Genomic DNA, 288,358 nt, shown 5'->3' with positions numbered 1-288,358 from the left:
TAGAAGTTGTAGCCAGAAAGTGCACAGGACACAGTTGAAGCAGGGGAGGGACCCCAACCCTCACACCCCAACACACACCTCCATGCCTAAGAAGCAGGTGTGGATTGTGCTAACGGGGAAGGGAAGAAACCATGGAGGTATTAAAGGACTGTTTATGAATCTGCTGTGACATCACCACATTCACTTCCTTCAACTTGAAAACAACTGACCAAAGAGGTATTTACAAGAGACTAAAACCAGAAAACAAGCCAATTAGAGTGAGCCCCACAGAAATGAGCCAAGCCCAGGCATCAGCTAATCCCCAGCCTCATAGCTCGGGACATAATAAGGAGCACTGTTTTAAGCCATTGAGCTTTGGGGTTGTTTATCATTTTTAATTTTTTGTGGGGGGGTTGTTTATTGTTGCAGCAATAGCTAATGGACATAAAATTTGTAAATTTATGGAGCCAACTTAATCTTATTGAAGTCAGCGATCCTAGAGGCAGGATAGCCTGATCTCAGGGACATTTGCTACCGTTGATTTTCTAGAAATCTGAGGTGTGTGGGATTGAGCACGCTGTGTTCCATGGTTGGAACAGGCTGGTGCTGGTGTTATTGCATCCGAAGACATACAAGGGAGACACAACTAGTAAACTGAGATGAACAGATTGATATGAAAAATTCAACTCGGTTGCCTAAAAAAAAATGTATTGACGACAGGCCAATATCAGATTGTTAAAAATAGCGTCAATGGTTAATCAATCTCAAATAAATTTATTTTTATTTCTAACATTTATTTTATGCCAAAATTACAAACTTTGCTTGTAAAATTTATGATTCAAGAGGAGAACAAATTAAGCAATTCTTAATTTAAGGATCAAATCTTTCAGTGTGACAACTGCTCTAAGCAAGTATTTTATTTGCATTAAATGGCCAAGAAATGGGACACAAACACATGTTCTAAACTTTCCTTCCTCTAACTCATGTTAATTAAGTTTCAACTGTCTTGACATTTACATCTGGGGACTCATGTTTATGGCTCAAGCTGAGTTTTCATAAATTATAATATATCCCTTGGCCATGCGATTTTTTTAATCTTTCATGACTGACAATTTTACTAATATAAAGTCCAAGTATTTTATAAGGCTTTATTAAGTCAATCCAAATTGCATATACTTATACCTGCATTTTATAGTAAATATCTTATAGGAGAAAAGATAGCCCTGTGCATCTAGCCATGGTAAAATAGCCATTCATTTGACCTCTATTTCCATGCTGTCAGTTTCAGTAAAGGCAAAATATGGACAATCTTCTTTGACACTAACTAAAGTAAGACTCAAAAATATTTCTACCACATCACTATGGAATATCAATTCACATGTACATTATAAAACTTGAGTAGCTCTTAATTTCCTATGAAAAATACCACAGCTATACTTTCAGGAATTTCCATGTTGGGAGTGTCCAGGCCTGAAAGATGTATAAGTCCAGCTCATGGAACTGGTCATAGTCACAGGGCAGGAGGCATTTTTCAGAGCACTCTTTCCACAAACAATAGTTCTCCATGGTAGTACTTTAAAACAATATGGTTCCAAAGCCCTCGTTTTCCCCGAGTGAATAAATTAGTTCTCAGGAGAGTCCTGTATTCCAGTCAACTGAGAGATATGCGACCTTCCTAATTTCTTTTTCCAATCCAGGAGTCATTTGTTCTGAGGGTCCAGGGAGTTGGAGTCATGCGGTGACTTGCTTCCAGGACACTGGTGCCCCTCAGACTTTGTTGCTTTACAGTCTGTGATTAGGCAGAAGGTCAGGGGGAGGTGTCAGGAGGTTTTTAAAACTCCCTGCCTGAAAAGAAGGGTCCATTAAATACATTTCCAAAAGAAAACCCAATAACATCTTTCAATAATATTTCTGTTCACTAAGTTATAGAAGTAGAAGCAGAAAAGATATTGTAATAAAATTCTTATATTTCCTCTCTCTGATACCACTATGTTTTATAAAAATTTGTCATGTCCTGTACTGAAAATATTTGATTTTTATGTATTCAGTTCCTTAAAAATCTGTCTCTACTTAACTGAGATTCTGTGCCTGCCTCCTTCCTATCTCAGCATTTATATCCGCTGCTCTTTTATATGGCGCTGTATGCCCACGTGGTAGACAGCCATCTTTTAAATGTTTTCTGATGTATACTCTGCCTTATATTTAAACAACTGCGACAGCAAACCCCATTTAAGTGATGAAAATCTGACAAAGGTAAGGCAGATGTATAAACCTGGTCTATGACAGCTGCAGAAGTAGCCAATCAATTTATCTTTCAGTTTTCTAGGATTCAGTACAGAGGAATGAGTCCCAGCCACAAGGCTGACCTGTAATGTGACCAGATCCCCAGATGTGGTACCAGGCTCTTGGTCTGTTCTCAGATAAGTGTACTCCACAAGGACCTCATATAGTAGACCCTGAGTATGACACTAAGCAACATATTAAACAGCATGGTGTATTCATGGGGTTGCTCCTTTAAAAATCCCTCAAAGGTAGATGATAGTAATAATGCAAAAGTGTGTTTCAGAAAAAGCTGGTCTCTGCTGGGGCTAAAGCATGGTTCACACATTATTTATTTCATCCTGATGAAAGTGACATTTAAGCTCACACTTTATCTGGCTTAATAGGAAAATAAATTAGTGGACTGAGGGAAATCGAGGAATTAAAATTCCTATAGACCATCCTTAACAATCATTTTTTCAATCAACTTTAATTTTGTTCAAAAACAACAACAAAAGTGAATTCACAGTCAAGTACCCTGAAATGAACTTGACGTGCTGGTGCTCTGTTCTGCAGTGGGTGATAGGACCCATATGACCCATCAGGTGGCCAAACTCAGGGAAAGACTAGGTGTTCTGAGAACTTGCAGGCAGAGCCAAGATTTTCTGCAAAACAGGAACTGCAGAGCTGCTTCAGAGCAGGATTACATGGGTGACTGAGATAAGCAAGTTATGTGCCATACAGGGTAGTTGCTAGTATCAGTCCAATAAGATGTGTATGAGTGCAAGCAAACAGATGTGCTATTAGATTTGAGAATTTTCCATAAAACTTCATGGAACCAATGAAACTTCCTGGTTTATTCAGAATTAAAAGCATGGAATCACTGCCTACATCAGACTTTATAAATTTCAGAGATCATAAAACACATGCAAACACACAGAGAAATAGAGAGAGCACACACACCCTGGAGAAACATAGCATTGCCAAGTTTTCTGGCCAAATAAGGCCATAGAAGGCCTTTAAACACAAACATATGCCTCTTTATTTTTTAGATTTAATTTAATTTTTTATTGAAGTATAATTGATGTACAATATTATATTTGTTTCAGTATACAGTATAGTGATTCGATCTTTTTATACATTACCATGTGATCACCACGATAAGCCTAGTTACCATCTGTTACCATAGAAGGTTATTACAATATTATTGACTATATTCCCTATGCTGGACATTACATCTTTGTGACTTATGTATTTTATAACTGAAAGCTTAAAACTCTTAATCCTTTTCACCCATTTTGTCCATCCCCCTCACCTCCATTGCTCTGACAACCACTAGTTTGTTTACTGTATCTATTACTAGTCAGTTTCTACTTTGTTGTGTTTCTTTGTTTTGTTTTTTAGATTCCACATGTAAGTGGGATCATATGGTATTTTTCTTTGACTTATTTCACTTAGCATAGTACCCTCAAGATTCATCCATGTTGACATGGAGATATATATATATATATATATATATATATATATATATGCATATATCTCACATTTTCTTTATCCAGTCATCTACTGATGGACACAGGTTGCTTCCATATCTTGGCTATTGTAAGTAATGCTGCAGTGAACATTGGGAAGCATATATCTTTTTAAAATAGTGTTTTTGTATTCTTCAGATAAATATCCAGAAGTGGAATTGCTGGATCAAATGATAATTCTTTCTAATTTTTTGAGGAACCTCCATATTGTTTTCCATACTGGCTGTACCAATTTATATTCCCACCAACAGTACACAGGGTTTCCTTTTCTCCACATCCTTGACAGCACTTGTTACTTCTTGTTTTTTTGATAACAGTCATTCTAACAAGTGTGAAGTCATATTTCATTGTGGTTTTAATTTGCATTTCTCTGATTAGTGATGTTGAGCATCTTTTCCTGGGCTTACTGCCCACCTGTATGTCTTCTTTGGAAAAATGTCTCTTCAGGTTCTCTGACCATCTTTTAATCTGATTATTAGGTTCTTTTTGTTATTTGAGTTGTATGACTTTATTACATATTTTGGATATTAACCTCTTATTGGATATATGATTTGCAAATACCTTCTGTCATTCAGTAGGTTGTCTTTCTGTTTTGTTGATGGTTTTTTTTGCTATGCAAAAGCTTTTTAGTTTGATATAGTCCCCTTTATTTATTTTTGCTTTTGTTGCCCTTATCTGAGGAAATAAATCCAAAAAACTATTGCTAAGACCAATACCATAGAGCATACTGCTTAAGTTTTCTTCTAGGATTTTTACAGTTTCAGGTCTTACATGTAAGTTTTTAATCCTTCTAGAGTTTATTTTTGCATATGGTAGAAGAAATGGTCAAGTTTTATTCTTTTGCATGTGGCTGTCCAGTTTTCACTACAGCATTTATTGAAGACACTGTCTTTTCCTCTTTGCATATTCCTGACTACTTTTTCATAGATTAATTGACCATGTAAGTGTGGTGTTATTTCTGGGCTCTCTACTCTGTTCCATTGATCTGTGTGCCTGTTTTTGCGTCAGTATGATACTTTTTTGATTACTATAGCTTTGTAGTATAGTTTGAAATCAGAGAGCTTGAGGCTTCCTGCTTTGTTCTTCTTTCTCAAGATTGCTTTGCCTATTCAGGGTCTTTTGTGGTTCCATACAAATTTTAGGACAGTTCTATTTCTGTGAAAAATAGCATTGGAATTTTGATTAGCATTGCTTTGACTCAGTATATTGCTTTGGTTGGTATGGACATTTTAATAATATCAATTCTTCCAATCAGTGAGGATGGTATATCTTTCCACTGTCTTCTTAATTCATTTCATCAATGTCATAGTTTTCAGAGTATACATATTTTCACCTCCTTGGTTAAACTTATTTATAGATATTTATTTTTAGTGATGTAATTATAAATGAGATTACTTTCATTTTTCTTTCTGATTGTTATTAGAGTATAGAAATGCAACAGATTTCTATATATTTATTATGTACCTTGCAAATTTACAGAATTCATATATTAGTTCTAATAATTTTTTGGTGAAATCTTTGGGGTTTTCTATATATAGTCCATGTCATCTGCAAATAGTGATAGTTTTACTTCTTACTTTTCAATTTGAATGTCTTTTATTTCTTTTTCTTGTTTGAGTGCTGTGGCTAGGACTTCCAATACTACGTTGAATAAAAGTGGTGAGAGTGGGCATCCTTGTCTTGTTCCTGATCTTAGAGGAAATATTTTCTGCCTTCCACCATTGAATATGATGGTGACTGTAGACTTGTCATATATGGCCTTTATTATGTTGATATATGTTCCCTCTATATCCACTTTATTGAGAGATTTTTTTTTAATCACAAATGGATGTTGACTTTGTTAAATGCTTTGTGTGCATCTATTGAGATGATCGTGTGATTTTTATCCTTTGCTTTGTTAATGTGGTTATCACACTGATTGCTTTATGAATGTTAAACCATCCTTGCATTCCTGAAATATATCCCACTTGAATATGATGTATAATTCTTTTATGTATTGTTGAGTTCAGTATACTAATATTTTGTTGAGGATTTTTACATCTTCTGAGACTCCTATAATGAAAATGTTAATACAGTTGATTCTGTGCCAGAGGTCCCTTAAACCACCCTCCTATTCAAAATTCTGTATTCTTTTTTCTTCTCTGATTGAGTGGTTTCCACTATTCTGTCTTCCAGATCACTTATGTATTCTTCTGTGTCATCTAATCTGTGGTTGCTTCCCTCTAGTGAATTTTTTATTTTTTTGCAGTACATGGGCCTCTCACTGCTGTGGCCTCTCCTGCTGTGGAGCACAGGCTCCGGACGCGCAGGCTCAGCGGTCATGGCTCACGGGCCCAGCTGCTCCGCGACATGTGGGATCCTCCCAGACCGGGGCCCAAACCCATGTCCCCCACATCGGCAGGCAGACTGTCAACAACTGCACCACCAGGGAAGCCCCCTCTAGTGAATTTTTAATTTCAGTTATTCTATTTTTCAGTTCTGATTGGTTTTCTTATATTTTATAACTCTTTGTTGAAGTTATAAATGTGTTTCTCCATTCTTCTCCCTAGTTCAGTGAGCATCTTTATGACCATTTCTTTGAACACTTTATCAGGTAAATTATTTATCTCCATTTCATTAGTTGTTTTTTTTTTTCTAGAGTTTTATCTTGTTCTTTCATTTGTAACATATTCCTCTGTCTCCTCATTTTGTTTGACTTTCTGTGTTTGTTTCTATGAATCAGGCAAAACTACTACTTCTTGTGCTGAAGGTATGGCATTATGTGGGAGTTTTGTAGCTGTGCAGACTGTGTGTACCAAGTGGCTTTGGTGGACTGGCTGGGGCTGAAGTGGACACAGGCTGGGGGCATGCTGGAGTGAGCTTGACAAGATGGCTAAAGCACCAGGTGCTTTTCAGACTGCTGCCTCTGTGCTGGGACTCAGAGTGAGTGAGTTTGTGCTCAAGATCCTTAAGAGAAAATTCTAGGTGCTCGATAGCCCTCCAGGTCTCCCATATTTAAGCTTTGCTGGTTTTCAAAGCCAGATATTATGGGGGCTCATATTCCCAGTGCGTGTTCCCAGGGCTGAGGTGCCCAATGTGGGACTCAGACCTCTCACTCCTAGGGAGGACCCCCATGTTTGTGATATCCTCTCCTGCATGTGGGTTGCTGCACCAGGTTTGTGGGTCCTGATTAGATTGTGTCTCTGCCCTTCCTACCAATCTCAATGTGTTTTGTTTTTCTGTATGTCCTTAATTGTAGAACAGTCATTCTGCTAGTTCAGGTCATTCTCAAAGAGAGTTGTTCTATATGTAGCTGTAATTTTGGGTGTCCTTTGGATAAGGTTGGGTCAGGAGCTTCCTACTCTGCCATCATGATCCCACCTTCAAGCCTATGTCTTTTGTATCTGTTATTACTACTACTTCAAAATGAAAAATACATCAGTGTATATAAAATAAAAAATAGACCTAATAGTAAAAAAAGGAGTCTTTAAAATTTTTTAAAAATTACTTTATAACACTGTCTTTATTTTTCTCATTTTTCTAAAGATAATTAAAGTTTATCCATATTTTGATCCTCTTTTTGTCACTTTCATTGGGGTGTGATAAGCCTTAGCAAAGGTCAGTTAAATGCCTGTGGTTAACATGACACTTTATACAAAGATTTCACAAAAACTTATGCTTAATTTAAGACTTCAGATTTATGATTACATAATGATAGAGTTTAGTGTTTTATTTCAATTAAAACCATTTTGTAGGAGGGTATTTTATTTCTGATAAAATAAAAGCCTGAAAATGTTCTATTGCCTACCATGTTTGGGTAAAATTAACCATTCTTAAAGTCCAGAAGCTCACTGAAATCCAGAGAGTCAATGAATTGTTTTAATTTTCATAGAATCTCAAATTGGAAAGTTGAATTTGGGTGAGAGGTCTACAATTTGAAAAACTTGAAAACAAAATTGGATTTTTTGCCGGTGTTTGGAGGTGAACAACATTAATTTGCTGCTCCTCACAGTTGTAGGAACAACAAGTGCCTGTTTTGTGGGACTCCCTCCAAGCCACTTTCCCCACTGCCTGCTTTCCCATCCTACTGCTTTCCTTTACATACTTCAACAACAGCCTTTAGGTTCATTTGTGGCTCAAGTAAAATGAGACCTTGAGGTATTTGTGGCTCATATATAAGATCTTGGCTCCCCCAAAACTGCTATTTCACCAATAGATAATCAGCTCCATCAGGAAATGGATTGTGTCTGTGAAAGTCATCATTTCATGCCAAGAGCTAAAACAAAGTGGTCAAACTGTTCTTCAAAACTCTACCGAGTGCTCTAATAAAATTTAGCTATTCTGTTATAGACACAAACATAAACTACTAAATATAATTATTTCTCTCAAAAGAATTATGATAACTTGTAAGTTCATACTTGCTAGTCAAGAGAAATTACAGTCTATTCAAAGTTTTGCTGCCATGAAGCCCTCTTGATTTTGAGTGCAAATGACTCTGAGTTTCAGATTCTTTTAAACATGAATTAACTGGCCAAACACAGGAAGAAACAGGCAGTCTGATATAAATAAACCTAGATCATGTATATAAAGGATATCTAATGACTATGACCGCTATTGGTATGATAAGTCTAGCAACATGACAATTAAGCTGACTCTATGGGAGAAAACAGAATCTCCATTGTTTGAAATAATTTTGCAGCTCTGAGGCAAACTGTTTTAATATGTGACCTTCAAAACTCAATTTACATAATTTGCATGATTTTTTAATAAAAATAATTTCCAATAAATGTTAGATTTAAATATTATATTAATTTAGATCAATATTAAATTTAAATTTCCAATAAGTATTAGATCCACATGTACAAAAACAAATGATAGATAAAGAAAACAGAATACATTATTTTGTCCTTCAATCATCCCAGATCAATGAGCATTCTGACTACCACCTAGGAGACCATGTTACATCCTTAATCACCCCCGTGTGGCTTTTCTCCTAGGGTACCCTGATCCTTCACATAGATAGGCTTGAGCTGTGCACAATGACAACTAGATCATGGCATTAGGGTTTAGTGTTCAACCCACTGTCCTGTTTGTAGGGTGTTGAAAGACAATGTTGGTTTTACCATCATTGTACTTATAATGACTTTGTTTCTGGACCTAACTCCTAACTCCAGAGATGAAAGGTCTTGGGGGATTGTGGTGGAGGTCAGGCTGGTAGTGCCCACAGCTAAGAACCCATCACTGGTCTCTCATCATCTCTGAGGCCAATATGCTCTTTGGCTTAAAAGATGAAACTCATCATATCAATACTTCTTTTCATAATTTTGCCATCCCAGAAAGTATATCCTCTTCTTTAGCTCTTAATATTATTTTCACTAATCGTGAGTGCTTTCTTACATTAGATGTAAGCATTTATAGAAACAATATTTTCATATACTAGTGGTTCAAATGTACTAAGAGACAATTTTTACATGCCAATACATGATAGTTTTAGTTCTTCAATTGAAGAGTATTTTATATTTACCAAGGAAAAATATCTTTCACAATATTAAAGGTGTTCAAGTTAAAAAGCTAGAGGTTTTATAACTCAGAGCCTAAAAGTTTCATCTCCTACCTCAAACTGCCTGAATACAAAACCCGTTTCACTTAAGTGCTTACTAGACAGGTAACATTGGCAAGTCACTTAACCTCTGCCCCTTGGTGATTGTCATAAATACCTGCCTTACAGAGGTGTTGTGAAGATCAAATTAGATGAAGAAATTCACCTCAAGTGCTCAAGACAAAGCTGGGCCCAAAGGATGAGTTAATCAGTACCAGCAGTTTATGATTGTAAATTCGCATGATACCACATAAAACGTCAGCAAAAGTCTGATTATGAAAAGGGGCAAGAGGTTTGGATATTTTAAAGACTCATGAACTCATTCATGCTTTTTTTAAACAATTAATTATTAGATGCCTGCTCTGTACTAAGTATTGCCTTTAGTGTTAGAACCACATAAAAAGATAAAATCTTAAAAGAGAATAACAAAAACACATATTTATGTTAAAGAACAGTTAATATCTCCATGGACAGTGGAAATACCTTCAGAACAATGAATGAAACTACAGCCTGAGTCTCTCTGGACTCCAGTTCTTAAAATGAGTGACAGCAGATGATCGGGAGATGAGTTCCTGAAGGTTACTGGGGAAGAGTGAGCCCCACAGAAGAGGTTTGACGGGAGTCACCTGGGGGCACAGAGCTGTGGGTAAGACCCTTCTGCAGACAAATCCCTGGAGCTGAGTAGAAGCTGATACAGCATCCAGAGGCTGCTCCATGCTGCTATTCCAGGTGACCACCAACCTATCATCTAATAAGCATCCAGGTGTAAGTAACACTCAGAGTGCCCAGGAGACTGCCCACTGCCCCCTCACACATTTACTTACATACAGCCCAGGAAGGACCAGTGATGGTTACCTGTGCCCTTGGAGAGCAGACACTATGTTGGCCCACTTTGTAGGGTGATGGGGCACCAAAGGAAAGCCCCCTGCCTCCTTAAAAGGGAAATTGAGAGAGTTAAGATGGCGGAGGAGTAGGAAGATGTGGAGATCATCTCTCTCCATGGATGCATCAGGAGTACATCTATAGATGCAACAGTTCTCACAGAACACTGGCTGAACACCAGCAGAAGAAACTGGACACCAGAAAAGACCATAGATATCCCTGCATAAGTGGGTAGGACAAAAAAAGAAGGGAGAAGGAGGAGGAGAGGCAGCAGGACAGGACCCACAGCCCAGAGCAGGGGAGCTGAAGCAGAGGAGAGATTCCCAAATTTGGGGAAACCCCCTCTCTGACAGGGAAATCGATTGGGACAGAAAGGAAGCATTTGAGGCTGTCAAAAGAGGGTGAGGTGGCTGATCTGTGGCAGACGAGATAGAGTGAGAAATACACAGAAGGTCTGTACCACAGCCCTATGTGCCCTGGACTGGGACGTGTGTTCACAGGTGTGCAAGGGGGCTGGGAGCTGAAGCGTGGGGATTGGAGAACAGGCCTGGAGCGAGAACTACTGTTGGCTGTAGGGAGACGGGAAGGAGGAAATTCACAGCAGAGAATGCCTACAGAGGAAGACCGACTGCCGTGGAAGCAGGGCGCTACTGCTGAGTCACACAGAGGGAGAGGAGCCACTATTGTAGCCTCTTTCTCCCCACACACTGGCCCCTGCTGACAAACAATGAAAGAAGACCTCTCAGGGTGAGTCTTCACGTACCTCATGCCAAGAGCCAGAAAAGGCCCTCACGAGGGCCATATTTTTTGCACCTATGGCTGCAGGCTTCCCTGTGCATTTGGCGCCCCCAGGGCTCCTGCAACCCAAGCAGTCATACCACCTCTGTGCCCTGGCCTCACTGGGGCAGACCCAAGAACTCTAAGGCAGCCTCAGGACCAGACTCCTGTGGGTGGACCACACGCAGAGGTGGGGATAAAACCAAAGCTGAACCCCAGGGACAGGGCGACTAAGGAAGAGGACTGAAAATCTTTCCATCAGCTCTACAAGCTGCAGATTAACCCCGCAATCAGGTAGGTAGACCCTGCGTCCATGGAATATCTTGAGTAGACAATGAGTGTTCCCACAAATGAAAACAGTCTAGCTCTGGCAGCTGTGGACTTTCGGGGCAGCACATGCAGGAATTGGGCCACATCAGAGTCTGAGTGGTCCCCACAGGGCCCACAGCAGGTCCAGAGACCAGCCTAGAGGCAGAGGAGCGCCTACTGGGGAGGCAGAGGTGGGCTGTGGCTCACAGCATGTTGCAAGGACACTTACAGGGGAAACCCCAGGGAAACATAATTATTACTATTAATTTTATCATGTTTTGATTCATTCTGTTGTTTGTTCTGGCTTTTTTGGAGTTTTTTTTTCGTTTGTTTGATTTTTTGTTTGATTGGTTGGTTGGTTGTTCTTGTTGTTGTTTTCGTATTTTTTTTCTTTTTTATTTAGTCTTTTGGGATCTTCATGTTTTATAACATTTTTAAAATGTATTTATATTTTTATTTTGCTTTTCTCTTGTTCTGTCTTTTTTCTCTTTTCCCTTTTTCTTTCTTTTATTTTTTAAATCATTTCTGTTGGTCTGTTTTGTTTCTTTGCTTCATTCTTCAACTGGTACTCTGCTTTGGTTTTGTTTTTGTGTTATTATTAGTCTTTTTTTTTTTTTTTGCGGTACGCGGGCCTCTCCCTGTTGTGGCCTCCCGCTATTGTGGCCTCTTGCGTTGCGGAGCACAGGCTCAGCGGCCATGGCCCACGGGCCCACGGGCCCAGCCACTCCGCGGCATGTGGGATCTTCCCAGACTGGGGCACGAACCCGTGTCCCCTGCATCGGCAGGCGGACTCTCAATCACTGCACCACCAGGGAAGCCCTTATTAGTCTTCTTTTTAATTGTTTGATTTGTTCTTGAGTTCTTTTGTTTGTCTGATTGTTCTCTTCCTTTTTGTTTTATTTGGTTCTGTTTTTGTTTCTTTTGTGTGTGTGCATGTTTCCCTGTTTTTGTTTTTGTTTGTTTGATTTTACTTTTTACAATTTGTCAGGGGTTTTGTTAGTCTTCTTTTTTTTTTAATCCTTTTTTTTAAAATCCCCTTTATTGCCGGGATGAGCAACTTTCAGGGTCTGGGTTCCATGACTGGAAGAGAGGCCTGAGGCTCTGGAATGGGAGCACCAAGTCCAGGATGCTGGACCACTAGAGAAGTCCCAGCCCCAGGAAAGATTAATCACTGAGAGCTCTCACAGAGGTCTCTATCAGAATCCAAGACCCAGCTCTACCTAAATGTCTGCAACTCCCAGAGCTGGACACCTCACACCAAAAAATAAACAAGGCAGGAACACAAACCCATCAATCAGCACACAGACTACCTAAAGTCATACTAAGCTCACAGATACACCAAAACACACCACCTGACATGGCCCTCCTCATCAGAGGGAAAAGATTCAGCTCCACCGACCAGAGCACAGGCACCAGTCCTTCCCATCAGGAAGCCTACCCAAACACTAGACCAACACCACCACCAGGAGCAGAGAACAGAAGCAAAAGGAATGACGACACTACATCCTAGGGAAAGGAGAACACAAATACTGTAAAGAAGACAAAATAAGAAGACTGAGAAATATCTTATAGACAAAGGAGCAAGATAAAAATCCACAACACCAAAAAAATGAAGAGGAAATAGGCAAACTACCTGAAGAAGAATTCAGAGTAATGATAGTAAAGATGATCCAAAATCTCAGAAATAGAATAGAGAAAATACAGGAAACATTTAACAAGGACCTAGAAGAACTAAAGAGCAAAACAAATATATATAATGAACAAATACATATAATGAATATATAATGAACAACACAATAACAGAAATTAAAAATACTCTAGAAGGAATCAATAGCAGAATAACTGAGGCGGAAAAATGGGTAAGTGAGCTGGAAGATAGAATGGTAGAAATAACTGAAACAGAGCAGAATAACGAAAAAAGAATGAAAAGAATGGAGGACAGCCTCAGAGACTTCTGGGACAACATTAAGCACACTGTAGGACAGTCTCAGAGATCTGTGGCAACATTAAGCATACAGTCCTGAATACAGCTAGAGGAAACAAAATCACCTTACCTATAGAGGAACAAAGAAATATATCCAACTTCTCAGAAAACATGCAAAAAGAAGAGAATGGATTGTAAGATTTAAATTATTAAGAGAATAAAACCACCAACCTAGAACTCTTTCTTTAACTTGTGAAATTATCCTTTAAAAGTGAAGGAAATAAAAAGACTTTTTCCAGACAGACAAAAGTTGAGGGAATCTGTTATGAGTAGACCTGCTTTGATAAAAAATTAAAAGTTCTTTAGAAAGAAGGGAAAGGACATGCATCAGAAATATGGATTTATATTAAAAAGGAAGACCATTGAAAAGTGAAGGTAAAAAAAATGTTTTTCTTATTCCTAATTCATCAGATAACAATTATTCAAAATAATAATGTCAACAGTGTATTCAAATATATATGTTTATGGGAATATATTTATATATACACACATTTGTATAAGTGTAATAAATGAAAGCAAGGATACAAGGGATGGGAGGCAGGAATTAGGATTACTTTGTTGTTATCAGGTACTCACACTATGCATGAAGTAGTATAAGTGTTATATGAAAGTGGATTTGGATTAGCTATAAATGCATATTGTAAATTCCTGTGCATTCACTTAAAAAAGTAAAAAAAGAAGCTGATATGCTAAGAAAGGAGAGAAAATGGAATATAACATGTGCAATTAAAACCTTAAAAGGCAGAATAAGAGTGGAAGACAAAAATAAGAACAAAGAACAAGGGCAACAAATAAAAAAACAGTAATGAATATGGTAAATTACACATCCAACTATGTCAATAATTGCTTTGAATGTCAACAGTCTGCATCTATTAAAAGATAGAAATTGTCAGAGTGGCTCTAAAAACAGGAACCAACTATATTTTTGCCAATAACAAACTCACTTTAGGTATTCTATATGTAAACTCACTTTATATATACAACAAATGTAAATACATAGAAAAAAATGTACCATGTTACATATTGATAAATGGGTCAATTCTCCAAGAAGACATAACAATCCTTATCTTGTATGTGCTTAAAAACAGAGCATCAAATTATGTGAGGCAAAAACTAATAGAAGTGCAAAGAGATGGATCCACTATCATACTTGGAGACTTCAACCTCTCTTCCTCAGAAATGGACATATCCAGCCACCAAAAAAATCTGACCAATGTCTCTCATAAACATAGATCCTACACACACACACACAAAAAATCCTCCACAAAATATTAGCAAATTAAATTCAACAGTGTATAAAAAGAATGATACAACACAACTAGGTAGGATTTATCTCAGGTATGCAAGGATGGCTCAACATTTGGTAATCAATTAATATAATCCATCACATCAACATGCTAAAAAGAAAAATCACATGATGATATCAGTAGATGCAGAAAAAACATTTGACAAAGTCCAACACTTATAATAAAAACTCTCAGTAAACTAGGAACAGAGATGACCTTCCTCAACTTGCAAAAGTATATCTGCAAAAAACCTCCAGCTAACTTTACACTTAATGATTAAAAACTCAAAGCTTTCTCACTAGGATCAAGTACAGGGCAAGGATTTCCCCTCCACCACTCCTTTTCAACACTGTATGGAAAATTCTGGCTAATGTAAAAGACAAGATAAAAAATATAAAGATTTGGAAGGAAGAAATAAACTCTTTGTTCACAGATGAAAAATCCAACAAGAATTGGTCAAAAACTCCTGAAACTAAAAAGTGACTACAGCAAGTTTGTAGGATACAGAGTTAATATACAAAAATCAGTTGCTTTCCTATGTACCATTAATGAACAAATAGAATTTGATATTAAAAATACAATGTCAGTATGTTAGCACCCCAAAATATTAAATACTTAGGTATAGATCTAACAAAATATGTATAAGATCTGTATAAGGAGAACTACAAAATTCTAATGAATGAAATCAAAGGAGAACCAAATAAATTACAGATATTCTATGTCCATGGATAGGAAAACTCAATATTTTCAAGATTTCAGTTCTTCCCAAGTTAATCTATAAATTCAATGCAATTAAAATCTCAGCAACTTATTTCATAGATATCAACAAACTGATTCTAACATTTATATGGAGAGGCAAGATTCAGAATGGACAACACAATATTGAAGAAGAAGGACAAAGTTGGAGGACTAATGCTACCTAACTTCAAGACCTACTATAAAGCTACTGAAATCAAGAGAGTGTCATACTGGCAAAAGAATAGACAAGTGGGTCAGTGGAAAAGAATAGAGAACCTAGAAGCAGACCCTTATACATATAGTCAACTGACCTTCGACAAAGGAGCAAAGGCAATACAATGGAGTGAAGATATTGTCTTCAACAAATGGTGCTGGAAAAACTGGATATCCACTCTAGACACAGACCTCACAAAAATTAACTCAAAATGAATCACAGACATAAATATAAAATGCAAAGCTATAAAAGTCCTACAAGATAACATAGGAGAACATCCAGATGACCTTTGGTATGGTGATGCAATTTTAGACACAACACCAAAGACATGATCCATGGAAGAAATTATTCATAAGCTGGACTCCATTAAAATTAAAAACTTTTGCTCTGCAAAATATGTCAAGAGAATGATAAGACACAAATGGGAGAAAATATTTTCAAAAGACACATTTGATAAAGAAATATCCAAAATATACAAAGAACTCTTAAAACTCAAGAATAAGAAAACAAACAACCCAGTATGAAAACAGGAAAGAGACCTTAAACAGACATCTCATCAAAGAAGATATACAGGTGGCAAATAAGTAAATGAAGAGATGCTCCACATCATATGTCATCAGGGAAATGCAAATTAAAACAACATGAAATATCATTACACACTTATTAGAATGGCTAAAATTTGGAACACTGACGACACCTACTGCTGGAGAGGATGTTATACCAACAGGAACTCTCATTCATGGCTGGTGAGAATGCAAAATGGTGTAGCCACTTTGGAAGGCAGTTCAGTGATTTTTTATAAGACTAAACATATTCTTTCCGCATGATTCAGCAATCATGTTTCTTGCTATTTACCCAAAGGAATTGAAAGCTTATGTGCACACAAAAACCTGCACACAGTTATTTACAGCAGCTTTATTCATAACTTCCCAAGCTGAAAGCAACCAAAATATCTTTCAGTAGGTGGATGGATAAATAAACTGTGGCATTTCCAGACAATGGACTATTACACAGCTCTAAAAAGAAATGAGCTATCAAGCCATGAAATGACATGGAAGACTCTTAAATGTATATTACCTAGTGAAAGAAGCCAATCTGCAAAGGTTACGTACTATATGATTCCAACTATATGACATCCTGGAAAAGGCAAAAATATGGAGATAGTAAGACAATCAGTGGTTGACAGGAGTTTTATCTAGATGAATAGGTGGAGCGCAGATGATTTTTAGGGCAGTGAAAGCACTCTGTATGATACCATAGGATGATGTTGTCATTACATATTTGTCCAAACCCGTGGAACATATAACACTGAGTGAGCTGTCATATAAATTATGGACTTTGAGTGATTATGATGTGTCAATGTAGGTTTATTGATTATTGCAAATGTTCCACTCTGGTGGGGGATGTTGATAATGAGGGAGGTTATACATGTATGGGGAAGTTGATTTATGGGAAAGCTCTGTACCTTCCCCTCAATTTTGCTGTGAACCTAAAACTGCTTTAAAAAATAAGGTTTTAACTCAAGGAATTTTCTCTGAATGTGGATCAGACTAAATTATCCAAGCAGTCAGAGAACAGCATGTCTGGAAAAGAAAGCTCACTGGTAAAGGCTTGGCCTAAAGGATCTTGTGGAAATTCAGGAAATAAGAGAACAAATCCTGATTGAGAAGAATGATTATATTTGCTGAAGCATGATTACTTAGTTGTCTCTGAAATCCTGCCATTTTTTTTCTTCTCAATGTAAGAGGCATGTGCATTTTATAAACAAGTGGTTGTAACTTCATTTGTCCTAAATTACTACCTGTTTGTACTCAATAAAGAGTGAGCTAGTAGGTACTATACAGTCATAATTTCAAGACATGATTTTAATTAATAACTGAAGCTACTAATAATTAATAATAATTGAAGATGACAAAGTGTTTCATAACCAGGTAGTTGAGCTTCTGAGCCTTAGTGAATGAATTTCTAAAAGTGCTCTGTGTAGAATTTTGGAACTACATTGCTCCTTCATAGTAATCTCTAAATAATTTTCTGGCTTATGAACACATTGCCATTACTTCCTCTTTTTTACAGCTGGCTGGCTGCACACTTCTTTAAAATATCCTTCACTCTCTGATTCTTGAATTACCCTCACATCATTTCTGCAAAGTAGGTGCTGTCTTCTTACTTCTTTCCAAAAAAAAGGAAAAGAAGCTGAACTGATTGGTGATGGATGAAGTGTAAAGGGATCAAAGTATTAGCTGGCTTTGGATTGTTCAGGAAGGACTGATAAGCTTCCTTCAGTCTGAGGGACCAGAAATGTGGGATACTGTCACACATTATAACGACATAGGAAACTCTAACGGGGCCAGTCTCCTGGGGAGAACTTGACTCCATTGCTGTGCACTGGACATGCAGCATTTTCTCTGCCAGCTCAAGCATGAGACAGGACTTGTGTATGAATGTGGACTTGCCTGCACATCTAAACTGCTTTGATAGTTCCGTTTAAAAACTAAGTTGTTTAAAAACTGAATTATTGACTGAATTCAGTCAATAAAGATTGGTCTAGTGACAAGAGCCCAGATAATAAACATGAACGATTTTTTTTAAAGATTGCGTGGATTATATCTATATATTTCAAACAATGCCCATTTGATACAATAGGGAGTAAAGAATATTTGAAATCTCTTTCATGTTAATGTGAAGCTTTTTTTTGACAGTCTGGCTTATCATTTTTTAAATCACAAATGGTTTGGATAGTGTTTAGAAGAAAACATCCTCACTCTTTTTATTTTAGTTACAGTTCTGTTAAAAAAGGCTCAGCTTACCTGGAACCTTTCAAATGGGCTTTGAAGTTGCTTCAAACTAACAGGCACAGAGCACATGGCATGACAGCAGCAGTGAGCAGGTGTGACTGGAGTATCCCATTTTTGGCCTCAGCTGAGCCAAGGCTGACAGTTACTCCATCAAAAACTGCAACATCAGAATGAGAGTTTACAGACTCACCCTTTTCCAAGAGCACAGGCAAAAAACACAAACAGAAAGACCTGACAGAACTAACAGACTTACAGAAAATATATCTATTAGTAATTCATTGTGTGTGTTAACACAAGCCACGGCAATAATCATTACAAGATTTATTACACTGAAGATTTCTTGTCTCCTAAATTCATATATTGCAGGACATTTGTGTTAGTTATCTGTTGCTGAGAAACAAATTGCCACAAACTTACAGGCTTTAAAAAACACACTTTTATTATCTCACAGTTTCTATGGGTCAGGAGTCTGAGCACAGCTTAGCTGGCCCTCTGCAAGTCTTCAATTAAGATGTTGGCCAGGGGGCTTCCCTGGTGGCGCAGTGGTTGAGAGTCCGCCTGCCGATGCAGGGGACACGGGTTCGTGTCCCGGTCCGGGAAAGATCCCACATGCCGTGGAGCGGCTGGACCCGTGAGCTATGGCCGCTGAGCCTGCGCGTCCGGAGCCTGTGTTCCGGACAGTGAGAGGCCCCACGTACCACCAAAAATGAATTCTGGACTGGGGAAGGGTCTGCTTCCAAGCTCACTCAATTTGTTTGCAGAATCCATTCCTTGTAGTTATAGGAATAAGGGCCCTATTTTCTGGCTGGCTGTCAGGTATAAGCCCTTGCAGGCTGTTGGCTGGAGGTTGCCTCAGTTCCTAGAGGCCACCCTCAGTTCCTTGCCATGTGGACTCTTCAACAAAGCTTCCTCCTTCATCAGAAGCAGCAGGGAAGAGAGTGTGAGTTTATTAGTGAAATGGTTTGCATCTTACACAATGTAATCATATCAGTAATCACAGATTCCCATTACCGCTACCATATTCTATCAGAAGCAACTCACAGGTCCCAACCTCACTTAAGTGGGGAGGGGATCACACAATGAAATAAACAGCAAGAAGCAGAGATCATAGAAGCCACCTTTAGAGTAGGTCTAACACAACCAAAAATGATTTTTTAAGGGTAAGCATAGTAATTGTTGACACATCAATCATCTAGAGTTGTTCTAATCAGCATCTAGAGCTGTGTTATCCAATATAGTAGCCAATAGCTACATGTTAATATTTACATTTAAGTTTAATTTAAAACTCAGTTATCTGATCACACTAGTCACAGTTCAAGAGCTCAATAGCCACATGGGGCTAGTGGTTACTGTGTTCAACAACACAGATAAAAAACATTTCCATCATTGCAGAAAGTTCTATTGAGAAGCAGTGATCTAGAATGACTTTCAAGCGAGTCACTTTGTTCAAGGCTGTTGATAGATGACATTGGTTTTTACAAATTATAAAAATTATTATTTTATTTTATGGAATATAATACAGTTGTTCCCTGGGATATGATTCAGAATAAAATTTTCTGTCCAATTGCGATATATAATAACGACTAAAATTTAAAAAGTATTTTTGATCAAACCCCCAGCTGTATATTGTTAACGTGTAGGTAAAACAAATGTACATTTCATGCTGTTACAATTCCAAATAGATGAAGTTTAATTCTCTTGATTTTCTATCAATAGTGCAAACATATATAAACATATATTCAAAAATATCCTCTCTCTCTCTCCCTTCCTCCCTTCCTCCTTCCATTTCTTTCTTTCTCTTTGCCTTCCCTCCATGCCTACAAAATATGTATGCAAACCTACCATACACCATGTTCTATTGTAAGTGTTCAGGACATACCAGCACACAATAAGTACACTCTAGTAATAAATAAAATACTCTGTTGAAAATCAACTTTTTTGATACAAGAATATGGTAAGAGTTAACAAAGAATAACAAAATAAAATTCTTTTATGCGGTGGCCTTTTCAGCTCGCCAGACATTCATGTCCAGCCATGGGATGATGTCCTCCAGGGTATTTTTAAAGGGCTGCTCGGCCCTGCCCAAATGAGGCAGTTAAACCTCATTTTCAATGTCAATCTTATTATAAATGAACAGAACCAAGACAAAATGAAAACAAGCCAAGAAATAAACAAAAAAACTTAACAGCTGAAGAGAGTCAAGTTTTTCAAAGCTTGAACATCTAATGAATTCAATGAATGTCAAACTTTACAAGTTTATTCATAATGTCACTAACTTCAAATTCATACTACTCCTGGAAATCTTACAAAGCATATTGGCAGTTTAATTGTATATATTTATATAATTATCAGGACTATTCCAAAGGACATTGTCAGTTTGTTTTTAAATGTTTTTTGACATCTTGAGATATTTTTATTATGAACTAAGATATAATTTTAAGATATGGAGAAAAGTCATTTCAGAATACAGATGCAGGTACATATAATTAATAGATCAGATCAGAAATGCCCTGACCATGAAGAATTTTGTGACTCCTTATTGCTTTTATTCATTAACTGATGAGATGATAAGTTAAGTTACTAAAGTCAAAATAATTTTGCTTGTAAAAACACTGACCACGTAAATTATAAGACCAAATAAAAAAAGAGCTAAAAGCTAAATGAAATGTTCATGCTGAGTATAACAAAATAATAAATATGCTAGGGAAGAGTAAATTAATGTATATGAACTCACTGATTTTTATAGCTTTAATTATCACATTATTCTGGGCGAGAAAGCTCCTTGAGGACAATCATTTTATCTGTACCTCCCTTAGCCCACATAATCCTCATTTCCATAGAAACTTCCATACTCAATGCCCAGGTATTATTTTCTTAATCCATTATTTTCCAATTAGAAATGCAGTCTATTGGATATTTATGGCCTCCAATTATATATGTGTACACTCCAATTAGATATCTGTTTCTACCTTTTAAATATACATAGTCTTCCAGCAGACAATCATGCCCTCCAGTTAGAAATGCATTCTTTTCAATTAGCTATATGTGTCCTCTAATTATACATGTTATCACTTCTATTAGGTTTGTGTGTCCTCCAATATGATCTATCTACGCTTCAAATAGATGTCTTTCCTCCTATTAGACATGCATTCCTTATGAAGTCAAATTTAAAACAAAAAGAAATAGGGGTGGGGCACATACAGAAGCTTAAACAACCCTAGTAAAGGGCCAAAGATATCAAAAGCCTTAATATTGCTACTTAGGTTTTTTTCTTTAAGCCCTGTCCACTAAGAAGATGAGAGAAAAAATAATGACAGGGCTCAGATTCTTTCAAGGATAAATGATTGTTGGTACTAGAGTTACATGTTATGGAAAAAGCAAATAGTTTGTTGCTGTCTAAACAAACTCAGTGCCGGAAGGCAAAAAATGATGGGAGCAGGGAGAAAAAACAAATAGTATTAAGTAACACTTGTAGTATTTAGTAGAAATGTCTGTACATTTGTGGTTGGTAGACAATTTTTATCCTTATTATCTTCAGGGTCTCATTATGACTTGTATGGGCCCTAGGAACTTTTGCTTTCCTGGGCCCCTTTCTCCACAAAAAAATACAAAAAGTTATATTTTGTGGCTGTGTTGATATAAAGGCTAAAATAATCCAGCCTGTATTATTTTTATTTTTCTTGAATATCTGTTTATTGTCAATTCTCATAAAAGTTATCTATATAAGTTTCCTAGGTCTTCTGCCACAAATTACCACAAAACAGGTGGTTTAAAACAACAGAAATTTATTCTCATATTTTTAGAGACCAGAAGTCCAAAATCAAGGTGCCGGCAAGACCATGCTTTCTCCAAATGCTCTAGGAAAAGATCCATTTTTGCCTCTTCCAGCTTCTGTTATTCTCTGATTTATGGCAGCATACTATAATCTCTGCCTCGATCTTCATGTGGCCTACTTTCTTGTCTCTATGTGCCATTTTTTTGTCTCTTATAAGGACACTCCCACTGGATTTAGATCCCAACTTAACCCAGTATGACCCCATCTTGATCCTTACCTAAATTACATTAGCAAAGACCCTATTTCCAAATAAGGTCACATTCTGAGGTTCTGGGTGAACATCAATAATGGGGAGGCCTTATTCAACTCACTACATTACACAAACATATTTTTACCCTTATGATTTTAAATGGTGGTGTTGTCAACAAATTTTATTTTTTGTGACAGTATGCATGGTTTAAAGTCAAACGGAAGCAAAATTTTACATTTTTAATCATAAAGTAACTTGCATTTTTAATATATTACTTGCATCTAATGTAAATGAATGCAGTTCATCTTCTTCATGGTCACATTTTTATCTTTGTACCTGGTGATCTTTGGCTCCACCCATCTGTCCCTCTTTTCAAACATCTTCATCTGACCCAGTTCTGAGACCCCCTCCATCTTGTTCACTTGTCCCCAATGTTCTAGAGCCTTCACATATGCAGATCCCCAAGTGGGATGAGTTCTGGTGCTGAGTAGACAGGATTCCATCGTCTATATCTGAGCACTCTACTTATGCCACATGCAGGAATAGGAGTAGGATGTGTGTGCATTGTAGAGGTTTAGTCACATCATTGACTCCCATGAGTTTACTGTGGAGGAATTTTTGAGGTCAATTATACATATTCAGATTGTGTCATGTACTTAACACTTGCTGTTTCAGACCCAAGTGTAGAATGAAGATGTGTGTTAACACAGTTCCTACCATCAAGCAGACACTTTCCTAACTGCCCGATGTGAGTGTGATTGTGTATATTTATGTATTAGACACATCAAGGGTCATTCCAAATATAGATGTGAGGATTACTTGGAGCCTCTCTCTCGTACTTTCTTTCACTCTCTCAACTCTTCAGTACACTGGGGTTCAACCCTCTCACACCAATGGCCAGTGACCAATGCCACAGTCCACTGGAGCCTGAGGCCCTACGTGGAGGGCTCCACCTAGATCTGCCTACAGTAACAGGAGCCATTCCTTCGCCTCGTCTCAAAATTTCTGTGTCCCATTTTCTTGGATCATCATAAGTTAATTAACATGCTAATGGCACAAAATAAACTGAATTAATGTCAGTGGGAACTAATAGCTTAAATTTCTACTTCTCTCGGAGAGTATCTGCACTATAACAGCTGTCAGTCACTCCACTTCCAAATGTGTTGTGTAGGGATTTTAGGCAGTATTGCAACTCTAGTACATGGAATAATACCAACTGCAAGCATACAGCAGAACCACCACACAGACTCACAAGATAAAAAGGTTATTGCTCAATGAATGCCAATGTAAAGGATCAGAATAATAATGCAGTCTTTTAAAAACCCGCAATGAATACTTATCTCTCAAATATTCACTTGCCTTGACATACCTCATAAATGACTGTAAAGCAACATGTAAGAGGGAAATTGCTTAAAAGATAATTTAAGAAAAAGTATTAGCAAAGAAGCTCTGTTAACCAGGAAAATGCTAATATGTTATGTCACTTTATTGACAATTGGATTTGAAGAATCAGATATTTTCAATAAGCTTCTTATTCTATCACATATAAAACACCTAGAAAAAATGTATCAGAGAAACCTAACAATTATCCATGATTTGTCTTTTTAGGTTTAGAAGCTATCCTGATACAATGTGTACCTTATGTTTGGCTAAAATCAGAATATATAGGACTATTCACTCCCCAGAATGAACACTCATTGACTTAAATCTGCTGTAAATAATCACTAGAGTTGACTACAGGTTGAATGTTAAGTGATTCAATGGCAACACGTTTGATCTGATTCAAATTAACCATTTAGTTATATGGTGGTAGATCTATTGTTAATAAATACATTCCTGTTGGTGGATACAGCTAACAAATATAATTCAATTGAGGCATTGTAGAGAAATAAAATAATTTACATTGATAAACTTATACTAGAATAATCAAAGTTAAAATGGATGATGGCTTGATTTTACTATATGCTATATAATATATATTTTATACACTATATAATAAATATACAAACAGTATATATGTATACATAGTGTATATATATATATATATATATATGTGTATATATACTGCTAACATCACTTTATTCAAAATGATGGCCCCAAATTTGGGAACACTTAGTGTTCTATAATCATTTGTTCAATTTTGAATTTATGAATAAATTTCCATTAGATTTACATGTACCTTTCTCCCTTTATTTAATACCAATACTGGAAAACATGGTACAAAAAAATTAAGACGTTTCCTAGAGACTGTCATACAGAATGAAGTAAGTCAGAAAGAGAAAAACAAATATCTTATATTAACGCATATATGTTGAATCTGAAAAAAAATGGTATAGACAATCTTACTTACAGAGGAGGAATAGAGACAGAGACTTAGAGAACAAACATGGATACCAAGGGGGAAAGAGGGGGATGGGATGAATTGGGAAATTGGGATTGACATACATACACTAGTGATACTATGTATAAAATAGATAACTGGGCTTCCCTGGAGGCGCAGTGGTTGAGAGTCCGCCTGCTGATGCAGGGGACACGGGTTTGTGCCCTGGTCCGGGAAGATCCCACATGCTGCAGAGCGGCTAGGCCTGTGAGCCATGACCGCTGAGCCTGTGCATCTGGAGCCTGTGCTCTGCAACGGGAGAGGCCACAACAGTGAGAGGCCCGTGTACCACAAAAAAAAAAAAAAAAAAAAAAAAGATAACTAATGAGAGCCTAATGTATAGCACAGGGAACTCTACTCAGTGCTCTGTGGTGACCTAAATGAGAAGGAAATCTAAAAAAGAGAGGATATATGTATAGCTGATTCACTTTGCTGTACACTACAAACTAACACAATATTGTAAAGCAATTATACTCCAATAAAAGAAAATTAATGACTCCCCCTTGCAAAAGCACCGGAATCACAACTAACCGCTGAACACTCATCTACAGGAAAACACTGGAACTCACCAAAAAAGATACCCCACATCCAAAGACAAAGGAGAAGCCACAATGAGATGGTAAGAGGGGCGCAATCACAATAAAATCAAATCCCATAACTGCTGGGTGAGTGACTCACAAACTGGAGAACACTTATACCACAGAGGTCCACCCACTGGAGTGAAGGTTCTAAGCCCCACATCAGGCTTCCCAACCTGGGGGTCTGGCAACAGGAGGAGGAATTCCTAGAGAATCAGACTTTGAAGGCTAGCAGGATTTCACAGCAAGACTTCAACAGGACTGGGGGAAATTGAGACTCCACTTTTGGAGGGCACACACAAAGTAGTGTGTGCACTAGGACCCAGGGGAAGGAGAAGTGACCCTATAGGAGACTGAACCAGATCTACCTGCTAGTGTTAGATGGTCTCCTGCGGAGACGGGGGTGGCTATGTTTCACCATGATGAAAAGGACACTGGCAACAGAAGTTCTGGGAAGTACTCCTTGGCATGAGCCCTCCCAGAGTCCACACTTAGCCCTACAAAAGAGGCTCCAGTGTTGGGTCACCTCAGGCCAAACAACCAACAGGGAGGGAACTCAGCCCTACCCATCAGCAAACAAGTGGATTAAAGTTTTACTGAGTTCTGCCCACCAGAGCAACACCCAGCTCTACCCACCACTAGTCCCTCCTATCAGGAAACTTGCACAAGCCTCTTAGATAACCTCATCCACCAGAGGGCAGACAGAAGAAGCAAGAAGAACTACAATCCTGCGGCCTATGGAACACAAACCACATTCACAGAAAGATAGACAAGATGAAAAGGCAGAGGGCTATGCACCAGATGAAGGAACAAGATAAAACCCCAGAAAAACAACTAAAAACTTCCAGAAAAAGATTTCAGAATAATGATAGTGAAGATGATCCAGGACTTTGAAAAAAAATGGAGGCAAAGATCTAGGAGATGCAAGAAATGTTCAACAATGATCTAGAAGAATTAAAGAAAAAAGACATAAAAGAATTAAAGAACAGAGATGAACAATACAATAACTGAAATGAAAAATATACTAGAAGGAATCAATAGCAGAATAACTGAGGCAGAAGAACAGATAAGTGACCTGGAAGGCAGAATGGTGGAATTCACTGGCAAGGAACAGAATAAAGAAAAAAGAATGAAAAGAAATGAAGACAGCGTAAGAGACCTCTGGGACAACATTAAACACAACATTCACATTATAGGGGTCTCAGAAGGAGAAGAGAGAGAGAAAGGACCCGAGAAAATAATTGAAGAGATTATAGTTGAAAACTTCCCTAACATGGGAAAGGAAATAGCCACCCAAGTCTAGGAAGCTCAGAGAGTCCCAGGCAGGATAAACCCAAGGAGAAACATGTCAAGACACATAGTTATCAAACTGACAAAAATTAAAGACAAAGAAAAATTATTGAAAGCAACGAGGAAAAATGACATATAACATACAAGGCAACTCCCATAAGGTTAACAGCTGATTTCTCAGCAGAAACTTTACAAGCCAGAAGGGAGTGCATGATATACTTAAAGTGATGAAAGGGAAGAACCTACAATCAAGATTACTCTACCCAGCAAGGATATCATTCAGATTCGATGGAGAAATCAAAAGCATTACAGACAGGCAAAAGCTAAGAGAATTCAGCACCACCAAACCACCTCTACAACAAATGCTAAAGGAACTTCTCTAAGTGGGAAACACAAGAGAAGAAAATGACCTACAAAAACAAACCCAAAACAATTAAGAAAATGGTAATAAGAACATACATATCTATAATTACCTTAAATGTGAATGGAATAAATGCTCCAACCAAAAGACTCAGGCTCACTGAATGGATACAAAAACAAGACCCATATATATGCTGTCTACAAGAGACCCACTTTGGACCTAGAGGCACATACAGCCTGAAAGTGAGAGGATGGAAAAAGATATTCCATGCAAATGGAAATCAAAAGAAAGCTGGAGTAGAAATACTCATATCAGGCAAAATAAACTTTAAAATAAAGAATGTTACAAGAGACAAGGGAGGACACTACATAATGATCAAGGGATTAATCCAAGAAAAAGATATAACAATTATATATATATATGCACACAACATAGGAGCACCTCAATACGTAAGGCAACTGCTAACAGCTATAAAAGAAGAAATCGACAATAACACCATAATAGTGGGGGACTTTAACACCTCACTTATACCAATGGCCAGATTGTCCAAACAGAAAATAAATAAGGAAACACAAGCTTTAAATGACACAATAGGCCAGATAGATTTAATTGATATTTATACGACATTCCATCGAAAAACAGCAGATTACACTTTCTTCTCAAGGGCGTATGGAATATTCTCGAGGATAGATCACATGTTGGGTCACAAATCAAGCCTCAGTAAATTTAAGAAAATTGAAATCAAATCAAGTATCTTTTCTGACCACAATGTTATGAGATTAGAAATCAATTACAGGCAAAAAAATGTAAAAAACACAAACACATGTAGACTAAACAATATGTTACTAAATAACCAAGAGATCACTGAAGAAATCAAAAAGGAAATCAAAATATACCTAGAGACAAATGACAACAACAGCATGATGATCCAAAACCTATGGGATGCAGCAAAAGCAGTTCTAAGAGGGAAGTTTATAGCTATACAAGCCTACCTCAAGAAACAAGAAAAATCTCAAATAAACAATCTAATCTTACACCTAAGGAACTAGTGAAAGAAGAACAAACAAAACCCAAAGTTAGCAGAAGGAAAGAAATCATAAACACCAGAGCAGAAATAAATGAAATAGAAACAAAGAAAGCAAAGATCAATAAAACTAAAAACTTGTTCTTTGAGAAGATAAACAAAATTGATAAACCATTTGCCAGACTCATCAAGAAAAAGAGGGAGAGGACTCAAATCAAAATTAGAAGTGAAAAAGGAGAAGTTATAACAGACACCACAGAAATACAAAGCATACTAAGAGTCTACTACAAGCAACTTTATGCCAATAAAATGGACAACCTGGAAGAAATGGACAAATTTTTAGAAAGGTGTAACCTTCCAAGACTGAACCAAAAAGAAATAGAAAATATAAACAGACCAATCACAAGCAATGAAATTGAAACTGTGATTAAAAATCTTCCAACAAACAGGAGTCCAGAACCAGATGGCTTCACAGGCGAATTCTATCAAACATTTAGAGAAGAGCTAACACCTATCCTTCTCAAACTCTTCCAAAATATAGCAGAGGGAGGAGCACTCGCGAACTCATTCTACGAGGCCACAATCACCTTGATACCAAAACCAGACAAGAATGTCACAAAGAAAGAAAACTACAGGCCAATATCACTGATGAACATAGACGCAAAAATCCTCAGCAGAATACTAGCAAACAGAATCCAACAGCACATTAAAAGGATCATACACCATGATCAAGTGGGGTTTACTCCAGGGATGCAAGAATTCTTCAATATACGCAAATCAATCAATGTGATACACCATATTAACAAATTGAAGAAGAAAAAGCATATGATCATCTCAATAGATGCAGAAAAAGCTTTTGACAAAATTCAACACCATTTATGACAAAAGCTCTCCAGAAAGTGGGCATAGAGCGAACCTACCTCAACATAATAAAGGCCATATACAACAAACCCACAGAAAACATGTTTCTCAATGGTGAGAAACTGAAATCATTCCTATCAGATCAGGAAAAATACAAGGACGTCCACTCTCGCCACTATTATTCAACATAGTTTTGGAATTCCTAGCCACAACAATCAGAGAAGAAAATGAAATAAAAGAAATACAAATTGGAAAAGAAGAAGTAAAACTGTCATTGTTTGCAGATGACATGATACTATACATACAGAATCCTAAAGATGCCACCGGAAGACTACTAGAACTAATCAATGAATTTGGTAAAGTTGCAGGATACAAAATTAATGCACAGGAATCTCTTGCATTCCTATACACTAATGATGAAAAATCTGAAAGAGAAATTAAGGAAACACTCCCATTTACCATTGCAAGAAAAAGAATAAAATACCTAGGAATAAATCTACCTAGGGAGACAAAAGACCTGTATGCAGAAAACTATAAGACACTGATGAAAGAAATTAAAGATGATATGAACAGATGGAGAGATATACCATGTTCTTGGATTGGAAGGATCAATACTGTGAAAATGACTATAATATACAAAGCAATCTACAGATTCAATGCAATCTCTATCAAATTACCAATGGCATTTTTTACAGGACTAGAACCAAAAAATCTTAAAATTTGTATGGAGACACAAAAGACCCTGAATAGCCAAAGCAGTCTTTTTTTTTTTTTTTTAAATGTATTTATTTATTTATGGCCGTGTTGGTCTTCGTTTCTGTGCAAGGGCTTTCTCTAGTTGTGGCAAGCGGGGGTCACTCTTCATTGTGGTGCGCAGGCCTCTCACTATCGCAGCCTCTGTTGTTGCGGAGCACAGGCTCCAGACGCGCAGGCTCAGTAATTGTGGCTCACGGGCCCACTTGCTCTGTGGCATGTGGGATCTTCCCAGACCAGGGCTCGAACATGTGTCCCCTGCATTGGCAGGCAGATTCTTAACCACTGCGCCATCAGGGAAGCCCACCAAAGCAGTCTTGAGGGAAAAAAATGGAGCTGGAGGAATCGGACTCCCTGACTTCAGACTATACTACAAAGCTACATTAATCAAGGCAATATGGTACTGACACAAAAACAGTAAGATAGATCAATGGAACAGGATAGAAAGCCCAGAGGTAAACCCATGCACCTATGGTCAACTAATCTATGACAGAGGAGGCAAGGATATACAATGGATAAAAGGCTGTCTCTTCAATAAGTGGTGCTGGGAAAACTGGACAGCTATATGTAAAAGAATGAAATTAGAACACTCCCTAACACCATACACAAAAATAAACTCAAAATGGATTAGAGACCTAAATGTAAGACTGGACACTATAAAACTCTTAGAGGAAAACATAAGAAGAACACTCCTTGACATAAATCACAGCAAGATCTTTTTTGATCCACCTCCTAGAGTAATGGAAATAAAAATAAACAAATGGGACTAATGAAACTTAAAAGCTTTTGCACAGCAAAGGAAACCATAAACAAGACCAAAAGACAACCCTCAGAATGGGAGAAAATATTTGCAAATGAAGCAACTGACAAAGGATTAATCTCCAAAATTTATAAGCAGCTCATGCAGCTTAGTAACAAAAAAACAAACAACCCAATCCAAAAATGGACAGAAGACCTAAATACACATTTCTCCAAAGAAGACATAGAGATGGCCAAGAAGCACATGAAAAGGTGCTCAACATCATGAATCATTAGAGAAATGTAAATCAAAACTACAATGAGGTATCACCTCACACCAGTTAGAATGGGCATCATCAGAAAATCTACAGACAGGAAATGCTGGAGAGGGTGTGGAGCAAAGGGAACCCTCTTGCACTGTTGGTGGGAATGTAAATTGATACAGCCACTATGAAGAACAGTATGGAGGTTCCTCAAAAAACTGAAAACAGAATTACCATATCACCTAGCAATCTCACTACTGGACATATACCTAGGGAAAACCATAATTCAGAAAGACACATGCACCCCAATGTTCATTGCAGCACTATTTACAATAGCCAGGTCATGGAAGCAACCTAAATGCCCATCAACAGATGAGTGGATAAAGAAGATGTGGTACATATACACAATGGAATATTACTCAGCCATAAAAAGGAACGAAACTGGGTCATTTGTAGAGACATGGATTGATCTAGAGACTATCATACAGAGTGAAGTAAGTCAGAAAGAGAAAAACAAATATCATATATTAACACATATATGTGGAACCTAGAAAAATGGTATAGATGAACCGGTTTGCCGGGCAGAAATTAAGACACAGATGTAGAGAACAAACGTATGGACACCAAGGGGGGAAAGTGGCCGGGGCATGGGGTGGTGGTGTGATAAACTGGGAGATTGGAATTGATATATTTACATTAATATGTATAAAATGGATAATTAATAAGAACCTGCTGTATAAAAAAAATTGAAAAATTCAGAAAAAAAAGAAAATTAGGAACTTTCCATATTTTATAGATACAGATACAAAAATTTTAAATAAGGTATTGACAAATCTGATTCAGGAGTATATTAAAAGAATAATAATTGTCATTAAATAGTTTTTAGCCCAAGAATGTCAGGATTTTTCTAAATTAGAAAACCTAATAATATTAACAGATTAAAGCAAAAAATATGATATATGAAGTTATATAGGAAAAACATTTATATAATTTATATTAATTCCTAATAGAAAACAATGAGCAACAGCAGTAATGACAATGAAACTGCTTAGCAAGTACTAAGTAGAATGTATATTGATAAAAGGTATATGTTATATGGCACTATAAGTCTTAAACTTGGACAGAGATAAAATTTCCCAGGATCATTCTCCCTCAGAACTGTACAAGAATTTATAGCATAGACAAAAAAAATGGAAGATGATAAAAGTTTCAAAAGAAATTGTCAACATTTTTTAACTCCATTATTTGCCTACACATAAAATCCAAAGAATCAAGACATTAGAATATAATAATTCTCCAAGTTTGTTAGTTGTAAGTTCCATGCACAGATATCAATAGTGTTACTGTAACTAGTCATAGCATTTGAAAACTGTAAAAGAATCTTTTCAAAACAGTTATCACGTATTTGTGGCCAGGATTTAATATAGAAAAATCATAAAGAAAAAAAAACTGAATAAGCAGAGCGAAATAACATGGTATGCAATGGAAAATTCAAGGTTATAAAGACATAAAAATAACTCCATACTAATTGATAAATCTAATATAATTCCAATCAAAATTTCAAGATAATATTTATTTAACAAGGTTGTTAGCAAAACTCAGAAAATTCTGAGATAGAAGAACAAGAAGTTCATATATACATGTATATACACACACACACACGTCTCACGAACATATTTATTACAATTAAAAAGAATTAAAAGAATTTGATCTTAGCACAGAGAGTAAAAATATATGCCAATGGAACAAACTACAGAGTCCAGAAGCAGCTACATTTCTATATGATAATGAATATATGATACAGGTTGCATAGAAAATCAGAGAAAAAAGATGGATGGACTTTATAGTACATGATGCCTGAGCAGCTGGTTTTCTGGTATCAAAAAAGTAAAATTGTACCTTAACTTCAAACCATTTTATACAATAAATGCCAGGTGGCCAACATAAATGTTAACTACAAATCTTTAAAGTGATAAAAAAAGAGAATACTCTCTTGGCTTTGGGGTAGAAAAAGATTTTTTTTCTTTAAGCAATAAAAATAAAATCACATATCATAATGGAAAAGAAATTTGACTACATCAACATAAAAACTTCTGTACAATGTAAGAAACAGGGATTAAGATAAAAAATCAATTGGTTATAAAATTACATAGACCTATGTTCACAGATACACCAATGAGTGCAGGTAAAACTGGTGAAATCTAAAGATGCTCTTTGGATTGCAACAATGTCAATTTCCTGGTTGTGGTATTGTACTAGAATTATGAAGATGTCACCATTCGGGGAAGCTGGGTGAAGGGTACACGGTTACCTCCCCTGTCCTTTTGCTTTTCAACACCTGTGACTCTACAATTATTGCAAAATAAATAACATTTTTAAGAATTGATGAAAAATGATATTTGCAGCATAGGTAAAGGAAAAAATATTGACATCCAAAATAAAGACTTCCTAAACTTCAGTGAGGATTTTTTTTCTTTGAAATAAAGAAAGAGAAAGAGAGGGAGAGAGAAGGGACTGAAAGGGGAGAGGCAGAGCATAAAAGGAAGGAAAGGAAAGGAAAAGAAAAGATAAAGGGCAAAAGTACCAGCAGTTTAAGAAATAGAAAACTTAAATTAAAAATATATTTAAAGATTCTTAGACCCATTAGTAATTAGAGAAATGCACGTTATAGCAATAATGAGATTGTAATTTTCGTTATCTGCTCTTGCAAAAACGAAAGAATTGGAGAGAATCAAGCATGGATGAAGTGGAGATAAAGGAGCTCTCCCACGATGTTGGTGAGAGAATAAACGGAAACAGCTACTGTGCAGATGATTTGCCTATGGAGTTTACAGGTGACTATGCCCTGAAATCCTCTGCTCCAGCAACCAGACATCTTCCATGATCCAGGCAAATGGGCAGTGGGGTGTCCTTGGAGGCCACACCACTCATCTTGCTGCCTGCGTGCTCTCAGTCCTCACAAGGTGATGCTATTCTAGGTGTCCTGGTGTGTTCTTGACACTGTACACTGACCCCGTGGCAATCCTACTTCTGACTGGGGCAAAATGATATAATATGTATTTGTTTGAAGACAGTTTGCAAAGAGCAGGAAGAATATAAAAGAAATATATTTGTGCCTGTGTGTAGATACCCTGAAGCCATCACTGGCTTCAGGTTTACAAAGCCTCATTCAGAATTTAGCTAGCGTGTTGTCTTTCCTCCAGACAGTTACCTAGCTGGAACTGAGTGTAAATCATTTTGCTATATTTTCCATGGCACCAACCTAGAAAACAAAATCATGCTCACCCCAACTCTGTTACACTTTTGCCAACACTACCTCCTGTGGAATTTTCAGAACATATTACAAATTAGTAATGAAATAACTTGGCATTTGAATCTATTTGGCCTCAGTTTTGGAGATATCATGGGATTGATAGGCACTGTGGCAAACAGGATGGTCTATTTTCCATACAGAGTGGAACCACTGCTCAGCAGCAGTGCATTGTTTGTCATGAGCAATGTTCATTTATTCTTCAAATAAATATGATGACCATATTTAATAATAAATATAAAATAATAAAAATAAGCCATATTTATTCACCGAATAAATATAGTATTCACTCAGCGAATACCATAAGTCAGTCACTTTCTAGATGTTTGGTAAACACTGATCAAAATAAAACTCTTGCTGCCTTGGAGTGAAAGTTCCACTGAAGGAAGATGGGTGGTGAGCAAACACCCAAAGAAATGTCAGATGTCTAGTGCTATAGGTGCACAGGGGAGGGCCAGGGGGCATGACAGTGGTGGGGTGAGCTTGCTGTTGTTTCATAAGACAGTTGGGAAAATCCTTAATAGTAGGATAACCTTTGAGCAAAGAGGTGAACCGAGTGGGAGACACTCTTCTTAGTATTTATAGATCAACACATACTCAGGAAAGGCAGGCAGTCCCAGTTTTTAGGCTAAATCTGCAAATATTTAATTGGGCAAAAAATTTAAACCTTGTCCCTGATCAGAATTTAGCATTCATACCACCATTTTCTAATCCCCACCATAGTGGAAAAAAAAAAAAAAACACCCTGGGACCAGAGGCTGTGAGCCCCGTCCATCAACAACTCAGGGCTCTAAGTTTCCAGGGCTCTTTGATTCTGGGTCTTTAACAAAGTCACCACCCCCTCTGGATCCTGGTCTCTTCATCTCACAAATAAGAGGATTAAATCCTACAGGCATACAATGCTATGATTGTATAACTATTAAGTATGATGAAAAAGGAATAGAAAAGATGATTTTAAAAGGCATAACAGAATGGTTAACATCAAAAAGACCACAAATAACAAGTGTTGGCGAGGATGTGAAGAAAAAAGAATCTTGTGCACTCTTGGTGGGAATGTAGATTGGTGCAGCCACTATGCAAAATAGTATAGAAGTTCCTCAAAAAATTAAAAATAGAACCACCATATGAGTCAGCAATTTCACTTCTGGCTATTTATCTGATGAAAACAAAAACACTGACTCAAAAAAAAATCTGCATCCCCATGTTAATTGCAGCATTATTCACAATAGGCAAGATATGGAAACAACCTAATTGTCTCTTGATGGATTAATGGATAAAGAAATGTGGTATATATACACAATGAGAAATTATTTGGCCATAAAAAAGAATGAAATCTTGCCATTTGCAACAGCATGGATGGACCTTAAATTACGCTAAGTTAAATAAGTCAGACAGAGAAAGACCATTAATACCAGATAAAATACCGTATTATCTCACTTACATGTGGAATCTAAAAACAAACGAAACAAAACAACAACAACAAAAACTAACTCACAGATATAGACAGATTGGTGGTAGCCAGAAGCAGGGGATGGGGTGGTGAGAAAAATGGGGGTGGGAGGACAAAAGGTACAAATTTCCAGTTATAAAATAAATATGCCATGGGTATTAATGTACAGCATGATAACTATAGTTTAAAATATTGTAAAAAGAAGGCATAATCTTCTTAGCAGAAGTATTTACTTCATAACTGAACAAAAAAGGGATAAATCTCAAAGCAGTGTCCACATTTCTTCTAGCTCATAGCGTGATACACAAACTCCTTCTCCCACCAAGTGCTGTAAACCCTTTAAAGTGAAAAACAAAGAGAGGAGCTGGCATTAAAAGAACAGACCCGTTAGAAAAAGGAAGGTGCAGGTGAGAACAGAAAGACAGAAACATGGAAATTCCCCATGTTCTTATTCTTCTAAAGATCATGGCCAGTTCTCCCCAAAAGCATCTGTCCTTGGTGCTGCCCAACAGGTGAGTCCATCCCAAAGGCCAGTCCTCACCCATCCTGACAGGATTAGACAGAAGAGCAGGAACCAGCCAATTTCTCTGGATGAGCCTATTGTTGACCATTTTACTATCTGCTCCCACAAGTTTATTCTGAGCCAAAAGATCAAAGACAGCAAATAATCATGTTACCAGGCACAATTTTTTATAATAACAAATAAAATACTTCCCCAGTGAAAAGTTTGATCACACCAAGTAAGATTCAGTGCCTATTTAAAATGACTGACCTTGGACTCTGTGTTTAACCTCGCTCTGCCTCAGGGTCCTCATTTATAAAATAGCAAATAATGATAATAATAGCTTACCTCATAGAATTGTTACATGAGGTAAGCAAATTGAAATACCTTATATATTTAGAACAATACCTGGGATATTTTAAGCAACATATCAGGATTCGTTTTTATATTTGCAATTATATCTGCCCCCGAATTAGAAGGCCCTCGTGTTGGCCTTCTCATTTCTCTTACATGCTTACAGAAATCTAGAGAGTTTATTTGTTCATTGATTCATGCATTTGCATTTATACAGGCTGATGTAAGACACAGTTCCAGGGAAGTGAAACCCTCATTCTGATGAAAGAGAAGAAGAACTTATAAGGTTGGTTTTATAAAGCACAGGACTGAAGGGTTAGGGAAAGCTGCTCTGAGATTTGACTACTAAGCCCATATCTGAGGGATAAGGAGACTTTAATCAACACAGAGGAGTGGATGGATGGCAATCGGTAGAGAATTTTAAACAGAAAAGTCAGCAGAGCATAGTCCTTGTAGAGGAAGGGGCAGGGAGTGACTGAAGACTGGAAGGCAGCCCATAAGACTGATACCAACTGAGGGATCTGGAGAGGCACAAAATTGGGCCCCACAGCACAATGAAACTGGTGGCCCATTGGCCACAAACAGCTCGTGGAGGTGCCTCTGAGTTAGGGCATGTATACATATTCCTAACAGGTAAGAGTTTAGCTAAGCTGGGTGTTGGCTGTAAGATTTGATGAAAGAGAAAATCTGAGAAAGCAAGGGCTTTGCTAAATAGAAAAAAGAAATTGTGTATCTATTCCAAATCCTGCCCATCAGGCACCAGGCAGCAAGCCAGCATTCTCATATCTGTTTGTACAATGCACATGTTATCATTACACTGGTAAATTAAGTGATATGTTTGCCTTATTTCAAATCACTAAGTTTTATATTAGAGTGATATATTCATACCACTTTGCTCATCAAACCAGAAAATTCATCACGCAAAGTACATTTTTTCACAGCACATCTAAATCCTTTTCTCTAGGCAACAAGCCTGGTCCATGTTAATGCAATTCCTTTAGACATCAGTGCCAAGCTAGAAAATCAGAGCATGCCTTCCGGGGACACCGAGCACATGATGGTAATGGCTTTCTAAGATTACTTGTTTTTCACAAAATTGAAAAACTTGATACAAAACTGTGTGTTATAGGACACTAGAAATCTTTATATAGGGCTTCCCTGGTGGCGCAGTGGTTGAGAGTCGGCCTGCCGATGCAGGGGATACGGGTTCGTGCCCTGGTCTGGGAAGATCCCACATGCCGCGGAGCGGCTGGGCCCGTGAGCCATGGCCGCTGAGCCTGCGCGTCCGGAGCCTGTGCTCTGCAACGGGAGAGGCCACAACAGTGAGAGGCCCGCATACTGCAAAAAAAAAAAGAAAAAAAAAAAAAATCTTTATATAAAATTGAGCACAATAGTAACCTATTTATCCAGTATGAAAGCCCAGGTTCTTTTCTTAAACAACTCTTGAATAAAAAGAAAATGAGGGCTTAAATTTAATATCAGATCCTAATATTAAATGTATTATAAGTGTTGACACAGAGAATTGACTCTATTCTACAACTGTCTCCAGGTACAGGAATATAAATTCAAGGCAATATGCATTGGTAAGTTGGCATTTGGTGTTTCTGAATTTTCCATACTTTCATTTTTCTTGAACTAATTTTCCAATATATCATATTATTCTTTTAATTAAAATATATAACCTAGATTAGAAATAATCGCTTATGAGTTATGATTTTATCTTCAGAATAAGTCAACCCAGAACCCAATAGAAAAAATGCTTTTATCCAAAACAGTTCTCTATTTTTGCTTATTCACTAAAAAAAATTAATTAGGTATTAATTCTCATGGAGCTATCATTAGAGAGTGAGAAACATATCTAAAACATTAGTACAAAAAAAAATCCTAAACATTAGTAAGCAGTCATCTTCCCCAGTATATTTCTTTTGTCAGTGTGAATGAGATAGAGTCCTAGGCAGGAAAGCAAGGAGAATGTTTTGTGTAAATTTAAATGCTGATATATTTTTAAAAGGTACAAATGTCTTCAGAAACACATGAAAAATTGAAGGTCAGGGTGACAAAAGACATGTAAATTTCATTATATGCCTTATATTTATATCAAGGGGTTGATAGAAATATATTTAGAGTTTGGGTTTTTGATGATTTGGATTTTGAGAGATTAGGAAGGATCACAAAGGAATAAAGAAATGTTCTTTTTTTTCTGTGATCCTCATGAAGTTTCTTAATATGGAATCATTGAAATGTCTGTTTCATTAGATAGACAGTTTCTATTAGATAGATAATAGAGAAAGAGAAGGAGAGAGAGAATGATGTTAGATAGGTAGATAAATAGATACATACATACATAGATACATAGACGATGGACACATAGAGATTCCCTTTGGATATACATAGTCATCTCCTTTGGAGGTACAAAAGGAAAATCCCTGGGCCAATGCCACCTTGAACCAAGATCAACATCCTGTTGGCCTTTCTCATTCTCCTACCAATAGAGTGACCAACACAACGCAATGCAAAAGGGGCAAGTGGGTCATCTCTGTGTCCCTGAGAAGCTGTTCACAGCAAAGCCTCTAATTACCATGACTCACAGATGGAAGAAGCTTACATTGACCCTCCAAGTTTTCTTACTGGTGTGTTGCTATATTTTTGTCTTCTTTCGGGTGACCTAATTCCCCTTTTTCTCAGCCAGTGGTTCCCCGCCCCCACACACTTAAAGGGAATGCAGCAGGGACAGGTGTCCTCCATATCCCTGGATCCTCCCTGGACCCCACAGTCCAGAGGTCCAGTGGGTGGGGAGGTGGCCCCAGTCCTAGTCCACAAGCATCTTCTCCAGTGATGCAGGCAGTCATGGACCACAGCATCGCCTTTCTCCCGGCTCACCATGACCCGGCCTTCAGGAAGCCAGTGTCCCCTTGCAACCAATGCCATCAACTGCTCAGGTCATGACATTGTCGACCTTTCTGGTAGAGGAGGCAATCTCCCCCGGGCCTGGGAACCGATCATCTGAGCTTCTGTACTGGTCAGGGGCCAACAGGTGCCTCTGTGCCACCTTAACAAAGCATTTTCTTTCTCCTAACCCATCCCTACTCTTGTGCTTATTTAGATGTGAATTTACTTTTGAAGAGTATATTGTTTTGTGCATGTTTTTGGAAAAGCACTGTGCTATACATAAACCTCATTTAAAAAATATTTTTAGGTTGTGATTTTGGATTAATTCGCATCTTATTTCGTACTCCTGGTTATTCCTTCAGTGGTGCTCATTGGTGCCAAGCCAGAGTGCGTGGTGCCCACCTGGGCTTCCCTTCTGGCCAGTTCAATGGCTGTGACTATTCACTTAACTTCTCTGTACCTCTTGTGTCTTTCCCTATACGGGAAGATTTGTAATATATTGTCTTCAATGAGCTAATACATATATGAATGTATTATATATATCATAATACATATAGGTATTATAATATTATATATGTGAAGATACACATATATATATACTAATAATATACATATTATAAATACATGTATTAGAACAGTGCCCAGTATATATTAAGCACTGTGTACTTACTAGCTATTATCATTTCTTCTTTATTCTCTACAGACCCTATTTTGCTTATTTATTCTACTATTGCAAAATCCTAAATTGGCCCAAGTCTTCCCTACAAAAGAAAATAGTGTGTTGAAAAACTTTGCCAGGTCTTCTGTGGGCCCTGGGCCATAACAGCTGCACCTCTAGGCTTAGTTGTGAGATTTTTGGGTAGTGGGGTTAATAAATACTCATATATCCTGACCAGGTGTAACAACTTCCTGTCCAGGGAGGCTGGACCAGTTAGCAATTTCACGAGTCATGTGTGACTGTCCTTATTGCCCCACATCCTTACTGATATTTAACATGATTTGACATTACACTTTTATTTCCATTAGGATGGGGATAATTATTTGTAAGTTAGATCATTTTTATATGCTTATTTTTCTCTTGAGTGTCCCCATCTATAATATGCCTATTTGTATATCTTCCTAATTTTTCTATTGGATTTTATGGCTGATTTGTAGGAATTCTTTGTATTAACCACTTACTAGTTTTAGTTATTGAGCAAGTCCTCCCGACCTGACACCTTTGAGTTTATGATGCCTTTCACTAAATAGGAGCTACAGTTCTAATATTGTCAAATCTAATTATATTTTTTATTCTGGTTTGTGCTTTGGGGTCTTGATTAGTGAATCTTTCCCCACACAATATCACAAAGTTATTTTACCACATTTTTCTTTACTTTTTGTGCAGTTTTATGCTTACATTAAAGGTTGTAATTAATTTAAAATTTATATTTGCACATGGCTTGAGATTGAAATCTATTGAAAGCTTCTACCAACTAGTAACATTGTTTCTCTCTAAAATATTTTCTTTTAAAATTTTTTCTAGGGAATTCCCTGGTGGTCCAGTGTTTAAGACTCCATGCTCTCACTGCCAAGGGCCTGGGTTCAATCCCTGGTCAGGGAACTAAAATCCCACAAGCTGCACAGTACGGCCAAAAAATAAAGAAAAAAACCTTTTTTCTAAAGAGTTAATTTTGCACATATGGAAATTTAATCCTATTATTATTTCTTTACTTTACTAAAAACTGAAAACTCTTCAACTGCTAACAGTATTAGTTATGATAAAATCCATACCACCTACCTTGAACTTCAAGGTCCGCATGATATAACTTGTGAGTCACTCTCTGGTCTTGTCTTCTACCATGTTTCTTATTGACATGATATTCAAGTCTGATATCTGGTAAATATTTAATACACACCTCATTTAAAGATAAATAAAGGTGATGCTAAGCTTTTCCTGCAGATTCAATCATTTTTGATCTCATGGACGTGTCAGTTGAAAATAAAAAGTGTGTCCTGATGTCCATGTACTAGTGTTGGACTTATTTTGGTTTAGCTCAAAATGTACATCTGGTCTGACACTTTAGTCTTGGTGCCTCCAGTGCACAATCATGTTAAGGAACAGAGATCCCAGGAAAGTGTACCTCTTGCATAATAAAGATCGTGATCATCTAGGTCAGACACCATCTCTCCAGGACAGGCATACTTTCACACTTTTAATCTAACCTTGCCCTGTCTGTTCCAAGTGACCTAGTGGCTTAAGCCTTTGTATACATCAACTAACATTGCTTGATGGCATCTCCAGGACAGGCATACTTTCACACTTTTAATCTAAACTTGCCCTGTCTGTTCCAAGTGACCTAGTGGCTTAAGCCTTTGTATACATCAACTAACATTGCTTGATGGCATCTGCCTCTGCAATCACCCCACCACCTCTCCTTGCTCCCTTCCCCAAGGTTTTCATGATGATAATGTGACTTTGGGTACCACTGCCTACGCGGAGAGAAAATACTGATAAGAGAATATTAATATACTGTCTACCTGATGGTTTGCTTTTTTGATGTAAATTATGAAATTGGTATTATGGTCGCTACCCTGCTCTCTTTAGTTCCATTCACATTCAACTGTGAAAATTAATAAATTCTGGGTATAATGAAAAAAATAAATGTCCTCACCAATAAACCAGTGTGCCTGGTGAGGAGTGCCCTTCATACCACCCACAGGATCCTTCCTCAAAGAAGCACATTTCTCTCTCCTTGATATTTCTGCTTTATCTTTTCTCTTGGTCACTTTCTGGAATGATCCTTCCTTGCAGTCCTGATACCCTCCTCTGCCTGAACTTATGTTTCCTGGGCTTAAACCCAATGGTTTTCCTTCAAGATCAGAAACATCTGAATGAACATTCAAAGCACGTATTCTTTTTGTTATAGTTTAAATTTTATGTGATGCATTGTCTTGGTTACTTCAAGATGTAATTGTTTGAGTAGTTCAAAAGGGATTTCTGTTGGTGACACACATTAACATGTCATAGGAGTGACTAAAATGTCTACATGATGAATAGGAGGAAATTCAAATAGATGAAAATGGATAACATAATGTTTACATCTCAAGAGAAAGTTATAAGTATGCATATCAAAAAATGATCTCTTTGAAAATATTCAAGGCTCACCAGATACATAAAACTTTCCAAGTTTTGTAGGTGATAGAGTTGAACATTCCTAGATTTGCAAGTTTAGAAACCAAGGTTTGTGATGCCAATTTTTAACAATTATCATCTTTTCACTGTATGAGTGTGTGAATTTCACCCAAATAGGTCTAGAGTCTCTGTTTTCTTGGGATGGGAAGAACATCAAGAATGTGACAAGAGAAAGAGAAGAGAAACATTGGGAAACATCCAGGTCTTACTCTATGGAAAACAGAGGAAGAGTCCAGAGAGAATTCCCTGGTTCCTCCTTCCCAGGCAACAGGAAGCTCAGCTCAGCAATAGAGTCTTATAGGCCCTTCATCAAATGAGCACTGTCCCAACTTCACTAAGTTCTTTTCACTTTAGTTTTAGTTAGCCAGTTTTCATTTTTCCTTCCTAACAGTATTTTACAGAACACTTGATTTGTCACTGCCTCCTTGATCCTGATTCTGGAGACTTTGGAATAGAAAGAGAGCTAGAGAACGCAAATATATTCATAAGATTACTGAATAAGATGAAAGGTTAAGACTACCTTTTTATTAATATATTCTTATTCATCAGAATGCATTCATATAATATTCTTTCTATTGAAGAACATACTCAAGGATACATATACATATATGTAAAAGAATATGTTCTTTAAGAATATATTCCTAGTGTATACATTATTTGTGATAGACTTATAATAAGCATTCATCAGTGACAAGAATATATTCATAGGAAAACTCTATTAAGAAGAAATGATCTATTTCACCAGCACATTCATATGGACAGACTTTTCTTATGTCCCACCAGCTTGTCTCTCTCTTTTTTAGCTTCCAGCTACAACCACAGCAAGCTGGTGCCAATAAATTAGACATTCTTTAACATGTTCATATGAAGAAAATATGAAAATGAGTGAAAAGAAACACATTCTGCAAATGAATCATTCAACAGATTGAACATTCAGTGGACTGGCTTTGTCTTTTAGCCCAGTTATGAGCATGTGAGACCTGCTACTGCAGGACCTGCCATGGCAGGGAGAGGTAACCCCAGAGCAGAAACTGGGGACAGTTGGCCAGATGGGGAAATGGCAAAGTCTCAGTGGTCTGAACTCAGCAAGAGGGAAAGGCAAGCTAAGTCAGTAGGGAACTATGGTTGGCACCATCCAGACATATTCCCAAACCCAAGAACAAGCAACAAAATATGGTGAAGCCCTGGATGCTGGAAGCTACCAGGGCACCCAGTGACTAGGATATGTCCCAGGGGACATCCCAGGACATAGTGACACTGGAGGCCCCTCCTCATGTCCACAACCCCGGTAACATATGGAAGATTCATATTCCTGCTTTAAATACACACATGAGTGTGGGGGGAAGGGAAACTGCCTTGAGTCTGAACATTACCTCACTGCCTAGAGCACTTTGTAATCAGAGCAGACCAGAGATGGATTGGATTGGCCATTTAGTTACTAACTTTGATTAGACTGTCCAAAATTACTAACTTTGGGTTTTCTGCTTACCTAATGCATGGAAGCTAAGATGACAAATCAATATTAGACAAATAAAGCAATATGAGCTTTTTTAGTGACCCCATTACACAAGCTCATCTGTATAATTTTCTGATGCCACTAAGATGCCACATATTCCTCTAAACATTAGAAAAGAGTCTTAAAGTAGAGCCTGAATTACTGTTTTCCATGGAGGATCATTGTTAAACTTTATAATAGCCCTGTTTCCTTCCAAGTCCAGGCTATGAACGTTTAAATCAATTTAAGATGATTTAGTTATATTAAATGGTTTCCATTCATATTATCTGCTGAGCTGGAAGTAAATAAGTCTTTTCTATCCCACAGGTAGTCGTAAAAAAGCAGAAGCATTTGTTAAAAATTATTAACCTTGATATTTTCTTTTTTGTTTGTTTACTTTGCCAGGATGCTTCCTGGAATTTGAAAAGAAAGCTTTCAAGAAGTGTTATTTATCTTTATGGTAATATAATTAAACTGTGAAGATGTTTTGAAAAAACATATAAAAACATACAAAAATAATTAAGTACATATCATGTACTCCCATGCTGCACTTTCCTACAACTATCAACATGTCAGCTCTTTGAGGAAATGTGCCCATTATCACGCAATTGTTAAGCAATTTGTGGTTCAACCTAAGATCAATGCTTTATTGAAAAATAAAATTGTACATCAACATTATCATTTTCACTACAAATTGGTTCCATGCTTGTAAAGTATGGTTGATATGACAGCAATAAAAGTGATCAGTAATATATGGTGACAAGACTGATTCTGTGTGTATCTGTCCCTTGTCAAATCAACCAATAGTAACTCTTCACTACTTTTTTGCACCACCTATTCTTTTCTGTTCAAGGGTATAACCAACCACATCCTACTTAAATCTGAATTCCTAAATATATTCACTTTAACTTACACTGAGTTAGGTTTGTTTGAAATTTATTCTTATGTATGTTCATGTTCTATAATTGCCATGTTATTTTTTAAAAATATAAATTATCAGACTTGTTATGCAGCATGAAATAGTCTACATAGAAAAATATCTTAACCCCAGGAATATTTACTTTTACGTCATCCATCGAAATGGTTACTAATAAGTTTCTGATCAAAAATCTAAAACTATCATCTTCCTCATTATTCCATAATTTAGAATATGCACCAATATTTATACTAGCTGCATAAAGCAATGTATAGTCACACGCACTTAACATCTGTTTAAAACAAGTGATTTCAATTGAAAATAAAAATTCATCTAGGTATATGGGTGGCACTAATAAAAGAACAAAATTTATTTTCCTTGCCTTGAATTTCTAAAAAAATATATTAAAAGCTTAAAGCATATCCTGAAGTTTAACTGGAATTTCTTCAGATGAAATAACTGTGCTACAAACAGAAAGTGTATAATGCTGTTCAGATCTCAAAAGGCATCTGTGTGTAGATTTTCTCTTGGCCATTTCAGTATTTATACACCACATATGCTGCGTTGATGTGAAATGAATGCTCCTTATCTTCTTGCCTGAAACACTTAAACACGTCTGTTGGGTTCTTCACAAGTATATTTTTACTCATTGATTGATGAATATAGCCATTTTCACTTACCTGTAACTGTCAAGACTCACAACCAGTGTTTATATCAAGAGAATGCACCAACTTAGAATGTAATTCCATCTAAAAAGAAGTACTTTATCTCCGCATTTATGAAATTCCCTTTGTTACAGGATTATTTTTTTTTAAAGGTAAAATTATTTTTCTCATAGGAATACAAAGTGAACACGTGGTAGAGATTTTATTTAGCTCATTAATTAATAAGGGAGCCAGCAAGATGTAATAAGCAATTTGAAAAAGAATCCAAAGAGCGGACAATGTAAAGAATATTAAGAATGCTAAAAGGAATTTGCTTAATAGATGTAAAACTGGCTGAGGAAAATCAATTGCATTTCCACTGGACAATTCATTCGTGTGTCTATGAACAAGAATCATTTGCATTGCTATAAGTTATCTACAACCCACAGAATATGCATAATAGCTCAAAAGAATGAAAGAAGGCAGAAACTCCAATGGAGGTGCCGTCAGGGCAGCCAATTCAAAGCCATTTACAATTTTCCTGACACCTTGCTCTTGTAACTATTAATCATCATGTAAGTGTAAATAAATTACATTGTTTGGCTGCTTAAAGAGGTGATTCAATTCCTAAGAAAAATATCACTCAAATAATTGTGTCTTTTAAACAACCCTGTCAGAAATTCAAATATAAATTTATTTTAAAGAAATGTACATTCACTCATACAGCTCAATAGCAAAAATTCTCAAATAGTCTTATTAAAATATGGGCAGACGACCTGAATAGAAAATTTTCCAGGGCTTTCCTGGTGGCGCAGTGGTTGACAGTCCGCCTGCCGATGCAGGGGACATGGGTTCATGCCCCGATCCGGGAGGGTCCCACATGCTGCGGAGTGGCTGGGCCCGTGAGCCATGGCCGCTGAGCCTGTGCGTCCGGAGCCTGTGCTCCGCGAAGGGAGAGGCCACAGCAGTGAGAGGCCTGCATACCGCAAATAAAAAAGAAAGAAAAATTTCCAAAGGAGACATATAAGTGGTCAATGGGTACATGAAAAGAGCTCAACATCATGGGTCATCAGGGAAACGCAAATCAAAACCACAGTGAGATGTAACCTCACACCTGTTAGAATGGCTGTTATCAAAAAGAGGAGATAATAGTATTGGTGAGGATGTGGAGAAAAGAGAACGCTTGTGCACTGTTGGTGGGAATGTCAATAGGTACCAGCAACTATGGAAAATAGTTTGGAGGTTTCTCAAAGATTAAAAATAGAACTACCATTTGATCTAGCAATTCTACTTCTGGGTACTTGTTCAAAAAGAAAAAAAATAAAACACTAACTCAAAAAGATATTGGCACCGCTGTGTTAATTGCAGTTTTATTCACAATAGCCAAGATATGGAAGTAACCTAAGTGTTCATCAATGGATGAATGGACAAAGGAAATATCTCATAAATCTATTAAATGGAACATTATTCAGCCATAAAAAATGAAATCTTGCTATGTGTGACAGCATGCATAGACCTTGAATGCATTATGCTAAGTGAAGTAAGTCCGCATTATGCTAAATGAAGTAAGAAAAAGTCAAATACTGTATGCTCTCACTTATATTTGGAATCTAAAAAAAAAAAAGAAAGAGAGAGAAAGAGCTCAAAGGTACAGAGGACAGATTGGCACTTGCCACAGGTTTTCTGATTTCAGCAGCTTTTTGTCCATCAATGCCACAAAAGAACTTTCCTCCGTGTAGCATCACACAATGGAGGGAAAGTGCACAGGCTGGAAATATATTGGGGTTACATTAGAGTAACAAACAGGGGTAGAAGAAAAAACTCTCAGGTACTTATTTTCTAAAGTCCATTTGTTATCAAGATCATAGACGTTGGAGATCATCTAAAGCTTCATGTCATCATCAATGATTTGGCAGACTAACTTCCAACAGACCTGGTCCGGATATCTTGGGAAATCTGTCTCATCAGATGGCATCTGCTTCAATTCTGAGAAATCTTTACTTTCAGGTCACCAGGTGATGTACAGTCAGAGATTGGTGCTTTCTTTAGTTGTGTCATGTGAATCCAAGAGTCTGCTCCCTGGAGTATGGCAGCAAAAGTATTGGTTAGCAGTACCTGATAGGGGCCTTTCCAGGAAGAGGTTGAAGAGAGTCCTTCTGGAGGTCTCTTTTTCAACGGACAAAATCACCAGGTACAAGGTATGATGCTTAAGTACTTCATCTTCCGAAAGCACACTGTGAAAAGATTGTTCTACCAAAGCATGGTTATTTTTAGTAGAAGCAATTAGGCCTTTACAATACTGGAATATCTCTTCTTTTATCAACTATGGGTCAAAAGAAGCAGGAGCCAAGTGCCTCACGTGCCCTGTGACTATGTCAAAGGGTAAGAGTTGATGAGTTCCAAAATGGCGGATCAGGTAGATCTGAGATTTAGAAGGCCCAACAGCATTGCTTTGGCCAAGGTATTTAGAGGGCCTTCACAAATTTTGCCAGTTGAGTCTTAATAATGCCACTAGTGTGTTCAACTAAACCAGAGGATTGAGGATGGTAAGCATGGTGAAAGTGTTGTAAAACCAGCCACACAGCACAGACTTGTTGCAGCAACTGGCCAGTGAAATGAGTTCCCTGATTACTATGATGTTTGAGAGGAGTTGCCCAGACAGGGATAATCTTTTCCAAAAGGACTTTGGCCACAGAAGATGCAGTGGCCTGCCTGCAATGGAAGGTTTCAACTTAGTGTGAAAACTTACAGACATGGATATGTATATCCATGAGAGAGAAGAAATTGTATGAAATCCATTTGCCAGATTCCTAGTGGCCTAATGGTCTATTAGGCAGTTTAACATATCTGGGAGCAGTATGAACAGGTTTCCCTGGGTTGCATTTCAGACCAATGGGACAACTGAGATAGGCACTTGTTAATGTTTCCCCACCAATATTGATTCATGAATGCTATCGTTTTGTCAGTAGACCAATGGTTTAATGTATGTACAGTGGTGAGGAATGGTAATATTAAATTCTCTGGTAGGACTAGCTTGTTATTTGGTCAGAACCAGAGCTTTCTTTTTTTATCAAACAATTGTTGAATTTCCAATATTGCTTTTCCTTTTCTGAGGCCAACTAGGCTTCTATAGCCAGTTTTTTTAAGTTTTCATTTGGGGAAATATCCCTTTGGACCATGACAGAGCTTTGGCTGCTGTCAGTTCCTTTAAGGGCAGAAATCCTTGCAGAAATGTCAGCAAGGTGATTTTCCTTAGCTTCCAGAGAGCCAAGTTTAGAATGCTCCAGAATCTTAATAGTAGCTAAAATGGCAGGTAGAAATATTACATCCAATAATTCCTGAACATAAGGGCCATTTTAAATTTAATTTCCGCTGTAAATAAGGAAGCCACGTTGCTTCCACAACATTCCAAAATCATGAGCTACTCCAAAAGCATATATACCAAACTATCAGTATAAATATTGGCAGTTTTGCCCTTGGCTAAAGTGCAGGCCCATAGAAGTGTATAATTCAGCCTGTTGGACTGAAGGAGTAGCAGGTAAATATGCTGTCTCAACAACCTTAAAAGAAGTTGCAGTAGCATACCCACCTCATTTGCCATTGTCACATCTTAAATAAGAACCACCAGTGAACTACGAGGAGTCAGCATTACTGAAAAGAATTTACTGCAGATCATGAGTCAGGTGGTGATCCATCAAGATTATGCAGTGGTGCAGGATGGAGGGGAGAAGATTAGTAGTGTTATGGTTATTACAACATAAAAGAGTTAATGAGGAACAGTTAACAAAAGGAAATCATAGGAGGTGAAGTACCTGATGGAGAAATGTTGAGTGTGATAAGAATTCAGGAAGGCTTCTGCCTGAGGTACAAACGTGGTTGAAAGGGATCCCACAATGATTTTCTCAGTGGCCTTGACCAAAAGGGCAGTGACAGTAATGACTCTATGGCAAGGGGTATCCCCATGTACAAGTCCAGTTGCTGGCTATAATATCCTAGGGGTTGATGGTGGTCCCCATGTTTTTGGGTGAGTATCCCAAGGACATTTCCTTCTTTTTCATACACGCAAAGGAAAAGGAAATGTGATAATTGGAATGCCCAAGGGCACATGGGTTCATCAAACTCTCCTTTGAGGCCTTAAAGTCAATGTCATCTGATTTTTCCAGATAAAATTGGGCCAGGGTTGTTATTCTTTAGTAAAATATACAGAGATTTGGCCATAAGAGAGAATTTGGAATCCAATTTCAGCAATCATCACCTAGCCTGAGAAAACCGCATGTTTGGGTTTTAGGAAACTTAGGACACAGTGAAGCCTATCTGGATCTAGGTGTAGCCCTCGTTCTGATATCAGATGCCCTAAATATCAAAACTGGATTTGGGCAAACTGTAATTTTTCCTTGGTGACCTTATGTCCCTTTAAGGCTAAACATTTTTAGCAAGTGGATACTGTCTTCCTGTGAGGAGACTTGAGAAGGAGAGCAAAGAAGCAGATCATCCTATGTTGCAACGAAGTAGAGTCTCTAGGGAACTTTGTATCATCCAGATCAGCCTTCAGGGCTTGTGATAAATAAGGACTCTCAGTAAAACCCTGAGGCGTAATGTCCAGGTAAATTGTTTTTCTTCCTGAGTGAAGGCCGAAAGCTATTGGCTAGCTTCATCAACTGGAATACTAAAAAATAAAATGCCTAAATCAGTTACTGTAAAGAACTGGCTTCCAAGAGGGAATAGATGTTAGTAGCATATGAAAGTTAGGAGCAGCAGGGTGTCATGGGACAACAATGTTGTTTATTGTTCAGAGGTCCTGGACAAACCTCTACCCTTGGCACTTAGGTTTTCTCACCAGTAAAATGGAAGGGTCACAGGGACTAGTACAAAGTAAAATGGGACCTTAAGCCTTGTAATCTTCTATTATTAGCTTTCTCCCTTGAAGGACTTATTTACTTACAGGGTATTGATTAACTCTAGGAAGAAATTTTTGAGGGGTCTATTTAAATTTGGATGGGAGGTGCACTGTGGATTTTGCCAACCTCAGTTGGAGATTTTCGTTCTAAGGAAAATGGTAGCTGATTCAATAGGGACAAATGATCATTGTTTCCAGAATCAGCTCTAGTACCATCAGAGACAGAAAACATAAAAGATGTCAAAGGGTCATTCAAGTCACCTGGTTGGTTACTTAGATGACTACTATCAATTTCTAGAATTATTTACCCCCTTTGGGAGAAAGAAATTTTGGCATGATACTTCTCTAAGAAGTGTCAGCCTAATATATAAGTACGGGCAGAGGAACAAAGGAGAAAAGGGTGTGTATCTCTCAAAGGGCCTAAACAAAAGGCAATAGGTTCAGAGACAGGAACCTCTTGAGGTTCATTAGAGATCCCCAACATTTGAATTGTTTTAGTACTCTGAGTCAGGGGCTGTTTTATAGTAGTAGGGTTGAGCGCCAAGACTGTGGCTCCAATGTCAATTAGAACTGGAAGAGATTCATCCGAATCTGGAGAAATATTTATCCAAACTGATTAAGAGGAAGGATTGGAAGAGACTGTAGCTCCTTGGAGCCCCTCCATTGAGAATTGGGAGTACGCTGGAAAGGCTTGTTAGAGGGCCAAAGGCACATAAAGCACTTAAATTTGTGACAATCTCTTTACCAACGTCCTTTGCAACAATAACAGAAACTGGGAGGGTTTTGATCTGTTTAGGAGCCTTCATTTGCTAGAATTGAAGATTAAGAATCTTAGCAGTGTTTTTTGTTGTTGTTTGTTTGTTTTTAGGTGACTCATCTAGACTGTGAGAACTGATTTGCCAGATTAACTAAATCTGGAGTGGATATGGTTCCCCATTCCATCATGGTCCTTTTTACTGGAAGGGGGAGGTCCAAGTTCAGCCCATTAGTAAACATAGAGGTACAAGCTACCTGGCTGGAATCAACGTCTGAAGGAAGACCAGAATTTTCTTTAAAAACAATCTGAAGTCAATTATAATGGTCATGAACAGGTTCATCAGATTTTTGTGTGTGAGCCTGAATTTTGTTCTAGTTATCAGGCTTTGGAAAAACCCTGGGAATTTCCTGATGAAATTGCCTGGCACTGCCCAAGCCTGATCATGTAACCAGGCTGGTCTCCCAATTGTAAATAATTCTAGAGACCTTTCAGAATTTTCCCAGTGATCAGTTTCACTGAATGCTGCGCCTGACCTTCACTGACAAGCATATGAACCAGCTGATATAAGTCAGAGAAACCAGGTTAATAATTGTGAATGACTATATTAAGTTCCTCAGCAAGTCTGTGAGGATCTTCGGTTACTTTCGGAAAATCTTTGACTATGGCTCACAGTTCAGCTTTACTCCAGGAAATATAAGAAATGAAGGGTTTAGCCTCTGGGTCCTCAGAAGGCTTTATGTTAAAGGGAGAGGTTCGGGCTTCCCTAGTGGTGCAGTGGTTGAGAGTCCGCCTGCCGAGGCAGGGCACACGGGTTCGTGCCCCGGTCCGGGAAGATCCCACATGCCGCGGAGCGGCTGGGCCTGTGAGCCATGGACGCTAGGCCTGCGCGTCCGGAGCCTGTGCTCCGCAACAGGAGAGGCCACAACGATGAGAGGCCCGCGTACCGCAAAAAAAAAAAAAAAAAAGGGAGCTGTTCTGATAAGTTCAGAGGAAAAGGGAGTGGGGAGAGTTTCAGAGAAAAAGGGAAGTTTGATAAAAGAATTAGTATGAGCAAACTGAGTGTATAGATGAGGTGGCAGCAGCATAGAAGGAAAGGAGGAAGATGGTGCTGGAGGTGAGCCTGAGACAAAGAAACCAAGGAAGGGGAGCTTGACACTTCAGAAGCCATTTTATCTTTCTTTAATTGTTTGTTTGCCTCAGGTAATCTTAAAATCTTATTTTGTAGAGAGGCAATTTTAGGCTCAATAACATTTGGAAACCTTTTTAGAAGGCATTGAAATGGGCATTCCATTCAGTTTTGAAAATTTGAGAGCTATGGTTATTCAATTTACTTATGTTTTTAAAGTAAGTTTAGGGATTTCAAAAGTTTCTCATAATGGCCATTGATATTCTAAATTGCCTTTGGTCAGGTCAATCCATTTAGTAAGAAATGAACATGAAGAAGGACAATGGTTTTCAAACAGAAAAACTTGTCATGGTCCCTGAAGGGGGGCGGGCACCCTCAAAATATTTATATAACTAGAATCCAACTTCTCAGAGGTCTTTCTTTACAGTAAGAGAATAATTTTTAAATAGCCTAAACATCTCAAATAGGCCAAATAGACTTGAGGCCTAAAACCAGTCAGTTTTCAGGGAACAGTCTGATCCCAGAGGAGCCAGGCTGAAACTGCTCAGCACAGTTCTAATAAAACAGCCCCTATTCCAAAGGGAATTTGGCCTAAGGCTGAAAGGGCACAGTTCAGTGAAAGAGCCCCTGTTCCCGAAGGAATGGGTTGAAGACAAGCCAGCTCCCAGAGGAACAGCCCCTGTTCCAAAAGGAATGCGCCAAAGGCTAGCAACGTCCAATTGGAACAATCTGATTTCAAAATCAGGTCAAAGTGCCAAATGAGTACTCACATATAGAACCAGGCCTTAACCAGAGAGGAAAAAACCTTAACATACATCCCGAATAAAACCTGAAAAGCTTCAAGATGCAATGAGGGCCAAAGCTTGGATCCGGGAGGAAGATTTACCTCCAAACCCCAGGGTTGGCAAGAAAAGCAGTGACCAACAAAGGGCTGAATGTGGGTACTGCACCTGTTTGCTCACCAGCCTTGGAGCATTTGGGGGTCTCCTCTGGATTCCTGTATGGGCCACGAAAATGTTGACCTATAGATGTCCAGTTATTTTTCCAGAAAAAAATTAGGTTTACTCGGGATCAACAAAGAATTGCAATTTAGGATTAGTAACCATAGCGAGACATGTGAAAGTCCCCCAGCAAAAATGAAGAGGAGAACTCTTTTATAGAGGGGAAAAGGAAGTTGGGAGGGCCATAGTAAACAGAGGGCATTGGAGGAATTGAGAGTTGAAACTACGGTTGCTTTTCATTGGCTGAGTTATGACAGTCTCTCATTGGCTGAGCTCTTGCAGGGCAAAAAGAGGAAGTATTCCTTCTTCCTCTTGGGCTCTGTTATCCTTGTAGGGTGTGAGAGCTCCCCTTTCTCGTCTCCAACTCTATTTTAATTGAGGTTTCTGTTTATTAACTTTTTACAACATTTTACCTGGAAGTTTTGATTTTTCCCACTCTCAAGAGTCTCTATTCTTCTGTCTGACTTTGAGTCTCTGCCAAACACAAGTGTTGGTGGCTGACCTCCTTGCTCTAGCAAGCACTGAATAAATAGCCTTTGGTTGTTCTCATTGGGATGATGAATCTTAGAGGAGTTTAGGACCTGTGTGTGTGTCCGTTTCTCTTTACCAGATGGCTTGCTCCTTTGCTGTCTGGGGACATGTCTAATTTACCTTGGCATTAATGCTCAGCACATGCCAAGGCAGTGATAAATTTTGCTGAGTGATGGAATACACACATGACTAAGAATCCAGAACTTTGCATTCTTAAGTCTTTTGATTCCTAAGAGTAAAGAAACAATTGTCATTGGCCTGTTGTACCTAACTGAGGTAAAGCAGGTAAAAGGAAGAAGGAAGTAGAGAAGTAAAACATTTGTTCTGGGGATGGATATGAAGCCAAATCCAGCCTCTGTACCCCGACACTGAATTAATTCTCGGGGACAGAGTTTTGGGTGAAGTAAAAAAGAATAGCTTTATTGCTTTGCCAGGCAAAGGGGGCTGCAGCAGATTACTGCCCTCAAAACTGTGTGTCCCAACCTGCAGTGGGTAGTGAGGAGTTTTATAGTAATGGCTCAAAGAGGGCGTGATCAGCTTGTGGACATACTTCTGACTGGTTGGTGGGGAGGTAAATGGGAATGAGCATCATCAACCTTCTGGTTCCAACCCCTCTGGGGTCTACATGCTTGTGAGCAGCAAACTGTTAATCTATCCCACCTGGTGCCGGTTTTCAGTATCTGCAAAACAGCCCAAAGATATTGTTATGTATATCCCTAGGGTGAACCAGGACCCTGCCCTAAGGCTGCACTATTGTTTCTCTTGACTGTTCCTCGCTGGTCTTCCCCTCCCTTCCCTACTTAGTAATTGTTTGAATCTGCTCCTTGGAACTAAGGGAAGGTCATGGAGGCTGAATGAAGCCTATTTCCTGTAATCAAGAAATGGGGGACATAGAAAGGCTTTTCTGCCCAGGAGCCCTACAGGGTCCTGCTCAGTATCAGAATGGCTAGGAGGGGGCAATTAATGTGACTGTGACTTTTGCTAGTTGGACTATGGATGTAGCAGGTCCAGGTTTTATAAAGCCATTTGGGGTTCTCTGTGAAGCAGGCAATAGAGATTTGTATACACGCCTTGGAACAGGCTGGCACACGTGGGAGCCTCAAGCTTAAGCTTCTTTAGGCTCCAGGTGAATCTGTCTCTGGATCTGTTGATGGCAAAGATGAGTTGTAAAACTGTAGCATGTCCCTCACAGCCGACAGCTTCAGTGTTAGGAACTGTTAACTTTTCACTTGAGTTAAACTTAGTTTTTTTTTTTTTTTTTTTGCGGTACGCGGGCCTCTCACTGTTGTGGCCTCTCCCGTTGTGGAGCACAGGCTCCGGACGCGCAGGCTCAGTGGCCATGGCTCACGGGCCTAGCCGCTCCGCGGCACGTGGGATCTTCCCGGACCAAGGCACGAACCCGTGTCCCCTACATCGGCAGGCGGACTCTCAACCACTGCGCCACCAGGGAAGCTCTTAAACTTAGTTTAACTCAACTGAGGCATATTAAAAATTTTAAGACTTTATTTCAGCAAAAATCAATTTGAATACAGCAGCATTCGGTCTAGCAGATAGAAAGGAGCTCCTAGGAGCTGTACAAAATGAAAGACTTTTCTAGACGGAAGGAAGTGGAAACAAGGAAGTTATAATAGGCAAAAAAAAAAAAAAAAAAATCAGGTTTGTTATAGTAAGGTGTAAGGGGATGGCAAAGGGTTATCAGGCAGATTACCCCTAGTGCTGACTAGGCAGTTCCTGACTGACTGGTTTAAGATTCCATTTCTGGGAGAGTTGAAACTGTAATTAAGTCTTGGTTTGGTGAGATGGGGCTTAGCACAAACAACTCCATTTTGAGTCTGTTGTGTTTTTATCAGAACACTGAGCAGCAATCCAGGATCCTGCTTGAAAAAAATCTCTTAGGGGACAAGAGGAGCAGCCATACCATGAGCAGATGGCATTAAACAATTTGTTGAGCTCACTGGACTCCATTTCCAATGCTATATTTAAAGTCCCAGAGCTCTTTTTATTTTTCATTTTTATTTTTTTATAATCTGGACTGCTCATTATACTTTACAAAATGTCTTGCCAGGCAACATTCAAAACTGTCCTTGTGTTATCTCAAATACAGAATATTATCCTGTGGCCTGGAGAGGAATATTAGAATAGAAAAAGGCACTGGGAAATTAAATTAAGCTGCTGTAAATCCCAATTCCTAACTTGTAATTTTTCTAGCCACTCTTTTCATTGCTTCTTCACTGTTTATAATGACAATTCCAGAGCTCAGCTGCAATGTTGTCACTGCTTTGGGAGAGTTTTGATTTTTTTCTTTGCATCAACTGGGTTGTTTAATTACATAAAGCTCACAAACACAATTCTTATGATAAAGACACATGCACATGAAGCAAGGACATACAAGAAAGATTTTTAAATACCTTGTTTTGCTTAGGGTTTTACCTCTATCCATAATTGCTCAAGGAATAGTTATGAAAAATACAGTCTAGGGAGCTTGTAAAAATTAAGTTTACCTGTTTCTGCACTAAACTTCTTAGCTGCAAAGTCTGAGATAAGGTTTCCTTTATTTCATATTTTTTGCATTAGGCTTTTCACACGAAATTTTTTCACAATGACATGTAAAAAAATAAATAAATAAATTAGAACTGCTATGCTTATAATGAAGAGAAATTCCCCAAGCTCATAAAGTTCTACTCTCAGTTCTTCTAGCCAGATGTACCCATTATGGTAAAAATGTGTGCTTCATTGGAAAATTAGGTGCTGTTTAGAGCACATTCTTCCAGGTTATGTGACTAATTCTGTGCTTGCTCTGATCCTTTTATAGCCTCTCAACTATTTAACATTTGGGAAAGGTTTTAATAGCAATGTTAAATAATTTTCATCTATAGACATGCAAATAAACTTTTTAAGGTGGCTATTCAATTGACCGACCCGCTGTGGTGAAGGGGAACAAAATATACCACCCAAAACACGCCTCTTTGGCATAAGGTTTATCTTGAACTGATGTGTTTTTTTTAAACAGCAGACACAGGAAAAGCTCTGAAAACTGGTAAAAGTTACGCTTTTGTAAGAATCATTTACAAGGGAAATCTCCATTTGTAAGGGAAGAGGAGGATAACTAATCTCTAGAAACTCTTATCAGTGGAGAAGTCTAGGACTTAAATCTGCATAACAACCATGCCCTCATTTACTGTGCCTTGCCTGATAACCTCCCAAAACTGGCCTCCCCCGCCCTCCAACGTCTTTCTTTTTTCTTTAGCTGAAGATGGTATTTTAGGAGGTAACTTGGGCCATTTGGGGGACTTACTGTTTTTCTGAGTATGAAAGGAGGTATACATGTCATTAAACTTCTGTTTGTTTTTCTCCTGTTAATCTGTCTTTTTTTTTTTTTTTTTTTTTTGTCTGTGGGGAGTTTAGTTAAGAACTAGAAGGGTAGAGGGAAAATTATTTTTCTCCCCTAAAGTGGAAAAAGCCAGTTTTGCCTCCAGTAAAAAATTTATTTCAATATTCCTGATGTATGAATATGTCTATTTTGGGATTCCCCTTTGAACCAGTTGTAACATTTTCCTACTTTACTCATTAATACTAAGTTAAATAAAATATTTAACACATATTTATGCTATATCTTCACTAGATATATGATTTTATCTTTTCACCTTGTTTTGAAAATCGTCTTTAAATCCATTTTATAACATATATAGCTTAGGTCTTCTACTGATTACAAATGCAGCTTAAAATAATTTGGTTCTTTTACTATTTCTTAATTTTTTTTTTCTTTAGATAATTTTGAAACTCCTCTCCTAAAATTTGAGACTTATTTTCTCTTTAGTTATTACTCAGAGTTAGCCAAACTCAAGGGTAAGGGCACAATCTTCCCGTCTGCCAAGTCTGTCTGTTGCCCTTCCAGGGCCCAAGAGTGGACTTGTCTAACACTCGAAAATGAATTGTCTGAGGAGACACACATGCTGACAAAGCAAGAGACTTTATTGGGAAGGGGGACCCGGGTGGAGAGCAGTAGGGTAAGGGAACCCAGGAGAACTGCTCTGCCACATGGCTTGCAGTCTCGGATTTTATGGTAATGGGGTTAGATTCTGGGTTGTCTCTGGCCAATTCTGATTCAGGGTCTTTCCTGGTGGTGCATGCATCGCTCAGCCAAGATGGATTCCAGTGAGGAGGATTCTGGCAGGTTGGTAAGACATATGGACTAGAGTCTCTGCTCTCCTTTTGACCTTTCCCGAATTCTTCTGGCTGGTGGTAGCTTGTTAGTTCCACATTCCTTACCAGGACCTCCTGTTGTAAGATAACTCATGCAAGTGGTTACTATCTTGCCTGGCCAGGGTGGGCGGTTTTGGTCAGTGGTTCCCCTAACATATCCAAGGCTTTAGACACCCTCACTTCAGAGCAAGCCCAGGACCACCCTCACTTTGTTACCAAATGCAAGCCCAGGACCACCCTCACTTTGTTACCAAATGCAAGTTACCAAATGCCTGATGCACAGTGAGGCCGAACAAATGGAAATGTCAGAGTTTGGAGCAGAGAAAGGTTATTGCAGGACCAAGCAAGGAGAACAGGTGGCTTATGCTCAAAAACACTAAACTCTTCAATGGTTTTCAGGGAGAAATTTTTATAGGTGAAATTTGGGGTGAGAACTGCAAGTCAACTGTGTGACTTTCTTCTGATTGGTTGGTGGTGAGTTAAGAGGCTGGTGCTCTAGGATCTTTTGCTAAGCCTGAAATTGCCATTCTCCACCTGCTCAGTTTCCACTTCAGACCAGCTTGTTACAAATTTTGGGGTCCCCATGATCACCTTCTGGTTTGATAACTCACTAGCACGATTCACAAAACTTAGAAAAACTCTATACTTAAGAATAAAGTTTTAATCGTAGCAAAAAATACAAATTAAAATCAGCCAAGGGAAGAGCTATGCATAAGGCAGCGATCTGAGAGGTGTCCAAATGCAGAGCTTTCCAGAATGCCATGACTCCATGACTCCCATGAAGTCATGGATGACGACACTCCCTCACAGCCACAATGGTGACAATATACACAGACTATCACCAACGAGGGAAGTTCTCCCAATCTTTGAGTCCAGAGTTTCTATTGAGGCTTCATTACTTAGGCATAATTGATTTATTCATTGCCCATCTTGTTGAACTAAATCTTCATCCCCTCTCTCCTCCCTGGAGGTCATGCTTTATCACAGTGCCCAAGGGACCCACCCTAAATCACCTTGTTAGGAAAAATCATCCAGTGTAGCTCCAGGAGGCCACCATGAATAACAAAAATGCTCCCATCACTCAGTGAATCACTCAGAGTAGAAGTTAGTTGGGAACAAAGGCCATACCTCTCTTTGAGAAAAACCATATTCCTTATTACATATTTATACTGTTTATTTTTATAACTTTAAGTAATAAACATATCTGTTTTTCTCATCTCTAGACCTCTGAAATCCCAGAAGGTGAGATGAGAAAGAACACAAGTGCCCTTATAATCCCTTCCTCCTCTTTCGCTCCCCCCCCACATTTCAACTTCTTTCAGCTATATCTTAGACTTTACTTAGTCAAAGTCTTTAAAATCTATTTTATTATATAAGCATTGGGTAATTATTTTTTTCTGATCCAAACCAAGTTATTAGTATTACAACTGCATGTAAACATTCTCTGCTATAGAGCCTCATCAAATACTCCTATGTTAATCTAAGGTCATGACTCCTGGCTACTCAGAGAAAAATGGTTCTAGCACCAAGGTAAATTAGATTTTCTCATTTTCTACTACTTACTCAAAATTACACTTCATTTTAATTTGCATCACATTTGCAACACTATTTTCTTTTTCAGATTTTTTTTCTCTAGAGTTTCTAATTATTATTCTTTTTCTCTTTTTGGCAAAGATTACTATGACTTCAACACATCATCAAAATTATTCTGCCTCTCAATCCCATTTTTTTATTATATATCATCCACTTAATTTTTAAAGATGCTTTTTCCAGGGAGGGCCCATCTAATCTTCACGTATCTTTGTTGTTTTGAAATTTTATGAGGATGTTGAGATTTCAAAACAATAATAAGATGTGGGAATTTTTTCATTCATTCGTCTGAGAGGAGATAGGGAAGGGTAAGGTGTTATTTGTAGTCAGTCATTTCTCAGTATGCAAAAAGAGTGGGAATTCCTCAACTATAACTGGTATCTAGAGTACCAGCCTTAGATAGGTTCAACACTGTCACCTCTGTTGACTGAAATAAAAACACACAACATGAGAGCTGTGAGTTTCAGTTTTACTTGGGAACTTACTGAAGACTGCAGCCTGGGGGACAGCCTCTCATATAGCTCTGAGGAACTGCTCCAAAGAGGTAGAGGGAGAAATCAGCATATATGTGATTTGGGAGAAGGAATATGTGCAATCAAGCACACATCTCTGTAGAAGGATGCTGCTAGTCACAAGGCACAGGTATCTTAGTTAATGATTTTAGTGTTTTCCTAAGTATGGGAAGGTGCAAGAAATTGGGTTCATAAAATTTTCCCCTGAAAATATCTAACTATCTGAAGACTTGTTCTGCCAGTTTTCCCAGAACAGTGTGCCTCATTCCTGATCTTCACCCTGAACTCCTTTTAGGGTGTGTTGAAGGTCAGCGACTGCAGTAATGACTCAATCTTTGTTGAGCTGGATGGTGAGTATCAATCCTTAGTTGGTACCTCTTAAATCGATATCAAATTTTCCAGATTCGGCCTTTTATTGTTTTTGTTGACAGTGAGAGAACCTGGGCAATTGACTCAACTTTATCCTCCAGCTCAACTAGTAAATTCATGTTTAAAAATATTTTCCAAGTGCAATTTTTTTTTTTTTTTTTTTTTGCAGTACACGGGCCTCTCACTGTTGTCCCTCTCCTGCTGCAGAGCACAGGCTCCGGACGCACAGGCTCAGCGGCCATGGCTCACAGGCCCAGCCACTCTGCGGCATGTGGGATCCTCCTGGACCGGAGCACGAACCCATGTCCTCTGCATCAGCAGGTGGACTCTCAACCACTGCGCAACCAGGGAAGCCCCTCCAAGTGCAATTTTAATTTCTAACTATTTTCATTTTCTTAATATCTTGTTTGGGAAAGTATTTTATATATGCAATATTTCTTTGAATCGCTTTGAAAATACTAATTCAAATTTTAAATAACACAGTTCTTCCTGTTTCCTGAATTATTGATCTTTCCTTAGGGAATTAGTTTTTTATTTTCCCTACCTTTGTATTTCTCTTTCATCTTTTCTGCATATATCTAGTAATCTCTGGTTGTACAATTATTTATTTATTTATTTATTTTAAAAATATTTTGTTGCAGTGTTTTTCTTTTTTATAAATTTATTTATTTTATTTATTTTATTTTTGGCTGCATTGGGTCTTCATTGCTGCATGCGGGCTCTCTCAAGTTGCAGTAAGTGGGGACTACTCTTCGTTGTGGTGTGCAGGCCATTGCCGTGGTGTGTGGTATGTGGTGTGCAGGCCATTGCCGTGGCTTCTCTTGTTGCAGAGCACAGGCTCTAGGTGCACAGTCTTCAGTAGTTGTTGCTCTAGAGCTCTCAGGCTCTAGAGCACAGGCTCAGTTGTTGTGGCACATGGGCTTAGTTGCTCTGCGACATGTGGGATTTTCCAAGGCCAGGGCTCAAACCTATGTCCCCTGCATTGGCAGGTGGATTCTTAATCACTGCACCACCAGGGAAACCCTATTTATTTTTAATCAAGGATTAGAAAGCAAATTGAGAAGAGAAGAATTGAAATTACATTTGCCCAGCACATCATAAGATTGATATGCAGAAGAAGGCTGATGCAGATAATGGGGAGACATGGTCCCCAAGTCCCCCACGAGAGTTGTCACTGAGTAATTATAAGTGGGGTGGCACAGGTTTCCTTTGCTGTGCTGAAGGGAGAATTTCCCCCAAGAATCCTTTCTCTAAGTTATAAGTCTTCCTGGAAACCCTGTTGATAGAGGCTGGACATAGCAATAATAAGGCTTGCCTTAACTTCTCTAACTGAGGTACCAATTCTTTGGAAATACTACACCTGAAAATCAAGACTATTTACCCAGCCCATCTTACTGTCTACATTAATGTGCCTTCACTATTCCACTGTCTTCATCAACGTAGTTCCAAGAAACCCTTGACCAGGATGATAAAAGTTGCAATGAATTTTATGAATTCTAAGAACTTCCTGAATGACTCACTGATCCACTACAGCCATCCTGCAAATTCTGGATGGATATACCCCACTAGGTCACATCCATTACCATGTTGCTCTTTAGGCTGCAGAAACTCAACTGCTGAGCCCCAATTACACAATCACCACTATAAAAGGTAAACTCCTCTTTGAATACATTTTCACAGAAATATGTTCATGGCAGAATGAGAAGACATACATAGGTGTTCATTCTACCATTTTCTACCAGATTATTCAGTGATGGGCCCAGAGTTTGTGAATTTTAAATTTTACTTGGATTTTAAAGAGATAAACTTATGTTTAAAGATACCAACTAGTATTTTTCTAAACATAAATTTCCAAGTTTACAATTTCCAAAGCCTAGATATTAAAAAGTAAGCTCACAACTTTTATGCAGTTCCATTTCATTGATTCATCCTGGAGGCTCTTGGACTTATAGGTCCCTTCTCTACTTTTTTGCACCTTGCCCTCTGCTTGAGAATAACCAGTGTGGATGACAGCAATGAGTTTCTGTGCCCTCTGGCCAGTGGGGAGCTCTGTCAGGAGAATAAAGAGAGGAGGAGAGAGGTCTAGGTATCATTTTCCTAGTTCTCTCTCTGTGTTGTTGTCTCAGGCTGTGTCCCAAGATAGAAGGTCACTGTTGTTCTCAGGTCGCCTGTTCTATGCACTCTTCCTCTTTCCAGATTCTGATAATCTCTCCCCATGGGCCTTCTGACTAGGGGTCATGGCAGCTTTACTGCTTCCAGCCTTGGGTCCCTGTACTGTCCTCTGTGGCTTCCCTGAAGCCTGCCTATACTTTGTAATTAGATTTTTTGTAAATAAACACTCCTTGAAGAATCTTCCCTGGTGTGTGTCATCTGTTTCCTGTTTCCCACCTGACTAATACAGGAGCTTAGTTTGAAATAAAAAATATTGTTTACCTGCACTACAAGAAAGTCATGCCATTGGGACTAGCTGGGTAATGTTTATAATTTATTTATTAAATAATTATGATGTTTTTACTCTACATAGCATTAAATAATATCTATATTTTTATGTTTATTCAACTTTGGTGTATGTATCAATGCTAGACTAATGCACTTATTATTACATGATAAAATGATGATTCTCTAAGTATCTTAATTTTTTCTTTTTTTTTTTGCGGTACGCGGGCCTCTCACTGCTGTGGCCTCTCCTGTTGCGGAGCATAGGCTTCGGACGCGCAGGCTCAGCAGCCATGACTCATGGGCCCAGCCGCTCCGCGGCACATGGAATCTTCACGGACCGGGGCTCGAACCCGTATCCCCTGCATTGGCAGGCGGACTCGCAACCATTGCGCCACCAGGGAAGCCCAGTATCTTATTATTGATACAAGGTCTAATCACTTGTACTATGCCTGCTGAATCACAGAATGAATTGTTGTCTTTTTGTGATTTTATTCACCTCACTGTCATAAAATTTCCATATTTAGGATCTGGGATTCTGAACTGCCTAACAAAGTTAAGATCAAAGCTAATTCTTAAGGTGTTCCTTACCATCATATGATGCTCTACAGGGATCAGATCTCTGCTGACCACACCAAATTGAACAACAAACCTCAGTTCACATCCCAGGACACTCTGTCCAGCCCTTACTTTATCCTGCTTAATTTTTCCTCAAAGCATTTATAGCTATCTGACATGTTATACATTTGTTTATTTAAATTTATATTATTCCCCTTACTGCAATATAAGCCTCATAAGATGAGAGGTTTTGTTTTGTTCCTAGCTCTATCCACAATGCTCACTACAGTTCTTATTGGTTACTGCTTCGAAAGTACCTGTTCAATAAATAAATAATCGATGTGGCTTTGGAGCTTAGGAATGAGATCTGGAGAGATACATAGATAAATAGATAGATAGATAGATAGATAGATAGATAGATAGATAGACAGACAGATAGATAATTTTATTGTTATCAGCAAAGAAATGGTGATTGAAAGTTCAGCCATAAATCTGACTCAAAGTATCTGTGAAGGCTGAAGATAGAAAAGATAGAAAGATAAAAGATAGAAAACAGGGGAGAAAGAAGGCTGTAGGGATCCTGAAAAAGGGAGACCAGAAAAGAAGAGGAAATCTGGAGAGAGTGCTGTCAAAGAAAATGATGTCATGAAATGAAAATTTTGAGAAGGATGAAATTGACATCTAATTATTAAATGCAGCAGAAACACCACGTAAAGTCAAAGAAACATCCATTGGATGTGGCACTGCCACAGTGAATGTTGACTTAGCACAGTTCCAGGATTCCTATGCACTATCTCAAATTCCCCTCCCTTACCACTGCATAGGGTAAGAGCTGTTGTGTGAATGGGGAAGGGCTGATCTAGATCTACCTCCTGTTCCATGTGTGGGCAAACAAGAAGGTCTTCCAAGTCTGTGCACAGGTGAACAGGCAATAAGCTGGGTCACTCTGAATTCTTCCCATGCCATGGCTGGTGGTTTTGAGTACCAGTGGGGCCTGGAGGCAGGAGAATGAGTGAGTCAGAGGAAAAGCACATGTGAAGAGCAGACCCACAGCCACTGCCAAAGAGATAGCAAGAAATAAATGTTTATTTTTGTAAGCCCTGAGGTTTGTGAGTGGTTTATCGTGACAGCAAAGCTGATTAGTGCACCTTAATATGCCATATTCTCTTACTTTAATAACTATTCAAAAGCAGAAAAGAAAGCACTTAGCCAAGTAAAAGCCAGGTTAATAGGGTTCATTGCTAAGGTCCTAATGATCAGCAGGAACCCTGATATGATCCCTTATCAATTATTATTGAATATTCTATGATCTATATATTATAGTCCATAATAGGATTTATGGAAGATCCAGCACTCTGCAGAGATATGATTTTAAATTATTGAAAATATAGACTTCCACTCAATTACAATAAGACTGAATGGTTAACAGTAAAATCAGCAAAGGGCAGGCTTGCTCTTCACCCCTCATTCTTCCTTCAAACTCACTCTGCAAGTTCCTATCAAAATGAACTTAGCCAACTATCTCATGCCAGCTCCAAGTAGCTGAATTTTACTGGATAAAATTAGAAAAGCTGAGTGACATCACTGTAATTAATTCACAACCATCTTAAATGAGCACTCAGAAGTGCCCAGAAATCCTACTACGTTGCTGTAGTAAGCTCTATCTCCTATTAATACAGAATAAACTTTGATATATTGTCTAATTTTTTCAACTATCCCAACCTAAAGTCACTTTTACCTACATGAGCTGTCCTTGTTTCACACTTCACTGAGAAAAAACTTTGTCATATTTTCAGTAGCACAATAACACATCTATGTGTGCCCTTACCTTTCTTTCTCTTTTTCCAACTTTTATAAAAAGAAACATTTCATCTCAGATCAAAGGACAGTCCTAACATGTCCCACCTTGGAGTGCAGGACCCTCATCTCTCCTGCCTTTTCAGGGAATATGTCCCATTGAATGCTTCAGTGACAGAGGGGTGAACATCTCCTATGTGCCATGCACATTCTAGGACCACAAAGCAACAGTGAGCCAGACACTTGAGGCCAAAGAAGAATGATGTGAGTCTTGGACTGGAGTAACTCAGTAGATGGCAGTGGTGTTGACTGGTGTAGAAAATATTAAGGACGTCAAGACAGGGGAAAGAGGAAGCCAAGAGTTCCATTTGGATGCTTTTATATTTTAAGTTATCTTTTTGACATACAAATGAACATACTTGTCTGGAGAAGTTCAAACTGAATTTATTGAGAGGCAGTGGAATTACCCACAGAGAGAGTATAGCTACATGAGAAAATTCACAAGTGGCACTGAGGGCTTCTGACACTCAGCAGTTACATGAAGGGGACTCAGCAAAGAAAACTTAGAAGGAGCAGCAAGACTCTAATATGAAAACCAGAATCTGGTGAGCAAGTTATTCTGGACTTGCTGAATCCAGATGATATGAGTATTATCACTTAGAGTTTAGCATCTGTGTCGGCCTAACCCAGATTTCAGATGACTGGTAATAATATTATTCAAGTGTTTCAAGATTTTTCCTAAAATCTCATCAATCCAGATTGCATCCAACAGGCATACTATAAATAATTTATAAGAATTGCTAATATTTGAGAGCTTAGTTAGAAATTACAGTCTTTTGCAACCCATATTCCAGGAGTAGAGAAAGTATTTAAGATGTTGGAATACAAATCATTCATTAAAAAGTAAAGTAAGCCAAACTGTAATTAACACAACCAATTGAATGCATTCCATAACTCATGACACAGTCTAATAGCTAACCAGGGCAGTTATGCTGTTTAGAAATGTATATGTTATCTTTACTTCTAAATCTGAGCTTATTGTTTAGATACTGTTTTCCCTGACCCAAATAATGCAAATTTTATAGTGTCCTGTAAGTAGAGAATAGCACTAAATAGACATATAAATAATCTGCTTATTAATTAATAAATCCCAAAAAATTTTGAAGCCTGACTAATAAGGACGTACTTTAAATTTTATTATATCTACATAGAGAATGAGTATATCAACAATGAAAAATGTATTTTATTTATTGCATCAAAGAAGATATCGCAGAAGGAGAGGAAAGGTCAAAATGAAATAGTAGGAAGACTGTGAGCTTATCTCCTCCCATAGACACATCAAAATTACTACTATTTACAGAGAAACTATCAATGAGAACAACCTGAAGACTAGCAGAAAGAAATGATATAAAGAAGAAACTACAATGAAATGGGTAAACACTCAAGCTAAACAGAAAAAAGAATTTTTAAAAACATTATGACAGGCTAAGAGACCTCTGAGACAACACTGAGTATACTAATAGTCACATTATAGGGGTCCCAGAAGGAGAAAAGAGAGAGAAAGGGGCAGAGAATATTTTTGAAGACGTATTAGCTGAAAACATCACTAACTAAATCAACATCTTGGTCCAGTAAGCACAGAGAATCTGAAACATGATCAACCTAAAGAGGACCACACCAAGACACATTTTAATTAAAATGTCAAAAATTAAAGACAAAGAGAGACTATTAAAAGCAGTAATGGAATACAACATTGTAAATCAACTATACTTCAATAAAAATATTTTTAAAATTTAAAAAAAAAAAAGTAGTATGGGAAAAACACCTAGCTACACACAAGGGAACTCCCATAAGACTATCAGCTGACTTTTTAGCAAAAACTCTGCAGGCCAGAGGGGAGCAGCACAATATATTTAAAGTGATGAAAGGAAAAAACCTACAACTAAGAGTACTCTATCTGGCAAGGCTATCATTCAGATTTGAGGGAGAGATCAAGAGTTTTACCAGCAAGCAAAAACTAAAAAGCACCATGAAACCAGGTTTACAAGAAATGTTAAAGGGACTTCTCTAAATGGAAAAGGCCACAACTAGAAATATGAAAGTTACAAAGGAAAAATCTAATTGATAAAGGCAATTATACAGTAAAGGTAGTAGATTAGCCACTTATAAAGCTAAAAAGACAAAAGTAGTAAAATCATCTATATTCACAATAAATATTTCAGGGATGCACAAAACAAAAAGATGCAAAATATGATGTCAAATACATTAAATGTTGGGAGGGAGGGGTAGTAAAAATGCAGGGCTGTTAAAATGAATTCCAACTTAAGAGATCAGTAGCTTAAAACAATCACATGTGTACATATGTAGATTGCTATATATAAACCTCTTGGTAATGACACACTAAAAATCTATAATAGATACATACACAAAAATGAGAAAGGAATCAAACATAATACTAAGGATAGTCATCAAATCACAAGGGAGGAGAGCAAAAGAAGAAGAAAAAACAAAAAAGACTACAAAACAATCCCAAAATAGTTATTAAAATGGCAGGAAGTACATACCTATCAATAATTACTTTAAATGTAGATAGACTACATTCTCCAGTCAAAAGACATTGTGGCTGAATGGCTACAAAAACAAGACCCATATATATGCTGCCTACAAGAGACTAAATTCAGCCCTAAAGACACACACACAGACTGAAAGTGAAAGGATGGAAAAAGGTATTCTACAGAAAAAGAAAAAGAAAGCCAGGGTAGCAATACTTATATCAGACAAAATAGACTTTAAAACAAAGATTATAACAAGACACAAAGAAGGACATTACATAAAGATAAAATGATCAATTTTTATTGGAGTATAATTGCTTTGAAGCAAAAAAGAAGCAACAAAGAAGATACAGCAATTGAAAAAATATATATACCCAACATAAGAGCACCTAAATACATAAAGCAAATAAATAACATACAAAAAGGTAGAAACTGACAGTAACACAATAATAATAAGGACTTTAACCCTCCACTTACATCAATGGATAGATTGGCCAGACAGAAAATCAATAAGGAAGCATTGGCCTCAAATGATGCATTAGACTAAAAGGACTTAATATATAGAAGTAGACCTTCCACAGAAAAGCAGCAGAATATACACATTCTTTTCAAGTACACATGGAACATTCTCCAGGATAGGTCACATGCTAGGTCACAAAACAAGTCTCAGTAAATTTAAGAAGACTGAAATCGTATCAAACATGTTTTCGGGCCACAATGCTATGAGTCTAGAAATCAATTACGAGAAAAAAAAAAGCTGTTAAAAAAAACACAAACACATGGAGGCTAAACAATATGCTGCTAAACAACCCCTGGGTCACTGAAGAAATAAAAGAAAAAAGCAACAAATACCTGGAGAAAGATGAAAACAAAAACAGGACAATCCACAACCTATGGGACACAGCAAAAGGAGTTGTAAGAAGAAAGTTTATAGTGATACCAGCTCACCTCAGGAAGTGAGAAAAATCTCAAATAAACAGCCTAACCTTACTCATGAAGGAACTAGAAAGGGAAGAAACAAAACCCAAAATTAGTAGAAGGAAAGAAATAATAAATATCAGAGCATAATAGACTAAAAAAATAGAAGATAATGCAACTAAGATCTGAAAAGATAAACAATATTGATAAACCTTTATCCTGACTCATCAAAAAAAAAAAAAAAAGGATAAACCCTAATAAGTAAAATCAGTGGGAGAAGCAGCTCTAAAGCTGGTAAAGCTTTTTGTTGTCTTATTTCAAGCCAATCCATGCCCCAAGTTCCTTGATGCAACAGGGCCACTGGCTTTGGTCTGCCCATTATCAGCTCTGCCTGCGTGTCTCTGGGTTTGAGTGTTGCTGGCTTACACAGTTTTCAGGTGTTCTCACCTGCCCTTCCGATCAGATGGGTCCAGGAGACACTCTCCACAGCAAGTGGGGCTGTATCTCGGTTCCCTTCCCTGGGCAGGATGGAAAAAGGCTACTCCAGGCCTCTCCCATTTTGGGGAGCCAAGAGCTACCCTCAGCCTTGACTATGAATTAATCTCCCTTCTGGTTATAGCCACGGAACCCTCCATGCCTAGTACTGGCTTTATTCTGGGATTGATCAACACTGCCTACCCACTTCTTGGTTTTTGCATTGCTGGTTACACAGCTTCCAGAGGCTTTCACCAGCCCTCTGGCCAGATGGGGTCAGGAGACACTCTCCCTAGTGGATGGGGCTATGACTCAGCTCCTTGCTGGGTTATGGGCAAACCAGCCTCCAGGGCTGGCAAAATTCTTCCTTTGAGGACCTACCTGAAGCAGGCAGTTCTGCACCCCAATGGGTTCTCTGGTCAGAGTCTGCCACCAAGTTGGCTCTGCAGATTAGCAAAGCCACTTGTTGGGATTATTACTTAGGCACTGCAGGTATGGACTCAGTCTGCCAAGATCCATGTGCTGGTTGTTGTAAGCCCCTACCCCCTTTCTCTGATCATAGTCAGACTCCCAGTGGTTGAGCTCTGCAAATCCCCTACAATCCCCATGGGGGTGAGACCACAGTGGGGACTCCCACAAAGCAACCCACAATGCTGGGTGTGCTGGTTGACGCCCCTGGACTCTTTTCCCACTAGAGGAACAATAGGCTCAGGGTAGACCTCTCTGTGTGATGCTGCCCTGTCCTGTGAGAGGGTCAATGCAGTCAGTGTTCCTCTTAACTTTCTAACACAGTCGGTCTTGGTCTCTGTGGTACAGGGGGTGCTTCAGCCTCATTCCCATGTTCTAGGATCCTCTCAGTCATATCTTGTTCAAGAATAGTTGTTAGTTGCTCTTCTTGCAAGGGGAAGTGAAGTCAGGAACAATCTATATGTCCATCTTGGTGACATCACTCCTGGCAGTTATTAAAGGTAATTTCCAGAAAGGAGAAAATCATGACTCTCATAAACATAAAATAAACATGCATTAAAGATTTTGTTTAAATACCATATGTTAACGTACATATGTGGAATCTAAAAAAACGGTACTGATGGACCTAGTGGCAGGGCAGGAATAAAGATGCAGATATAGAGAATGGATTTGAAGACACAGCAGGGGAAGGGGAAGCTGGAACGAAGTGAGAGAGTAGCATTGACATATATACACTACCAAATGTAAAATGGATGGCTAGTGGGAAGCTGCTGCATAGCACCGGGAGATCATCTCGGTGCTTTGTGATGACCTAGAGGGATGGGATAGGGAGGATGGGAGGGAGGCTAGAAGGAGGGGATATGGGGATATATGTATACATATTGTTGATTCACTTTGTTGTACAGCAGAAACTAACACAACATTGTAAAGCAATTATACTCCAATAAAAATATTTTTTAAAAAGGTTTTGTTTAACTTATTAATTAAATGAAAGAACCAAGCAGAATGCACAAATGGAGGCAAAACAGTTTTTTCATAAGAGGGCTGTCCCTCCAGACATTTCATTTGCATGTCTATAGGCAAGAATTATTCTGCATTGGTGACAGTCACCTACAGCTTGCAGACTTGTACAATAGCTCCTATAGAGTCAGCATCAGGTTACCCAGAAAGTTGTCCTATGCAGACAATGCACACTTTTCCACCGAGGCACACACTTTCCCACCGAGGCACACACTTTCCCTACACAGCCCACATCTCAGAAATGCTCATGAGTGAACCTAATTAGGATGCCATGTGGGACCTGCTGTCCTCTGTACTGCGTCTCCTCCTGTATCCCTTGGCTGAGGTATCAGCAGGTAGCCAGTGCAGCAGTGAACAGGTGTGATATTGAGTGGGTCTTGTCTACCTGCCCTCCAGGCTTTAAAGATGACAGGCTGGTGCCTGCAGGGTATGAAGTCTTCCACAGAGACCCTCCAAAATCTGTGAGAAGCTCCTGGGGTCCCTTCAGATGACAGATGTTTGAACACTTCCAGATGACACATCAGAAGTGCTTCTGCTTATAGTTTTGGTCACTGTTATGGAAGGAAATTCTAATTCCTTTAGATATCAGTCTCTCGAAGGAAGGTGCCATGCAGTTTCTCCCAGCATAACATCCTCATGGTAAATAAAGAAAACTACAGATTGGACCTCAGTGTGCAGAGAGTATTAGCAGCAATGTACCAGTACGTATGCCTAGCACAGCTATAAAATGCAGATGATGATGTATGAAATATTCACATGCATGCAGACCACATGATGGCCTTACAATGAGTTCTTTCACTCCCCAGGGTTTTATCACAGATGTCTAGGTCATGTGTTCAGAAGACATATTATAGGATTTTTTTAAAAAAATCAGAATAATTAACACATATGTTCTGGGGGTGAAGGGGGGGCACTAGTGTTAAAATTATGCTTTACTTAGTCTCTTCAGTACTGAGTTGCTAATCATTCTGCATATGTTAAAACCAAGAAGTAGAGGAGATGCATGAGAGCATGCCTTTGTCTGGATACCTACAGTTTTTTTGGAAGAAAATAAAATTATATGTTCGACTGATGACTAGGAAAGTATCAGAAAGCCTTCCAACAGAAAAGTTTTATTCTAAATAAGCAGTGCTTTATGACCAGGAAATTGATCACACAAAACCTATGTTTAAATGATTTTAACCTCATTATGTAAGTAAGCCCAAGTCAATAATAATATTGAGGTCTAGAAATGTAAAGTGACCATTCATTTCCTTTGTGACCATTCAGGGTTACAGCACATGGACACAATTCAGTTTGCAAGAGAAAATGGTTATTATGAACCATATTTTACAGACCACATTTAAAATGTAAATTCCCTACCAGTAATTGTGAGACACTGAGTTGGGGGGAAGGGAGACAAAGCAGCTTTCACCTGTTTATGAGAAAAGAAGAATGAATTGTCAATTTGGAAAACGAAGAGCAGGAAATATTTTTATACTGTGGATGGTCCGCTTTGCATTACCAAGCACCTGCCCTGCTCTGCCTCTCCTTCTCTGGCTTGGACAACCAATTATCTATCAGAAAAGATGCAGGTAAACCTCAGCTCCAGAAGGCGGACCTCTTCCTCTCTTTCACGGGGGCATGAACTTTCGAAATCATCAACAGCATAAAGATTCTGAAGCATCTTTGCAGAACAGATGACAGTAAGAAAAAATGCCAGGTATTTTGAAAAAGTGGATGAACAAAGATGGAAATAATCATTGGAGGGTCTCAGACTTCTTGATCTGCTTTCTGGTTCTCTTCCCGCATTTCTGTCCATACCGCTATGCTACATTTACCATCATTTCAAGTGGTTTCCATGTCTCTTTAGTGACATTATTGTCACGTGGGTTCTCAGTAGCTTGGTGAGCAAAAGAATCCCTCCAAATCATGCTCTGGAATCCCCACATTGGACACCCCAGGAATCTTCCAACTTCCTGGAATCTTTACAGGCAATGACCTGGACTAATATGTTTATGAATGCACGCAATTATTATTATTTTTTAAAACCATACTTCCTGTGATGCCTTGAATTCAAGCTATGCCTCACTGTATTTTGTCTGCATACTTCTCTCAGCCAGAAAGTGTCGATTCATTCTACTTCCTACAATGAATTATAATTGCCTCTTTCTGTTTCTATGTATAGTTCTTTACGAATTGAACTTCCACTAAATATAAATTATTAAGATATATGCTCGAGGGTATAAAATAATGAGTTGTATTGCAGGTCCTACTCACCCACCTCTAAAAATATTCTTGAAGAATACATGCATCGTTGATACAGTAAACCAGGAGTAACTCTAATATATAATTTGTGCTAGATCAGATGTCAGCTGATATTAAATAACAGGTGATGTTAAATGCCAAAAGTATAACAAAATTAAACCTAACAGAGGAAATGTATTTTTCCTATGAATTAGGAAAATGTCACTTTTTTCAGTGTTAGTAACAGAGCACTTTTGTCATGATCACAAACTGTCAGAAACCAGGAGAAACAGAGCAGCTTGTGGGAACACTGCTGGAGGACCACTGACCTAAACCAAGCACAAAACACACTGGAATGTATGTTTCCTAAATGGCAGAGTGAGGACTTTGGCAAACTGCTCTCCCATGAAAAAACAGAAAATGTCAGTGAGACATTTAAATTTAACTATTTTTGAGCTCTGAAAATTAACCAAGCCACAGAACAAACTGAAAACCACCTGTCCAAAAGAAACTACTAAACCTTGGTATGATAATGGTATTTGGAGTGTTTTAATTCCCATCCTCCCCAACCCACCCCCAACTCAGTGGCATGATAGTCATTGACAGTCTCACAGCCAATGGAGAGGATTGAACTATTTCGGAACTTCATTTAAAACATCCCCAATGGCACAGTCAAAATTTTCTCTAAATGTCCAACTTTATGGAAAATCTCTAGCTCCAGGCTTTTGTGACTATTTGATTAAACTCAGAGCTCAGATCAAAAGGGAGAGGGAAGCAAGGAAGGATATGCTCTATCCCCAGTGTATTTCTGAAACCATAACAATCTTTTGGGGACATTGTAGCTGTTTAAGTCTATTATTTCAGTTGAGGCAAACAAGAGCTTAGCTGGCATTTTTAAAGGAATTTCTGGAAAAGAAGATAACAAGAACTGTTAAAATCTTCATATATTCCTGAGTATCTAAAAAGCTGGGTACAGGTGCAATAATTTGTGCATGACCAATAAAGACTTGGGAAAGGAGAAGAAACCAGTCACTCAACCTTGAGGCCCTGCACAAGCAGGAAGTGAAAGCTAAGGCTGCTTTATAAACTGCTTGAAGTTTGAAGGCAAGCCTTCTCACATAGATTCCCTTGTCAAAGAGTGGAAGACATACAAATGAGGAGTTTGAGGAAATCTTGTAGATCTTTGGCTGACCAATAAATTATACTAACCAGCAGTGGCCCCTAGGAATATTGGCCTAAAAATAAAAACAAAAAGTTTAAAAAAAGTGAGAAGGGAACTCAGTGGCCACACACTTCAGGGAATATAGAATCTGTATTAGTCCAGAATAGTACCTAGATAAATAAGCATCAGTGAGAGAAACAACAACAATAAAAACAGAACCTTGCAATAGTAAGAAATTCAGGGAAGAGTAAAGAATTTGATACCATACTTGTTACAATATAGTATCTGTAAGGTTCAGTTTTCAACAAAAGATTATGAGACATGCAAAGAAACTGGAAAACAATCAACCACAGAAAATCTCCTGATATGACCTAGTTGTTGGAATTAGTAGACAAAAAATTCTATCAGCTATTATAAATACATGCAAAGAATGTAAACCAAGCAAACCACATCTAAAGAATTGAAGGAAAGTATGATAATAGTGTCTCACCAAATTGAGAAATCAATAAGGACATAGAAATTATAAATAAGAACTAATAGAAGTTCTCACTGCAATTAAAAACTCACTAGAAAAATTTAATAATGGATTTGAACTGGAAGAAGAAAGAATAATTAAATTTGAAGATAAGTTAAGTGAGATTATCCAATCTAAGGAGCTGAAAGAAGAAAAAATGAATAAAAATAAACAGAGCCTCAGAGAGATGTGGGGTACTGTTAAGTATACCAACATATGCATAATAAGAATTCCAGCAAGAGAAAAGAAAGAAAAAGGTACAGAAAAAAATGTATTGAAGAAATATTGGCTAAAAAGTCATCAAATTTTATTAAAACAATCAAAATCTACACATCCAAGAAGCTTAACAAACTCCAAGTAGAATAACCTCAAAAAGATTTACACATCTACATAGAATAGTCAAATTTATTTGCTCATAATTGCTTATTGAAGCTTTTTTATGATAGCTGACTTAATGTCTTTGTCAGATAATTCTAACATGTCTGCCACCTTGGTCTTGGGATCTATTGATTGTTTTTTCTCATTCTGTTTGGGATCTTCCTTCATTCTTGATATGATGGATGATTTTCTACTGAAACTGAATATTTGGGGTATAAATATAATACCTCATAAATATAGTGAGAATGTGCATCTTCTTTAAACCTCTTATTTTAGCTAGCTTATTTTCACACTGGTCATATAGAGTAAGTGGGGAATACCAGCTTAGTTCTGGCAGGTGGGGTAGAAGTGCTTCCACTCAGCCTCCATTGATTTCCCATGAAGGGTTCTTTTTACTCCTAGGCAGGGGTGGGGTTCTGACTCCACACTAGGGTCTCTATGATACCTCCCTGGCTGAGACAGGTAGAAGTATCTTGTGACTTCTCTCTTTATGGCCTCCAACAGCACTGCTGGGAGTGGGGAGTGGTCTTGTTTCCACAGGCAGGTAGGGAAAGTCCTGACTATCCACCAGACCTCTTTTTCCATCACCCCTGTGGGGGCACCATACTACTACTGGGTAGGGGTGAAAATCCAGCCTCCCATGTGCTTTCCATGATACCAACAGGTGGGGATGAATGCCGGGACTGCTTAATGAACCTTCTCTGACACTGCACTGGTGGGGAGCATGGATTGGGGTAATTCATTATAGCTTTGTGAGGGTAGATGTCTAGGATCCCCATGTGATATTTGGTAGCATGTTTGAGGATGGGACTACAGATTTTTCTGTGATGTTGTCTGGAGTAGAGCAGTTCTTGTCTGAAAGTTTTCTGTCTTGTAGGCTGCCCTTCCTGTGTCCTTTGGGTAGAGGGAGTAGGCTTTCATTAGGATGTGTGTGTTTTAATTGTTGTAAAAAAAAGCACAACATAAAATTTCCTATCATAACCATTTTTAAGTGTAGCATTCAAATTGAGTAGTATTAAGTATACTCACCTTGCTGTGAAACGGATCTCCAGAACTTTTATATCTTATAAAACTGAAACTCTATACCCATCAAAAAACTCCCTTTTTCCCCCTTTCCCCAGCCCATGGTAATCACCATCATAATTTGTTTCTATGAATTTAAAAAATTTTGACACTTCATATACACAGAAGCATAGAGCAGTCATCTTTTTGTGATTGGTTTATATCACTTAGCATAATGTCTTCAAGATTCATCCATGTTGTAACACATGACAAAATTTTTCAATGATACTGAGCTTTTGAAAAGATCAACAAGGTTTTTGTTTGTTTGTTTGTTTGTTTGTTTTTGCGGTACGCGGGCCTCTCACTGTTGTGGCCTCTCCCGTTGCGGAGCACAGGCTCCGGACGCGCAGGCTCAGCTGCCATGGCTCACAGGCTTAGCCGCTCCATGGCATGTGGGATCTTCCCGGACTGGGGCACGAACCCGTGTCCCCTGCATCGGCAGGCAGACTCTCAACCACTGTGCCACCAGGGAAGCCCGAAAAGATCAACACGTTTTTAGCTACATTATGTAAGAAAAAAATAGAGAAGACTCAAATAAATACAATCAGAAGTGAAAAAGGGAACATTACACAAATGCCACAGAAATAAAAAGAAATGTAAGAGAATACTATGAAAAGTTGTATGCTAACAAATTGGATAACCAAGAAGAAATGGAAAAATTCCTAGAAACTCACAATTTATCAAGACTGAATCATGAAGAACTAGAAATTCTACACAGATCAATAACTAGTAAGGAGATTAAATCAGTAATCAAAGACCTCTTAACAAAGAAAAGCTAAGGACCAGATGGCTTCACTGGAGAATTCCACCAAACAATTAAAGAATTACCACTAATCCTCTTGGAACTCTTTCAAAAAAATTGAACAGGAGGAACACTTCCAAGCTCAATCCATGAGGCCAGTATTACCATGATATCAAGGCCAGATAAAGAAACTACAAGAAAAGAACATTAGAGACAAATAGCCCTGATGAATTTTGATGCAAAAACCCTCAACAAAATACTAGCAACCTGAATTCAACAGTATGTTCAAAGGATATACACCTTGACCAAGGAAGGTTTATTCCTGTAATACGAGGATGATTCAACATATGAAAATCAATCAGTATAATATACCACATTGTCAGAATGAAGGACCAAAACCATATGATCATCTCAGTTGTTGCAGAAAAAGCACTGACAAGATTCAACATTCCTTCCTTGGGTATAGCCTTCAACAAGCCATCATCTAAACCTGTCTTTTATATTATCTTTGTCTGGTTTTGCTATCACAAATGTGCTTTTTTATCCTGAAATATTTTGTGTTACGTTGGAGGAATTGTTCCTTGAATAAGTGAAGAACTTGAGTCCACCAGGACTTAGACTTTTTGTGAAAAGATTTTTGACTGCTGATGTCTAGGACCCTCTTCCTGCCTGGGACACTTTATCTAAGAGGAAAGGGCCACACAGCTCCAAACACTCTGTAACACCCCACTGCTCAGGTGGGAAGGAAGAATCAGATACAAAGGATAGCTTTTGTATAAATGCCTCATGTGACTCTGCTCCCTGAACCCTTTAATCCCTTTAAAAAAGGGTTGCTGGATAGTTGGAGTTGCCAGTGGCCAGCTGTCTGCCCCTAAATACAAAGGGCTCAATCCAGAATACTAAGGTAATTTTCTCCCAGCCATGCTCCTTTGGCTCTTTACTAGTCTTCTAAAGCAGAGTCTCTCTTTTTTAACCGTGCCCTTACCCTCTTCTCTAACAATGTAAGAACCTAGAACAAATTAAGTTGAACGGTATGTAATTACCATGTTATTAAGTTTATCTGAATATTAATAGATTCACCATCTTATTGATGTATTCATTCTTTTTAAAAGTTCTACAAGAACATTATTATTATTGTTATTATTATTTTGTATATTCAGTTCTTATTCTGATTTATTCACATATTTAACTCCGTGCACCTCATTTCTTCTTTCATCTCAGACCCTATAGTTCCTAGGAATGCTTTCTTTGTGCTTGTTTTACATCTTTTGGTGACATCCAGTATGGTAACCATTAGCCACATGTGGTTAGTTAAATTTAAAGTAATTAACATTAAACAAAATTAAAATTTAGTTCCTAAGTCAAAGTGTTATCGAATGAATCGGGTCCTGCTGCTCACCGCTTACAAAAACTCATAAACAGTAGAAAGGAAAGTTGTCTTTAATCAGAATGCCGGCAATCTGGGGAGATGGTGGACTCTGTCTCCAAAAAACTACCTCCAGGGGCTTCCCTGGTGGCGCAGTGGTTGAGAGTCCGCCTGCCGATGCAGGGGACACGGGTTTGTGCCCCAGTCCGGAAAGATCCCACATGCCGCGGAGCGGCTGGGCCCGTGAGCCATGGCCGCTGAGCCTGCGCGTCCGGAGCCTGTGCTCGGAAACGGGAGAGACCACAACAGTGAGAGGCCCACGTACTGCAAAAACAAACAAACAAACAAACAAAAAAAACACCTCCGAAGAATCTGCTCAGCCATGAAAGTTTTAAAGGAGAGAAGTGAAGTAATCTCAGTTAATTACTGAGATAGAGGGTCAGAGCCCTCGCCATTCCCCACTGCATGCAGGCTCGTGGACTTCTTGTTATCTTCCTCTAGATGTTACCTTGTTCACACAGTTTGGTCACACAGTTTGTTTCTGAGATTACCGAAGGGGAAGCTAGGGAAGAGATGTGGTCATCCGTTAATTACATATTCTTCATTCCTACTTCTTTTGATCTACAGAAAGAATCAACAAGATAGGCAAGGTATTGTGTGATTAAAAGGTTTGAAAGGAGTGCTCCTGCGGGAGAAAAGTAGAGCATGGGGGTGACTGGTTAAAAGTTAGTTACAATATAGCTTTGCTAAAGTGGCAAGGAAAGGGGCTTCCTGCAGAGGGCGGTTTCCTGTGAAGAGCTGCTTACAAGAGTAGCCGTATTTCACATGCTCAGTGTGGCTGGTAACTACTTTTCTATCCTCATAGAAATTTCTACTGAGCAGTACAATTAATTAAAATTTCATTCATGAGGCTCTTAATGGGACAGACTTGCTCATTTTTTGTTTATCCAAAATATCTTGACTTTGCCCTCCTTTTTCAAAATCTTCTGAATATACAGTTCTAGGTTGAATGCCTGCATTTGCATACAAGAGAAAGGTTGGTATTTTAGTAATCATGCAGCTTAAAAATCTGATCCTGGTATGCAGGCCCCAAATGTGGGGGGCAATCAGGGCCTGGCCCTCAGGTGTCCTTGCTCCTGTAACTGTGAGTTTCTCCTGATGTGGAGGACCACATTACTCTCTCTCTCTCTTTTTTTTTAAATTGGGGTAGAGTTGCGATACAATGTTGTGTTAGTTTCTGTTGTACAATGAAGTGAATCAGCTGTATGTATGCATATATCCCCTCCCTCTTGGCCCTCCTTCCCACCCTCCCCCCTACCTCATCCATCTAGGTCACCACAGAGCGCTGAGCTGAGCTCCCTGTTCTATACAGCAGTTTCCCACTAGCTATCCGTTTTATACATGGCAGCGCACATACGCCAATCCCAATCTCCCAATTCATCCCACCCCCTCACCGTGTCCACAGGTTCATTCCCTACATCTGTGTCTTTATTCCTGTCCTGCAAATAGGTTCATCTGTACCATTTTTCTAGATTGCACATACATGCATTAATATATATTTATTTTTCTCTTTCTGACTTACTTCACTCTGTATTACATACTCTAGGACCATCCACGTCTCTACGAATGACCCAATTTTGTTCCTTTTTATTGCTGAGCAATAGTCCATTGTATTACTTCTATTACTTCTCTATGCTCATAGGTATAATGGTCCAAATGTTTCCAGCATGGAGATAAAATTGCAATTAACTTGTTTCTTTCTTTTTTTAATGAATGTGTATTTTAAAAAATTAATTAATTAATTTTTGGCTGCATTGGGTCTTCATTGTTGTGTGTGGGCTTTCTCTAGTTTCGGCGAGCAGGGGCTACTCTTTGTTGCAGTGCATGGGCTTCTCATTGTGGTGGCTTCCCTTTGTTGCAGAGCATGGGCTCTAGGTGCGCGGGCTTTAGTAGCTGTGGCATGTGGGCTCAGTTGTTGTGGCTCGTGGGCTCTAGAGCGCAGTCTCAGTAGTTGTGCCGCACAGACTTAGTGGCTCCATGGCATGTGGGATCTTCCCGGACCAGGGATTGAAGCCATGTCCCCTGCACTGGTGGATTCTTAACCACTGCGCCACCAGGGAAGTCCCACTAGTTACTTTCACTGGATGCAGTTTCCCCATGGGGCTTAAAATATTTGAATCCACAGCTCATATTGAAAAAATAGCCAAATAATCATTTTAAATTCCATTTCAGCTTACTTGATATATATGACATCTCCAAAGTATCAATTGACTCAACCAAAGCAGTAAATTATAGTAGCATATACTATGGGCGAGGGGCTGTGCTAAGCCCTTCATATGGGTTGGTTAAATTAACTTTTTGTTAGAAAAATCTATGTGCATCATGAACCTTAAACTGGGAATATCACTTTGAATTGATTACCTTAAAATATTATTTCCACCCTTGTCTCTAAAGTGGCTTAGCAATCCTACCTTTCAGCAGTATGCATGAGAAACATGCTCATATTGTTTTTATTTCAGTTTCTAATACTTTACTAAATGAAAAGATAACTCCTTGAGGGTAGTTAATTTCATGTCTCAGGACAGAGTAAAGCAAGATGTTATGGATCATCATGTTGTGAACAGAAAGCAAGGATCCTTTAAAAAAAAAAAAGAGTCCGGAAGAATTCTGGAAGAATGATGGAGTCAGGTGACTCCTTTTGACTCAATTTGATGAGACAAGAGAGAATACCAATTATCATACTAATTATAGATCTTCGAACAAGTTGAGACTGTAAAGATCCTTTTAATGAAAGCTTGATATGATGGAGATAAAATATAGTTGTTATTAAAAATTATTGTAGAAATAATTCTAATTAGATTACCAATCAGTGAATTTTCTGCTTAATTTAGTTTATCTCTGTATTTAAGGAATTGTTATAGGCTTATGTATAGAAGTAGGAGAGGCTGAATAAATGAAATTATGATGAGTTTTTTTACAAAAGTAATTTATTACCCCCAAACAGAGGTTCTGAAAATCACATAAAATAACCAAATAGCTATCAGGTCAAACAGCATGGCAAAATAATGAATTCACAGTCTATTCATAAGACACTGGAAGACACAGCCAGTACATGTCCTGGCCGAAAATCCTTGGCTGGCAGCTGAAACCTTGCACCCTGGCTGGTCTGAGAGATGTATTTTTATTCTAGGTGAAGCAAATTGGTAAATCTCCTAGAAGGTATGAGCATAAGTATTGCTATAACCTCAGCAAAGTAGAAACATTGAAAACAACACAAATGAATATAAACCACATTGTCAATGGCTTTGTAATAGGTTGGGCATAAGTGTTACAAAAATTTTTGTCATCACATTCATAATTTGAGTGTTCTTTTTTCTGATTTTAAAGTTAATTTAAAAATTTAGGAGAAACTGACATATTAAACATTCTAAGTAATAAAATGTTTAAGGTAATTTGATGATGGTTTTAGTCAGCCTGATTTTATTTATACAGCTAATTTTTTAAAGTAATTCTATTTATAAATTAAAGTAATTTTATTTATAAAGCTAATATTTATAAGCTAATTTGTATATTGTGGAAGTATATAAAATGTTCAGAAAAATTCTATTTGATAGATTCATATGTGCTTAAAATTTTGAGCAGTAAAGAAAACGGGTATTTCCCTATACACATTAAACATTCTAGGAAACATTCAAAGAATAAATCTGGCACCAGTAGGTAGAAAGTCTTGCGTGTGTGTGTGTGTGTGTGTGTGTGCGCGTCAGTGTGAAGAAACTGGGAGCAAGTCAACTGTTAGAAGTGTCAGGACCTGCATTGCACTGTGTCTATCAGGAATTAATTATCTGTGTGACACTCAGCTAAGCAATGAAAGCCCTTGTGCTGCAGGTGTCTGATCTGTAAAGAGGGGATAATTATAAACATTTTACCTCATTGGTTGCTTTTAAGAATTAAAGTCAAAGATTAGTTATGCAAAGTGCTACATTCAGTTATAGATGTTCTATGTTAAGAAATTTCTTAAATGTTAGGTAGTTTATAAAATTTCATTTTTCAAATCTAAAGGGCAAGTTTAGACCTGAGAGCATTTGTAGTTACAGAGTCAGTGATAAACTCTGAATCCAGCATCTCATCCTTTTGTAATAGAGAAGAACAAGTCAGACTCCATATTATATGTTCCTTTTACTTTAACCTATGTGCTCTGTTGCCTGTGCTTGGTCATGTTGGCTCTGCACATTTTGTAAAAGAATGTTGCCTATAGCCTGAAATATACAGGATAGCCTGTATTCTCAAGGCTTTGACCTTTAAAAGTATAACACTTCTCCATTTATATAGAGATAAAAAGTTGCAGAAGAGAGGATAACATTTGTCTTGTTAGCTGTTTATAGGAACATCATGACCAGACCCGCATGGACAGCGGCAGGAACAAAGGATTCCAAAACCAAGAAGTTTGCAACAACTAACCATGCCCCTCCCTCACCTTGTCTTCAGAAATGCTTTGCTGAAACCCTTCAGGGAGTTGTGGGTTTTTGGGCACCAGCCACCCATCTCCTTGCATGACCCTGCAATAAACAGTTATCTACTCCAAAACTTCAGTTTGTTTGGCGTCACTGTGCATCGGGCACACAAACTTGCATTTGGTAACACTTTTAACACAAACAATAATACAGTAAAGTGAATATACGTCATTTTTCAGTCATAATCAAAGGATGGCAAATGTACTGCATTACTAGTAATTCTGAAACAGAGGTTTCATAGGAAGTAGCAGCTTATTTTCCCAGCAATGTGATCTACGTATGATAAATTCAGTCACACATCTTAGGCACACACACCTATCTTCCTAAAACACCACCCATACTTGTACTAAACTTACAGCACATATTAGTGGCTGATGTTCTGATGAAACTTTCAGCAGTAGCTAGCAGGAGCTGCACCTGTGAGAACTTGTACAGCAAAACGCGGCTCAGGGAACCGAACTTAACTACTAATAAATGGTTGTTACCCTGGACGAAGCAACTTAGACTTGCTTAGAAGGTCTGTGAAGGGAGAGGAAAGGATTGGATGGCAGGATATTTAATGCTCCTGCCAATAGACAATATGGTTCTGAGAATATGAATTGTTTTTTGTTTTAGGTAAAAATATGATTTTTTTTCTGAACTTAAATTTGCTAAACCATTGTTTATGAATACTTTCATCCTTTCAAAAAGTGATAATAGTCATATGTAGGTTTAGGTAGTCCATAGATCTATCATTAAAAATATTTTTATTCAGCTGAAGTAGTAAGTTATTTTCAATGTGCACAAAATCTATTAATATCCCCCAACCTATAAATGTGCCCATGGGCACCTGTGAGGCTGTGGGTATACATAAACACCAAATCCATTTCCTCCACCACTTTGTGTGCAGACCATTTTATGTCTATCACTTTCTTTTTCATTCTTTCTTCTATGTTGCCACTCACCATAGACACACTTTAAAAGGGAAAGTGACAGCCGGGATCTATTGAAGGTACGGAGGGACTCAAATATTTTTGTACATGGATTGCAAAACAGTAGATTAAGTAACACAATACACATGCTTTTATTTAACATATGTCCATTTCATCTCCTTTGTTTAAAGAATGGCTTGGTAATCCAACTGCATAGTCAGACTTAATACTAGATGGAAAGTGCTTCAATCATATTTGTCTTCTTTCGAGGCAAGGACCATGAGAATCATATTTTATTTTAAAAAATCCATTGAAAGCTATTATCTATCAAATGTTCTACATGAAAGAAATTGAAAAAAATTCCAGAAGTAGTGTTTATTTAGACAAACAGAATATAAATTCCCCAATATGTTTTTCTACATTACTAAATAATATTGGGGAGGTAGTGGGGGGAAGGGTTCACTTCATAAGGAAGTAAACAGAAATTCCTAAATTCTAGTCCCAATAATCAGTGTTAATTATATGCTATTTTCCTTTTTTTATTTGAAAATAAAACAAGGAATTATTATGTTTGAACTTTTATTTCATAGAAGGATGCTATTTGCAACTGGAATCTGTATATATATAATTAGTGCTCTAGAAACCCAACTGTCTGGGGAAAATCATGTTTAACTAGTTATGAGTATTAGTAAACATTCAACAAATAACTTAGTGATTGTTAAATTATTGTTCTATGGCAAAGGTTTAAATATCTATATTGATAGGTATTTTAACTTGTAGTAGTAGTCGGTAAATATCCATTACTTTGTGTTTCACTTTTTGTATGATAATTTAAATACCACCATAAATAATATTAACAGATCACGGCATTCCCTATATATACAGTAGAGATAAAGTAATATACACACCACTACAGAATGTATACATTTGCACATTTTTTAATATTTTAAGGGAGAAACAATATAATTTCATAGTTCAAATTTCATTCAATTTTTCTTAAAATATTTTCCTAATTTAATTCAAAAATGTTATTTTATTAACAAATAAGCAGGAAAAATTTACAAATCAGTCAGGGACAGTGGATGATGCATCACTGAAGTTTGGTAAAAATATTTTAAAGTTTTCCCTTTAGAAAAGAGAGCATGGTGCAGTGGATTTCACTATCTATAAATCTGTAAAATTTCAGGTACCAAAGTGATGCATTCTTTTGGAACATAAGGTGATCACTTGTTAAAGTTGCAGTGATTTAATGATGTTTACACTCAGCTATGCATTTAATGGAGCCTGTAATTTTTGTGTTGAATCCTTCCCCAAACTGCACATTCCTTTGGGAAAACAACTACATATATGTAGTTTTTCATTTACCAAGGTACGTCCTTTACATATTGCTATAGTGACATCCTAAACTTTTTTCATCCTTTATTTAAAGAAACTTGAATATAGATACGATATTATGGTAGATGGACTTTAAAGGGGTCCCCATGATCTCAGCCTGCTGGTTCAGGTCCTTATATAATCCCTCCCCTTGAGTATGGGTGAGACCTGTGACTTGCTTTTAACCAACAGAATATGGCACATGGTATGTGATGTCATTCCCATGATCACATTACATTATACAAGACTTCCTCTTGCTAGCAGACTTGCTCTAGAGTCCCTCTCTCTCCTCTGCTAGCTTTGAAGAAGGAAGCTTCCATCAATCCTCCAGCAGTAAGGAATGGAATGCTATCAGTAATCATGGGAGTGAGGAGGCAAATCCCTCCGTAGCTGAGTTTCCAAGTGAAAACACAGCCCTGGCAGACACTAGATTGCAGCCTTGCAGAAGTCTCAGTGAACCCATGCCCAGATCCTGACCCACAGAAACTGTGAGATAATAAATGTGTGTAGTGTTAAGTCAGTAAATTTGTGGTAGTTTGTTACACTATGTAGAAAATTAATACAAAACCATAAGAAAAATTTTTTGAGAAAAGACAATATAAAGGATCTCTTTTCCCATTCTTTAAAAAGAACACAGAAAAGTAGGCATACACTCAAATGTAATAGCAAGGCAAAATGCATATAAATCCAGATAGTCTTATTGTGGTCAGAGTAAGTACCTGGCAGGCACATGGCAGGTGGGATATAGAGAAGGCAGTGCATTTTTATTATAACTGGCTTTTCAGCACAAATGGTGACTCCATGCAATTATCTAATGACCACTGCCAGAAAAGTAGTTATTGGATCAATCCCCAGAGTTAATATGAATTTTTTGCTCTCGTAGTATTCAAATATACCCTACTTAAAATGAACTAGTTGATTTTGGGTGCTCTATTGGAAACGTATCTCAAGATTCTAGAATCTTGACTAGAATGACAAATTTAGTTCAAATCATATAACCTGTATCTTCCCTTAACATAAGCATCCTTCCTCTGATATTCCAAGTAGTAACAAGGTGAGAGGATAACTCAGGGAATGTTTTGCCTAGATCGGCTCAAAATTTAGAAAGGAAAATGATAATATTTGGTTCAAATATGACTTCTTCCCTAATAAATGACCAGACCATCACAGGAAATCAAAGGGTTGCTGACATAACCTTCAGAAACAAAAATCACAGGACTACAAAGAAAAGTGAAGCGACTTAATCACCTCATATATAAAGGAAATAAATTTAGGATTATATTTCATTCAGATGTGGATGGAGGATACATTTCCAATGTTAAACATGGAGTTTATATATGGGCACAAGTTTAGTTAGAAAATATACATTTTTTTGTGAGCTCATTAGGTGATCGTTATTACAATTTACAAAGAGTATAATGACAAATTACAAAGAAAGATAAGCAAATTATCACAGATTGAAATCCTTTACACATTTTTCTACCTATGAATTCTCTGTTCTGTATCTGAACTTACTAGCAGAATTTCATAGCTGACATTCAACACTCATTTCGTCACTAAAATGTATCAAAACTGATTTAAAAGAGACAAATAGTAAAAACAATCAGCCAAAAAAATGTTTTTCAGGTTTCTAATGCAGTTTTGGCCACTGGGCTCTGGTTCACAGGAATATGGGAATGCAGCTGAAGGCCATCCGAGAAGCACTTCCCGGTTTATAAATGTCAGCAGGTGATTGATAAAGGAAGCATAATGGAGGTTTCCACGAGACACAAAACATTAGAGTCCAACTTTGACTTTCATAAACTTCCGTGTTGAATTTTTAAGAGTAGGGCCACAGCTCAAATTCTTATTCTCACTTAAAACCCAAAATAATTATGCAAAATACATTTCAATTTTAGAGATCAAGTCAGAACAGTCAGAAACTGCCGGACAGTAATTAATGAGCACACCTAAGTCACTGTTACATAAGTAGATCAAGAAGTAGCACTGAGCAGAGCCTCCAGGGACCATGCGTGAGCAAGTTGATGGCGCTGCACACCCACCGTCTGTCCCAGGAGGCCAAGAGGGGGGGCTTCATCCACTGTGAGCCTCTGGCTTAGCAAGACAGTCACATCATCATAGTAATAAGTAAACGACCACTGCTGATCAGAAGAAATACTCTTTCTGGCTTTCACTGACTGTACTTTGCATGTTGAGCTCACTTTTCAGAGCAGTCTCAGCATTGTCTCCAGTTTTTGGAATATTCGACTCATTTTTTTCATATAGCCATCTCTGTTGATAAATGCGTACAGCAATGGCAGTGATGCAGAGCAAGATAAATATCACAACTGCTATCACACCTACAGAGAAAGGAAAACACAAAGTCAAAGTATAAACTGTAAATGTCAGCCTAACTAGAATCTACCCTAGCATCATTTATCATCAGAAAATTTGAAACCAAGTGGTGTTATAACATTAAGTGTACTTCTAAGTCCATGCAAACTTTAGACACAGAGGTTTTATGCCTTAATTTCCTAAAGACATATCATGATTGGATTTCAGTGAATGTTTTCACTCTAAATGCAGAAACACAACGAGGTCTCTTAGGTTATGCCTACACTTCATGCTAATTGAGCAAGCAGGTTTTCATTATTTTAAAAGTGTAGAGTGTGTAGCCCCACCACAGAGTGATTAAATGCTTATGTGTATTTTAATGAAAATTCAATTAAATTTTAATGCTGATATACTGTTGAACTACAGTAATGTGGTGTGTATCCCATCTATCTCTATGAGACCAACAGAGTCTTAAGTGATTGCTGCCTCTGGGGGGTCCACACCCTTGTGTGATCCCCCGTGACCTGCTTCTAACCGAAACAATATGACAAAGGTGATGGGCTGTACCTGATTATTTGTAAATGATTACATGATTATGTTATATAAGCTTGTAGCATCTGTCTTGCTAGAGTCTCTTTCTTCCTGCTGGCTATGAGGTGGCAAGAGCCATGCTGGGAAACCCCACATGACAAGGAACTGCAGATGGCTTCCAAGTGCTAAGGAAAGACTCTGTCCAGGAGCCAGCAAAAATTCAGAAGCTCTCAGTCTTACCTGTGCAAGACACTGAATGTAGCCAACAACCATGCAACTGAGGAAGTGGCTCCTTCCCCAGTGGAACCTTCAGATGAGACCCCAGCCCAAGACCCCTGATGAGGCACCTTGATTTCAGCATTGTGAGACCCTAAGCAGAGGACCTAGCTGAGATGTGCCCAAACTCCTGACTCAGAGAAACTGAAGGATAATACATGTGGATTGTGTTAAGCTGCTACATAGGTGGTAATCTGTCATGCAGCAACAGATAACTAATATACCATTTTATAAAAAATTGTAGACATATTAATAACATTCAGTTATCTGTAATTAAAAGGAAAACATTTCTCTTGTTGGAAATGTATTGAAGACATTAGGTTTGCCAGCAGTTCTCAACCTTGGCTGCATAGCAGACAATAACTCAGAATCTTTTGGTGGGAGGCCTAGGTATCAGCATTATTTTAAAAGCTCTTCAGATTATTTTAATGCACCATCAGGGTTGAGACTGTCAAGCTAAGCCATAGGAATGTTTACTCAAGTTATATCACATTAGTGAAGAAGGAATCCATTCTGAAACAAATAGATAAAAAGAAGCATTCACTAGTTAATATAGTTTTAAGATGACTGACACAGGCATTAAGCATGAATTAATATCTCCATTTAACAAATGTAAGCAAACATATGTTACTGCTTAGTTGTATAAATCAAAATTTGTATTGCAAAATGAGGGTTCTTCATTATACGCTGGGACAGACATAAGCAAGTGTAATGGAGCCCAACAAACTCAAAGCTTGGTTGGGTATAACTGGTCACAGAGATTCCTGGGCACATGCTATCAGGAACCCAGACCCCTTCTTACCTGAGACGAGGTAGCATATTTATTATTTTGTGAATATTCTTAAGTATTCATAAGTAGAATATTCATTACTTTCAATATATTTTGCATCTCACTTGGGAACAAACAACACAGTTACTTTAGTTATTTTTATGTCTAGCTACAGGACCTTGCTTTAAGAGCTATATCATATCCAGTTTTAGTGTCAGGGACCAGTAACTCTCAATAACATTGATCAAGCCTCTTGATTATATGATGACTCTCACTATTACACTGACCCACCTACACATCCAGGGTTTTCTGTATGTGATTGATCATGTCTAACTCTAGCTTGTTTTTGTTTCATGAGGTTTGGTGGGATCCTAGAAAAACTTCTATCTCTACCCCCTATCTGATGAGATTAAGAAAATTTGAATAATGCATCTGATGCCTTCCATAATCTTCCTATCAGCAACTCCAGTGTAAGGGTGTTTTTGACAAACGCTCATGTCTGCCTGTGTCTCTGTCTATCTACACATCTGTCTCTTTCTCTATGCATCCACCTGCCCATCTACAATATGGATCCCTTGGCAAGAAACCCTCTGTGATCTCTGGCTTACCAAGTTTGAATATTGCTTAGGTTGATTCTCCTCTCCTATAACACTCCCTTTGTTTACAAGAGGAGAAAATAATGATGCAAAATGCAGAACATGGAGAAATCCACCTATTGGGATAATCCTTTAAACAGATCAAATATTTCACATGTGGGTGCAGTCTGTGATCAATTAGAAAAAAGTCTGATAATTCTTTTTGGAAGTTCCAAATACACTGGAAGTCTGTATACTCAGTGACTGACAAAGCACCCAGCAACCGGCCACCACACAGATGGAAGGCAGGTTCAAGTGAATTGTAGGGCCTAGTAAACTGAACCATTCTGTCCCTACGACCTTCTGTGCTCTCATTCTCCATCCCATGTATCAGGAACCAAGTAGGATTTCTCAGGGGAATGATATTCAGCAAGAGCAATAAAACTCTAAGGACCACATATTTGTTCTATCATCAATTTGACTATTATCTCTGGTCTTGCTAATAAAAGGGAACAAACTATGATAATTTGTGAAATTTTGAACTTGGATTCCTACTTTGTAAATGTTAATCACATTTAAGTTGATTTATTTTCACTTAGCTTTGGCATTATAGTGAAGTCTTCTCATTAAAAATAAATTAGAATGATTTAGGATTAAGGTTTAATTTAAATTTTAAAACAAAAGTTATTCCTTTTAGATATGCATTCTAAATAACATTTATGGTTTTTATTTGTTCTTGGAGTCATAAAATGGAGGTCATATTCCTCACTCATTACAAAAATAAAAGGAGTTGAGACAGAAATGGAAATGTTAAAATTCTTACATAGATAGGGTCAGCACTTTAAAATGTCTGAATACTTTCCTAATCGTCTGGAGAAAACTGGTGTCTGGATGGATACAGACGAAATGAACAGATCCAATCTGAGCAGGTGTGTAGCCGGCCTGAACAGTGGGCGCCCAGTCCTATCACCCAGCTCTAGCAGTAATTACCTCACTTTGAGGTAGCAAGGAATGGAGAGCAGTTTACTTCTACTCACCAAGCAGAGTTTGCAAATTACTCACATTCCAATAATCTAATTAAACAAATTAAAACGTTTCTTGAATGATAAGGAGGGAGAATTGAATATTAATTTTTTGAGTCAGACCTGGATAAATTTTGCTTCAAAGGATATATTAGAAGATATTTAAGATGCCATTACTTTTACTTCTTCAAATATATATATATATGCATATAGATGAATGGATTTATTTGATGGATATCAATTTCTATCTATCTATCTATCTATCTATCTATCTATCTATCTATTTCTCCATCCTAAGATAAGCTTGATGTCAGACACAGTTTTATATCTTTATGTTCAGGAAAATGACAATTTGCATAGTTTAGGTGCTTCTCCCAGTATGTTTTATTTTTAATCTTATTTTTAAATGTTTTGTGCTAAGGGACTGAGAGGTCCATGGCTATTTTAAATCAAAGAAGTAAAAGTAAATGCATCTTAAATATGTATATATCCTGAGAGATACTAATGGCTATATTCAAATGAAAATCCTCTTATTATTCTGTAGTTTGGCAACCATCCTTTAAAAAAGTGTTTCAGTGGAGCCATCGATTCCTTCTCCTAAGTATCTCCAAAGGGGCTGAATTCGGTACAATCACGTCAAGAACATGAGCAATTGTATGTGGCCTGCCACTGCCAGTGATCTCACAATCAGCACGGATTCTCACGGATATGTTTTGGACTTTGCTAACAGTGACAACAACGCCAAGGACGAGGTCATTCGCGGCCTCGTTACCTCCGATGACCGCGGAGTCACTTCTGTTCGCATTAACTAAGGGCTCTCCCTCATCTGTTGATCCAGAACGACCTACAGTAGAAAAAGAATGACAGAGGAGAGTGGAAAGGAGAACTTTTGAGAAATCCACAACATTTGAAAGAAGAGCAGACAACGCAGAGACAGAAATGAACTTGAAACGAAGAACCGAGAATGGAAAGACCAGGGAATGGGGAAGGTGTACGAAAAGAGGACTTTTGGAAACCTCTGGGATGAAGACTGGGTGGAAGACCGCGGGCGCAGAGTGACCGCGGTCAAAGGGCCACGCACCTGCGCCGCCTGAGAGCGGTCGGGTCGCCTCCGGCGCTGGAGCTCCGGGCCCCGCCCCCTCCGCGCAGCGGGACGCGGCGGCCACGTGTCCGCGGACAGTGACCCGGGCGGGCCCGCCCGGGCGCAGCGCCGCCTTCAGCGGGGCGGCGGGACCGAAGCGCACTGCCGAGAGGCAGCCGGTGAAGCCTAGCGCGCCAGCCCGCTGCGTGTCGCGGTCCGCGGCGGGAGGTCCTGCGGGCAAAGAAGTGGGACACACCGTTAGGGCTCAGGAGCGACTGGCGGGGACGCAGGAATAGCCTGAGTCTGCGCAGCAGTGATGAACTGAACTTCCCTCCGAGCCCTTCGTGTTTAGGAAAGAGCCAGAGTCGGTACCTGCCGCCTTGGTTGATGCCCTGCTTGCTCACTCCCCGTGTGAGTCAAGTGAAGCTTCTTTGGATGCAGTCACGGGGCACTGACGAATGAAATCCTCCGCCAATGCATTTTTCAAAATATTTTTAACAGCATTTGTGGCCAGTAATTTAGGTCTCCTGGGTTGGGGGACAGCAGCGTTCTGGGAATCCCTTCTTGCAGTTTCCTCACAATTAACACCTTATTCTGGCTGACTGTTCTGAGCCCCACATAGAGGGCCTCTCCGTAACTGCAAGTGCTGCCCTGGGAACTCCGCACCACACTTCCTTTCCCCTCTTCACAAAGGTGGTCTCTGTCCCGGGTCCAAAAATCAAGGCTTTTGCCCCCATCAACCCCCTCCTGATCCCCGCCCTCATCCCCAACTGACAGAAGTTGGTTATTAAGACCGAAGAAGAGCAGCGACGGACACAGGAGAGAACATCAATTCGTTCACTTCAGTTATGATTACATCTCGCAGTGCGCTTGCTCAGTGGGCACGAAATCTGACCAAAGGCCCTTAGCTGTAGACTTCAAGTTTAAATGTATCAGTCTGGGAAGCGTCCATGTCCCCCCACAGAGGAAACCACATAAGTATGAGGCAACTTTGGCATCTGCTGTCAAACTCCCTCTCACTTCACCTTGTGTAGAAAGGCGCGTTGCCTCTTCTTTTTCAAACAATCATCAACAGCTACCAAGAATTTACCAAATGATTCCCATAGGCTGGGCATTGTGCTAAGCGATTTATAGACTCGTGAATAGTGGCATTTGAACTCTGAAGCCAGGGGTGTGTAACCACACTTCCAGCTAGCCTCGCCTGGTGCATCAGTTACAGAAGGTCACTCTCCTTGGATCATCCCTCTCTCATGCAACATATGGAAAGCCCGTCGTGGGCAGTGTGTTTTATTCTTGCCTCCCCCTGCACTTAGCTTAATGTCTGTTACATAGGATGCATGCAATATATATTTTATAATCGAAGAATAAATTTAGTCCCATTACCACCCTTCTGTGGACAGTTTGGGTATTGAAATTTTTAAAAATGTGTCCCTCTCAAGGTGTGACCTGAGAAATTCAGAGGACTGACCTTGTGATAAAAGATTACTTGCATTGGCTCCGGATAAAAATGTACGTCCATAGTTGGCTGCCATCTTATGCCACTGAGTTTTACTGAATGTCGTGGTAACTAAACACATCCTCATTGTCGCTAAAGTTAAACAACATACCCTGAAGCTTCTATTTCAAGGATAGCAGAATATGCCACCCCCAAATATGCCATTTTGGCATAAGGATTATTTTCTTGAAAAACAGCAGGTACAAGGACACTGACATCCGCTTTCTGTTCCTGAAAGCAGGAGATAAAACTCTTATGGGAAAGCTGCCCTTTTTGTACCAGGAGGAAAAATACATTTTTATGACCAGAGATGAGGAGACCAGCCCAGAGAAATCTGTACATACAAACCTTGTTAAAATAACCCCTGTCTTCCTTTCATCTCCTCGTACATTTTAGTTGCTTTTTCACAATCACCACTCTGTTCAACCTCATATGTAAACACTTGGACCTATCTGCTTTTTGGGTCTTCATTTTCCTGTAGGGACTCCCATGTACATTTAAAAATCTGTATGCTTTTCCCCTGTTAATCTGTCTTATGTCAATTTAATTCTCAGGTCCAGCCATAGACCCTAAGAGAGGAGAGGTCAAGTGTTGCCTCCCATACAAACTCATGGGGTGGCTTTCCTGAATCTTATTACAGGTCTCACCATTTTTCCTATTAAACTTCATCTCACTATTTCAGTCTATAATTCCTGGAAACCAAATATTCTGTATCCTTATTTCTTCTGGCTTGGAAAAGAGCTGTACCTTCAAGAAAAATGGCCTAACTTTGAGATTTTCAGCAAATGTATTGGGAGTTACTTGGGCTTACAAAATTCTGTTCATGATTTTAAAGCTGCAAAAGTAAATGTTTGCTATGGAAAAGACCTCTAAAAACAACTAAAATTGGGGGCATGCATTTGCATTGCTATAATCATAATAGACATCTGTCTGACACATATAGCTACCTTGGCCAAGTTGATTATACGAGACATCAAAGATCTTTATGCATGTGGAATTTCAGGTAGCTCCTTAAGTACACTGAAGTAAAATGAGCTAGGCACAACCCAACTAAAGGATTATCAATTAAAAGCGTAGTTTAAAGATGACTTTACTTTTTAAATTTTGCATTCAGATATTATCTATTTCTTAAAGAAAGGCACCCTTGCTTATGTATACTTGAGAGAATGTCAAGAAGAAATAAAATGGGAGACACTGCAATAGTAACACAGGACTTTTGCAAGGCTAACATCTGAAAAAAAAAAATTATAGGTAAAATAAAAGTTTTAGTTGTTGGACAAATACTAGGTTTCCTGTTCCTGGTCAAAGTCTGACCTGAGCACTACTAGGCAAGGGTAACAGAAGGAATCTCAGGCAGACATTTATCATAATGAATTAGGCCAATTTTGTGGAATTTATTTTTTAAAGATAACCTAACTTCATGTCTTTAGATAGTGTTGTTACTAAGGAAAGAAACATCAGTAGCATATCATATTGCATTATATTTTCCTGTATTTCAAGACTGTACTTAATATTTATACATATATGTGGATTTGTGAGTGTGAATGGGTGGATTTATATGTACCTGGAGAGCCTATCATTAATCATGTAGCTGTAACTGTGTTATGCATGTACATGTGGGTATAAATATACATTGAAAGGTTTGGTGCTCAGTTTCCTGTCAATTTTCCATCCTGAGGTCATGGTTTTGATTCATTTTTTGATTGGAGTAATTCTCTAGTATTTTCTTAAGATGGGAAACTTGATTAGTATTTAATCTCAATCTTTCCTTGTCATCCAAAATATCTTTTTTTAACTGGTCAGATAAATTATATATTAGACGTATGAGTTGCAACCATTCTTCTTAGCAGTATATCATTCTCTCATTTTTATTCTATTGCTGCAAATGAGAAGTTGGATGCTGATGTCAATATCATTATTTTCCATTGTAGTAACTTCTGTCTAGAAAGTCTGGAAGATTTTTCTCTATGGTTTTGTAATTCACGGATTTTCCCAGAATTTCCCCAGATGTGTGTCTTTTCTCATCAGAATCAGTGAGTCCTTTCAATCTGCAACTCAGGTTTTCCTTTAGCTCAGAGAAATTTTTTTAATACATAAGTATTATCTTTGCTTCTAATTCTCTTTCTGGATCTCTATTTATTCATATTAGGTTTTCTAGATCTAACTTCCAAATGTTTTATTTTTCCCTCCTAATTTCTACATCTTAATCTTTTTGCTCTGTGGCTTGAGACATTTCATCTACATGATACTCCATGCCACTATTTAAGGATAACCAGTGATGATTCTCTCCTTTAGATCACCCAGTGAAATTTTGAAAAATCATATTTATTTTAATTACTAGAGTTGGTGCTTGTGTCTGTGTGTGTGACTTTATTAAAATCTCTTTGAGTGCCAAGTTTCATCCTAGTTGTCTTCCATCTTCTTCAATAGCTCTATTTTTTTTTTTTTTTTTTTTTTTTTTTTTGCGGTACGCGGGCCTCTCACTGTTGTGGCCTCTCCCATTGCGGAGCACAGGCTCCAGACGCGCGGGCTCAGCGGCCATGGCTCACGGGCCCAGCCGCTCCGCGGCATGTGGGATCTTCCCAGACCAGGGCACGAACCCATGTCGCCTGCATCGGCAGGCGGACTCTCAACCACTGCGCCACCAGGGAAGCCCCAATAGCTCTATTTTGATGCAGGAAATTTTATTTGTTGTTTTTTCTTCTTTCTCTACCCCTACTCTTGCTTTTAGATTCCCTTAGTGGTGGCATCATTATTTACTTATTTATTTATTGGGACTGCTTATTGGGACTCCATGGTTAAGGATGTTATACGATACACAGGTCCTGACACTGTGGACAGTGCAGCTTCTCTGCCCTATAGTCAGCAGCAGACCTGCATTCAGACTATCTGACTTCTTATAATGCATAGGAAGAGGTCTCTCACCCTCACCCTCACCACGGTAGGAAGGATGTGGCCCGATAATCCATCCCTTTCTCAGCTCCAGGAGGAGCAGAGAGGATGGGGACCGTAATGTGGAGCAATGTTGACCTTCCCTTTGGAAGTCTTGAGTTCCCTGCAAGACAAACTTTCCCCAGGATCCACGGTCTTCACATACCACCCTAAGACTCTGCTGTGTACTCCTCCTCCAGTCCAGAGGGCAAACTCCTACCCCAGCTCTCTCATTCACACTTTCCTGCCTCCTCTTGCCTGCTGGGCTGGCCCTATAGTTCCTAGGTTCAGGGGCACAAGCAAGTTGAACCGGGAGTAGAGGCAAGTCTTATGGTCCAAGTGGCGTTTCCCAGAAACAGGTCCACACAAAGTCAGCATCCGAATTAAAACAACTGTACTTTTTTGTTATTGAGCTGCATGAGCTGCTTGTAAATTTTGGAAACTAATCCTTTGTCAGTTGCTTCATTTGCAAATATTTTCTCCCATTCTGAGGGTTGTCTCTTGGTCTTGTTTATGGTTTCCTTTGCTGTGCAAAAGCTTTGAAGTTTCATTAGGTCCCATTTGTTTATTTTTGTTTTTATTTCCATATCTCAAGGAGGTGGGTCAAAAAGGATCTTGCTGTGATTTATGTCATAGAGTGTTCTGCCCATGTTTTCCTCTAAGAGTTTGATAGTTTCTGGCCTTACATTTAGGTCTTTAATCCATTTTGAGCTTATTTTTGTGTATGGTGTTAGGGAGTGATCTAATCTCATACTTTTACATGTACCTGTCCAGGTTTCCCAGCACCACTTATTAAAGAGGCTGTCCTTTCTCCACTGTACATTCCTGCATCCATTATCAAAGATAAGGTGACCATATGTGCATAAAGACACAGACCTACTGGAGAACAGACTTGAGGATATGGGGAGGGGGAAGGGTGAGCTGTGACAAAGCGAGAGAGAGGCATGGACATATATACACTACCAAACGTAAGGTAGATAGCTAGTGGGAAGCAGCCGCATAGCACAGGGATGTCAGCTCGGTGCTTTGTGACCGCCTGGAGGGGTGGGATAGGGAGGGTGGGAGGGAGGGAGACGCAAGAGGGGAGAGATATGGGAACATATGTATATGTATAACTGATTCGCTTTGTTATAAAGCAGAAACTAACACACCACTATAAAGCAATTATACCCCAATAAAGATGTTAAAAAAAAATAGAACTGTGCTTAGAAAGACAATGAGTGCAAATCTATCTTCCCTGTTAGCTGACTCCTGAAATTCCATCATTAAGTTCCTTCCTTTTGGCTCAAAAATTTTCTTCCCTTTAAAGTGTAAAGAGAAAAAAAAAGATGGGGGAACCTTAGGAGAATACTTAGTGCATTATTAGAAATTTACACATCAGGATGAAAATGTCTGATAAACCTCTAGTTTGAGAACAAGGCATCAACAGAAAGTAAGGGGAAATCAGGTGCAGTTTCATGCTAGGAAAGAAGGGGAGGGGAAAGTGGTTTGAGCGTGGATGTGAAGAAAAGTCATGTTTAGGAAAAAATGAGCTTAGGGCTGAGGATAAAGTTCACTTCTACTGTAATTTTGAGTAGAACCCCTTAAATCACTTTGGATAAAAACAGATTTAATACATTTTTTCTCTTAAAAAATGTCTATGGTACGAAATCTTGAGAGCACGATCACATTTCCAACAATCTAGGACATAAATATTCTCAACTGTCTCAGGTATTGGGTAGTGTTGCCTTTAAAATATATTGCCAAGGCCATGCATTCCAACACACGAGATGATTTCTTGTTTTGTGAGGAACAAGCATGTTAACAAAAGGTTCACAAGGAAAAGGAAGGAACAAAGAATTAAAATGTGTGTGGAGAGCTTTCTGCTACCCACAATGAGCAGTGTTTCTGAAAGGCACTGGCAGTAAACAGTGGAATAGCAAAAGGAGTATTTCCAAGATTCCCTGAGGCTCTCATCTACAAACAAGAATCAGAGAAACAGAGTGAATAGTCCATGGAATTGCAGGAAGCAATGAAGAGCATCAGAAAGGGTAAATATGTAGATAATTGAAGTGAATATCGACTGTTTAAAACAACAGCAATAATAATGTCTTGTGGAAAAAAATAATACGTAAAAGTAAAATACATGACAACAATGGCAAAAGGGGTGGAAGAGGAAGTAAAATGGAAAACAAATAAGGTTTTTACGTAGTTTGGGAAGTGTACACAGTAGTATATAATAAATCAAGGATGAATAATTAATCTTAAGAGTAACATAAAAAAATACAAAGAGGTACAACTATAAAGCTAATACAGGAGATTAACAGTCCCAAACTGGAAGCAATCCAGCTGCCCATCAACATAAGAATAAACAAACTGTGGTATAGCCATGCAATAAAAGACTACCCAGCAAAGAGAGCAAGTGAACTACTATCACATGCAACAACATGGATGAATGTTAAAAACATTTTAGTGAATGAAATTGGCTAGACTGAATATAAGTATCAACCTGCTATTTATTTTGGAGTTGATGAAACCAGAGTGAACTTCCTTTATGCTAGCTAAATAAATGACATAATTAGAAAATCATGCTAGACAGACTTTTTCAGTCTTGTCTTTCGAACAGCTCAGGGTTGGAGGGACCTGATTTTCAGAGTCAGAAAGAAGTGAATTATTCCCTCTCCCCGGCACCCCACCCCACCACACCAAACTATCCCTGGCACTTGCAACCAATACCTGGGAAGAAATCAGGGGTGATTTGGGACCCTAAGCACTTTAACAAGCACTCCTAGCAGGCATTTACTGGAAGAATATTCTTTAGTAAATTATATCAACTCTTCCTATAATGACATTTCAATAGTCTCTGCCACCCTTTCACATGACAAGGAAATAATGTCAGAATCTACATGTGTGCTGCTTTTAGCTCATCAGCTCTTTTTAAAATTGTGACTAGGCTTGTCCAGCCTTCTCTTGATGTGCCCTCACTCCATCTCAGAGGTCCTTAATCCTGGGCCTTTCCAGTTCTCCCCCTCTATTTCCCATCAAACCCTGTTCTTGAATAAACTCATTCACACAAGAGAATAAATGTCCAATTATGACTCAGTGTTCTAACTCTCCCAGGTACATGTGCAGAAAAGGCATTAGCAAAAGAAATAAATCTCTAATGGATTTTCTTCCTTATTTTTGAGATTCATTTCAGATGCCATAAAATTCACCCTTTTAAAGTGTACAATTCAGTGGGATTTTTACAGGGTTGTAATACCTTTCCCAGTAATTGCAGGATCTATCATCCCAAAAGAAACCCTGTACACATTAGTGGTCACTTCCCACTCTAACCTCCCTCCCAGCCCCTGGAAAACCTAAACTACTTTCTGTTTCTATGAATTTGCCTATTCTGGACATTTCATATAAAAGAAATCATACATTGTGTGGTCTTTTGTGTTTATCTTCTTTCATTTAGCATAATGTTTTCAAGGTTCATCCACGTGGTCCCGTGTATGAGTACTTCATTACTTTTTATGGCTAATATTCCATTGTACATCACTTTTGTTTACCTAATCCTTAGTTGATAGACACTGGGGTTGTACCCAATTTTTGGTTATTATTAATAATACTGCTCTGAAAATTTGTGTACACCTTTTGTGTATGGATATATATTTTCAATTCTCTTGGGTATATACCTAGGAGTGGAATTTCTGGGTCACCCGGTAACTATGTTTAACATTTTAAGGAACTGCCAAACTGTTTTTTCACAGCAGCTGCACAATTTTACATTCTCACCAGCAATGGACAAGAGTTCCAGTTTCTCCATGTCCTCTATGACACTTGTTACTGTCTGTCTTTTTGATCATAGCCATCCTATTGGTTGTGATATGGTATCTTGTGGTTTTGATTTGCATTTCCCTGGTGACAAATGATTGTGAACATCTTTTCATGTTCGTATTTGTATATCTTCTTTGAAGAAATGTCTAGTCAGATCCTTTGGCCATTTTTAAATTGGGTTATATCTTTTTACTGTTTAGTTATAAGAATTCTTTATGTATTCTGTTTAACAGATACAGGACTGGCAAATATTTTTTCTCAATTTTGTGGGTTGTCTTTTCACTTTCTTGAGAGTGTCCTTTGAATTACAAAAGTTTTTAATTTTGATGAGATCCAATTTATTTTTCTTTGCTGCTTGTGCTTTTGAGAATCCATGATCTAACCCAAGGCTTTTAAGAAAACGTCTCTAAAAAAACCGTTGCCTAATCCAAGGTATATGGTGTTAGGCAGGGGTCCAACCTGATTTTTTAAACTTGTGGATATCCAATTGGGCCAGCACCATTTGTTGAAGAGATTATGTTTTCTCCATTGAATGGTCCTGGCGCCAATGTTAAAAGTCAACTGACCATGAATATATAGTTTTACTTCTTGACTCTCAATCTAGCCCACTGACCAATATGTCTATCTTTTGCCAATACCACACAGTCTTTACTACTGTAACTTTGTACTAATTTTTGAAATCATGAAGGGTGAGACCTCAAACTTTATTCTTCTTTTCAAGATTGTCTTGCATTTCCATATGAATTTGGGGTTCAACTTGTCAATTTTTGCAAAAAAAAGGCCATTTGGATGTTGATAGAAATTGTGTTGAATCTGTAGACAAACTTGGGGATCACTGCCATCTTAGCAATGTTGAGTCTTTCAATCCATGAACACAGATACCTTTCCATTTATGTAAGTCTTACATAATTCCTTCCAACAATGTTTTGTTGTTTTCGGTGTACATGTCTTGCACTTCTTTTGTTACAGTTATTCCAAAACATTTAATTATTTTTGATACTATTGTAAATAGAATATTTATTCTATTATTTCATTCTTCATTTTATTCTTGTATTGTTCATTGCTAGTATATAGAAGTATAGTAAATTTTTGTGTTGGTCTTGTATCTTTTCCAAAACTGTTTATTAACTCTAATAGCTTTTTTCATGGATTCCCTACTAGATCATGTCCTTGACCAACAGAGATAATTGTACTTCTTCCTGTTTTATCTGGATACTTTTTACTCTTTTCCTTGCCTAACAGCCCTCCTTCAAATCTTCACTACAGTCTTGAACAATAGTGGTAAGAGTGGACATCCTCATCTCATTACTGATCTTAGGGGAAGACTTCCATTATTTCACCATTAAGTGTGATAATAGCTGTAGGGTTTTTGCAGATGCCCTTTCCATGTGAGGAAGTTCCTTTCATTCCTAGTTTGTTCAGTGTTTTCATTATGAAAGCATGCTGAATTTTTTCAAATGTTTTTTCTGTGTCTATTGAGGTGATCATGTGTTTTTTGTCCTTTAGTCTATTAATATGGTACATTACATTGATTTTTATCTGTTGAGCCAACCTTAAATTCTTGGGATAAATCTTACTTGGTCACGGCATATAATAATTTTTATATGTTACTGCATTAGATTTGCTAATATTTTGTTGAGGATTTTTTCATTTACATTCATATTCCTGAAATTTTATAAACTCTTTGTGTCTTTCTATGTGAATTTCTTCTAAATGAGATAAACTCTTACGCAGAGCATAGGAAAGACTAATATATGTCATATAAGTCAATGGAGTTTTTAATATCTAAACTCTAGTCTCTCTATTCAAATCTCAGTAGGTAATTTCCATGAATGATTTATGGAGCTCCTTTTCAACATACAATTCTTCAGTGGATTTTCTTTACCCCACAGATAACTGGCCTACTAAGGTTTACTCACATGACTATATTGATGTGAATTGTACTCTCCCCCAGGAAGAGATAGGAAGACATATCTTTAGTCTGCACACTTCAAAAGCAGATTTTTGTTTTGCTTTGATATTTTGGGTTTGTTATTTTTGTTGTTTTTTTTTTAAATGCACAAAAAATGAAATGAATAGAATACCAAATATACAAAAGTCTTTAGAGAAACAAAATTTAGCAAAAATGCTAGGGCCCCTTACTTGGTATTTTAAAGCTCTCATACTTTGGGAGTATAAATCCTATCAGAGTTAAAACTACACAGAACACTAGAAATCTAAAGATTTACATTAAAGTAGGATTATACTAAAACTATTTTATAGTAATTGGGAAAACTTAACCTGATTGGTCATCACTAATAAGATCATTGAAGAATGGAAAGAACAAGAGCATGTTAATTAGAAGATGATGTGGAACCATTCTTCCATAGCACACTAAGGTAAATAATAATAATGACTAGTTATAATAATGACTAAATAATGACTAAATAATAATAATGACTAATGATTAGTTAATCATTAGAACACTGTTTTATTGTTTGTATCTCGTATTATACCACAAGTGCTTTGAGGGCAGGTACGGTAGTATATTTTGCTATGAGGCATTCGAAATGTCCAATGAAATATAAGTGCATATTAGGGACCACCAAACATTTCTGAATGAATGGATAAGTCAGTGAGTCAAAATAGCTAACAAGAAATAAGTACTGGATAACTTGTCATAGTTTGGGACTATTTTATTTGGGAAATTAGTAGCTCCTTATTAGCCAATCTGTTGGTCTACTTTACTATAAGTTAGTGAAAGGCAGTTCTGCTTATACTCGCCAAATCTGAACACAAAACTGTAGTCCTCTTGTACTCAGTAACTGATTTGAGAGTGGCAGCAGAACAGAAGCCATCCTAAAATAAAGTTATCTAAAACATGAAACATTTAATTAGCCTTTGATCAAGATATATACCTCTAGGTACAGATGAAATGGATATTTACAATTTTATTAGATTCAATTGCTTCAGGCTATAAACTTCATTGCTGAGTTTCAACTTTAATTTCTGTGGCCTGAGAGAGATGTTTTTGAATATATCACCCTTGAATAAAAACATTAACACCTTCAGTTCCATGCTACTGTCCTCTATATATTAACTTATAGGAAAATAAAAATTTATATAACAAAATTCATTATTCTACTTTTTTATTAAAACAATCCCCTCATATAATGCAGTTCAATGATTAAGTCGATTTTTGTAATCTATTGCCTATATCTTTATAGATCATACATTTGAAGCCGAATTGTCCTTAAAAATATTCCTCTGTCAATTTCACACTTACTGATAGCAACTTTCTATTCATACTTTGGGTCACAGACATTTCTGAATATGCCTCATCTCTCCTATCAGATGCTGAAGTCACTGAGGGCATGAAGTTGTGTGTGGTCTGTGTTTGTTTTGTTTATTGACCATATCTGTCCTCCAGGCTGGGAAAGAGTAAGCACGGACTTCTATCTGGTAGTGGAGGAGGGATCAGATCTGGGGGCAGACAGAACCATCATTCTACACACAGCTTGCACCCACTCGACAAAAATTCAGCTCTGCGGCTTGCACACCCCTTGGGTGATCAATTACTCACTGCTCAGACCAAGGATCCGTCGGGCCAGAGAGTAGAGCTCAATATCAGATAAAAAAGGGAGCAAATTCTTCTCCATTTGGATATTAAAAACAATTATAACTGTTGGGCTGACAGCCAAAGATAGGGTTCTATCTCACTGTTCTCTAAAGCTCAACGTGGTCTTTGAACTTTTAGTAATTTCATAATCTCTATTTAAACATATACTGTTATTCTCATGGACAAAAGTTGAAGGAGCAGTATTCCTTTGAATTGTTTTTTCAATTTGTTTTTGTTTTTTGGGGGTTTGCTTGTTTTTCCAATTCTTTTAAAATTATGCCACTATTTTAAATAGAATAAAAAAATCTACTAATATCATGAAAACAGGGATGTCAGAAATGCCTGAGAAACATCAAAACCACACATTGGAGACTGGAATACTCACCTCTACAATGGGTTGTGATAGGTATAAACATCTCCCAGCACTCAGTGGGAAACAAATGTTCTCATTTTTATTTCTGTGGTAACTGCACCATTACTATCTCACATGTGGGGAGTGCGACTAGAACAATGAACCACAGGAAAGGACCTTCAGCACAAGCTACCACTCTGTCAATATATCATCAAGGCCAGATTCTTCATCTACCTTTAAGGCATGATTACAATGCAGGACCACCACCGCTTCAGCCTGAAGTTTTTATTCACTATACCATGCTAAAACTATATTCTTACCAGTGAAGGAGCACTGGATTAATCTGCCTTTTTAACAGTTGGGCTGTTTTAACAGTTAGGCTGCAGCGTCTAAATGTTACACTTTTTGCGGTACGCGGGCCTCCCACTGTTGTGGCCTCTTCCGTTGTGGAGCACAGGCTCCGGGCGCAGGCCCAGCGGCCATGGCTCACGGGCCCAGCCGCTCCGCGGCATGTGGGATCTTCCCGGACAGGGGCACAAACCCGTGTCCCCTGCATCAGCAGGCGGACTCTCAACTACTGTGCCACCAGGGAAACCCTACACTTTTGTTATTACCATTTACAAGAGCACCCTTGGAGAGCACTAGCATTCATAACATTTCCTCTGTCTGAAAAATAAGAAGTCATCATTTCATTGCCTATCATCTGTTTGAAAGACGTGATCGCTTTAATAGTTACTATGATTCTCGACATATTTTGAACATCCATTCATGTGCCTTTTCTAACATTCTCAAGTTGGTGATGTAACATATATCTGTGGGGTAGAAGAAATGACCAAAAGAATCAATGTATAAATGGCTGAACACCTAATAAGTTTCCATCGATTACTTAGGACGAAATATAGCCATATGAGTATCAAGTACCAGAGGAGGAATAATAAACATGCCACAAGAGGATTTCCCCTAGATATCATTTAAATAACAATAAAACATACAGTTTATATATAATCAAAAATAAAAGAAATAACTTTCAATATCTGTTTTTATTGCAATGTAATTCTTGGTGACAAGGGGAGAAAAAAGGCATCAAGAGTTTGATGTCTAAAGAGTAAAGTATGCTTTTACTTCGGCATTTTTATGGAGCATAACTGGCAGCCATAAAGGATGTCTGTAGGATATTTAGGCTGTGAGTTTCCAAGAGTAGCTGGGAGCAATGAACACATTTCACCTCAGCTCCCAGGCAAGGCAGGGCCCAGACCACAGCCCAAAGCTTGTTTGCTAAGAGAAAATAAGCAGCCTTTTCTCTTCCTTCTTAAACATAAATTTAGATTTATCATTAAAATGATTTCTGCATTTGACCCCTGATTACTACAGAATTTGTGAACTTATATCTGCTTTGATTTTGTCTTTCCTGAATCGTTAGAAAAATGCAAAGTTTCATTATGCTTGATTGCCAAGTGAGAGGGTAAGTGTGGAGGCATTTTTCAAGGAATGCCCTTGTTCAACTCGCAAGCAGCACTTACTTGTGATTATATGCACACTCAGACAAGAGTACAAGCTTCTACCTTGACTGTCACTCACTGGGAAATCATGCATATATCAAGGAGCTTCTTTCAGCATGATGAATGCTTCCCGTGTTTGCAAACTAACACTTCCAATCCCAGTCACTGGGCGGTGGGGGGAGGGGGCTCTCTTTCTTCCACTTACCTAAAATTGTTCCCAACGTGAGGGATTTGACAGCATTGAATTCTGTCCCTGAAGACAGGATGACTTGTCTCCTTGCATTCTGGTTAACCTATTAAATGTTCCACATGATATAAACATCAAAATGTCAAGCAATTTTGATGATAAGAGGATGGGAATCAAAGGAAGACCAAGAAAAATGATAAAAAAAAATAAGCCATATGTTCCTGCTATCACAAAGGTTAAAGGAGAAAAGTTTATTATAAACAATTCTTGTAACACCTCAAATTCAACTCCACCTCATTGCCTATCCCGTTCCCCTACATTTGTCTTTATGATTTAAGTATCTATAATTGGTACAATCCACAAAGAAATGCAAGAGCTACTTTGAACCTCAAAGTTTTTACTTATTTAGAGGAAATTTGTAACATGAGCAGAAAAATGTATTATTCATACAGATTCAATATAAAAGATTATTCTTCAAAATCCAGTGACAATGTGTGACTTAAAGACTCCAATGTTTTTCAAAATGTATTCCCACTTTAAGCAAGATCTTGCTTTTTCCCTTGTGTTTAAATTTCTGTAGTATTTGTTCTTTTGTAACCCAGTGGGAATAGGTTCCCACTGAAATATCTCCAGTAGTCACTATGATAAACTATGCAATATTTCCCAACCAAATAAAGTAAAACCAATGAGGACAGCTTTGTATTTTAAGTGGTCAAATATTAATAATAATTTTGACAGTCTCTTGCTAAACAAACAGACATTGCAAAACAAAACAAAACACATTGACCTAGCAAGACTTATGGAAGAAGAGTGCCAGATGTGCATTTCTTTTACTAGGATTTATTATCAAATTTTTGCTTTAGGTCATATATTCTGAGCATCACAATTTTGATTACTGTTGCTGTTGTTGAATTTACAACCTTACCTCGACAAAGACCACTGCTGCTTCTCTGTTAATCTTCACCTGGTGAAGCTGTCCATCAGCCAGGTTTTTAAAACCAAAGTTAAAAACATCAGGTTCTCGGTGTCTGTTTAGCTTATACCTGATTTGCAAACTTCCTAAAGAAGAGAAAAATGACATGTTTAACTGAAATATAATTTTATAAAAACCGCCAATGCAGGTTCTAAGGCACATTTAAAAAATATATATAACTTGAATCTATAGAGCATTTACTTGAGTGCACAATAGTCACCTTTCCTGGACTAGTAATCATTTATGTGATGTTCTGAGGCCAAATTCAGAATTCAATTACACAGTCTTAGAAGTCAAGACAAATGGTCTTTTTCCAAGTTCTTCCATTTTCCTTAACCAGAGGAAAAAGTCTAAGTTAAGCATATGAAAATGCCAAGCCAGGCTTGAAGTTAATTATTCATGTGGTGTTCATATTATTAAATGGTAAAACCTAAGCAACGTTATATTAACATTCAGTTTCTATAAGCATAACTTCTTTTAATGTGACTTATGTTAATGCATTTTAATGTGTCACTGACATTCACACACACACACACATATATATATTTTTTTTTCTTTTTTTTTTTTGCACAACCAGAAATGTTTTCTAAGGTTTCTGCCATAATCAAGAAGCAGCAAAAAGAGAGAAGTGAGTGATTTGCTACAATATCCAAATCTTCCAATCCACACACTGCTCTCCTTCATAGATGCACCCTCTACCTGGTAACTCTGGTACCACCTGTAATATATCTTATCAGTCAGTGATCATAGAAATCTTTTCCAGAAGTTAAGTTTCTCCCCTTTATTCTCCATGAGAAAAGGTTAAAGCTTGATTTTGCTCTCTAACTTGGAACGTCTTGGTTCTGTTCTCTTACTGGTGACCATGGGTTAGGTAACTGTCTTCCCACTTTTCTTTGTATGCAGATAGGGCATAACTGACTTCCCAAACACTGATGGGTAAAGAGCAATCATATTTATCTGATGCTCATGGAAATTGGCTTTCTATATGGTTTAATGCACTTTACTTCCCTTCCAAGAAGGAGGAAATATTTTCCATGCATAAAATATCTTCTTTCAAAATGAACTGTGACACTAATTTATTCACATGCAGAAGGAAAGACTCCCTACCAATAACAAGAAGCACAGTTGAACATCAGATACATGAAATGATCAGATATTTATAGAAGAAAGCCATCTTAATTTAATCACTGAAATGGTAAGGCTAGTGAGAAACATTTGGGGTTATAATGAAAACAAACCAACCCTAATAACATGGGTGTCACAGGGATGCACTTGTGTTTTCTTGTTTGTAGTTTAGCATTGAAAGGGCCCCCTCCTTATGGTCCTGATTTCTCCTAAGTCAGTCTTCTTGTTCGTATGGTGAAGATACTCACCATTCGGGGCGAGGATAACTGAAAGGTATTCCTCATAGAAGGAGCTCACATAGAGTAGTAAGCTGGGCATCCCTGTGGTCCGGAAGCTCAGTGTGGCCATTTCTCCTGTCAGTGTCAGATCCTCATGAAATAAAGCCACAAAGGAGCTGGAGTTCTTACTGAAGGTGTCATTGTAATGTTGAAAGTCGTAAATCACTGAGGAGCCAGCTCCAAAATAGGCAGAAATTTCTGGAATGACATGCCTTTTTGGTTATATTAGCAATATGTAAGTGCACGTGTCTTGTTTTATGGATATTTCTGTATATTTAAAGAATATCTCTAATCCTTAAATATCTCAAAAGAGAAAATAATGATGGTATGCTTTGCTGCTTTTTAATTTAAAAATTTAAGATGAAAAACAATAAAGTATAAATAAAAAGATAATCTCTCCATATTCCCATAACCCAAAATTGAGTAACAATATTTTATTATTACCTCCAAAAGGCTTCATTTTAGGATTACAGAAAATTAAATGTCCAGTGTAAACATACAGTTAAAAGGTTATTGCTCTCCTCAAAGTGTTGCACTGATGACCCTCTGAGAAATCCAGAGCGGGTGACATCAGATCTAACAGAAGCAGTCAACGGCCTTCAAAAGAATAGAATCATACCTCCTGCCAAGTGAAATGGAGGCATTTGGGACAGAAACAATTCTACTTCAGCTAATTACAGAGAACTGCCTGATCTTTTCTTTACAGTGTCAAATGCCAGAAACGTCTTCATAAAGTTCAAATGTTCCATCCTTTCCCTGTAAGCTGCTCCTCGGTCACACTCACCATTCTCGCAGAATGGCCCATCATACGCAGAGAAGGTGCAGTCACATTCGATCCCTCTGCGTTTTTCTCTACACCTCCCTCCATTGCGACACAGGTGTCCATAGCTGCTACAGTGTCCTGGACACCCTGGCTCCACTCCTGGCGTCATTGTGGCTCTTTCTTCCAGATCCAGGGCCAGCCCATTCAACCTTAGAGACCGAATGCATCCCAGGAAGCCTCTCTGTCTGCTTGCTGTTCCACCTACAAGGGAAACACTGCAAATGCAAACACGTTCCTGGGTGTCTTCTTCAGGATTTCATCTTCACTTTGAACTGAGGCCAAGGTTTTATGAACAAATATAATTCTGAAAACGTAGGCTGTGGTCAAAAGTTAAGAATCATCAAATGGCACTGAACAGACCATTAATGAAAATATTTTTTAAGTTGAACTTGGTAAATATTTGTTCTAAAAATACTTCTTCAAGTTATATTTAGAAAGACTTTTTTTTACATCGTTCCTTTCTTTCTTTTTTTTTTTTTTTTTTGCGGTACGCGGGCCTCTCACTGTTGTGGCCTCTCCCGTTGCGGAGCACAGACTCCGGATGCGCAGGCTCCGGACGCGCAGGCTCAGCGGCCACGGCTCACGGGCCTAGCCGCTCCGCGGCATGTGGGATCTTCCCGGACCGGGGCACGAACCCATGTTCCCTGCATCGGCAGGCGGACTCTCAACCACTGTGCCACCAGGGAAGCCCCTACATTGTTCCTTTCTTAAAGAACAAAATAAACGCCATTGATCCTTTTTAAAGTTTAAATTTACAAACAATGACATGCATAATAAAGGTTACGTAGTTGAAAAATCTTTGCGATGTAATATATATTATAAATTTGTAATATATAAATTTGTGTATGTATTTAATATAATATATATTACAAATTTGTATATATATTTATATAGCGTATCTATTACACATATATAAAATACTAATTCTTACTTAGAAGAGCTCTCACTAATAAAGCTGTGAAAAGGAACTGAGGCAAGAACAAAGAAAAAGAAGCCAGAAGGGGTAAAACCAAAATTTAGCACCTCAGACCTTTTATACTCCATCCTGGCTGCTCTGAGGTCAGGTGGTATAACATTAACCAAATAATATATATCCCCCTATATTTCTATCATTTCTCACGTGAGCATAATAAATATGGGAGCACAGGAGTCACTTGGAGTGTTTGCTAAAAACAGATTTTGGATTTATTCCAAAAGATTCTGATTCAGTGGGCCTGGGGAAGGTACCCCAAATCTGAATTTTCAACTAACTCCTCAGGCTTTAGAAACATTACCATAGTGGAAACACTAGTTCTAGGTAGATTTCCATCCAAACTTTGTTCCTAGAAATTCCGCTAATTAATCCTCAGGACTATAAGTCAGAAAATAGAATTATTTAATTTGATTTGCAGTTTGATAATTTAAAATGAAGCCTCAACTCAGTAAGAACTAACTGTGCTTGAAGCTGTTTTATGGTGCCATGGGCTGTATACATACACACGCATACACACACACTTAAATTCACTGAATAGCATTAGTTCCTGGACACAGCAGTAGGTATCACCTGGCAAAGCAGACTGTGTGCTAATTTGTGATTTATATCAATTTTTCATTGGACTGTGTCCTTATTTACTTTAAAATATGTGAGAAAAGACCAAGTGAGAGCTATTTCGTTAATCTGCTTAGTTTCCAAATTAGAATAGAGTTATCTAAAAAGCAATGCAGCAAAAGTTGTTTCTCCCTTTGGGAAAAACAAACAATAATAAAGAATAAGCATGTAAGTTAGAGGGAAGACTCCCACTACCCAGAGCTTTAATCTTTAAAGAATGGACAGCAGAATAATGAGCCAGCTCTGGGTCTAAACAAGGCATTTGCAACAAGAGAGCAGCAGAGGGGGTGCAGGACCGAGAGGAACCAGGTGCTGGGCTGGGGAAAGTCCTGCTGTGCCCAGTCACACGAGGCTGCCTCAGCCTCCCTGGGCTCCTATGGCCTGTTTTTGAGGGGACTGGAGGATTTTGTCCCAATTACGGGGCTGGTTCTCTAACTATACTGAGAAGTGAAGTGAGAGAAATGGATAAAAATTGCTATTTGTTTTATAAATAGTATGGATAAGAAGTAATTGAAACAGACATAAATCGTCTATGATATTGCGTGCAAGCTTGGGAATCAGTCCAACACGAGTTTGGATTTTCCTTCCAGTTGGGTTTCTATGGTTAAGTCCCTTGATGTCTCTGAGCCTCCATGATCTCATCTGCAAATTGGGTACAATAATCTATAGCAGAGATATTTATATTAAATGAGCTCTTGGTACATAGTGTCTGTGTGGCTGAACCACACTGATTCCCTTTTGTCAGCTCCATCTTAGGCCCGCAGTCCCACCCCCTCCTCTTTCTGGGGGACTGAGCTTTAGCTTACTCACACGGAATGCATCCCAGCCAGATAAGTTCCTTATCAACCTTTACCCTTGCCTTCAACTAATATGAAAACTGGAAGAGTGCCTTTTGCTGATGCAGATGGTCATGAGACCCCCTTGGGGAGGAAAAAGTCCCGATTCCTGACCATGGGTGCTTCTCACTTGGTAGTCAGATTCTATTTTTAGTTTTGGCTCCTTTAAATCCCCCAGGAGCATTTTCCGTGGCACGAAGTGCAGCTGTGAACGTCTCTGGCTCATCGTCCCCTGGATGTAAGTTACCCACAATAAACTTCATAATTGCACTTTATGGAGTTGCCTGCTTCGATTTTCAGTCCCAAAGTTCCTTCTCAGTTCAGAGGATTTTATTCAATATCTCTGCCTCCCACCAGGGCTGATAGTAGTCACTGTGGCAATTACTATTATCACTACTGCTGTAGCTGTGATTTTCTCTCCGTCCACCTCTGCATTCACAGCACAGCTCAGTTACAAGCCGCTAGCAGCACTCACCCACGAAGAGCTGGCTGTTGAGCTGCAAGCGGGCGTGCCCATCAGCTGGGGCAGTTTGGGTCTCCCTAGGGAGCTGATCCACTTGAAGGGATGCTTCTTTAACATTCCGTTCTGCCCTCACATGGTGCCACCTATTGTCGTTAAAGGGAGTGGGGGACTGCACCGTGACCTCACAAGGCCCATTCCCCACATCAAAGGAAAAGGTCACTTCTGCAGGGGCTGGAAATAAAGATATGAGAGCTGGTCAAGTTCATTCACAGGGGAGAAAATTTGGTCTTGCGTAGACATGAAAAAAGCACCATGACATGCTCCTTATGAAAGAAGACCATGATATTGATGCAGACAAATGTCAGTCTGAGCTGGTAAAAAAAAAAAAGCAAAAGCAAAAGCAAAAAGCAAAGCTGACTTTAACATACTTCTTCTTAGAGTCTACTATTCATCTTGCTAAGCCCTAAGCAATAGAGATATTTACCTATAAAAATACAACTAACATTTTATCTGACTTCATAGGTATAAGTGAGTTTATTTAAAGGTGGTTTAAATCTTAATATAGTTTTAAAAGCACTATGTGAAATTCACAAAGTAAGAAATTAAGCTTTGTCTACATACATAAACAGTATGACTAGTCAATTAAATCACATAATTTTGTGATTTAGTCAGCAGTTATTTGACCAGTTTGGTTTAATATCCTGATTGCACATAGAATTAAGACAACAAGGAATTGTATAGACTGTTGTATGTTTCGTGAATCACTGTTTCACTTTCTATTAAAAATAATTATTTAAAATCATAGAATTTTAGCATTTAATCAAGAAATACAACCGACAAAGGAAGCATGGCAATACATCAGAAATTACGTTACTAACGAGGTTATTGTTAATAACTGAGTACCCCATGGCTTTGCCCAGGGTGGGCAACTCACCTCGCAGCTCTAGCCTGATGAAGTCTGTGATCCCCAGGTTCTCTACAAACACCCCCGAAAAAGCTGTGGTCTTAAAAAAGAAAGACACATCAGCGCTAAGCTCTCCTCGGAATGTAGGGAAATGAAGGTATGAAGTCTCAGTATTGAAGGAAGCTGAATTCCAAAATGAATCTGTTTACAAGAAGAAAAAAAAAGTGAAAATAACAATGAAACAAAACAAACAACAATTACTTTTTATATTTCTAGGATTTTTACCATTCATTGCATTATTTATCTTTAAAAGCCTTCATTTTGTGGTTCTTCTGAACATGTAGCCATGACATGAATGTCCAAACAGTGATTCTTTTGAGGATTAAGAACCTGGACATGGTTGCAACTGAGTGGAGGGACAATCACTTTGGAAATGACCCATGTTTTTTTTAAAAACAATATTATTTTTTGAATTATCATCAAGTAAAATTGACTTTTTAAGGACATACAGTTATATAACTTTTAATACATTTGTGGATTTGCATAGCCATCATTAAAATCAGAATAAAAGACAGTTCCATCACCCCAAAAACCTCCCTCTTGCTATTTCCTTATAGTCACAACCTCCAACCACCCTTAAGCCCTGGCAATCATGAACTAGTCTCTGTCCCTATAGTTTTGCCTTTTCCAAATAGCATATAAATAAAGTCATGCAGCATGCAACCCTTTGAGATCAGCTTCTTTCACTCAACATAAAGCCTTTGAGATTCATTCGAGCTGTTGCATGTCAATATCTATCCCTTTCTACTGCTCTGTAATATTCCATCATATGGATCTGCCACAGTTTATTTGTCCACATTCAAGAACACTAGGGGTCTTTCCAGATTTGGTCAATTACACATAGAACTGCTATAAACATTCGTGTAAAGGTTTTTGTGTGGACATATGTTTTCATTTTTGTAGGGTAAATTCCCAGGGGTATAATCCCTGGGTCATATGGTAAGTATGTTTAACTTTATAAGATACTGCCAAACAGTTTTCCAGAGTGGCTGTACCATTTTTAATTCCCATTAACAATGTATAAGAGACACAGTTGTTTCATATCTTCACCAGCATTTAATATTGTGAGTATATATTTCTTTTATTTTAGCAATGCAAATTGGTGTGTAGTAGTATCTCGTTGTGGTTTTAATTTGCCTTCCCTAATAGGTAATGATGTTGAACATCTTTTCATGTGCTTATTTGCCATTCTTATATCCTCTTTGGTGAAGTGTGTTTTTAACTTGGGGAGAACTGACATCTTTCCTATATTGAGTCTTCCAATCCATGAACACAGTACATCTCTCCCTTTAGTTAGATTCTTTGATTCCTTTCTTCAGTGTTTAGTCACTTTTTGATGAGTTACAGATCTTATACATGTTTTTGTTAAATGTATACCTAAGTATTATATTCTTTCTAGCTATTGAAAATGACTTTGTCTTGTAAATTTCGGTTTCCATTTATACATTGCTAGCATATATGACTGATTTGTCTCCTGTTGACCTTGTATCCTGTGATCTTGTTGAGCTCACTTACTAAGACCTAGTAGGGTTTTTGTTTTTGTTTTTGCCGGGGTGGGGGGACATTCCTTGAGATTTTCTACGTAGGCAATCGTATGTATATACGTGTGAATAGAGTTTTCATTTTTGCTTTCCAGCCTGTATGCACTTATTTTCTTTCTTACATTATTGCCGTGGCTAGGACTTCCCATATATCAAAGTTGTTGAATAGATGTGGTGAGATTGGATATCCTTATCTTGTTCCCATCCTTAGGGGGAAAGCATTCAGTTTTTCACCAATTATTATGATGCTAGCTGTTTTGTACAGATACTGTCCTATTAAGTTTAAGAATTTTCCTTTTATACCTAGTTTGCTAAGAATTTTATTATAAATGCTATTATGATGTAAATTATCATGTTGAATTTGTTATCATAATAATTCAAATTATAATGTTCATATTAATTGATATAGAAAAAGCACCTGGAGTGATTTTTCTTCCTTAGACTGTTAACGTGGTAGATCAAACTGATCATCTTCCAAATACTGAATCAGTCTTGCATCATGGGATAAACTGCAGTTGTTGGTGGTGCATTTTTAAAAATATTCCTGGATTATTTGTTAATGTTTTGTTGAGGATTTTCGCATCTGTGTTGGTAATAACATTATCAGTAGTTATCATTTTTTTGCACTTCTTCGTCTAGTTTGGGTATCAAAGCAATGCTCTCCTTAAAATGTTGGAAAGAATTTCCTCTTTTATTTTCTGAAAGAGGTTGTGCAGATATGGTATTATTTCTTTGGTAGAATCATCAGTGAAACAATCTTGGTCTGGATTTCTTTTTCAGAAGGTTTTTAACTACAAATTCAATTCCATTAATACTATTAGGTCTATCCCAGTTGTCTGGTTTATCTTAAGAAAGTTTTGGCTGTTAGTGGTTTTTAAGGAATTGGTCCACTTCATCTATGTTGTAGAATTAATACGTGTAGAGTTGTTTGTAGTATAGTTTTATTATACTGTTGATGTCTGTGGGGTCTGTAGTGTTATCCCAACTCTCATTTCTCATATTGATAATTTTTATCTTCTCTTTTCTTTGGATAGTTTTCTTCGAGGTTTATCAATTTTATTAATATTTTAAAAGAATCTTTCTTTGTTTTTATATACTCTGATTTTAATTTACTTGATTTCTATTCTTTATTATTTCCTTCTTTCTGCTTGCTTTAGGTTTATTTTTCTCTTCTATTTCTAGTTTGGTTTTTTTTTTTGGGTGAAGTCTTACATTATTGAATTGAGATCTTTTTTCTCTCATAATATAAGCATTTATTGCTCTCAATATCCCTCTAAGCACTGCTATAACTGCATACTACCAATTTTGATACATTGTACTTTAATTTTCATTCAGTTCAATATATTTTATCGTATCTATTGAGACCTTTCCTTGACTCAGGTATTATTTGACAGTTTGGTGTTTAATTTCTAAGTGTTTTGAGACTTTCTCACTATCTTTTTTATTTATTTCTAATTTAATTCAATTATGTCAAATCTTGCATTTTGTAAGATTTAAATTGTTTAATATTGGTTAAAGTTTGTTTTATGACACTAAATATGCTGTATCTGGGTTAAAGATTCATGTGCATTGGCAAAGAATGTGTATTCTACTGTTGGTAGAGTATTCTATAAATGTCAATTAGATTCATTTGTTTTCTGGTGACATTCAGGTCTTCTATATCCTTGCTGATTTTCCCTCTATTAGTTCCATAAGCTAATGAGAGAGCAGTATTGGACTTTTTAATGATAATTATGAATTTCTCTATTTCGCCTTTCCACCCTGTCAGTTTTTGCTTTATGTATTTTGAAGCTCAGTTATTAGCATACACATTTAAGATTCTTCAGTCTTCTTGGTCCTTTTTTATATGTATTAATTTTCTTTGCTTGCAAGCAAAAATTTTAGTAAAAACTCCAGATTTCTTTAAATTCATGTTTGTGTAGTATATCTTTCTCCATCATATTCTTTTATTATGTCATTATATTTGAATTGAATTTCTTATAGACAGCCTATAGTTGAGTCACAACGATTTGTCTTTTAATTGGTTTACTTAGACCACTTACATTAAATACAAATGTTGATATGTTAGTTCTATCATTTTATTATTTTTTCCTATTTGTTCTACTTTTTTATTCTTCTGTTTTCCTTTTTCTGTCTCCTTTTGGGTTATTTAAACATTTTTCAGTATTCTATTTGTATAGCAGTTTCTTAATTGGTTCCTTTAAGGATTACAATATATATACTTACCTTTCTTAGTATGCTTAGAATCTATGTTTTAACCACTTCAAGTGATTTGTAAAAACTTTGACAACAATTTTGTCCTGTTACCTACTCGTGTTTATGTTGTTGTTGCCATGTGTATTATATCCACACAAAATTAATACCCTGTGACCCTGTGAAATAATGTATTTTTTGCTTTCAACCCTCAGATATATTTAAAATAACTCAATAGGAGAATAATCTATAAATTTACCCAGTTATTTACCATTTCTAATGTTGATTTTTTTTATTCCCAAAGTTCAAAATTTCCTTCTGATATCATTTCCTTTCTGTCTAAAAAAACTTCCTTTAGAAATTCTTTTAAAGGATGGCTTCAGGCGATGAACGCTTTCAGCTTTCTTTCATTTGAAATTTTAAAAAATTTTACCTTCATTCCTGAAGTATATTTTTGCTTAACATAGAATTCTGGACTGACAATTCTTTACTTTCAGCACTTGAGAAATGTTTTGCCACTTCCTTCTGACCTCTATATTTCTGATGAGAAACTTATTGTCATTTGAATTGGTGTTTCACTATAGGCAATGCATCATTATTCTCTCTAGCTGATTTCAAAAAGTTTCTCATTGTCTTTAGTTTTCACATCAGTTTGTTTATGATATGTCTAGATGTGAATTTCTTTGAGTTTATACTGTTTCAGGTTCATTCAACTTCTCAAGTCTCTCTTTTGCCAAACTTAAAGTTTTCAGCCATTAGTTTTTCAAATATTTTTCAGCACCAGCACTCTTTCCTCTCTCCTTCTGGAAATTCAATTACATGAATGTTATATCTTTTATTATTAATCCACAGGTCCCTGAGGCCCTGTTCATTTTTTTTTTTAACCTTTTTTCTTTCTCTTGTTCAGATTGAATACTTTCTATTTATCTATCCTCAATGTCATTGACTGTTTCATCTCAAATCTGCTATTTAACCCATCCAGTGCATCTTTCATTTCCATTACCGTACTTCTTATTTCTAAAGTTTCCATTTAGCTCTCCTCTATATATCCTATTTCTTTGCTGAAACTTTTTCTTTTTCTATTTGTTTCAAAAGCATTGTTAGAGTTGTTAGAGTTTTTGTGTAATAGCTGTTTTAGTGTCTTTATCAGATAATTCTAACCTCTGTGTCATTGGTATCTGTTGATTACCTTTGCTTATGCAAACTTGGATTTTTCTGGTTCTTTGTATGCGAAGTAATTTTGGACTATTTCCTAGATCTTTAAAATATTATGTTAACAAACTCTGGGCTTTGCTTAAATTCAAAGTGCATGTTGATATTTTTCTTATTTTGCAGGCAGCTGTCCTGGTTAGGATCTGGCCACACATTCCAACCTGTCCTCTGTGCATGGTCCATGGTTCCTATGGCTGTCCAGTTTTCAAAGCTTTTGCAGTACTATTCAACTCTGCCTCACTTCTGCACCACTCAGTGGCCAGTCTGAGTCCTGGATGGTAGCCTCTTCAGTTCTCAACTTTGGTCTATAATTAGGAGCAGATCCAGGCATGTGTAGCTCTGAGGTGAACCCAGGACTTCATAGACAACTTGTGGCATCACTCTCTTGAACTCTTCCCTCTCTGTGCTCTTCCAGATACTTTCCAATTCCCTGCAGCTCCCTTTTCAATCATACAACCAGAAAACTAGGGCTCTATTCAGCCTGATTTATTGTGCTTTCCTATTCACTCCTGCACCTGTACATATGTCCATTGCCTAGTGATAGGTGAACAGAGAAAGAAAACAAAAGTAACATGAGTCTGCCACTGTCATAGAGTCAGGGCTCCCCTGTCCAGAGCAGAAGATGCCTTTCCTTGGAGTTCTGGCTCTTGTGTGTTTCTGAGGCAGCTTCTACCACTATTGCCATGGGGCTGCCTGGGAACTGGAACCTCAGAAAACAGAGAGAAGGGGAGAAATGAGACTACTGTGCTCTCTCACAGTTAGGAGCTCCCTGTCCCCTCCTCCAACCAGGACTAGAGGACTTCTTCTGGGACTCTCTCCATCTGGGACCCAGCGGCTGAGAGATACTGGAGGAAAAAATAAATGGTCAATTTTGCTTTCTCTTCCCTGCTGCTATTTGCTTTCCAGAGTCCTGAGATAACTGCTTCATGCATTCTGTCCAGGTTTTATGGGTGAGTTCAGTGAGAGAGATGGGGTGGGTTGTATTTGCTTCACCTTATCCAGAAAGAGAACTGTGGTTTGCATATTTATGAGTGAGAAAAATAACTATACTATCATCGAGTCAAGGCACGTTCATAGGCTTTCTACATTTTGACTATCTGCATCTCAGTATTTTTATTATCTGAAATAGGACCCTCTTTTTCTTCCAATAGCAAGGTTCAGAAATGCCAGGGTTCCCTCACATGGCAACACCTCCTATGGGGTTCCAGGGAGGGTTGTGGTTCCACAGGCCCCACTGTGGTACTGCCTGGCTCAGAGGGCAACATGGCTACTGTGGCCTTGGTGGACATTGTACTTTGGCCTCTCCTCTGAGATGAGTGCCAGAAGAGAGTTTGGGGCAGAGGACTGACGTGACCTGATTTTATTCCCTCTGGCTCTTGTGTGGAGTATCAGCTAAGTGGGCAGAGACAGTAGCAGGTAGGCCAGTTATGGGGCCACAGCAACAATCCAGGTACAGGTGGTAATGGAGATAAATTCTGGATCCATTTTTGCAGTTAGAACCAATAAGATTTGCTGATGAATTAAATGTGGGTTATGATAGAAAAGAGAAGTTATGAGTGACTGTAATGTTTTCAGTCTAAGAAGCAACAGGAAGAATGGAGTTGCTATGCATTGATTTGAGGAAGGTTGGTGTGGAAATGCTTTCTTTTTCTTTTCTCATTTTTTTGACAAGTTGGGTTTGAAATGCCAATTGGAATGAAGAAGTACGGAATAGCCAGCTGGATGCAGGAGCTGGGAGCTCAGGAAGACTAGGTATAAGTATAGGCGTGGAGGTCACTGATGCCCATGCCGTATTTAAAGCCATGAGATGATGGGATAAGATCACCAATTGAGAGCAGAGAGGAGAGAGGGCGGAGCATAGAGCCCTGGGGAACCCCAACGTTATCCTGCTGGCGAGGTAAAGGAAGGTTGGGGAGAGGAGGGTAGGAAAATTTTGTGGTATGCTGGCCACCACGTAAAGAAAATGAATTAAAGAAGTTTGAATCATGGGAGGAATCCAAAGTTGCTGACAGGTCAACTCAGATGATATCAGGGAATAAGAATTGGATTTAGAAATGTTGAGTTCTCATTGGTGACAGGAAAAAGCAGTTTCTGGGGAGATGGAGGAGAAGGACTGATATTCAAGAGAGAGTAGAAGTTTGAAAATTAAAGATAGAACTCATATATTTTATTTCAGTTATTTTGGGGGCATGAAGGATACACAAGATGCAGTTGGAGGGGTAAGTGGAGTTAGGAGCATCGAGACTTCCTGTGTAAAAATTCAGAATCGTCAGAAGGCATTAATGACTAGATACACTTGATGGGTTCTGTCCTCTCATTTTCTCCTTATCTTACCAATTTCAGGCATGTCAGCATTCAGCAAAGTGCCTTATACTTAGTAGGTACATATTAGATGTTTGCTGAACAAGTGATATATTTCAGATGATTCCATGAATCTTTGCAGCACAGTCTCATGTAAATGTCATATAAAAGATACCTCTACATAATCCAGAGGTAATATGTTTTTTCTCAATTACATTAACAATATACACTTATTTTATAAAGTTAATACATTCCTAATGAAGTACAGATTATCAGTACAGACAGTGTTTTTATGAACCCAGGCAGTTCGATTTCTCTTAAAAGATTGAAATGTATTAGCAGGGATGAAGACAGTTCCTCTTGCCACTACTTACTGTCCCCCGAGCAGAGAAGAGGCCCCAGTGTATAAGCCACTTCAGAATGTGGTCGCCCTGTGTCTCTCATCACAACCTGAGTGACCGGCAAGTGCTTCTTATGGGAAAGGACTACTGTGTTGCTGGTCCTAGAAAACAAATACAACCACCTTAACATTATTCTGAATAATGTACAGAAGAGTAATAGTCTTTGATTGCAGTTCAAGGGGTATTAAGCTAAATTTGTAAGTACATAACAGTAGGGAAATCAAACATCTCATCTGAACACTTACAAACATACTAATATATTGAATGAGGTCTTCTGAGGACCAGAGACCTTTGTTCATCTACGTGACCATAGAGAAGAAAGCAGGCAGGTCCAAAATTATGGTCATGGATACAGGCATGAGATTACATTTCAGTGCAATTAGCAGCTCATTGTTCTTTCCAATTCAGCCACTGTGTAATACTTAAACGCAGAATTTACAGAAGCAACAGCAATCTTCCTTCATTAAAAAAAAAAAAAAAAAAAGACAAAAAACAAAACCACCTGACTGACAAGACTTAGGTTTTCAATACTTGGACTTTTTTTTTTTTTACTAAAGTTTCAGAAATTCCTACTGTGGTTATGAGGCATTTCCTTATTTGTTGAAGCCATAAATTTAAAAACAAAATCAAAACAAAATACTGATTCAAAACCATGATGAAGATATGATACAATATATTCTTAAAATTAATAAATGGGCTAGTGCATGGGAAAGTGCTTTGCCAAAGATTGTCACCATCCATTCATTCGACAAACACTTATTATGCTTCTATTTGCCAGGCCCTGTGTGTTGGGGATGTAAACATAAAACCCACCATCAATGCCCCCCAGTGGATGTTATAAATAATAACAATACCAATAATATCATCATATAAGTGACTATTTGGGGACATATTAATATCTATGGTTTAATACAATAGGATTGGAACAGGAGCCAGAGGACCTGGCTGGTAAGTTGGTTGTACAACCACCGTCCTCTCTGGACAAAGTAGGAAGGTTTTTCTATACCTTGTAAGCTGTTCATATTTTTCATTGTATACTTCAATTACATACGTACTTCTGATTTATGAACAAATACTAGTTTGTCTAATTTATTGTTCTGTGTAGAACCTAGTAAGTTTTAATTCCAAATAATTACAAAGCCACCACTCACTCTTGTATATACAAGTTGAAACATTTGAAACTGCCACTTTTGCAGGTCAGAAAATCAGCTGTTTCACATGGTTCAACCTGACAGCTTTCCTGCAAAAAAAGTCTTCCTAACTTAATCATTCCAATTCTGCTAGGCATCGAAATATTCTTTTAAGTTAGAAAATGTAAAATTATTAAGATTTTTATTTTGTTTAAAAATTTGAACAAAGTGACTGGCAGTGCATATGGTAAGATATGAAAAATATGAAATAAAACCCTAAAATTTAAGAAACAATTTTTAAAAATCAGATTGCGTCACAGAATCAGACTGAATTAAACAACATGGCTTTATCTGGTGAAGCCCCTGCAACTCCTGCTGTTAGAAGTACACAGGCTTCATCCCAAGCACATAACACCTGACTTTGTTGGGAATGGTATTCACAAGCTAGAAGATGTCACTGGATTATGCGGGAGCGGGTCAGTCTGGAAACTTATTTTATTATAAACACAGGGAGAGCACACCAAATCAATTCCTGGTATTTAATATCAGTAAACATTACAAATAGTATTTTAATTCCCGTGATTGCTATTTTGGTAGAACATCTTAGAGGAAAAATGTAAGTGCATAAGTTCTTCATTGAGGATCTTTGAATTTTAAGGAACATTTTTTTTTTTTTTTTTTTTTTTTGTGGTACGCGGGCCTCTCACTGTTGTGGCTTCTCCCGTTGCGGAGCACAGGCTCCGGACGCGCAGACTCAGTGGCCATGGCTCACAGGTCCAGCCGCTCCGCTGCATATGGGATCTTCCCGGACCGGGGCACGAACCCACATCCCCTGCATCGGCAGGCGGACTCTCAACCACTGCGCCACCAGGGAATCCCTTAAGGAACCCTTTAAAAGCTACACTTTCTATATAGCAAAAAGCTACATTTTAATTCTGTTTTTAACATTGACAATGCATTCACAGCCCTGAAAAAAACTTTAAAAAAATCATAATGCATGTAGTGTGCATTAAGGCAGATAGCATCATAAAGTCTTTTTGTCCTTTTGTTGTTTGCAAAGTACCTTCCTGAATCTGAGAAAAGTTTAAACTCTTCTTATTTAAAAATTCTTTATTTGTACAGGTCATTCCCACTGTCCATGCTTTATGTAAGATATTATATGCCATGTTCACCAGACTCATTCAAAACTGCCTAATTTTTAGTTACATCTGTTTTCTTCTTGCTTCTCAATTGTTTCCAAAATCTGTAAAGACTGCATGAATATCTAGGTATGAAAATTTCTCACAAACAGTTTTAAACATTCAGTAAGAGAACTTCCAAATCCACCTTTTTTTGGTTTTAGTTTCTAATGCTCTAGAAATTCTTCTGAGTTTTTTTGTTTGTTTGTTTGTTTTTCAGTAGACTTTTTTTTGAGGTATAATGGAGTTTTGACTACTTTGAGTTGTTGGGAAAGCTGCAGGGGAGAAATACTAGGTCAACTTTAAGTTTTATAATTGCTGGGGAGAAAGAGAGACTGGCGACAACATAATTTTCATCACCCAGAATTACACATTTTTAAAGCTCCCAGGCTCTTTTTTGGGGTTAGCTGTTCTACTGGCTCATCCCTTCGGCAAACTCACACTGTATTAATTACTGCGGCATCATAAGACTTATTCATGTCTGGTAGGGCTGGTCTCCCCACATTGTTTCCATTTTCAGAATCGTCTTAGCTATTCATGTACCATTCTTTTCCAAATAAATTTTAGAACCTGTTTGTCACTACCCCCCAAAATAAACAAATGTTTAGCATTTGTTTGGAATTAAATGGAATCAAGAAAATTATTTGGAGGAGAGATGCTTAGTTTTCCTATTCATGGCAGTGGTGTGATGTCTCCATTTATTTAGGTCTTCTTGTATTTTCATAATAAAGTTTTATGATGTCTTTTTTACAAAAGTCTTGCATATTTTTGTTATCTTTATTCCAAGGTACTATACCCTTTTGTTCCTTCTGCTAGTAGTTTTTATATTTTCTTATAGTAACACATTTTTGATAAGAATCCAGTTATTCTAAGGTTCAGTCAGTAGCCTTACCAAACTCTCATTAATTTCAATAATATTTCTGTATATTCTCTTAGGTTTTCTTTGTTGAAAACGATATTTTCTATGAGTAATGTATCTTTATTTCCTTGTTTCCAGTCTTTCCAATTGTGGTTTTGAATTGCCTCATGTATATTTTTTAATCTTTCTATTATTCATTTCTCACCTAATTGCATTGTAATCAGAGAAACTGTTCATAGGATAACAACTACTGTAAAATTTTTTGAGTTTTGCTTTATGGAATATTGAGAAAATCAGTTTGCAAAAATGCACTACATGTGCTTGAGAAAATTATGTATTCTACAATTTTATGTTCCCAACAAATCAAGTTGTTAATTTCATTTGAAAATATTCTATCTTACTAATTTTTGTTCATTTGATTACCAATTACAAACAGATGTACATTTAAACCTCTTCTTACCATGGTTGATTTGTAAATTTCTTCTTTCAGTTTCGTCAATTTTTTTCTGTATACATTCTGAGTCATTTTTATTAGAAACATACAAGTTTATTAGCATTGTTGTTTTTTTATAGTGAAATTAAGCAATATCTTATAGTAATAGTGATCTTTGTCCACATTAAACCTTAAAATTTTACTTACTTTTTCGTATATTTGCCTGGTAATTTTTTTTTGGCATTTTGTTTTCAATATGCCCAGGTTTACAAAGAAGACATATTTGTTTTTAATTCAATATGACATCTGGATTTAAATGGTTATTTTTGTCATATTTATTGTGCATGATTACTCACACAGTTTTTATCTTGTACTTATTGCTTTCTCTTTTTTTAAATTCTCATTTTCTATCTTCTTTTGTATTAACTAAGTTTTTAAAATCCCATTTTTTCTTTCTTCCCTCTACTGATTTGAATATTACATGCTTTGTTTCTATTATTTAAAGGTTACACAAATTTTAAGACATAAACTTTAAGCAATTTAATTCTAATAAATATTTACAAAACAAGTTTTAAATTTCAATAATATTTTTATTTCTAAACATTCTTTTAGTTCTTTTGTAAACCACAATCATCTCTGTTAATAGGATCTGACTGTTTTCTCGTGTTTCAAATTCATACATACAGTTACATGTTATCAGTGTCTAGTATTTTCTTTTAGTTTTTAACCTCTGAGTTTACAATTTTTTTTCCTCAATATTTCCTCCTGCCTCTGAGACCTTCCTTATAAGATCACTTTCTTTCATTCTGAAAACCATTCTTTAAAATTCTGCTTGTGGAGTCTGCTAGTGGTAAATTTCTTCAGTGTCTGTTTGTCTGGATTTTAATTTTATTCCACTTTTTAAAATATCAGCTGGGTAAACACTGGGAGTTTGACAGTTATTTCACTTCCACCCTGTGAGGGGTGTGTCCCGCCCTCTGTGGGCTGGGTCCTGGGCTGTTCAGGGGTGTCTGCTGGCTGGCTGTCTTTCCTTTAAGAGTCTTGCTTTCATCTCTGCTCCTTTTAACATTCTCTTTGGTGTTTTTGATTTCACCATGGTGTGTCTAGATATGGATCTACTTTTATTTATCCTGCTTGGTATTCTAATGTTTTCTCAAATCTGGACATTTTTCTGCTATTTGAATATTTCCTCTTCTTCATTATCTCAAATCTTCTCTTCTGAAACTTTAATCAGACACATTTTCAATCTTCTCCACATGACTCCTCCATGTCACCGCTTTTCTCGATCCCATTTTGCTTCTCTCTGTTCTGTGTCATTTATTTACACATATTTTCCATTTCACCAATTTTCTGATCACTTGTGTCTAATATCTGATCCAACAAATCTTAAATTGGGTAAATATTATCATTGGCTAATATTCTTTTGCAAATCACAATCATCTTTGTTAATAGGATCTGATCATTTTCTCATGTTTCAATTCCAGTTTTGATTTTTCAAGCAGCTCACATATTTATTTTATCTATGTTTTGAATGTATCCATGATCTGAGACTTTTAGGCATCTCATCTACACTTTGTGGTTTCTTCTGCCTCCCACATCTGTCCTCTGGTGTTGTATAACCCTGGATTGTGAGCTTATTTTTGGTGGCATTTTATCTGTGGGAATCCTGTGAGGTCTGTGTGAAGGGGGAGGGCAGGCCTCCAGTGAGAATCTCATGTAATCCTATGATGAGCCAGTGGTGCTGCCAACCTGTGGCTATGTTAACTTAATTTGAGGACCATCCAAGTCATATAAATTTGGGCTCCAAATCTGTGTGAGGGCAAGTCTGTAGACATGAGTTTTCAGGGAGCTATTTTTTTCTACCCAGAGTGCCTACTGGATGATTTGTCCTTGTCTACCTTTTCTTTGGGTATGCAGCCTTCTGAGACCTCCAGTTGCATGGAGAGCTTTGTATTCTGTATATCCTCTTTCATGGACTCAATGCCTTGTCTGGTTTCCCCTGTGTGGCCATTTAAGAAAACAAAACTGGCAATTAGGAAGGTCAGCAAACAGCCCTGGGTCAGCCAAGGGGTGGTCATCTTATTAACTGGATTAACTTAACTTTAAGAAGTCAGATATTTCACTTTCAGTGAATGGGAAACATTAATTCCTATTTTGTCTTACTAGAAAAAGAAAATGGACATGATTAGTTACTCACAAGTAAACAAAAATAGCTACCTAGTATTTTAGGCTTCAGATTAATGATATCATACACATCAAAGCTTATACTTTTAACTTGCTAGGGAATACTTTAATTTTTTCTCTTTATTATACTGTGGTGTCCAATGTCTGCCTAAGGTACATCGTTTAAGCAATAAAAAAATTACAGTTTGCACAGGGAAATTATATGGAAATCACCATTCATTCCGGTCAGCATCACAGTTGCAGTAATATTGAGAATCAATGCAGTTCCCCTCTAATCCACAAGTACATTTTTGAGCATCAGGCAGAGAACCTCCCCAGTAAGTGTGTGTTTCATTGGTTCTTCCAACCCACCAGCTCACTGGGGTTCCATCTGAAAGACAAGTATGAGAAAGGTGACACCTACTTTGCCCCCCACTACCTGCCTCCCCAATATAGTTCCTTTACTTCCCTCTATTTAAAACATAGAGAGACTACTTTAGAAGTGAGCATATTTTAACTGTGCAATAGGATCATTTTTAAGAGGACTTCCAACTGTTTAAAAATATATATTTTAATGTCAAAACTTACGTTGTCACCAAATTTTTTTCTTTTAACAGAAAATGAGCATGTAGTCCTTAACTCATTCAGGCACGATATTTACAAACTTTTCTTGAGGACTCCACTTACATAATTTCTTTGGAAATAACTTTCAAGAAAGAATTGTCATCAAAATAAAAACCACAGTAATTTACACACTGAATCTAAAATCTGTTTCAGATCCTAAAATGCCATTAAAATGTTTAATGTTATTATAAGAAATATGGATTTCTTTCACTTTATTTATTAGCTAAAAACACTGGCATGTGTTTAAGACATGTACTTCCTAGCATGTCCTAAAAGTTTCTTGGAGACGTGCTCCTTCTTATACTGAATGGGTTGCTCTGTATTTGGAAACTAAAGAAATGGCACTGATAAGCCTTCTTCATGCCTGAGGTGTCTTCGGCTTGAGCAAGTCCGAGACAACTACACCAAGTTCTTCAGCTCATTCCCCTCCTCAGTGCAACGTATAATTAAGTGACAGGGCCAGAGGCTGCCTCAGCTCTGCAGGACTGCTCATTTACATTAAAGATGCTGCTGAGGCCCCAGTGTGGGATTACAGTACACCTGGGGGAGGATGATCAGAAAAGATGGCGCACACGGGAGGGTGGAGGGGAAACAGTCCCTAGTAAACAGAGAATCAGGGCAGGAGAGGAAACGGAAGTGACATCAATTCTGCAAAGATGCCTGTCCATTTTCATGTGCTCTTTCAAACTCTTAAATTGTTCCCATCAGGCCCCCACTAAGAATCTGAAATAACTTTCTCCCTAACTTACAATTGCCACTGCTCATTATGGCTCCCTGTTCAATGAGACTTCTGCTTCTGCTGACAACCTCTCAGCTGGTAAACACATGGACTGCATTCATTACCACGCACTGCAGGCCCAGTGGGTGACATGTGTGCCAAGAAATCAATATCAATCATCTTTTTTTTTAATGTGTTGAAAACATCTTTAGGGAGTGGAAGATCTTTTTAGTGTATTATTTAATAGGTACTTAATAGACATTTTTCAAAATTCCATCTTAAAAATGTAATTATTCAACATCCTCTTTCATCGACTTGAAGAGCAAAGAAATCATTATATGCCAATGTGTTACTGTGTGTTTACATTTTTCTCTCTAAAGTGAAAATCATTAAGTGTTTTCTAAAGGTACAAAATGCATGTGGCTCCATTCAAGATTCCTTTGAGTAACTTAGAGAATTTGCATAAGAAATAATTAGGAATAATATGAAAAAGAATTAGAGGCTGAAATGAAAAGGAATAGGAGAGATATCAATGACCAGGGTGCACGGCTCTACTTCCTCAATTATTTTAGCCCATAGTTCACTGTCCTTCACTCCAGCCACAGCTACAATCCTCAATGACCTTAAGCATTCATAGTATGGTAACCAAATGGTTTCCTAGAGTCAACACTTACTGTCATACAACTTCCTCTTTAGCCACCTGTAATCATATCCCCTGAAACTATATGTAACACAGAGACCTTAAAGATGCTGAAGGAAAAATGTTTCAGAACCCTAGCAAGATCCTAGGCCCTCTGCTCCTCCCTGGCCCTCTTGGAAAACAAAACTTACACAAGAGCTGCTGCACTGAGGCCCCAGACTTGCTATATCTCCTCTCAAGATTACCACCTCCTCAGTCTCCTGATAACTTCTGAGAATTTGAACAGTGGAAAATTCTTGAGAGAGAACTGAATTTTGACTGACATTCCCCAATCTACCCTATAAAATTCCTAAGCTACTTGTTCCCCACATTGCAGTCCCCTTGTACTGTTTTCACATTGCAACCTTCTAATGAGGGACCCAGGCTTTGTTGTGTTCACTCCTTCCACACAAGAGTAGCATCAAAGCTCTGCACACCCATTTGTATCTATTGATAATACCGAGCAAATTAGTGCAACAATTTAAAGGTGTATTGGGCTACACTATTTGCCTGCCTCAACTCAACCTTAATTAAACACTTCTGGAAATATATAGGTCTGTAGTGAATTTTTTTAAATTAAGTTTGTACTAACAATCCTCCAGTAGCAGCATATAAGAAATGCAAATAACTTGGCATGTATGGTTAATGAAGGCCCTTATTTTGTTTTTTTAGCAGGTGTTTATTAAGTTTATAAGTCTTTCCATCTTTCCCCCCAGCCCCAATTAAATACTTGTTTAAATATTTGTTTTTGTTGCTGCTGTTGCTGTTTTATATATTTATTAACATATCGAAGGGCTAACAATTGAGCAACCACATGCAAATCAATAGGCAGACACTGGCCCTCCAGGCAGGAATTCTTTGCTGATCTGGGTCGTGTCCAGGTTCTGGAATAGACCATCTGCTAGTTTGTATGCGTTTGCTCCATGACTCACTGGGTGGTTTTGTTTTATGACTTTGTTAGTGGTTGGTTCCAACACTACTCTGTCTTTGCCTCGTTTTCCCTGGTTAGACAACCCATAACAATAATTTACTCTCCTGGAGGCAGCTTTCTCATTCTTCTGGGAACATACAATTTTAGCTCCGTGATCTATTTGGCATCAATCAACTAACAGTAAGTACTAACTAGCACTAACTGTAAATTCAATAAACTGGAGAGATGCAAATAAGTAGCCTTTACTTCATGCCATTTATAGATGTGGTGCAATTAAGTTCTGGCAAGGTTAGTGTCTTAGCTCTGAAGACTCAAAAAAGATAAAATGATTTCCTGAGTCCCATAGCTGCTGAGTGACAGGGACTTGTCTAAGTCCTAAGAGCTTGAACTCAGAGAACCTGCCTACTGCCCTCTGCTCATTCCACTCCCCAGATGCCTAATCAGAGAAGGGGCAGGCCAGCCTCCAGAAAGCCAAGCAGTTTCACGAAGGCAGTGAGGTTGCACATTCCAACAGAATGGGATTTTTCAAAGGAAAAAAATATAAAATTAAACATAAGAATTTTCAAAAGAAGAAAAGATATGAGAAATAAACTAGTAGCACTTACGTTGTGTGAAAGAGACGGGGATACCAACATTGTTCCCCAATTAACAATTAGCCAAGACACTAATTGCATTGTCTATGAAAAAGAATCTCATGGAATAATCACCTCCAGATCACTAAGCCATGTTGTTGTGAGCAATCCTTCCCAAGATAAGACAGAATTAAGATGTCCCTGCCCTTCATGGCAGACGAGCACTGAGCATTCCAGGGGCCTCCTTAGGAGGCTTTTACTGCTCAGTTGCCCAGTTGAGTCTAGGGAGAAACTTCAGATCATTCCTGGCTTTGAGCAAAGACCTTGGTCTTCGCTCCAAAGAAGAGTATCCCTGTCACTTCAGATGTGATCCGGGCACTATGGGCACAGATTCTCATGCATCTCTGGCAGGCCATTGTGACCTGTGGGGACTACAGCCCACAATGTCTGATTACTCTGATTACTCACCATGGGGAGTTGAAAGCCTTGACTTCTTGCAGTGGAAAGTCAGCTTCTGTTGGCAGTGGTCCACATAGTCAATTATGGCCTGGAGCTGGTCCATGCTGGCTGTGTACTTGAAAAACACAGGATGGGGGCTTTCTCCATTTGAGCTTTTGACACTAACCAAGTGGGAGCCATTGTGCTGCACTGAGGTCCATGCAGTGTCTGGCGGGCAGAAGAGGGGTTGGGAGGGAGAAAGGAGACCGTGATGAGAATGGAATAATTAAACATAAATATGGAAATCAGAAGCATCTTTTATCTGAATTAAGGTTTTTATTTTTGTAGCAATCAGAGCTCTTTGACATTGGAATCAGAGAGTGGAATTCTTAAAATGTTGACAGTAGGGATTCTCTTTATTGAAATTTGCATTACCATTACTATAGTCAACATTGTCAGGGGGTCAATTTTTTTAATTCTGTATTATAATACTCAAAGTTATAAACAGAACTTTTTGGCTTTTATTTTTTTCTTTCCATTACTATAAGAGGAAAGCTAAAGATTATCGTGTATATACTTATGTTTGTAACAAGCATATTCCTCATCTCACTGAGCATCTTTTCCTCTGATAATCAAAGAAATGTATACAAGACACATTTGAGGAACAAGCAGCCCCCAAAACCATTATTTTGATCATGCAAAATAATGGAAAATAAGTATTTTTGACAAAAATTGACAAATAATGTGTCAGCAACTCGTTCAATGGCCAGCAATAAAAAACACAGAGCCTTGGGGTATCTAATATAACAATTCCTAGCAGTAACCATTGCTACATGAATGTCTGCTGGAAAATTCTGGCATATTTCTGTTACATGGATTACCTATATTTTTCAAGAGATTTAAAAAACAATGCACACTTCACAATATTTATAACAGAAGAAAAACACCTTGACTTCTTTTATCTTCCCCAAAATAACCTCCCACCATGAATGTATAGAAGCTCCCACAGTATAAAAGGCCCATGGCTCAGTGGCTAAAAGGCTGAGTTCAAGCTGCCTTAATTCAGCTATATTTATAATGTCATGTCATATAACTTCCTCTGTAATAAGTATTTGATAAAATGATCAGTATCCACACAAACTGGCCATATTACAGGGGCAGGAAACAGCCTTGTGTTTATTTTTTATTATTTTTTAATAGCTAATACATGAGCAAGGTTCAAAAATCAAAACAATGCTGCATGGAACTCAGTGAGGGGTCCCCTGCTCCCTTTCTGCCCTGAGAGTTTGGGTCTGGGAAAAACCTACAGCCATGCTGGTGTTTGCAAACCCTTAACACATCAAATACATCCAGAGATCCAGGGAAAAGAACCCTAAGGGCCATGGAAAAACCTCCGATTCAAAGCCTATGGAAAAGAACATCACAAAATATGCAAAAACTAGCCAGGACAGGAACAAACTGTGAGTCAGCATGACTAATGCAGTTTTATATTCAATTAGGAGAAAAGACTTAACGGATCACCTGTCTCTCTGCTCACTAAAGGGGGCTGTGAGTGTTCCTATGGCAACTTGAAATCCATAGATTGTGTTTCCCCCTTAATCATGTTTTCACTAGACATTTTATATTTCAACATTTTCCTGGAAAATTACTTAAATGCGTCTGGCATTATTTTTGGTAATTACCTACTCCCATTCATCCTCAGGGTTTCTTCCATCAAATGAAATGAGGGTACAGGGAGGCATGCAGAAGGCTGTGTTAGGCTTAGGAGTTCATCAGTTCCCATGCCACTGTGTCATTTATTTTCATGGCTTAGAGCACAAAGAAAAATGATGTGCCTGAATAGTTCATACAGGCTAGTGGTCAGTATGATAAATTTATGGTCTTGCATGGTTAAGGTGTAATAATAGAAATCTTTTGAAGTGGAGAGAAGGGAAAGGTTGAAAAGAACCTCAAAACTGCCCTTCTGAAAAAATACTTTAAGTGGTTGCCCTTTCTAGAAATATTATTTAAAAGACCCCAACAAAGACACATTATGTTTCCCTAATATTCCACAACATATTATTTCAAAACTATGAGTAGAAAGGAACCTTTGACATGACACGTAATCTTAGCCTTCAAGCACGAGGAGACAGACTAAGGAATTTAAGTGACCAGCATGATGGAAAAATACTTAGCTGTTACTCACGGTAGTCTGAAGCATAATTTTGGATCTGAGGTAATTAATTTTAATAGTGGTCAAATTTAAACAGGAATTTTGAACTATTGTTGAATTAGACCCTATCAGAACATGTTCATCCAACTCACTGGAGCCTCTCCTCTGCACAGGAGCAGGGTGGCCATTGGTGGCACCTGGTTGACCGTTTGCTCGGACAAATGAACCTGCAGCCAAGTTAACTTGCTGGTTTGGTTTGGTAAGCAGGATATAAATAATGACATTGACTTACCATATCATATGACATCCTCCTCCTTCTGTTTGTTTTGCCAACTTAGATCCACTTTGCAATTGGCAACACTTCCTACACTTTGTAATAGACCTCTGAACTATACAAGGAGTCTTTCATAGCAAAACAAGTGGTTGGATGGAAAAAGAACCAGATCTTTATTCTACAGATTCAGGTAAACACACATTGAAAGCATATCTGCTATGCTTATTTCAATCTCCCTGAGAAAAAAAGACTTCACGAAAAATAGGATGCCTTTATATTTTGTGGGACCATCGCTCATGATCTGGAAATTGACCTCGAGGAAAGTAAAGGCAAAAATCCCTTCTCCCACAGATGCCTGAAATGAAGTCCAATTTGTGTCCAAACACCACCTCTTTGGAAATGAAGCCAGCTGCCTCTGTTTCTTCTGATGGGAAGAGGGTACACATTCTGAGAAGACTGGGAAGGCAATATGCCAAATGATTTAACTTGTCACATCTATCTCCACGTAAAGCTGGTCAAGAAGATGCACTCAGGATGATAAATAAGGACAGACTGATGTAAACACTAGCAGCCATTCCTGGATCCACAAAAATAATCTGAATTCTATAATAGAGACCCACAACAGCCTTCTCAGAAGTTCTCCCCCTGTGTTACTATCCAGAGAGAAACACTGTTATAACCTTTTATCCAGCCCAACCCTCTGGCCACACAGATAAGAGAAATGGAAGTCTAGAAAAACTCACTTGCCCAACTTCACAAAACTATGTAACTTTGCCACACATTTCTAAGCAACCCAGCATGAGTCGCTGAGCTTTCTGAGTAGGTAAAGCTCTCAAAGAGTGCTGAGGTCTGTAACCTTCCCAGAGTGCCTTACCCATCTGAGCCCTCTACTATATTTCCAATGAAAAATCTCCAGAAGAAAACAGAACTAGATCCTGGGCATTTATGTGCCCATAGTGCTGGTAATGACCAACTGCGTTGCTCTGAATGTCCAGTGGGTGCCCTGAGGAAGGCAACGGTCAGCTCTCACCTGGCCCTGCCCTAGATCTCAGAGGCCCTGGGCCCTGCCATGTCATCTGTTTGTCAAAGCCAAGGATGACTGGTGTGTGTGTTTTATTGAAGGGGAGAGATGACAGCTCTAAGCAGACAGTCTCCAGGCCCTGGGAGGGCCCAGAGGTGGCACTCAGGCCATCCCCACACCTGTGGGTCCCTCTTGATCAATATTTGTATGAAGACCCTCATAAGGGCTGCCACAGATCTGGGGCCTTGAGGCTTTTCATGATTTCTTTTAATATTCTGAACACAAGAAAATGCTATAAGATACAACTGGATATCCTCAAGGGAATGCAGCTACTTCACAGCCTTCTTCCCTAGGATTTCAGAGGGTGATATTTTCACTTACTAGGTCACACTGAATACAATTTTGTGTGTCTGCTCATTCATAAGGGTAGACATCTGCTATTTAACATGAACTGACACTTACTCAACACGACATACATTGTCTTGAGGCAACATGTACGTGTGCTTGGCCCTGTGCCTAAAACCTCCCAAGAGCTCAGTTACTGGGAGATATTATTAGTGCTTTCCCTTGTTTATCAGCCTACCACACAGCACAAGCGCAAAGTAATTTCCTCAGAGAGTACATTATATATGCAATTATAAAATTAGATATGGACAGAGTACAGGGTCATGGTCAATGAGAGATATGGGTTACAATCTATGGTCTTGGAAAAGTCAAAAAAATCCTCTGAGCCTCCAATTCCATATATGGTAAATGGGGAAAGTGGACCAGGCAGCATCTAAAGACTGAATGCTATTGTCTAGCCACCTTTGAATGCTAAGGCAATGAACCAAGCATGCTGCTGGCCTAACTGCTCTCTGAACATCTATGTTTATTGTTCATCAAGACCATTCACTTTGTCCACACATAAGGCCAGGGCAGACTGTGTGGCTGACAGAAAAGCAGGAAAATAAACTTTCCTGAAGCTTTTGTCTTTTTTCCCTTTGGGCACAGTGACAGAACCTGCTCTAGAAATTCTGCATTGCCAACCACACTAGGCTGCCTGCTTTAGGAACTACCTTTACAAGCTGCAGGAGGCCAGCCAGAAAATGTACCCCCAGTGGGGGCAGGAAGGGTTCTTTCTAGGCAAAAGCCAGGATAAAAGAGATGCAGGTTCATGGTGTATGAATCAATACCCATTCTATAGAGGGCTTTTAAAAAAATGACATGAGTTATGTGTAAAGCAGTTGGGCTGACTGCCCTTTGCTAAACCACAGTGCTGGAGGCCTGACACAATTTTTTTTTTTTTTTTTTTTTTTTTTTTTGCGGTACGCGGGCCTCTCACTGTTGTGGCCTCTCCCATTCTGGAGCACAGGCTCCAGACGCGCAGGCTCAGCGGCCATGGCTCATGGGCCCAGCCGCTCCGCGGCATGTGGGATCTTCCCGGACTGGGGCAAGAACCCATGTCCCCTGCATCGGCAGGCGGACTCTCAACCACTGCGCCACCAGGGAAGCCCCTGACACAATTTTTGACACAGGGAAAAGGATGTTTAAGAAACACAATTGTGTATATTTTAACCCCAAACTCCTGATTTATCCCCCCGCTTCCCCTTTGGTAACCATAAGTTTGTTTCCTATGTTTGTGGGTCTATTTCTGTTTTGTACATAAGTTCATTTGTATCATTTTTTTTAGATTCAACATTTACGCTCTACTATATATAAAATAGATAACCAACAAGGACCTACTATATAGCACAGGGAACTATACTCACTATTTTGAAATAACCTATAAGGGAAAAAAATCTGAAAAAATAGATATATATGTATGTATTACTAAATCACTTTGCTGTACATCTGAAACTAACACAACATTGTAAATCAACTATGCCTCAATAAAAACAAGAAAAGAAACACAATTGCTTGGTTTGCATAAAGGCAAGTGACTCAGCAATAATAATGAGTAAAAAGTTCTGGATTATTAACTTGTTGAGTCAATAAATCAAGATCTGAAGGTGCAATGGGCAGGGATGCCATAGACCCAGTCCTCAGCTTGTTCATCAAGCCTCCAGGTGATTTTTATGGACTGGAAGTTGAATCACTGCTCTGCCTGCAACCTATCTTCTTTCTGTGACAATCATTCTCACAATGCAAGGTCTGAGAAGCAGTTTCTGAACCTCACAACTATGAAAATAGCTAACAACTACCCTGGGTTTAGGGTGGGCACAAACAGTTCTATCTCTCAGTGAGTAGAGCCATTGGCCTTCCTCATCTTGTCATCAAAGAAGTTATGTTTTGTTTCTTCTGTTTAGAAAGGGAATAGGTCTGTCAACAAATTGCACAGGCAGTCCATTCAAAATAGCTTACTATTTTGTCTTGTTTTGGTTGTCTCTGTACTAAAGGTACTAAAAAATACATGCAGAGTGTGTCCTAGTACTACATTTTTAAAGGCTATTACCAAGGATATAATTTTTTTTTCATTCTGAAATCTGATTTTTTTTTTTAGGCAAGTTTAAGTTTATTTATTTATTTATTTATTTATTTATTTATTTATTTATTTAACGTCTTTATTGGAGTATAATTGTTTTACAATGGTGTGTTAGTTTCTGCTGTATAACAAAGTGAATCAGGAATACATATACATATATCCCCATATCTCTTCCCTCTTGCGTCTCCCTCCCACCCACCCTATCCCACCCCTCTAGGTGGTCACAAGGCACCGAGCTGATCTCCCTGTGCTATGCGGCTGCTTCCCACTAGCTATCTATTTTACATTTGGTAGTGTATATATGTCCATGCCACTTTCTCACTTCGTCCCAGCTTCCCCTTCCCCCTCCCTGTGTCCTCAAGTCCATGCTCTACATCTGTGTCTTTATTCCAAGGATATAATTTTAACCATTGGTTTAGAATTCTGTTTTTTGTATCTTTTTCCAAGTGTTAGTAATTGTTTTTTAATAATTAGAGAGTGTTTAATTGTCCACAGGCATTGCAGCATCGTGGAGAAGGCAAATTTTTCATAGTGGACATATTTCCAGGTTGGAAGAACAGAATCAGGACCCTAAGATCTTCCTCTATCAATAAGCAGGTTTGTCAGGGGGCACCTCATATGACCCTTGGGCAGTAAGGACCATTTAGCTGTAACTTTGGTTCATTCCTTATATTTTCCCCAGGAAAAATCTGGATTTAAAAAAATTTTCATTAAATATTTTGTTGTGTAGCTGCTGGAGGTAGTCACTGGTCTTTGGACTGGCCTGTGTGTTTCTCTGTCTTCAGCACATTGCTTTCCTTACGGTGTTGAGTTTAATAAAAATCCTTGGTATTTAATAGTATTTGGAAATCTTCACTGAAGCAGTTAACTCCTGCTCTCCATCTTGGGTATGTATGTGTGTCTCATGATCCATTTGATGTTCCATCTCAGTCATAATTATGGAACCGTTACGGCATTGATCTTTTCACATAGAACAAGAATATACTAATTTCAGGAGTTTTACATTAGAGCTAGGCAACTATAAACTTCTCTAAAAACCTTTAATTACCCAAAAGGCATTGTGATACAATAATCTCTATGTAATGTTTGTTCATTTGCAATGTAATGTGAAGATATATAGTTATGAAGTATGCTTTAATAATAGACATTTACACATCAATATAAATCATTAAATTATTAGCAATAATTTTCATGAATCCCTACACAAACACATACACACACATACACACCTTACAGCTCTTAAAACTTTCCAAGATTACGTTAGAGAGTTTAGAAGATAATTTAGAGCATTAGTGTCTCATACTTTATCTTAATACATGTGAACCATTCCTGTTGCATTTGTGGATGCATCAGAGCCACAGGGATTCAGTGATGGATCATTAAACTTCACCCACAGCAACCTATATAAATAGGAACAACAGGATAATTGCTTGGACCGTGAAATGAGTAGCGGCACCAAAATTTTACATCTGCATTGGTTTTATTTCTCCATTCTGTGATGCCCTTTGTTCCCTTTCCATTTTAATTTTTTGGACGATAGAGTAGCCTGTGCCTGCTAAAACCAAAGACCCTCAGCTAAACGACAGTGCTTTCTAAACCCATGTGCACATAAGCATCTCTACAGAAGCTTAATAATAATACAGCCTCTCCTGGGATGCTACCCTGCAGAATCTGGCTGTGGAAAGCAGAGCTTCTCCTTGGGGAACAAACACGTAGGGACCTAGAGAAGCTCTATCCTGCTGCTGGATAGTGTCCACTAGTGACAGTAAAGCAAACAGGAGTCCTCTGGTCAGGTTAAATGAATTTGTAAAGTCACACTCCGAATTCTATTTTTAAAAGGTTGTATTGCCAAGGATGTTATAACCACCCAGTAGGCTTTAAGAAGATACATTACACTTGTTTTATAACCAACAGATCTCCACTATCTAACTAAATGACCAATGGGCAACCCAAACTTCACATATTCACAACTGGAATCCTGGTCTTCCCTTACAAACATGGTCCTTCCCAAGAATTCTCCGTCTCTGTGAGTAATACCTGCACCTTCTTTCCAGGGCTTGGATCCAAATACAGGAGCCCTGCTTGATGCCTCTCTCTCTCTCCATCGGTTAGTCCACCGGTTCTAACTCAACATTTCTCTCCTCCTATTCCTCTGCTCCCAGCCTGCTACCCACCATCACCATCTTGGCTCGATTACTACAGCAACGTCCTAACTAGTCTCCTTGCTTCCTCTTGGTGCCCCACGATGGTTAAAGGCCCAAACTGCACAGCTGGTGTGGATCCTGGACCAGCCCCTTTCCAGCTACGTGACTTGAGGAAAGGCCACCTTCTCGTCCTTCCACCTGAGTCTGTCCAACATGCCAGCTCCCCATGGCTGCAGGCCTTCAGCACTTCCCTCCTCCCTCCCCTTGAAGGCTCCACCTCAGGTTTTCTCAGCGTTGCTTCTTTGATGTGGTTGGCACAGATGTCACTTTCCAACTGCGTCCTTTCTTGATCCCTCTATTGAAAACCGTAACCCATCCTTCTACAGTCTGTGACCCTGTTCCCTGCTTTGTGCTTCTTCACAACACCTGCTACCTTGCAACATGCCAAGTATTTGATTCGCTTCTGTCAATGATCTGGCTCCCCACCCCAGAAAGCACCCCCCACCAGGGGAGGGAGGTGTTCAGATTCACTCCCTGATGTGGTCACAGCCGTGCCTGGCTCAAGGCAGGCGCTGAGTACACATGTGTTCAATGTTGTCAGAAGTTTTTTTGCAACTCTTCAGTTTTGTGCCTTTACTTGGACGTTTCTTCAGGTCACCCGGGGAAGGATATGATTCACATCCTCAGCAGGCAGTTTTCAAGGCCATCGTGTGTGTAAACTGACCAGGAGGGTTAATCAGCAGATTTCACCTTTCCCTCCCTTATTTAGAGGTTCTTTCTCATCTCTAATGTAAGAAAAATCTGCTTGTATATCATCAGGTATTATTCTAAGTTACCTGAAATCAAAAGCTGGGCATCTGTTTTTACTGCCTCTTTGCATTTTGATGATAACTACTCTTCTCTCTGGTGGTAGGGGCCAAGGTCCACTCTGAAAAGGTAACAGCAATTGCAGGGAATCAAAATACATCAGCTATGGTATCAAATTAGCATTAAAACAAAACACCTTTGAGATAGTTACACATTCCAAAGGGGCTTCATAAATATGCACAACTAAAGCTTCATGGGGAATCCTAGACCGCGTTCACTAACATGACTAAAATACTTTTCTTTTATTACAAGCATAAACTGCAGAAGATCGGGCCCTCAGCTCTCAGTTATTCCTCTTCTCAGCAAATACCTTTCCTTATAAACGTGACCTCAGCTTGCCAATAGTTAACTATTAAAAAAATAGCTTCAGTCATTGAAATGTCACTCATTTTGGAATGTGCCAGTTGGGATTATTTCTACCTTTCTAGAATCTTGGCATTTTTCAGTGTGTATGGAACTCTGCTCATAGAATTAACCCAAGACAATATGTATGAAAATCTTTAACATGCCCTAGACTTCTGTGATAATTAAGAACTTAATTGATAAAGGGAAATGTTTTATTGGGATGCTAGCAACTTTATTTAGCTTTCTTTGTCCTCGGCATTTGCTTGAGCCATGGTAATGAAAGAAAATCAAAGCAGGAATTGAAATCACTTGAAGGCCTGTTATAAACCACTGGAGTGCAGTATATCTAGAATGATCCCCTGGGCTGTTTCCTCACATATTTCACTGATCACACATTTTTCAGTAAAGGTAAACCAATGTATTTAACTCTGTCATCACACTTCAACATTTTGGTCAGTATTTATGACAAAATGTTTACCCCAAAGCCCAAAAGAGCCATACTCACACCCAGTGCAATGCTCTGCAAGTTCTTGCATTTTCTGTACCAACTTTGGGGGTAGTTTTGGGGCTGGAAGATATATTTGACTGAATTCAGATCTAATCATACGATTAACCACTGCCAAAATGCTCAGATTTCGTTTCATGTATGAAATGGTAGTAGGTAAAAAACCACACCAGGATTGTAAGCTACTCAGAAAGCATCATCATAAATTTATCCACAAATAATTCCCTCCTCGTGAGAATTGCAACCCTGTCAGGGTGACATGTAGCCATAATAACAGAAGAACAAAATTATAACTAAGTTATAGTTGCCTTAGAACCATTTATAGTTGATTTTTTTTCTGATCATTAGCTCAGAATTTGCAGAGTCAAATTCTGTGGTTGTTGAAGTACACGTTAGGTCTACACTGCTAGAGTAACAGAAAGTTTTCTTGGAGGTTTGTCCTCTTTTTATTGGTAAAATGTTATGCGAGCATGGAGGAAAAGTTATGGGTACAGACACACATAGATACAGGTACAGAAGAGGTATAAAGAATTTGTATCAACTCCATCAGGGCAGTTGTCATTCATTAAAGTGGATGCTTTTGTCCTTTGTGGTCCTATACTGTAGGCGGAGATGTTAAATTAAAACGTTTCAAAGAATTAAAGGCATCATAAACAATAAGTCGTAAACAAGTCCTTTAACATATAATTAGGTTTCTAAGGAAAATAAAATATTATTTATACAGTTGCACAAGAATAATATTATTACTTGAAGTATATACACTTTAGAAACATTTATTATCTCCTAGATAAACTCATGAAATTACAGATTCAAAAGAATAAAAATGGATGCTTTCATAAATTTGAAAAGTGAATATTCTCCTAAGTCTTTGGCATTTATTGACATGGACTAAGAAATAAAGTTTATCCCTTTTTGTTTCAGATTAATAAGCAAAGATTTATTGTTAATTTTGCACAAAGAAAGAATACAACGTTTAATTACCACCTCTTAACTATTTTAGAACATTATGTTTAATACTTCTGAGCAATCATATTACAATTACAATCAAAATGCATATCTACATAACGCTGCCACTAGGTAAACTCTACTTTCCTCATTTGGGTTTTTCATGCACAGCAAGTATTTACATGAGTTTAACTGTCATAAAAAAGGCTTATTAGCATACCTGTCATGTTGCAATATACAAGGGATGGTCCCAGCGGGCCACTTCCATCTGAGTCGATATAGTAGAGCCCTGAAGAGTTTCCTCTGTGCCTGTGGGCTTCACATGACTGCTCGTAGACAGCTGCAAAGAACACGGGTCTCAGACAGGAGCTACAGTGGGATGGATCCCTCCATGTTGTGAATTAAGTGATACTTTCCCCAGTGACACTCATTCTGCATTGCTCCCAGGGACATTTTCTTTAGAGGAGTGTTTCCCTGTTTCAATCAGATAGAGTGAAGATTCTGAAGCACAGGATGAAAGATTTTAGGAGGGATCACTGTGGGACATGTGGATCTGAATCCTGTATGTTCTAGAAACATAGGATTCTTTTCAAAATTGTGATAACTGGATTTACTCTTGTCTAATTCTTTTTTATTTCATAATATCTAAGCACCTGAAGTGCATTGGCTTAATCTCCCTAAATCATCTGCTTTTATCTAAATAATCATGTTATTTTATAAATTACTCTAATTATACTCTTTGTTTACTTAAAACAATTTACATGTGAAATGCATTTTTTTCAATGAGATGAATTTCACAAATCAGCAACTCTTCTTCATTCAGTTTTTAAAGTTTGCTTTAAAAAGAAACATCCTTAAATGCTTTGCAAATGATAATTCAAGAAAATCAAAGAAATATATATAATATATATGAAATATCTCTTTATAGTTTCAATTTATCTTAATTCATAATTGAATTTTCTACATGTACAATAAATGTTTCTCTGTGTACAAGGCAAGTGATTAGCATCTGCAGATGATGGACTCAATATTCAGAAGACATTTAAATGAGTGATCAACCAAGTAACATCTCCGGTGTGCATCACTCGCTGCCTTGACAGGAAAAACCTTTTGAAAACCTGAAAAGCCGCTAATGGCTGCTGGGACAGAAGTGCAGCACTGATTCTGGCAGAGTGCTGGACTGGATCTTTAAGCCAGCTCTAACGATCAGATTTGGCAACCACACAGACAGACTCAGGTGGTGGTTAGGCAAGATCCACAGAATGGAGTGATCCAAAGAGGCTATGGCTTTATGCCATGCTACAGTGACGGGATTATCTACACTTCTAACTTTGCCTATTTCAAATAATCAACAAAAACCCAGGGAGAGATCGAGGGGTTGTTTTTCTCTCATCTCAAAGAAAAAGAACATGAAGGGAATGCTTTTTGTCCAGAGATTTTACAAAGGTAAACATCCTTTTGTTAAACATGGTCAAGTGTCAAATGTACCAGATTGTCCCAAATCAATGGCACGGCTACTACCATCTACACTGTTGGACACAGAGACAACATGGACTGCTTTTCCACCATGCGTGCATTTTGGCTGCTCATGTTTACACTCCTATAAATACATACATATGCTCATGACCACCTAGAAAAGTGTCCAGAGTGATACACGAAAATTGATAGCAGTGTTTGTGTTTGGGTTGGGGCTGGAATTGCCTAGGAAAGAAAAGTAGAGGAGGAATGACTAGGAGAAAGCTTGCTTTAAACACGAATGCACACATGTATTAATCGTGCACTTAGACCCAAAAATAATGGTCTCATGATCATTTATTTTGATTTGGCAATATCTCATCTTCATGTAGCTTACCAGTTAGATGATCCCAATGAAGTCAATTCAGTTATTAGACCAAATCATGGGGCACAAATGAAACACCCTACATATATATATATATATCTGTTAGTTTTAAAATCAGAGTTGTTTAGAATGATGTTTAGATCACAGTTATTGATAGCATTTTAGCCATATTTCTTACTCATTAATATTCAGTAGATATCTGCTTCATGTAAGACACCTTGCTAAGTATGATGGAGGACACTCTAAGGAAGAGATCACCCCATTCCTAACTGTGACTTGGCCGTCACTTAGCCTCAAGTTTCCCAGATGTCCAGCTCTTTTCAAATGAAGAGTTACTCCGGGAAATTCTCACCTGGCACTAGTACAGTAAATAGAGTTGCAGGTGGAATTGCTCTGGTTGAACTTATGGGATGTTTAGGGCATAAGTCACCTCCCTTTGTCTTCCAAGATGCTTTGAGCTCCTCTGTGGAACCTTCAGGGCTGAGGACACAGGGCTCTCATCCCAACACTGATGCCTGCCTCACTGGGATTCACTTCCCATAAAGACAAATTTATGCCAGTCCAAACTCTGCTTTTCTCCCATATGTGGAAATAAAATTAAATAATTCACAGGGAAGAGTTCTTAAAAGTGCAATATATTCTCCCAGTAGGAGGGACTGAACATGGTGATATCTGTGAATTTTCATATCATGCTGTCTCTCTCTAAAGACCCAGAGAGAGGGGTGCTACCAGAGAAGGGATTCAGAAACATCAGCAGTGACACACAAATAGGGAAAAACGAAAAGAAAAACATATACAAAAGCCAATAATTAGAAGACCAAGGGCATTTCAGAGGCTCTGTCATAAGCTAATGGATTAACGGTCAATAAAGTTTTGTTAGTTTTAAAGTTAAAAGAATAATTCTTCAGAAAAGAGACTGGTGTTCTAGACAGAAGAAACACCACTAAGAGGAGATGGAGAGTGTGACCCTGGGTAAACAACCTAGCCTCTCTCGCTCCTCAGGTGTAAAATGTAGATAAAAATACATTTACCTCCTAGAGTTGTTTTGAGGATTAAAGGAGTTGAAACATGCAGAGAACTAGAATCGTGCAGGTACATGGTAAGTTCCAGTAAGTTCCATCATCATCATCATCATGATCACCACCACCATCATCATCAGAGAACATCAAGATTGCAAGGAACCTAAGCATTTGCCTGGCTTGTCACTGATGTCTAGAAGCCCTACCGTGTTAGCTCCCATCCTGTACTTCTTCTGAGACTTTTCTTGTTTAATTTTATAAATATTGAGAATCTAGTAACTCATGTTTTTTACTTAGGCAGACAGGACTTGAGAATTAAAATTGGATTCTGCTCGAGGAAGAGAACAAGATATAATATCATGAGTTCTAGATTTAATTTATACTTTGACTATATTTTATTTTCCTATACTTATTTTCCTTTGCCTACTATTTTTTTCTATCCTATGATATATGTATTTCTGTTAGCTGCCTTATCATCAATAGGAAATAAATTTGATTAAAAATAAACCAGACAAAAATTAATGTCTAAAATAATTATTTTTTGTTGTTGCTTTCTAGCACGTGGTTGCACACACACACATATACACAAAATAATGGAAAGAAAAATAGAACTTCATGGAAATCAGAACAGAAAGGAGAGTGAATGAAGTGTGAGGCTTACAGGAATGGCAGGTTGCACCGGTGTAACCAGTGTGTGCACAGTTGCAGGAGAAGGTGTCCCAGGACTGGGAACATTCACCCCCATGTTCACAATAGCTGGGCAAACACCTAGAAGAAGACAGACACAGCACTATTTCCCACACTTGGTCATGATAAATGTGTATCTTAATATTCATATGTTGTAATGAAAACAGTGACTTGATCAGAAAAATTTCACCATGAACAAAAATTGTTGGGTCTGTCATCAAGGTTTCCAAATGTAATATCAATCATAGACTAAAAAATCCATTAGATGCTACCAGCTGTCATGTATTTGTGACAGACAAATTTTCTACACATCTCATTACATCAGAAAATGTGTTTTCTTTTTCACAAATAAGGAAAGATTAATTTCATACATGACAGGGATATAAATTGCTTGCAATGGCCATAGACAGCACATTTCCCATCCCTGCTTCCATGTCCTTGCAGTGTGAACTATAGATACTTCCATCAAAAAGTATAGCTTACTTCACCTTGAATCTGGGTTGGGCATATGACCTGCTTGGATCAATGAGGCATTAGCAAACTAACACAGCAGAGGCTAGAAAAGTGCTTGGGCAGTGGGCTTGCTCTCTTGCTGAGTTTTGAACCCTGAAAGCACAACCACATGAAGAAACCTGGGCTTGTTCAGGTTGTCTAGTCACCCCTGTAGGTTCAAACCACAGGACAAGTGAGTGAGGGGATTATAAGTCAACCAGCTGCCAGCTGATCCCCCAGGCAACCACAGATGCATGAGAGAGCCCAGCAGCAAATACAGAACTGTGAGATAAACAAATTTGTTGTTTTCAGCTAGTAAGTTTTAAAGATAATTTATTGTGCAGCCAAAGCTAACTGATATATGTATACCACATTGTAATATGTTACCATGTTGACTTAGTACATAAGGAAACATTTTAAAGAGAAGGAAGGAAGTCAGGAAAAAGGAGAAACTCTTTATCCATATAGCATCACAGTGCCAGGGGTTCTGAATGTCATCTACTTTAGATCAGACTGATGATACCTCTAGGAATTAGATTTAGAGATCACTTAAGACTAAGGGATTTATTGTTATTTTTTCCCCCACATAATTGAATAAACCACAAAATCACTCAGGTAAACCAAATAACCACTTATATCTCATGGACATTGTTACATCTCACTTTTTGAAATTGAAAGTTTAATATTTGTTTATAAGATTAAAATTTTTAATTGCAAGAATGTTACTCAATTTTTTTATTATCAAAAAGAAGTGCTATTCTCAACAAAATAATAGAAAATTGAATCCAAAAATGTATAAAAAATATATAAAACATAATTGAGTAGAATTTATTCCAGGTATGCAAGGCTGCTCCAAAATTTGAAATAAATAATTTGAAAATTAATATAATCTATCACATAAACAGGCTAAAGAAGAAAAACCATTTGGTCACATAAATAGATGCAGAAGTATTGGACAAAATCTAACACTGATTCACAATAAAACAAAAATAAAACCAACCAAACAAAAAACCTTGGCAAACTAGTAATAGAGAGGAACTTCCTCAACTTGATTAAACAAACAAACAAACAAAATCTCCAAAACCCTACAACAACACTATATTTAATGGTGAGAAACTAGATGCTTTCCTCTAAGTATGGGAACAAAGCAAAGATTTGCTCTCACCACTCTTATTCAAACATCATACTGGAGGTCTTAGCTAATGCAATAAGACAAGAAAAGGAATAAAAGGTACAAAGATTGGGAAAGAAGAAATAAAACCATCTTTGTTCACAGATGACATGACTGACTATGTGGAAAATCTCAAATAATCAACAAAAAACTTCTTAAACTAATAAGTGATGATAGCAAAGCTGCAGGATTCTTTCTTATAAATGAACAATGAACAATTGAAATTTAAAATGAAAACCACAACACTTACATTAGCATTATCCAAAAAATAGAATACTTAGACAAATCTAACAAAACATATACAAGATCTATATGAGAAAAATTACAAAACTCTGATGAAGGATAAAAAAGAAAATCTAAGTGGAGATATTCCATGTTCATGGATAGTAAGACTCAAAATTGGTAAGATTTCAGTTATTCCCAATTTGATCTATAGATTCAAGGGAATCTCAGTCAAAATCCCTGCAGGTAATTTTGTGGACATCAACAAACTGATCCTAAAGTTTATATGGAAAGGCAAAAGACCCAACAAAATATTGAAGAAGAAAAAAGTCAAAGAACTAATAACACTACTCAACTTCAAGACTTACAAAGCTACAGAAATCAAGACAGTGTGGCACTGGCAAAAGAGCAAATAGATTAATGGCACAGACTAGAAAGCCCAGAAACAGACTCACACAAAATTAATCAACTCATCTTTAACAAAGAAGCAAAGGCAACTCCCTGGAAAAAGGACAGTCTTTTCAACAAATAACTGCTGGAACAACTGGGTCTCCACATGCACAAAAAATAATAATATAAACACAGACTTTACATCTTTCTCAAAAATGAACTCAAACTAGATCTTAGAATTTTAAAATGTAAAATGCAAAACAGTTAAACTCTCAGAATATAACATAGGAGAAGATCTAGGTGACTTTGGTTTGGCAATGACTTTTCAGATACAGTCCACAAAAGAAAAAAATGATAATTTTGACTTCAGTAAAATTAAAAACTTCTTTTCTATGAATGACATTAAGAGCATGAAAAGATTAGCTATAGACGAATGGGTAGCTTGCAAAACACGTATCTAACAAAGGATTCGTATCTAAAATATAGGAAGAGCTCTTAAATTCAACAATAAGGACATAACCAATTAAAACCCAGGGCAAAAGATCTGAACAGACACCTGGCCAAAGAAGGTATCAAGACTGCAAATAAAAATATAAAAAGCTTCCCAGCATCACATGTCAGTAGAGAAATGCAAATTAAAGCAATGAGATAACACTACAGACCTATTAGGATAGCAAACATCCAAAACACTGACAACACCAAATACTGGCAGGGATGAGGAACAACAGGAACTCTCATTGACTGTTGGTGGGAATGCAAAATGGAAGACAGTTTGGCAGTATCTCACAAAACTAAATGATCCAGCAATTGTACTCCTTGGTATTTACTCCGATGAGTTGAAAACTTACTTCCACACCAAAATCTGCACGTAAATGTTTACAGCAGCTTTGTTAATTGCCAAAACCTGGAAGTAACCAAGATGTCCTTCAGTAGGTGAATGGACAAAGTAGTGGTACAGAATATTATTTAGCACTAAAAACAAATGAGCTGTCCAGCCACAAAGGACATGGAAGAATCTTAAATGCGTATTACAAAGTGAAAGGCTACGTAGAGCATGATTCCAACTATATGACATCCAAAACTATGAAGAGAGTAAAACTATGAAGAGAGTAAAAAGATCAGTGATTTCCAGGCCAGGGGTTGGGGGAAGGGAGGGGAATTGAGTAGGTGAAGCATGGGAGATTTTTAGGGCTGTGAAACTATTCTGTACGATACTGTAATGGTGAAGACATAACATTATGCATTTGTAAAACCCCATAGAACTGTTTAACACAAAGAGTGAACTTGTAAACTATGGACTTTGGTTAACAAGAATGTATCAATATTGGTTCATCAATCGTAATAAATGTACAACACTGATGCAAGATGTTAATAATACAGAAACTGTGTGAGAGGAGACTGGGAAGAGAGGAGATAAAGGGGAGCTCTCTATACTTTCTGCAAACCTAAAACTGCTCTAAAAAATAAAGGATATTAATTAAAAATGTTCATTGTGAGGGACTTATCACAGGCAAGTATATAAAACTAAAATGTATTGAAATTCTCACCTTAGAGAAGGAAAATATGTGTGTGTATAGATTTATAAATTTATACATAATTTTATATAAATGTTATATTATTTTTCTATTACTGCCATAACAAACTACCACAAAGTGTATTAAGAAAAAGAGAGATTCACACCAATGATAGGATCTCTGCTTAGAAGACAGGACAGTATAAACATGTAGAAATACCCAGAGTGCAACATACAACCCTGTTTCATCCCAGTCGGCTCCCCAACAGCCACTTATCTGCAAATCAGAAAAGGTAAAACAAACATCGTTAAAAGGAAAGTAGGAAAAACAAAAGATGAAAGGGAGCATCTGGCTATTTTATGATATTTTTTTGTCCTCTAATACTGCACAAATTACACTCCCAGACACTGAAATTCCAGTAGATCTAACCAAAGAACTATTTTGGTTTTCTTTGGAAAAATATGGGAAAATTTCAACTGTCAGTAAGAACTGGAAATAGGCAAACTCACTTTTACTTTAAAAAGAAATAAAATGATATATAGTAGAGTTTTTGAAATTTTTCCTGGATATGCTTATTTTTAATTTCTGACAAATTTCAGAACAGTTTGTCAACCTTAAGATTGTGAATTTCAAAATCAGTTTGGGCCAGTTGGGATTCACATGTGGAATAAATGGTGCCCGACTTATTTATCTTTCTGGAGAGGTTTACTAGGTGAATGCATAGGATGGGGCATCCATACCTTGACAGTCAGCAAATTGCTATAACAGTCGAAGAACAGGACAGTCTATAGCAAAGTCAGAGAGTATTAGGAGTGGTGGTATTTCAGATCATGTTACCTAAGCATCCCATTGGACCGAAAGGGTGGCTTGATCCGAGTAGGGCCCATCCCCTTTACCCCTCGCTTGAACAAAGTAACTTCTTGCCCTTCTTTTCGACACGTTGGAACTCTCTAAAATCATACTAGAATAGATTCCATACTTTTTAACGCAGTGAAAATGACTGCTTTATGATAAAGAATATCATAGTTTACCTAGAAATGTTTTGGGATAAGATTTTTTTTTCACAAATAAGAACTTAAAGTTTGTGGTAATTAATTTTCTTCTAAATGTGTTATTTTCTATTAAAAAGAACCCCAAGATGTATGATGCACAATGTCACATTTAGCATCTAGAAGATTAATGTTGGGTCAAAGGCAGTGGAAGTGAGGAAAGTGACCCCATCAGCACCATCCATGGCTGGGGGTGCTCTAGACAGCAAACACCTGAGCCTAAAAGGAACCTGAAAAGAGCTATGTAGCCTGAGTTACATGACATGAAATCCTAATGTCCAAAACCCCAAGGGTGTAAGACACGATCCCTCCTCACTGCTATCCCCTCCCCACAGCCTTGTCCCAAAGGACTGCACTGCCTTCCCTATAAAGTGTCATCCGAGCCTCAGGAAGACAGAGCGTGATGCACAAGTCCTTATATGGCTCAGGAAAGTTTCCTAAGTACCCCTAAGATTTCAAACATCTTTTCAGCATTTGCAGTGTGAGGAATGCTGCTATGTATGATGAATTATTCATTCCTGTGCCCAATGGATAGAAGTTATAAAGCTAGCTGCCTTTTAATAATAAATCTCAGATTCACTTGAGCACATTAGGACTTGCTCTGGGCAGGCAGAGTGGTGGGCTGGGTGGATGGCTGCGTACAGTGCACAGTGCCCGAAGACAGCCCAGGTGTGAGTGTCTGCTTTGCTGCACTTTTAAGTGAATCTATTTCATGGTGCATTGGACATGCAGTTAGTAGGTATGGACTAAAGGGTTGAGAAAAAATGAATATTTTTAGTACTAAGAAGAATGGAGAGTAAGGACATGTCTTTAGATGTTGAACCATAAAAAATTACAAGTAGTGACTATATAGGCCATCCAAAGTGCCAATAGCTATTTTTATAACCACTTACAAAGTTGCCATGAGCCTCAATTTTATGGAAGATAACTTAATACCACAGATGTCTCCATAGACTAGTACAGATATCTGAAAATCTTTTAAAAATGTGATGTGGAAATTTTTCTATTTTGGTCACACACACACACACACACGTTGGTTTTTTGTTTTAGTTTTGAAATAAAGACCTTTATGCACAAAGGGGCAACCTTTATGTGAGATAAATATTGTGATTATACACGTGCTGTGATGGAGTTCTCCAAGCACTAAAATAACTTTCTGTGAGCTTCCCGACTGAAGTGACAACCAGGCTACTGACAGTGAGCTGTGACTTCCCACCCTCCTGACCCACTAAAAGCCATTCCCATGGGTGAGAGGATGTACTCTACCTCCAAAAGAGCATCTCTAACCCTCTCCCAATACCAAGATTCAGGATGCCAGAGCTGGCTGCAATTATAACTTGCAGATGATGTTACACTTTCTATGCCAAAAAAATTTTTATAATCTGAAAATTAGGGTTGAGAGTTTTGTCTAAATTCTTTAAATCATTTTTTTTCCTCTACAAATGAATAGAATGTGAACATATGGCCATGGACATTTGCATTAAAGAACTCAAGTTCTTGTGAGTCAATATTTTACATACTGGGAATTTATGATCTTCTCATACACTGCTAAATTGCACTGTAACTTGTAGTTAATTGGACATGACAGGGAATTTCAATTAGTGTTAAATTTGGATTAGATTTACTCCACAAAGGACTCTGTGCAGTGTGAACTTTGGAAAGGTGCCCGTATATGGATGTGTGAGGATGTCTGAAGTGTGTATATTTACTCAACACGAACTTAATGCACTCCTACTGCAGAGAAGTCAGACATACCAGTCACAGAAAAAAACTTGAATGTGTGATGGTTAAGCCATCACTTTTAGGCAAAATTACTTAAAAGGCAGACATGACTAACAAGTAACTTCAGTAAAGTTGCAATTCTTAGCAATTTTAATATGCTATTGCTTTAAAGTTTTGCCTTTCTTGTCTTCTTCAGTGAAGTGGTACCATGTTCAGTATGTGGTAACTGAATTCTCTCTATTCTTTACTGTGTTTCAAACATCACTAGAAATCCCCAAAGCTTCCACCTTTCTCAAAGGAATAGTTACTTTTCATTTTTCCTGTAGAATAGGGAGTGTAAGGTGAATGCAGCTGACCACATAGAATTTTGATTTCCGGGTCCTCAATGATCTCTTTAGAATATTCTAATCTGTTTTGTGCAATGTTCGAATTTTTTAAAGTATATACTAATCAATAATTATAATAGCATCAGTAGTATTCTGTGTGAATTAAGTAGCTTGGAGGCATACACGAGGAAAATTCATGAGAGTGTGTCTTCTAAGAAAATATCATTGGAAAGAAGCAATTATTTAAAGTTTGTCATTTTTGTTTTCAATGTAAAAATAATTTTTCCCTATGGAATGGATATCAGTAATGGAGAAGGGGCAAGAATATGCTCTTTTCCAGCGGTTCATTTGTTTTTAATCTACTATCAAAAAGTTGAAAACATGCATGCTGACATGAGATTGCCTACCTGTCTGTGAGGCCACAGGTGTCTATCTGGAGGTCACGGTAACTCCCCAGCGCCCCCTGCTGTATGGAGATGGGATCCACCGCTTTGTCACCAATGGAGATGAGCCTCAGGCAGCCCTGAAATCCATTCAGGGGACTTGCACATCCAGGGTCAGAGCTGTTGTCAGGACAGCCTGAATGAACATGGAGACACACACAGGAGAAAATAAACAGTTATGAAAAAATATCGTATGGTATTTCTCATATGCAAAAATTGCTACCTCCCCCTGTTTGCAGACACCTGAAGATTAGACTTCCTACACCATTTGGGAAGGTCACATTACCCATGGATAGGGTGGTGGAGAGCTGACAAGAACAAAATTTGTTGGTATTGGTAACGTGTAAAAATAATAACTAAAGCCAGGCTTATGGAGAGATGAGAGGAAGGGAAGATGTGAAATCTGACAAATAGAATTACTGTACATTTAATTTAAGCAGTTTGATTTCTTTTTTGAAAGCATACTCAAGAAATCACTCCTTTTAGCATGATGTTAAACTAGATGAACTAAGGGCATGTGATAGTAGAATGAGAAAAAAAGTTACAGGCATAATAGGACTTGCTAAATTTAAAATGCCTGAAAAATAATTTTAAATTGAGAATTGACCTGGACATCCTCCATTCATCTAAAAACTTAAATATCATCTGTATGTGCATGTGTGTGCAGGCACAGGCAATATTTTAAAACACTTTTGATAATAACTGATCTAAGAAATCTAATAGCAATTTATATTTACTTTTCTTTTTTTAATTAGGCACTTTAGTCAAATATCTTTCAACATTAACACATAGACAAATTAACAATATCTCATAATGATATGGCATTGCAAATAATGGAGAAAAATAAGCAACACAGAATATTCTATAAAAAAAAGAAATGAGTTTTGATCAATTTCAAAATTAAGAGTTAAATTTTACAAGTTCTGCTACAGCCATTAATTGGTTTGCTGTAACTCACCAACCACAATTCTTAATAGAGTGGTTTTGTTTTATCCTCCTAGGTTTCCCAAGAGACAATGCTCTTATGATTATGAGCAAGCACATGGCTTTGAAATCAAAATCAAAGCAAGATGGGGTCCAGAACCACCTTCTCCACATGGGGGGCCAGCAGGGTTTTGAGTGCCCTCCTACCCTCCACTTAGTTGTCCCCTAAAGGAATCACAGGTTCTTAAATTTGCCTACGGCAAGATTGGCAATGTAGGAGAGGAACGGGAAGTTAGGGAAAGAGCATAATATGGGACACTTTACAACACACCTGGCTCAGGCTTTTCAAAGTCAGTATCAGAGGGAAGAGGTGGAATGGGAGACTTTTCTAGATTAAAATAAACTAAAAATACATAACTGTTTGCATTGCATGAAGCTTGATTGGATCTTGATTCAAATGTTTAAAACAACCATAAAAACATCTTGGGGACAATTGCGATGATTATAGATTTGGTATTAGATTATTTTAGGAAACTATTGTCAAGTTTGTTAAGAGCAAAAATGATACTATGTAGGAGAATATCCATATTTCAGGAGATGTATGTTGAAATATCTCAAAGTGTAGTGTCATGATGTATGTAGCTATATATTCAATGGTTCAGGGGAAAATGCAAATATAGAAAAATGTTAATTATTGAACCTTAGTGGTATGCGTATGGGTGTTCATGGTACTTTGCTTTCCACTCTTCTGTGTGCTTGAAACTTTTCATAATAAAAAGTGGTGGAGGGAGTTAGGTGATCCTCAAAAAATTAAATAATTAAATGACTCCCCCACCACCACCATTTCCCACTCCTTTTTGGATTAAAGAAAACAACTTATAAAGAAAAAAAAAAAAAAGAAAGTTAGGGTAGGAGGATGCTGTCATTGTGAAACATTTCTGTAAAAGGCAACAATTTAGGGAAATCTGCTGTACAGAGCCCAGACTCCCTTATTCCCCCCTATTCAAGACTGAGGTTCTCCCCAGGATCTGCCAGGCTGAAGGGAGCTGACTCTCATAAGGCTGTGCCCCTCCGCAGGGACAACAGTGTCCAAGAATACAATGGAATGATGCAGTGCAGTGGCAGAGACCCATTTTCTCAACTGGGACCTCCCTGAAGGGCATCCCTGCTTCAGACTCCCCCTTGGCATATTCAGAGACTTCTGTTGCAACTGCACTGCAGTTCAACTTGTCCCTCTGCCCATCCCAGCTGCTCTTTCAAACTTCCAGGTGTTGTTCTCAAGAATTACCCCCACTCAAACACCCACATGCAAATCTCCCATGCAGAGGCAGCTTCCTAGGGAACACAACCAACAGCCCTACATAGGACAAAAGGTAAAAGCATTTACTGAACTGAGTACTTCATTTTCATGTGCAAATATGAAAGAAGCACAACATTTTTAATAATTAACATTGTTTTAATTCCCAAAAATTGTCAAGTAAATTTTGTTTCACATGAAATTTACCTGTTTTATTTATGCTTTGCTTTATAAAATTGTGTTTCATTTACATCATTTCCACAACTGTTTTAACTTTTAGATACAATGTTATAATTATTCATCTTTTTGCTTTGTATTTTCCAATAATTTAAATAGTCAGGAATACTTATGTTAATATTTACAGCCTGGGGTTTGAGGTTATTTTATCAGATTCTTATTTTTTAAATCGAATGGAATAAGTAATTTTATAAAGTAAAGATTTTGCTCATTGTACTTATGTGTTTTTCATTCATCTCTCTTTGTACTTCTGTCTTGAAATCACTGGTGTACTTTCAAAGAGCAAAAACTGAAGATAGAGCCTCTTCTTGTTCCTCCATAATAGATGCTAGCTTTCTACCTAAGAATTTTCATAAAATACACACAGTTTACCTTTACTTTTCTTTCAGTGACTGAGGCTTTAATGTTGTGTATTTCTGACAAATAGAATTCAAAACAAGCCAAGGCCTGCATCAGGTTGAAACCATTAAAGGCACAATGAAACCTCATAAATTAACCTCAATGGGATTTTGACATTTCAAATTTAATGTTATGTCATAAAGAACTGTTTAACTCTACAGCCTTCCTTTACCATTTTCTTGTCTTATGTGAAAATACACACATTTAATTTGTAAGAAAATTACTGAAGTGTTGGATGTATCTGGAAAAACTTGATATATCTTTTTTTTTAACATTTTTATTGGAGTATGATTGCTTTACAATGGTGTGTTAGTTTCTGCTGTGTAACAAAGTGAATCAGCTATACATTTACATATATCCCCATATCTCTTCCCTCTTGCGTCTCCCTCCCACCCTCCCTATCCCACCCCTCTAGGTGGACACAAAGCACCGAGCTGATCTCCCTGTGCTATGGGGCTGCTTCCCACTAGCTATCTATTTTACGTTTGGTAGTGTATATATGTCCATGCCACTCTCTCACTTCGTCCCAGCTTCCCTTTCCCACTCCCTGTGTCCTCAAGTCCATTCTCTATGTCTGTGTCTTTATTCCGGTACAGCCCCTAGGTTCATCAGAACCATTTTTTTTTTTTTTTAGATTCCATAAGTATGTGTTAGCATATGGCGTTTGTTTTTCTCTTTCTGACTTACTTCACTCTGTATGACAGACTCTAGGTCCATCCACCTCACTACAAATAACTCAATTTCGTTTCTTTTTAAGGCTGAGTAATATTCCATTGTATATATGTGCCACATCTTCTTTATCCATTCATCTGTCAATGGACACTTAGGTTGCTTCCATGTCCTGGCTATTGTAAATAGTGCTACAATGAACATTGTGGTACATGACTCTTTGAATTATGGTTTTCTCAGGGTATATGCCCAGTAGTGGGATTGCTGGGTCATATGGTAGCTCTATTTTTAGTTTTTTAAGAAACCTCCATACTGTTCTCCATAGTGGCTGTATCAATTTACATTCCCACCAACAGTGCAAGAGTGTTCCCTTTTCTCCACACCCTCTCCAGCATTTATTGTTTCTAGATTTTTTGATGATGGCCATTCTGACTGGTGTGAGGCGATACCTCATTGTAGTTTTTTTTTTTTTTTTTTTTTTTGTGACACGCGGGCCTCTCACTGTTGTGGCCTCTCCCATTGCGGAGCACAGGCTCCGGACACACAGGCTCAGTGGCCATGGCTCACGGGCCCAGCAGCTCCACAGCATGTGGGGTCTTCCCAGACCGGGGCACAAACCCGTGTCCCTTGCATTGGCAAGCAGACTCTCAACCACTGCGCCACCAGGGAAGCCACTCATTGTAGTTTTGACTTGCATTTCTCTAACGATTAGTGATGTTGAGCATCCTTTCATGTGCTTCTTGGCCATCTGTATGTCTTCTTTGGAGAAATGTCTATTTAGGTCTTCTGCTCATTTTTGGATTGGGTTGTTTGTTTTTTTACTATTGAGCTGCAAGACCTGTTTATATATTTTGGAGATTAATCCTTTGTCCGTTGATTCATTTGCAAGTATTTTCTCCCATTCTGAGGGTTGTGTTTTCGTCTTGTTTATGTTTTCCTTTGCTGTGCAAAAGCTGTTAAGTTTCATTAGGTCCCATTTGTTTATTTTTGTTTTTATTTCCATTTCTCTAGGAGGTGGGTCAAAAAAGATCTTGCTGTGATTTATGTCATAGAGTCTTCTGCCTATGTTTTCCTCTAAGAGTTTGATAGTGTCTGGACTTACATTTAGGTCTTTAATCCATTTTGAGTTTATCTTTGTGTATGGTGTTAGGGAGTGTTCCAATTTCATTCTTTTACATGTAGCTGTCCAGTTTTCCCAGCACCACTTATTGAAGGGGCTGTCTTTTCTTTTTTTTTTTTTTTTTGCAGTACGCAGGCCTCTCACTGTTGTGGCCTCTCCCGCTGCAGAGCACAGGCTCCGGACGCGCAGGCTCAGCGGCCATGGCTCACGGGCCCAGCCGCTCTGCGGCACATGCGATCCTCCCGGACCGGGGCACGAATCCGCGCCCCCTGCATCGGCAGATGGACTCTCACCCACTGCGCCACCAGGGAAGCCCTGTCTTTTCTTAATTAAGAAAATTCTTGCCTCTTTTATCAAAGATAAGGTGATCATATGTGCATGGGTTTATCTCTGGGCTTTCTATCCTGTTCCATTGATCTATATTTCTGTTTCTGTGTCAGTATCATACTCTCTTGATTACTGTAGCTTTGTAGTATAGTCTGAAGTCAAGGAGCCTGATTCCTTCTGCTCCATTTTTCGTTCTCAAGATTGCTTAGGCTATTCGGGGTCTTTTGTGTTTCCATACAAATTGTGAAATTTTTGTTCTAGTTCTGTGAAAAATGCCATTGGTAGTTTGATATGGAGTGCACTGAATCTGTAGATTGCTTTGGGTAGTATAGTCATTTTCACAATATTGATTCTTCCAATCCAAGAACATGGTATATCACTCCCTCTGTTTGTATCATCTTTAATTTCTTTCACCAGTGTTTTATAGTTTTCTGCATACAGGTCTTTCACCTCCTTAGGTAGGTTTATGCCTAGTTATTTTATTCTTTCTGTTGCAATGGTAAATGGGCGTGTTTCCTTAATTTCTCTTTCAGATTTTTCATCATTAGTGTGTAGGAATGCAAGAGACTTCTGCACCTTAATTTTGTATCCTGCTATTTTACCAAATTCATTGATTAGCTCTGGTTGTTTTCTGGTAGCATCTTTAGGATTCTCTATGTATAGTATCATGTCATCTGCAAACTGTGACAGATTTATTTCTTCTTTTCCAATTTGGATTCCTTTTATTGCTTTTTCTTCTCTGATTGCTGTGGCTAAAACTTCCAAAACTATGTTGAATAATAGTGGTGACAGTGGGCAACCTTGTCTTGTTCCTGATCTTAGTGGAAATGGAGAAACTTGGTATATCTTTATACCTTATAGGTGATTTCTACTTACCGCACTTAGTCACTAAGAATGTTAGGTTAAAACATAGGAAACATTAAGTCAATATATAGTTTTGTGGAATCACTGTTATTCCTTTTCTGTTTTCTTCCTTTTCTCCATATCACCAGCCTCAAACTCATCCAAAATACAATGTAGTATCTAACTACATCTGTTAGAAGAAAACAAAACCATATCCAGTTGTCACGGGGAAAGCTTTCTGAAAGCGAAACTTTAAAGAAGGAAAGTTTGAGCGCTGAGTGCTCAATTCTCAGTTATGACATAAAGGTCAGGAAGTAGGGTATCACAGCCCAAGAGAAGCTCAGGGCAGGAGACACTCATTTGTCCATACAGATGGCTGCCCTGAAGCCCTGGTGGTAAAATGGCAGAGGGCCATTCATCAATGACCTGATTTGGGATGGAGAGTGAAATGGACATTGAATAGTTATTGCTAAATTAATGAAAGATATCCATCATGACTGAGGGACTCAGAACTTTAAGTACCTCTGAGGATGACAGATAAATTGTCACTATGTCACTGCACCAGAATGGGTCCTCAGATGAGACTTCATTAGACTTGTCATAGGCTTGTTGGCCTGCTGATGTTTCACAGAAGGACACTCGGGGGATTTTGAACATAGCTTAATAGTCCCTGACTCTGCAGTTCAAGTATGCTATTGAGTAGTACAAAGATTCCATAAAAGGGAATTTATTAAGAGCTTAACTTTCCACCACCCTTAATAGAAGGCACCAAAAATCTGTGTACAGTATACTATAGTGAAACTGCTGTTGAAAGACACATTACAAAAAAAAGCACGGACTAAGAAAAGGCAGAAAAGGAAAATGAGATATCTAGATCACAGATCTCTCATGGGACGTTTAAGAAATGCTGCTATTAGTATATAGATGACCCTTCTCACAGTAAGAAAGCTGTGCTCTGAGACTGCCAGGCCAAAATAGAGACTTCCAGGTAGCCACAGAGCCCTGGTTTATGCTTCTGTCCTGAAATAATCACTGAGATCATCTCCTCCATTTGCTAAAGTGTCCTGAAATTATACGGTCACCCTGACTAATAGCAAGCTGTACTAGTCTGCTTTTACAGTGAAGCATTGCAACGAAATCTGACTGACCATATAATGATAATTGGAAACTTGCAGTTGACTATCCATTAGGAAAACCAGTAATGGGAAGGAAACCTGGTCAAGGAGTATTTCAGAACACGGGGTATTGTTTTCTGTGAAAAATCAGATATCATTAACTGGCTTTCACCTAGTTGACCCAGGAACACTGGCTTTATTAGTCCAAATATTGCTAGAAAGCATGGATTGGATGAAGTTCACTTCCATGTCAACATCACACATATTCTGGTACTGTCAGACACTAATCAAAAAGATAAGTAAACAGATACTGACATAAGCTACTCTTTGGATTGAATAATTACCCAGACATTGGAGTTTTCAGGGTAGAGCTTCCACTCAAGCTGTAGCTGACCTGTCCTACTTTACCCAGAACAGGGCTGGAACGTCCAATGAATTATGGAGACAAAGGGGCCCTGAGCAAGGGTTCTACATGTGCATAAAACTTGTGACTACAATAAATCTATTGAGAATCAGAATTCCATGCCTGTTGGTCCTAGACCTGCCTCTTCTGGTTTTCCTTGAGTAAAAATAGTATCCACCTTTTTATTTAACATTAGTAAATTAGTGTGTTTTGGTTTTGTTTGTTTGTTTTAGTTTGGCAAAGGCATTACTTGAATTTTTAAAATAGTATATATTCTTTCTCTAGGAAAAAAAGATGCTGCTGTGTCGATATAAAACGTACAGTTGACTAAGTTCGTTTGACTCAGTGGCTGAAACTGTTCTGTAGGAATCAACTGGATATTTATAGCCATGCGTATAGAGGTCACTCTAAATTTATACATTGGTTAGGAAGAAAGTGCTGTGACTGCAAGTTCTGTTTTTGCCACTCAGTGCCAACACAGAATTACATCAGAAAAATAGGAAAGTTGTAATGAAGAAAAGTCATTATACTGTCTCATGGAATGTTTAAACTTTGTAATTCCACTCATCTTAGGGACACTTTCTTCTTGGAAACTATATTAACAAGACAGCCTGCACATCAGCACAATTTTATGAAAATACACAAGAAAGACTCCTTATACATTTTTCAACACATTTCCTCTAGAGCTCTAGGGTCCTTTCATAGATATTAGTGGAGCCAACGGCTGGGTCTATGTGCACAACCAGTGTGACAACTGGGTTCTCGAGCATTCATTCATCTTAACCATTGGAGCGTGCCACTAAAACCATGGTACTGACTGTTGTCTCACTAAATTGACTGTACTTGTTAGGAATGTCAGATAGTTTGTGCATAAGGAAAATTTAAAAATCACTGGCAAGATGGTTCTTAGCAGCTGTACCAATATTTATAGCATTTTTATAATAAAAAATGGGCACAATCAAAATGTCTATTAACATAAAATGGTGAAATAGGTGTGTAAAACATGGTATAATATGCATCAAAAAGCATACAGCCATGAAAATTGATTAGCTATTCATATCTACATGGCTGGACCTCAAAAACTAATGTAGAACAAAAAAAATGCAAGTCACACAAGAATGTATACAGGAATATCCTATTTATAAAGTTAAAAGCAAGGCAACACAAGACAATTTATTGTTTAAAGTTACCTACATACATGATAGATTACAAAGAAAAACAATACAAAGATTGGTTTAATGAAAGCAGGGTAATACTTAACTAGGGGAATGAAAGTCTGGAGGAGCAAGGGAAGATTCAAATGTGTTGTAGTGGTTAATTTTGTAAATGAGGGGATGCACCTACATATACTCTTTTAGGAAACAATAGTAGTCTTCTTAAAATGTGTGCATATGACTTATTTCATAGTAATGACTGACTCATGTCACATCAGTATGTAAATATTTATGGAACGTACCTACTCTCACGTAGCTGTACATTCCACATTCTGAGTATGTAGAATGTTCAACATGAAAGATGATTCGAAAAGTACTTTTTTTTTACTTTTTAATACAAAATGTTAAAGGTATTTTATTTAGTGCATTAAACACTAGAGCACAGATTGTTCTTTCTGTATCTTTTAGTGCTTCAAAATCTTTTAACTTTTAAATTAGAGCTCTTGGATAAATTCTTTATTTAGTTTTGAAGGAATCTGTTTCTCTCCAGAGCTATAAAATCCATCAGAAGTGTAAAGTTTGAAAAGAGTATCTGGGTCAGAAATGCGTCACATTTAACAAGCAAGGAAAGAAAGCATTTCTGATCTTTTAAAGCTGCTGGCATGTTTCCACCTTTCACAGGAAAGGTTGCTTTAGGGGACTTGAAAGATTAACCAACCTGATCCATGGTTGATGTGCTTGTTGTCAGTTCTCAAGGGAGAATTTTAGACTCTCTTGTGGGGCTATCAAGCTATCTCCACCATGATTCCAAACTTATTTTAGAAAAAAACACGTATAAAGTGCAAAACAGCAATAACGTCAGAGAGGACTTCAAGCCAAGATTAAAAAATAAATCTTACAGGTGACAGTTCTAAGCTTCCAGCGGCTCAGGAGTTTTCACTCGAATGCCCCAGGGTTGGAGATTTATTACCTTCAGAAGTTCCCCCTCCCTGATGGAAAAGATCCTGGATGGACTCAGGCAAAATCCACTAAGCAAGCAAACACCCATACACTACAGTCCCGGGGAGACAGCCTGGTGCTGTCTTGGTAAAATCCATCACTAAGCCATGAGTGACATATTAATAGCCATTAAATTAATTCCTTCCTCTGTTGTATATAATGATGCCCTTTGTACAGGCAGTGGGAACAGAATGTTTCTTAAATTTAAAGTGCAACCACCTGGGGATCTTGGTGAAATGCAGATTCTGGTCAGGAAGTCAGGGACAGTGCATCTGCATTTCTAAGAGGCTTCCAGGTCATACAGATGCTGCTGGTTCATGGACCACACATTGAGTAGCCAGGCTCCAGGCAGAAGAGAAGCCAACAGACAGAAGAAGAACACCCACATGAAGCAATAAACTTGACACATAAAATCTGAAGGAAAGGTTACAAGGGTCACTTGGCATTAAGAAAATTCCCTATGGCAAGGTATTAAGGGTGAGAGAGAGAGCAATGACTTGCGATATTGTCTGCACACAGAATCACCCAGAGAGCATCAAGAAACCTGTTGTCCAGGTCTCGGGACCAATTCAATCAGGATTTCTGGGGATGCAGCGAAGCATCAGAATTCTGAAGCTTTCTGGGTGATTGCAATGTACAGCCATAGTTGAAAACAGGTGCTGAATTTAAAACCAATCTTATTACGTGCACTTGTAAACAAAGCCAACTAGTAGACTGGCATTTGAGACCATCATTTATCATCTTTGTCCACTCAGCATTCCCAATGACTACAACTGAAAGAGAAAAATCATTCTTTGGTAATAATTTTCATTTAACAACATGGGTTAGAAGGCAGGAGCTAGAAAGATAATGATGGTTTGATTGCCAGTGTAGCTCAGTTCCTTTCACTTACCCCCCAAATAATAGGTGTCGCCTGAATCAATCTGCCCACGCAGGGAATGAGCCATGGAGGCTGCCTCACCGTCCACCATCACACTCAGGTGATTCCCTTTTGCAGATAAGGACACAGAATGCCACTGCCCATCATTCAATCCAGCACCTGGAAGTAAACAAAATGGGTTAAAAGAGATTCCTATAAACCCTACAGATGCCTCTAAACAGAGCAAGTACTTGAAAACAATATACCTACCTTGGACCACCTGCCACAGACCACCAAGAACTCACCTGAACCTCACCCAGGTCATTTAGCTGGCTGGGCAATGGAGAACACCACGGAAGACACAAAGAGACAGAGAGAGGTGTAGGGTAGATGTGGGCTTGGCTAGGGGGCTCTAAGTAGGCAATTAGGTGATGTGGTATGCTGGTCACTCTAATCTAGAGGAAAGTGCTACCCATGTCAATAGGAAGAGGGGGTTGTTGAATAAATTTTGTAATTGCAGAGGGTCCTTGCATCTTATCCACCACAGTCATGGACTGGCCTGTCTGGTACTTGTTTACGTAGTAACAAAAATTATTATGTTCAGTTAGGAATATTACAGCCTATATGCACACTGCCAGGGGTGTTTTTCACTTTCTCATCACTCAATTTAGTCAGAAATGTGCAAATAGAAAAGAAAAGAAAGAAATCAGAAGGAAAGGGGTAAAGAGGAAACAAGAGTGGATCGCCCAAACATTCTGCCTTGGAAAGTGCAGCATTGGCTTCTTCAAGTCTTAGGGCCACTCATTTCCATGAGTGACCCTGAACAATCATGAAATGATAAAATATTTCCAATTACATGGCATCAGACGTATTTCAGTCTCATCTAGTCCATCTAGTTTGAGATGTTGAGAAGTACAGGTATTTTCCAAAAATATGTTATAAAAATAAAAACTTTTTCTTACTTTCGTATATTGTCATTATCTATAATAATCTGGGTAGACTATTTAGAAAAAAATATACTGGCAGTCTTTAAAAATAATAATTTAAGGGCTTCCCTGGTGGCGCAGTGGTTGAGAGTCCGCCTGCTGATGCAGGGGACACGGGTTCGTACCCCGGTCCGGGAAGATCCCACATGCCGCGGCGCGGCTGGGCCCGTGAGCCATGGCCGCTGAGCCTGCGCGTCCGGAGCCTGTGCTCCGCAACAGCAGAGGCCACAACGGTGAGAGGCCTGCGTACAGCAAAAAAAAAAAATAATAATAATAATAATAATAATTTAAGTATTAATAAAACATGAAAATTCATAGAATATAAAGTTATAAAAGCATTACATTAAAGTATGTGTGTGTGGGTACATATTCAAGCATTATATAAACATGGAAAAGAGTGGCAAGAAATATTCTTAAATATTAACCTTCATTTTTGGATGAGGGAATTGTGTTTTTCATTTTATGTCATTTTTACATTTTCTATTCTTTTTCCAAATTTGATACAGTATATCAAGCTATTATTACATTATTATTTAAAAAAAAAAGATTATCAGTCCTTTAAAAGCAGCACTGTCTCTTGAATCCGTGAGAAGAAATATCTATATTTTCTTCAAGTGGTGGAGTTGAGAATGGCCAATTAGTTGAATTGTTGACGAGCTACCAACTATGCATGACTCTCCTACAGACTTACCTGCTGCGTCTTCTATTGAATGAAAAACCTATGCTGTGTCATGCAGATAAATCCATAAGCAGTACTTGTCCCAGTACACTCACCCAGACAATTTGTGTTAGTTTCTACTAGGTTATTTTGTGGACACAAACAACCACCAAGTTTCAATGAGTAACAACTAGGGTTTGTTTCTTGCTCTGGCCCTAGGCCAGCTGGGTCTCTGGCCTCTGTGTTCCAGGCACTTATTCACGCAGGACCAAGGCTAATGCACAGCCCCCATCCCTGTCTCACGACTTAGAGAAAACGGCACTTGGGAGAATCTTGCTATGGCGTTGGCAGCTTCTACTCAGATGTGGCCCAGGCCCCCTCTGCTCACATGTCATTGGCCAAAATAAGTCACTTGGCCAAGGGCAAGGGATTCTTCCCCTTCACAGGAAGTCACTGCAACTCCCACAGCAGTCCCAAGAGATGCATGTTTCAATTAAGGGGGTAGGGGGGAGGGGAATAATTGGAATCTTTAGAAGTTATGTTGGTCAACAGGGAAGGGGGTCATAAAGAAATACTTTCACTCACTGAAAAACAACAGTGGGATGACTGCTTGATTTTTTGATGCCATGTGTGAGCATGCTAGTCAGCTGGCATGACTCTAATCTGAGCATCTTCGGGAATGTCCCAATATATTTAACTAATATATTTTATGAATGATAAAGGTACAGACTGTTTACAGCTCTGTAAGTTTAGAAGTCAACCTGTGAGAATTAGAAGTTATGTTAGAGTTCAATGGAGATGTTAGCCACCCCCCACCCTGCCAAATATGGTGGTATTCCTGGGAGAAAGTTAACCAGTCCTATCTAATTTAATATAATATTTTGGTATGTATAGCCCAATTGACCATGTGAATCCATGTCTCTCAAATGCTCTTCAAACCAGCTTTTTTTTTCCTGCTTGATCTCTCACTAATGACTTTGACACGGACTCAAGATCCACCTGAATGGGAAATGTTTCTAACATGACACAGAAGGTCAAAGATCCTGTTGCGAAAACAGCTATAACTTTGTTTTTCTCAGAAACATTAGTTATGATACTTCCCAACACTTTCTCACTTTCAGGGAGGGGACAGTTTTAAAGTCACTAGTTACTTCTACCACATGCACATGTACACACAATAAAAATGTTAGATTCTTGCTTTTTGTTTTACATTTGTGAAGCCAGAAACATTTTCAAAAACTCAACATTGGTTCATGAAAGATCATGAGAAAAGCCGAGAACTAGAATATGGAGGATTTAGGTTAGACACTTAAAACATATATTATGAAATTGAAATATAAAGTTTTGAAAGAAGTTCTGTAATCCTAGAGCTAAAGAGAATGAACAACAACAACAACAAAAATCTCTAAATGTTCCTTCCAGTCTTATCGTTTGGTGTTTCTCTTAAAGGTTACATAGTATACCTGTCAGTATGACAACTATGTCCACTTAAAATCTGTCATTAAAACCCAGTATTTAGTTTGATTTTGCGAACTATTTCCTCTCTCTCTTTCTCTCTCTCCCCCTCTCTCACCTTTTTGCCCCTCCTTTGTCTCCCTCTCTCCCTCTCTACCTATCTAGCATATAGAGTTATTTCTTGGGAGAACTTGCAGAAAGCCCTCAGAATATCTCCTTCAATTTGTAATAGATGCCATTCGCCTATATAATACAAGACTGTTCTTAGAAAAAGTGGTCATTCTAATTTAAAAATAAATGCAGGCATTTATATTCATTTTCTCCATCTATCCATTATAATTCTCATCCTTTGTTTTTCTTTAGTGTGATTGCAACTCGGCTCACTTCCGATGAAAGGACAGCCTGTTTCCCAGGCAACACTATTGTCAAAGGTTGAATGGAGACCAGAGAGTAGATTTTGTATTTTTGATTTGTGCTACTATGAAGATGATGCTAGCTCTATTACACTCCTCCAGCCCCTCGAAAGGCTTCAATCTGGGGGGATGCCATGGTTGTGGGACTAGTGTTGAAATATTAATAACCAGAAGTTGTTAATAAACAGTGCTGTGCTAAGAGTTTATATATGTTATATCCCTGGATTCTCACCATAACTCTTATTAGTGTCATTTTAAAGATGAGGACACTGAGGCTTCAGGAGAAGAAGTGGGCTATATATCAAAGGGGCAGAGGCAGACTTAGAAACATGCATGGAATGGGAATCCTCTGATACATCCCGCTCACTTGCTTAAGCCACGTAATTTATTCTAATAATAGGAGATAATGACCACAGCAGTAGAGACAATTTGGCAAAGGGTGGAATTGTGTCTTTTCTTACATAAAGGGAACTCCATCGGTGAACACGCACGCTCATTTTCTCCCTCTTCCTCTGTTGCTCCCACATTTCCTCTATTTCCACGACCCTTCCCCACCTGGGCTCAGCCATATGAACACACATGCACCAGATTATCCACTCTTGGTACATTTCTCAATCTCTTCAGAACTATCTTGAGGTAACTATTGGGAAAAATTATCTAAAACCTGGAAATACGTTAAAAGATGTCTTTTCAATGTCATTTAATGAAATTTAAGTTTCAATCTGACACATGGGTTGGGTACTTGATACAAGATTTAAAGTGGAAAAAAACTGCAGCCTGTTTTATTTTTCAACTATTTCAAATGTATAAAAGATTCCCCTTTATGTGCTACTTAAGCAAGCAGCAAGCATCATGAGAAATTTCTCTTTGGTTTTGCTTCTGAAGAATAGCACACTACACTGTAAAACCTTAAAAAGTGGTGCAATAAAATATTTATGTAATGTGTCAGTGCCAGCTTACCAAAAATTCAATAACTAATATATATGTGTGTTGGGAGAAAGGGTGGTGTGTACCCATGTGAAACAACACTAAAAAGCTATCTCTTTTAGCTCATATTACATGTAAATTATAAATCTACACAAACCAAGATTTAGGCAATTTACTGAATCTGAGTTGACACTATCAACTCAGTTCATTTGCATGCTGGCCATCACATATTTTTTATTTATAAAAAGAAGGGAAAATTTAATTTTCATTCCCAGCTTTTCAGTCCAAATCTGATTATCATAGGTCAGGCAAGATATTCCTTTCACATTCAACATTCAGGGAATGACATGTCATGGTCCTGCTTGGGTTTAAATTTTATCACTTTTAAATGCAAAGCAGTCCCTAAAGTTCAAAAGTAACATGACTTAGAAGTGAGTCTAGAAATAAACAGGTTCTTCTCAGAAAACTACAGAACATTCACCCAGTTAGAAGAAGCCTTATCAAAAACAAGTAGGTACAAAGGAAGCAGCGGCTCTGATGTAAGAGGGAAAAATAACTTACATTATTTTGAAAATCAATGTGTATATAGGTTTAAAAGGCAGTTCAAAGAAATCTATTTTCTCAAGACTACTTGGGATTAGGCTAATGTCTTCTAGTACTTCAAGTTTACTGCTAGTTACTGACTACAAACCTATAATCTTTTTTCTTTTTTTAATTTTATTTTTTTATTGAAGTATAGTTGATTTACAATGTTGTGTTAGTTTCAGGTGTAAAGTGATTCAGCCATATATAAATACATATATTCATTTTCAGTTTCTTTTCCCTTACAGGTTATCACAAAATATTGAGTATAGTTCCCTGTGCTATACTGTAGGTCCTTGTTGGTTATCCATTTTATATATAGCAGTGCATATCTGTTAATCCCAAACTCCTAATTTATCCCTCCCTCTCCTCCCCCTTTGGTAACCACAAGTTGATAATCATTTAGTTTTAAACTTTTTGATAATTATGCTTTGATGTAGGTAAACTTCTGTCACATTGACTGACACCAACAGCCTGGAGTTACCTATTTCAAAGGAAAAAAGAATCTAGTTCCCTCTAGTGGGATTATGAATATCTCATGGATTCAGTCATTCATTTACTTTAGAGATCACCAATCTTAGGTTTACATGTAAGAAGGTACAGTCATGTCAAATACCTATACATCATCACAGAGAAGATGTTTATTACCTGCTGTGACGTCCCTTACTGGATGTCCAGGCTGGGAGAGACTCAACTTGAGTTTTCCATCATTAAGAACAAGGATGAAAGCTCCTGACCTGTGTTGAAACTGACTGGTCAGCAACAGCCCTGCTCTGTTCCACGTTCGAAATTGGAAGATGGCAGACACTCTGTCCTCTCCGGAGGTGCCTGGCAAAGCCAAGTAACTCCTGGAGCTCAGGAAAGTCATGGGGACAGTTTGCGGGTGTGAGCAGGAGAAGGACACATTTCCCTGTGAATACAGTGAAAGAGGCTTTAGGAAGACACAGGACGGATGTTTCCATTTCATTGACAACAGATTTTCCAAAATTTACAGAATTTCTTATCAATGATCCAGCAATCTAGGCCTTTAAAAATTAGGCTTCCCCATGAAACTTAAATCCAGATTTACCTTATAGGTCCCTCTAAGCACTGTTCAGCTGGACAAACCTATTTCTGAGTCTCTTAGAAATTGTCCATCTTCTCCATTTCTCAGCATTTGCAAAGGAATCCCAAGCCACATCTCTCCCAGGCCTAATGCTGGGTGTGGGATACAAGAGTAGAAGAGACAGTTTTCTTCCCTTGAGGTACTAGATGTTTTTATCCAATGTGAAGGCTAGCACCAAGAATAACTTACACCAAGAACTTTCTTGTACTTGCCTTGGTTATGTAAATGAGATTATAAGTGTGTCACCCAGGTAACAGGTACATCTTACTCTAGGTAGGAGATGCGCTTTTGTGCGTCTGAAGAAAAGGATATGGCCAGGCTGGTCCTGCCATAGGCAGGCTGGTTTTGTCTCCAAAGCTCTCACAAACCAAGTCACCGAGGGTGATCAGTCAGCCTAAGATCTGACCTGCCTAGCACGTTGTTTTTATTTTTTATATAATTCTGTTTTTAAAGACGCTTTTAATCCCTAGGATACTTCTATTGCTCCAGGAACAAACTTTTTTTTTTTTTTTTTTGCGGTACTTGGGCCTCTCACTGTTGTGGCCTCTCCTGTTGCGGAGCACAGTTTCCGGACGCTCAGGCTCAGCAGCCGTGGCTCACAGGCCTAGCCTCTCCGCGGCATGTGGAATCTTCCCGGACCAGGGCTGAAACCCGTGTCCCCTGCACTGGCAGGTGGATTCTTAACCACTGTGCCACAAGGGAAGCCCTCCAAACTATTTTTAATGATAGTGTCTGGATGGGAAGGACTTAATGTAACTCCAACTAAGATCTCTACAAAAATTTTCCCTGGGATTAAAACATTTTCATAAATTTCAGATAGAAGAATAAATGCCTAAACATTGTCCTTTCTCTCCAAAAAATACAATGCAAAGAAAAACAGTGAAGCAGAACTTAACTTACCAGATAGCAAAGCATACTATGAAGTCACTGTAATCAAGTCACTGTGTTATTACTATAGGAATAGACATAGCAGTGGGACAGAATAAGGGACCCACAAAAAGATCTGAGAATATATGTAAAGTTAGTATGTAATGAAATTCAACTATGTGGGATAAAGTTTGGGTTAGTTACTAAATAGTGTAGGAACAAATGGATATCAATAAGGCAGCATATAAAAATTAAACTTTATCATATATCACATAAAGAATAAATTTCAGACAATCAGACTTAATTTTTAAAAAATTAAAAATAAATAGACAAATAAAACCAATTAAAAATTCTTACAAGAAAATCCATGAGACCATGTATAGGTTATAGAATTTTAGAGACATTCCAAAGCTATAAAGAAATACACAGACCTACTGACCACATACAAATAAAAATATTTATATACTTAACATATATGATATTTAATATAAAATTGATAAATCTGGAAAAAATATATGGACTATGAATGACAAAGGATTATCTATCAAATATAAAACTCTCTTGCAAATTAACAAAAAGTTAAAAAATAAAATAAAAAATAGGGAAAACAGTAAGACTGAACAATGATCAGAAAAGCAAATCCAAATGGACAAGAAACAGGTGAAAAGATTATTTAATTCACCAGTAGTCACATAAACATGAAGTAACAATGAGATATTAGTTCATGTTCCTTGAGCTGGCAAGAGTCTAACAGATGTGGAACATGTGGCTGCCTGAGATGTAATGGAAGGGCTCTATCATACTTTGCTGGTGGGAAGTGTCATGTTATAGCTTTTTGAAAGGCAATCCAACAACATTTACTAAAATTTAAAACTGTTTCAAACTTTCAACCAAGAAATTCTACTTTCCGAACTTTGTCCCATCAAAATGAAAGCCCCCAGTATCTGAAAACACATGTGTAATTGTGAGCTTATAGTTGTAAAAAAGTAGAGATAAAGCAGATGCCTTGGGTAGGAAATGACTAAATAAATAATGGTACACTTTCATAATGGAAAGTGACGTAGAAATTCTAACGTGGAACTATTCCTGATAATTGAAAAGAATTCTTACAAGGTATAGTTGAATTAGAAAATCAAGATGGAGAAAAGCTTATTTAAAATGATTTTTTTTTAAACAGTGCCAAATGTGGAGGCATATAAATTCATAAATACATGTGTGAGTATGAGTGTACTTATCTATACAGGATTCCTTTATAGATCAGTATAATATTACGGACCAAAGAAGGAAGGACAAATGCTAGCTTAGTAACGTCTCAGCTTGATGGAGGGACTAGCCATGTGGAAAGAAGGGAGAAAGAAGGAAGAGGAAACCAATCAAAGAGAAAGACATGGACTTCCCTGGTGGCGCAGTGGTTAAGAATCCGCTTGCCAATGCAGCGGACATGGGTTTGATCCCTGGTCCGGTAAGATCCCACATGCTGTGGAGCAACTAAGCTCGTGTGCCACAACTACTAAGCCTGCACTCTAGAGCCCGAAAGCCATGACTGCTGAGCTCACGTGCCACAACTACTAAAGCCCACATGCTCCGCAACAAGAGAAGCCACTGCAATGAGAAGCCCGTGCACCGCAACGAAGAGTAGCCCCCACTCTCGGCAACTAGAGAAAGTCTGCATGTCAGGAAGAAAGACCCAATGCAGCCAAAAGTAAACGCATAAATTAATTAACTAAAAAAAAAAAAAGACTCTGCATTAAAAAGCTTTATATGATTGTACTTTAACATCTTTGTGAAAGTATTCATCTGTTTCCATACCTATATAAAAATTAAACCAAACATGAACGAAAAAGTACAGTAGGCTCTCTTTATGCCAGGATCTGCATCCTCGTATTCAACCAACCAGGAAAATATTTAGAAAAAATATTCCAGAAAGGTCCAAAAAGCAAAACTTGAGTTTGCCCTGCGCCAGCAACTATTCACATATCATTTGCATTGTATTTACAACTATTTATATGCCATTTACATTGTATTAGGTACTATAAGTAATCTAGAGTCAATTTAAAGTATATGGGAGGATGTGCCTAGGTTATATGCAAATGCTGTGCTATTTTATACAAGGGACTTGAGCATTCTTGGATTACTCCAATCGGGGGGTCCTGGAACCAATCCCCCAAGGATACCTGTACATATGATTTGTACCTTCCCTGCCTTCAGAAGAGGTATATTTCAAAGCTGAATCAATCCAAAAAAATTACAGCTCCCTTTTCTCTTGAACTTGCATATAGACTTTCTTACCATGATGAGGACCTGTGGTTTGTGTTTCTTGGACAAATCAATGATATCCACCCCATTATAACAGAGATTTTCAAAGCAGCCATGAAAGTTTTTATGTGGGAAAGCCACTGATTTTCTATGTCGAGGAATCCCTCCGAAGCTGATCTTAGAAAGAAAAAAATGACATAAATAATATTGTTTAATGATTTTCTGAGTATCTGCCTAAACATGTATGATCAGCAGGTACAGTGACAATTGTCTCAAATCTATTTGGCATTATTTTACCTTATCATGTTAATTTCAAATGAAGCTTCATATGCAGATATACCAATGTTTTATTTATTACATTTAGATAAATAAGTTAAATATCCTTCTTACAATTTGCTGCTCATATGGCTCTGTGTCATTTTTGTTGATGAAGAATGCTGCATCTTTATGTCCATGGTAAACCTTGATTTGTGTGACAATGCAGCCTACTGTGATGATATTCTACTTTATAAACCAGCCTGTAGGATCCTGGTCTTTGCCATGACTCTGATAGGTTAGAATAATAAAGCCATTGATAACATCTTTCAAAACCAGAATCTCCAGCTGGTCTTTGCTGCTGAGGACACGCATACCAAATGAATGATGAAATCTGGCTTGCTGAGAGATGCACTGAGCAGAACTGGCAGAACAAATGCTGCATTTCAGTGTAGGTTAGACACCCATAGGCAACATGCTGCAAATATTGTTAGGCCTTTAAAAATCCCAAGAAACAGTATTCTGAGTTGTGTGCATTTGGCTTTCTGGTCACTTAAAAAATCAGGTTGGAATAGACGGTGATTACTTCTCCAAGTTATCCTAGGTAGCTATTCCTGTTTAGGATTGCCCTAAAACACAGAAATCTCCAAGGTAATATTCCCAGCCAAACACCAGATGGAATACAGAAGAACAGTGCAAACAACTGCATTTAAAAATGTTCCTTGTTTTATTGGTAGCTCTTCAGGTATAGATTTCCTAAACTTAATGACTATTTACTCTCATGTGAAGACTAACATCTGTAAGGGATAAAATGTCTCAATAGCTCAAGCATGCGTCTCCCACTGTGCAATTATCACCCATAGGGAATATTTTACCAGAATTCTGAATTACCAGGAAAGGGAATTTCTCTATGTAGTAGTATTTTCTCTAGAAGTTTACTTCGCATTTAAGTGATAAAATCTGTAATACTTAAAAAGTCATTTTCACACCTTATAATCAAGATCCACATAGCTGGACTCTCCCTTTGCCCGAAAATGATGAGTGTGCGTGTCCACGGTGAAGTTGACATCTGTATCGAGGAGCTCAATGAGGACAGAATGCCAGTGCTGGTCATCCAGCAGGCTGCCCAGCATGAGGGCATCAGGGGAGGGCAGGTTAGCATCTCCTGAAAAGAGAGGAAGGGTAAAGGCACTGTTCCATCCAGTTCAATACCAAGATTTCTACAATATTTTGAAGTTCAGCACTTCTCACAACAGTTACACTTTCCTGACATCATTTTATCCCATGAACTGGTCAGCTGCTTTTATCTTAGTCCTAAATACAATCTTCTTTTGATCTTGAGTAACATATTCTATCTTACTTGTTTTATTATTATTATGCACTGAATTTTCATTTTTCTTGAAAATATTTTCTTCCTAGGACCTCATTCATAAGACTACTTCAAAAATTTATGATAAGCCACTCTTGTCTTTATCATATTATCAGGTTATTTATTGAGCATCTGCTACTGATCTTATACAATTATCAAGCTATAAAACTTTTTACATAAAGGCGTACTCAAGATACACACATGTTGTTCTTAGTATAACTCAGTTGTAGGTGACCGTGTTTCCATTTGCCTGGACAGTTCTGGTCTTCAGAGTAATTATTTATAGGGTCTGCTTTCTTTCTTAAAAGATTTTTTTTTTTAATTTAAAGAAAAGCAGACTGCCACATGCAGTGACTCATTTGGTTGTGACTGGAGTCTTGGAAGCTTGACTACCCTATGTTCTCTTACAAATGGATCTTGAGAGCTTGTTTGGAGGTTCTAGCAGGGGAGCACAGCTACTCGTATAGCCTTGACTGAAGAACGGTCCTTCTCTATCGGGGAAGGTCGTCCTCTTCGACCGAGCCCACAACTTTGGGAGGGATGCACATGGAGCAGTGAGGGTGGAAGGGAACACCTGCCTAGACAGCCAGATCAGCCAAATCAACCCTGGCAATCAATGGGGTGACAGGTGTCACAGCCAGATCGCCCTCACATCCAAAAGGATTCTGGTTTTAAATTAACTACTTAACTGTGAAAAAATTCATTATAAAAAGATACTTTTGTCTAAATAGTATTTCCAAAAACACCACCTTGTAGTTTTTTACCTGAATTAAGGAATAAGATGAGTTTTCCTTTAACTAACTCCAGGGTGATATGTTTACCATTTGGTCCTTCTCTGTGGAGTAGAATCCCATTGTTCTCTCTGGTTTTAAATTTCAAAGAAATAACTTCTTTTGTTGGATTCATGGATTTCTGATTAAATGTGTACAGCAAGGAACTTTTCCCATCAAAATGAACCATCTCAGATCCTACAGTGGAAGACATTAAAAACCGGTCTAAGTATAATGTGGTCTTATTAGTGCATTGAAATGTGTAAGTCAACATACACATACACATACATAGCATATCTCTGGTTTGTTTAATGCAGGGGAAAAAATCTCTACTGCTAATTTTCTCTTGATACTGGTAGTTGATATATCTAAACTCCACTCTTAACCTTTTCTGACATTGTCCCCAAAATGTATCATCTAGAAATACTCTCATTGAATAATTCTAATTGCTCCTGTCTTTTATTGGCCTATTTTCATCCTGTAAATAATAAAGATCAGGAAAAAAGCTGAAGTCCATCTCCCTTGAATAAAGTCTCCTTGCATGTTTAACAATCATTCAACATTTCTGTTTTTCTGAAAAGTTATAATAGTTCTCACACACTGGTAAGAGGTAAAATACCAGTGTCACTCAATGTAAATGGCTTAATTGTTTCTGAACAAGCAGCATTGACTTTTAACAATTTCCACATAAGCAGTCACTTTGATATACTTTTGTCTGTCCATAAAAGACACACATAAAGACACCAGACATACTAAATACTACCCTAAACTCATATTAAAATGTCTTCAGTTAACAGGATGTATTTTTCTCCCAACATTTCGGCCCAGTGACAGCACAAAAGGGCACACCTATTTTGTGTTGTACCCTAAGCATACTATGAAAATTGTTCTGCTGCAGCAGGCCATTGCTACACTGCTGCCATGTTCTTTCGACTTTCTGACAGTGTCCTATCTTTCCAACTATCAAGGTCACTTGCACTCAGTTTATATTAAGTAGTTATATTTTATCATTAGTATAAAAAAGACAGTGAAACCAACTGAAGACAGAACAAGATACACACAAAGTCATTTCTATTACCCAGAAAAATGTCATATTTTTCCTATTTCACAAGTAAAAAGAAAAGACATAATTGTTCTTTAATTAATAATACATTTGTGTCAAAAATAAAGGTCTAAGAGAAAGCCAATAAAATATGAAGCTGACGTCTTTCAAGCCAATGATAGGATGTTGTTTATTTAATTTCACAAAAAGTTGTGACTAATGTATACTTGGACCTGCATTTTATTGAGATTAACTAAAATATTTCCAGAAAACACTTTATGTTCACAACTTAGAAGAATCATCCATTTTATGCAGCTACCTTTTGAAAATTCAGAAGTTTGATTCACATACATAGTGTAAAATATATAAACACTGCACTCTGTCTATAAGTTGTGTAAGCAAATAATTATTCTTCATTGCATAATTAAATAAACATGCCTGATAAAAACATAACTCTGTCAAATTCAAATGATGTCCCTTAGAGTATTAGATGACAAACTAATGAAAACTTGATAATAAAGAATTTAAATGCTTTCACATTTTTGCAGTACAGTTTATGTGCCACTGAAAGGCAATGATAATAATTAAGGCTTATTATTGCAGCTAGCTAATACATTTTTTTCCATAAATGATTTTGCCAGGGTTATTTTGATCGAATAATTTTTGTCCTCATCTTCCCTGTTGCTGTTTTGCTTTGTAATAGTAATATTGATCTTCTTGGGATCAGAATCTCCTGGAGTGTTTGTTAAACACAGATTGCTGGGCACCATCTCAGAGTCTCTGTCTAACCAGGATTGGGGTGGGACCTGAGAATTTGCATTTCTAACAAGTCCCCTAGTGATGTTGATACTGCCTGTCTGTGACTATATTTTGAGAACCACTGCTCTAAGGCACCTAAATTATATTTCCTGGAATATTCCCCTCAAGCAAAATGGAGTAGTGAAAAATTTATTAGGTGATAGAAACGCAAAAGAATGGCCTTAAAAAAACTCTTTTGTCCTAATGTTTTGACTTTCCTTCTAATGTGATCACTAACACTTGTACCTAGAACAATTAACCACATGTGAGTCATCCAATTATATCTTATGAGGCAGATTCAACATGTATTTTGACAGATTTTTTTATAAGCCTCAAGTGACTAAATTATAATATAGATAGGTAGCCAACTGAGTAAAGCAAAACCACTTAAAAATAATGTACTTTGTAACAGTTCTGAGATTTTAACTAAAATCTTAAATGATAATAAACTTAAGCTCAATTCAAGACGTTTAATAGAGATAGATAAAATTCAGGAATTGCTTTTGGAAGTCCGGAATGTTAAGCTTCCCATATCCCTCTGCAGCCTGTTATTGTACAGTCCCAGGAGCTAATTTTTAAAGATTTGTTGAAAAACGAGCTTAAAAACCAAGAGTAGGTGGCAGAGAGCACATGTGCCTGCAAAGCCTAAAGTATTTGCTGGCCAGTCCTTTACAGAAGAAGTTTGCCATCCCCCAATCTGCAGAACCATCCAGTGATGGTTGCTGTGCTTGGTTTCTGATTGTTAAGCAGTAAGAATGAGCTCACAACCAGACATTCTGCAATCTTTCTATGATTGAAAAATCGAAAACCCTATTTTATATAGGAAATCACAAATTTCATTTTTTTTTTGACTTTTGTGTTGCATAATACATTACACTTTGTGGCTATTCTGGAATATATATTTTATAAGGTAAAGAATAGGTCAATACTTCAGATCCTGGTTATATATTTTTTGTATAATATTAAAGATTGGTTTCTATATAGACAGTCTTCCATAGCTTCAAATTCTACTTTGGCAAGCATTTTGCTTTGGCGTAATATCGTTTTGTTATTAAAAGACCATTTTCTTTCCATCCTCCCTCTCCCCCAACCCCAACCCAATTTGCATCCATTCCACAAGTACAGTTTTATTTTCAGTTGATATTGATGTAGCACCTTCTATGTATCACAAACTCTGCTGGATGCTGGGATAAAACATGGCCAGACATGGCCCAGCCTTCCTGGAGCTGATGGTTCTTCCCTCACTTTCTCACTTCTACTGTCGTGAAAAAACACATTGCACCTGTGATATCCTAGTGTCTTATTGTGGGTTGCTAGGAAACTACAGTGACAAGGAAATAGCTTACAGCCTAGGATGGAAGTAGGAGAAAGAAAGGCTCTTCTCTAGTGAAAATGTTTGAAAAGAATGCAAAATATCAAGGTAATCTAGGTATCGTATCATCATACAATACCCTTCACGTAAAATTTACACAGAGTCATCGGGAAGTAGCCAACAATGCTTCAAAAAATGGGCTACACTCTTAATCAAGAAGCCCTCCAGTTAAGCCCACACAATAAATAAGAATATGCATTATCACAAGATGATTTCTAACAGGAATGTTTAGATTGGAAAGTCAATTATAGGCCTCATCATAGAGAATCCATTTTATAAAATGTCATTTACTAACAAATGTTCATAAAGTAACCCGAATATCTGAAAACAAATTGGCAAGTCAGTAAATACAATTTTTAAAAAATTAGCACTATTTTACTCAAACATGATTTGTAAAAGCAATAGATTAAAAAGTGTAAATTAAAAAAATATACTCATATTTTGCGATAGAGAGTATTTTGCTCAGTAGGTCATCAGCAGTGAGCTCTCCAAGTGTGGATGAGGGAGAGCCCCAGATGGCCCCCCTTGAGTTTTTAATCTCCACTGAGTAGAGGCTTCCTTGACCCTCATATCATTGACCACAGAGTGACCTAGAGAAGCCAACTTTCAAATCTCAGAGGTCACTGGTAATGAATGCTAAGGTGACCTTGTTTCTAATGGTCCACTAGCATGAGATTTTTGCTATTGGACTGTTGTAAGAACAAATAAAATTGTATATGTCCATAAATAATCCACCATACTTATTTGAATGAAACCACCAAAATAATGCATTAAACTACCACTTAGCATCATACTTAACTTTTATAAGAAGCCCTCATGAAAAATGTTTTTGTATGTAATTCAACTATTTAAATAATTGGGGTATTTGACACAGAAGCCACTTATTATGCACTGAAATAGGAAGTGATAGTTTCCCCTATTGTAAGTGTACAGAACCTACATTCTAAAAAAGAGTAGGAGGAAATATGATACTTAGTTGAAAGTAGAAAATGTTTTTCCAGTTTTACATGATTTTAATTTATAATCATTAGTTTTATTAACTGAGGCTATATTTTGATAACCACATCACTAACAATATTATTAAAGTAAACCCCACATATACTTGCCAGTTAGGGAAGGAAATCTATTTTACCAGTAGTGAGACTAAATTTGTGCTGATATATTTACAGCCTCTGGATCTGTTCCCACAAAGAGCCCTTCATAACACAGAGTAGTAGCTCAGAGAAAGGACTGTGGAATTGTCCTATAAGGTTTTGAATACTGGTTCTATAGTGGAAAACTTACTTAACCTCTCTGTGCCTCAGTTTCCTCAACTGTAAAAGGATAAAGAAGTCTCTCCCACACAGCACTAATATGATTACTAAACAACTTAATATCTATACAGTGTGTAGAGCAGTGCCTGAAACATGGCAAGTCCACAATGGGCATTAGCTACATGATTATTGTTAGAGCAGTGGGCAAAGAAAAGGAGGTGCAACAGTTAAAACTGCATTGATGACTTCTGCTTCTGACCAAGATGGAGTAACAGGGGCCAGATTTACTCTCTCACTTGAAGCAACCCAAAAAAAAAAAAAAAAAGAAAAGAAGGAAATAACATAAACAATAGTTTTCAAGATATTTGACTTCAAGCAATAAAGGAGAGTGATGTTGCAGAGAAGAGAGACAGACAAGATAAGCCCTACAACTCCTTGGGGCACTGCATTAGAGAGTTTCCATCTCACAGAGCAGGAAGGAGAAACTGGGGCAAAGCCCAGCAGATTCCCTGAGTAGAGGAGACAGAGTCAAGAGCCTGGTAAGAACAAAGCACCTGAAGTCCATAGGCAGAGGTTGGAGAGGAAAGAGATGAACAGAGAGAACACTGGTGATCTGCAACACACCCCTCTTGAGCTTTCAGCAAAGCACTGATCAGTGCATGCAAGTAAGGAAACTCATCAATGCTGGGAAAAGAACCATCTGAAAGGATTAATTGGGAAATAGTGCTAACATGCACATGGGGTTGGGAATAGTGCCCATTCATATCATCCAGACTGGAAACCTCATAGTTCACTGTCCTTGGTTAGAGTACTCAGAAGGTTCTTACCTCAGTAGTGAGCCCTAGACTAAACACTGCTCTGGTGTGAGCGAACAAATTTTAAAAGCAAGAACTAAAAGGATCAAATCCCCTTCAATTCAATGTTTCCTGAACAAAGTTCAAGCATATAAGAATACAAAAATATCCAATAAACTAAAAATCAAAATGTCTGGCATTTAATCGAAAATTTCCAGGCATACAAAAAAGTTGGAAAGTATGACTCATATTGAGGAAAAAAAATCAATTGAAACTTATACAGAATTGACACAGATTATTATTAGCAAAGAAAGACAATAAGGTAGTTATTATAACAGCCATCCATATGTTCAAAAAGTCAAATAGATACACAAAAGATACTAAAATTTGAAAATTTCAATGTCTGAGATGAAAAAATACACTGTATGGGATTACTGGCAGGTTAAACACTGCAGAAGAAGAAATCAGTGAACTTGAAGACAGCAATAGAAATATTCTAAGGAATTAAAAGGGAAAAATAATAATTTAAGAAAATAAATAAAACATCAGTGAGGTGTGTGACAAAACAAAATCAAGTAACCTAATATGTGCTTTAACTCATATATGTGGTAATCGAGTCCTTTAAGAAGAAGAGACGGGGGAGGTTAGAGAAAATATTTTAAGAAACAATGACTGAAACTTTCCAAATCTGATGAAAACTATACAACCACCGATCCAAATAGCCTAAGGAACTCCAAACACAAGAAACAGAATAAAACAAAACCAAAGAACACCAGAAACAAATTGCTCAAAACCTTAAAAGCAGCTAGAGAAAAACAGATATGTCACACTCATAGAAACATAGACACAGATGGCTGTAAATTTCTCACCAGAAGAAAAGCAAGTGAAAAAACAGCAGAGCAGTATTTTGAAAGTACTAAATGGAAAAATGTCACCCTAGAATTCTATATTGAGTGAAAATAATTTACAAAAATGAAGGTGAAATAACAACTTTTTTCAGACATACAAAATTTGAATGAATTTCTCACCAGCAGATCCACACTACAAGCGATATTAAAGGAAGTCTTTGAGGCAGAAGGAAAAGGATACTGGAAATATGGATTAATACAAAGGAATGAAGAATACCAGATTTACAAGGAAATTATCATGTAGATTTTAAATGTCTTTTAAAAATAATTGAAAGGGTGAGACTTCTAAATGGCTGAGTGAGAAGCCTGGCAAATCCTACCTCTCAAAAGCAATGATAAAACTTGAAAAAAAATGTTAAGGATAACAACTAAAGGACACTGGAAACTGACCACAGACATATAACAGATCTAGAAGCATATATTCAAGAAAATCTACTGAACCTTAATAAGGACAGTGGGAATCTGTGTTCTTTCAGCTAGAGGCTGCTCCACCTCCAGCCCCTCGGCACTGAACTTCTACTGTGCTTCTAGGGCTGCGGAGCCAAGCACATGGAAAATTCCTTCACAAGGGACACTGTCAACAACAGCTATCTCCGTGACAAGCAATAAGGGAAGGCCAACATTGCAGCCAGCCTGAGAGTTCAATGCTGTTGGTGGTAAAGCACTGATAGGCTGACCAGCCAGACACTTAACAAATTTAGAGGAATTTGGAGGAATCAAATTTGTACCAGCGGTCAGGGAACACATCCCTGAGGAAGAGATATTTAAGTGGAGACCTGAATGATGGGATGTGGACAGACAGGTGAAAAACTTGGGAAGAAGTATTTCAAGCCAAGTAAACCACTTACGCAAAGAAAAGAGTTTGTTGGGGAGTCTTGAGTTGCATTATGTGGGTGAGTTGAGTTGGAGAGATTTGAAACGACTTAGGGTATAATTTGGAGATAGCATATTCAGAATTTGATATTCTTTAGATGTGTAGGGACACATGTGTCAAAGGTGACTCCCATGTGTCTAGTGTAAGTTCCTGTGAATGATGGAATCATTAGCCAAGACAAGGAAAACTAGAAGAAGAATAGGTTAAGGGGTGGGGTAAGTCAGGTCAAGAAAGAAATTTGAAACTCATTAAGTTTTATGTACTTGTGAAAGAACAATGTTCCTGATAAGAGATTGATTCCGTTTTCTTAATAATTGGTCCTATTGTCCAACTCTGAGGTTTTTCAAACATCACAGGTCATTTCAGGATTAAAATTCTGGTAGCAAATTATAACATTTTAAGTGCCTAGAAGTTATTCCTTTAGACTAATTTAGTTACTATAACCCACTTTGTTTTGCTGCACTTTATTAGATGTGGATTGGTATGTCTTTCAATATTTACTTTCAGCAAAAGCCTTAGATGTATTCCTTTAGATGCAATAATTTGGGAGGTGATTAAAAATAAATCAGTGAGTAATTGTGTAATAACTTTAATTGAAATTAAATAAATTAACATAGCACTAAACAAATGTCTAGTATGTAACAAATTACATACAAAAATATGAGAGGCTGTTCTGTTTCATATGATTTTAGGGTTAATATTATTTTAACTTTAATATTTTTCTACTTAATATCAGATAAAACCATAAGGCTATATTATCAAAGTTTAGCAAAATTTATCGTTTTTACCCTTAGATAAAAATCTATCTTCTATTTATACTTGAACATAAATTGAGAATGAGAAACCTATGCCCAAGTTTGGCTGGTCTACAAAACATAGACATTTCCCCTCACCTGCACTGGCTCCCTAGCACCTGGAGGACAGAAATTGTGCCTTACTCATTTTATTCAGCTGGGGGCCTTGAATGGGGTAAAAGCTCTGTAAACATGTATTGAATTGACTGACACTTTTTCTAATTGAGTTTGAGTATTTTCTACTGTTGCCATAATTGGAATGGATGATACAGATCAGTGTTCTCTCATATGACTAAAGACCATTATTAACTTCCCGAGTTTTTCTTTGTCATGGTGACTATTTCTCCTTTCATCCTATGTTCTTCTGTTCCTATTAATGCATTTTCTAAACTGAAATCTACTTAGAGCAGAACCAGTACTGAACAGAAGGAAGTTCCATATGCAGACTTTTCTCTTGATATTCTCCCTAAATATTTCAAAATACACATTATTTTTATAGAATGTTAACAACAGGTTTATAAATATTGACACATGTTGATGTTGTTATATAAAACCTACATGTTTTTCACTGCAACAGTCTATGTATTCTTTTTTTTTTATTGGAGTATAATTGCTTTACAAAGTTGTGTTAGTTTCTGCTGTACAATGAAGGGAATCAGCTATATGTATACATATATCCTCTCCCTCTTGGACCTCCCTCCCCACCCCCATCCCATCCATCTAGGTCATTACAGAGCACCGAGCTGAGCTCCCTGTGCTATACAGCAGGTTTCCACTATCTATCTATTTTACACATGGTAGTGTATTTATGTCAAACCTAATCTCCCAGTTCATCCCACCCTCACTTTCCCTCCCTGTGTCCACACATCTGTTCTCTACGTCTGTGTGTCTATTCTTGCTCTGCAAAGAGGTTCATCTGTACCACTTTTCTAGATTCCACATATATGCATTAATATGCGATATTTGTTTTTCTCTTTCTTACTTACTTCACTCTGTATGACAGACTCTAGGTCCATCCACATCTCTACAAATGACCCAATTCCATTCCTTTTTATGACTGAGTAATATTCCATTGTATATATGTACCACATCTTCTTTATCCATTCATCTGTCAGTGGACATTTAGGTTGTTTCCATGTCCTGGCTATTGTAAATAGTGCTGCAATGAACACTGGGGTACATGTGACTTTTTGAATTATGGTTTTCTCAGGGTATATGCCCAGTAGTGGGATTGCTGGATCATATGGCAGTTCTATTTTTAGTTTTTTAAGGAACCTTCATACTGTTCTCCACAGTGGCTGTATCAATTTACATTCCCACCAACAGTACAAGAGGGTTCCCTTCTCTCCACACTGTCTCCAGCATTCATTGTTTGTAGATTTTTTGATGATGGCCATTCTGACCAGTGTGAAGTGATACCTTATTGTAGTTTTGATTTGCATTTCTCTAATTATTAGTGATGTTGAACATCTTTTCATGTGCCTCTTGGCCATCTGTAAGACTTCCTTGGAGAAATGTTGAGTTCTTACGCCCATTTTTGGATTAGGTTGTTTGTTTTTTTGATATTGAGCTGCCTGGGCTGTTTGTATATTTTGGAGATTAATCCTTTGTCTGTTACTTAGTTTGCAAATATCTTCTCCCATTCTGAGGGTTGTCTTTTGGTCTTGTTTATGGTTTCCTTTGCTGTGCAAAAGCTTTTAAGTTTAATTAGGCCCCATTTGCTCATTTTTGTTTTTATTTTCATTACTCTAGGATGTGGGTCAAAAAAGATCTTGCTGTGATTTATGTATTCTTTTAAATAAACACAAGATTTTAAAACAGGCAATTATATGTTCTATTCCCTTCTTCTATTCCCTCTTAACCAATTTGATTTTCAATGCCTGATTTGACACAGGACTACAGTGCCACATGGATGACTTGTAGATCCCCATGGGGCTTACCATTCTGTACCTATCTAGTCCAGGTTTCTAATAATTTATGCACTCTTTCTCTCCTTTCTTCCCTATTCCTTTCCTGTCTTCCTTCCTTCCCTCTCGTATTCAAACAATAAACACAATGATAAACATAAAATTACATTACAGTAGTGGGGCTAATACAACACAATATGACAAGGAACACTTGAGAATGACACAGAGCATGAACATGGGGAGACAAATTAGATGGCAGAAAAGAAGGGACAGAAGAGACCCAAAAGATGACTAACAACCTCGTTAAAGAAATGAGGGTAGAACTGGGGATGATTATCCAGATGTGTGGGGCTTCAGATACCTGTGTCAAGGATGTCAACCTGGAATTGGTCAGACAGTATGTAAATGTTGTTGAAAACTTAAGAAAGTGGATGAAAACTCAAAAAGAAACCCTTTTAGAGTGGAATACGAAGGCTAGAATAAGTACATAGGGAATGCTGACATTGGATGGAGGGGACTGCTAGAGAGGGGCAGGGCAATGGAAAGGGAGGAACCCCATGCCAGACACTAGCCTTGGTATGCAGGTCAGCAGGGACTCTAAGAAGACCCCATGCACTCCATTTCTACTCTAGAAATGGGGGAAGGGCTTTTCAGTTAGTGAAAATATATATGCCAAGCCAAGAAGCCATGAAAATCTGCAATTTTTACAGGAATAGTAAATATCATTGTAAATGGAATGTAAAAAGATGAAACTGAAAAGAGAAGTTGCATATAAGAGACATTAAATGCCAAGATAAGCAATTTGGACATTCTCTCACTATCAACAGAGCAGTGGAAATACACATCAAAAAAGATAATAATTATCACTTTGAGCTGTAAACCATATCACACTAAATTACTGCAAAAAATAAAAATGCAAAGTGCTACACTTGAGTAATTATTAATAATAAGAATGAAGACAAAACAGAGCCACTACTATTGAGGAATGTATTTTGTGTTGTTTTACAAATAGTGGTGATTATTTTCTGTTTGCATTTTTATGCTAGGAGTCCCTTATGCCCAACAGCTCGTGTTTGTTGAATTTAGGATGCATGCAGGTTCCATGACAGCTGCACAGCCAACTGACCCTTCAGGGGACCAGATCTTCCTGGTACCGACCTCTAACCCAAGAAAGTAGAGTAATATCTCCTCACGAAGAACGTCAAGTTAACGGCAAATCCCCATCGAAGAGCATGTTCTGCTTTGAAGTCAGTAAACCTCAAGTTGTTTCCAGAGTAATGGGAGAAGGAGATGTTAATTTCATGGGATCAAAGAGAAACTCTAAATATCAGGTGTCCTAGCCATTGCAGCAGTGAGCACACCAACAGATCCCAGAAACAAAAGGATGAAGGTTAATGATCAATGGAAAGAGGGAAAATAGATTCACAGCAATGCAACACCATCTATGCTAAATGTTCCATGGACTCATAAATACTAGAGAGCAGAGGTGGGGTTAGGAAGCAGAGCCAAAGTGGAACAGGTCATTAGGAAGGGGTATGAAACAGAGGCTGAAGGTGACCCTTGAGTATGGGATGGGTGGCTTGGTGAGACTCACCTCCAGAACCACCCATTGTCTGTTGGGTTACCAAAGTGGAAATGATATCACTGCTATTCAACAACTCATGTCCACCCCCATCCCTGTACCATGAGAACACTAAATTCCTGCTCCCACAATTTATATATGCTGTTTCTTCCTACAAGCACCACCTCTGCCTCCTGTCTCACTGCCCATGCCCTCTGCTTTGAAAATCGACTGCTGGAAATGTTCCTTTTCCCACCCAACTGACTGAATGCTCTATTCACCATGCCCCATGTTCATGTTACAATATTTTATATTTGTTTTGTACAATTTTATGACTTCTCATAAAATCCTGACAAAGAAATAAATAATTTTAGAAGCGTCCCCCACATCCAATACAGTTCTCTGCAAATAAATAAATTCATATATGACAAGTGAGGGAATAAAGAAATCAATGTCTGAATAGTATGGTAGTTATGAAAACAAAATTAGGAAAAAAGACTGTTTTAAATCTTAGATTCAATACGTAATAGCTCCAGCGAACTTCTTAATTTCTTCAAGGTTCAGTTTCTTCTTTCTCTGAAGCAGTGAGATTACTACTATACTGAATTCATTTGGTTGGTGTGGGAGATGAATGAGAAAATGTCTGTAGGAGGTAGGATCTGACACATTAAATATCCTGTATACGGTAGATCTTATGGTTACACTTTTCTGCAAAGTTAATGCTCTGATCAGGTACAGAATGAGGTGTGACCAAAACCCCAAGATGTTCCCATCCAATGTATTCTTTGGGTTATTCTCCAGTTTTCTAGAATATTGTTTTTTAAATTAATTTTTTCATTTTGTGTTAATTTAAGAAATACCAATATATTCTGGACCTTCAAAATGGCAGCTGTAGAGTTGATCCCCTATATATTTCACTGAATGCTTTTATGCCCATGTTTATGCTCACATTGGCTGCCAGTTCTTTTATTTTTATCATCAGTGGGGAAGAGGGAAGACATAATACATAAATGATGTTCAAAAGAAGGTTCCACAGTGATGCAAGTAGAGGGAAAAGTGAGTCATCATGGGGAACAAGGAACACGAGGACACCTGCACTCACCTGAATTCCCACAGGAGGATCATCCCAGTGTCAGAAGACAGCACCATCACTCACAATAAGTAACTGCTCTTGATTTGAACTTTGTTCATTTTATGAACTGCCTGCTATGAAACAGATATTCTGCTAAGCTCTGCGAAGCTAAGATTCTAAGGCTCATTTCAGGTCCTCCTCTGAATTCAACCTTAAAATAACTATAATATTATCAAGACTTTCCATAAACCCAGTTCTACACGCACAGGTATTTAAAAGGTTGAAGAAGTCAAGTTCAGTTTTCAATTTGGTGTTTAGAACACATCACTCTGTCATCGATTTCCATCAGGGAATAAACACCACTTACTGTATGCACATCCGTACACTTCAATCCTCATCCCAATCCTGCCCTTGGGATTCCAGGTTAAGGGGAGGAAGCGCAGGAATCTGGCTTCGAAGGGAGGCTGGAGTCTGTAGTGCACCACGCTGTCTGCATTTGTGTTTCCTGGAAAACCCTGGGAGAAAATGGAGAAAGGCGTCAATGTGTCTGCAGAATATCGTCTTCCTGTTGTCACTGCACATGCTAATGAGCAATCAATGGTTCATTTTGTTAAAATGCAAATGATGCTTGCTTTTGAGAAACTCTGCTAACATTTAAGAGGGATGTGACAACCTCTCTTCAATGCCTGGATTAGTGACCATCATCTAAATTTTCCTTATTTGCAGGGTAGTTTAAGTTTCAATGGCAAAATTAAAGCAGCTGTAAACCTGCTACTTTTGAAGGCTTGCTTTTAGAAAGTTACTCATCCCCTAAATCATTTCCTAGCCTCCAAGCAGTCAAGACACTCACAAGCAACCTCACATCCAGGACAATCAAGCACACTGGGAACCTGCAGGTTTTGCGATAAGAATCCTAGATCCAAAAATTTGAGTGCTGGGAGGGAAACTGATCAGTGTTCTAGTTCAAAACCCGTAAGTTATAAATACAAAACTCAAGCCTGAGAAAATGAAAAGATTCTGTGGAGGCAGGACAGCTATTATCCAGCATGGCCAGGACAAGATCCTGGGGCTTCGGATTTCAATCCCTGTGTTCATTGTGTGTTGTCAGGCTGCCCCAAGTCATCAGCATTTAGGGGGTGCTTGGGAGAAACACATCAATGCCACCTGCTACAAGACAGAGGTGTGCTTTCTTAGCCACAGTCATCTGGCTTCATGCTAGAAGGGGTCAGCATGAGAGCAAAGGAACTTGTTATAAGGAGTGTGACTTCTTTTTCATGGTGTTCTTTTTAATGTAAGTATCAGCAAGAAGGGAAAACAAAGAATGCATGATGTTGTTGTACATATAGCATCTTAACAGAAAACGTTGTCCCATCTAAGACCTGACCAGTTTAAGCTCTGAAAACAGAGTAAGGGCTCTCAGGTATGGGTCTCTTCTGAAATCTACTGTCAAATGTAAAAACTATCTAAATTTCACCAATTTTTTGGAACCCACAGTGAAAACATAAAATGTATATTTTGGGATGGGTCACCTTCAAGTTCTGCACTCTTTGATTTCACAAATTTTTATTATCCAGAAGTCAAAGGTGTTCACATAATAGTTCTCCATTATAAATAAATGGAGAAATATAAATAGTTCTCCGTAATAAAATGAGGGAACAAAAGGGGTCGATGCTTTCTCATGCTCACTTGCACTAGAGGGACAAACCCACCTACCTGCCATGCAGTTAATACAAACAGCCAGATATAATTATGCAGCCCAGGAGCAAGACTCTTTAGTTCTACCAAAAATGATGCTTGCCTAGTTATTTAGCTTTGTGAAATGCTGAGCCAGGTTTAACAACCAGACCAAACAAAGCCAGTAATCAAGTTTGTGAATCATGACCACCCGGGAGATTTCCTTGGTATAAATAGATGGAACTAAAAAAACCCAGAAAACTCAAATGTAATGAGAGTGCATGTCCCAGACATTATAAAGAAAGTCGTTAGATTATAAGCCTATAAAATTCCTTACACTAACTCATCAAAATTCCAGGATAGAGTCTTGTTCCTACTTTACACATGAAAATGCTGACTTCCCCAAGGTCACAGAGGTAACAAGATGGAGAAGAATTTTGTGGAAGCTGGTTGCCACAGGTTAACTCTGCATAGGACTGCCTAGGCCACTGTTGAAACTCTGAACCTAGAGTAGAGCTTCTGAGGAAGCACTGGTGGCTCTTCGCTTCCATGGAGGACTTTTCTTCCTATTCCTATGAGCTTCATGTTTTCACTTGTTAGAACAAAGCAAGAGTGGGCCTTTGTTCCCAACATTCTATGCTCAGCCTGCACATTTATGTCTGTTCTAGAAACACCAAAGCAAAATTATATAATCCAAATAATAGATTATGCCACATTTTTAAAAGATAAACATTAGCTTAGTAAAAACTATGAGATTATTTCAGCAATAAGCCCCAAATGTCTGAGTGGCATGCTAGTAGAGATCCCTTCTACTCCAAACTCATTTCATTTAAATTTCTGTATCTTTAAAGAAATGTATCATTTATTTATATTCAAAGGAACTATATAGGACAAAAATAATGTAATTTCTTGAAATTAGAATTAATTAAGATAATCACATAGGTATACATGTATGTATACATAGGTACATACATTTCAAATATTTGATTGTGATTAAAATCACATATAATGAATGTTTTGTGTGCAGATCTCAGAAGTTGTAAAGAGTGTGTTCTTAATCTCCTCTATTCGTATACTATTAACATCGATTATTCTCACCTGAAATATTTCTTGACGCGTACTCTGTCTCAGAAAACAAAGAGTATTCTGTATTAAATTTCATTAAAACAACAAGAGAAATTCCTTTTGCTGTAGGGCATTGTCATCACACCAAGCTGAAGTACAGTTTTCAGAGTTTGTATTCAATAAACAAAATACTTCAGAAAGAAGTAATAATATACAAGGAAAATAAAACAATTTAAGTAGCACTCCTAGGAAATAATTTCATTATGTAGTTTATCCTGAGGTTTACAAGTTTTGTCAGCTACTAAAATAAATATCAATTTTACTTCTTACCTTGAATTACAACCTTAGAATTGCAGCAAATGTAGGAGGCAATGTTCCTCTCCTGACTGTTTATCTGGATGTCTTGGACATTGAACCTTGGATTCAAGACGGGATGCAGAGTCTGACAGATGAGCTCTCTCTACCAAATGCACCAGTAATAACCAAAACACCAGCCACAGCCACAATCACAGCACCCACCACTCCTGGAGCATTTACCTCCAGGTGCGCAGTGCGTGGGTTACATTTCAGACATTATCTCACTTAATTAGTACTCATCTTTAAAGTAGGTTTTACCAAACTGGTTTTGTACACAAGGGAACTGTGACTTGCAGCAGATATTACCAGCTTAAGGCCACGCCCTAGGCAGTGGTGGAGATGGGAAAATGCTGCTTATACCCACATCACCCTGGGGTCCAGTGTAAAGACAGGGAGTGGACATTCTTGAATTCTTCTTTGGAGCACAGAGGCAGTGAAAAGAGCTTACCTGATATTGGCACAACGATTGTGAACACTTGAAAGAAAAGATGATGTAGGTCAACGATTTCACTTTCATTGAACAAGAGAAATGAGTGAGTGCCTCCATGGTGGTGTTTCATTCATTAACCAAGAAGTTTGTTTTAACGCATGAAAAAATGAAGCTCGTAGGAACAGGAAGAAAAGTCCTCCATGGAAGCGAAGAGCCACCAGCGCTTCCTCAGCAGCCCTACTCTAGGTTCAGAGTTTCAACAGTGGCCTAGGCAGTCCTATGCAGAGTTAACCTGTGGCAACCAGCTTCCACAAAATCCTTCTCCATCTTGTTACCTCTGTGACCTTGGGTAAGTCAGCATTTTCATGTGTAAAGTAGGAACAAGACTCTCTATCCTGGAATTTTGATGAGTTAGTGTAAGGAATTTTATAGGCTTATAATCTAACCATTTCCTTTATAGCATTCCTCTGTTAGCTATTACAGAATTAAAAAAGCAAACCAACAAAACTCTTTCCACTATTGATCACCAGAACCACTTTAGCTTGATGTAGACTCAATAGTCAATAGCTTAAGGACATCCCAACTGAACGTTTTATCCACTATTAAGAACAAACATTGTTTGATAAAGTTTTCAGTTTCTACAAGCATGTTTTTTTTTTTTGCGGTACACGGGCCTCTCACTGCTGTGGCCGCTCCCATTGTGGAGCACAGGCTCCGGACACGCAGGCTCAGCGGCCATGGCTCACGGGCCCAGCCGCTCCACGGCATGTGGGATCCTTCCGGACCGGGGCACGAACCCATGTCCCCCACATCGGCAGGTGGACTCCCAACCACTGCGCCACCAGGGAAGCCCTACAAGCATGTTTTTTAGCTACGTGCGAAAGTGACTAGAGTCTGTGGCTTGTGGTCCACTCACATGCTATAAACGTATTTCCAAAATAATTTATTTAGAAATTGATGATGCTGGGCTTCCCTGGTGGCGCAGTGGTTAAGAATCAGCCTGTCAATGCAGGAGACACGGGTTCGAGCCCTGGTCTGGGGAGATCCCACATGCCGCGGAGCAACGAAGTCCGTGAGCCACAACTGCTGAGCCTGCGCGTCTGGAGCCTGTGCTCCACAGCAAGAGAGGCCGCGATAGTCAGAGGCCCGCGCGCCACGATGAAGAGCGGCCCCCACTTGCCGCAACTAGAGAAAGCCCTCGCACAGAAACGAAGACCCAACACAGCCACAAATAAATAAATAAATAGCAAATTAGCATCATACTTAATTCTGAATATTAAAAAAAAAAAGAAATTGAGGATGCTTCTGAAAAGCTGCCAAGTCCTCATTTAGCTTGTTTAGCCATCACATCAGTGGCATCTAAACAATCATGAGAAAGGATCGGTACGAGGCTCGTGTAGGGCCATGGTTTCTGGTGTAATGTTGAGTCATCACAATGCTGTACTGAACGACCTTCAGGATGCCTATAATGCATTTATCAGTTTAAGGTTGAAGTATTTGTGACTTAAGAAAGACTTTCACATCAATTCTTTACTTCAATATGTGAGAGGCACTGCTTATAGCAATAGGTCTCAATGCATTAAAAATAAATGAGGATTGTCTCTACTCTCTGTCACCAGGAAATCAGGGATTCATAATTCAAGCACACTGTTAAGAGTATTTTACCACCTCTGAGGTAAGGGGTAGGATGTTGTTGGGATTCAAAAGGCACACAGAAATCCCCAAGTTCTAATTCTGGCCTTTTTAATTGCTGGACCGTGAAGATCTTAGACAAAACATTTTACCTTCCCAACTCTCAGCTTCTTCATGAGTAATGTGGGAACAGTAATAAGTATTATTGTTAAAAATAGTAATACTCTGTTCCTGTTATTTCCAGAGGTTCACAGACCATGAAAAAGTATACTAAAATTACTTCCTATAATCAGACAATGAAAAAGTTGTACTAAATTGCTTTAAAGCAAATGGTCTTGTTAATTATTTTTAATATTTTCTTGAACTGCAAAATACTACAACATTTATACATGAATAAAATTGAGGAAAGTATCCTTTCACTTTAGTTTTATCGAGTGAACTAAAAATTCAGTAACACGGTTTGTGATGCCAAATATGTGACCTTGTTACAGGGAAGAATCAAATCTGACTACATGTTGAATCTGCTTCTTTTACTTTAACCTTTGCTTCCTGTTGCTTTTGTTCACTAAAAGGATATTGTCTATACATAATGGCCTGCCTCGGGGAACCCTGCCCCTCTGCCTGAATGTTAAACCAAAGTGCCTTTGTTCAGGGAAACATCTGGACTCTGTCCACCTGTGGATGGCTGCAAGAAAGAAGAAATTAACACATCCCCTCCCCGAGGCCGGCCATTCCAGGGGATATTTGCAGAACTTATGGCCTTTTTACTTTACTTCCTCATCTCCTCCCCCTCTCTGTGCTATAAAAGAAACTGGCATCCAAACCCCGGTAAGATGGTTATTTTGAGACCTTAGTCTGCCATCTTCTCTGTCTGCTGGCTTTCCGAATAAAGTCGTATTCTTTCCCTCAATACGTCATCTCTGATTTATTGGCCTGGTGTGCAGTGAGCAGAACGAACTTGGACTCGGTAACAACCTCAGTTTATCCAGATGCGGGTGCTTTGTACCAGGTGAACACTAAAGTTTTCCCTTGTGTAGATAAGTTTACCTCAACACGTTCCAGAAGGTAAAAGAATAATCTCTCCTTCGGCTTGATTAATGTAAGCAAACATCTACCTAAAGTGCACTTAAAATATTTGCTTTCCAGACATTTATGTAATATATTCTGCCATGAAAATCTCAAGTTGTGGTCAATGTGTTGGAAAAAGTATGCACTTAACCAGTATTTCCAGTTTTGGTTTATGGCCTCTTGGTGGAAGCAAATCATGAGAGTCAAAAGCAGAGACAACCATCTCTGTGTGTCCCACCACCTTCTCCTACAGCAAGAGGGAACCCACCTGCCCCATGGCTGAGCACAACTACACCACACAGGAACTCATAGCGCCTGGCCCTGAAATAATCCAAAACCCAGGGCCAATGCAGATATGTGAAACTGGGTCCTAAATGCTGCTTTTAATTGACATGCTTTTGTTATCTGTATTGTTTAGACAGCTGCAACGTAAGAAATAGTATTAAAATCAAGTATTTTTCAAACACGTTGCTAAAGTTATAGGCTTTTACTTTTTTTTTTTTTTCCCTCCTGCTTGAAATATTATTAATCTAGGATGGAAGACAGCTCACCCTTCCTATGCAGCAAAAGTACAGCTCAAGTTTCTCAATACTCTTTCCTTCCCAATCTTTCTAAATGATCAGGAAGAAAACATTTTAGAAGACATATGGGAACATATCTTTTGCTGGCAAAGATGTTGAAAACAGAGAAAAAGTCAGAAAAAAGTTACGTCCGATGACATCAAGACCATATTTTGAAATTGTTACCGACCAGGGTTCTTGGCGTCCTTAAACTATAAAAATTGATCAAAGGCCAGACAAGAAATTCAGGCAAGGCTTTATTGGGGCCCCTGCTGCAGCAGGGCAGAGCGCAAACAAATAACAGGTTCCTTTGTTTGCTTGCTCCCTAAGGGGGGGCGAGCTTGTTCCTTATATGGCAGTGGTCCCCAAACCTTTTTGGCACCAGGGACCAGTTTCATGGAAGACCATTTTTCCATGGGCCGGCAGGGGGTGGGGTGGGGGGATGTTTCAGGTGGTAATGTGAGTGATGGGGGGCAGCAGATGAAGCTTTACTTGCTCCTCTGCCACTCACCTCCTGCTGTGCAGCCTGATTCCTAACAGGCTGAGGCCTTGGGGGTGGGGACCCCTGTTATATGGCATGAGGGTAGGGGTGTGTCCAGGGGTCGGGCCAGAAGGGTGGCTTAGATGGTTTGCCCACCCCTTAGGTGGTGTTGTGTGCAGGGGGCACATGCAGTACCCTGCTTTTGCTCTGGGCTCTTCAAAAGTGGCAGTTGGGTTTTTTGGTCTCTTTGTATCTTTTGTCCAGAATTTGCCCCCAATGAGATGCACATAGTTACTTTTAGTTCTATATAGTTTCTTTGTATTTTGTTGCTCGAGGAGAGGTGTGTCGAGGTGCAAGCACTGCAGCACTGCAGCAAAGGGCTCCAGGTCCCAGCAAAGGGTCCCAGGTCCCAGCCTGTCTCAAAATCAATATATGGCTGTTGAAAACAATACTAGAACACTGCAAATAAAAGTATGTTATTTGATACATGGCACAAATTGAGTTCTGACAAATGAATTGGCTTCTAAACTTCAAGCGTAACACAAAAGAAGAAAATGAAGTATGGTTAGTGTTATAAGGAGTGCCTCAAATGAGTGTTGGGTAGTGGGCATATTCTATTAGCAGCTTCAAGGAATTAAATAAATTAATGAAATTAAAGGAATTAAAGTATTTAACTGTGAGTCTAGACTGTTTTAGGAATACTGGGAGAATAGCACTAACCCAGTGGCCTCCTGTATATGTTGAAAATAGTAATATGCAAATTGGGTGATTTGTACAAAATTTAGGAAGATTTCTCATTAAGAAGTTCCATTGACTTAAGGTGATACCAATGTGTGTTTAGTTCAACATTAAAGTACTTCAAATGGTAGGGAATTCCTTTAACCTACAGTTATGTTGAAGCCCTAACCCTAATTACCTCAGAATGTGACTGTATTTGAAGAAAGGGTCTTTAAAGAGGTGATTAAGGTAAAAGGAGGCCATTAGGGTGGGTCCTAATCCAATCTGACTGGTGTCCTTATTAGAAGAGGAAATCTGGACACAGAGAGGCACCAGGGAAGTGTGCACACAGAGGAAAGACCATGTGAGGACACAGCAAGAAGACAGTCATTTGTCAGCCAGGGAGAGAGGCCTCAGAAGAATCTAACCCTGCCAACACCTCGATCTGGGACTTCTAGCCACCAGAACTGTGAGAAAATACATTTCTGTTGTTTAACCATCTGAATGTGGCATTTTGTTACCGCAGCTCGAGGAAAATAATACTCTTAGCTTCTGGATTGGCCTGTGGTGGCCTTGCTGAGTGACTTGGATCAGTGAGTCCCTTATGGCTCTAAAGAGCCACAATCCATTATACTCATGACCCTCAGGGTCTCACAAGGTTTGTATGCTAGGTGGGTGCCACGTTTGCTACCGCTCTCTAAGTCTGCCTTATTTCCAAAGTAGTTTAAATTTCTCCTCAGACCATCACTGACCAGTCTAGTTCTGGCAAGCAGAAGGCACTCTCAGTGGCATTGTTGAAATTCAGGAGTTTTTCAAGTTTAATTGTGTCTGCCAGTTGAATTCCCGGAAGAGTATGTGTCTGAGAAGGACAATGATGGTGACTCCTAGCTAACTCAGACCATCCTTAACCACATTCCACACTGTCCGTGCCTAACAGACACTTGTTAATTGACTCAATTTTCAGGGCCAGTTGGTCATTTCTAGGCCTTTCCATTCTTTCTAGTGCTGGCTCCTTGTTTTTTCCTATAGAGAGGGCCAGTTCAGAGGTGTCCTCTATGAGTCATCACTCTTAAGGACTCAGGGAAATTACACTGAGTTCTTATTTTTGAAATGTGGCATCACTTATTTCTGAAATATGACAGATTAAGTGCTTTACAAGGGAATGACCATTTCTTAGTTAATGAATGAAGGGCCTTGGTCGTGCCCTCCTCAGGAGCAGAGCGTCCAGAGCTTCAGAAGGACTTGGTGTGTTCTGTCCACCTTAGCACAGGACCATGCTGGTATTTTCATGTAAGAAACTAAGGGTGTTAAACCAGATCATCTTATTAAAATAATAGAATATAAGATTGAAGGAAAGCTCCGAGGTAAGAAAGACTGAAGGAAAGGAAGAAAAGAAATCAGAACCAAAAGAGATAACAGTGATAACATCGCAGGCCTGAGTCACCATCCTGAGAAAGGCTTGCTGGTGTCTAGGAACCTGGATTTGGGGAGGGCTTTCACCACTCCCAGAATTGATAAGAGTGGCTCACTGCTGCTTAAGATGTTTATGCAAACAATGTGGTTGATGCTGAACACTTGCATTCCTTCTGGAATCTGGGATTTTGATATGTGCCAGGGAGAGGGTGCCTACATGATCATCCCCCATAAAAGCCTGGATTCCTAGGCTGAGGCTAAGCTTCCCTGGTTGGCAACATTTCACACATGTCCTCATGGCTGGAGGACTTAAGTGTGTCCTATGTGGTTCCATCGGCAGAGGACTCGAGGGAGCTTGCCTCTGGTTTCCTCCAGACTTTGGCCCACTTGCCTTTTCCTTTGTTGACTGTACTTTGTGTCCTTCTGCTGTAATAAATCACAGCTGTGAATATAACCCTATGCTGATCCCTATGAGTCCTTCCAGTGAATCATGGAGCCTGGGAGTGGCGTGGGGGACCCCAATACAGGAGTGATCACGGAGAACTGCCAGAGGCAAAGAACCCAGAGCGGAATGCAGCCTGGAGACATTCCCTATAGGACACGAGTCACCTCCATGAGAACTGCACAGAACAAGCTCTTAACATAGCATCCTCGTTTCCACCTGTCACAGATGGGCCTTACATACTAACAGGAGATCTGTTCTGCATTTCCACACTTTCAAGTAACAATCACAGGTCACAGGAAGACGCATGACACAACATACTTATATATTCCAAGCACTTTATCTAGTAACAGGACAACTCTACGAGGCTTTCTCAAGACTTGGCTTTTTTGGTGATTCCACTGCTTCTGAGAATGAGATTATTATCTTGCGCTCAATAAAACATACAAATAAATAAATGTGTTAATGTCTTTACTAACTGTTAGATTTTGGTAGACTAGTATAGGCTATGTGTGGTAGGATTAATTCTTAGATTTGTCAAAGTCCAAAAGAAGAGAACCAGGGAAGCATCAAACTTCACACTTCTCATCACAAGAAAAAGAATGTGCAATAATGTGAAGTGATGCTTGTTAACTTAACTTACTGTGATAATCATTTCACAATATATACATATATCAGATCATTATGTTGTACACTTTAAACTTACACAATATCATGTGTCAATTACATCTCAATAAAACTGGAAACTAAATTTCACGCTAATGGTAGACATCTTGAACAAAAATTCCATTTTTAAATCATTTGTGAGGGAGAGTGAAAGCCACTGAACAACTTAACCCTTCTGAGACATTCCATATGGATTTTTAACCTCTTTCAAGAAGCTAACTGTCCATTTTAACATTAGGGAGAAGTAGACAATCCTGCAACAGTGGAATGAAAAATTCCTCCATTAAAAATTTTCTTCTCACATCAGAATATTTAGATTTATTCTACACTGCGTTTATAAGGGAAACATACTACCACAAGATTTTGCTCTCATTTATGCAAAAAATAGTAGCTCTCTTGCAGTGTTTGTCACAATTCTGATTTCAGAGGAAGTGTTAACTTAAATAGGATTTAGCCAAATTCGTTTAAAAATATGTCAAGATCGGGACTTCCCTGTTGGTCCAGTGATTAAGACTTTGCCTTCCAATGAAGGGGGTGCAGGTTCGATCCCTGGTTAGGGAGCTAAGATCCCACATGCCTCAGGGCCAGAAAAGCAAAACACAAAATAGAAGCAATATTGTAACAAGTTCAATAAAGACTTTAAAAATGGTCATACATATTTTTAATCTGTGCAAACACTCATGAGTTGTCTTCATGCATTTTAACAGAAATGGAATCATATTTTGCAAATTATTCTCCAACCTCCTGTTCCCATTTAAATCACTCACGCCCTATAGATCTTTCCATGTCAGAACATCTCAGTGTTGCTCATTCTTTTTTAACAGCTGCATGCTGTTATACTGAATGGACTTAAAATGATGTACCTTTCTGATATTGATAAGCTTCTAGGCAGTTGTGGGGCTTTTGGTTTTGTTTTTTTTTCATGTAGCTAGACAAGCCCCTAGTGATTAGACACGTGGAAAAGCTAAAGAGAGCATGTTGTTCCAGAGAAGTTCACATTAATATACAGCAGAGACTCTTCTCTCATGATTGGCTTCATGTCTCTCCAGCTCTGATAGATAATATCATCTAAACAAATATTTTTGGGGGGGTTTACCCATTTCTAGTGGGGCTGCACTTCTGGTTCCCTAACAACTTGCAGCTTCTGATCTGGGCAGAGTGAAGAACAAAACTAAAGGTGATGGTGGAGCTTGTGCCTAGGATGACACCCACGGGACTGAGAGAATGAAACAGCCACTGAATGATGCACGTTTGACCCTGGGGATGTCAGAGGTTTCTAAGGGAGCTTTTAATGGGCTAGTATTACAGGGTCACTTTTTAAAAACAGGTTCTACTTAAGTTGGACTGCATCCTTCTGCATATTTCTTTCTACCATCCTAGTTTCCTTCCAAACCAACGGGATGACAAACCATGCTACAATAACATGAACACGTCGGTTTATATGAGGGAGTAGGGAGTTTACCCTTATCTGGGGAATTCTGAAATAGAGATTCCTGAAGGCACTATTTCTACCTGAATGTTTTGCACACTGCTAACTAGTCACTTCTTAACTGTATGAGAGAGGAGTTTTTCTATGTACCATTTCAAATCAGAATCCAGTGGTATTTTACCATTAGGCAACAAAAGATCATCAGTTTCCAAAATTTAGTGAAATTTACAATAATTGAAAAAAATTTTTGTGCTAGCAAAAGTATCCAAGAGAGAAGAATCCAAGACAGGAGCAAATATATTATCAAATTATTCATGAAATGATAATGATGTTGTGTGTTTGTGGAGTGCTTCCCATAAATGATGCCCTGAGCCAAGCACTTGGCTCAGATCACCTCACTTAATTGTCTCGACAGTGTAATCACTCTCACCTAAATATGAATCCAATCAGTCTGACTGGTTGAAATGCAAGGAAGAGTTCACTGATGTTCCCTGGTTTATAAAGAAAATTGCTTGTTATTACTTCTGTTCTGGATTATTTCACAGACATTAGACCGAAGTTTTAGAAGAAAATTCCCCATTTTAGTTTAGCAGATCTTCCCGTTTTTATCATGTCTTAGTTATAAAAATTTCAGAAATGCAAATATATAATGTAATATAATATAATATACTCTTTACAAAAAAATAAAAGCAAAGATTTATCTCATTCACGAAAATGCTAAAAAAGCAAGCTAGCAGAATTAATGCTTTAAACGTAACACCTGACTACTACAGGCTAGTGCAGATGAATAAACGTCTATAGAAGACGAACTATAGGGACTTCTCTGGTGGTGCAGTGGTTAAGAGTCCACCTACCAATGTAGGGGACACGGGTTTGAGCCCTGGTCCGCGAAGATCCCACATGCTGCGGAGCAACTAAGCCCGTGCGCCACAACTACTGAGCCTGTGCTCTAGAGCCCACGAGCTCTGCAACATGAGAAGCCACCGCAATGAGAAGTCCGCGCACCACAATGAAGAGTAGCCCCCGTTCGCCACACTATACAGAAGGACTATATGATGAACAGCATCAAATTTATAATCATTGGGCAAACTACGAGGTACGATTTGAAATATACTAGAAATGGTCAGTGTCTTTCAAAATATCCCTTCTAGTCTCCCCCACAGTGTCTAAGGGGCCACCATGGCATTGAAATATTGATATACTGTGAATCTCAAAGACTTTTCAATCTTAAGAAGTGTCTTTCTGAAATGGAACTACCCTTTGTGGCATTCTTTTATTTTTTTAATTAATTAATTAATTAATTTTAAAAATAGATCTTTATTGGAGTATAATTGCTTCACAATACCGTGTTAGTTTCTGTTGTACAACAAAGTGAATCTTTTAAGTCAGGGTCTCTCATCCATTTATTCATCCAACAATATTACTTGAACCACAATTGTCAGCAGGCACTGTGTAAGGCTCTGAAGAGGACAGGGGACAGAGGCAGAGCTTTCCTAGAAAAGCTCACATTTTCACCTCCTTTATTCTCACCTGAGAGCAGCTGACACAGAAAGAGCAGGAGAAAATGTTGATGTCTGAGTAGGTAAGAGGGAAAGGACAGAACACTTTCTTTGACCACCTTACTACGAGCTGCTGTGGGCTGGCTCTGCGGACAGAACATAAAACATGTGGAAAGACCGTGCCTGGGTAAGTGGTTTCTACATGGACTATTTCTAAGACAGTGTTATGCTCTTACAATTTCTCACTTTCATTTGTATAACTGTCTCTGCTCTGAGTACATTTCAGAGAAAAATCTTAAGTGAGCATTCAAGTAAAGCAATGAAAATGTACTGCCGTGTGATCAAGCGGGTATTTTAGCGATTTATAATTATGCCTCTAGCATATAAAATGCTCCACACTTCACAAGTTGGGCTTGTTAGGAGGCAGATAAATTCATGAATATGTGCAGTCTCTATTATAGCTCTATCCTGGACTATTTTTCTTAAAGATTTTTATAGCTGCATATGAGGTGATTTTAAGAAAAATACTTTGGCTACATTTTTCATTTTAAATACTCACTACAAATTGTGTAGGAATATTCAAAGATAGAATTCTCCTGTTCACCTCCTGTCTTGAAGAAGCTTTTACTTTGTGTTTTGGAGTGACATAAAGTCACTTTGACTTTGTGTTTGAAAGTGACATAAGTGTGGTAGGTGTCCTGATATAAGGATGGCATTTTCGGTTCCATGCCTGTTTCTCAAAGGTTCAATTAAGCACAGAGGACCGGGTGACTTCCTTACTGTTTCTGTGTGGGCTCCGCCTGTCCCATCACTGAGTCTGCCTGTCATCCTCGTGCAAACTGTTACAGGCCCCATGGGGTCTGTGTCCTGGCTTCCATGTTGGACCCATTAGGAGAGCCCTGGGGGACCATATGAGTTGCCCACAGGGTCCTCAGGGGAGTAAAGGGGGAGATTGAGGGCAGTGAGAACTCTCAGCACTGCTGCCCCTGGGCTCCCTCCCTGGAGGTAGTGATGAATGCCCAGACCTAAGAGCCTTCTGCCCATGTTTGCTGCACATATAAACTTAGTGAGGCAGTGATGAATTTGTGGAGAAAACAATATTTTTTTAAGTCAGAAGAACTAAATTAGAGTTCCTGACCTGTTGTGATTCCAACTTTGTATACATCTCTTAATCTCCATGAACCTCCATTTTTCTGTGCAAAAGAGAGGTAACAGTGATTGCCCTGACTACCTCCACGCTGGAAGATGTATTGGTGTTTTATGTACAATGAAAAACTATACAGGAGTTCCATGGCCAACTGTTTGTAGAATGAGGCAAGGTAGAATAAAAAGTGACAGAAGAAACAAGAACAGAAAGACGAGGTCTTCTTTTCTTTTAAACAATAACGAATTCACTGAGGAGTCTGAAAAGTGCCAGGAGCTGGGTGCTGCAGAGGCCAGCGGACACCATGGAAACCTCAGCGGGATGACCAGTGTTTCAATGTTACATCACCATTAACTAATAGGAAGCCAGTTTCCTCTCCCTGACTTTCAGAGAACTAAGGATTGTATATTTTGGAAAATAAGGTTGAAAATGAGAATAAAGGGTGAAGATGATTGGACTGCAAATTTTTTTAAAAATTTCCTATTTTCCTGCTGCCTCAACACCCAGGGGACCAGGTGCGTGGGTGTGCCCAGACTGGTTCCTGCCCCAAGATTCCCTTTTTTGCCCTCCCCGACTGTGACCTAGACATTCCAAGAAACAATGAAATCTCCTCAAGTCTTGTTTCTGCTCCACCCAGACCTGCCCAAGGTCCTCACTCTCTCTCGACTCCCCACCTGCTAGGTGGCTGCTGCATGGTGAGGTGCGCCCTGTCTTCTCCTCTAGGACCTGTGAGTATAATAAACCCTTTCATTTCTTTTGCAGAAATATTGCAGTGGCCCTTAAAGACCCTACAAGGGGGACTTACTACCCCATTTACAATGATACTGGCAGCAAATGGAATTTTAATTCCAAATATATGCAGTTTGGGAAAGCTAGATGATTTCCTATACAGACTATCTAGAAGGTTCTGTTGGCTCCTAGGCACCCAATAAGCTATTAGAGAGTCTGTTTCCTGGACGTTGGCTCACAATAGCTCAATTTCTCAGGCCCCATCTTTATTTTCATTCTCCCCATTTACACTGGGTGCTTATGACTATCAGCCATGGTTTATGACTAATAAAACCCTGTTGTGTAAAGTGCACTAGAGTGAGGACCTTGCACAACAGGTGATTTAGGCATAAGAAGCTATCCTTCTGCTGTATTCTTTTAAAATACTGAATAATTTTTTAAAACATGAATTACAAGTTGTCAAGGATGTCAGTCATGTACGCGCGGATATGCAACTAAAACTGTGCAGGTGTATCCCTCAGATTGTTTAGTGCTTCAATTCATTTTTGAAAGACATTTTGTGCTAAGTGAATGTAATCTAACATATAATTTTGGTATGTTTTACGAAAGGGACAATCATACTTCCCACTATTATCATTTAATTAATATGAAAAGAGTTAGTTTGGCTTTTGCTCAATTTTGAATGTGATTTTTAAACCTCATTTTATTAATTTAGATGAACTATAGAACTATGGTATACCATAGTATCAGCAATTCAGAAATCCTCAATGCAGTTTAACTTTCAACCTGTTCCAAGAGGATTTAAGGGCATCGTAATGTCCCAGGGCTGTAAAAATTTGCTTGTGGATGCATTAAGCATATGCTTATCTCACATACAACTTTTCAGTCTTAGAATGAATGGTTTTTGTGAATTAAAAATTATTCTGCAAAAATTAGCATAGCTGTCCTTGCCTTTAAACATCACTCTGGTGAGCTGGTATTAGGAATAATGAGAAGAAACTTGTATCGACCCTGCCCCCCACCACTGATTAAACTACAATATGCTCTATACGCCATGAATCACTTCTTTTAAGAAAGCTATCTTATCGGATGGCAGCCGCTTATACCTGGAAATGTAGAAAATACTTCACTCACACCATTTACGGAGACTAACTGATGAGGAAACACCCAAGGCAGAGACAAATGAGACGGAGCTGTGCACTCAGGGATGTACAGGCTGGGATGCAGGAAGCAAAACTAGCACCAAGTGGCCCCTGACCTGACGTGATTCTGCAGGGAATTGCAGCAGATACGTTGGCTGGGAAATCAGGCAACGCTCCAGGAGGAGGAGGCTGCAGATTTGTAATTTAATAACGAGGAATTTAAACTGTTGCCACGAAAGGAGGGGCATTTCTAGTAGAGCAAACCTCCATGCAAAGGCCCGGACCTGGAAGAAGGCGGCGTACTCTCTGGACAAGCAGGATGCTGGGTGGAACTTGGCTGAAGTTTAGGAAACAGGATGGTGAGAAGAGTCTGGGGAGTCAGGTCAGGGCCACTCTGTGAGGGGCCCTGAGTGTGAGAGTAAGGAAGTGAGACCACAGTCTCCAGGCAAGGGGGTGCCCAGGGAGGCACAGGGGAGAGGGAGGAATATGCCCACCTTCTCTGGGGGAAGATGCCTCCCCCCTCCCCCGGCCCCACAGGGGTGGGAGGTGAGGCTGGGGGATTTGCTTCAGAACACAGACAGGAATCTACTGTTATAGACTGCATCTGAAATGAAGAAAATTAGTAATCAGTAATGAGTTAAAATAGAGATCATTTCATTTGGAATTAGACAAATCCTTAAAAGGTGCTACATACACATGGAAGTTCATTTATCTTCTGGTGCAGAGTCAGGTTTTGGTTTTAGTTTTGTTTGTTTTCCCTTTTTTCTAACCAGCCACAATGAAATCAGGGTTGGAGTAGAGTTCTCAGTAGCAGTGACTCCATTCTGGAGGGAGAGGCAGTGAGCAGGGTCTCACCTCCTTGCCTGGATGCAGCTCACCAAGCTCTCAGGCAGGAGGGCGAGCACCCTGCCGTCTTCCACGGTCCCGAGCCCTCATCCTTCTCCAGCCCGAGGTCTGAGAGGTGAGCGGTCCCTCCTTCCTCAAGGGCACAGCCCTGCCTTCCCCTCCTCAGGAGTCTCTCCTGGGATGAGCCCTGGGTGTGGGGCCCGGAGAGGCTGCCCCCGGCAGCTCCCTGTAGTACTGAGGGCTCCTCCCAGCGTTTGCCAGCAGCTTCCGTGCTGGTGCTTGTTAGGGCCGCTGGGCTGGGAGGACGGGACCCACAGAAATGTGTCATTTAGTGAATCCACAAAGTGGCATCACTCAGCCTGGGTTGTTAGGATCACACCCAGATGGCCCTCAGGAAACATCCAATAGAAATTGGTAAGTGTCGGTCACCTGAAATGTACCTAGAGAGAGGAGATTCTGGGGCCACTTGGAAGGGAAGGGTTTAGGGGACTGGCAGAGCCAATGACAGCCAGACACAGGATAAGATAAGGCCTGGGTGGGTCAATAGGGAGACATTAGATGAAGTCATTAAAGGAGCTCAGGGTCAGGTCTGGTTTCTAACTGCAATACTAATTTTTTTATCAAATCAAATCCTGGCCACGTACTTCCTGTGTGGAGTGAAGGCTGCCTTAGAAACTGGCATGTTTTTATATCTACAGTACTTCTCTCACTTTCTGAACAAGTATTGGCCTGGGAGCATTGTCAGTGCCCTTGAATTTTTGTGGGGTGTCCAGGCATGCAGTGTTCCATTTCCAGCAGCATCTGGAGAGATGGATACCACCCTCAGCAGAGGGAGCAGAGCTGTGTTTGAGAGGAAGCATCTCCAGTTATACAAGGTCAATTGGTTCTCTGTAAAAAGTGATACTATCCACATGCAGTTTAAAAGGCCCTTGTAGACATCACACATAACAGGTTGGCAGAGTAAAGACTCTTCTTCCAGCAGTGACGAGAATATGTTCCTGTTTTGATTTAAGTACATAACCAGAAACAGACTAAAAAGGCATTATAGAAACTATAGAAATGAGTCAAAGATCTACAACAACCAAGCGAACGCACAATCAAAAAGAGTCACATTTAAAAGGGTAGGAAACCTGCGGCATTTTTTAGTCATTTTTTAGTGCAGCTTGAGGAAAGTGGCAGCCAGATCCCCAGCCCCCTTTTGCAAACCTGAGAGAGATCAGACTGATCTGCAGTGTTCTAACCTGTCTGTGGGCTGCCTAAGGATTGGTCTTTTGACACCTAACTCAGAGTTCAGACAAACAAAAATGGCTCAGATCTCAGAATAAGGGAGCCATGGGAAGCAGCGGGTATGATTTGTAAAAACAGTTGCAAAGGTAACTATAGACCCACAGACACCAAGGGCAAGAGATTACTGATTGAGGAGTACAATAGAACAGCTAAGGCCCCAAGAGTAAGCAAGAGTGAGACTCTTAGAAAAGTAAGACATTTAAAAGCAGATGTATAAATAGAAGAACTGGGGGAAAAAAAAAACACACGCACTGGTCCAGAGACAACACAGGCCTGAAAAGACCCTAAGACATCACATTAGGCTGATTACAAAGGTCTTCCCCTGTGGAGAGCAAGTATAAGAAGACTGGGAGAGGTGGCTGTTTTTTAAAATGCCCAGTTTTCAACAAAAGATCACCAGGCATACAAAGAAACAGTAAAACTAGGCTCATTCAAAGGAACAAAATAAATATCCAGAAACCATACCTCAAGAAACAGGTTTGGACTTACTGGAAAAAGATTTTAGAACAACTATCTTACATATGCTCAAAACGTTAAAGGAATACACCAACAAACAACTAAAGGAAATCAAGAAAACAACGAAATGAAAATGAAAGCACAACTTACCAAAACTCATGGGATGCAGGGAAAGCAGTACTTAGAGGAAAGTATAATATAAAAGCTTACACTGAAAAAGAAGAAACATATCACAATCAGCCACCTAACCTTACACCTTAAAGGACTAGAAAAAGAAGAACAAATTAAATTGAAAGCTCAAAGAAGGAAGGAAATAATAAAGATTAAGACTAGAAAAACAGAAAAAATCCATGAAACCAAGAGTCGGTTCTCTGAAAATCAACAAAATGGACAAATCTTTAGCTAGATTGACTAAGGAAAAGAAAAAAAAGAAGACTCAAATAATTGAAATCAGAAATAAAGACAAAGACATTGCTACATATTTAACAGAAATAAAAGGAGTATAAGAGATTACTATGAACAACTGTACACTAAAAAACTGGATAATCCAGGTGAAATGGATGAATTCCTAGAAACACATAACTTACCAAAACTAAACCAAAAAGAAACAGAAAATTTGAATAGACCTAGTAAGGAGATTTAGTTGGTAACCAAAAGTTTCCTGGCAAAGAAAAGCCTTGGACCGGATGACTTCATGGATGAATTCTACCAAATATTTAGAAGAGCTAAGAAGAACCAACACCAATCCTCTCAAACTCCTACAAAACTTAAAGGAGAAGGAACACTCTCTAATTCATTCTGAGGCCAGCATTTCTCTGATACCAAAGCCACATAGACATTACAAGAAAAGACAACTGTAGACCAACATCCCTTATAAACAATGATGCAAAAATCCTCAACAAAATACTGGTAAATCAAATTTAGCAGCATATTAAAAGGATTATACACCATGACCAAGTGGGATTTATTTCTGGAATGCAAGGGTGGTTCAATATACAGAAAACAAGCAATGTCATATACTGCATTAATGAAATGAAGGGGAAAAGCACAGGACCATCTCAATTGATATAGAAAGAGCACTTGACAAAAGTCAGCACACTTACATGATCAAAGCACTTAAGAGACTAAGAATAGAAGAAACTACCTCCACATAATAAAAAGCCATATATGAAAAACCCACGCTGAACATGATAGTTTTTGGTGGAAGGTTGAAAGCTTTTCCTCTAAGATCAGGAACAAGACAAGGATGTTAGATTTTGTCACTTCTGTTCAACATAATACTGGAAGTCTTACACAGAGAAATTAGGCATGAAAGACATCCAAATTGTTAAGTAAGAAGTAAAATAATCTCTGCAGACAACATGATTTTATATGTAGAAAACCCTAAAGATCCCCACCCCCGCAAAATTGTTAGAACTAATCAGGGAACAATGTTTCGGGATACAAAATCAATACACAAAAATCAGTTGCAATTCAATACACTAGTAAGGAACAATCCAAAAATAAAATTAAGAAAGCAATTCCATTTACAACATTATCAAAAAGAATAAAATACTTTGGAATAAGCTTAGTCAAGGAGGCAAAAAACTTGTACTCTGAAAACTACAAAACATTGCTAAAAGAAATTAAAGACAAAAATAAATGGAAAACCATTCTGTGCTCATGGATTAGAAAACTTAATATTTTTAAGATGTCAATGTTTCACAAAGTGATCTACAAATCATTTTCAACAAGGGTACCATGTGTTCAGAAAGGACAGTCTTTTCAACGATTGGTGCTGGGAAAATTGGATATTCACATGTAAAGGAATAAATTGGACCCTTACCTTATACCATCTACAAAAATTAACTCAAAATGGATCAAAGTCCTACACATAAGACCTAAAACTATAAAACACTTAGAAGAAAACATAGTATAAAAATTTCATCACATTGGATTTGGCAATGATTTCTTGGATATTAAACCAAAAGTACAGACAACATAAGCCAAAATAGACAACAATATAACATATAGCTATAAATGCTTACATTGAAAAAGAAGAAATATCAAAACATAACAGAATTTAAAACTTGGATACATCAAAGAACATTATCAACAGAGTGAAAAAGGCAACCAATGGAACAACAGAAAATATTTGCAAATCATATATATGATAAGGGGTTCATATCCAGAATATATAAAGAACTTTGTACATCTCAACAACAAAAAAATCAATCTGATTTTAAAATGTACAAAGTACTGCAATAAACATTTATCTAAAGAAGATACACAAATGCCCAATAAGCACAGAAAAAGATGTTTGTTAGGGAAATACAAATCAAAACCAGACTAAGATATTACTTCACTCGCTTTAGGTTGGCTATTTTTTTTTTTTTAATGGAAAATTAGATGTGCCGGCAAGGATATATAGGAAACTTCGTGCACTGCTGGTAGGAATGTAAAACAGTGCAGCCACTTGCATGACCGTTATGGCAGTTCTTCAAAAAATTAAAACTAGAATTACCATATGATCCAGCAATTTCACTTCTGGGTATATATCCAAAAAAGTTGAAAGAAGGGTCTCAAGGAGATATCTGTACACTCATGTTCACCACAACATTATCCACCATAGCCAAAAGGTGGAAACAATCCAAATATCTACTAACAGATGAATGGATTAAAAAAATCTGGGATATACATACAGTGGAATATTATTCAGCCTTAAAATGAAGGAAATTCTGACACATGCCACAACATGGATGACCCTTGAAAACATTACGTTAAGTGAAAGAAGCTAGTTACAAAAGAACAAAAATTATATGATTCCACTTATATGAGGTATCTATTCAAATTTATAAAGCCAGTAAAATGGTGATTGCCAGAGCCTGCAGAAAGAAAGGAAATGGGAAGTTAGTTTTTAATGGGTAGCAAGTCTCAGTTTGGGACGATGAAAGAAGTTCTGATGGATGGACTTGGAGGGCATTGTGCCGAATGAAAGAAGTCAGATAGAGAAAGACAAACACTGTATGATATTACTTACACGTGGAATCTAAAACCTATAACAAACTAGTGAATATAACAAAAAAGAAGCAGACTCACAGATATAGAGAACAAACTAGTGGTTACCGGGAGTAGGGGGGCAAAAAAAGGGTGGGGAGTGGGAGGTACAAGCTATTGGGTGTAAGAGAGGCTACAAGGATGTGTTGTACGACACGAAGAATATAGCCAATATTTTGTAATAACCGTAAATGGAGTGTAACCTTTAAAAATTGTATAAAAAATATACACATTCAATAAATATTAGTTGTTTTACCTCTCAAAAAAATTCTGAAGCTGAATAGTGGGGTGATAGTGACACAACAGTGTGAATGTACTTAATGCCACTTAAAATACTTAAAAGGATAAATTATATGTTATATATATTTTACCACAATAAAAATTTAAACAAAGTAAAAGTGCATTTTCATTTAGGTGAATGTTAGCAATGAGACCCAGACTGATACAATGAGAAACAGAAAGTTTCCTGCCTATGAACTCCCTGTGGTAAAGGGAAACTCTACTCATCCCAGCCACGGCTGCAGATTTCCTGGACACTCTGGGTGGCTGCCACCAGGCCCATCCTCAATTTCATGTCAGTGACACAAAGCCCATTGCGACTGTACCCTGTTTGGTGTCACGCAGTGGCAGGACACGACAGAATTTCTCAGTTCCTACCAAGGGAATATAGTCATCATCAACTTCACACAGTGAGAGTCTCAAATTGCCCACAATCTTATCTAGCTCTTGCCAGCAGGAACACTTTTTTATCTTAAGGTAATGAACGCTGAATCATTAATACAAATCAAGAGCTGGACGACAGAAAGTTACACACCCATGATTCAATCAAGATAAACGCCGAGAGTCCACATCCTCCCAACCCCTGTGATGTGGATGCTTATATTACCCAGCTATGATGAGCCAGTTCTGACTGAAACTGCTTCCCACTGAAAATGGGGAGCAGAAAGTCTCCCAGGAGATTGCCTGTTAGGCAGCCTCCCCACTGTTTCTTGGGGAACACAGTGCAGTAAACAGATCATCTCAGGGGGCTGTCAAATAGACAAAACAGGAGTGAAGGTAACAAAATCAGCCCTTAGCAAACAACGTAAACTGGCATTAATAAGAAGAAAATGGTGATTGAAAGAAAAGTATTACTTGAAAGTAATAAAGCCAAAATCAGGCGAAAAAAGCAGAAAGCAAAACCAAAGTAAGTGTAAATGAGAAAATAAATTAAAATGAAATTTGAAAATGACCTAACAACTTCTTAATAGAGAGAACTGAATCCACTCAAGCTCTTCAGGCTCCAACCTGGAGGCAGGTAAAGTGAGGTGTGAACAATCAAGGCCACTTGCTTCTGTTCTGCAGGTGACAGCTGAGCTAGGACCCTTACCTGTGCACCTCTCCCCTGCATCCTCCTTTCACCCTTCCTCCCCTTCCCTGGTTGATTCTTGGCCTAAGGTAGTTCTTGAGGACCAGGCATTGGGTTCAGATTGATTTAGGGAATAATACACATCTTGATGCATCTTGAGGGCTTCCTATGACTGAGGAAAGGACCAGTAAAGGACAAAGACTCAGGAAAAACTCATGTTCAGAGAGGTTGTGTCCAGATAGGAGTTCAGAAAAGCAAAGCCTGGCCTAGAACTGCTCTGTCTCTCATTTCCCTGAACCAAGATGCCCCAGGTCCTGAGCTGAGCAAGTCCACACCCCTTTATGAAGCAGGGGATGTGTTTTGTCCAACACTGAACTCCTCATCGCTGGCTTCCAAACCTGGCAGGAATATCTGTGTCTATTCTACATCTCACTCCTAGTAGGGAGACAGAATTCACAGAGGCACCAAACAACCCAGCATCTTTGTTTCTATGTGGAACCTTGAGCAAAGACAGCAGACCCCTAAGAACAGAGCCACAGCCTGGGCTGGGACAACAGCAAAACCACATCACATAGATGTCCATTCAGGATCCTGAGGTCAGCAGTTCTCCAGGTCTTTTCTGACCACTGCCTTTGGGCACACCCTCACCTCCTAAACCCAGCCCGAAGGTGACCCAGACTTGCCTCTGCCCCACCAAGAACACGATTGCATTGTAAAGTCTTCCTCCCTCTCATCCTCTCTTTCTTCTGTGTGCTCTGGGAATCTATCTCACCGCAGGTAATTAATAATATAATAATAATAAACAGGAAAATGAAGGGCTACTTTAATTATACGTTAGAATATTCCAGAGTAACACAGAAATTGACCATTGTGTAACTCTGAGTCTCAGTTTCTTCGTCTGTAAGACGAAGACACTCATGGAGAAAGATTAAATGATATGACGCACCTGAAATGCTTATGACCATGCCTGGCTCACAATAAACACTCAGTAAATGTTAGACACCAACCACGGTTCTTCACCTTGACACAAACTCCAGTCTCCCTTTCTAGATGCCACTCCGTGTGGTACTCAGGAGTGCTGTTTGCTCATTTTCTCACATTCCATTTGCCATGGAGTCCAGAAGCATTTCTTATCCATTTCTGGTCAATTCCAGATTAATCTTCTTCTTCCCTTACAAAAAGTGGGCACAACAAACAAAATGAGAAAGTGCCTCTTTTCCTTTACGATAAGCATCGTTTGCCTATAGCCACCTCTGTCCTTCCAGGCCACTGTCATGTTCACGTTGAGATATATTGGAGTTCTTACTCTGGAACCTGTGAATGTGAACTTATTTGGAAATCTGGTCTTTGCAGAAGTCACCAAGTTAAGATGAGGTCATGACAGTGGACCCTAATCCAATATGACCTGGGTCCTTATAAGAAGAGAAGAGACATGCACAGAGGGAAGATGAAATAAAGACACAGAGGAGAACACCCCATGACAGTGGAGGCAGAGATTGGAAGGATGATCTACAAGCCAAAGAACTCCAAGAATTACTGACAACATCAAAACTAAGAGAACGACCTGGAAGAGATTCTCCCGGGACCCTTGCCCTGCCCGTGCCCTGCCAAGACATTGATTTTGGACTTCCAGCCTCCAGAATTATGAGAGAATAAACTTCTGTTGTTTTAAGCCCCTCATTTTCCAGTACTTTGTTACAGCAGTCCTAGGAAACTAATACAGGGATAGATTTAACTCCTTTCAATTTAAAGGTGCCCTGTACTGTTTGACAGGGGAGGGTTTTCAAAAGACCCTAGATATCACAGTCAGGCTCCTTTAATAAGTGATTCATGTATTTATTATTTATTTAATCTAAGGATAGAAAACCTATTGGCGATATAATTCACTGACCATTTCACTTATTATTACTTGGGGATATATGGATGAAAAAAGTGTTGCCACATTAATTTTGCATTCCATTCTGACGACATTTTTTGGTAACTCTCAAATTTTCTTCCAATATGTAGGAGCTTTTCCTATGTCTGAATTTTCCATCAGTGGGAACTTTAGCTAATAAAGCGTTTGCTGCAGCATACACAAGAGCTCCCCAGGGATCTCTTTCCACCGCTCAAGTAATTTTTCTCTTCTCTCTCTTCTAAAAAAGAAGGATATTGAATCATTAAAATGTTCAAAGCTCTGAGAGGAAGATAAGCCATTCAGGTTGAATGATTAAGAACATTAAAAAACACAGAAGAGAAGACAGGAGTTCAAATCCAAATAAACTTCATTTGTCTAATGCACATCGAACATCATGTATTTTGAACTTCTCTCCCTTGGCCATAGGTGTAGTGTGAGGCTAAGTTCTGGTATTTCCACCGCCTGCCCTTCTTCATTCTTACTCACAGCTCCTTCTAGAAAAATGCCCTGACCTTTGACTCTTCTTCAAAACTGCTCTTCCTTATCTCTTAACTGATCCCTCCTCAAGGACAAAGTGAAAGGTGGATTATGCCAATAAAATAAGCAGAGGGTTTCAAGCATACCACAGGGTAATTGGGAAAACGACTGGAAGATGAGTCATGTGCTTCAGGTCTGGAGCTCACCCTATAGGTATTTAGGGTGCATGGCAGACAGATGCACTCCTGTCCATGCATCCAAACCTCTGTAATATAATCTCAGAGACAGCTTATCCTTTTATATGCCAGAAGAAAGTCACCTCACCATAAAACTCTGAGAAGAGAACATAGGCAAAACATTCTCTGACGTAAATAGTACCAGTGTTTTCTTAGGTCAGTGTCCCGAGGCAATAGAAATAAAAGCAAAAATAAACAAATGGGACCTAATCAAACGTACAAGCTTTCATACAATAAAGGAAACTATAAACAAAATGAAAAGACAACATACGGACTGGGAGAAAATATTTGCAAATGACGCAACCAACAAAGGCTTGATTTCTAAAATATACAAACAGCTCATACAACTCAACAACAACAACAACAAAACCCAACTGAAAAATGGACAGAAAACCTAAATAGGTATTTCTCCAAAGAAAACCAAAAAATGGCCAACATGCACATGAAAAGATGTTCAGCACTGCTAACTGTTAGAGAAATGCAAATCAAAAGCACAATGAGGTACCACCTCACACCAGTCAGAATGGCCAGCATTAAAAAGTCTACAAATAACAAATTCTGGAGAGGGTATAGAGAAAAGGGAATCCTCCTACACTGTTGGTGGGAATGTAAACTGGTGCAGCCACTATGGAAAACAGTATGCAGGTTCCTCAAAAAACTAAAAATAGAGTTGCCATATGATCCTGAAACCCCCCTCCTGGGCATATATCCAGAGAAAACTATTATTAGAAAAGATACATGCACCCCAATGCTCATTACAGCACTATTTACAATAGTCAAGACATGGAAACAACCTAAATGTCTATCGACAGATGAATGGATAAAGAAGATGTGGGGCTTCCCTGGTGGCGCAGTGGTTGAGAGTCCGCCTGCCGATGCAGGGGATGTGGGTTTGTGCCCCTTTCCAGGAATATCCCATATGACACGTGGGTCATGGCTGCTAAGCCTGCGCGTCCGGGGCCTGTGCTCTGCAACGGGAGAGGCCACAAGAGTGACAGGCCCATGTACCACAAAAAAAAAAAAAAAAAAAAAAGATGTGGTACTCATATGCAATGGAATACTACTCAGCCATAAAAAAGCATGAAATAATGCCATTTGCAGCAACACAGATGGACCTAGAGATTTTTTCACATCTTTATTGGCGTATAATTGCTTTACAATGGTGTGTTAGTTTCTGCTTCATAACAAAGTGAATCAGTTATACATATACATATGGTCCCATATCTCTTCCCTCTTGCGTCTCCCTCCCTCCCACCCTCCCTATCCCACCCCTCCAGGCGGTCACAAAGCACCGAGCTGATCTCCCTGTGCTATGCGGCTGCTTCCCACTAGCTATCTATTTTACGTTTGGTTGTGTATATATGTCCATGCCTCTCTCTCGCTTTGTCACAACTTACCCTTCCCACTCCCCATATCCTCAAGTCCATTCTCTAGTAGGTCTGTGTCTTTATTCCTGTCTTACCCCTAGGTTCTTCATGACATTTTTTTTCTTAAATTCCATATATATGTGTGAGCATACGGTATTTGTCTTTCTCTTTCTGACATACTTCACTTTGTTTGACAGACTCTAGGTCTATCCACCTCATTACAAATAGCTCAATTTCGTTTCTTTTTATGGCTGAGTAATATTCCATTGTATATATGTGCCACATCTTCTTTATCCATTCATCCGACGATGGACACTTAGGTTGTTTCCATCTCCGGGCTATTGTAAATAGAGCTGCAATGAACATTTTGGTACATGACTCTTTTTGAATTATGGTTTTTTCAGGGTATATGCCCAGTAGTGGGATTGCTGGGTCATATGGTAGTTCTATTTGTAGTTTTTGAAGGAACCTCCATACTGTTCTCCATAGTGGCTGTATACATTCCCACCAGCAGTGCAGTGCAAGAGTGTTCCCTTTTCTCCACACCCTCTCCAGCATTTATTGTTTCTAGATGTTTTGATGATGGCCATTCTGACTGGTGTGAGATGATATCTCATTGTAGTTCTGATTTGCATTTCTCTAGTGATTAATGATGTTGAGCATTCTTTCATGTGTTTGTTGGCAGTCTGTATATCTTCTTTGGAGAAATGTCTATTTAGGGCTTCTGCCCATTTTTGGATTGGGTTGTTTGTTTTTTGGTTATTGAGCTGCATGAGCTGCTTATAAATTTTGGAGATTAATCCTTTGTCAGTTGCTTCATTTGCAAATATTTTCTCCCATTCTGAGGGTTGTCTTTTGGTCTTGTTTATGGTTTCCTTTGCTGTGCAAAAGCTTTGAAGTTTCATTAGGTCCCATTTGTTTACTTTTGTTTTTATTTCCATTTCTCTAGGAGGTGGGTCAAAAAGGACCTTGCTGTGATTTATGTCATAGAGTGTCCTGCCTATGTTTTCCTCTAAGAGTTTGATAGTTTCTGGCCTTACATTTAGGTCTTTAATCCATTTTGAGCTTATTTTTGTGTATGGTGTTAGGGAGTGATCTAATCTCATACTTTTACATGTACCTGTCCAGGTTTCCCAGCAGCACTTATTGAAGAGGCTGTCCTTTCTCCACTGTACATTCCTGCCTCCTTTATCAAAGATAAGGTGACCATATGTGCATGGGTTTATCTCTGGGCTTTCTATCGTGTTCCATTGAGATTATCATATTAAGTGAAGTAAGTCAGACAGAGAAAAAGAAATATCAGATGCTATCACTTATATGTGGAATCTAAAATACAACACAAATGAATTTATCTAGGAAACAGAAACAGACTCACAGACATAGAGAACAGACTTGCAGTTGCCAAGAGTGAGGAGGGGTGGGGGAGAGATGGATTGGGAGTTTGGGAGTAGCAGATGCAAACTGTTATATATAGAATGGATAGACAACAAGGTCCTACTGTATAGCACAGGGAACTGTATTCAATACCCTGTGATAAAACATAATGGAAAAGAATATGAAAAAGAATGTGTATATATACATAACTGAATCACTTTGCTGCATGGCAGAAATTAACACAACATTGTAAATCAACTATATTTCAATAAAATTAATTTTTAAAAAAGAAGAAAGTCACCCAAAAAGGTTTTCCTTAAGTTGAAATAGTACTTATTCTTATCTATATCATCTAGAAGCTGTATTAGGAATATATTCACTGTGGAAATGACTTAGAATTTACTTACATGAAGGAAACTCAAGTCTAAATCCCAATTTGAGCTGAAAATCTCAAGTAAGTAATGAGCATATTTTTATATTTTTTGTGTTTAATAAAAAGGCCATATAAATGGTTTGACTTCTAACAGTTACTACACAGATCTTATATTTGACATAATTTATGTCGAGTGTATAATTTGGGAAACAAAATCAGCACAAAAGCACCATGAAAGAGAAAAGACGATAACTGAAAGCATTCCAAACACCAGCACAGAGAGACTGGGCATCGTATAGTTCATGGTCATCCAGAAAGACATCTGGGAAATGGCACCATTTTAGAAGCTGTTCATGTGGCAGAGACATGGCTTAGTGAATACCACCTCAGTTTCCCATGAACCTCCCTATGTGCTACAGGTAATGCAAAGGGTCCAGGATGGATGATGCTGCAGGCAGTGGGCTGCTTTAGAGGATCAAGCACCACGCTCGGGAGATTCACTGCTCTTATAATGAGAAGATGCAGACCTGCTCCTTGTCTGGGGGAGGTTGGCCTCTCATCTCTCAGGACTGCTGTTTCTCTAGCACACCCTGAGAATGGCCTGGATAAAATGCAGCTAGAGCCTTCACTCTTAGCCTATCCAGAAAGAGCACACAGGCACTCAAGGTCCATGTGGATTGCAACTCCCCACATATCTTGAGGGTATTTCAGTGGGTAAGGGAACCAAATAAAAACACTATTTAGGGGAGGATGCAGAGAAATTGGAACCCTTGTGGAAATGCAAAATGGTGCGGCCACTATAAAAAACAATATGAAGTTTCCTCAAAAGAAAGTAAAAATAGAATTAGCATAAGCTCCAGCAATTCCTCTGCCAGGTATATGTTCAAAACAACTGAAATCTGGATCTTGAAGGGATATTTGTATACCCATGTTTATCACAGCATTATTCACAATAGCCAACAGGTACAAACAACCCAACTGTCCATAGATGGATGAATAGATCTCTTAGTCCATTCAAGTTGATATAACAAAATACCACAGACTGGGTGGTTTATAAACACTAGAAATTTATTGCTCACAGTTCTAGAGGCTGACAGTCTGAGATCAGGGTGCCAGCAAGTTTGGGTGAGGGCCCTCTTCTGGGTCTCAGACCTCTGTTGCATTCTCTCATGTTGGAATCAGGTAGGGATCTCTCTGGAGCCTCTTTATGAGTCACTAAGCCCTTTCTTAGTGGAAGACTTAGTCACTTCCCAAAACCCCCTACCTACTAATACTATCACCTTAAGGGGTTAGGATTGCAACGTATGAATTCTGGTGGGAAACAAACATTCAGACCATAGCAACTGATAAACAAAATCTGGTATATACATACAATAGAGTATTATGCAGCCCTAAAAATAAGGGAAATTCTGTCATGTGCTATAATATGGATACTCAAGGACATTATGCTACTTGAAATAAACCATCACAAAAGGACAAATACTGTATGATTCCACTAATATGAAGTATATAAGGTAGTCAAAATCATTGAAACAGATAGTAGAGAGATGGTTGCCAAGGGTTGAGGGGATGGGGAGGGAAATCTGTGTTTACTGGGTTTAAGTTTGTTTTACAAGATGAGAAAGATTTAGAGATCTATTCCACAACAATGTGAATATACTTAACACCACTGAACCGTACACTTAAAAATGGTAAGGATGGTAAATTTAATGTTATTTTTTTACCACAATTAAAAAACTATTTTGTATTTCCTTTGTTTTTTTCCCTCTAATCCTTTCAAAACCTGGTATTGAATTGAACAGCAATATATGCATGTAGTTTAAAATACCATTCATCGCGTACTCATGGCATATCTTTACCCAGAATGAGAAATGCTATTAATAATTTATCTTGTATACTTCCAGAAATAGTCTATATATACGTACATGCACATATACGTATATGTTCATCTTGGAAATTTCTAATGGAAGCACAATAAATACATCCCTTTTTCTAGCTGTAAAAAAAAATGTTTCTTATATCTCTTATTATGAATAAATGTATTTGATAATCTTATACACACGAAACTTAAATAATGTTTTAAACCAATGTTACCTCAAATAAATAAATAGATCAATTAAATAACCTCATTGTTTTCAAAGGAATGAATTCCATATAATATTATATTATTCCATAAAATGGAGTATCATAATTTATTTGTGTTCACCTATTGACAGAAAACTGGATCTTGACTGTAAAGAATGCACTTAGTTTTCTCACAGGCACTTTCTGTGCACCTCTGAGTGTTCCTGTAGGACTAACTCCTAGAAGTGGAATTGTTACTTGGTGTAGACGATATACTGACAGGACTTAGAAGCATTGTTCCTTTTGCACTGTCATCTTCAGCGCTCTAAATAGTGCGTGCTTTTGAACACTTAAGTTTATAAAAATTGTCCTCCAAGGACATGCATAATGCTGTGATAAACATGGGTGTACAAACATCTCTTCAAGATCCCGCTTTGGGTATATACTTTGGGCATATACCCATCTAATGCCATTTTATGCTCCTACCAGCACTGTCTGAGAAGTGCCTGCTTCCCATGCCCTAAGGAAGAGGATACCCATCCTGTGTCATCACTTTATTCATCTCTAACACGAATCCTCTGTACTGTGGTAAGGTGGTTTGAGTGTGGGCCCTGCAGCCAGACAGCTGGGGTTCAAATCCTTGTTACATCACTAACTAGTTCTGTGATTTGAGGATGGAGAACTTGAACTTTTCATGCCTCAGTGTCCTTTTCTGTAAACTGGGCATAAGAGGGCTGTTGTGAGGATGTGTTTAATAAATATGTCTAAAGCACATGAAGCAGTGTCAGGCACTCACTAAGTACTCAGTATAACACTTCTTATTGGTTTAATATTTTTCTTTAAATTGATTCTCTTTTTAACTTTAGTTTTATGCTAAATGCTATGTAATAATATCATAGATCAGATGTGTACTATTTATATCTTATTCTGAAAGACATCAAATTACATGCATACATTTAAAATGAAAAGAAAGTTTTTCTAGGACACAATTTGAAAAGGACTGTCCTAAGCAAGAGTATTAGCAAAGGTTTTGTGCAGTTCAAGTGTGAGAGGTTACATTGTGTCACAATGATGTTGTAATTTTTATTTCTTCATACTGGATCCATACATCATACCTTAAATAGATACAAAGTAGACTAGACCAGGGGTAAGCAATCTAAACCCAGAACCAGCTGGCTGTGTGGCTTTTTAAATAAAGTTTTATTGGAACACTGCCACACTCGTTCATTTACATATTGCTCCTGGCTACTTTCACACAACAGCAGAGTTGAACAGTCACAACAGAGACTGCATGGCCTACAAAACCCAAAATATTTATTATCTGTCCCTTTATAGAGAAAGTTGGCTGGCCCCTGGTCTAAACCAATATTTCTCTCTGTCTGAGACCCTTAAACATGCTTGAACAGCACCCAGCTTCTCAACTGCTGCCCTTATCTTAACGACTCTGAAAAAGTTTGAGGTTTGCTGATCAGAAATTCTCAACATCTCAGAGTTTTGAGACTGTGATATTAATATTAAAAAAAGTACTCAAAGCCTGTTTTCCTCTTTTGCAAAATTTTAAAATTTCATCATTGCTTTTGTCTATACAAATTTATAAAATGTGGTCTGCATCAAAGACAGAAAATTGCTCTAACTGTTAAGTGGCATAGGACTGCAGAGTGCAGAAACCATAGGAGTTATCAAGGGCTGTGAACACAGCAGTGCTCTAAACACTCCACCTCCGCTGTGGGCCATTTTCTCAAGATCCCAATTAGTTTGGTACCAAAACACTTGAGTCTTTTATGTCAGGAAATCACCCATGAACAGCCTGAAGGACACACCATATCTGTACATTTACATTTTGTGTGCAAATTGTAGACTTTGTAGACTTTGACTGTCGTTCCCTATGAGACCCACTATTAGTACAACATCCTATGAAGCTAAGCTGCCAGAACTGCAGTCATGAGGAAGAATTTCCATGAAATCCTGGTGAGATGCTCCCTGAGCTGTCCTGCCTTTCACCTTCCTAAAACGTGGCTCAGCAACACTTCTTTTCAATGAGTCTGCTGCCGGAGCACCTTTTTTTGTAAAAATTCACTTTTTCCATCATTTACTTTTCTTGATTAAAGACAATATATTTGCCATCTCCCAAATGAATAAAAAATTCTACTTGTAAAGCTATTTCCCCCACAACTCTGCCATACTCTGTTCATATTACTGTTTAAGATTTACCTTTTTCATAAAATATATCCTAATTTCCATATATCTCTAATAACACCACTTCTGCAACTACTTCATTCCATGAAAAGTAAAACTGTAATTTGTAAGATGTCTCAAGAGTTGCTATTTATTCTGCTACATATTTAAAATTCTATTCACCACCACATCCCTCCCTCCCAACCTGATAACACGTGGCAATTCAAATGAGCAAAATCGTTACTTTTGCAAAGCAGTAAAGTAGGTACAAAGGATATTGGGATAAACAAGCTGTAGTCCCTGATGCCAGAACTGATGTGAAATAAGCACGAGGTGAATAAATATGGCAAGAGAAAAGTAACACTTGAGAAATAAAAATGAAAAATCCTAGGAGTAGAAAAAGAAGGGAGTGTCTACACAATGTTAGTACAGCGTAAAGGGGATATGAGTGAAGGTTTTCAGGTTGGGAAGGACTGTAATCAACAAATGGAAGGAAGGATGCTCCACAGCCACTGAATGCAGCTGGCCCTGGAAAGAGGCAGTTGTTACTGCATCCTACATTTCCAGGGACCCATCGGTTACTTTGTGGTAGCAGCTCAGATGTCTCATTCACTTCTCTACCTCAACCTTTTCAGCTGCTCTGAGAGTTTTCGACAGACCAAATCCAGCTTTTATCTCTATTGTCACTGAGACCTGCAATGAAGGGCAAATGGAACCACCTCTCTCTTGGGTTCAGTAGGGCATCATCTTTGTACAACTTTGTGGGGAAAAAGTGTTACGCCTCTTGTTACACTTAGGCTTGGCACCGAAAGCCTCCCATCACACAAGCAGCATCTCACAGTGGGCTAAGTTTTAACTTAACTAACCATCTGGGTTGAGGTCTGTTAGAGAGTAGCAACTTTTCCTTAACTCAGTCTAACAACTCCTTATTGAGAATCTGTAATAGGCCTGGCCCTCTGAGGAGATTAATCCCTAACCTAATGGCTCTCAGAGCCCAGGAGGGGGAGACATGTACAGAAAATTCAACTGTGGTCCACAGTGGTAAGTGCAATCAACAAGACTGTCCATGGTACAAAGTCACTGCCTCGGGGAACAATGTGCTTGACGTAATGAGGTGAATGGTTAGGAAGGAGAGGGCCGTGTCCCTGACAAGGCCAAGTACATGGAAGAGATCGATACAGAATCATTGAAATGCTGCTCCTATTCTGACCAAAACCACCCAGTCTCAGAGCCAAACTTGAAATCAGCAAGCCTGGAGCTGGCACAAGCCCCAGACAGCCAAGGCACACTCTGCAGACCCTTCTTTGCAACCTCCTACCTGACGTGGGGCTTGGCTCTGTTGAGTCATCAACTCATTAGCAATAAATGTATTAACCTAGACCTGAAATAAACCAACATATATTTAAATGACTGAATTAGCAGGAATCTCTGTCAAGAGAATTTCCGCTCCTTCTACCAATAGAGCTTCACACTTAGCAGAGTGTCTGCTTCCTTACATACAAACCCTCCTTATCTCTGAGTCCAGTTTTTCTTATTATGATTTGACACTGTTCTTATCCCTCTTTATTTTGAAACTACACAGTCATATGATCTTTCTATTTATACCAAGTAAACGTAATTCTTTTAAACCTGAATCCAATATTCTTTATTAATTTGATTATGCAATATTTCAAACATCCCCCCAAAACAGATATACATGTACTGATAATCTAGATTTATTTTAACAAGGTAAATATTTTGCCATATGTGCATCAGCTCTTTCTCTTAAATAAATGAAGTGGTGCAGGTATAACAAACGGTCCCCATCCCAATGGCCATGCTTCCAGTATTTCCCTGTCTTTTTTCTGCCCTGCAAATTTGGGGTCACCTTTGTTGCTCTCTTAGAGCACTGTGAGATTGTTGTGAATCTTTCAAAACAATATTAATTAGCCTCATTAATTAGTCTACTTGGTGTTCTAGGTTGGAAATGATCTAAAGAAGAACAAAGTTTCAAACGATTTGCTATGTCTACCTTATATTCATTTAAGGACATACTGCTACCTATTTTTTCAAGGTGAAAGAAATCTATTAAATAGAATTATTTATACTAGAACTTATGTTTATTTCAAGTAATTTCTTTTCTTATTTTTCTGAAATATATTTTGCCAGTCCTTTCTTAGAAGAATGCCTTTTTCACACAAAGGGCCTGCATAGGAAGAAAAATCCACTTAAATTCAAAATGCATTTTGAATAACAATTTCCATCTTCAATTCATAAAGGATATAATGAATTAGAGTTCTGAATTAGAGTTCTGATGAGTTTTTAATATGAAGAATAAATTCCTATTGAATGCAGAGTATAGAGATTCAGGAAATATTATAGTTCTCAAAGATAGGACTAACTTTAACCACTTGATTGTTATTCACTGATAACAATGAGAAAATACCTGGGCTCCACCCCCCCTAGGTTGGTGACTATCAGGGAAAAAGAGGGTGTCTTGCAGTCAAAGGGCACTGGAGCAAGGTTCCTGAGGTCCTGTTAACAGAGAGCATCACCTGTTCAGGCTAACACGTGCGTGGGATAAGCTGCATCCTGTAGCAGGGGGCACAGTCCCCTCTGATCCAGGCAGCTAGAGGATAGTTAAGGGGCAAAACAATTTCCCCCAAAGATGGGACTTGGTTCATCCCAGTCAGTGCTTCTCACAATCTAGCTTGTACTGGAATCACCTGCTCATCTTGTTAAAATGCAGATTCTATTCAATAGGTTGGGGTGGGGGCTGAGATTCCATATTTGTATCAAGATCCCAGGTGATGCTGCTGGTCCGTAGGTTACATGTTGAGTAGCAGGACTCATAGCAATCTAGGTCCTTTAATTCATAGAGAAAAAGGGAAGGCGAGGAGTAGAAAGGTAAGATGTATAAGAAGAGGAAAGCAGAGAAATAGAAAAGAAAGCAACAGGTCATGGAGAGAGAGTGAAAGAGAGAGAGAGAGAGACAAGGAACAGGAAATCTGATAATATGGCCCTCCCAGCATCCCTCCCTTCTAAGTGCCCCCATTAGGGTGGACATAAAGTCTTTACATGGCCCCACCCACCAATCCAGGGGCTTCGGTGCTAAGTGTAGGGTGGGCTGGGAGCCGTCCTGATCAGATTAGCTCTTCACAGGTGGTGAGATCTGAGACTCCCCTCAGCCAGAGCCAAGTAAGTCTGAGCCTTTCCTCAGATTTTTGAACCAATATAGGAAAATGAATGCCAGAAGCTAATCCACAGAAGACACAGGGCAGGGCTGCCTCTTAGTTACACACATGCCAGAGACCCAGCTAAATCCTCCCTTCTCCGTGTGGTCGGATTCCCAAATTACCTAGACTGATTCAAGTTGATTTTCTAGAATTTGTAACAATACAGATAGAAGAGGGATATAGGGAAAAATGGAGAGAGGAGAGAGAAATAAGGAGAAAAATATTTAATGATAGGTGAAAAAAATAGATAAGGAAAGAATAGAAGGATAGAGGAGAAGAGGGAGAAATAGTAAGATGAGAATGAAGACAAGGTATTGATAAAATAGAAGAAAAAACACCCAGGAATTGCAGGAGGAAAGGTCCCCATGGCCAACAGGGACCCAGTGGTCCCTGGGCCAGAGGAGCCTCAACAGAGGACACCACTGCAGTGGACACCGTTAGCCACCGTCTCCCGAGAGGAGAGGGCTCTCATAGCATCAGCCCATTGTTCCCAAACAACTGGAATGGGGAGGGAGAAGAGACAGAGTCAGGGCAGGCAGGTGGCCTGGGAAGGACAAGGCTTGCTATAGGGTCCGAAGAAGACCAAATAGGTGTCCAGGAGGGTAGTGATGGAGCTGCCCCCAACACCCCTCTAGAATACTGCCAGCGCTGTAGACTGCCCACTCACGGACCTCTCCTGCCCACCAGGGACGCTCACAGAGCCAGACTCAGAGCAGGACAGTGGTTGGAGCCCACACCTCTCCCCAGCCCGGTCCAGAGGCCCCCAGGGAGCTCAGAGCTCACATTAGCTTGCAGGTAAGAATCCTGGTTCGCAAGCGCTGCCCCACAAAATTCTTGTAATGAATCTAAGAGTCACGGTAGATTGATGTGTTTGCTGACATGTTCTCAGGGAAACAGTAGAAAATAAACATCAGTGAACTTTGTCAGGGATCACTGATCTGTTGCATTGCTCACTTCAATGCTGTTCTATGATCCTCAGTGTCCTAAGACTCTGGCTATTTTCTGATTTAGTCGGGCTGAAGTTGCAAACTCATCTTCTAAGTCCTATAGATGTTTAGCATCAAGCTTGGTCAAGCCACCTGGTTTACTAAATGACCGATATAAACCATGATTGTTCACATCATGTAGGAAACGTACCCCTTCTAAACTTGTTCAAACAGTGATACTTCTTCCACTACATTTCAAGTGAGGACATTTACTCTGCACATCAAAAGAGTCTGTATGTCCTGAGATGTAGTGCATCCCTTGGTGAGAGATGGTGATGCCTTTTCTGTCATGTAAGACACATTCCTATATTTCCATTTAAATAAAACCCTTTTGGAATGTATTTCACAGATCTGAGTATTTAATTTATTTGGTTATTTTCACATAGAAATACAGTTCAGCCATGGAAGCAGTAACTCATTAAGAAAAAATATTAAAGTGGAACACATCACCAGTGAAGAACATAATTTCTTTTTTATAAGAAAATTAATTTGGATAACTAACCTTCAGTAACTGGACCTGCAGTCCTCAAATCCTTTAATCAAAGACTTTGTGGCTAGCCATGTCTCAATTTTATAATTTTGAGAATTTAGAGAGGTATACATTGCATTTCACATATTAATTAATATTCCATGGCAAACATGTGGCAAACATATGGACAACTTGCCCAAAGTAACATAAGTAAAGACCTTTTGTCTTATTATCATCTCATGTCCATTTTCAGTAAGGAGTTAGGATAGCCCTTTCTCAGTTTTCGGAATTTGGAAAGAGTTAACATGTATTAGTGGACAAAGTTAGCACAGACAGCAGATAGACCCAGAAGAACAAGAAAAGTCATTAAAAAAAATTACGACAGGGAGAATATCCACAAAACTTTTAAGGCCAGAGAAGGAGTGCTTGATTTGGACTTTCTTTCTTTTTTTTTTTTTTTTTTTTGCGGTACGCGGGCCTCTCACTGTTGTGGCCTCTCCCATTGCGGAGCACAGGCTCCGGACGCACAGGCTCAGCGGCCGTGGCTCACGGGCCCAGCTGCTCCGCGGCGTGTGAGATCCTCCTGGACCAGGGCACGAACCCGTGTCCCCTGCATCGGCAGGCGGACTCTCAACCACTGCGCCACCAGGGAAGCCCTGGACTTTCTTATAAAAGTAGGAGGCTTTCTGAGAAGAAAGCCAATACACAGTCTTCCTTGCTGGGGGTCAAGGTTACATCAGTGAGGCCACAAGCTGGGGACACCGCTGTGGGTGAGAGCTACACTAGTGATGGCGGGGCAGCAGCCTCTCAGGGGGGACACCTGTGACACACCAACTGCAAGCAGGTGCTCAGATACCCCTGCAACATGACTTCATATGGCTCTGGAAAACATCTTCAGATCCAATGAGAAATGTGTTTGCTAGGAAAGGATACCAAATGCAGAAAGAAAAAAAAAATCAGAGATGTATAAATACAGTGGGGTGGGCAGAAAGGCCTCAAAGATGTCCAGGCCCTAAAGAAAGGAACTGTGAATATGTTACTTTGCATGGCAAAAGAGATTCTGCAGATGGGATTATGGTTAGGAAGACTGTCCTGGATTATCCAAGTCGATCCAGTCTAACCACATGAGCCCCCTTAAAGTAGAGGACTTTCTCCAGCTAGAAGAAGAGGAAGTCAGAGAGATGCAGCAGAAGGAGAACAAGAACAAAGAGCGATTTAAAGATGAAAGGGACTTGACCCGCTGCTGCAAGAACAGGCCACACAGAAAGCATAAGGGATGTGGGAAACCTCTAGGAGCAAAGACCAGCCCCCAGCTGACAGCCTACAGGAGATCAGTGTCTCAGTCCTACACCCACAAGGAACTGAGTGAGTGTGTATGCAGGAGCATCAGGAGGGCAGTCCTGACTGCTGCCCTCTGAAAGGCCTGCTTGTAAGGCTGGCCCATTCCCAAGACTCTAATGATAAAGGTGGCTTACTGTGCCTAATGTTTGTTCAAACAGTGTGGTTCATACTCAATACCTGCCTTCCTTCTGGAAGTCTGGAATTTTGTTACATGCAAGGCAGAGGGTGCCTACATGAGCAGCCCCCAGTACATGAGCTCCCCTGGTTGGTAATATTCCATGTGGGTTGCTATAACTCACTGCTGGGGGATTAAGCTAGTCCTGTATGACTTCCCTGGGAGAGGACTGTAGAAACTTGGGCCTGATTTCCTATGGACTTCACCCCATGCACCCTCTTCCTTTGCTCCTTTTGCTCTGTGTCCTTTCACTGTCCTAAATCATAGCTGTATGACTACACACTGGTCCTGTGAATCCTCCCAGCAAATCACGGAACCTGGGGAAGGTTCTGGGAATCTCCAGACACCTTGAAGGACAAGTCTTCCCCAGAGCCTCCAGGAAAAATGCCCTAAGCAGAGAACCCAGCCAGGTCTACTGTACTTTAGACCTACAGAACTATGACATAATAACTCTGTCTTGTATTAGGTCACTAAATCCATGAAAATTTGTGGAAGCAGTGATAGGAAATTAAGTAAATGGCATCATGAATAAACATATTACTTTCACTAATGAAGAGTATAATATCTCAAGGAAAATTTTTAAAATCTTAAATTCATTCTCAAGTTAACATCAGCAATTCATATCTAAAACAACCACCTGAAGAAGGGGTAGAACCTCTGGTAAGGTGTATGGTTGACTTTTAAGAGCAGCTGACATTTTGTGAGAGGTCTGGAAAGCAGCCAAACCAGCCCAATCTTTTTAAAGAAACTGTGAGTATAATGTCAGAATCATCAACTAGTGTGATTTACTGCTGTCAATGCCAGTTTGTATAGTCGGGCCCAGATTAGGACATGAATTCACTTAACCCAGGGTGGTGCACGCGGAAGACGTGAGGATGAGCCCTTTTCCTAAAGGAGCTCAAAATGTGAGAGGAGAAACACCTGCACTGGAGCTTCAAGGATCACTAAGCTGAGACCAAGGGCTACAGAGAAGCACAGAGCAGGGAGCTAAGGAAGGCATCCTACCAGAACGTAGATTCCACTCATTCGTTTTAATTCAGCGAACATTTACCAACGTGCTTGCCCCAGGCATAATGAAGTGCTGGGGATGTAGGGAGGGATGCAAACTCAGCAGGAGTGTAAGGCAGGCCACTTTACCCAGGTTTACTGTGTGATAGGATGGATAGGATTGAGGGGTCCACTTCTGTCCTCACCTGCATGATCTAGGATTAATAATGCCACTATATTCTTGACCCTACTTCCCCAAGGGTGCCTGACCTTTAAAGAAATCAGCAGATGGTGATGCTTACATATGATTCCTCTCCAACCTGATTAACTAAAAACAAGAATTTTTAGAGTTGCTCAATCAGATGGGATTGGAGCAGGGCGAAAATATGAACCTTAATTAATACAATGAAGAATAAGTAGGCATTAACTATTAGTTAACTAATTTTGAAAAATAATATTTAATTTTGAACAAAAGTTCCCTATGTAAGTAGATGTTTCATTAAGCTTTAACTTACTTAAGCAATATTGACCTTAACCCTGCTTTGGACTTGGTGTTCTTAGAATGAGCACAGCATTAATATCTGCTTCTGATCATACACATGGCAACTACTTGTTTGGAAACCCTAGGTCAGCCAGCCCTAAAAACACTCACATATCCCCTCCCACTTTGTTCTTTTATCTAGTATTAGACAACTAACTAGTTTTTCTTGATTCAATTTGCATCAACATTTATTGACTAACTAATAAAAGCTCCAGGGATAAGAAATTAAGTAGAACACAATCTATTAAGTTATAATAAGTTACAGAGTTCTGAGGAAATTCAAATGTGGGCAGTTACCCAACGAATATTATCATTTTGCTGCCTATTAGTTTTATAGATAAGCTATGTGCTAAGACATAACAGCTTTTTAGCTGACAATTTTCTTCTTACCCTGAATTAAGAAAAAAAAATTTTTAAGTTATACAACATTCTTAGCCTAAATTAAATGGAAGATACACTGTGTATTTTTTATTGTGGTAAGATATACATAACAAAAAGTTTAGCATTTTAGCCACTTTTAAGTGTACAGTTCTGGACATTAACATTCACATTGTTGTGCAAACATCACCACCCTCCATCTCAAAACTTTTTCATCTTCTCAAACTGAAACTTTGTCTCCATTAAAGCACTTACAGGCCATTCCTCCCTTCCCCCGGCTCTTGGCGACCCTCTAAATTATATTTTTAATAAGAAGAAAAAAGTGATCTCTTCTCCACCTGACGAATCTTCTTCAGGCCACACCCCATCAGCCAATTGCAAACCTGCTGCAGACCTTTACAACACTCCACTTTTAGAGCTTCTCATTCAGAGCAGACTGTGATTTAAAGGTATGAAATGCTAAATATATAATAAATTACATATATTTTAATATTCAAAAAGTTAAGCAAACAAAATTTCATTCTTCTAAAAGGAGCATGGATATGTAATCAGAAGTAGAAACTATGTCCCTGATGTAAAATAGTTATGATTCCAAAGAATCCTAGGGATCTATTGTCCATAAATTACAAGGGGCCACAGGGTGCCCAAGTTCCTGTTGGAGCAGGAACTCAACACATCCCTCAACAAGTCCTCCACAGAGAGACTCTCCATTACATTGTTTTTTTAACATGTTCAGGGTCTTTCAGAAATTTCATTTTATCAGAGGGCACAGAGAAAATGAATTTGCTTTATTTAAAAATGCTGAGGCAATATAAACTATTGTGTTTGTTATAAAACAAAAATAAAATCAGTTGTATGTGACTTATTTATTCCTTAGACTTCACACTATTTAAAGGAATAATGGGAAGACATTTTCAATATTTCGCTACATTATAAAATTGTTTTACTTATTTCATAAATTAGCCATGGACGGTGTATTCTGGAATGTCACATGTGGCTTACATTCAGTGGAAACATTTTCAGGTAACTGAGGAGGCTCTGTTTCTATACTTGATCTGACAGATGGGCAGCAACATGCAGTAACCGGCATAATTCATACTCCGACAGACTGCTTTTCAATAAAGCACATACCCAGATGCTCTCCTCTCGTCGATATTGCTTCCAGTTCCTCCCGCCATCGCTGAACATCAGGAGGTAGCTGGTCACCCAGTCGGAGCTCCCGTATCCTCCCTGGGTGGCCACAGCTGTGACCTCCATTCTTTCTCCAAGGTCAATCTGCAGCCACTGGTATTTATTTGACACAAGGGGAGACCAGCCACCAGCCCCTTTTTGTGGGAATAAAAATAAGAAAACCGGTAAGGACAGAGAAATCTTTGAAATCTATATTAACCTGTAAGAATGGGATCATAAATAAGATTTATGAAAATCATAGTTTCAAATTCTGCATTATATAATGCTTCATAATTATACAGACACACTCTCTCACACATACACACAAACACACAAAAAAACACAGGTTAAATGTAAATGGATGAAGCCTATATTAATTGTTTTGTTTCTTAGTTCATAACCCCTGACTCTCTGGTATTGGGGTGTCCGGCTAAGTGAAATTGCTTAATGGAATAGGTGGACAACTAAACACCGTGCCATTACATCAGTGCTTGGAACTAGGGTCTTTATTGGCTTCAATGCATGACTTGCCCTTTGTTGGACATAAAGGAAAATCAAGCTAGAATAACTTAATTCTGGATTCCCAGCATGAGGAGGTACAATGTTGAATGTTGGGATAACAGAGATGGCTATGTCATAGCCCTACACTCAAGGTGCTGACAGACTCATAGGAGAAGCAGACATTTCACAGAACGATTTGAAATGTAATATGGGAGGGGTGGAGGTGAAAGTGCTTTCTGTGTAGGGAGGGAGAGTTCTAAAAAGGCAGCAAGGAGGGTGAAAGAGAACCCAGAGGAAGTGAATAAGGAGGAGTTTCTCAGGTATTCAAGACAATAGGTGCAGAGTGGAAATTACTGTGCTTTGTTTTCTCCAGTGCCTGTGAGAAACCGAAGAATTAGGGATACCTGTGAATGTATTATTGATATATTTTGTTCTTCTAGTTTAACAGAAACATGGGTTTTGAATTTGGATTTAGATGTCATATTAAATTTTCTGAATTTAAATTATTATGCAATATAAAAATTGGGAAATAGGTTTGAAATGCATTCTGGAACTGATATTTTGCTAATTATCCGTGTCTAGAAAACACAGTGTCATGTAAACAGTCCCTAACACAAAAAAGCTAGCTTTAAAAAAATTATTCCCCAGGCTTCCCTGGTGGCACAGTGGTTGAGAGTCCGCCTGCCGATGCAGGGGACGCGGGTTCGTGCCCCGGTCCGGGAAGATCCCACATGCCGCGGAGCGGCTGGGCCCGTGAGCCATGGCCGCTGAGCCTGCGCGTCCGGAGCCTCTGCTCCGCAGTGGGAGAGGCCACGACAGTGAGAGGCCCGCGTACCACCAAAAAAAAAAAAAAAAAAAAAAAAAAATTATTCCCCATTGTCCTGACATCTATTTTGAGGCTCTCATAATAAGGTCTGACACTTTAGACAACATTTATTATCTTTTTATTCGGGGCTATTATTAACATCCATGTCCTGATAACAAAAGCTGTTATGACCAAGTACGTGTCAGGCGGCGTGTGACATGGCTACAAGACAGCTCAAAGGAAAATGGAAGTGGAGCACTTACATCAGGGTGTGGAGGTGAAACTCGCAAGTGGGCACATCTGTTTCTTCACTATGTCCTCCACTAACTGCACTACATGTATAATCCTTAGCAAAATTTAAAGCGTACAAATTCTTTAAAACTCAAATTCTTTCTAAGATTTCCTCATTTCCTGCAATCTTTATTCCAAAATTTCCTCTCAACCACAAGCACAATGTCTTTTCCTTTGATCCACATCTTAAATACGCCACAACTCTGGTGGTTCTGTACTGTATTTTTAAACTTTTTATTTTGAAATAATTTCAGATTTACAAACGAGTTGCAAAGATGGGATAGGGAATTCCTGTCTAATTTTTACTCAGTGTGTCCTAATGTTAATATCTTACATCACCATGGTATTTTTTATCAAAACTAAGCTATTAACACTGGTACAATGGTAACAAAACGACAAACTATTTTGATGTCTCCAGTTTTTCCCCTAACTCCCTTTTTCTGTTCCAGGATCCCACATTGCATTTAGTCACCTTGTCTCCTTAGTGTCTTCCAACCTGTGATAATTTTCAGTCTTTCTTTGTCTTTAATAACAAGATTGATCACCACCCAACACCTCCCTGCTACTTCTACTGATTTGTGCAAAGGTCCCATCTAATGTTTGATGAATGATAAGTCCTTCTGGGTTCTAGCTGAGGGTTAACTAATAGTCCCAAGTAACATTACTCTGCAACTGCCTGTAATTTTATAATAATTGCCAAAAGAAGTCAGAAATTAGGTGTTGGCATTTAGCTGATCATTTTAACTTAAAGGTTCTACATTTGAAGTTTTATATGAATCAGTTTCAATCTCTGAGAAACTGCTAAATGTCCTGTATTCTTAGTATCAAAGTTGTAAAGAATGTACTGAAGATACTTTTTCTTTTTGCATTTCACAATCTTTCTCTGTCACCTTTAATTTCTCTTGAAGCAGGAAGTAGCATCAACACGGGTACCACAGGTACAGAAATGCAAGAGTGAAAAGCATCAGCATGCTTCCAGCATGTTGCCCTGGGACCAGCCTCTCCCACAGATGCAGCCACATCTCTGTCAACCACTCTTCAACATCTGCAGGTAATCAACCTTGAACATTTCATATTCCTTACCGGTGGTGAGAAGGTGCTACCGGTATGCAAATTAAGCTATCTGATTAAGTAGGTACCCTGATAAAGTAATGAAACTGCAGAATTCCCTGTGCTGCAAAGCAATTCATTTCAGCTGGATAACACAGCCATGGCGTAATCCCCAGACCCCTGTAGGGTGATGATGTGAGTTACTGTGCATTCGCCCATGCACACAGTCCACTGGGGTAGACGCCCTTTTTTCTAATGACTGGAAAAAGTGGGAAATGCACAAATATAACCTGAGGACTGTTAGGGAGCACCAAACAATTTTACTGAGGGGTAAGGGAGATCACTTGGACAATGGACAACAAAACAAAATACACTGAAACAACATTAAAGTGGGTAAGCTTGAGCACAGCCACCCCACCAGCTGGCAGCTGCAGAGCAGTGGTTCTGAAACTGATCAGCCTGCATTATTAAATGTTGCAAATCTTCAGTAAACTCCCCCTGGGAACCAATACCCCCTGAAACAGAGCCCAGGAATTTGCAATTACTGTTTTGGAGTCACCAGTGCTGAACCCACAAGAAAAGCACTTACCCTCCCACCCAGCTCTTCCCCTGACCGCATCACAGACTGTCTTTTTCCATTGTCACCCTCCTGTCTCCTGCCTCAGCCCCTTAGTTGAATAAAGTGTCACAATTTATACAAAGGAGAACATGTCCAGAGGGTCTGACTTGCACAGAACAAGGTTCCACAGCTTGGGACACTGAACACAAAACATCCCTCCCAGCAAAGTGTGATAGGTATGCTTTAGGGCTGCAATGAGAATTCAAGAAGCTGTGTTAGAGCATCTGGCACAATACTTTCTCTCCCAAACACGATCACAAGACGGGAGACAGTCATGGTGAAAGAGGGATGACATCCAGAGCGTGGGGCATTGCAGTCTTTTCATTACTGAATGGCCCGTTACCTGCCACTTTATACTAGATAAAGGAGAGAAAATGAGGAAAGCCAAAACTTGTCACAAGCATGTGATGTGTTCAGGACCCTCCCAGATGCTCTAAGTGCTACTTCACAACTCCTCCATGCACCAGGCAAGTGGGACAGGTGTTACAATCTCTGCTTTGCAGACAAGCAAAAAACAATCATTTTAGGTTCGTGTGAGGGTATTTTATTAAAGCTTAGCTCCCTTTTCATTCTCTACCCCTTCTAAGAACATATCCCTGTGATTTGTCAGTTATTCAGTATTGTTTGCTTATCAATAGCCAGACTGTCTTTTATACTGATATACTGGCAGATATCTTGGAAGGTTTCTGTCTCTAGTTATCCCTGTGTGATTGTTTCCCCCACCTTTGGTTGGCTCAGACACAGGCAGTGACTTGTGTCTCTGGGGAGAGGAAAGGCTGAACAGGAAACTCTCAGCTAGGGCCCTAATTATTCTGGTCACTGATCAAGATGAAAATGACCCCTACTCCTGGTGGCCACGGGGCATGCACTGTCATAATGAGTATCAGCTTTGTGCAGAGGGGGAAATTACCCAGAGGTGGAAATTACCCAGAGGTGAAAAGGAGAATAGCTCATGCCTTCTTCAAGTTGGAACAAGGTCCAGGGCAGAAAGATACCTAAGGGAGCAGAGTCAAGTGGGATAATTTGACGTGAACAGATTCACCTATCTCCAGGGCATCTAAATGTCAAACAAGTAAATGGCTAAATTGAAATGGTAACCAAGGGAAGTTTCCCTCCAAGATCTTCATTACATTGTCTCAAATGGGAGCTCATCAAGCTCTGTGTATTTCTTTCTTCACTTAAATGCATCTTAATTCACAGAAAACTCATTCCAGATTCCAGGCAGGGCTGGGTGAGTGGGGACAGGGTGAGATTAGCAGGAGTGACAGATGTTCCCAGGAAAAAGGGGCCATAGGGCGGCAGGGCCTGGGGATGCTCCCTGACCATCCCACTCAGAGATCTCTGGGATGTATATATTGATGTTTTTGTCACAACCCTGCCTACATTGCTGAGGGAAATTTAAGCATTTGCTCCAGCTCTGATTTCTTAAGGAGAAATTCCAACTATCTACATATACCATTTCTGGCTATCAGGATGTAAAAAATGCAGAAATCCTCCCTCTGGACCTGTCTAGGTAACCTCTGATTCCCTTTCTGCTGTGCAGTCTGCTAGCAGCCTGAGCAGGACAGAACAGGTAGTTTTCCAAAAACTGCATCCATAATGAAAAAATCACACACAGCTGCCTAATTGTAAAACAGATTCCTGTACTAAATGCAGACATACCCTATAGTGGTTTTGTAAACAGAAAATTAAAAATTAAATAAAAAATTAGTGTATACTTGTTAATTTGTGATTCAAATTAAATGCCAGTAATATTAAAGGAAAAAAACACCGTGTGACTGTTCACATGTGACTCCCTTAAGTTCTATGTGCAGTGTCCCCAGTGACCACTTTCAATGCCCTTGGCATTTAACAGTCATGGCTGCAGCTCTTTCTGCATAAAATAAACAAAAATCCATTGCTACTGTGTGTTTTGTTTTGCTTCTCTCATAGACACTCCTGACCAAGTTTTAAAGAAACACACAGTAGAGAGGCATTCGGATCTGAGTTGATCTCAGGCTTTGCAGTTCTTATTTGTTTGAAGTTCTGTATTGACAAGACTATAAGATGATTTTGCTAATTTCTCACCTTAGAAATAAAATAAGAATTGCCCGGCAAGCCTATAAATCATCCAGACATGTACTAAATACCTCATTCATGACTGAATAAAATGTATGACCAAGTTTATTTGTGCATCTCCCGTGAAATCTTCATGTTTATGAGAGATGCGGCTCTGAGATCTTGTCTAATTCTATAAAAGCATCATTGTGCATCTTTCAGAGGCCCCCTGAGTTACTCAGAACAGATATGATTCCAGATCATCCTTGAGGCCACTCAGAATAGCTGCATCTCCCTCTGATATGTAGAGAACAGTGAGGAATCCAGGATGCCCAGAAGGGCAGGAGGCCAGGCACTCTGTTCCAAAGCCCCCACCACTTCCCAGGGACACACCGTTACTCTTCTTAAAGCAACGGCTCCTTTTTCTTTTTAATTAAGTTCAGTGTAGGATCATGTCAGGAAATGCAAGGGTGAGATGCTCAAATAAAACCATGAGTACTAAATTATCTATCCATATTTGACTGCTCACTTAGCCAGAAGCCTTTGGAAGAAAAGTCCATTGATCGTAAAACTTACATTTTCTTTAGGGATGTTATGTAGATGAATTCATTACAATTTGTAAGCACACTGTGAAAGCCTTGGATAAAAAGAGATAGATACAGACGAGCTGCTATACAAAATAGAGTAGTAAAATGAGAATGCAAAAAGGATGAGGTCTAAGCATCACAAAATATAAATACTACTGACAAAGGTACATTTTTTGGGGGGGTAGGCATTCATCCCCAGCAAAGTATGGCATTATTTTGTGTCGGAGAAAAGCCTGCTCCACTGGATTTCCTTGGAGGATAACCCTGGAAATAATCTAGACTCCGACAATTCCCTTCTCATAAATCTTATTGATGACCATTTGCTGGCAATCAATAGGGAAGGAAGATATCAAAACAAACCAAAAAATGGATGATAAGCAAGAAGAAAGGTAGCAGATGAATACTAGCTGATACGATGAACCTGCTGCTTTCTTCAATTTCATTAAACTCAGTATAATTAACTTTTGAGCTATAAGAAGGAATATGAACTAAAAATGAAAATAATTCTGTCTGTGAAAGAATCAGGGTAGATTGACAAGAAGACAGTTGCAGACTCACCGTCTCTGCGATTAAGACTCGCAAAGCCAGGGCCGTGGCTGCTGGACAGCTCTGAGGAGCTGCTGAAGGAAGCCCGGGGCAAGGCAGACGCCAGAGGAGCATCACAGCTATCTGGGGGGAAACACCACGTTTGGGTTAATACACTGATTAAAGTTTTCCTGTCTTCTCTTCCTCTCTTCTTCCTTCCCTTTCACTTTCCTTTCCTTCCTATTTCCCTGCCACCCTCCCTTCTTTTCTTCCTTAATTTCCTTTCTTTTTAGTTAACAGGCTAGGAAAATGCTAGAGCCTGTGGCAAACATCAGCCTTGATCAGAGGTATGTTAGTAAATGTTTAACAACAGGCTCTTAAGGAAAATTAAAAACCCTGATTGGTAGCATTTGCCACTTTCTATGGTGTAAATACTCGTACCATGGCCAATTCAAAGCTATCAACGTGATGTCACTGACCATGAAGTCGGAAAAAGAATGCACACATCACATCATTATATAGTATTTTCACCACGCAGACACAAGGTATGTAAATAACCTCAAGAGCTCTGATAACAGCAAGATGACATAAAATAAAGTAGGAAGTGGTGAGTTTTCAGAATGTATTACTTTTGTTTTAATATGATTTAATTAATTACGTTTATATAGTTTAATTTTTAATAATGATTGTATTTTCCTGCAAAATTCATGAGAAGTTAATGATTGGCTCTTGCTAGCTGCTAAAAATTGGTTCCAGCACATCACTCCTAAATGGGAAAATATTAAAAGTATTTCCTTGAAACTCAGAAAGAACACTTTCACAGGCACCACTGTTTCTATTGAACATTGCACTGAAAGTCCTATCAGTATGTAAGAGAAAATTTAAAAATTAAAAGCACAAAATAGGGGGAAAAAAACCCAACTGTTATCGTTTCCAGATGATATGATTATGGAGGTAAGTCACTGGCTAGCTTAACAATTCATTATACAAAAGCTGATAGTATTTCTAAACTTATCCATAGTTAGAAATTAAATTAAATAGAATAGCAAATACTAACAAAACATATAAAGTATCTAAGAATGAATCTTACAGAATTTGCAGGACATTTATGGAGATTATTATAAAAATTGTATTGAAAGACATTAAAGAAAAACTACATAAATTCAGACTACAATGACTGCAAATAGGAAGACTACTTTTAAGGTACTGGTTTTCCCTAGCTTGATCTAAAGATTCATTAGAAGTTCAATCAAAGCTCAGGAGGGTTTTTCACAGATCTTGAAGCAGTGAACCACAGAGCTCAGGGGTTCTTAACATGTGGTACAAATATGATATAGGGGGTCCGTTGAGATGAATAGAACAAATTACATCTTTATTTTCACTAACCTCTAGCTAAAATTTAGCATATTCTTCAGTCAAAAATGTAGACAAACCAGACTATATTCACCAGTGCCCATGCATTTGTTACCAACATAAGTTACAGATATTTTAATAGCAATCGTTTTAATAGCAATCGTTTTAATTTTAATAGCAATAGCACAGATATCTAGAAATATTGTTTATGGTCCCCTTTACTTCAAAATAACAGTATTTATTAAAGTCACCACTAGATCTTGTTTTTTAATGTGCTAATAACTAAGAAGACATTATGTTACAATTTCTAGTACATTGATATCAGCATTTCAATATAACTATTTACTTTGTAACCCTATGTATACATTTTATGCATTTACAAGCATTGCTGTGAGAAGGGGTCAGGTTTCAGCAAAGCGCCCGAAGGGTCCGTGGCACAAAGAAAAGCAAACAAGCACCCGTGGTGTGTGCACTGCTAGTACAAAGCTGTTGAGACATTACTGGGGCATTATTAGCCATTCAGAAAATTCCAGAAGATTGGGATCATCCACAATCCACAGTCAGCTGTGCTAACTCGAATGTTAACGTGACAATTTCTCAGGGGTGACAGCCTGTTGAGCAGACCAGGCCTGCATCATTCCCTCTTTAGGTAAAGGGGTCCCAGGGATCTAACTAACCTGCTCAAAGTCACAGAGCTGGTTGAGGGTAAGTGAAGATTATCTCCATCAACTGTTTAGCTTGGGAAGCCTGCTCCTTTCCCAGCCTCCCCCACCCCCCCAGCACAGCTTCCTTTCTGAGTCTCCCCAGACGCTCCCCACTCAGTCCCCTCTGCTCACATCTTTCTCATCTCACCATAGTGGGGTCTCTCCTTTCTGGGTTGGAAACAGTGAGGACCAAGTGTAGATCCTGGAGGCAGACAGGGTGTGGGCATGGCATTTACGAAGCTGCCTACTCTTGGGAAGTCACTGGCCCTCCCTAAGCCTCAGTTACCTCATCTGTACAATGAGGATGTCACACAACTGAATCACACAACTGGACAAAGGGGAATCACACAATTCATAGGGTTTCTATGAGGATTTAAAGTGTTTGCTTTTATTATTTTCAGTATGGTAAGACAAGTCATCACATAAGCTTCTTCAAAATATTCTATAAGGACGTTTTCCCTATAGAGAGATATAGAAGGCAGCATTCAACGTTCCAAGCCATATTCTCATTTTTTATTCTTTCCTCAAAAGAAGGCATATGAATCTTAGTCTTGAAAAAAAGAAAGAGTAAGATGTACTTGCTCTTATGAAGTCATCTTTGCCTTTGAGAAACAATTTTAAAAGTGATCATTTTCTTTACAACCCTAATTGGTTGTTCCAACTCACTTCCACACAGTCAAATTTGAGAATGCACGTGATCAAAAAATGTGACCATGTCCAATAAGGTACTTGGAAAAGAGCAGCTCTGTGTTTGGACAGTGTTTTCTGTACATTCACTGTGTTTTTAACTAAATTACATTCAAGTAAGGTGAAGTCTCAGATGCCCCCCCAAAATCTCCTTAACCGTTGTTTTCAATCTGAAATGTCTATATTTTATACTACGATTTCTGGAGCCAAAATTGTTAAGACACAATTTAATTTTCTTTTTCTGGAATCATTAAAAAATATTTGATTTCCACTGAATATTATTCTTATCAAAAGTCTGATAGACACTATTTCTATCCAAAAAAGAAAGACGAATCCTGAAATGCTTCAAAGCTACAACAATTATTCATAAATAATTGTTTTTAACAAACGAGATGGCAAAACAACTGAAAAGTACAGCTATTTACCACTTAGGGGGAAAATGAGGTGAGTACAAGTAATAACCTTATAAGAATTAACAAATGAAAATAGACAGATAATATTACAGTTAAATAGGCTAAAGCAAGTTTATTTCTCTTCATAATAACACTCACATTAATAAGAAATTATTCTATGAAATAATCTCAGTTTTGAAATGCGCTCATTCCTTCAAAAGTTCAAATGTACTCAGAAGCTCAAATGTACTCAGAAGCTCAGAAAAGCTTAGGAACTCTAAAGGGAAACTGATGATCCATTGTAATGTGTCTTATAGAAAATACAAACACACCATAATGATTTTTTTTTAACATCTTTATTGGGGTATAATTGCTTTACAATGGTGTGTTAGTTTCTGCTTTATAACAAAGTGAATCAGTTATACATATACATATGTTCCCATATGTCTTCCCTCTTGCTTCTCCCTCCCTCCCACCCTCCCTATCCCACCCCTCCAGGCTGTCACAAAGCACCGAGCCAATATCCCTGTGCCATGCGGCTGCTTCCCACTAGCTATCTACCTTACTACGTTTGTTAGTGTGTATATGTCCATGACTCTCTCTCGCCCTGTCACAGCTCACCCTTTCCCCTCCCCATAACCTCAAGTCCGTTCTCTAGTAGGTCTGCGTCTTTATTCCTGCCTTACCCCTAGGCTCTTCATGACATTTTTTTTTTCTTAAATTCCATATATATGTGTTAGCATACAGTATTTGTCTTTTTCTTTCTGACCACCATAATGATTTATGTATGATTCAGATCAGAGTGCTCAGAACATCCTTGTGTGCATGCTTCTATAATAAATTCTTATGTATTAAATAATCAAACATTGTCTCAGCAGCTGTACCTATTGTAACATCATTTTAATCAATAGCCTATTGTTTGTCCTGCCAACAGAACAGCTTTATACTGAAATTATTAAACAATATTTCAGCTTCTGTTTTTAAAAATTATATATTTTTTTTCTCCAGGTAAAATCTTAGAAATTTGGAACTTCCCATAGCTGGGGAAAACATAGTTGCCTTAATCCTCTCAATCTAAATGACACTATCTGAGTGTTTTCCAAACCCTTGACCTCCTCCTAAAACTACTTAAATCTGCCCCCTCCATAAATAAAAAACAGTCCCAGACAAACCTCTTTGGATTACTACAGCTCATGGGTGATGCGTGCTCTTAGTTTCTTCAGAACGTTCAAATCCAGTTTATACACAACTGTATATAAATGGCATCTTTCCAATATGCATTATGGTCTAAACTAGGCTAAAAATTCCTCAGCAAAGGAAATGCCACTTAACTGAATTCATTGATGAGCTCTAGTAGTTTTCTGGTAGCATCTTTAGAATTTTCTATGTCTAATATCATATCATCTGCAAACAGTGACAGTTTTACTTCTTTCTTTTCCAATTTAGATTCCTTTTCTTTTTCTTCTCTGTTTGCCATAGCTAGGACTTCCAAAACTATGTTGAATAAAAGTGGTGAGAGTGGACATCCTTGTCTTGCTCCTGATCTTAGAGGACATGCTTTTAGATTTTCACTGTTGAGTATGATGTTAGCTGTAGGTTAGTTGTATATGGCCTATATTATTTTGAAATATGTTCCCTCTATGCCCCTTTCTGAAGAGTCTTTAATCATAAATAGGTGTTGAATTTTGTCAAAAGCTTTTTCTGCATCTATTGAGATGATCATATGGTTTTTATTCTTTAACTTGTTGATGTGGTGAACCACAGCCATTGATTTGCAGATACTGAAAAACTCTTGCATCCCTAGGATAAATCCCACTTGATCATAGTGTATGATCCTTTTAATGTATTGTTGGATTTGGATTGCTAGTATTTTGTTGAGGACAGATGAATGGATAAAGAAGATGTGGTATATATATACAATGGGATATTACTCAGCCATTAAAAAGAATGAAATAATGCCATTTGCAGCAACATGGATGGACCTGGAGATTATCATACTAAGTGAAATAAGTCAGACAGAGAAAGACAAATATCTATTAAAAAAATTGAAACAATAATTCAAATAATTCTTTTAATAATATAATAATAACCTTCCAAAACAGAAGGCACAAAGTCCAGAGGGCTTCCCTGGTGAATTCTGCCAAACATTTAAGGAAGAAATCATGCCATGTCTCCATAATCCCTTTTAGAAGATAGAACCAGAGGAATACTTTTTAACTTATTCTATGAGGCTAATATTAGCATAATACCAAAACCAATCACAGATATTACAAGAAAAGAAACCTACAGACCAATATTTCTCATGAACACAGATGCAAAATCCTCAACAAAATATTAGCAATCAAATCCAACAATGTATAAGAATTACAGGGAAATCCCTGGCAGTCCAGTGGTTAGGACTCCATGCTTCCACTGCAGGGGGCGCGGATTCAATCCCTGGTGAGGGAACTAGTATCCCACAAGCCACACGGTGTGGCCAAAAAAAAATAAAGTAAAATAAAATAAAATTTTTAACAAATAGATTTGAAATAAATAGAAGAAGAATTACATACTGAAACAAGTGGAATTTGTTCCAGGTATTCAGGGCTGGTTCAACATTCAAAAATCAGTTTATGTAATCCATCACATCCACAAGCTAACAAAGAAAAATCACATGGTACTATCAATAGATGAAGAAAAGCATCTGACAAAATCCAACACCCATCCATGGTAAAAACTCTTGGTAAACTAGGAATAGAGTTGAACTTTCTCAAATTGATAAAGAATATCTACCAAAAACTTACAGCTAACACCACACTTAATGGTGAGAAACTTGAAACTTTCCCCACTAAGGTCAAGACTAGGCAAAGATTTTCCCTCTCACCACTCCTTTTCCACATCCTACTAGAAGTCTTAGTTAATGCAATTAGACAAGAAAAGGAAATAGAAGGGATACAGATTAGGAAAGAAATGTCTTTGTTATGGATGACAAGATCATCTATACAAAAACTCCTGGAACTAATAAGTGGTTACAGCAAGGTCACAGGATACAAGGTTAAAATACAAAAGTCAATTGTTTTTTTATATACCAGCAATGATCAAGTGGAATTAGGACTCTGAAACACTATGCTATTTACATTAGCACCTAAAAAAATATAAAATACTTAGGTATAAATCTAACAAAATATGCATGAGATCTATATGAGGAAAACTACAAAACTCTGAGGAATTAATCGAGGAAGAACTAAATAAATGGAGAGATACTCCGTGTTCATGGACAATACTCAATATTGTCAAGATTTCAGTTTTTCCCAATTTGATCTATAGATTCAAGGCAATCTCAATCAAAATTCAGGCAAGTTATTTTGTGGATATCAACAAACTGATTCTAAAGTTTATGTGGTGAAGCAAAAGACCCAGAATAACCAAAACAATATTGAAGAAGAACAGAGTGGTAGGAATGACACTACCTGATTTCAAGACTTACCATAAAGGTACAGTAATTAAGACAGTGTATTGGCAAAAGAACTGACAAATAGATCAGTGAAACAGAACAGAGAGCCCTGAAGTAGACCTACACAAATATAATCAATTGACCTTTGACAAAGTAGTGAAGGCAATACAATAGAGCAAAGATAGTCTTTTCAATAAATGATAATGGAACAAATGGACTTCCATAAGCAAAAACATGAATCTAGACACAGACTTTTCACCCTTCACAAAAATTAATTCAAAATGGTTCACAGATCTAACTGTAAAGCACAAAACTATAAAACTCCTTGAAGATAACATAGGAGAAAATCTAGATGAACTTGTGTTCTGCAAAAACTTTGTAGATACAAAGCCACGATCCATGAAGAAAAGAATTGATAAGATGGACTTTATTAAAATTAAAAATGTCTGCCCTGCAAAAGGCAGTCAAGAGAATGAAAACACAAGCCATAGGATGGGAGAAAATATTTGTAAAATACTCATCGGACAAATGACTTTTATCCAAAATATGCAAAGAACTCAAACTTACCAATAAGAAAACAAACAACTCCAATTAAAATATGGTCCAAAGCTGACTTTAACAGACAATTCACCAAAGAAGATATACACATGAGAAAGAAGTATATGAAAAGATGCTCCACATCATATGTCTTCAGAGAAATGCACATTAAAACAACAATGAGATACCACTACACTCCTATGAAAATGGTCAAAATCTGGAACACTAATGACACCAAATGCTGGCGAGGGTGGAGAGCAACAGGAACTCTCATTGCTGGTGGGAATGCAAAATGGTGCAGCCTTTTTGGAAGACCGGCCGGTTCTTACAAAACTAAACATATTCCTACATGCAATCCAAAATCTGTGCCTTGGTATTTACCCAAAGAGATTGAAAACTTATGTCTACACAAAAACATGCACAAAAATGTTTATAGCAGCTTTAGTCATTAAACTCCAACGCTTGGAAGCAACCAAGACATCCTTTAGTAGGGAATGGATAAACAAACTGTGGTACATCCATATAGTGGAACATTAGTAATAAAAAGAAATGATCCATCAAGCCACGAAAAGACACAGAAGAAACTTAAATGCATATTACTAAGTGAAAGAAGCCAGTCTTAAAAGGCTACATACCATATGATTCTAGCTATATGATATTCTAGATAAAATTGTGAAGCCAGTAAAATTATCAGTGGTTGCCAGTGTTTAGATGGGAGAGAGGCATGAATAAGAGGAACACAAGGGATTTTAAGAGCAGTGAAACTATTCTGTATAATAATATAATGCTGGATACATGTCATTATACATTTGTCCAAACCCACAGAATGTACAACACCAAGAGTGAACCATAAACTATGGACTTGGGGTGACTATCATGTGTCAGCGCAGGTTCATCAATTGTAAAATAAAAAAAGTTATAAACACCACTCTGGAGAAGGATGCTGGTAATGGAGGAGGCTAAGCATGTGTGAGGGAAGGGGGTATATGGGAAATCTCTGTACTTTCTGCTCAATTTTACATAAACCTAAAACTGCTCAAAAAATAAAGCTTATTTTTTAAAAAGGGCAGGGGGGCTTTCTCTTTATCAACTACCCTGAGTATTCACTTAAAAATAAATGCTATGATTTAAATAACTTACTGAGAAAGAAGAGAAACTTTCAGGTTTCTTCTCCCCCAGTTATACATCCAGGAGCCCATTTATAAAACTTAGTTCTATCCCTTCATGGTTTTAAAATTGTGCAAGGATGTGGGACTCTACCAGCCTTCAGAGGAATCAGATATCTGGAGGGAGAATGGTTGTAGTTTTTCATGGATTGTCCTCCTTCAGCACCCTAAGCAGACAAGGATTTAGACCTGTTTTAAAGGTCAATTTTAATTAGCCCAATTATTATTCCCTCATGACTGCTGAAAAATTATATTCAGCAAAAGGAACAGATTCCCAGTGATGGGAGTGTTTCTAAAATTATAACTTGTACCAGTTTAATGAATCATACTGCTTCTCATATAGGAACAGCACTGTTTTTTTTTTTAAAGAACCACTATTTATCTTTATTTCTTCAGCTTCTATCACAGTGCCTGGCACATGGTAAGCATTTGATAAATGTTTCCTGAATTAAATTGATCACAAGTCCAAGAGCAACTTTCTTAAATCTCCATATCTAAGTTATATTTCAACCCTGAAATATATTGAGCTTAAAACATTGAAACAGCCAAGTTTCATCCTAACAGAAAAATCATGCGGTCTAATTTCCAGGCTGGGTGTGGGGTAGGTATGTGATAGTGGGACCCAGGAAAATATAGATAGAGAAGAGGGGTTCTCACTAATAGGAAGGGACTGCCAATGAAGTATTCATTTCAGAAGGCATTCTCATTCCTGCTTAAACAGGGCATGTCAGTAAAATTCAGCAATCCAACACACTCAGATATTTTTCAAAAATAATTCACAAATGGAAAGATTAGAACATGTCTGTGTTAGAAGTAACATCTCTAGATTTATCAAGATTGTATAATTTTGTGCAATGAAATTCAGGGGAGAAATAGACACAGTAGTTTTTCAGACACTGATACCCAAGGGGCAATTCCCCATCCCTGCCCCTGAAATTCTGATTTAGTGAGAGGATTTATTTGTGTACTTAAGGAAGACACATTCTGTTCTTCAGAGAAGGAAATGTACAACACTCGGGACAGGAGCTGAGAGATCTCTGCAGTGGATGAAAATCTCAAGTGTGCCAAGAGAGACCCTCAACGTGGCCACCAGGAGTATGCACTAAATTGCAGCCCTGGTATCTGTATTATGTTCTGTGGTTATTAAACCAGAATTGGAGAGTTGGACAGTGTAAAAGACATACTTTCAAACATCTGAAGCCCTACCATGCTAGTGCCCAGAAAGATGCACTTGGGAAACTCAGCTGTTGACTCATATTAGTATTGATATTACTTTAAATATTTAGTTCAAAAAGATTTTCACTATCCATAGCTCATTAACTGGAAAACTTCCTTGCTTGTATATAAATCTGAAATATCCATCTAAGGGGCAAAATCTAATATTCCACACAACTTACTCAAATTGTTGAAACAGTCACAGAGCAATGAAATATGCAGTTTTGGGGTGATGTCAGTATCATGATAGTGTGAATCCTTCCTTTTTTTCTCTCTCTCCTTTGATTTACAACTATTAGGACATCCATAACCAGAAAAAAAAAAAAAAAAAAAAAGCATCTATCCACAGCATACACCGACATCCAAGAGATCCATCCACCTGTGCATCCAAAGTGGGTGGACTGGACCATGGAGTAGGTAGCAGAGATTGAGGGAAGTGGCTGCAGAGCTGGTGGCAGGAGGCTGTGACAGCATAGAAGGCGGCTGCTGTTCTGGCAGCAAGCCAGCACAACCTTTCTAGCAGAGGAGGTGGAGGATGAAGGCAGTGACTGGAAGTCTGTCCAGCCACATGTGTTACAGCTGGTGGGACCAGTTTCTCTCTCTGAGGAGATACTGCAGTGAATGGGCAGAAGGAAAGGAAAGGTAAGTAGATAGACAAAGAGAACTGAAGTAAAATGTCTCCTGCTGTCTGCCCTTGGAGGCAAGGGGACCAACCACCCAAGGACCCCTGGGACTCCACCCCCATCCCAACTTGAGGATACCTCTACCAGGCCATGGACACCCACAAAGCCCCAAGTGCTAAGTACATGCACCTCCCCCCCCCGTGCCCACATTCTGCCACCACGCGTTGTTTCTTTGTTGTTGTTTTTGTTTTGTTTTGTCTTAACTGTGTGGGTTCCCAATCTTAGAAGCCGCTAGTTAACGCTGGTAAGAGAAACCAAAAACTTGTGCCATAGCGCCACCTTCTGTAAAGGAAGGCTCCTAACTACCAACCTGTTGCATTCTTAGGATCAAAGTAAACAAAGTCTTACCTAAATAAAAATGGTGTTCCATTTTTTATTTAGGGAATCATGGTAATACGGTATAGCAAAAAAAAAAAAAAAAAACAGACAATTTTCCAGCAACTAAACCCAAAGGTATGGAATATTGTGATCTAACTGATAAAGAGTTTTAAATAGCTGTTATGAAGAAATTCAATAGAAAACTCATAAAGACAATGCAATGATATTAGGAATGAAAATAACAAGCAGAAGGAATACTTTATCAAAGAGATTAAAATTCTAAAAAAGAATCAGAGATTTCTGGAGCTGAAGAACTCAATAAATGAGATAAAGAATGCATTACAGATGCACTTGAAATAGAGCAGATCAGGTAGAAGAGAGAATTAGCAAGCTCAAGGACAGAAATATAGAAATAATTCAGGTGGAAGAAGAGAGTGAACTAAGATTTTTAGAAAGTGAAGCCTATGAGAAATATCTGATTCTATTGGAAAGGTAAACGTAAGAATAATGGGCATCCCAGAAGGAGAAGAGAGTGGGAAGGGGACAGAGTTTATTTAAAGAAATAATAGCTGAGAAATTCCCAAACCTGGGGATGGGATGAATATACAGATCCACGAAGCTAACAGAATATCTTGTTATCTCATCACAAAAAGAGCTCTAAAACACATTTTAATGAAGCTGTCAAAATTCAATTATAAAGAAGCAATTTTAAAGGCAGCCGGGGGTTGGGGGGAAAGACAGCAACCTACAAAGGTACCCCCATTAGGCTACAGTAGATTTCTCGCAGAAAATTTTCAGGTCAGGAGACAGATAGTGGAATGACATATTCAAAATATTGAAAGATAAAAATTTCCATCTAAGAATACTCTATGTGGCAGTTATCCTTCAGATATAAAGGAGAATTAAAACCTTTCCCAGACAAACTAAAGCTGAGGGAGTTTACCACCACTAGACTTGCCTTATGAGAAATGTTTAAAGGAGCTCTTCAAGCTGAAACAAAAAGACAAAAGTACACAAAACTCTGATTAAGATGATAAATACTCATAATTAGAATACTGTAAATCTTTTTTAGAACAGTATATTAAATTCTTAACTATAATATAATGGTTAAAGGAAAAGAGCGTTAAAAATAGCTATAGATACTACAACTTGGTAATGAAATCACAGCATAGAGATAATTTCTAACATTAAAAATATGAAAGGGGAAGAGTAAGTAAGCAGATGAAACCTTTATAGGTGAATGAAGATAACCTGGCAACAGCAGGAAAGGGGCTATTTTACCTGTAAGATGTTTTATGTAAACTTCATGATAACAACAAGCAAAAATCTAGAGCAGAAACATAAACATAAAAAAGGGGAGAGTGAGCAAATCACCATGGAAAACCACCAACTTATAAAGGCAAACAGAAAGAGAAGAAAAAAGGAACAACAGAGAGACAAAATAAGCAGAAGGCAAAAGATAAAATGGCACTAGTAAATTCTTACATATCAATAATCACCCCTAAATGTAAACAGATTGAACTCACCGATCAAAAGGCACATAGTGGGTGGATGGCTGAAAAAAAGGTCCAGCTCTATGCTCTCTACAGAAGACTCATTTCAGCTCTACAGGCACATAGGCTCAAAGTGAAAGGATGGAAGATGATATTCCAAGCAAATAGAAATGAAAAGAAGGTGGATATAGCCATCCTTGTATCAGACAAAACACACTTCAAGCCAAAAAAGGTAAGAAGAGACAAAGAAGGTCAGTAAAGGTGTCACTACATGAAGAAGATATAACAATAATAAATATGTACGTTCCCAAAACCTGATCACTGAAATATATAAGTATGTAATAATAGATATTAAGGAACAAATAGACAACAATGCAGTAATTGTAGGAACTTCAACACCCCACTATCAGCAATGGATAGATTGTCTTGACAGAAAATCAACAAAGAAACGTTGGACTTGAACCACACCTTAGAACAAATAGATTTAATAGACACATATAGAATATTCCATCCAACAGTAGCAGAACACACATTCTTCTCAAGTGCACATAGAACATTCAGGCTGGATCATATGATAGGTCACAAAACAAATCTTAGCAAACTTAAGAAGACTGAAATCATATCAGCTATCTTCTGTGACCACAATTGGCATGAAACTAGAAGTCCACAACAAGAGGGAGATGAGAAGATCTACAAACATGTGGAAAGTAAACACACGCCTAAACAACGGTTGTGTCAAAGAAGAAATCAAAAAGGAAATAAAAAATATCTCAAAACAAATGAAAATGAAAACACAACATATCAAATATCATGGCATGCAGCAAAAGCAGATCTGAGTGGAAAGTTTATAGTAATAAACACATTAAGATGTTAGAAAAATCTCAAGTAAACAACCTAACTTTATACCTCAAGGAACTAGAAAAAGAAGAAAAAATTAAGCCCAAAGTTAGCAGAACTAAGGAAACAGTAAGTATCAGAATGCAAATAAATGAAATAGAAACCAGAAAAACAATAGAAAGGATCAAGGAAACTACAAAATGTTTCTTCAAAAAGATAAACAACATTGACAAACCTTTAGTTAGACTAAGGAAAAAAAAGAAGAGTCAAATAAATAAAATTAGAAATGAAAAGAGAAGACATTACAACTGATACTACAGAAATACATAGAATCATAAGACACTACTATGAACAATTACATGCCAATACAACCTAAATTAAATGGATACATTTCTAGAAACACAAAACTACCATGACTGAATCAGGAAGAAATAGAAAGTAGGAACGGACCAATAATGAGTAAAGACACTGTATCAGTAATTTAAAAATTCCCAACACAGAAAACTCCAGGACCAGATAACTCCCCTGCATAATTCTGTCAAACATTTAAAGAAGTAATATCAATCCTCCTCAAACTCTTCCAAAATATTGAGGGGGAGAAAACACTTCCAAACTTGTTCTATGAGGCTAGCATTACCTTGATAGCAAAGCCAGATAAGCATACCACAAGAAAAGAAAACTATAGACCAATATCCCTGATGAACATAGGTGCAAAAATTCTCAACAAAATACTAGCAAACCAAATTCAAGAACACATTAATAGAAATATATACGATGACCAAGCGGAATTTATTCCTAGGATGAAAGGATGGGTCAACATATGCAAATCAATAAATCCAACACATCACATCAATAAAATAAAAAATAAAAACCAAATGATTTTTTCAATAGAGAAAGAAAAAGCATTTGACATAAAACAACATCCTTTCATAATAAAAACCCTTAACAGACTGGGTATAGAAGGAACATACTTCAACATAAAGGCCATGTATAACAAACACAAGGGTAACATTATACCTGATGGAGAGAAATGGAAAGTGTTTCTTCTGAGACCAGGAACAAGGCAAGGGTGCCCAGTCTCACTATTCTTATTCAATATAGTACTGGAAGTCCTAGCTAGAGCAATTATGCAAGACAAAGAAATAAAATATATCCAAATCAGAAATGAAGAAGTAAAACTGTCATTATTTGCTGACGATATGATTGAACATATAGGAAATCCCAAAGAATCAGCCAAAAAACTATTGAAATTAACCAACGATTTCAGTAAATTGGCAGGATACAAAGTCAACATACAGAACTCAATTTGATTCCTCTACACTAATAATAAAGCATCTGAGAAAGAAATAAAGAAAACCATCCCTTTCACAATAGCATCAAAAACAATAAAATACTTAGGAATAAATTTAACCAAGGAAGTGAAAGATCTGTACAATTAGAACTGCAAAACTGCTGAAAGAAATCAAGGACACAAACAAATGGAAAGACACAAACAAAATCAAAGAAATTGAAGACACAAACCAATGTTCAAGCATCCAAAGAGTTAATATTGTTAAAATATCAATAGTTCTAAAGCCATCAACAAATTGAACATAGTCCTCACCAAAATACCAAAGGCATTCTTCACAGAAATAGAAGAAACAATCCTAAAATGTGTGTGGAACCACAAAAGACCTCAAACAGCCAAAGCAATCTTGAGAGAAAAGAGCAAAGCCAGAGATACCACACTTCTGGATTTCAAGCTATACCACAAAGCCATAGTAGAAAAACAGTATTGTACTTGGGGGAAAAAAAGACATATTGACTAACGGAACAGAATAGAGAGCCCAGAATTAAACCCTGGCATATACGGTCAACTAGTATTCAACAAGGAAGCCAAGAATACCCGGTGGAGAAAGGACAGCCTCTTCAATAAATGGTGCTGGAAAAATTGGAGAAACATGCAGAACAATGAAGGTAGATCCCTATCTCACACCACTCACAATAATTAACTCAAAATGGGTCAAAGACTTAAACATAAGACCTGATGCCATAAAAATCCTAAAAGAAAATGTTAGGGAGAAGTTTATTGATATTGGTCTTAGCAATAATTTGGTGGGCATGATGCCAAAATAGCAAACAATAAAGGAAAATAATCAAAACATGGGACTACATCAAACTCAAGAGCTTCTGCACATCAAAAGAATAAATTAATTAACAAAATGAAAAGACACCGTACAGAATGGGAGAAAATTTTTGCAAACCATTTATCGAATAAGTGATTAATATCCAAAATATATAAGGAACTCAGTCAACTCAATAACAAAAAACAAACAATCTGGTTAAAAGATGGGAAGAAGGAGTAAATAGTCATTTCTCAGAAAAGGACATCAAAATGGCCAAGAGACACATGAAAAGATGCTCAACATCACTAATCATTAGGGGACTGCAAATCAAAATCACAGTGAAACATTACCTCACACCTGTTAGAATGGCTATCATCAAGAAGACAAGGACCAACAGATGCTGGTGAGGATGTGGTGAAAAAGGAACCCTTACACACTATTGGTGGGAATGTAAATTAGTCTAACAACTATAGAAAGCAAGATGGAAGTTCCTCAAAAAATTAAAAGCAGATCTATCATATACTCCAGGAATTCCACTTCTGTGTATACATCCAAAGAAAATGAAAATAGGATTTTGACAAGATATATGCACTCCCATGTTTATCACGGCATTACTCACAATAGCCAAGATATGGAAACAACCCAAAAGACCATCAGTGGACGAATGGGTAAAAAAATATGTGGTATACATACACCGTGGAATGTTATTCAGCCATGAGAAAGGAAGAGATCCTCCCATTTGCTACAACATTATGCTAAGAGAATAAGTCAGATAGAGAAAGACAAGTACTGTATGATGTCACTTACATGTGAAAACTAAAAGTTAAACCTGTGAAAAACAGAATAAAATGGTGGTTACTAGGGGATGGGGACAGGGATAAGAGGGATGGTCTTTAAGGGTACAAACTTGTAAGAACTGGTAAATAAGCCATGAAGATCTAACGAACAGTATAATAAATAGACAGTAATACTGTACTATAATTATATAACGTGATCATGTGTATTATAATTATATACTGTGATATTACTTCAGCAATCACATTAACAATATATAAATGTATCAAAGTAACAATATTGTATACCTTAAATATATGCAATGTTACAAGTCAAATTTATTCAATAAAAAAGTGTGCAATTTTATATTTTTCTGTTCATACATTGTTCACATGAATTACCAAAATACTGTAATTGCCAAGTCACATAATTTCCTTCTACAAATGTTGCTTCTATATAAGTTGCTTCATGGGGCAAGGACCTAATAAATATTTTTTGAGTGAATAATTTATTTTGAAACTTTAGAGATTTTTTTTATCCTTCAATTTTCTCCACTGAAAATTGGAGACAAAATTATGTATTTCTCTCTGTATTATATGATTGTAGAAGAGTTAAAAACTGCTGCACAAATTTTTTAAAAACCTGTGGTGAACATGAAGGGGTTAGACGTTCCTTTACATTTACAGGAATGCTTCTTCTAAAAGTCCATGTGACTTTAAAAACTTACAAAATTTAACAAAAATATAACACCTATACTATAATAATTGATCCATAAATACTATAACAATTGTTGAAATTTTAGGACAAGATTTAAGTTACACAAGAATTTTTTACACTATGTTTGGTAATTTGGGCATTTTTATTGGAAAAAATTTAAAATAAAATAACTAACATAATCCAAAGCTAAAGATTCATTGCATTGTAGTAGAATGAGAAAACAAAATACACATCATTGCAAAGAAATATGTATTTGGTGCTTTAAATAATCAACTGGGAGTTTCAAAAAGCTTGTCTGACTATGGATAAAACTCCATTCATACGCTGTCTTGCAACTTGGAAATACTTTCATTTTGTCCATCCATCTCTCCCCCTCTCCCCCTCTCCCCCTCTCCCCCTCTCCCCCTCTCCTTCTTCCTTGTCTTCCTACTTTCCTCTCTTCCTTCTTTTCTCCAAGAGATTCAACAGGGAACAGTTGTCAAAAAGATGTTCATAGCTGAAGGCAGCAAGTACAATCAATCCATTCAAAGCACAAGTACCTGTTAATGATCCCTCCATAAAATACTGCTTTTCTCATTTTCCCAGAGGGGAAAAAAAACAAGACAGTAATTTCTTTGCAGAATTCCAAGAATATACACAAAATATATAGGGGAAAAAAGAAAATTTTATATTTTGGAATTTGGATGCAAATGATACCTAAAGTCTTAATACAATTAATTCCTGGTAAATATTTTCAGGTTTAATCCACTGAGGTACACAATTATAATATAGCATTGCTGTTTAATGTAATGTTTACCTAAAAATTATTTAATTATTAATAGCAACAGCTCACTGAAAACTTGGGTCTCTGCCCAAAAAGTTTCCATAAAACAATCATTATGTTTAATTGTTCATGTTTATCCAAAATACAGGCCACTGCCGTTACAAGAGTAGAAAACCCAATCATTTTAGGAAGTGTGTGTGTGTGCGTGTATGCACATGCATGCGCATGCACACACATTTAACAAGTAAATACAAAATTAGATTACTGTTGAATAAAGCAGTGCATTCTCAGGTATCTCATTAGATACATATATAAAGATAAAATAACTATTTGGACTTGAAAACAAAGACTATTACAAGAGACAAAGAAGGAAACTACATAATGATCAAAGGATCAATCCAAGAAGAAGATATAAAAATTGTAAATATTTATGCACGCAACATAGGAGCACCTCAATACATAAGGCAAATACTAACAGCCATAAAAGAGGTAATCAACAGTAACACAATCATAGTATGGGACTTTAACACCTCACTTTCAGCAATGGACAGATCATGCAAAATGAAAATAAATAAGAAAACACAAGCTTTAAGTGATACACTAAACAAGATGGACTTAATTGATAGTTATAGGACATTCCATCCAAAAACAACACAATACACTTTCTTCTCAAGTGCTCATGGAACATTCTCCAGGATAGATCATATCTTGGGTCACAAATCAAGCCTTGGTAAATTTAGAGAAAATTGAAATCATATCAAGTATCTTTTCCGACCACAACACTATGAGACTAGATATTAATTACAGGAAAAAAATCTGTAAAAAATACAAACACATGGAGGCTAAACAATACACTACTTAATAACCAAGAGATCACTAAAGAAAGCAAAGAGGAAATCAAATAATACCTAGAAACAAATGACAATGAAAACACAATCACCCAAAACCTATGGGATGCAGCAAAAGCAGTCCTAGAGGGAAGTTTATAGCAATACAATATTACCTCAAGAAACAAGAAACACCTCAAATAAAAAACCTAACCTTACACCTAAAGCAACTATAGAAAGAAGAACAAAAAAAAAACCCAAAGTTAGCAGAAGAAAAGAAATCATAAAGATCAGATCAGAAATAAATGAAAAAGAAATGAATGAAACAATAGCAAAGATCAATAAAACTAAAAGCTGGTTCTTTGAGAAGATAAGCAAAATTGATAAACCATTAGCCAGACTCAACAAAAAAAAAAGGGAGATGACTCAAATCAATAGAATTAGAAATGAAAAAGGAGAAGTAACAACTGACACTGCAGAAATACAAAGGATCATGAGAGATTACTGCAAGCAACTCTACGCCAATAAAATGGACAACCTGGAAGAAATGGACAAATTCTTAGAAAAGCACCACCTTCTAAGACTGAACCAAGAAGAAATAGAAAATATAAACAAACAAAACACAAGCAGGGAAATTGAAACTGTGATTAAAAATCTTCCAACATAGGGCTTCCCTGGTGGCACAGTGGTTGAGAGTCCACCTGCCGATGCAGGGGACACAGGTTCATTCCCCGGTCTGGGAAGATCCTACATGCCGCGGAGCGGCTGGGCCCATGAGCCATGGCCACTGAGCCTGCGCATCCGGAGCCTGTGCTCTGCAACGGGAGAGGCCACAACAGTGAGAGGCCCGCGTACCTTAAAAAAAAAATCTTCCAACAAACAAAAGCCCAGGACCAGATAGTGTCACAGGTGAATTCTATCAAACATTTAGAGAAGAGCTAACACCTATCCTTCTCAAACTCTTCCAAAATATAGCAGAGGGAGGAACATTCCCAAACTCATTCTACGAGGCCACCATCATCCTGACGCCAAAACCAGACAAAGATGCCACAAAGAAAGAAAACTACAGACCAATATCACTGATGAACATAGATGCAAAAATCCTCAATAAAATACTAGCAAACAGAATCCAACAGCACATTAAAAGGATCATAAATCACGATCAAGTGGGGTTTATCCCAGGAATGAAAGGATTCTTCAATATGCGCAAATCAAACAATTGATACACCATATTAACAAACTGAAGGATAAAAACAATATGATCATCTCAATAGATGCAGAAAAAGCTTTCAACAAAATTTAACACCCATTTATGATAAAAAACCCTCCAGAAGTAGGTATAGAGGGAACCTACCTCAACATAATAAAGGCCATATATGACAAACCCACAGCCAACATCTCCCTCAATGATGAAAAACTGAAACTATTCCCTCTTAGATCAGGAACAAGACAAGGGTGCCCACTCTCACCACTATTATTCAACATAGATTTGGAAGTTATAGCCACAGCAATCAGAGAAGAAAAGGAAATAAAAGGAATCCAAATCGGAAAAGAAGAAGTAAAGCTGTCACTGTTTGCAGGTAACATGATACTACACATAGAGAATCCTAAAGATGCTACCAGAAAACTACTAGAGCTAATCAATGAATTTGGTAAAGTAGCACGATACAAAATTAATGCACAGAAATCTCTTGCATTTCTATACACTAATGATGAAAAATCTGAAAGAGAAATTAAGGAAACACTCCCATTTACCATTGCAACAAAAAGAATAAAATACCTAGCAATAAACCTACCTAAGGAGACAAAAGACCTGTATGCAGAAAACTATAAGACACTGATGAAAGAAATTAAAGATGATACAAATAGATGGAGAGATATACAATGTTCTTGGATTGGAAGAATCAACATTGTGAAAATGACTCTACTACCCAAAGCAGTCTACAGATTCAATGCAATCCCTATCAAACTACCACTGGAATTTTTCACAGACGTAGAACAAAAAATTTCATAATTTGCATGGAAACATAAAAGACCCCGAATAGCCAGAGCAATCTTGAGAAAGAAAAACGGAGGTGGAGGAATCAGGCTCCCTGACTTCAGACTATATTACAAAGCTACAGTAATCAAGACAGTATGGTACAGGCACAAAAACAGAAATATAGATCAATGGAACAGGATAGAAAGCCTAGAGATAAACCCACACGTATACAGTCACCTTATTTTTGATAAAGGTGGCAAGAATATACAATGGAGAAGAGACAGCCTCTTCAATAAGTGGTACTGGGAAAACTGGACAGCTACATGGAAAAGAATGAAATTAGAATACTCCCTAACACCATACACAAAAATAAACTCAAAATGGATTAAAGACCTAAAGGTAAGGCCAGACACTATAAAACTCTTAGAGGAAAACATAGGCAGAACATTCTATGACATAAATCACAGCAAGATGCTTTTTGACCCACCTCCTAGAGAAATGGAAATAAAAGCAAAAATAAACAAGTGGGACCTAATGAAACTTAAAATCTTTTCCACAGCAAAGGAAAGCATAAGCAAGACAAAAAGACAACCTTCAGAATGGGAGAAAGTATTTGCAAATGAAGCAACTGAGAAAGGATTAATGTCCAAAATTTACAAGCAGCTCATGCAGCTCAATATCAAAAAAAAAAACAACCCAATCCAAAAATGGGCAGAAGACCTAAACAGACATTTCTTCAAAGAAGATATACAGATGGCCAACAAACACATGAAAGAATGCTCAACATCATTAATCATTAGAGAAATGCAAATCAAAACTACAATGAGATATCATCTCACACCAGTCAGAATGGCCATCATCAAAAAATCTACAAACAATAAATGCTGGAGAGGGTGTGGAGAAAAGGGAACTCTCTTGCACTGTTGGTGGGAATGTAAACTGATACAGCCACTATGGAGAACAGTATGGAGGTTCCTTAAAAAACTACAAACAGTTCTACCATGTGACCCAGCAATCCCACTACTGGGCATATACCCTGAGAAAACCATAATTCAAAAAGGGTCATGTACCACAATGTTCATTGCAGCTCTATTTACAATAGCCAGGACATGGAAGCAAGCTAAGTGTCCATCATCGGATGAATGGATAAAGAAGATGTGGCACATATACACAATGGAATATTACTCCGGCATAAAAAGAAATGAAATTGAGTTATTTGTAGTGAGGTGGATGGACCTAGAGTCTTTCATACAGAGTGAAGTAAGTCAGAAAAAGAAAAACAAATACTGTATGCTAACACATTTATATGGAATCTAAGGGGAAAAAAAAGAATGGTCATGAAGAACCTAGGGGCAATACGGGAATAAAGATGCAGACCTACTAGAGAATGGACTTGACGATACGGGGAGGGGGAAGGGTAAGCTGGGACAATGTGAGAGAGTGGCATGAATATATATACACTACCACATGTAAAATAGATAGCTAGTGGGAAGCAGCCCTATAGCACAGGGTGCTCAGCTCAGTGCTTTGTGATCACCTAGTGGAGTAGGATAGGGAGGGTGGGAGGAAGGGAGATGCAAGAGGGAAGAGATATGGGGGATATGGGGATATATGTACACATACAGCTGATTCACTTTGTTATGATGCAGAAGCTAATACACCAGTGTAAAGCAATTATACTCCAATAAAGATGTTTAAAAAAATGTCCATATTTGCAAAAAAAAAAAAGATAAAATAACTATTTGGTATTATTTTCACAAGGTACAGCGAAACATTTCTTTAAAAATTTAACTGAAGAGGGTGTTTTTTTCTCTTTCTGTATGAAACTTCCAAACTGTGCTGGTGTACAGCACTCATGTCAAATAGAGGGTGAAACATTTTAATTCTGCAGCAAGTAGAAATTAAAAATTCACAGGATTTGTTGAATTATACCAGGTATGGAAATGGCCTTTTCTTTCGTATACCTGACTACATGTATATTATACATAAGACTAAATATAAGCATTATGTAAAATTATAGAACTTAAAATTAGTTTATAAAAGATCCAAATCTGCTAACCTACAGGGAACTCCAGATTTTTACAGAAAATGCATGATAAGATCCAATTTCATTCTATTTAAAAATCTGAGAAATAGACAAATATTTTAATCACTTACAGGAAAATGTTTGAGTTATTTATCAGCAACAATAATTGGTGAAAATTTCTACATATAATAGTAAGATGTTAAGGGCATGAATCACATTGTGTCACCCAAATTCACCCAGTGGTGCTACTCATCATCCTTAACAGTTTTCACAGGCCTGCTTCCGCAAGACAACAGTAGTCTATAAAAAAATATATTGGGTAAAAAAAATCTACATGCTTAAAAAGCCTCATACACCTATTCTAAAGTACAAACTTTCTTTGTTTAACCAAGAATATTCTCACCATCAGATGAAAGAACAATGAATGAAAAAACATGCAATCATAATAAAACATTAAACAGAAAATAGGACTTTTTCTGAGGAGGAAAATCAGTTTCATGATTTTCAAAAGTACACAAAATATCACATTTAATTTATTTATTTAATTTATTTTCTACTGATCATCCTTCTATTTATAATGCAATACTTTATCTCAATTTTTAAACAATGTCTATGGTTAAATTTTACCTATTTCTCAAAGAATATTAGCAAGATTTTAGTCCCCCTCTTCATCCTCTCCAGTCATGTTTTACGATGGTTTAAATAATAGTTTCTAGTAAAAAAGTCATTTTCCTTCAGAACTTATATTTATTTTTATATTTCTTTTTGCTTCTGGTATTACAGCTCTGCTGAAGTCAAACTAGCTCTCATTCCATTATAGCAAATCAGTTTATATCATTATTTTTGGTGGTTTAAAATGTGACCATGTTTCTAGGTATTTTTTTTTAATTATTGTTTTCCATTCATCTAACTCAGCACAATATGAGCTTTTATAATTGAGATACATTATTGCTTTTCAGTTTTAAGAAATTTTATTTTTATGTTACTAATTCTTTTAAATTTATTGAAACTGGTTTTATGGTTAAGTAAAAATGTAAATATTCCACATGTAATTGAAAAGCCTGAATAATATTTTCTAACTGTTTTATATATATACCCTTAAAATCAAAGTTGGAAATAATTTATTCAAACTTCTATATCCTTATCACTTCATTTTATTCTATTTTATGCTTATTTGTCTATTTTTCTCAGTTATTTTCTCCTCTCCTCTCTTCTTGCTTTCTGTTGAACAGACTGAAATCTACCCCCATCCCATTCCATTTTTCCTACTGGTTTGAAATGTATATGTCCTATTCCTCTTCTTTTAGTGGCCATCCTTAAAATTTTACACTACATTCTGCTTAACAATTTAACAAAGCCTAAAATTAAACAAAATAATGCAGGGACCTTAGAATGATTTAAGTCTGGTAAGCCTTCTCCAACTATAGTTTCAATTGATCACTTAGATTTATCTTGTCTTCTTCCTTTTAATTCCATCAACTTCATAAAGATGTTGCTGTACAAACAGCTTTATTACTGTTCAAATATGTGATTATATCTGAGGACCTGCCATTTGTTTCTAGCTACTAGATTATAAGTACTCATAACTGCCCTCTGTAATAATTTTCTTTCTTGCTAAGTATATCCATTAACACTTCTTTAGTGAAGGTTAATTCATCTTAAATGCTCTTTGATTTTATATTTCTGTAAATGGCTTTATCTTACCTTCATTCTTGAAAGAGAAAGAAAGAGAAAGTCAGAGTCTACAATCCTTGGTTGGTAATTATTCCCTCTCAGAACTTTAACAGTTCTTGTCTCTGATTTTGTTTGTTTATTTGTTATACTTATCTTTTATCTGCTTTTAACATCTCTTGATTCTGGTGTTCTACAGTTCCAATATAAAGTGTTGTTTTGGGTGGGAATTTATTTTCCTTTGTATTACTAGGAATTTGAGAGGTTTCCTGAATCTAAACATTGGTGAGTCTCTTCAATTCTGGGCAATTCCCATAGATTATCTCTTAAGTATTTCTTTTTCCCACATGTTCTTCCTTCTAGAACTCAGATCAGATACAAAAATCAATCACTGTACCCTGTCCCCTAACCTGGCTTTCATATTTTCCATCTCTTCATCTCTCTGTGGTGCATGCTGGTTATTTATTTCAAATGCGTCTTCTAATTTGTTGAGTCTCTCTTCACCTGTGTCTAATCTGCTGTTTCAGCATTCACTAAATTCTTTATTTCAGTGATTACATTTTTCATTTCTCAATATTACTCTTTTTCAACTCTACTTGATCATTTTGATAGTCTCTTATTCTTTCATTCTTCTAATCTTTTATTTCTTTATACATATAAAACAAATTTTATATCCTAAATCTATTTCAATATATACATTTATTTTGGTCTAATTCTGTAGTTTATTATTTCTGAGGATTCTTCCTCTTGCATTTTATGTTTTTATTTTTATTGTGAGCATATGTTTCCTGGAAATGGATCTGTAAGAGCCTAGATGACTGTATTCAACAGGAAGACAAGACATGGAGAGAAAGTGCCAGAAGTAGAGGGAGGGGTAAGTGAAAGTCCTGATGGAAGAATTCCAGTGTAGCTAGGTGGTGGTTGTAGTTTAGGGTCAGTTAAAGGAGGGACTAGGAACAGTAAGTGAAGGGAAGGGACCTTTCAAGGAATAAGTGTGTGTGTGTGTGTGTGTGTGTGTGTGTGTGTGTGTGTGTGTGTGTGATGTGAGGGAAGATTCGAAAATCTTTACCCAGAAAAGCAAGATCATCAGGTAAGTGGTCTTTAGAAAGATTTTTCTGGCAGCAGGATAGCAGCAAATGGATCAGAAGGAGGTGAGGTAGAGACAGGAAAATCATGACGACAACAATAGTAAATGCCAGGGCTTTCCTGGTGGCGCAGTGGTTGAGAATCTGCCGGCCAATGCAGGGGACACGGGTTCGAGCCCTGGTCTGGGAAGATCCCACGTGCCGTGGAGCAACTAGGCCCGTGAGCCACAACTACTGAGCCTGCATGTCTGGAGCCTGTGCTCCCCAACAAGAAGGCCACGATAGTGAGAGGCCCGTGCACCAGGATGAAGAGTGGCCCCAGCTCGCCGCAACTAGAGAAAGCCCTTGCACAGAAACGAAGACCCAACACAGCCAAAAATAAATAAATAAATAAAATTTTTAAAAAAATAGTAAATGCCAGAGATTTAGAGGGTTTGAATAAGTCAGTAATGGGATAACTGCAGAAAAGGGGACATGAGAAAATTTTAAGAGATGGGGCTAAACCTAACCTTTCAGAATCAAACAGTAATGCTCTCTTTCCAAGGATTCACACCAAAGTTTTCATACTCATTCTAAGTGAGATGACATTCCAAAACATACAAAATATGTTTGACTTGGACACTAACACTCATTTCACTATCATAAATGTCAAACAATCCATATTGATGGTCAGATACTATATGTCTTAGAAGACTTCATGAAAAACAGCCGGATAACAAGCAGTATATGTTTCAGAGGCATATTGTCTTGATCTGGGGAGTCCTTTTCAGCTAATGGAAAAATATATGTCTGGCTAATGGTTTATCAAGTTTGTTTATCTTCTCAAAGAACCAGCTTTTAGTTTTATTGATCTTTGCTATCGTTTCCTTCATATGGTCACCTTATCTTTGATAAAGGAGGCAAGAATATACAGTGGAGAAAAGACAGCCTCTTCAATAAGTGGTGCTGGGAAAACTGGACAGCTACATGGAAAAGAATGAAATTAGAACACTCCCTAACACCATACACAAAAATAAACTCAAAATGGATTAAAGACCGAAATTTAAGGCAGACACTATCAAACTCTTAGAGGAAAACATAGGCAGAACACTCTATGACATAAATCACAGCAAGACCCTTTTTGACCCACCTCCTAGAGAAATAAAAACAAAAATAAACAAATGGGACCTAATGAAACTTCAAAGCTTTTGCACAGCAAAGGAAACCATAAACAAGACCAAAAGACAACCCTCAGAATGGGAGAAAATATTTGCAAATGAAGCAACTGACAAAGGATTAATCTCCAAAATTTATAAGCAGCTCATGCAGCTCAGTAACCAAAAAACAAACAACCCAATCCAAAAATGGGCAGAAGATCTAAATAGACATTTCTCCAAAGAAGATATACAGATTGCCAACAAACACATAAAATTGCTCAACATCATTAATCATTAGAGAAATGCAAATCAAAACTACAATGAGATATCACCTCACACCGGTCAGAATGGCCATCATCAAAAAATCTAGAAACAATGAATGCTGGAGAGGGTGTGGAGAAAAGGGAACACTCTTGCACTGTTGGTGGGAATGTAAATTGATACAGCCACTATGGAGAACAATATGGAGGTTCCTTAAAAAACTACAAATAGAACTACCATAGGACCCAGAAATCCTACTACTGGGCATATACCCTGAGAAAACCATAATTCAAAGAGTCATGTACCACAATGTTCATTGCAGCTCTATTTACAATAGCCAGGACATGGAAGCAAGCTAAGTGTCCATCATCGGATGAATGGATAAAGAAGATGTGGCACATATATACAATGGAATATTACTCCGGCATAAAAAGAAATGAAATTGAGTTATTTGTAGTGAGGTGGATGGACCTAGAATCTGTCATACAGAGTGAAGTAAGTCAGAAAGAGAAAAACAAATACCGTATGCTAACACATATATATGGAATCTAAGAAAAAAAAAAAAAGGTCATGAAGTACCTAGCGGTAAGATGGGAATAAAGACACAGACCTACTAGAGAATGGACTTGAGGATATGGGGAGGGGGAAGGGTAAGCTGTGACAAAGTGAGAGAGTGGCATGGACATATATACACTACCAAACGTAAAATAGATAGCTAGTGGGAAGCAGCCGCATAGCACAGGGAGATCAGCTAGGTGGTTTGTGACCACCTATAGGAGTGGGATAGGGAGGGTGGGAGGGAGGGTGACACAAGAGGGAAGAGATATGGGGACATATGCATATGTATAACTGATTCACTTTGTTATAAAGCAGAAGCTAACACACCATTGTTAAGCAATTATACTCCAATAAAGATGTTTATATATATATATATATATATATATATATATATATGAAACTGAAAGAAGTTAAAGTTGCTAGTGACAATTTAATCCAAATAGCTTAATCTGAAAAGCTTTATTGTTTAGAGAGATATAATATTACAGAAAGCTGAAACATATCAATGTACTGTTAGAGTTTCTAATTCTATGACATAAACTTATCTTTAAATATTCTTCTTTTGTAATATTGTCTTAATCTTGCAGTATTAGTGATAATACTTTGAATAATGGAAATACCCAGTATAAATATCTTTCCCTAAAATTGCTTATCTGATTATTCTACCCAAAGTCATGGACCAAAGTTACATCTCTGATTTTACACTTGAGATTAACAGGAGCAATAGTAATGGCTAAAATTCATTGAGGACTTGCTATGTTCCAGGCATTATTTATATATATTAATTAATTTAATCTTCATAACAGGTCTATGAGATGGGGTATAATTATTACTTATATTTTTGGAGACAAGGAAACTGAGACACAGAAAGGATAAGCAAATTACCCAGGGTCACACAGCTGGCATTAATCAGTGGAAGCAGAAACCTAATCCAAACATTCCTTTCATAACCACTCCACTCCACTGCCTATCTGAAAGTGTGACTCATTATGTTAGTACATCTTGTTGAATTTTATAGTTTTATGCTGTTTGAAGGAGTGCTGCTGCAATCATCTTCATTTATATACCTCCACTGTGCCCTTCTATGTAATTCTGAAAATACAATCTTTGTTTGAAAATAGAGATAGTCTTAAAGTGATAGCATGTGCATTTTGTCATGCCTTTGAGCTAGCTAGTCATAAAACTTCTCAAAGATAATAACAGGTTTTGTTGACAATAATGGCCAGCCATAAACAGACTCAGAAATCCCTCACCCTAGACCAGGGGGTCAAGTCTGCAAGCACAATGGGAGCTTCCACTTGATGTTGCAGGTTACTGGACACAGAGTCCATGGTTCTCACTCCCAGAGGCAGCTGTGACCCAAATGAATTTAGCCTCATGGGTGTCAAGGAGACAACTGGACACCTACACTGAAGTGCAATGGCCACCTGTGCACCTGCAAGCCCTCTGCCCTGATGTGCAGTGAGCCTTTCCCACCTGGATTAGATGCTGCTTCAAGTATCAGGTAGACACTATGAACCAGGCTTGGGGAGAATGCCAATTACACACTGCCCCCAGGCACCTCTGTTTCAGGCTCCTCCTGAATATGGAGCCTTGCTGAGATCAGACTTGATCAAGATCTCCCTAGATACAGTCATCTTGCCTAATAATACCTGCCAGAAGGCCTCCACTTTGCTGCTTGTTGGTCTTTGGTAGTTCCCCTGACACCTGGCCTTTTCAAGCTCTCCCTCAGGGCTTCCCAGCAACTCTTAGAACAGGCACCATGCTTTTTATCAAAGCCTTGGGTCAGAAATTATGTCAGGCATTTTCCTACTGGAAGAAAACAAAACACTCAAAATCAGCCAATGGATCGTTCCATGAACAAATCAGTTGGCTAGTAGAGAGCTCAGGGATAGTCACATAAAAATTCATTTCTATTAGGCCACCTAAAAAATGATTATAAAATACACAGGGGGATTCTGCAGATATTCTATATACTTTCAAGGTAGCATATTTAAAATATATTAATTTCTCCATTTATTTGGTACTTACTGAGTACCATCAGCAAAGCACTGTAGGAACAAAGAAGCGTGATTCTGTTTTCAGGAAGTTTAAAATACGATCAAGGAGGGAGATATGTAACCAAGCATCTGTTCTATGAAGCCAATAGGAGCCTGAAAGCTAGTGCTTTTCATAATAGATGTTAAACTAATTACCTAAATGGATTGTGCATTTTGCTTTCTTGTCAAAGTGATGCGGTCAAAGCATCTGGTCAAGGAACAAGTTGCCATCACTTCCTGCCTCCACCACTGATCATGAGGGCCACCCTTTCCTGTCACAGTAGCTGGGTAAGAGCAGTCACAACACAGACAAAACAGTGAGAGTCAGATCTGGGGATCTTGCTGGATGTTTTGGGAAAGAGAATCATTCACCTTTTTACTTATCCAACAAATATGTATTGAGAACCCACTGTCTTCCAGGACCATCCCTGTGCTCTGGGGATTAGGAAGTAGGAATAACAACAGAAAAGAAAGAGGAAGTCTCTGCTTTCTTGGAGCTCAAGTTGAGGGAATAAACAAATAAATACACGCTTAGTGCTTCAGGGTAATAAGGACCAAAGTCCAAATAGAGGAAAGCATTCTCTCTATCACTGCGACTAGGAAGGTTGACCTTGGACATGGAGCTACCAAGCAGATTCCTGCCTGAGCATCAAGCTGACGCTTCGAAGACAGAGCTGAACGATGAAGAGAGGCTGATCCTGATGGCACAGGCTCATCTGGATCTAACCTTGCCTGAAATGAAATGATGTGAACCAACAATTCCCAGTTTTGTTTAAGTCACTTGCCAATACCCCAGTCCTTCACACTCCCATTTCTTACTACTCCACATATAATCAAACAACCATTAAGTCCTGAAAGTGTCCTTTGTGTGCAGTGTCACTTTTTCATTCTCACTGCCATCCTCCCACTTCAGTCCCTCTTACACCTGGGAAATGGAATAACAGTGGAAGACCTCAGGGGGATGGATCCCACAAGAAGTAGTGAAGGAGGAAGAACACCTCTTTGGCTGGCCAAATCCACGTTAAGTCAACCCAGAAAGTCATTCGGCATCACCTCCATCTAAGAAAACGGAGGAAGATGCTCATGGCGGCTCTGGGAATGTTGATGCTGGGGGTTGGGAGGGAGGCCTTGGGAGGGTGGGTAACCCAGTCTCATCCTTAGGGAACTGGGATCGTGATTAAGATACAACATATGGGGTTTCCCTGGTGGCGCAGTGGTTGAGAGTCCGCCTGCCGATGCAGGGCACGCGGGTTCGTGCCCCAGTCCGGGAAGATCCCACATGCCGCGGGGCGGCTGGGCCCGTGAGCCATGGACGCTGAGCCTGCGCGTCCGGAGCCTGTGCTCCACAATGAGAGAGGCCACAGCAGTGAGAGGCCCACGTACCCGCCCCCCCAAAAAAAAGATACAACATATGTCCTTTTCATGCTCAAATGCACAATAGCCTGAAGGATGTATCTTCCCACTCCTGTTTCACCTTGCAGCAATATTCATGAGGAAAAGGAACTTTTCCTAGGCAAATATGCAGCCTATCTTCCAACAAATGAATCCTATCACTTAGAAGAACAAGTGAAATCAGCGATGCAAATCTCCCAAAGATCGGGTTTTCAGGTTTCTTAAAATAGATCAGTAGTTCATCATGACAAAAGAATAGTAAATAATTATGATCCAAAATTTATTCTCATAATCTGGAAAATCAATATTATGTTTGTTAACCTTGTACCATAGCTCAAAATAGATCATTTGACTTACCTCTAATAGGTAGTTGACTCTGAGATCTGTCAATTCTACTGTGTTCTATGCCAGGAAAAGTATTTTTCAGAAATGTTCCTTGTCACTTTAAGAAAGCAAAGAGTAATTTGGCGTTTGCTCCCTTAAACTCTCTTATACATACCTTAACTAAACTCTATTCAACATATCCTCTTTCAGTCTCCCAATTTTTTTAACCCCTCGAAATGAGGGCATGGTTCACACCATAGAAAAGGATGTGCTCTGAAATGTCAAGGCTCACAGGTTTTCTTATCAGAACTTCCATGAATCGGGACTTCCCTAGTGGAGTAGTGGTTAAGAGTCTGCCTGCCAATGCAGGGAACACGGGTTCGATCCCTGGTGCCGGAAAATCCCACATGCTGCGGAGCAACTAAGCCCACGCACCACAACTACTGAAGCCCTTGTGCCTAGAGCCCGTGCGCCGAAACAAGAGAAGGCACCTCAGTGAGAAGCCCGCGCACCACAACAAAGAGTAACCCCCGCTGGCCACAACTAGAGAAAGCCCGTAGCCTCAGTGCCGCAATGAAGACCAAAAATAAATTAATTAATTAATAAATTAAAAAAAGAAAACTTCCATGAATTAACACAACGTTGCAGAGAAGCCTAAGAATCACAGACACACAGCAGCTAGCCAGCTTGATGACATTACACAGCTATTTTTTTCTTTTTATGTTGTATTATTATACTTTTAGTGTATAGCAATGTCCTTATTCTCAAGTTCCTAATCATCAAAGACACAGCAAACGTAAAACTGTATGACAAATCCTTAATTTTGATAATCTCCAAATATTTGAACAGATGTCTATAGAAACATATTGTTTTTCTTACATCAGCCAAATCTGAGACATTAAAATAGTTAATAGTTCTTAAAATATTTTCTTCCATAATAGTTTATATTAAAATTACTTTCCTTGAACTGAATCAAATTACTGAATTATTTGCTAATGCTAATCAGATTCCCTTTATTATATCTACTCACCTTTAAATCAAAATCCTACCAGCCATTCCTTAGAACTATATTAACAGGAACCAGGACCTGGGAAGGCCTCAGAGGCAGGTTAAGTGCTGCTGGTTCTAAAGGTGGCTGCATACCAATAGCCTAGAACCTCCGACACGTGAAGGTAATAGCTTCAACTGGATCAGGGCAGATGTCTTTGTATTTCCTGATTGCTCACATGCTCAGAAATCCAAAGTGGAGAATATCCGTTCTGCATGGTAACAAGTAAGAAATAGCTCAATCCCACATAACTGGATTGTCACCTAATCCAATCTGTGCCTCTCTTACAACTATTGACAGTGGTTTTTAATTCCTTCAGCAGGTCTCTCTACCCAACCAGCCTCCCTTAAGACACACAAACATACGTACACACACAGGGTTCATTCTGCCACTTCTCCCACCAATTCACCACTCCGAGAAAGAGTATATTTAGCTTAACGTTATCAAGCTCTTTGGTTGCCTGAGGATTTATAAACGTTAAAATAAAAACTAATTACAACCTTGAGAACTGCAGGTGGCACCTGGTCTTATGTCTCAAGGCAGCAGGTCACTCCTGCATTCATCCAAGCAGCGATGTCACTGCTTGCTCCTAAGCTCCAGAGAAACCCTCTGTTGGGTCTTGAACACCCCAAGTAATGAGATGCTACTGAAAGGAGCATGTGGGGACCCTAGGTCTACGCCACAGCGTTAAGTGGCTTCTGAGGTTATCGAAACTGTCACTGATTCCAAACAAGGTTCACCAGCCCCTTCCTCCCACAGTGGTCCAGTGAACACGTGGCATAAAAATTCCTTCTCCACAGGTGACAGCCACTAAGACCAGAGATGGAACCACAGGTGATACAACTTAGGAACACATAAATTTAAATATCTGATACACCATTTACCATATCCCTAAAATGACACATCCAAAAGTATCACATTTGCCAGTTTAAAAACCAAACATTTTTTAAGTTTCTCTCCGTGAGTTAGCTATAACTAGCACGTCCTCCATGAGTATCTTTTCCTGACGAACTACCAAGTAAAAACTTAATAAAAGCCATAGCCTAGATAAAATATATCATTTTTTCATTTGTGATTAACAGCCTTGGAGGGAGGTTTGTTTTTAAACTGGTCCACTAAATGGGCATATATTTAAAAAAAATTATATAGTTTCTAACTTTACTCAAAATTTCAAGTACTTTATGTTTCAATACTATTTCAAATCAGCACATTGAAAATATCCACTACCAGGAAACTAAGGAGAATATTTTTATTTTTTATTGCTAGCCAGACTCCCTATATTATTATTGGAAAGTAAAGTTTCTAATGAACCAGAAAGGAAATTTATTGTAAAGCAACACTCAAACTAAGCACATGTATTATCACACAAGGTTATGTATACACCTACCAGACATGTGCAATCTCTATGTCAGAGCATTATTTTCAGAAAGTTAAAAACACAACACGTACAAATATAGAACAAATGCATGTCAGAGAATCATAAACTCATTAATGACTAATCCAGTAAAAGCGCGTTTTGAGAAACTAGGAATTTACAGGCATTTATGGAGGAACGTTAGAATGAGATTTGCTAGGTTACATAAAAACTGATCAATGTCCTACAGGGCAATAAAACCTTTGTAGTTACCATATGTTCCTGAAAAAACAAAAAAAGAAATCATCAATTTCAGCATCTAAACTCCAATCAAATAGTAAATGACCAAATCAGACATGGGTGCATTCTTCTAGGTAATTAAACAATCGTGGGCCTATTAAACAATGTTCCTGCATAATGTCAAAAGGTCACTCTATCATACCCTCTCTTTTTTTAACTTTTTATTTTACATTGGAGTATAGTTGATTTACAAGCTTGTGTTAGTTTTTACAGTATTTACAAGTTGTGTATAACTTTAACTAGCACAAAGATTTTAACCTTATGCCATAGAGCTCAAACTGGAAAAAACAAGTATGATATTTTGAAGGAACATATTACATATGGTTTACTGCCTCTCAGAAGTAGGTAGACATAAATAATTCAGTTTTTAAAAGTTAATCAATACGATACAACAGAGCCTATAGCAATCAGCACTGCAGCGGGCCCCAGGTAGGCAGATGGAGTGGGAACACTTTAGAAGTTGCTCTGAAGAACTTTGTATGTTGAAGCCAAGCCTTTAAAGGCTCTGAAAAGTAAGTGGGGAGAAGATCCAGAGGTTGATTTCATATTTGTTTTTCAGGATTAGAATTAGAATTGCAGGTAAACCCTGGATCTATTCATTCCAAATTGTTTGAACTCTTTTATACTTTTATAAGTATACTTGTATATTCAAATTCTGATTTTGATTTAAAGGGAAAAATTCAAATTTCCTCAGTTAATTGAGATTTTTGTTAGTGAATATGTCCTTTATTTAGTACTTTTGAATGATCTGGGTTTTTTTTTCCAAATCAACTCAAAGGAGCAGACATTCTTGAGCTCCAGTCTTCTCCCCAGAACAGGCATTCAGGTGTGGGAGGGTCACTGATAATGTGTCTTTAGGGTCATTTTGTTTGTTTGTTTGCTTAAAGAGCCTCCCCCAGTTGCATAAGCTTCAGGACCCTCACAGCTCTAGCCTTGCCTGTCACTCTGTGTTGATAGTCACATGGCCTTTGTAAGTTTTTTTGGAGAAAAAAATGTTGTTTTCCCTAAGTTTTCAAAAATATTCTGACCTCAGTGTTTCTGGGAAGTTTATTCAAATATGATTTTTTTAAAAACACGGTCCGTTTACCAGTTTGTTGAAGACTCTTCCCAAAAAGTCCAAGCTCCAGTGCTTACTAAATACTTCTCTCTATATTCTATGCTCATTTTCCCCAACATGTTTCACTGAATCACGAATGGATTCCCCATTCACCTGCTCCAGGGGCACATCCTCTGATAGGCTCCCTCCCTAAACCAAGGAACATATTACATATGGTCTAATGCCTTTCAGAAATAGGCAGACATAAGTAATTCAATCTAAATATCAACCAAAATACTGACATTTTCTTATTCAGATTATATCTCTTCTTCCTCCCCAAAGATCTGAAAATTCATAAAGAAACAGTAGATTCACAGGGATAATCCTGATTAGCTTGGAGGATTCGACTCACTCTAGATAACCACTAAGCACACTATTGAGGCAAAAAGAAGCCTGCACCAATTAAAGCAGTAGTAGGATTTTAGTCCATATTACCCAATGTGAAAACTTCTTTATGGACTGTATTGTCTTAGCACACATGGCATTACTTGAGGTTGACTGTGCTCACATAGCAATAGAATATGTTGATGACACTTAGCAAATAATTACAAAGAATCTCTGCCCATTGAAATGACAGGAGTTCTGACAAACAATATCCTTGAGAAGAGACATGTGATAAACACACTATTCGACATTCACTTAAATCAATTCTCACGATTTTATACTTCTTAGCAGTTGTAGCATTATGTTCAGTTCCTCCATTCTGCAATGCATATATTTTTATACCAAATTCTTAAGGTTCATCATGTTATTGGGTTAGGATAATTTATACAACAAGTGTCTCACTATTATACTATATATGTTATTTTTATTTTAAAAGAATAATATTGTGGATAATATCTATTAGAGGATCATATTAATAAACTTTCATTAAAGATGATACAGTAACACTTTAGCACATAAGGAGCCATTGCTCCAGTGAAGAAAGGATTCAAATCTGATACAAATCTTCAAATTGAGGTGCTAATATATTTGCCTAGATCAAGCACTAGGTATTACATGAAGATCACATGTTTGTCTCTCATGTTGGCCAACAAAACAGGCTTGATCTGCTCCCCCAACCAAGGGCAGAGACCTCTCATATATATGCAGGATGTAACAGGGAAGAGACCTTGTTGGATAAAAACAAATCCTGATTACCACTCCTAGAACAGTGATTCAAGTTGTGTGCCCCACCTGTAGTGGGCCAGAAATACATCTTTTATTCTCACAACAAGAAGGGCACTTTTGACAGGGGAAGGAAACAAAAGGAGACTTCTAGAGAAAATTACAAGTACTGAGATTTAACAAGGTGTGGATGAGTGTGTAACACCCACTAAATTGAACCCCTGGGTCTATAAATGTCATCATTTACATCAAATAATCACCATCAACAGCGGCTGAAATGTCTAACACTGGCTTCAGTCCTTTTCAGAGACTTCAGTCCTTTTTCTATTCACTGGGGAGTAGAGTTAGGGAGGACAGCAGCTACTAGCTATAGCTTGTACTTTACTTATATGGGGAAAATAATTCAGCTGTAAATTCCAATTGTATTGTTCCTTAATCAGGAAAGAGTGAACATTACTCCTCAAAGTGACATGCGATCCAGGAGACAGATTTACAACACTAAATATGCAATCAAAATATTGACATTTTCTTATTCAGATTATATCTCTTCTTCCTCCCCCCCAAAAGATCTGAAAGTTCATAAACAAATAGTAGATTCACAGGGATAATCCTAAAACAGAGAGCTATTGCCCTCTTCCACTTGTGGCTCATGGTAGGAAGTGAGCAAACCAACCACTGTCTGCACAACAACTTCTGGAAAACAGGACTCTAACTTGGAATCTGTATTCTAACTTTCCTCTTGCATTCCATTTAAGAGGATAACTCCATTAGAATAACACTTTCATCTTGACTAAATACAAAGAGTTCTAGAAGGCAGACCAAGTAGACATGCACAATTTTTAAATGTCAGGTCCTAGGCCATATTTTAGAGGATGCTATCCATTCAACTTGTTTTATCTTCAAAAAGACAGAGAATAAGAGAAAAAAGAAAGCCCATGTTTTTGGCTATTTAGAAACATTACCCTCGCCCTGTGTAGACTCCTCCTGACTTAAAATTTCCCATTAATTATAAAGATTCATGTCAAAACATGGATAATTTCTGAGATGTCAAATGTTTCAACCAAGTTCTGTATAAGAGTATGTCTTATGCCAGAACCTCACCCAGGTTGACCCCCTGTCTGACTAATTTACTACCGAGAACCAGTTGTAAATAGAGGAAAAATGTCACTGTATCCTTTTGGGGAGAAGATCTTTACCTTTTTAAAAATTTACATACAGTTCTCATTATTTTATCAGGGCTTAAGAATATTTCATTTTTGTTAGTTTTAAAGTCTTGTCTGAAAAGATTACTTGAGTTCTTAAAACACTTCTTAGGAATAAAAGGTTAGCAATCAAAAGACTTGAGCAAATGCTGATGTTTGTGATTTCTTGTTGGTAGCCTAAATCCCATCCTGCTGGCAAACTCCTCTTTAGAATTTCTCAAATGATGGGACAGGACTAAAAGAACCCTCTACCTTGATTTATGTAGTAACAAATTTCAAATACGGGTTTGAAATACCTTGCTTGTATATACATCTACACATACAAACACACACCTCCCAAATATTCGAGAGTTAAGGAAAAACCCAATTGGTCAAATTAGCTAATCTAGACTATAATAAGATTCATTCACCATTACTTCTACTGCTACAAAGGATACTGTCAAATGATATTAGCCATCAATTATCAAACACAGCTTGTGTAGCCTCTATGAAGCTTTAAGTCTGCAAAGACATTTAAATATATACTTGACACTTGAACAACTATAATAGCCATCTTTGTGGTGATCAAGGACTCTAACTGTAGTATCTAAAATGTTCTTAGCCATGCAAATTTACATAGGTACTTTTAACTTACTGAACTTTTAATGAGTACTAAACACATCTAAATAAAACAGAGGCTGAAAAGTGAAAACTAGCATTGACATTTGAAGAGTCAGCCAGAGACCCAGACAAACTGAGCTTAGAGATATATCCAACTCAGAAAAGGATATCTGCCTGGATATTCAGACGCCGCGCACCTCAGAGCATGTGACTCTTAAAAAAGATGCTCAGTATGAAGAACATGATACCTCTGTGGATTTCAGGGAATAAAATAGAAACAGAAAATAAAGATATATCAAAATAACTGATCTTGCAATATCCTGTAATCACAACTAAGGAGACAAGAAAGGCAGCACAGCGCTCTTCTTCTAAGGGAAGGATTTTTGAAGCCATGTTTCCTTTAAGTAAGAGTGACCTCTGGTGACTTTTTAATGGCACCTCAGTGTACTATGTTAAATTATTCTACAATTCTTTTATACTAGCAAATCATTAGTACTAGTGATTTTTAATTTCTTAGCAAAGTGATAAATGCTTTACTGCAGGACCTAAGGATTTCATGTAAATGCCCCTATTTTAATTAATTCATGGAAATTGTGCCCAAAGCTAAATTAAAATTCTGAAACACAGGGCAGTATTTTCTTAAAGGAGACTAAGGCTCATTTTCAGGAGTGACTCATATAATACGGCATTAAATGAGCTGATACTACATGATGACAACACAAACTTATCACAGCCTCGGGGCATATATGGATGAATGCTGGAAGGGTAACTATTTGTACAAAATGCTTTTCACTTTAGCACAAACTTCCCGGTAAGGGCAGAGTTCCCCAGCCCACCCCACCCCCGGATAAAACTGGATACCCAGCAACAAGTTCGGTTTCTAACGTGCCTACTAGCACTTTCTTGAATGCATAATAGCTTGCCTTACTCCCTACAACCTGATTTTTAAAAAATTCTTGAGGGGGATGGGATGTGGATGTAGGACTAAGGGGACTTTCTTAAAATCCCTCAAGGAAAGAAAAGCCCTATGATGGAGATTTCAATCTGAATAACACTTCGAAAACTTTTTCTGATTTCCAGATTAAAATGCCTTGAGGTCCGCTGAATCAATCTGGCTAGCATCTTTAGATCAGACTCACATTGCCAGTCCAGAACTGAGAGGTTAATACATCTTCACTGAACCAACAAAATCAGAAACACAGCACATCACAGTATACAAGCATGTGCACTTGCAAATGAACCTGAATGGCAGGTTATGTTTTTCCTTTAAGCAAAAGCCTTCTACTTCTGAGGGGTCTATCCTTCTCGTAATTCTGGGGACTGTCCAGGTTTGCCGCCTGGGCTCTGCTGCGGAGCCTGCCCGCCGCTGCAGCGCCCGAGTTCTTGGTACCCGATTCCGCAGGGCGCCAACTGCAAACATCTACGCTAACGCAGGACACGGCCAGGTCGGCCAGCGATTTCTTTTCTGACATAAATCCTGCAAAATGAATTCATAGTCAAAAGAAATAAATGACATATTGGCATGCTCTTCTCTCCTCATCTCCTGCAATTCTCGCTCTGGTCTCTCTCTGCCTCAATATTCTCATGTTAATTTTAGGTTTTACTAGAACTTGAGCTTTCTCAATGAATATTCAAAACAACAGCACACAGACGAAATTCAGCTCCAGACAAGTTAAAACAGGCTTTGTGTATTACAGACTTGACAAGTGGAAAAACCATTGTAAACCATCCTATCCAAGCGTTGGGACTTTGCGATGTTTTTTAAATGCCTCATTTTCAGAAACAGGCCAGTGATTCCATTTGTAAAATTCAATTATTTTTTTAAAAACACGAATTCTAAGTTGTCAGTATAAGTTTTAAAAGATTTGCTGTACTCACAAGTATTCCCTGCTGCTAATGTACTCCAGGGCTGGGCAGACAAAAGAAAGAGCATCCTGAGACAGGCTCCCGCGGCGGGGTCCATGTTCACAGTCGCCGGGGCTCCCCACCCCAAAACCCACGGCGTCCAGACAGCTGCTCTGAGCCGGGGTCTGCAAGCTCCCTTCTGCTCAGGGTTGCCAGCGCTCCCCCTTTCCGGCTCGGCGAACCCGCGCAGCCGGCGGGGCGGGAGCCCCAGCCTGCAGCCACACCCCCACCCCCACCCCCACCCGCTCCCGCCGCGCTGCGAGCTCCACGCGTCCCGGGCGCTCCTGGCGGTGGCGGGAGGAAGTGCGAGTCAAGTCGGTGAAGGTCTTCAACCTGCGCTTGCTCCGAATCCGAATCCGCGGTCCTAGCTCCTTCACCTGCAGGTTTCCCACTCTGAACAGCTGAGCAGTTCAGTGGACTTCAGTCTGAGACCGAGCTTCACCACGCTGATGATGCTTGAACATTAACACTGATGCTAGGAAAAATGTGAGGTTTTTTTTTTTTTTTTGGTTGAAAAGAAGTTAGGACAAGTAACTAATCCGGTTTGAGGAAAATATTTACATGTACTGAGAACTGTTGTAAAAAAGACTGTTTTTGTTTTCTCAACTCATTTAATGATTCATATTTAAAAATAAAAACCTAAAGAACCTTATTATGGTAATCATTTAGAAATATATACGGTTATATATACAGTGTTATGTGTCAAAATACATCTCAATAAAGCTGGAAAAAATAAAATTAAAAAATAATTAATTAAAACACCGACCCGACTTCTACTATAATGTCAGCATTTTATTATGTATATTCCTACTTGGAGATTTGAGAATTGTGGTCAGCATACTGGCATACTGGGAGAAGGAATCTTACTCCAAATATCATCACGGAAGTGACCTTATGTTAAGTAGGTAAATTGAATACATTTAATTGAAGAATGAAGAGTTTTGAATCAACTTCTATATACTGTATGTGTATTCCTTTCCATTCAAATTCTTTAATACAATTACCCAAAAGTTCATATTGAAAAATGATGGAATATAAAAGGCATCTTAAATAAATAGATAAATGGATAGATAGATAAATTGTTTCAGAGTATACAGATAGAGGCCTGATGGCCCATGGAGGAAGAAGGATTTCAAGATCCATGACCTTGAGGTAAGTCACGTGGCCTCCTCTACTTCCTAAAGAGGCTGCCAGCAGATGTAAATGAAGGAGGTATGAGCATGGCATCACTAGGATTAATACTCTCCTAAAACTGTGACCAGACTCATGACAAATGTGCTGAGACTTAGGAACAGGGTCCAGGCATTCTTGCACCATCCAAAGTGATCAGAATATGAAAGTAACTTTAACCTTGAGCAGGGCATTATATGCCTGAGAACAAAGCAGAAAAGGTGTTTTTATTATTTCTATACTGCAACCTGGGTAAAAAACAAAAACAGGAATAGAAAACGTAAATAGCTTGGCAAGGCCACAGAATTTACAAGTAGAAATTGACCCAAATATATAGATTCTGATCCCAACGTTCCAGCTTTCTCCACTCCTACTCAGGGCCCCTGGGAATCAGGAACTCTTCCCACCCACCCCATCAATCAGCAGTCCTGGGAAACACTGAGCAAAGCTTGCTCGGAGGGTGCATTTAGAACCTTGAAAAAAGCCACAAGTGGTAGAGTGACCTTCATTTATTAGTCAGACATTTTCCCAGTGCCTAATACATGTCCCAGAACCTGAATATTTTATTTCTAATTTTTAAAACAAAAATAAATTAATGATTTACATTAAGTGTCTAATATTTTTTAAAGCCTATACAACAGTCTGTGTGTGTGTGCTTGTGTGTGTGTGTGTGTGTGTGTGTGTGTGTGTGTATAAACTAAATAAATGGTCACAGCATTCCTTTGATGTTACTAAGCCCATTTAATGGATAGATAGACTAACCTCAGAGAGTTTAATGGATGTGTCACAAAGCAAGCCAGACTTGGAAGCCAGGTCACCTGAGCTCTGAAACCCCTTCTCACCGGCCCTCAGGTCTCTGAAACAAAAGTTGTCACCTGTGAAAACTCTATTCATTTGTTCATGGGAAATCCATTTAAAATGGGTTAGAAGACGCCTCAATAATTGATGTCAATTAAAACCAAAAAGGACAATGCTGGTAAATTACTTGAGCAGACATTCAGGATGGATTTTCACAAGTCAGAGATGAAACAGCACACGAGGAATTGAGATTTGCAGGCAGATGTCCTTGTGCAGTGCACAGCATTGACCAGTGGACAGCACTGGGGCTATTACATGATCTTCCAAGACAAGGGCAGCCCCAGGTGAGGAGGCTTGAAGAAACCATGCAAAGCAGGGCCCAAAGCAGGGACTTGCTAGCAGACAGCTGATGCGACTCCTGGTTTTACCCCCTTCCAGCTGCCTTCTTTCGCTGGAGACTTCGTGGCTTTGTGCTTCACTTTTCTTGTTTGTAGAATGGTGATGATAGCCGATCATAGAGCCATTATGAAATTACAGGTCTGAAACCCCCACAGAGGGCTGGAAACCACTGAGCATTCCATGTACCAGCCCCAGAGCTGCCCTGGGTGTTGGTACCCACCTGTGAGACCCCTGGCCGCTGCTCAGCATCTGTGATCCTCAGCTTCGTTGTCTGTTTCATAAGATAATAGAAGTCTTACCAGCAGAGAACTGATCCAAGGGTTACAGGAGAAAATGAATGTCAGGTACTTAACACCATGCTCATCCACAGGGCACCGGATCAGGTAGGCTGATGCTAGAGCTCCGGGCTCAGGGGAGAAAGGATGCCTAACGGGACCACCAAGGCCTCCAAGCCAAATCCCTGCAGGTCAGGGGCAGTCCGCTGCATTCTGTGACCTGTTTCCACAGCCCTCTGCTCTTTTATATAAGAAAGATAATAGGTAACCAACAAGGACCTACTGACATTCTGTCATAATCTATATGGGAAAAGAATCTGTAAAAGAATGGATATATGTATATGTATAACTGAATCACTTTGCTGTACAACTGAAACTAACACAATATTGTAAATCAGCTATACTCCAATATAAAATTAAATTAAATTTTAAAAAATCGAAAAAGGAAAGATGAAAATGTGTAGATATAATCTTGCACATTTCTATAAGTGATGATTCAAACCCCACAAATCACGCACATGCATGTATGTATGTGTCTGCAGAGTTCACACCAAACACAAAAGAGAACTTGAAATCAGCACGAGTCACAAATAAAAGACAAGAAATCAAGTTCCGATGTTCAGAAGTGTGTGGACCCTCATATGTGTAAGTGCAGACAGGCTGCCTAGGAAAGTATATTCTAAGTGAAACTACACCCTTGGCATTTCCTGACCAAAGTCTTCTGTTTTCCTGCTCACCTGGGAGCAAGCAGTCCCTGCACTCAGTATTCCCTACCCTGAGAAGAGGAAAGATCAACTCACCCCACCCGAATGAAGTCCTTTCTCAATGCTCTCCATAGATCAAAACATGACTCCATTCATTTTTCTTCTTTATTCAGCAGTTTTCTCCCTGTAAATTATTTCTGCATGTTTTATCTAAATCTGAGAATGCATTTAACGTTACTCTTGTAATGGGAACAGATTTATCATTAAATCCTCTGAAAGAATACTGTGAATAAAATATAATAGTATTTCTATTAGGAGTCATTTTTCCCATAAGCCCCCAGGCAACAAATCCTGAAGAACAGTTATGGAGAGACAGACTGCAGCAAGAAGAAATGTCACATGTGTGATATAAAACACACACTGCACAGCATCTTTGCTGGTTATCGCTGATGAGCTGTGTTCCCTATAACTAGCCCTTGGAAGCCCTGGTTTTAACAACCAAAGGATTATGCATCTAATTACAAAAATCTCAGTTAGAGACTAGTCAGCCTCATATTGTTACCCGAAAAACTAGGTTCACCTCTTGGTGGGTGTCGAGCCAAAAGACACAACCAAGACAAAGAGTGAGAGAAGGAAGGATTTGTTACTTGCAGCAAGTAAGTGGAACACCAGGGATCTTTCCCAAAGCAGTGTCTCCCCAAAGAGCAAAACTGGGGAAGTTTTAAGCTAAGGGTACATGTATATTCATGAGAGGGCTTGGGAGGTAGGCAGAGGCCAGGCTTTAGTTGATTGAAATCCGGAGGAGCAGAAAAGGTCAACGCCATCATCCCTTAGGTTCCATTTGACCTGGTCGTTGAGTCCTTCAGGCTAATCTTTACCACGGAAACAGAACTGGAAGTCTTTACAACCGATACATTATTACTATTACTACTTCTCTTGCCTGATAACAGTCAGCATTCTTGTTTTCCCTTAAGATCCTTAATTACTGAGACCTGTTCAAGGGCAAGCACTCCGGCCAGGCTTAGATCACAAAATGGCTTGGACTAAATTAATAGGTGTTCTCTTATGTCCAGAAAGCCATGCCTGGTTTTCTTTCTCCATAGACCCCCTACCTTATCTGCTTATAATATTTCTTTCCAATTCAGCCCATTTCAACCCAGTAGGACTTTGGGGGACTAACGCTGGTATCTAAGATAGAATAAACCACAACTAAGAACTTGAAGTATAAAAGCAATACTGCATGGTATTTCCCAAAGTGCTTAATAAACATTTCACAGGATTGCACATAAACAACACATTTTTCCTGACATTCTGGCACAAGTAGAATCAGAGAGGCTTAACATTAAAATGAAGTGTAGAGTCAGCTGTCCAGCATTCCACCCAATTCAAGCACCACAGTCTCCAATATCATCTTGCACACATGTCCACTGATGGCAGCAGCTGAGGTGCGTACATATAGAGAAAAGAGAGATTCTAGAACTTCCTTCTATCATATCACAAAGAAGGATAAATTCACAGAATCAACTACATGAGTGTCCAGGAAAAAAAATTCTTTTTTTTTCTTTTAAATTTTTTTTTTTTTTTTTTTTTTTTTTGTGGCCTCTCCCATTGCGGAGCACAGGCTCTGGACGCGCAGGCTGAGCGGCCATGGCTTACGGGCCCAGCCACTCCACAGCATGTGGGATCTTCCCGGACCGGGACATGAACCCGTGTCCCCTGCATCAGCAGGTGGACTCTCAACCACTGTGCCACCAGGCAAGCCCTTAAACTTTTTAAATTGAGATATGTTATACCCTTTAAACAAAATTTCTAATTTTATGAAAGGCATAAAAGGTAACAATTTTTCTTTACTTCTTTGGGGTAGGAAGAGGGAGGCAGAGTTGAGTGTATCCTTAAAAGTTCTTTTCTAATTTAAAATTAAAATCAACATCTGATCTTGACATAAGACTTTTCTATTGAGGTATAATTGACATAGAACACTATATAAGTTTCAGGTGTACAATTCAATGATTTGACATTTGTGTGTATTGCAAAATGAACATCACATTAAGTCTGGTTACCATCAATCACCATACACAGTCACCGATTTTTTTCTTTTTTCTTGTGATAAGAACTTTTAAGATTTACTTGCAGCAACCTGTAAATATGCACTACAGTATTAATAACTATATTCACCGTGCCGTACATTACATCCCCGTGGCTTATTTATTTTATAACTGGAAATTTGTACCTTTTGAACCCCCTTCACTCATGTCACCTACTTCCCACCCCCATCCCCACCCCCCAAGTCTGGCAACCAACTATCTGTTCTCTGTATTTATGAGCTCCTTTTTTTTCTTTTTAAGATTACTCATATAAGTGAGATCATAGGTTATCTTTCTCTAACTTATTTCACTTAGCATAATGCTCTCGAAGTCCCTCCATGTTGTCACAAATGACAAAATTTCCTTTTTATTAAATGGCTCAATAGTATTCCAGTGTGTGTATCACATTTTTTTATCCATTCACCCATCAATGAACACTAAAGTTGTTCCCATGTCTTAACTATTATAAATAATTCTGTAATAAACATGGATGTGCATATATATTTTGGAGTTAGCGTTTCCATTTTCTTTGTATAAATACACAGAAGTGAAATTGCTGAATCATATCGTAGTCCCAGTTTTGATCTTTTGAGGAAACTCCATGCTATTTTCCATACTGTCTGTACCAATTTACATTCCCACCAAGAGTGCACAAGTGTCTCCTTCTCTCCACATCCTTGCCAACGCTTGTTATTTCTTATCTTTTGATGATAAACATACAAACATGTGTGAAGTGATATCTCATTGTGGTTTCAATTTGCATTTCCCTGATGATTAGTGACGTTGAGCATCTTTTCCTATACCTGTTGGTCTACTGTATGTGTTCTTTGGAAAAATGTCTATTCAGATCCTTTGCCCACTTTTAATTAGATTGTTTGTTTGCTATTGAGTTGTGCGAGATCTTTTTATATATTAGATATTAGCCCATTATCAGATACATGATTTGCAAATATTTCTCCCATTCAATTGGTTGCCTTTTCATTTTGTTGATGGTTTCCTTTACTGTACAAAAGCTTTTTAGTTTGATGTAGTCTCACTTGTTTATTTTTACTTTTATTGCCTTTGCTTTTGGTGTCATATCCAAAAACTCATGGCCACGACCAATGTCCAGGAGCTTACCGTGTATGTTTTCTTCTAGGAGTTTTATGATTTCAGGTCTTAAATTCAAGTCTTTATTCCATTTTGTGTTAATTTTTGTATGGTGTAAGGTAGTAGTCTAGTTTTATTCTTTTGCGTGTGGCTGTCCAGTTTTGCCAACACCATTTGTTGAAGAGACTGTCCTTTCCCCATTGTATATTCTTGGCTCCTTTGTGATAAATTAAGTGACTGTATATGTGTGCGTTTATTTCTGAGCTCTCTATTCTGCTCCATTCATCAGTGTGCCTGTTTTTATACCAATACCATACCATAGTTTTGTAATATAACTTAAAATCAGGAAGTATGATACTTCCACCTTTGTTCTCTCTTAAGATTGCTTTGGTTATTCAGGGTCTTTTGTGGTTCCTTACACATTTTAGGATTTTTTTGCTTTGTTTCTGTGTAAAATGCCATTGGAATTTTGATAGGGATTGAATTGAATCTGTAGATTGCTTCTGGTAGTATGGACAGTTTAACAATATTAATTCTTCTCATCTATGAGCCACAGAATATCTTTCCATTTATTTGTGTCTTCTTCAGTTACTTTCATCAGTGTCTTATAGTTTTCAGTGTACAGGTCTTTAACCTCCATGGTTAAATTTATTCATAGGTATTTTATTCTTTTGATGCAATTGTAAGTGGTATTGTTTTATTACTAGCGTATAGAAATGCAGCCAATTTTTGTATATTGATTTTGTATTCTGCAACATTACTAAAGTTGTTTATTCATTCTAACAGGTATTTTTTGGTGGAGTCTAGAGTTTTCTATATATAATATCATGTCATCTGCAAATATTGACAATTTTACTTCTTCCTTTCCAGCTGGATGCTGCTGATTTCTTTTTTTTTTTTTTTTGCCTAATTACTCTGACTAGGACTTATAATACTATGTTGAATAAAAGTGGCGAGAGTGGGCATCTTTCTCTTATTCCTGATCTTAGAGGAAAAGCACAGAGTATGACATCAGCTATGGGCTTCTCATATACGGCCTTTATTATGTTATAACCAATTTGATTTTATTGCAAAGAATTGAATCTAAATTCAACCATAAGCATTTTAATGATTATCATTAAAAGTCTTTTTAAATTGAAAACAAAACTGAGAACTTGTAATAGTGCTGGATAATTTAAAAAATACACCCTTAAGGATTAAGTTTATTCCATAATTCCAGTGATATTTTTTTAGGCTGAAGTACTGGTGAATGAAGTACTCCAATGTAGAGGAATCTTGAAAATACTCTGAGTGAAATTCGTCAGTCATAAGGAACCATATATTATATGAGCCCATTGATATGAAGTGTCAAAAAGGACAAACCTATAGAGACAGAAAGTAGTGAGTGTTTGCTTGGGGCTGTGGGAGGTGGGAGACTTGTAGGCTAGAAAAAGAAAGATTTCTTTCTTTGGAAAATGATAAAATTTCCAAAAATTTTTTTATCAATAAAATTGATGAAATAGATTGTGGAGATGAATGCACAACTCTGTGAATATACAAAAAAAATTGAATTGGACACTTTAAGTAGGTGAACTGTACAGTAGGTGAATTATATCTCAAAGCTGTTTTTAAAAAGGAATACAGAAACTCTAGAAAAACATTGAATCCATTGACATCTACTTTACCACACTATTCCAAATAGAAATGTAACTGAAAAATGGGAGTTAAAAAACATAAGCAGCAATATCTGTTATTTACTGCCATAATAACGCTGTGAATCAACCAGAAACCTCAGTGGCAGACACCACTTTACTGGGCTCAGGGGTCTCAAGACCACACTCCTGGCTCAGCAGGTATTCTGGTCTCCTGCTCACCTGCCTTGGGGAAGCTGTTATCTGCTGATGGAGAATGGCCCCATCTGAGATGACTGGACTTGTGTATCATTGTGCAGCAAACAAACCCAGGCACCTCTCACAGTGGTGGCACAGAACTAAGAGAAGAAGCAGAAAAATACAAGTCTGTTCTGATCTTCATGTGTCACATCAGCTGGCATTCCACTGACCAAAGTACATCTCATAACCTAACTCGGGATCAAGGGTCAGGAGAAGAGATTCTGCCTCTTCAGTAAAAGGAGCTGAAAAGCCATGTGGCAAAGAGGGTGAATCCAGGAGGGTGAAGAATAAGGACCATTTAGACCTCAGTCTCTGCCTAGCACAGCGTATTCGTGATGGAAGAAAATTGAGCAGAAATTAAATATTTGCCATCTGGCAGCTTCACTTTCTCGCCATTTTCACTTAAAATTGTATCAGAAACTTTGAAATACCTTTCTTTCTGTTTCATCTTTATTTAGATAATAGAAACATTTAACATTTTTGTAATTTAGTTCAGATAATGGCTGCATAATTCAAGTAGATTCAAAAGCAAATAGAATCTAAATTATAATAGCAAGTTTTGATAGAAATGCCACTGGATGATACTGTGAGTATGTGACATGAGCTGGATGACTTGCTTTTTTCTTTTGCAAAGATAACTACTTTTTTTTTTTTTTTTTGGCGGTACGCGGGCCTCTCACTGTTGTGGCCTCTCCCGTTGCGGAGCACAGGCTCCGGACGCGCAGGCTCAGCGGCCATGGCTCACGGGCCCAGCCGCTCTGTGGCATGTGGGATCTTCCCGGACCGGGGCACGAACCCATGTCCCCTGCATTGGCAGGCGGATTCTCAACCACTGCGCCACCAGGGAAGCCCGATAACTACTTTTTTAAATGCTTTTCTAGATGTTCTTGTCTTATCACAGAAATACATTCTTATATGTACATGTATAATTCGCATAGAGAAGTGTTAATAACAACTCCCTACACACACACACACACACACACACACACACACACACACACACTTCCGTTGCTCTATTGTTATGTCATTGACATAATGGATGATAACTAGTTTCCTTCATGTCCATACACACATTTATAGGATTAGGTTCATTTTCCTTGTATTGTGATTACAATATGATGTTATTCCTCAGCTTGAACTAGATTAAAATTTTGCATTTGTATTTTTCATTTCCATGTGGAAAATGAACTCTTATTTTTGCCTGTCAGTCTAAAACCACTTTGAATCGTAAATTGGTCTCCTAAGACCTCTTTTTTTTGTTGTTGTAACCTTTTCTACATGGTGGACTTTATTAGTTACATTATTTAAATAACAAATGCCCACCTTATTAAGCTGGGTATGCTTTAATCCACAGCTACAAATCAAAAGAAAGAAATGATTATAACATTAGAATTAAAAAACAAAAAGCTTTGGTTGATTTTTTTGTAAAGAATGATTTAAAAGGAATCTAAAGTCGCTCCTTTATTTGGAGGCTTAAGTAATTGTACCTGCCAGGTAATAGACGAGAGGGATGCCTCTCACTTACCACCCCCTTTTGTGTGTTTCAATTACAGGAAAGGTTAATGGTGCTGAACAGCTGAGGTATGAAGGCACCTTTCATTATCTTCCCGGTAAGAAGTCCCCAGAGCCTGTTCACCTTCCCTCCATGTTTATGGGAAAAGACACAGTGTTCTCTCACAGCTCAGAGTACATGAGAACCAACTTCTCACAGTCTAGCAGATCTTTGCCAGCGTTTTCTGGAAAACAATTCTGCCCCTTTCAGAGCCAGCGTGCAATGTAATTTGAACTCAAATACCAACATCATTTAGAATGACTGAAATAATACGTTGATCTTCTGACTTGTATAGTCTCATTCTTCTAAATTTTAACTTTAATGATGCTTATTTATTAAGCAAGTACAGAGTATATGGGCAGAATTTTTCTTTGAATTTTTTATATTGAATGAATTGAAATAATTGGGATGTTAAAGGACTAGGGGATGATAATGAACATGTATGCACTGAAGCATTTACTCTGTACTAGGTAGGTTCTCTTCTGTATCAGATCATAATGCCACCAAACGTTAAAATTTAAAACAATCTATAGGTGTCCCTTTATGACCCCTCTTCTCTGAATATCGTCCTCCATGTTGGCTCCGTCAGGATTCACTTACCTAGAAACAATAGGTAACCTGTGACCAGGGCAGATGTTCAGGGAATGGAAAGGAAATTATGGCTCCACCAAACCTCTCTTGCACAAGTACAGATGTGTTTGTATTTAGCCTGAGACAAAAACTTTGTTCCTTTTCCTTCATTATTATTCCTAACATGCAACAGAGGCAATTGTAGGAAAGGCAGCGTGGCCCTAAATTCCCCCTCAGCTGGTCTTTAAGAACTTCAGACATTTTCCAAAGAAGATTTTGATCTAGGGAAGGACGTCAAGCTCCAAATTAAGGTGGAATATGTGGGAAAAAGGTCACTGGGATAGGGTTGCCAGGTAAAATACACCATGCCCAGATAAATTTGAACTTCATATAAATATGTAGTTTGGGAGACATACTTACAATCAACAAATATAAATCTGGCAACTTAACATTGCACTGCACCACCCTACAGATGACAGATGATTTTTAAAAGGAGGGTCATGGGGATTATAAAAAAAGAATGTGAAACTCAGAGTTTTTTCTAGGGTAAGGGTCAACAAACTGGCATGAGGGCCGAATCTGCTTTTTCCCTGTCTAAACAATGTTTCATTGAAACACTGCCACACCCATTCATTAAGTACAGTCCAAGACTGCTTTCACTCTACAGTGGCAGCCTTCAGTAGTTGCAGGCCCACAGAGCCTAAATATTTACTATCTGGCCCTTTAACCAAAAAAAAAAAAAAAAAAAGTCCCAGTTAAACTGCTAAAATTACAATTGTCATTCTAAATACTCACTATTTCCCATCTCTGATGAAAGGCTTCTTTCCATAGGCATGTCTGATATAAAGCTGAAAATATGTAGGCTTTTAAATAAGTAATAAATATTATTCTACGCAATGGATTTAAACATAAGACAATATTGTCACTTTAAGAAAAATAAAAAGAGCTTTGATAATTTTTTCCATATGTACACATTTGTGTTTCACAACTCCAGACCACCTAATGCAAACTTGCATTTCTCAGTAAAATGAAGCAGAGAATATTACAAAAGACTCAGGGATGTCAAATCCATCCACCAGCTAGATCTCCAATTATCAGCACAACATTTCGTGCCAGATGTGGCTCAATGTGGCTTAAAGAAGCAATTGTTTAATTCTCATGTGGACAACTATTGTTCTGGAAGAATGAGGGCATTATAGGATTAATCTCCAAGTAGTAAGAAGAAAAGCTAGGTTTACAAACTCTGTATGACTCTATATGTGCCAGTGAGTAGCTGGAAGTAAGCGTTCTATTGGAAGATAGGATTTTATTCCTCAGGAAACCAGCACACTCCTGGGACCCTGGGTTGAAGCCATTTGATGGGTGGATAGCATGAGAAAGGTCTGGCAACCAAAGTCACCCCATGATGCTGATGCAGACAGCTGGCAGAGACAAGATAAAGTTCACACAGTGACTTGAGGCTTTAAAACCTAGTCTGCAAACAGAAAGTAGAGAAGAAAATTCTATTTCTAATCTACCAGTGAAAGATGTGCATTTAATTTTCAGATTATGAAAGCATCGAAGGAGAAAGGCTGTGCTGTCATGAATGACAGTGCTTCAGCCGCCAGGACTCCACTCAGAGGCTCAGTGATAAGTGAGAGTGAGCCCAGACTACTGCCAATGACATGGCCACAGACCGAAGAACACACGGGGAGGGGTTTCCTAATTGTGTATGGTAAATAACCCTGCATGCAAATCCTCCAAGCCACAATCTGGATAGTGTATTAGAGCAAAGAAGAAATAAAGAAAACAGGCAGGTTGACATTGAGGAGAGAGGACCAAATCAGTTTCAATAGACTTGAGGCTCTGTGGACCTAGGGAAGGAGATGGTACAGAGCCCAACAGGAAAGGAGACAAGGAAGGCATTGGAGCTCTGCTCCTCACCAGAGCTCTCTAAATCTCACTATCCACATTTTCTTAAAATTTATTTATTTTGATTTATTTTATTTTTGGTTGCATTGGGATCGTGGGCTTTCTCTAGCTGTGGCAAGCGGGAGCTGCTCTTTCTTGCGGTGCGCAGGCTTCTCATTGCGGTGGCTTCTCTTGTTGCAGAGCACTGGCTCTAGGTGCGGGCCTCAGTAATTGTGGCTCACAGGCTTAGCTGCTCCGCAGCATGTGAGATCTTCCCAGATCAGGGCTCCAACCCGTGTCCCCTGCATTGGCAAGTGGATTCTTAACCACTGCACCACCAGGGAAGCCCTCAGGATCCACATTTTTAATATGAGAATAAAATCACGTGTATTTTATAGAAACACTTCCTGGAAAATGGTCATGAGTAGAAATATCATGAAACTTCAATAAATGGCTTATATTTAAAATTACTAACAGAAATAAATATAAGAATCTAATAAGAATATGTTTTATAACCTAATGCATTTTGTTCTTCACTTTATTTATTTTTTACATCTTTATTAGAGTATCATTGCTTTACAATGGTGTGTTAGTTTCTGCTTTATAACAAAGTGAATCAGTTATACATATACATATGTTCCCATATCTCTTCCCTCTTGCGTCTCCCTCCCTCCCACCCTCCCTATCCCACTCCTCTAGGTGGTCACAAAGCACCACCGAACTGATCTCCCTGTGCTATGCGGCTGCTTCCCACTAGCTATCTATTTTACGTTTGGTAGTGTATATATGTCCATGCCACTCTCTCACTTTGTCACAGCTTACCCTTCCCCCTCCCCATATCCTCAAATCCACAATAGTGGATCCTTGGGTCATATGGTAGTTCTATTTGTAGTTTTTTTTTTTTTTTTGAGGTACGCAGGCCTCTCACTGCTGTGGCCTCTCCCGTTGCGGAGCACAGGCTCCGGACGCGCAGGCTCAGCAGCCATGGCTCACAGTCCCAGCCGCTCCGCCGCACGTGGGATCTTCCCGGACTGGGGCATGAACCCGTGTCCCCTGCATCGGCAGGCGGAGTCTCAACCACTGCGCCACCAGGAAAGCCCCTATTTGTAGTTTTTTAAGGAACCTCCATACTGTTCTCCATAGTGGCTGTACCAATTCACATTCCCACCAGCAGTGCAAGAGTGATCCCTTTTCTCCACATCCTCTCTAGCATTTATTATTTCTAGACTTTTTGACGATGGCCATTCTGACCGGTGTGAGATGATATCTCATTGTAGTTTTGATTTGCATTTCTCTAATGATTAATGATGCTGAGCATACTTGCATGTGTTTCTTGGCAATCTGTACATCTTCTTTGGAGAAATGTCTATTTAGGTCTTCTGACCATTTTTGGATTGGGTTGTTTGTTTTTTGGTTATTGAGCTGCATGAGCTGCTTATAAATTTTGGAGATTAATCCTTTGTCAGTTGCTTCATCTGCAAATATTTTCTCCCATTCTGAGGGTTGTCTTTTGGTCTTGTTTATGGTTTCCTTTGCTGTGCAAAAGCTTTGAAGTTTCATTAGGTCCCACTTGTTTATTTTTGTTTTTATTTCCATTTCTCTAGGAGGTGGGTCAAAAAGGATCTTGCTGTGATTTATGTCATAGAGTGTCCTGCCTATGGTTTCCTCTAAGAGTTCTATAGTGTCTGGCCTTACATTTAGGTCTTTAATCCATTTTGAGCTTATTTTTGTGTATGGTGTTAGGGAGTGTTCTTGGATCACTCATTTCTATCCCAAAGATTTAATCTATAACACCATGGTCTCTAAGCTGTAGTTTATATTATGTTTGCCATGAGTTGCTGTGATGAAATGTTACTGTTTTTAGTCCTATAGTTCCTGTAGTTTCTTGTTGCAGTGTTACAAACTAATGTTTCCCAAAAGTAATTTTTGTATGAATAAACAAATAAAAGTGAGAAGCACTCCTATGAAGCCCTTATTAAATATTAAAGGATAAACAGTTCTAGTTTAAAAATAAAAGAATTATAATTTTAAGTGCAAATTTTTATTTTTATTTATTTATTGTTTTTGCGATACACGGGCCTTTCATTGCTGTGGCCTCTCCCATCGCAGAGCACAGGCTCCGGACACACAGGCCCAGCGGCCATGGCTCATGGGCCCAGCAGCTCCACGGCACATGGGATCCCCCTGGACCAGGGCACGAACGT

At 38.2% G+C, this 288,358-nt stretch overlaps 1 protein-coding gene across 3 annotated transcripts; it reads right to left on the bottom strand.

Moving 5' to 3' along the window:
- Positions 1 to 86,098: 86,098 nt before the first annotated feature.
- On the bottom strand, positions 86,099 to 273,828 carry LOC132426755 (contactin-associated protein-like 3). 3 transcript variants are annotated; one of them, XM_060013541.1, is made up of 24 exons: positions 273,726 to 273,828; positions 234,697 to 234,807; positions 228,210 to 228,403; positions 185,970 to 186,117; positions 173,222 to 173,425; positions 172,078 to 172,253; positions 170,867 to 171,010; positions 167,254 to 167,515; positions 161,618 to 161,764; positions 151,203 to 151,374; positions 143,884 to 143,990; positions 140,584 to 140,703; positions 129,677 to 129,874; positions 125,919 to 126,075; positions 119,895 to 120,022; positions 112,244 to 112,414; positions 111,322 to 111,540; positions 108,384 to 108,623; positions 107,570 to 107,797; positions 106,149 to 106,282; positions 105,242 to 105,329; positions 91,361 to 91,591; positions 91,052 to 91,123; positions 86,099 to 87,132 (listed from the first exon to the last, which is right to left on the bottom strand). In XM_060013541.1, exons 1-24 carry the CDS (start codon positions 273,808 to 273,810, stop codon positions 86,939 to 86,941), a joined length of 3,930 nt encoding a protein of 1,309 aa, XP_059869524.1. In that variant the 5' UTR covers positions 273,811 to 273,828; the 3' UTR covers positions 86,099 to 86,938. The 3 variants fall into 3 exon arrangements, with proteins under 3 accessions (XP_059869524.1, XP_059869526.1, XP_059869525.1); XM_060013543.1 differs by lacking the exons at positions 108,384 to 108,623; positions 234,697 to 234,807; positions 273,726 to 273,828 and having other exon boundaries at positions 91,370 to 91,591; positions 228,210 to 228,350; XM_060013542.1 differs by lacking the exons at positions 161,618 to 161,764; positions 234,697 to 234,807; positions 273,726 to 273,828 and having other exon boundaries at positions 91,370 to 91,591; positions 228,210 to 228,350.
- Between the last annotated feature and the right edge of the window lie 14,530 nt (positions 273,829 to 288,358).

This window comes from Delphinus delphis, chromosome 6, assembly GCF_949987515.2.
Source record: "Delphinus delphis chromosome 6, mDelDel1.2, whole genome shotgun sequence".
NCBI lineage: Eukaryota > Metazoa > Chordata > Mammalia > Artiodactyla > Delphinidae > Delphinus > Delphinus delphis.
The sequence above is the reverse complement of the archived record's forward strand: the minus strand, read 5'-3'. Positions and strand labels throughout refer to the sequence as shown.

What these genes read in the sequence shown, in the direction of transcription:
- LOC132426755 (XM_060013541.1), bottom strand. Translation starts at nt 273,810, where the DNA reads ATGGACCCCGCCGCGGGAGCCTGTCTCAGGATGCTCTTTCTTTTGTCT. An exon ending in CAACAGCCAGCTCTTCGTGG is followed by an intron (nt 108,624 to 111,321) that starts GTGAGTGCTGCT and finishes TTTCCCTTGTAG; the next exon opens with GTGGAACAGCAAGCAGACAG. An exon ending in CACGTTGGGAACAATTTTAG is followed by an intron (nt 91,592 to 105,241) that starts GTAAGTGGAAGA and finishes CTTTGCCCGCAG; the next exon opens with GACCTCCCGCCGCGGACCGC.